General features: G+C 41.8%; 2 protein-coding genes across 6 annotated transcripts; one reads left to right on the top strand and one right to left on the bottom strand.

The window, feature by feature from the left end:
• The first annotated feature begins 52,762 nt into the window (after positions 1-52,762).
• Positions 52,763-127,867, top strand: LOC134634103 (cadherin-6-like). The gene is made up of 12 exons (XM_063483173.1): positions 52,763-53,051; positions 77,258-77,652; positions 90,537-90,831; positions 92,743-92,862; positions 99,420-99,587; positions 101,816-102,003; positions 110,358-110,611; positions 117,434-117,570; positions 118,167-118,288; positions 120,699-120,816; positions 120,923-121,174; positions 123,509-127,867. Exons 2-12 carry the CDS (start codon positions 77,419-77,421, stop codon positions 124,009-124,011), a joined length of 2,391 nt encoding a protein of 796 aa, XP_063339243.1. The 5' UTR covers positions 52,763-53,051; positions 77,258-77,418; the 3' UTR covers positions 124,012-127,867.
• A 551-nt stretch (positions 127,868-128,418) lies between these two features.
• Positions 128,419-271,660, bottom strand: drosha (drosha ribonuclease III). 5 transcript variants are annotated; one of them, XM_063483679.1, is made up of 33 exons: positions 271,622-271,653; positions 271,481-271,520; positions 268,352-269,180; positions 268,208-268,276; positions 266,403-266,709; positions 262,752-262,893; positions 259,874-260,034; positions 256,214-256,294; positions 254,307-254,393; positions 254,072-254,158; positions 251,470-251,541; positions 251,045-251,126; positions 248,505-248,579; positions 247,215-247,384; positions 243,906-244,030; positions 239,375-239,474; positions 234,676-234,783; positions 221,461-221,568; positions 204,862-205,000; positions 204,699-204,759; positions 204,357-204,416; positions 198,806-198,905; positions 195,386-195,488; positions 185,196-185,266; positions 172,285-172,329; positions 166,206-166,363; positions 157,142-157,247; positions 155,847-155,988; positions 150,863-150,945; positions 149,213-149,316; positions 145,553-145,645; positions 144,518-144,564; positions 128,419-130,301 (listed from the first exon to the last, which is right to left on the bottom strand). In XM_063483679.1, exons 3-33 carry the CDS (start codon positions 269,176-269,178, stop codon positions 130,171-130,173), a joined length of 4,044 nt encoding a protein of 1,347 aa, XP_063339749.1. In that variant the 5' UTR covers positions 269,179-269,180; positions 271,481-271,520; positions 271,622-271,653; the 3' UTR covers positions 128,419-130,170. The 5 variants fall into 5 exon arrangements, with proteins under 5 accessions (XP_063339749.1, XP_063339750.1, XP_063339751.1 ...); XM_063483680.1 differs by lacking the exon at positions 271,481-271,520 and having other exon boundaries at positions 271,622-271,660; XM_063483681.1 differs by lacking the exons at positions 221,461-221,568; positions 271,622-271,653 and having other exon boundaries at positions 271,481-271,613.
• Between the last annotated feature and the right edge of the window lie 16,698 nt (positions 271,661-288,358).

The raw sequence follows: 288,358 nt of genomic DNA, 5'->3' as shown, positions 1-288,358 counted from the left end.
GTGCTGAAGTAAAAACACAGTGTTTGCGCAATCATACGGGGTGTACTTTTCAGATGGTTAATCGGGTAATATTGCAACAACTTGGGAAGTGGCAAAGAACACGAGGCTTTATGAAAAAAAAAATGTGTGCTGCACTACACTTGGCTCTGTTTCTGATGAAACTGTCTATCTTTGTTGTGCTATGCCATGTGTTCAGCATCCCACTCTGTTCTGCACACACGGCCTACAGCAAATTTGTGTTTACGGGTGTTTGTGGGGTGGTTGATACAGCCAAAAAACTGAGCGAGAGAGAGGCACACATTAAAGATGGAGAAAAAGACAGAGCAAGATAGAAAGAGGGACAAAGAGAGACAGAGGAGGGCAGTTACCTCAGATGCAGTTTGCCCACATCTCATTAGTGCCTGCTTTCAGCCCAGCTGATGTTCACCACCTACTGAATTATACATCCACCACTAATTTGGGAAGGATTTAATATTGTATCTGCTTTATCTCTATCAAAAAAACTGCAGGCATTTCATAATTTATTTGTTAGAGCCCTCTAGTTATACCTTCTAAGCTTTAGAGACAGGGGAAAGAATCTCATATTAGCCTAATTTTGAGTGTTATGACCCACATGTATTTTCATGTATCTTGAGTAGCTTATCAAAATCATGCTTTAAAAAATAAAAATAAAAACAGATTTGGACTTTTAGAAGGAATAAAATCTAAAAAACAGAAACTAAAAGAAGTTATAATAAAACAACATAGCAGCTCCATCTTCATTACCAATAGTCTGATATTACATTAGACTGCTGTGAGGTAACTGTGGCTCTATGCTGTGTAAACTGGGCGCCCTCGCTAGTACAAGACATGTCTGATGCTTGTGTGCAGTCCATCCCCAATAAGTCATGAATATTTAATACGGTAAATGATCTTTCACCTCCAATTTCATGTATACAGTATGAAATATTACATGGTTGTATGTTTAGTTAGGTTAACAGAGCTTACACACCACACAGAGGCCACATGGGCTGATTATGTTACAGTGATAAAAATAATTCTGGCCATCCATCACGGGGTTCGAGGAAAAGTCTGTCACTCCGAGGCTGCAGGGGTGGATTTTATCTTTGCCGGTGAATTGCAGTAAACCAATCATCCCAATGATGTATTCAAACTCCAATGAGTCTACTTTCAAATTACAGGAAGGAGCTCAGAAAGCACCTCGTCCTTAGATTAAGATATGGAGACCAAATCTGTTCCAGTTAAACACCTGCTTTTGCTTGTTACCAGGAAATGTATATAAAATTATATTAGTGTTATTCAGCCTCCAGGTTTCTTTCAATAATTAATCTTACAAACAACAAGCAACGGAAATTAATTATCTTTTGTTCATGCTGCAGTTCTTTCTTTTTTATTTAATTATTATTTCTGGTAATGCCCCATTATTCCACCATTGTTTTGTTTATACTGAGAAGGTGATGCTCCAGTCAATTTCTTTTCCAATTTCTCTTTTAATTTTCAGGGATCTGAATTGAAATATAAAAAAGCATCTCTCTCTAACTGTTCCCTCAATATCCGTTTGACTTGAAAAAAAAATTTTTAAACTATCATACTAATTTATTTTATGGCTGATGGCACTATTTTCTGCCCTCGAGTAAAAGGGAAAAAAAACAGAAAAACACCAAAGTGAATCAAATGTACTTTCTCGTAAAAGGATCTATTGTGGTTGCAATTATTTCATCTCATATTCTGTATATACAGTATTGTTACAGTGATAGGAGCTCATACTGGATGCTCTCTGGCTCTCTTCCTCAGCATGTCTTCCTCCCCTCACCCCAGTCGGTGTCACCCATCCCTGAGCCCGGTTCTGACGGAGCTTTCTTCCTGTTAAAAGGGAGTTTTTCCTCCCCACTGTTTCCAAAACGCTAGCTCAGAGGGGGTCCTATAAATTGTTGAGAGTTTTCCTCTTTTTTGCATCATTGCAGGGTCTTTACCTTATAATATAAAGCACCTTGAGCCAACTGTTGTTGTGATTTGGCGCTACATAAATAAAATGGAATTGAACATTAAACACAGCGCCAGTGTCAAATAATAAGGTCAGTGTATTTTCAAGTGATCCTGACGAACCAAAAGTTTAAGTTTAAGACCTAAGCACTCAGTTTCTGACCTTTTTTTTTAACATCTTGCATCTTTATGAGCAGATATGACTTCAAGCTGAAGCCCACTTGAGCTCTGCAGCAACACAATGATCCAAAACACACAAGAAAGACCACCTTTGACTGGGTTAACAGAAACAAAATGAAGACTTTGGAGTGGCCTAGGCAAAGTCCTGATCTCAATCCCATTGAGATGCTGTGTCATAACCTTAAAAAAGGAGGTTCATGCTTGAAAACGCTCTCATGTGGCTTACATCAGTTACAACAATTCTGCAAAGATGAGTGGGCCAAAATTCCTCCAGGGTGCTGTAAAAGATTAGCCAGTTATTGCAAACACTTGAATGCAGTTGTGGGTGGCACAACCAGTTATTAGGTTTAGGGGGCAATCAATTTTTCACACAGGGCATGTATGTTTGGATTTTTTCACCTTATTAATAAAAATCTTCATTTAGAAACTGCATTTTGTGTTTGCTTTCAATTTGTTTCATGATCTGAAACATTTAAGTGTGACAAACATACAGAGAAAGAAAGAAAGGAAATCAGGAAGGGGGCAAACACAGTTTCACACCACTATATATAATACATATAATATATACATTTTTATGTAAATAAAAAAATATTAAAAAATAAATGCACACAAAAGGAACTAACTACCTGCAGGTATACAAATAGAACATAATTGGAAATTAAGAAATATGTAAGATTATCTAAGCCTAAGCAACTGTCTTTAGTGATACTTTATAGCACATTTTAAATACAAAGTGAACTCTTCAGCCTCTAAATGTACATTTTTACCCTTTAAAATCAGGAAATGGTGATTATTTTTATACATGAACAAAGAAAAATACATATTCAAGAAAACACACAAAAAAAATTTAATTGTGTTCTAAAACATGGGTCAATAGAAAAAGCCATGATGATATAGGTTTATTTTAAACTGTGAAGCATGCAAAGTTCCTCCAGTAGAGTCTAAGAAAAAATAGCATTTTACAGCATAATTGGCTCACTGTAAGAATTGACTTGTTGAATGGAGCTATATAAAAAACCTGCCTTGCCTTTCATTGTCTTGCCTACATTATGAGTACCTATAAGTGCTAACACTCCACAATTTGAAGTCATCCCTGAAGAAAAATCATGGCATTGCCAATTCTATTCAATAGATAATTGAGTCTAGAGATTCAAGGCAGCATTTCAATCTCCGTACTTCTGATAGAATATTATACTGATGTGTCCTTGTTTTAGTACAATTGCTGGTGAAACCTCTTATCTCTCCTCAAACTTGTCATTGAAGAACAGAGGACAAATGAGTCTCAAGATTGCATCAGTACAGACAAATAATGTCGAATTGCAAAGTTTTCCAGGAATACTGCAAAAACAATGTCTTCAACAAAACAATCCCACAAAAAACCCTCACAAATTCTTGTGAGATTACTGATTCTGGTGCTAAACACACACACAAGGAAATGACACTGTAGGAATCAGCAGAGTTAATCTCAGGCAGAGTCACCTGGGGAATAACGGTCCCTCAGCTCATCAGAGTCCAAAGCAAAGTTGAGGAAGACACCTCTAGCAAACACCACCACAACACATCCAATATCCCTGACATCCTTAGCTGTCTGCCCATGTGTCCTCTGCCAGAGGAGGAAAACTGGGAGATTAGATCATATTAGATAACGGGTCAGATGACCCGCTAGGTGGGATTTGGTGGCGTGTTTTGAACCTTTTCCATCATGGCCAGCGATTCTTTCGAAAGGCTAAAACTGACACGGAGGCATAGCTTATCAAAGCTGCTTCCTAGACTAGATAGATCAAAAAATTCATGGACACACACACAAAAACCAACAAAAAAATCCTCTTTGCTGACAATAGATTCCCAGGATGCACTGCTGGTTAATTATCATTCCTTTATAACTTTCAAAAACAGCTGAGCCCCCCATTTGAAAGTCCATAGACAATATTCTCGATGACTATACGCAGAGCCAAAATAACATGCCGTAAAGCAAGCCAGCAGCAGCCCCACCAGACCTACCGCTATTTTAAAAACAAATGTGACTGTTTAAATAGGTCCTTTTGATGAACTTCTCGGATTTGTTTTTTGAAAACAAAAGGGGATAATTACATAAACATCATCGAACTACCCGCAGCATGTAATTAACAGCATCTTAGGTTCTGTGGACAGATAAGAAGGAGCAGGCATAGAGTTTTGTGTGCGTATGTGTGGGAGGTGTTTAGTTTCAGATAACTGCATGGTACTATTTGGTACACAGCGGCACCAGTGGTTCAGCAAGCATGTCTCAGGAATATGCCGAAAACCTCCACATAACGACAGACCTGTTAGTCTTTGGTATTCCGATAAACTGATCAGCTCCCTCCCACCTCCGCACGGCTGCCTTCTTCTGCAACCCCTCTTCAGAAATAATAAAGGAGCGAGCTGTGTTTGTGAATTCCTACCGTGGAGAGATTCAAGGAGGAGCACTGAATTATGGGCACGCCGGTGCAGAATGAAAGAAATATTTCTAAAATTTCCTGCAGAGCAGCTGAGCTCTCTGCGCCCAGTGAACAGAATTTGATTTATCTTTAATTTCACTATTTTTCTTTTTCTTGCACCTGACTCCTGGACAATGACAAGGGCCTTGTGTCGTCTGCTGCAGCTGCAGGACAAGAACTGCGTCTATATTGGCTAATAAGAATCACTCGTCTGGCATTCATTTGCAAGGCATTCTCTGGATTGGCAACAAATTTTTGCATACTGAAAATCCATCTTCTGCATATTTAGGTTCATTGTATTCATGCAAAACAATGTGTGTGGAGAAAAATATCAAGCTGATGCTTTTTAATAGAATTGTTTGCTGTGATTTAGACTCTATAACCCACATGCACATGGCCTCCATATGGAGAAGTTTCCACCAACGCCTCTCTGTGGTCCACCACTCTGTTCTGCGGATTGCAGAAAGACTTTCATCATCCAAGCTATAATTGACAAGCTTGTTTTAACTGCGTCTGCACGCAGCCACGGGAATGCTATTTGACATCTGTTGCGGAAGCTGCTGGTGTTCCATTACATTTGATGGTGATAATACTTTTTTTAAGCAGTACAGTAATTCAGCTACACCCTTTTTCTTCATGTTTTATTTCAACTCAGTTTTTCTCCTCTCTCCCTCCTTCTCCTATCTCTCTCTCTCTTTCTCCCTTCCTCTCCCCGCCTACAGTATATTCTGGTACTTTGATAAAACAGTGAAATTAGAGGTCATTTTGGTGAGCTCCAAAAATAGAAGGCAATCCGAGTTTTCCAGCCACCAGGTCTCTGTGGAGTCTGGTAAAATCAGAATTGTTAGAATGTAATACTAAAACAATGTTAAGAGGGGGCCCATGGCTCCCTGCCAGTAACACACAAAGAGTGCACCTCAGAGAGGCGCATCCCTTTGGAAAACATTGCTTCATTAGATTCGCATGGCTGCACAAACATTAAGTGTTTTGTTCAGAAATCTCCAGTTTAAATGTGCTCTGTGCAACTTTTTCATGTGTTAGACATTTTTTTCCAGTGTGGGAAAGGATTTAATATAAGTGAAAATATGACAGGAGAGACTTTTATGTTACTGTGGGCTAATTTTCCGTGAAAATCCAAAGGATGTGGTTCTGATGTTCACTCCCAAATGGCTTTCTTCAACTCCCAGTGTCAACAGTGATGAATAGTAGCTATGAAGAATGGAAACGGAGACCACTCATAGACACTATAAAGGATGGACATAACTTCTGGGTCTGATAGGTCAAGCCAACACTAAAACCAACAAGTGACTTAAACCTGTACTCTATTATCAGAGGTCGCCAGGGGGCAATTTGCCAAGACATCTGTAAACACTTTCCTCATATGATCTCAGTTGGCTGTTTTGCATCACAATGAACAAAATATCAAGTCAATTTTGTAAATTTTGGTTATGCTACGTTCAGGGGGTTTATCCAGGTTCCGCCATCACGCACCACATCAGGTTTCTAAACACTATGTCCATTTTTTTATGCTGCCTATGATACCACTAATCTATAAGATCAACAAACAAACAACTCCCAGCATAACAATATTGCCACATAAACAAGCAAAAACAAATTTTTTTCATTAGTGTTTTAATAGCAACAAGAAGAAGCAAACCTATTGTGAGAGTTGTGCTGCATAGCCATGTTACTGCTAGCTTGGTAACCATATGCTAATGTTTGTTTTATTCTGTTGCTCCTGTGACAGGCTTTAAAACAAAAAGTGGTATATAATTGTAATTTATAAGAGTTAGTTATTATTTGTATTTACTATCTGGCTTGCTTAAATTATCACAAGAAATATCATATCTGAGTGGAAATGCCTGACGGCTACCTTGCCTGATAACTTCACTAGCTAAACATCTAACTTACTAACACATAGTGTAGCTGTGTTAGTATCTTGCAGTGGCATGCAGTGACTAATGGAAATGTAAGCAGAGACAATGTTTCTAGTTTGGTAGCTCAGAATAACAAACCTATACTTTCTTTTATAATGATATTAAGAAGAAGAAGAAGAAGAAGTAGTATTTTTTAGAACTCTGAATTTTAAATGTTTGAGCACTCTGTGACATGATCATCCGTCATTATCTACAGGGGTATTAAAAATACCAGGTGTTGGTAAAGACAGCCAATTAAAACACAATGAATGTTTGTTACACTAGACATGGTGGGAGTTAACATCCTTTCTTCATCAAAACAACTCTCTTAGTAACCGACTGTAAGTTGGTTACTAAGAGAAAACTTAACTCAAGATGATTCATCAGAGCAGGCTAATTTACTTGCTAATGTTAGCTCTGTTTCAACACAACACACAGATGGTAACTGATCTCAGAGCAGTGAAAGCAGAGCCAGTAACAGCTTTCCTAGGATGCCAGTTTCCGGGCAGTTTTAAACACAATGTGCAGGCAACCAGGAAAAGCTGCTGGTCTCACAACTTGACAAGCTCAGGAAATTGGTAATGTGACGCTACAGAGTCCAATCAAGACGAGTCAATGATCCTCTAAGAGACAATAATGTAATGGCACAAATAATTTACATTTTATTTCAGCCACAGAAGTGGCTAACAAAGGCATTGTTAGTCAGCTAGCTACAACTCACTATACAGCCTGCATCCATTATTGCTTACATTCAAATCAATTTTGACATCATACTGACACTCAGGTATGATAAGATACAGGATAAAGCTGAGTGCAACAAGCTGCTGACTACAGCTTACATAAAAAAATCATTATTAACAATGTTTATCTGAAAGTTAACTACTGAAGTGACCTCAGATGTAAAATGTAGCTGTATGACTGATAAAAATATGGTCTTTTCTTCCTGTTTAATTCAAATCTATCCACAACTATCTATGTGGTGTCTGACAGACAAAGCTAGCAAATGGTAGAGGACAAAGGGTGAAGGGGTCAGCAGTAATTTCCTCCTCTTCAGTGACCCAGTAAGCAGAGACTCCGATGGCGGTGTAATAGAAGTTGACTGTCACAACAATATTGAGGAGACATGAACGCACAGAAATGGGAGCGAAGCATGAGAAAGGCTGTGACCCGATGACTTTGTGAGTTGTTTGGGATACAAGAGGGCAGAATTTGGTGTCTCTCCACTAAGCTTGTGTGTGCGAGAGCCCATACCACAACTGACCAAAGTTAACAGGAAGCCAGAGTTTAGTCCTCATGTTACAGTCAGTTGGAAAACTTGTATTAGCAAGTGAAAGCAAAAAGCCAGCAACGTGACAATTTAGACTCTCATTTATTTACCGTTGCTGCTGGGTAATTTTCTCTTATTATTTTTGGACTACGGTACGTGAGAAGGAAGAGTGGTAGTCTGCACGCTTCTGTTATTTTTATCTTAGGTGCAGAGCACGTTATACTCAATGCTGTGATGTTTCTGCACTGAACTTTGCACAGATCACCTGTCAATCTCACAATGCTACCATACTGTGGTGCTTTTACTTCAGGTTGTTTTTAAGAGTTAAATTTGGATTTGTGTAAGCAGCAATCTCTGTTATCCGCCCAGTTCTGGTCATTTATTTAAAATAACTTCTCATCCTGCTTACAAAATTTAAATGAAACAACACAGCCAAGTTGTGTGCACTAGAGGTTCTCTTACTGTACTAACTAAAACTATGTGGAAGCACAAACTTGTGTGTTTAAATTCAACCCACTCAATAAACAGGTCATCATGAATAAAAGATGGTTTTGCAAAATCCCAGATTACATCCACTCCAATAGTTATTTACTGTAATTATCCGTGAATAAAGTATACAATATACAGCTACAGTGAAACTACATGGTCACAGTCAGGCCCCAAACAACAATATGTGCCTGTTGTCCAACTTTTAAATCTCTGTCCGCACAAAAGTTTGAACATTTCTTCTCCTTGTGTGAATTTAGACGTGTAAATGAAAGTTATGCAAACAGCACTGATTAATGGACCATTGTGGCTGGAAAAATGCTTAACTGCAAATGAGACACAAGTGTCATGGTCCGTGAGTGTCTTTGGTTTGATTTATTTTTCCACCATGACTCCTGTGTCTTGTTCCCACCTTTCATGTGACAATGTGTAGTTGACGTGGGTTACATAGGATTTCTGAGGCCTCAAAACATCTCATCATGCTGGAACTCACAGGCCTCCTTGACCTGGGAAGAGCAGGTCAAGGAGGCCAACAAGTGGAAACAAGTACCAGGAAGTAGTGCAGGGGAAGGGGCTGGAAGACTTTCTATAAGCCCATAGGAGTGGGTTGTAGGGGCTTTGCAGGACGATCACTCTGCAAAGTCCTGGGTTGGCTGGGTGTGGCTGGGGCAGCCAAGAAGAGGGCCATCCAGCGAAGCGGCAGAGAAAGCCACAGGGTGGCTGTGGATTAAGAGGGCTGATCCGTAGGTAGCTACTGGTACGCAAGTCGGGGCCTGATCACCCCCGGCTGGGTCGCCTGGGCGAGGGTGTATGATGTTGCGAGACCCAAAACACCTGATGACTCCAGAATACATCCCTGAAGAAGTTTCTTGCATAGGTAAAGAAAATTGTTACTTATGTTAATTACTTTAAGGGAAATAATTTCACAAGGTTTGAAATGTTTTGCTCTATTTTATACTTGAGACATTTTCTGTTGATCCAAGCCCAGTTTCATGAAAATGTTGCCATCTGAAAAATGGCATTTGGCATTTGAGTAATATTTGTCAAAATTCAGGGGTCAAAAATGATTTTAGTCATTTCTGAATTTGATTTAGAACATTTGGTCTTAGAACTATCCTGGTAGCATATGAATAAAATTAGAGCCAACCGAGATTTTTTAGCACTGTCATCCCCAGTTATTAAATTTTGACTTTTACATTTTTTAAAACATTTTTTGGCTTCATAAAACTGTACACCAGCTTTACAAAGTTAAATGCAGTTAGGTGTGACCAAATCATGTCTAGATTTGAAAGCCTCTTCCAGAGATTTTAACAATTCTTTTAAAAAGCAAAGGCTTTACTGGTAAACCATGTTTATTAAATATATGGATGTTTAAATAACCATAATGAAGACAAAGCTGCAATGAGTTAACACACTGAATATTCTGTAGGGGATTTGGCAGCCATAATTTTGGAAACAACATTTCCCGTCACCTCTAGAAGTTACAAAAAAAGCTTGTTGGTGTCCAAATGTAATAAAAGTAGTGTATCTTAGCAATGTTATCATGCTTCAAAAATAATAAAAAGTAAAACGCAATTACTGTTCCTGAATGTTTCTTACCATTTTTGGCTTAGAACCCCTGGAAACCAAAGGTCACTAGGGGAAAATGCTCATTCCTTAAGCTATTGGCACATAGTTGCTGCCAGTCATTAGGTGAAACTTGTTGCAAAGAGGTACACAGTGACACACTGAAAAAATCATTGGTATTGCTATTGCTTTGGTTGCAAGGAGTCAGCTGTGATCGCCCTTTGGTTGCATGGTAAACAGTTGTCTGCAAATAGTCTGCAACTGGTTAGAAAGCAGTAGTGAAAATGTAAAAATGTGAGGCCTTTTTCTAGCGTTGTCTAGACAGTCCTCTGAACTATATACAGAAATCTTCCACACATCTCTTTTTACATTAGACCAAGGAAGTCATTTCCCTGTATCACTCCAAAGTAAAATTGCAGAACGTGGTGAGAGCGATGGAGCTGTGTAGCTGCTTTAAAAAAACAACAACTAAGAAGCAAATATTTTTTCACCCCATTGAGCATGTGGACATTTCAGTCACTTCTGAGTGCTTTGGATGTGATGGCACCATGTGAAGTTAGCAACTACAAAAATGTTTAAATTCTAAAAAATCTGCAATATTTTTATATTTTAGAGCCAACGTGGCATGTTCCAGTGCCTAAGAAGGCAGTCTTACCCTGCCGTTTTGGCATGCTGTCTAAAGGTCACTATTGCACTGGCACTTTATGTTGACATTATACTGCATGCCCCCCACATAATCACCCACTGTGATCTCATATTTCTTGGAGGACTATGGTTGTTTGTGTCAGAAAGCAGCAGTAAGGAGAAAATTGCTGCAGATATTATAGAAGAAAACTTTCAAGTGCTATTTGATTAAACGATACTTTACTGTAGTAAAAGACAGGAAGACAAAAGAGGAGGGATGGTTTGACTGTACTGTTCAAGCATGTGCAATTAGACTGAAGATGATGCCTTTTTCCACCCGTATCCTAATGACAGACTGTGGAAAACATAGAATAACTGCAAAGGACCCAGGAAATGGCAGAGGAGAGAAAAAGACAGCACTGGAGAAAATCTGAGAGGCTTGTTGAGAAAAGAGGCTTGAAGACAACATTTTGAGGCACTGACATTGGCACTCTAAAGCAGAGGAGAAAAGGAGTGATATAAACTCGATGTACTGTGGCAGAGAAGATCGAAAATATCACGGCAAAGAAATCGAAGGGAGAAATTAGAATAGGTTATTGTGAGATTATGTGTAATCAAGTTAACATTTGGTCTCAATGAAAACAAATAGATAATTGGTGTAGAAATGTTTTCAGCAATATACCCCTGCTTTCAGTGTAGCCTTTATAATGCTGCAAGGACAGGCCAGGCCAGTCAGTTCCAGTGGCATTCATGCAAATGAAAACTGCTGCAGCTTATTAAATTTCAAGGCCTTGTTTTGCCCTACATTCTCAAATGTCGCAGTCAATCTGAAGCCTGAGAGAAATTTTAAACTTGTATCAGAAAACTCTTGGGTAGTCTGTGGTGAAATATATTTCTATATGTAGCAGGAGACTCTCTGGTAAACAGTGTGGGTTTATGCGGGCAGCGCTCTGGGTTTATCATGATCTATTAATCAATATTCTGTGCCGCCATGAACAAAAAACGTCAGATTTTCATTGTACAGAGATGACACACTCAATAGGAATGGTGCTTTATAAATGTAAAGTGGAATATATCTATTTCAGTGCTGTGTTTTAGGCAGGATAATGAATCAAGTGACATAGCATCTCTTACCCGCCACCTGTCAGCGATTTATTGCCAAACCAAACCAATGGTTTCTGTCATCTCTTTTATTATCTTGTCTGCCAGCGAAGTCGCTGCATTGTTAAAATATATTCTAATCTTTGTGCAATGTGGCTTATTGTTGAAGTAAAGGTTCCCCAGCGAGGATGACAGCGACGGCATCAACGCTGAGCGCTGACCCTGCTCCAATTTCCTCTTCATCTAATTTCTACATGGCTGCACTCAACCACAGAAAGGAGGAGGAGGAGGAGAAGAAGAAGAGGGGAGTCATCCTCAGAATGGAAATAGCCACTTTGAAAGAGGCCCTAGAAAATGGGCCGCCCCCCAGTGCAGTTTCACTGGAGACAGGGGCATCAAAAGTGCTACAGCAATGGATGCTAATGATCCCATGACACTTGGAAAGGGGGTGCCAGAGCGTTAACCTCGCTCTAGACGACCCATCCTATGTAGGTCAAAATGAATAGGTTCTGCATCAACACCCTGCTACCTGAAAATGACAGATTCTGTCCTCCTTTTTTTTCCCTCTGCTTTACCTCAAAATGACAAAGAAGGGCCTTTTGTGACACATCTCTGCTGCAGCTGATGCCACATTGCAAAAGCCTTTCCATCTGAAAGCATTATATTTTTTGCTTTGATTTAATACAGACATCTTCAAATTAGCTAAAGCAATTTGACTTGCTTCAAGATAATTTGGCAATTTTCACTTGCAATTTCAAATCCAAAAACAAAATGAAAATTTGATTTGTTGGCATAACCTGCTGCTGAAGAATTATGTTCATATACAAGTAATGTTGTCCTGATGGAAGTGAAACACTACTATGGTTAACAGAATTCAAAGGTGGAAAGATAGCAGCAATTCTTCATGCTCATCAACTTGGGAAGGGTTATAAGGCCATTACTCTACAGTGATAAAGATTGTGGGAAACATTCAAGACAGTTGCCAAGCATCCTAAGAGTTGATGTCCCAGCAAAGTCATCCCAAGGTCAGAGAAACTTCAAAAAACCCAGATCTACATCTCAGACTCTACAGGCCTTAATCAGCATGTTAAAAGACTATTTTGGTATTGATATTTGGGCATAATACACAGCGTCACATTTAATGAAAACCACAGCATATCAGAACAAAGACCTGATGACAGCTGAGATAGGCTCCAGTCCCCCCGCCCACCCCTCAAGCACGGTGGAAGAGGTGTGATGATTTGGGCTTGTTTTACAGCCCTAGAACGTGGGCACCTTGTAGTCACTGAGATGACTCTTCTGTATATCAAACAATTCTTGAGTCAAATGTGAGGTCATCTGTCCAACAGCTAAAGCTTGGCCTAACTTGGGTCATGCAACAGGATAATGATGTTGGAACCTTATAAGAGCTATGTCTAAATTAATGTTCGCAAACCTCAATTAACTGAAGCAACGTTGTTAAGAAGAATGGTTCTAACCTCTTATATCTGCATTTTCACTCTGGACCACAGTCGTGGAAATGTCAGCCTCTATGTCAAACTGACCTAACCTCGTGTCAAGAATTATCACTGGTGATGACAGCTGGGTCTCACAACCCCCGGAAACCAAACAGTAGTCCTCAGTGGTAGAACCCACAGTGCCCAAGCATGAGAGCAGCACACATGAGGTCATCAGCGCAACCTTGAACATGCTTTTTCAGTCACAGGGTTTTGCACACTAAATTCATCCCCCAGGATTCAACTTTTAATGAGGAGTTTGACTGTAGCGTTTTAAGGCACAAAAGACCTCAGCTGTGATGCCAGGCAGCATGCTAATATGCTCAAACTCACTGCTGAAAAGCTTTTTGGCCACCAACACAATCTTTGCTTAATACCTGCAGTGCTCGCATTTTATTTAGCTGCAACTTCCTTAAATGAAATTCAAGTTGAAGGATGGAAGAGACAACGCACACGCATGCACTAGAAGTCAAAGTAGGGCGTTGGAAATTGGACCTTGGACCTTGAAGGAAAAACTTTATTAGGCATATCTGTTGATGGGAAGGCTTGGATCATCTAACTGCACTCAAATAGTCTCCATAGTTGCCAGATCTCAATCCAAAAGAGCACCTTGAAATGTGGTAGAACCGGAGATTCGTATCATGATGTGCAGATTCTGCAGCAACTTGTGATGTTAAAATGGAGCAAAATGTCTGAGGAATGTTTTCAGCACCTTGTTGAATCTATACCACAAAAAATTAAGGTAGTGAAAATGGGTACTCAAACCAAGGTGTACCTAATAAAGTTGGCAGTGAGCATAAATTTGTTAGGTTTTTTTAGGAGATGTGTTAGTAGTAATTAGCAGTACAAAAAAGCCTGTATTTAATGGTCATCAGTTAAAAAACTCAAATGAGGAGTGCAACTGATGACTGAACCAAAAAACAAATCATAAGAAATAATTAAACCTTTAACGCAAGGCAAAATGACTCATTAACATTTCTTGTTAGTGGATCATGTTTTATTCATTTGACATACATTTTAAGGCCTTGTGTGCCACGATGATTTCGTGTGAATAGCAACACATAATGCAAGCATGGATGTGCTATTGATTCAGTCACACATGTTCCCTTGCAACAGCAGAATAAAAGACATTTGTGAGAATTAATGAGCTGATTGGATTATGATGCAGTGTAAATTCCCTCATTCAGTTCCCTTATGAGGTAATAATGACAGAATTTATTCATACAGACATGTTGCCAGATTAATTTTCCACCAATTTTGAACAATTATGATTATTGGGGTGGTGGTGGAGAGGGGTGGGGGCGAGGGTATTCAGGATAAATGAGGTGAAGAAAAGTTTTGTTGGCCTCGGTCCTGGTGAATACACAGAAAGAGCTTCCATATTAAGCACCACTTCTAATTCAAAAAGCTCTCTCATTCATCATTCATAAACATTTGTTTTGTGGTGCTATTCTATTTGAGGTTTTTGTTGTTTTGTTTTGTTTCAGCTTTGCTTTCTCGAGCCCATGGCTTCTTTTCACGCAGCAAGACTGGAGAGCTGCGTCTCTCCCTTTAGACTCTTTAAGGGTGTTTAAAATGCATTTGAAACGTACGTGAACGTACGTACTCGTGCTAATGCCCCTGGATGTACTCACTCAGAAGGAATCAGACTCCTCATCTTTCTTTATGCTGTATACACATTTACATAATGCACACATGACCACACGTTCAGCCCTATGCGACAAGAACACAATTTAATTTGTCAAAGAAGCATCCCGTCCATGCTGATATTCCCCATTAAGCATGGCTTCTGCTGCTTTATTGGTTGCCATGCTAACTCTCGTGTTAACTAGGAAGCTAATTAGCAGTGTGTCTTGTTTCCTACTAGCTGTTATTCTCGTGAGTTTCACATAAATTGGTACACTGCCTGTCAAAGGTTCTTAGTTTTGCCTTGTTTTTTCTTTTTTGCATTCTTATGCGAATGCTCTGTGTTGTTGCTAATTTTGAACATGAGTATGAATAAGGAGTAATTTGATTATTTTAGCAAACGGGGTAAACATAAGAAGAAATTGTACATTGGATTCAAAATGATAAATCAGTCCACAATAACTTTCTCCGCCCTTCAGCAGTCCACTGTTTATATATCTTAGCCCAACCGAGGCTCTTAACCCTATTTTGATGGCTTAATAAAGGTTTCTGAGCTGTGACATGACCCAGCAGCCCTGCTTCTTAAGTCTTCGCAGCCCCGTTGATTTTCTCGCGCTGACTCTCATTGAGCTGTGCCTTGATGTCGGCTGCAGCCGGCTTTGTGTTACGCCAGCTAGAGCAACTTATGAACTTGTTTGATTTTGTTGTCGATCTAGGTCTTCCAGCCCTTTTCATTTATTTATTTATTTATTTTTTATCACAGTCCTTCATTTCTTGATGCTTTTGAAATCAAAGAAAGACACATCGCTCAGAGATACTTTAAGATTTTTGTGGGGCTATGTCTCTTCAAGACAGTCTTTCATTCCTCAGAGTAATAACAGCTTGCCTTTCCTGCCGTGAGCTGTCATTTTGCTCCCATGATGACTGCTGAGTGCCTCAGAGTGTTCTACCAGAGACGTCAATCGTTGTATTTAAGAACCTACTAATTGGCAACCTCTCAGATCCTAATGGATCTCTGAAAGTCATATTTTTCTATTCACGTTTACTTATTTCGCTTTTGTATTTTATAATTTTAGAGTGTTTACTACACTTCTTGAAATTTAACTAAGAGAGTAAAATATGGGGCTTTTAAAATTAGATGCGCAAACTACAATGTGCCGATCTCTGTGCACAGGAAAAAGATATAAAATTAGATATAGTGTCCAAGTATCTTGTGTACCCAAAGATTTTTCTGCACAGAACTGTTGTGTATCTTGTGCATCTTGTTCTCTGTTGTGTACAGCCCAATAGCTGTGTCTGTGATTGTATCTCTGTGCTGTATGCAGGAATTCCTATACACTGCGCATTGGCTCCAGAAGCAATTCTGTGATGCACCAGGCTATAGAGTGAAGAGATGTCTGCACTCCAACTCCTTTTCTACTGCACTACAAGACGTTTCCTATCAGTGCAGATAATTCCCAGCCAGGCCTATAGCTTTCATGTAAATGTCAGTGGCAAAGGCGTGTCAGAGAGATAAAAACTGAGATAGTAGACCCTCGTCAAGACACATTCAACAATGCAGGGGTAGAGGATTGTATACGTGTCAGTGGAAGGTATTGACGGATGCTGTGTAATGAGTGCTCCAGCCTCTCTTTGTGCGATTGCTATGCCTTTTTCACCCCAATCTGAAGTTTATCTGATTTCAGTGGTCTTCAGATTTAAAAGTACGGGGAAGTTTTGTTGACTTCCTCATCATCAATGAATGAAAACCTGCTATCATGATGCACCTTAGTCTCATCCCCGTGAGTATTAAAGTATGGCTAATGAAGAAGGAATCTTGGTAACTAGGTAACTGTCCTACAGAGTCCAAACAAATACAGATTAAACAAGCTCGCTTTGGGAAGTGAAAAACTCTTATTTGTGTTTTCCTCTGCGGCACGCACCTCCCACTTGATCAAATTAAAGCCACGTGCTGCCTCAGTGCCACGGGCGCCTGAGAGCTCCCCCAAGTATTCCAGTTTCGTTTGACCCAGACAATCCTTTTACCAGTGATGCACATGATGCGGTCCTCAGTGGGGGCGCCACACTGGCAAGATTCCCTTTCACTCTGAACTCGGGGATGGGGTCGTAACCTCACTCTCCAAGGGGGTCAGGACCACAGATGGGGCCTGGCGTCCACTGCTGTGTTTGATTTCAGCGCTGCAGTCCCAGGGAGGGAGGCGTGCGGCTGAATCGGAATCTTTAAAAAACGGGTCTGTGTTTACGTTAACTCACAATGATTGGTTTCACTGAGTGCCAAGGATAATTACCAAGGGTTTTCCTTTATTGAATGGTAATTACAAAAGACAAATAGACTTCAAGCAACTGACTTCCTGAGTAAAACAGCTCTCTCCCAGTGCAGCTGTGGGTGGTGATGCCGCCAAGAGTCAGCGTGTTTGTTGGTGTTGCTAACCACTCAGAACAGTGAAATAAATAGACAAAAGGTGGCTGATTAAAAAATGAATGTATGAGTGAATAATTATACACTTTGCGGTGTTATTTGACTAGCTTTCTTTATTTTTACAGATTGCTCTCAGCTTAAGTGAGGGTAATAAATCAAAAACCTTTAGCACTGAGTGTTCTTGCCTTTTGCTGTACTCTACAGTCTCATAATGTGACCAGAGAATCCACTCTTGCACACTTGATTTCAAACTTTTTCTTCCGCCTGACCTTCATATTATTATTATAATGACCTTTGACAATCTGCCATTTCAAAACTCAGCCCATTCAAAAGGTATACAGCCAGATATGGAGATAGCACATCATCACTGTAATTGACTTCTGTCCAGGTCTTGACTGAAGGTCACGCAGGCAGCCAGACAGATGAGTAATTAAAATCTCTTCTGCTCTTTAAGACACTCATTGAAGTCCACCCTTCATTTGGAACATCATTAGTCATGCTACAACTGACTCAAGCTTTATATCATGGAACTTCTTGGCACGCATTTGCATTCGCACACAATGTATAATCATTAGGAATATCCCAAGTAATTGAAGGTGGCACTTGGGAAATGGTTACCTGACACTGACAAGTGGAGGATGGAGGGTGCTGTCAAGGAGGTGCCAGACTTGTTACCTTTTTTGGTTCATCAGTCAGAATCTGTCAAAGTGTGATGAACTGGAGGTTAAACTGTTCCTTTCAACTTGGACTGGACTCTTGTTTCTTTGCTCCGAAAAAGGATTCGAATAAACTCATAGCACAAAATGTAAATATCGACTCATCCTCAGTTAAACAGAATGGGGCTGTGCAAACTCAGCTCAGCGTGCTTGCTGTAGGTAAGCCCACAGTTAATAAAGTTAGTTTAATGCTTTGATTGGTTTGAAAAAAAGAAAAGTTTCTGTCTGCCGTTTCTACACGATAAGAGGACAAATATCTCCAGTCCTCCGTTGGAATATAAGCCATGGAAAAGTCAACAGTTTAACAACTGGAAGAGCTCAGATCTGAGCTCTAATAATAATCAGAGTTTACAAAGGATCATCACAAACTGCTAAACGAGTACACGAGAAGAGATATAAATTAGTTGATGTCTATTTATCCCTAAATATGCCCAGGCGCCTTTAGCATTTCAGTATTCTCAACAGATGAGTTATAGGGGTGCCCAATATGTAATTTTTTTATACATATTTTACCTGACAGTGTCCACTTTTAGAAAGATTTTATACATGCTTTCTCAGTAAATATGTATCAAGTAGAAAGCAGATGTCTAACTGGATTTAATATACCATCCATCCATCCATCCTTTGCCACTTATTCAGGTCCGGATCATGGGGGAAGCAGCACTCTCAGAGGAGATGCCCGGACCGTCCTTTACCTAAACACCTTCTCTGGCTCTTTCAAGAGCACACTCAGGGGTTCTCAATCCAGCTGTGAGATGCGATGTCTCCAGTGTGTCCTGGGTCTGCCCTGGGGCCTCTTTTCAGTTGGACATGCACAAAATACCTCACCTAGAGGCACTTAAGAAGCATCCTGGTCAGATGCCTGAATCATCTTAACTGGCTCTTTTCAGTGTAGAGGAGTAGCAACTTAACTCTTAGTCCACCTCCTTAGCTTATCTCTAAGGAAGAGCCTAAACACCTTTAGGAGGAAATTCATTCCACTGTTTGTATTCGTGATCTTTTTTTTCGGTCACTAACTAGAGCTCATAACCATAGGTGAGGGTAGGGATGTAGACCGAAAAGGAAACTGACACCTTCACCTTTACACTTTTCTCTATTTTCACCACAGCAAATAGGTGCAGCATTCATATCCCTGCTACTCCCCACCAGTCCATCTGTCTTTCTCCCACTCTGCTCTCCCCAAAAATTGAGATGGTAAAATTCCTCCAGTTGGGGCAGTAACTCATTCCCAACTTGAAGTGGAAAAGGGTGGATTGTGCCTTAGAACCCTTTTCCAGCAAACATGGCTTCCAACTAATTCTCATTCCAGTTGATTCACACTTGGCTGCAAACCACCCTGCGAGGTAGAGGTTACCATCTGATGAAGCCAAAAGAACCACACAATCCAAATAAGCAGAGAGATGATCCTGTGGCACCAAAGTGGAAATCCCCACCACCACTTGGCTACTTAGAAATTTTATGCATAAAAGCTGTGAACAGAATCGGTGACAAAGGGAAGGCCTGGTGGAGTCCAGTGTCCACTGGCAACAGGTCTGACCCACTAATAACTTACTTGCAATGATCATATAAAAATACTGATTCAATATAGGGATTCCAACAGCATCAAAACTGCAGTGGATATATTTAGATTCCTCACTGTTTTGGGGAGCCCTGAAAAACTTCAGGCCCAGTGGAGCACACTGGCCTGTCTTGACTGTCTTCTGTTTGTCGCTGTTTGTTTTGCCTCGATGAAAGGCCTCAAGGACAGCCTAGCTGTTAGTGTAGAAGCTTGCTGTGTTCTCTTATCCCCACGAGGGTATAGGAAACCACTCTAAGGAAGAATATACTTCAAAACACATCTGCTCATTTCTCTTTTCCTTAATATCAAGTATTTCCCAGGCGGCAACCTCTGGGGCTAACGCAGAAGTGGCAAAAAATTGCAGTTCCTCAAGTGGTCACTTGAGGCTAGTTCCAAAACCAAGTCAGTCCCCACAGACTCCCATAATAAAATACACAACTTTACAGCATTATCATGCATGATATGAAAAATGTTTGATCATGTTTTTGTATGTTTTGGGTGATTTTATTTTATATATTTTATTTCATTATGTTGATGCTTAAAGTTGTAGCTGGAAGCTCTCTGCTGGACATCGCGCTGTTACCTTGAGTCACTGACCCAGACCCCATATCTATATTTGTGGTGCTTTGCTTTTTTGAGCTTTTTTAATTTAATTATGTAACATATAACATGGCTACTCTAAGGTACAGACCATCACAAAATGTACCAAAGAGTTGCTGTGTGAAGTTCTAGTATTTGATTAGTCTGTTACTGAGCAGTAATTAAAAGTTGTGTGTGGTTGTGCGTGGCTTCCATACAGCTTATGAATGCAGCTTGCTAGCATTACGTTGACAGCTGATGCTCTAACCTCCAATCGAGATATGCTTACTCCTGGTTCCAAAACTAGGAGCCAAAACACTTACATTGAGGGTTTTAATGCAGACTTCAGTACACAGTGAGTGGTTTATATATGGTTATGATATTTGCATAATATATTTTATACTATTTATCTATATACTTTATATTTTTATGTCTCCTGAAACATTGCTGCTGCATGAAGCTAAACCTGATCTCATCATAAATTCTATAATAAAAACAGTAAAGGTAAATCCATTATCACTCAGCTAATTCTGGGAATAATTCAGTTATTTAAGGTTCAGATTAAGGTACAGATTATTCTCCTTTCTTTAAGCAAACTGTTCCACAGTCCAGGAGCTTTTGTTGTGACTAATTGTTAGGCCTTTCTATTATCTTGTTCAAGCCCCGTATGTGAATGTGCAAGCATTTGTAAACAGAAACTGTATGCAGACAGTTGTACACAAATGTGGGCTGAAATAACCCTGAACGTCTACCAACAGAAACACACATGGACACACACGCACGCACACACGGTGATGAACATTCACACAACCAGCTGCTGTGTCCCTGTGATCTCGTTTCCAGTGTTAGCTGTCGACGCGGTTCTGCAACAGCAAAGCCAAGATAAACTTCTACCTTTATTGTACTTGGCAAATAAAGTGATTGTGGTTCTGATTTTGAAACAACACACCCATAACTGGGAAAGAGACAACAAAACACAGCCTCCCATACATGCAATCACAGAGACAGCTTTGGTCTAGTCGGCCGTGGTGAGTGATGGGAGAATGGACACATCACAGCAGCCTGCGGTGCTGATGGAGCCTGGCCCATCCGTGGCCTTGCCAATCTGTCATCCACTGTGTGTCCTGCAGGGCACAGACACATGCGCACACACATAGGCGCACATGTCCACACTCAGCCTGCTAGGCAAGGCAACCCATGAATCAGTCATCTCTTGCTCTTCCACGACCGCCACTCACCACCATTCGTTGCCTGACTGACAAAAGCAGCAGGCTGGCGTGCCACAGCTCGGCTCCCCCCTCCTCTCCAGAGGAACCTGTTTCAAAAAGCCACTCTTTGGTTCCTGTGTGACCTACAGGTGCGTTTCAGGTTTCAGGTCTGCTGGCAGAGTCACCGCCAGGTCTCACTAGTTGCAGGAGGACTTTTTTAGGTGCATTCTCACTCAGTTTACTTGAGCAGGTGTGCACAAGGTTATTTAAACCTGGGTGGCATGAAATAACTGCCCTGGCAAATGCAGGTTGCAGTCTCCTTTTAAAGGAACAGTGGCAGGGCTTTTTGGGAGAAAAATGATATCCAGGCAGCAAAACAACCTCAAACACGAGACTGTCACTAAAAAGAGGTAGATATTTGCATCTGTTGGAAAGCTAAGGGTGAAATTCACATTCAGCTCCTTCTTTATGTGACGTTAGCCGGTATTAACACCCAAACAGGCAACACGCTAAGCAACACGTTCGGTAAAGAATTTAATAATGATCAGCGACAGGGGTTCTGCGTGGAGTCAAATCAGAGTTATTTGCCCGACCACCCACCTCTACCCCCCGCTGCACCCACCAAATCTCAAACCTGGCAGAATGACAGGTTACCAAAACTTTGTCCAATTAACCAGCCACATGTGAGTCCATGTGACTTTTGTTTACAAGCCCTGGTTGGCTTATAATTGGGCTTTGCCGACTTAAATGAGCCAAATGCAAAAATGCACCACGGTAAACTACTGCTGCGGTTGACAGAGAAGGAAAACAAACTGCCGCGCACCGTTGCTTAAAATACTGATGGAGCATTCTATTAAATACTGCACGGAAAATCGGCAGCCATTTGTGAAACTTTGATCAACAATGCAATATGAAGAAACAGGAAGGAAGGGGGTGTGATTCAGAAGGGACTGATTACAAACATAGTATTTTATCCAAAAGTTTCCAAATTGACCGTGATGACTGAGCGAATGTTTGTGCAGAGGCGGTAGCAGTAAATTTAACCATCCTCCTGCCTCTTTTTAAACCTGAAATGACGCCAGTTGCTGTGGTGTAACAGTTGCTACTCACTCTGTATTATGTTGTCTGACAGACTTGTTTTGCCAGCAAATCAGAACCAGAGGTAAGCAGCATCCAAACCCCATCCGATGAATAAAACATTTCCAAAAGACAATCAAACTCGCTTTGACATATACAGTCAAATCACACGGCTGGCTCTCTGATGGCTGTCGGCTAGAAATCGCCGGCCCTGTCTTTGTTGAGAGTGTCAGGGGGGAAGTGAGGGAGAAGGAGGGAGAGAAGCTCCAAGTCCATTATCTGTTCTCTCTCACTTAAACAACGTGGCTTCCCCTCGTTCTCCCCACCATCACCTATGGACTTTCTCCCATGGTTCAGCAGCAGGGAAGTCTGATAATTGGTTAGACTGCTGCACAGTCAGAGAAACACTGTTCTTTTTTAGCTCATTAGAGACACCCATACAGCTGCATTGAAATTTCAATAAGCTGTTTGATTCAAGCCGCTTTGACATTTGCAGCAGATCTTATTGACTGAATACATTCTATTTTACACTCAGGGACATGGCAGTATTTATATTTGATTTGCATGGCTCCTGTGACAATGAGCAAATACACACACGCACACCTGAAAGCAAAGATCAAGCATGTCGAGAATTTTTAGTTGATATAAATCCACGCGCCTGCATGAAAGACATTCCGATAATGTCTGATCTGAACGTTATATATTTTTAATGTTTTCTTTCTTTATTTTCTTTATTTGGAGACTTTGATTGTGTTAACCGTATTGGACTGAGTACTTTTATCAACCTACGCCTTGTTTTTGCCAGCCAGTCTTGATCGAAACTGCTGTTAATAGGTCCGTAAGGCATTATATCCTCCATACTTTCTTTGCACTTTAACAGTTGTTTCTTGCTACAGAAAGTCACAGTGCTTTTCACACAGAGCCTGACAATGCGGCAGCTAAATGTTATGTTTGTTTAAAGGCTGATGAGATTTGCATCCTACTGTTTTAATGAAAGCGGAGCTCCATTATCTTCGCAGGATTATCGCGGCAGAAGAGTGTAGCAAAAATGAAGGCAGTGACAAAATACAAGCTTGATTGTCCAACAGGAAGGTGGAGGAAGTGTTAGTATCTTTTATGTGAAGCAAATAAAATCAATGTTTAATGAGAGTGTTTCAAATGATGATGTGAAAACAACACAAGAGGTGTAGCTGGTGGAGATAAATTCGCAGAAAACTTACACTTCAATCTGCAGCTTAACTCAGCTTTACAGGGCTGTATAATTAATTCCAAACCTCTCTTTTATTTTTTATTGTTGTTATCTGTGAAGGGAAATTCCAGCAGTATATTGGTACCATTTTAATTATAGATTGTTCTCATTGATTCCTGAACAGTTTTCTGTGTAGAGGGGAAAAAGTAAGCCTTCCTTGGCTCATCATTTTCCTTCTTGGTGCAACAAGTGTGAAACGGTTTTGCAGGCCGGGAGATGATGAGCTACCTGTAGCAACACTATGTCTGTCATCTAAAATAGATGGAAGTTAAACAATGTGAGCACGGTGTTCATTTTCATTTAGGTTGTTTTAGTCAAATCAAAACTCGACTCACCCTTACTCCAGTGTAGCACTATTGTTGTTAGGACGTTGAATATTTACTGTATTTTCTGCACTATAAGGCACACTTAAAATCCTTTAATTTTCACAAAAATCGACAGTGTGCCTTATGTATGAATTCTGCTCGTGCTTACTGACCTCGAACCGATTTTATGTGGTACACGGTGCGCAAAAATCTGTCAAAAAATGTTATAGTATGACTTTAAGCCACATCGCTTGATGGATTGTCGGCGATTTACACCTACTGTAGTCAGTAGCCTCGCGGAACAATCTGGGTCCAAAACTCAGTCCGCTTCAGGTCCCAAAGTCAAACACTGCGGCATCACTGACAGTTAAAAAACGTCTAAATTCTTTCATCTTTAATAGAATGATCAGCGTTGCTGCTTTACCAGGTGTAACAATTATGTTTAACATCCAGGCATCCATGAAAACAGAATTTATTAAATTTAACGGAGTCAGAATTTAGCAGGAAGTTAGCTCGCTAGTTTCCACCTAAACAAGATATAGCATGTTCTGACTGAGAGACTTCTGAAAAATTTAAAACGTACAGCTCTGCTATCACTTCCAACATAAATGAAGACAGAAAACTAAACAGCAGTGACGTTTGTAGGGTTACTGAAGTTCAGCTAGCTGGTATATAATGATGTCCTATGTGATCGCTAGCAACACAGATATGTTAGTATAACATAAACATAGAGAAGCTGAAGGATGGACGCTAACTTTTTTCCACTCGATAAAAGTTAGCATGAGGGTTTCTGATGGTTATGGACAAATGCAATCGCATGGCAGGATGCTGTAAACGGACCAAACTTCAGTCAGGAGAACAACTGAGATAATCCATCCACAATATGAGGTTAGTCATTAATATACTGCAACAATGGAATAGAGCAGCTGCGAGAGAATTCAACATTAATGAGTCAATGATACGGAAGTGGAGGAAGCAAGAAGAATGAGAAGAGTAAAGTTTGACTTATCTGACTGTTTTGTTTCGCTTAATGTGCCTTATAATCCGCTGCGCCTTATGGTCCGAAAAATACGGTACCTTCTGTAGTGAATGTGCTGCAGCTGCACCTGTGCACAGAGTGTCAAGTCCATGGCATTCGTGTTCAGCATATTGCTGTTTTCTCCACCTTTATTTGAAATTGTGTTCTTGCAGTCATTACAACAGCCAATGCCGTCATCTTTCTTTGAGCCTTACTGCACCATGACTCCTTGTTGTTGTAAGTTTCCATCAGCGTAGAGGCACGAGTTTGACATCAGACTCCAGACCAAATTTTTTTTTTGCTTATGCAGCCCACAATTCGTCTGTTTTGGATTCCCCTCGTTGCTCTTTAAGTATTGTTTTTAGTCCCCCTCCCCCCAAAAAAGATAAGAAATTTAAAAACCTCCTGTAAAGAGCAGGCAACAAACAAGCTGGTGAACACAGTGGAGCAGTTAGCCACTGAAGAGCTAAACATTTCCTCCAGTAGCTGGTAAGAGACCAAAACATCTTAAAGAGAAGGGAATATTGGTCTTTCATTGCCAGGTTGCCAGAAGCACAGCTCCCAATGAATAATAATGTTGCTCTGCAGCTACTGGATGTGCACTAAATGAGCAATCTGCTAAGAAGTTAGCCATATTGACTTTTAAGGCAAAGATATGTCAGTGCTGTGCTCACCATTTTACAGCTCCCCTCAAAAGGCAAAAAATAATCTTATTAGTTAAATGCATTAAATCATTAATCTCTAAACTTTAAACTTGTTCTTGCTTTGCAGAAAGTGACTGATAATATCCAATCAATGCCAGGATATTCTTTAAAGTAACAAATAGAGATTGCACCCATTACTATACAGGATCTTTCCTGTTAAATAGGATAAAAATCTTTTTTTAAACTCATCCCTACTGCAAAGCTCGTTCATGTGAAATGAACAAGCTACATGTTCCTATGTGTTAATCAGTCATATGGGACAGTCTTCAACAGTTGTGCTGCATGTGCTATGAATGTTTCTACATGTGATGTCTTCCTGTTTTGCATTGAATTCTCATAGATAGACAGATAGATGTGAAATGGCTCCAATAAACTGCAAGGTGCATTTCCCATAATGAATTCACATACATACTTTTTCAGTCTTATTTCTCTGGAGCTGTAATTTGTGCAAAGGTACATTGGATATAATTAGGAAAGAAGTTGTTACCTCCATCCAAGCAGCACCTGTCCATTTTACACCGAGGACCTGATTCAGCAGCACTTCCCTTCTGTTTTTTCACTAGATCTGCATTATGTTTAGATGCTTCCCGCTGACTAAAGGTACTGTTTTAGTAGGTGTATATGTACCTTGTGAAAATTGACCTCAAGGGGAAATGGAATATATATATATATATATATATATATACACACATATATATATATATATATAGTTATTTATTTATTTATTTATAAGTGCCAACTGATAGTGGTAAAGAAAAATTATCCCACTTGTTCTGTATCTACATCGTATCATACACAGCTTCTCATTATGATCCAAGCTAATAGACAGATTTTGCTTCTGTGTGCCGGTGATTATATGGGCAAAATGAGCCCCCAGCATGCCCCTGTTTTTGTCCTGCCATTTGCAAAGCCTTGTGGGATATGACTAATGGAGTGTTGTGCTTAAAGGATTGTGGTGTCTGGTGCGAGTGTTCCCTGGGTCGTGGTGAAGTTAATTACCTGGGATTGAACAGTTACTTTGTCCCTCTCGGGGGAGGCAGTCAGCAGGCAGGAGAGGAAAGCGATGCGTCTTGAACTGGCTGCATATCCAGGTCACTGAGGGAAAAAAACAACACCTTTTTTAATATTTTTCCTCCCCTACTTTAACCCTCCTGTGTGTCTCTGTGATCTCAGCGTATGACTCAGGAGCCAGACTCATTCCATCAGAGCCAAAGGACACCAATATCACCCCATGTGGAGATATTGGGAAAGTAATGGCTATTCTTTTCCTCCTCTGTTTACCATGTACAGGAGAGAAAAATAATATGGCAAAGCTATATACCCAAAAATACTTTAGAAAGACAATTTACCACATTCTTCACTATGTGCTGCTTTCAAAAGTCCATTCACAGTGTCCTTATAAAAAAGTTATTAATAACTTTTAGATTTTATTGTACACATTGAGCATATAATAATAAGAGATGTGTCCTTTGTTTCTATTGAATCAGTGAACTGTGTACAAAAAAGTAGTCCTCAATGATCTCCAGCCCACTCATGTCTGCGGCATTAGTTAGTACTGATTTTTTTAAAGCCACTGGTGAGGCTAGTTCATACACAAAGTGTCCTTTGGCATGTGTGCTAGGATGCCCTGGATTATGGCATTCGTAGGAGTGATTGGTCGCTGATTGTCAGTTAGCAGGGTGTGTTTTATTCCAAACGATTAACCTTCAAGTAGTTTGCATTACCTTAAAATTATCAATTGTACAATCGAACGTTAACCAACAAGTGGACAGTAAAGTGAAAAAGTAAAATCCAAGGGAAGGAGGTAAGTGCAAAATATGAAAAGGGTCTTAAGGTTGTTTACCTTGGAAAGTGCACTACCGCGACCCAACCAACCCTGAGGATTTTGGTCACAGCTAAATTGGCCAGTGAGAGGTAACAGACCTAGCACCTTTAGGCTGTGTAGCCTAAAGCTAGGCACCACCAAACAATGTTTAGCAAGCAGGAGACAGAAACGTCATTAACCCTATTGCTATGCTAATGTTAGCTAGCTAGATTACAGCAGAAGATATTTTCCAGACATTTCAGGTAAAAGTACATATTAGATACATACATTATGGCATTATTCCGTGCTTTTACTTGTTAAACTGGCCTCTTCAGTGTAGAAGAATTACACGTAAAAGAATTTAGCACTAAATATGAGATGCGGATATTATAAGTGCTCACAAACTGTCATAGTTAGCAACAAAGTTGTGGCGAGCGTAAAACCCAACTGTGGAAAAAACAGAGTGTAGAAAGACTGTAAAAATACTATACAAGTACCCACTCTAAAAAATGTACTACTTGAAAATGAAGAAAGTATTGTATTTTGACAATTAAGGTAACCTAGCTACATGAGTTTCTTGCAAAAACTGGTTAGAGTATCTTTTAATACTCCCAACTGACTTTGTAATGATTAGAATATCAAATGATGGATGCCAACCTACAATCAGCACCTTCACCACATGAATAAAACAACAGCATTGTTCTTGAGTTACACCTATAACAAACATAACCCATTTAGGACACCCTGTTTTCTTTTCCAAACTAGTCTCACAGTATCATAGAAGACACAACCAAAACTTTACTGAGTTAAAACAACCTATGTTCACATATGTGAACAAGAGCATAGAAAAAATTGCTACATTTTCTGCAGCAGAACTCATCACCCTGGGAACTCAGGTAATGGAGGAAAAGCTTGCTGATTTACCTGATGCCAGCACATAATTTAAAGACGTTATATAGTGTTGCAAAAACAGTCTGCTTATTTCTGTCCACACTTAAGTAACACCTCTGAAAGGTACCGCACACTACAGTAGTCTAAGGCTAATTAGTCCACATGCGATTTAACAGGCATACCGACAATTATCTTACCTTCAGTTATATCTATGTGTTTGTCCATCCTTTGCTTGTGAAGATTACCACTTTGACTTGGGGTATCAAAACTGGAAGCCACGCATTCTCATTCCAACCCATCAGTATCTAGTGGCATGACTTAGCCGAGACAGCTGGAAATGATGCAACAGATGACCAGCAGTGTCTTGATTGTGCTTCATAGCACTTTACTGGAGCTGCCTATTTTCCCACCATCATTCCTCAATTTGTGTAGTCCACTAGAGTCAAGGTTTTGCATGCACAGAAAAACAAACCCAAGCTCACTAAATGTTTTAGACCCATCAGCTAACCTCCACCTGGTCAAAACAACCTATTACAGCTATTGTCGGGGATGTGGCCACTGCTGCATGCATAAAGCTACAAGAAGCTACAAGTTAAAGCAGGGAAGCAGGTGCGGACCAAAGAAAAGAAACTAGTCTGGAGGGTAGAAGAGGTACTACAACATGTATATATATTACAGTTCTTTAAATGTAGGCTTGTTTACAACCTGTTTCACAATGTTGCAATTTCTTTGTTAAGCACAGTGCTTGCATAAAGATAAGAATAATAGAGATGATGGTCAAAATTCAAGTTGCCAAAACTTAGAATTGCATTGTAATTTCTGTGAACACCTGAGAGGATTTTAACGTGACTGCAGAAAAAAAGAACTTATTAAATTTTCCTTTGGAGTCACCTGGATAAAGCATTAAATGACTTCTGTGCTGCCTCGGATAGCAAAGTAGCATCAGAAAGGTTGAAAAACATCAAAAAAGGAGCCCCTCAGCCTTCCTTCCAAAAATTGCCAGGTCTTCAACACACAACCTTTCCATTACAAGCCCTGAAAAACAACCCGCACATCCAGTACGCTGCAAAAATATAAAAGCCAGTCTGAAAAAATATTTTAAAAATAGTTGAATGCAGAGGGTGAAGAAATAAAAAATAAAATTAAAAAAAGATGAAGAAATCCCTATGAGCGTTGGAGCGTTTATCAGGGGATATATATCCCTGACTAGTTGGCAAGTGTGCAATGAAGCCTGCCACAGTGTCACGCCGCACTGTGGCTTTTAATAGGAACACGGCTTAAGAGGCCCTTACATCTTTCGTTTCACTTGAAGTTGTCACTCAGTAATCCCTCGGTAAAGTGTAATGCCGCTGGATTAGCGCCGCAACCCCAGATTTCCAAATTATCATCTGAAAAAACCCACTGAATGATGTTGCTAATAGGAACCAAATTATGCAAAAGAAGAAGAAGGCCATTTTTTCGTCTCTCTCTCTCTACCCTCTTTCAATTTGTCACGTCATTTTTTTTCTCTCCTTCGCTCCGTAACTTTTATAACAGGCAGATTAGCATGCCGCTGTGCTCATGTCCACTAGCTACTTGGAACGCGGGGAAGAAAAAAAAATGTCCAGATGAATATACAGCATCACAGGAGGATTTATTAATAGGGGGCAGTCTAAGTCCATGTGTAGTTGAGCTCAGGACTAATCCTTTCCCCCAACTGAATGAGACTGTACAAATTCCCCATGATGGCCCACGTCAACAGCTGCTGGAGTGGGTGGGGAGAATGAGAAGTGAAAGGAAAAGGAAAGGAAAGCATCCAAGGCCTCCTCCCACTGTCCACACTCCCTGGAGTCATCTTAACCAAAGCCGAAACCCAAGCTGGCCATGTTTGTTGTGATCACTAAGCCCGGAGACTTCCACTTTCAGGATAAGGATGATTTTGACCAGCCCTTCTCCAAACCCACACACCAAGGCTGACTTAGATTCTTTTTTTGGCAAACTCTCACTGTCTGCCTTTTCTTTCCTCTGCCTCTCGTTCACTCTTACAGCACTTTCATGTTCCGTTTCTCTCTAAGTTAAAACACTGGGAAGACTTCCTCCCAGAGTGCATTTCAGTGCACTTCAACCATGCTAAATCACACGCACTCGGGGATCATGTGCTGTTTTTGCTCAGACTTTGTAAATTCCGTATCAAACTGCTGCAGAGTCACAGTGTTGTGACTACACCGTGACTGTCGCCGCTCACCCCGCCCACTGAGATATCAATGCTGATAGAAAAAGGAGACGGAGAGAGCAGACATGTTTTCGCCGTTCCACTTCTTTCTTCAGACACAGCCAGGGGACTTGGGAGGAGGGATGATGGTAGCTTCAACCTGCCCTCACAGCACAATTGGGCTGCCTGCCATGAGCCCCATGATTTATGATGCCGTCAAAATGTACACAGTTTTTTCTGTTGCTTCACCAAGGGTCACCGTGTTGTCTTAGATGCCTCTATCTCCCGGTGTGCTGCTATGCTCTCACTTCCAAAAAAGAACAACTAATCTCCAGCAGTCAGTGTCCATTTATCTGCTGTCTCTGAATATAATGTTAAAATGCTAATGCTGCATTTTAATATTCTTTTTCATTCCCCGATGCTGTGATAGAATTTATTCTCTGCCATTGTTGCAGTAAAGGAGGTGTATCTTCAACGCTATATGCCTACATAGTCTTCAGATGTTAGCACCAATTACCGGGGAAACCTGCAGAGCTGCATATATACATAGTAGAGACTATTAAGCTTTGAATATCACCTTAAATTGTGAACTGCAAAATTTATGCCTCTACATATGCATGAAGCTATGCTACTCTGTAGAGAGGAGAGGAGAAAGGACTTCCACACACCTTGCAAAATTCCGGGAGCAGCCGAATTATCATCATTTGAGGGGAAACTTGTTCCTGCCAATTCTGAAAGAATGATTGTGACACAACAAATGCTGATCCATAACTCCAACCCCCTCTGGAGTCATAGCACCACAAGTTCATCTGCAGCAGCGCTCCAACAGGAAGCAGGATTTCTCCCCGTCAAAGGACATGGCTCAGCTTGGCTGATTAGCTACGCTCGCTGAGCGTGCCCGAACGGCAAGGCCCGCCGTCAAAGTGGTGGAAAGGATTCAGTTTCAGGAGGGGAGGGGTGGGGTAAGGGGTGTGCGGGGCGGTGGGCTGGGGGTGGAGGGGTTGCCGATGCAAAAATGCAAAAGCTGAGGTTGCATGCTAATAAACAAGAGCGCCACAGTGTCATGCAAATGTGAACTCCCCTTGGCAATTTCACTGCATGTTTGATACAGTCCTTGTGTGCCACTTTCCCTCACTATTGTTAAGGTGGCCTGAAGTACGGTTTCAAATTCTGCTTTTTAGTTTCCGCGGAGCATGAGGTCCTCAAATCCAGGTCCAAATGCCATTCAAAATCCTTTTCAAATGCTTCACTGTGATTTATTTAACGGCATAACTGAATTGCCTCAAAGTGCCAGCCCCCTTTAAGACTGGCACTCCTGGTGTGCTTTAGTTGCAGAGAGACTGTGAAAACTTCTGAGAAGCAGAGTCAAGCATTTTTGATGCTTTTATATTTGCTTTTCAGTAAACACAACAATTGGGACCAGATGATTTGCCTCAGTGAATGACTCATCTCACAAGAAAAGTCACATCTTTGCAATACGTCTTTGTTAGAATATAAATATATGGCAGTAAAGAGTTCATGATCTGGGATAAATTAGTATTTTGGCCCTCTGAGCTGCAGAGAAGCCTTTAAAATATTCCTATTGACTAATCTGCTGATCAGCATTAGGTGTGGCTGCTATTCTGTCAGCAAAGAATTATGTTGATTATTGCACAATGTCAGAAAATCTTCACCGAGGTGGAGGGGGTAGTTGCAGAAACAGTTATTGCTCTGCTTTCCTCTGCATAACACCAATCTCTACTCAGTGGAGAGCAATCAGAATATTTTGGTGTGGGAATTGAAAAGAGATGGCTAAAGACAGATCATAATCCCCCGCTTTGCGAGTTTTTCTCTTAGGGAAAAATTGCAACACTAATAATTTCCTGCCAAAGCTGAAAAGGGTATTTTGGAAACTGGAAAAGGTCATCTCATTATTGGGAATTACCAGAGGAAGCTATGTCGTCATGTTCAGTATGTACACATAGAGGCCAAACACCAGAGCAAAGACCTTATCAGTTTCCCAAATTAGTAATATGTGCAAAGAGGAAACAGCACTAAGTCTGTCTCTGTGTTAGCATTCAGGTTCACACTTTAATTGGCTTCAGTGAATGCTTAGGTGCCCATGCCAGTGTCCTATTAAAACATGTTAACCACTTTATATATGGAGGCACTGTACCATACTATAAGTTAAATGAAACACTAACAACTCCTTGGTCATTAGAAAAAGTGGATAATTTGGAAGTTGCTAAACAAAATACCATAATTTAAACTTTGCCTCAGCACTGCTCATCTGTTTGATTTTAACATGATGTTACACACAACCAGAAACTATGCGCAATGTAAACAATATGAAAGGCGGAGGGGGAGAAATATGTTGTGTTGAAAATATTTTTAATTCTTGTTTATATATTGTAAACAGCAAAGCTTACGTTGTCCTTTCATGGTTACTTCTTTGGCTTTGTTGAACAACTGAAGGTAATGTAGCATGTTGAATGGGAGGAAGATAGAAGCTGTTGGCCATATTGGGACAAAAATACAGTCAACAGTTTCATAACTTTACAATATTTTCCCAATATCTTTGGGCTGCTATTCAAATGTATTTTGACTAAAACAGCAGTTCCTCTTGTAGCCACTTCTTGTAGCTACCACATTTTCTGCACTATAAGGCGCACCTAAAATCCTTTAATTTTCTCAAAAATCGACAGTGCACCTTATAATCTGGTGCATCTTATGTATGAATTCTGGTTGTGCTTACTGACCTCAAATGGATTTTATGTGGTACACGGTGTTCAAAAATTTGTCAAAAAATGTTTTAGTACGACTTAAGCTACGAAGGCGCACCGCTTGATGGATTGTCGGAGCATTACGGCTACCGTAGTCAGGAGCCTCGCAGAGTAATCTGGGTCCAAAACTCTGTCCATTTCAGGTCCCAAAGTCAAACACTGCGGCATCAGTTACTTCCGGCGCCCCCCGTGTGCGGCAGCCTGTTACAGCAGCTCTGCTCATTCCGAGTTTCTTTCTTTCTTATCTTTTCTTCTCGTAATTTTTCTATAACTAACGTATTAGTAATTAGACTCTGCAACCATGTTCTACCGTTTTGTGCTAGTTCTGGTCGTTTTTCTTAGTTTTTTTCTACTTTTTTGACCCGTGTGTGGGGACCCAGAGCAGGGATCCTTTGTTTACAGTAAGGATCAGCTGTTAGCGCTGCGTCCCACAGCAGTACTGCCGGCGGACAGACCCGACATTCCCTGCGAGCTGAGGAGGAAAAGACGGGGGTGTCGTGCTGGGAAGGAGCGCCGTCGCCCGAGAAGGAGACGTTATCGACCATCTCTTCCTTCTGTAATTATTGGAAATGTACGGTCTTTGCACAATAAATTGGATGAGCTCACGTCGCTAACCTGGTCACAGAGGGAGTACCGGCAATGTAGCATCATGATGCCCTACGGAGTCGTGGCTAACACCGCTAACTCCGGACACGAGTGTGACACTACCGGGATTCCAGCTGCTTCGAGCGGACAGGACAAGAGACAGCGGTAAGAGGAAAGGAGGGGGACTGGCAGTGTTTGTGAATGACAGATGGTGTAACCCTGGGCACATCACTGTAAAAGAACAACTCTGCAGCAGAGACATTGAGCTGTTAGCCGTTAGCATGCGTCCGTACTACCTGCCCCGGGAATTCTCGCATGTTATCGCGATAACAGCGTATGTCCCCCCCTCGGCCAACACGGATGCAGCCTGTGACACTCTCCACTCAGTGGTCAGCAGACTGCAAACACAATCTCCGAGAGCCCTCCTCATAATATCAGGGGACTTTAATCATGCCTCACTGGACTCCACACTGCCCACCTTCACCCAGTATGTGACCTGCCCAACCAGAGACAATAAAACACTGGACTTACTGTATGCCAATGCTGAAGAGGCATACAGTTCATCACCTCTCCCTCCCCTGGGCAGATCTGATCACAACCTGGTGCACCTTGTCCCTGTGTATGAGCCCTTAGTGCGCAGGGAGCCACCAGCCACCCGCACAGTACAGAGATGGTCGGAGGAGAGCGAGGAGGCTCTTAAGGATTGTTTTGAGTCGACTGTGTGGGAGGTGATCTGTGACGACCACGGAGAGGACATCGACAGCCTTACTACATGCATTACGGACTATATTAATTTCTGTGTGGATAACACCTAGGGCTGCCACGATTAGTCGACTAGTCACGATTACGTCGACTATCAAAATAATCGTTTGTGGCAGCCCTAATAACACCGTACCTACCAGGACTGTACGGTGTTTCTCCAACAACAAACCTTGGATTACCCCGGAAATTAAAGCTGTCCTCAAGCAGAAGAGGAGGGCCTTCAAATCCAAAGACAAAGAGGAGTTGAAAAGGGTGCAGAGAGAGTTGAGGGGACTGATAAGGAATGGGAAGGATAGCTACAGGCAGAAGATGGAGAACCAGCTTCAGCAAAATAACGTTGGTGAAGTCTGGAGAGGCCTCAGAACCATCTCGGGCCACAAACATCAGAACTCTCTGCCTGGGAGGGATGTGAGGTGGGCAAATGAACTGAATCATTTCTTCAACAGATTTGATTCAGCCATGAGGCAGTCTCCAACATCGGCTGCAGACTCAACCACCCCCACTGCTGCTGTTCCACCTCTGACACCTCAGACACTTCACACCTCCTCTATTCACCCTGCTCACTCCTCCCCACCCCCAACAACAGCATCCAATACACAATCAACACAAGGCTCCAGCCTGTCTCTCTCAACCACCCAGGTTAGGAGGGAACTGAGGAGGATTAATGGCAAGAAGGCAGCGGGTCCAGATGGCATCAGCTCGAGGGTCGTCAGGTCCTGCGCGGACCAACTGTGTGGTGTGATGGAGCACCTCTTAAACCTGAGCCTGAGGCTGGGAAGAGTCCCACAGCTCTGGAAAACCTCCTGTGTTGTACCAGTGCCAAAGACTTCACGCCCCAAGGACCTCAACAGCTACAGGCCGGTGGCTCTGACATCCCACCTGATGAAGACCCTGGAGCGGCTGGTCCTGGCTCAGCTTCGGCGCCTTGTGAGCTCATCAATGGACCCACTTCAGTTTGCCTACCAGCCTGGCATTGGAGCGGATGATGCCGTCATTCACCTCCTACATCGCTCCCTCGCTCACCTGGAGACCACTGGAAGCACTGTGAGAATCATGTTCTTTGATTTCTCCAGTGCCTTCAACACTATTCTTCCCTCGGTTCTGAAGGACAAGCTGGAGAACTCAGGAGTGGACCATCACCTCACTACCTGGATTTTGGACTACCTCACCGACCGACCACAGTATGTGAGGACTCAGGGCTGTGTGTCGGACAGGGTCGTCTGCAGTACGGGGGCCCCACAGGGAACGGTTCTGGCTCCGTTCCTCTTCACCATCTACACTGCAGACTTCTCCCACAACTCCACCCAGTGCTTCCTGCAGAAGTTCTCTGATGACTCTGCTATAGTCGGCCTCATCACTGATGGGGACGACAAGGAGTACAGAGGACTGACTCAGGACTTTGTGGACTGGTGCCAGCTGAACTACCTCCAGATCAATGCCAGTAAAACCAAGGAGCTGGTGGTAGACTTCCGCAGGCACAAACATCCTCCACTGCAACCACTGAACATCCAAGGTATGGACATTGAGACTGTGGACAGCTACAGGTACCTTGGTGTTCATCTGAACAACAAACTGGACTGGACTCATAACTCAGACGCCCTCTACAGGAAAGGGCAGAGCAGGCTGTCCCTGCTGCGGAGACTCAGGTCGTTTGGAGTGGAGGGCCCACTCCTGAAGACCTTCTATGACTCTGTGGTGGCCTCAGCCATCTTTTATGGTGTGGTCTGCTGGGGCGGCAGCATCTCTTCTGGGGACAGGAAGAGACTGAACAGGCTGATCCGAAGGGCCAGCTCTGTTCTAGGATGCCCTCTGGACCCAGTGGAGGTTGTGAGTGACAGGAGAATGGTGGCTAAGCTGTCATCCCTGCTGGACAACATCTCCCACCCCATGCATGAGACTGTGACAGCACTGAGCAGCTCCTTCAGTGGGAGACTGCAGCACCCACGGTGTGGGACGGAGAGATTTCGCAGGTCTTTCGTCCCCACTGCTGTCAGACTCCACAACAAAGACTTTAACTGATCATACACACACATCCACAAATGTGCAATAACACAAATGTGCAATAATCTTTCTGGCACCGTTGTATTTTTCACTCTGTTGTATATAGCATTTGTATTCTATTTTTATCCTATTGTATATTTTATTCTATTTTATTCTACTGTATATAGTATTCTATTTTTATTCTATTCTGTACAGTTGTGTACTGTATTTATTCTTATTTTATTTTATTCTAAGTGTCCTTCATAACTTTTGCACTGTCCACTTCCTGCTGTGACAAAACAAATTTCCCACGTGTGGGACTAATAAAGGTTATCTTATCTTATCTTATCACTGAGAGTAAAAAACCATCTAAATTTCTTTCATCTTTAATAAAATTACCAGTGTTGCTGCTTTACCAGGTGTAACAATTATGTTTAACATCCAGGCATCCATGAAAACAGAATTTATTAAATTTAACAGAGAAGTTAGCAGGAAGTTAGCTCGCTAGTTCGCATCTAAACATGATATAGCATGTTCTGACTGAGAGATTTCTGAAAATTTAAAACGTACAGCTCTGCTATCACTTCCAACATAAATGAAGACAGAAAACTAAACAGCAGTGACATTTGTAGGGTTACTGAAGTTGGGCTAGGTGGTATATAATGATGTGCTATGTGATCGCTAGCGGCACAGCTATGTTAGCATAACACAAACACAGTGAAGCTGGAAGATGAACGCTAACTTTTTTCCACTCGATAAAAGTTAACGTGAGGGTTCCCGATGGTTATGGACAAATGCAATCGCATGGCAGGATGCTGTAAATGGACCAAACTTCAGTCAGGAGAACAACTGAGATAATCCATCCACAATACGAGGTTAGTCATTAATATACTGCAACAACATGGCAATAGAGCAGCTGTGAGAGAATTCAACATTAATGAGTCAATGGTACGGAAGTGGAGGAAGCAAGAAGAATGAGAAGAGTAAAATTTGACTTGTTTTACTGTTTTGTTTCGCTGGTGCGCCTTATGGTCCGAAAAATACGGTACTTCCAAAACTTAGTACCCACAGACTTCCATGTTAAGAGCTGAATTAAATCTGTTCGCAGTCAGGTACTATTCATCTTTATGGCTAATTTCCCCTTTTAATAGCAACTGTATAGGGGTATTCTATTCATATGTGTATGATTATATCCATATTACTGTAGGATCCTTACCTTGAGGCAACTGTTGTTACAAATAAAATTGAATTGAACTGAACATAAAGTTGATATTAAGGCTTAAAATTGACATTGTTGGTGCCAATTTTTTCAGATTCGAACAAAAACGACACAACAACATCAACACATCAGGCGATGATGAGCTGGTCTTGATGTTTCTAAACCAGAAAAGGAAAAAACTGAAATTCTGGGTCCATCGCAACCATTTTCATACATATTTCAGGACGTCCGTGGGACAGTTTGAGCTCTAATTGGCAGAGTTGGTGCCACATCTGTGGAGGAAGAGAAATCATTTTTAGAGAACTGATTTACTTGGAGCAGTGTCTAACTGTGTGTCTGAGGTAAAATAGTATTATTTTATGAAAAAATTATTGCATGTGTAGAAGCCTTTAGGCAATGCAGGTATTGGCCACTTTATCCGATGGCTGTAGCTTATTGCTCATATTCAACAAGGTGCTGAAAATTTTCCTCAGACACCTTGGTCCATATTGATAAAATCACACAGTTACTGCAGATTTGTCAGCTGTACATTCATGATATGAATCGCCTGTTCCACTGCATACCAAAGGGTGCACTATTGGATCGCAATCTGGCGATATTTCAGTAGTGTGAACTCATCCTCATGTTCAAAAACAGTTTGACATGATCTGAGCTTTGTGACATGTCACATTATTCTCCTGGAATCAGCTGTCAGATGATGTTACACTGTGGTCCCAAAGACATGGACATAGTCAGCAGTAACACTCGGGTACTTTGTGGCATTTAAAAGAGCTTTGTTGGTATTAAAAGGTTCAAATTGTAGACATAGACCCATAATTTCTTATAATACTGACCATCCAAATGCTGCAACAGAATTCGAGACTCATTAGACCTGGCAACATCTTTCCAAACTTCTCTTGTCCAGTTATGGTCAACCAGTGCAAACTGTAGCCTGTGGCCTCAGTATGGAGTGGCATCCAGTGTGGTCTAATGCCGCTGAAGCTCATGTGTTTTCAGAAATACTCTTCTGCATATCCTGATTGCAACGAATGGTTGCTTGACTGAATGTTCCCCTCCAAGGAAGCTGGCCATTCTCCTCTGACCTGTGACTTCAACAAGACGTTGTCTCCCAAGAATTCACTGGATATTTTGTCTTTTTCTGACCATTCTTTGTAAACCCTGGAGATGTTTGTGCGGGGAAATCCCAGTAGATTAGGAGATTCTGAAATACTCAGACCAACACCAACAAACAAGTCACATTAACCGGCACTTAAATCACCTTTCTCCACCATTCTGATGCTCCAGTTTGGTCATCTTGACTGTATCTGAACATATCTATGTGATTGGCTGATTCTAACTAGTTAACTAGTCTATAATTTTGACTAACTAGTCTACTAAGATCACCGCTTCTGTCGCCCATAATAGCATTCCCTCTTCATAACTCTGCATTTAACAGGTGTGCACTGGATTGCTCGTGAAATAATTTTTTTTATATGTGAAAGAGTTCTCCTTTCAGAAGTTACACAGTTTTGCTTTGAGCAATATTCAGGGAGTCAAAAGCTTTTAAAAACATCTCTTTATCATTTGGATGTTTTGCTGACCACAGTTTATCTCTGGAAGTTTTTGAAACCTTTAACACTGACTATTTCCCTGCAACCAAATGTTATCAGCAGAGTGTCATTATTGCTATAGTACACTCTGTCCTCTCCCAGATCAGCTCTATTGCAGAATTCGAAATGAAGGGATACACACTATGTATGAGCTCTTAATTGCACTCTATGGAGAGTTATGCACAGCTCCTCACAGCAGTTCTCCTTATCCTGTCGCATGTACTAAAGATAATGCCCCGTGTTCCACAGTCATTAGAGGAGCAGAGAGACATTCTGAGTGTGAACAGCCCTCTGACATTTAGCTCAGGCCTAATTTTCAGCTCTGCATTGGCTAGAAAAGGTGGGCTGAATGTTTGAAAAAATTCTTTCGGTGGTTTTTGAGAGAGAAAAGAATACTTTGTGACTTCATTTTGAGCCGCTTTGGTTTATCCCGCCTTAATCGACCATTTAGTGCAGCGTTCGCCTTCTCGGTGCTTGCAAAATTAAAGCATTTCCACCTTGCCTGTCCGATTAGCCTACCTCACATTTTTTTCATACTCAGGAGCACTTCCACAGAAAGGCAGCTTGGTCAGCAGTCAAAGTAAATGTGCATCATGAAGGCGTGTCAAACTGATATTAAGGTCAAACCCCTAAGCACTACAGAAAACAATCTGCCATGCAGTGGAAAACTTGTGACCATCAGCTGTTTTAAGTGTGATTCACTCGAAACAATGCACCGATTCAAGAAATGCCCCTAAAGATAATTTTTGCAACGTACTGTATATGTGCTGTAAACAAGCCTGGACCCGAGTTGCTTCCTTGTGTTAAGTGTCTCTTTATCTCAGCTGAAAATGACAGAAGAAATACGGTCGACTTCAGGCCGAGTTCCAGTTTTTTGCAGGAGACACAGCATTATTTGCGACATAGTGAATATTTATACCACGGAGTCCTTCAAGTTGGAAGATCCAAACATTATGCTGTTTTTTTATTTCTCTCTGGAGTTGGGAAACTGTGTTGATAAAAACTTATCTTAGCCCCACAGAACAACATGGTATCTGATATTCTTTAAAGAAGACTATGATATCTGTGATACGAGGTGCTTGGGCGCCTGACTCCTCTGTGCTCCCTTGTTCACTTTCCTGTAGCGTATCGATCTTTTTCTGGGATTGTTTATAGGACTCTGTGTGTCTAAAAGGAGACCTATTGATTTCCTTTTCTAGGGTTCTGCCACAGCAGAGCTCAAAGTCTCACCCTTAAAATAAAAATTAAAAAAGCATAATAAAATTAGTCAGCTTAATCATACATAATGAGCCCCCAAAGTGAATAAAACACATTTATGATAGCAATCTCTAACATGTGTAAAACTCTTCTTTGTTTTCTTATGAAAGTCATTTGTGGACTGAACTTTTTTCCGCTCTGATAGCCATCACTGTTCATGCTAACTAACTAGGTCCCAGGTCTTCTTTTCTTCTTTTAGTTCAGAGAAACTTTCATTGCTGCTCTGCTAATGTAGATTTCATCACTTAAACACACAAACACGAGGTAACAAACTCAGTGGGAGGGAAGTGAGAAGCTGAGCCTGTGCTGTAATGTTGGAAATTGTTAATTACGAGCCTATTTTAGCCTCTAAACTACACATCTCTTTAAAAGAGATTACACCAGGATTTGGTAGAATCACATCATATTTTCTAGTTTACTTAACTTACATAAGGTTTGCATCTTTAGTTAAACCTAAAATGTCTTATTCTTGTTTTCACACTGCTTATATTTTTTGAGTTCAAATGAGGAGTTCAAATTTACCTCTACCAAGGATATCATGTTTTTGGCATCATTTGCATGTATGTCTTTATCCCTCAGCCATAAAGGGCTGATTGGCTTATTGTCGTCATCCTGCCTGGCAGGCGGACTCAGCTCAACAACAAAGCAGCGTAAGCGTTTCAAATGGGTATCAAAGGTGTATCTCCTAAATATTTCAGACATGTCTGAATCACAGTAACCTCAACCTCAAGGTCAAGGTCAGAGGTCAAGTTTTCTGAAAGTCTTGTGAATGCAATAACTCAAGAAAGAAGTCACCTAGGATTTTGAAATTGATACCATAGGTGCATCTACTAAAAAGCTTAGTTTGAATCTCATTTACCTTGACCTCAAGGTCAGAGGTCAATTTTTCTGAAAAGCTTGTGAATGCGATAACTTGAGAACAAGGCGAAATAGGATTTTGAAATTGATACTGTAGGTGTATACTAGGGGGCTGAGGGGTACCACTGCCCGCACCAGTATCTTCTATCTGTAACATGATAGAAAAATACATTTTGAATTCATTCTGATTAAAACTTGGGATGTACAGGGTGGGCCATTTATATGGATACATTGTAATAAAATGGGAATGGTTGGTGATATTAAAGTCCTGTTTGTGGCACATTAGTATATGTGAGGGGGCAAACTCCTCAAGATGGGTGGTGACCATGGTGGCCATTTAGAAGTCGGCCATCTTGGATACAACTTTTGTTTTTTCAATAGGAAGAGGGACATGTGACACATCAAACTTATTGGTAATGTCACAAGAAAAACAATGGTGTGCTTGGTTTCAACGTAACTTTATTCTTTCATGAGTTATTTACAAGTTTCTGACCACTTATAAAATGTGTTCAATGTGTTGGATTGTCAATGCAACCCTCTTCTCCCACTCTTCACACACTGATAGCAACACTGCAGGAGAAATGCCAGCACAGGCATCCAGTATCCGTAGTTTCAGGTGCTGCACATCTCGTATCTTCACACCATAGACAATTGCCTTCAGATGACCCCAAAGATAAAAGTCTAAGGGGGTCAGATCGGGAGACCTTGGGGGCCATTCAACTGGCCCACGACAACCAATCCACTCTCCAGGAAACTGTTCATCTAGGAATGCTCGGACCTGGCACCCATAATGTGGTGGTGCACCATCTTGCTGGAAAAACTCAGGGAACGTGCCAGCCTCAGTGCATAAAGAGGGAAACACATCATCATGTAGCAATTTCAAATATCCAGTGGCCTTGAGGTTTCCATTGATGAAGAATGGACCCACTATCGTTGTACCCCATATACCACACCAAACCATCACTTTTGTTGTTCCAACAGTCTTGGAGGGATCCATCCAATGTGGGTTAGTGTCAGACCAATAGCGGTGGTTTTGTTTGTTAACTTCACCATTCACATAAAAGTTTGCCTCATCACTGAACAAAATCTTCTGCGTGAACTGAGGGTTCCAATTTTTGTTTTGCCCATTCTGCAAATTCTGTGCGCCGATCTGGGTCATCCTCGTTGAGATGCTGCAGTAGCTGGAGTTTGTAAGGGTGCCATTTGTGAGTAGCTAATATCCGCCGAAGGGATGTTCGACTAATGCCACTCTCCAGTGACATGCGGCGAGTGCTACGCTGTGGGCTCTTGCTGAATGAAGCTAGGACAGCCACTGACGTTTCTTCATTAGTGACAGTTTTCTTGCGTCCACATTTTGGCAAATCCAACACTGAACCAGTTTCACGAAACTTAGCAAGCAGTTTGCTAACTGTAGCATGGGAGATGGGTGGTCTCGCAGGGTGTCTTGCATTGAAATCTGCTGCAATGACCCGGTTACTGCATTCACCAGATATCAACACAATTTCGATCCGCTCCTCACGTGTTAACCTCTTCGACATGTCAATGGCTGTGAACAAAGAGAAACTTGTAAATAACTCATGAAAGAATAAAGTTACGTTGAAACCAAGCACACCATTGTTTTTCTTGTGACATTACCAATAAGTTTGATGTGTCACATGGCCCTCTTCCTATTGAAAAAACAAAAGTTGTATCCAAGAGGGCCGACTTCTAAATGGCCGCCATGGTCACCACCCATCTTGAGGAGTTTGCCCCCTCACATATACTAATGTGCCACAAACAGGACTTTAATATCACCAACCATTCCCATTTTATTACGGTGTATCCATATAAATGGCCCACCCTGTATACCAGTTTTTAAATTGTGTTGATAGGCCACGTAAAACCAGAGTCACGATAAACAATATGTACACGTGTTTTTTCCTCAATAGTTTCGTCACGTTTACTGTCTAAGGACAGCGTTAGCAAGCACTCTCTGCTTATGACCAAAAAATTAAAAAAAAAAAACAAAACAAAAAAACAGCCCGTTCATGTTGGTAGAAAAATGCACCATGTCGACCAATCAAAAAATGATATGGCAACATGACATTTGGTTGTTTAGGAAGAGGGGGAAGTTTTACGAGTGACAGCGAGAGGGAGAGAGAGAGAGAGAAAGAAAGACAGCAGAAAGAGAGAGAGAGAGCGAGTTTTGAGATGTGAGAGATTTGTGACGTTTAGCGTGTTTGTATTGTGTAGTTCATGTGTTGTCTTGTGTAGTTAGTGTGTAGTGTTGTGGATAGTTTTGTGTTGTGTGTCAGAACAATGAGGCGACTGCTGTCTCCAGGTAGAAACAGGAGTGATACACCTGCTGCTGTCAGACCTGCAGGTATCAGGCTGTGATATTCTCCTTTATAGTGGACAGAAATTATTTTTTTGGAGTGGCACAAATAATTTGTGTGGCATCTTATTGAATGCAGAACAGCTGATTGTTCTGTAAATAGTTTGAAATGGTTATTTTTTTAAAAAAGGGTAAAAGGTAAATGGCTGAAAATAACTTTGTTGTTTGCAAAACTTGTGCATATGATTTTAAAATTGACAATTTATATTTGCATTTAAAGTTATGAAATATGATTCATTAAACATGTTTGTGGTTGTTACAGTAAAAAATATAACTTTTTCTACTTGGATTTTATGTTTTTTGTCAGATTTTAGATCAATTGTGTTAATACAGTATGTCAAAATGAAAACATAACTGTAAATTCAGACACGTGAGGTTGTGCTGAAAAGGATGATACCAAACAAGGCAAAATAAATAGTTTTTAAAGGTGAAATGTGGAGGGAAAATCAAAAGTAGTCAAAAACGGCCAATTATAACCTGGACCCCAGAGGGTTAAACATTTTTTTTAAAGTAACACAATAGTTACTTTTCAAGTAATTAATTACTTTTAGAATCTTGTAACTCAATTACTAACTCAGTTACTTTTTTTGAAGAAGTAACTAGTAACTATAATTAATTACTTTTTCAAAGTAACTTGCCCAACACTGGGTTTGAGTGCCTTAGTGCATAAGAATAAATGAGAAATGGGTTTTGTTTTTACACACTTATAATAAAGGTAAAAAAATAAAAAAAAAACCACTCTTCAAAGAAGTTATATGCATATTTTATTTTCTCCTTTCTAAAATAACTGACTCTGCTCATCTTAAACTGTAATTAAAGCTGGTGAAGCCAGAAGGAAGAAGGATAGCAAGTGGGACATCTTTGGCAACATGATTTTTTAGAAGAGACCAACATGGCAGAGAGTAGGCCTGCACACGTTGGCACTATCTCCATGTCAAAAGTCACAAAGCATAAATAATGTTCATTTGTAATAGTTTAAAACCACATGTGCAGATATTTATTTAGTTACATTCAAACTCTAAAAGCTTGCAGATTTGGTGGAACTCCCTTGTTTTCTGTCTCAAGCCAAGCATCCATCTTTGATTTGAAGTGTAAAGCATTAACAGTCCAAACAGGAGGCAAAGTACTTGAGGTAACCTCTTGAGACAATCCACGAAAACCTCCCTCAGAAATGACGTCAGTAGACGCTGGATCAAGGTGGAGAGGATGTGGAACGTTAAACGTTAGTGTCAAAAGCCTTTTTAAAAGCAAACAAAACATTATAGGAGATGATCAGTTATTAAACAGCGTCCACAGTAACCATGTTTATACTTAAAAAAAAAAAACCCAGCTTGAAACAAACTACAAGGAAGATTTAAAAAAAAAATGAAAGAGTGATTTAATACTGTTTTTCCTGTTTAGCTGTTATCCATCCACTTGAGTCCAGTAACTGAGGGAGGCTAAATCATTTATTGCTGGAGATGAACAAAGTCAACTGTGATTTGGAGCATTCCCACATCCTCTTCGCGTTGGTAATTGGACAAATCCTCCCTGGTGGCTGCCTCCCGCTCCTCCTGGTGGAAACCCTGAAGTGCTTTACAAAAAATAAAAGATATAAAAGAGGAGTAATTACTATACAGTCGCTGTCTACTTTTGTGTTGAACTCGTGTTTATATTAATCTCTTTGTCTAACTCTTCATAACACACCTGCAAATACAAAGTAAACTTGTATATAACTGAGGCCTTGTAGTACAAGGGTACACATTCCTGTCGCATCTGGTTTGTAGAACTGAACAATGAACAAGCAGAGCACAAGTTTATGACACACTCAAAAGCTACGGCAAAAAAAGGCTTGCAAAGACAATAAAAAACACCACAGTGTGACAGTGAAGCTAACAGTTAGTAACTGGAAAATCCCCAGGTTTAATGCTATAAACAGCAATTAACCACAACTCCTCAGACAAAAAGAACAAGAAAAAGGAAATACTTTATTTACCCCATATTTGGAAAATTCAACTGTTGAGATGATAATATAAATATCCTAAAGAGTTACTGCATATAATAGGAAAGATTTCCTGTATCTGCCCTTGTTCAGTGCTCTGCTGCGTGTTTAGGCAGTATTAAAGAAGAGAGTCAGGACTGGCCACAGGTTGAGGATAACGTCTCCTCTACCACAGCTTCAAAGATGTCCATTTTGCAACCAATCACAGAGCCAGCCTTCCTAATCAGTGCATTCAGTCTGTCTGTGTCACCGGCTCTGATGTCACTCCCTCAGCAGACCATAGCAAAGTACACTATGTTTGCCACAAGTGAGCAATGGAAAATCTCCATTTTGCTGCAGAATAGGTGAACAGAACTGGAGACAGCACAGTCCCCTGTGAAAGCCCATCACCAAATCAGAAAAGCACTGAATTTTTTAGATTTTAATCTGCTAAGATGCTTAAATTACCCCCACTCTCTCCACTCCCTCCTCCCCAACCAGTCGACTAACTGGATACAATATTGAAGCCATATTGATCCAATGACTGATCCCAGGTTTGATCTTCAGTCCTCAGTCATGCCTACACGAGTGTAATGAAGCAATAGCAAAGTCACAGATATCACAGATAAAATGTAATTTGATTATTATAATTATTCAAAATTACAAACTAAATTACTTAAGATATAGATTAAAAATACATTAGAGTTATACCTTTTTATTATAGTCTGAAATCCCTTTATTCAGATTTATATTTCTGTTTTTTTATTAACCAATAGCTAGCTAGATGTGCAATAGCATGTGTAAGGTTTGTTCCAAAAGCCCAGAGGGACTGTTAAACCAAAGCAAGAACAGACGTGGCTATTGGAGACCGCATGGAGAGCTCCAATCTGCCGGCGCAGCTTTGGGCCTCGGTGCCTCAGCTGTCCGAGCTGGACCTGCAGTGGGACTACACTGGCATGCAGTGGTCCAACATGCAGCTGCACTCCACTCAACTGGAACTCCTGGACAGCCAGCAGACTGCAGCAGGGCCTGTTCAGTTCACTACTATTAATACAGTATAATGTGGCAAATGATTTGTACTCATAACAATCCAAATGATATATTTTAAGACAGTTCCACATACTGTTTGTCCTCCTTTGGCAATAAATGTCCACCTAATATTTCTGATCTGTCCATAACGAATACATTTCTCCTACTGTTTTTATAAAAACTACAACTACACTTCTTTACTACAATTCCCAGTTGTTTACTTTTTTCAAAATCAAACTACAGACTTCTACTTGCGACTCCTTTAATGATTTCTGTCTTTGTTAGGGGCCACTGGACACACTGTTGATTTCATTCTTTTAATTATCTGGGTTGCCTCTTTATTTTTACAGATCTGAATCCATTGCTAACCCTTCAAGAGCTCAGATGTGCAAATGAATACACAGAAGGCTTAAATTTAACCAACAACCAAACAACCACAGCCAGCCAAATCGCCAACTGTAATGAGTTTACAAAAACAAGATAAGAACTCATGCTGAAAGGAGGAGGGGGAGCTTGTGCTGGCGTGACGGCCTGGAGGACTGAGGATGGATTGGTTCACTGCTTGTAGATTGGCGGTATAACCATAGCTCACTGTGTCCTCGTTTTTTTTCTGTCATTTTCAGACAGACCCTGGCAAAGCCAGACACAGATTAATGAAGTATGGGTGTCTATAAACACAGAAGCAAAGAGTCCTGGCAATTCTTTTTTTTTCTTCTTTTCCTGACCAATCCTAAAGTATCTCTGCTGTCAGGTATAATAGGAGCACAAATTTCTACCGAGGCTGTCCTCCACATGCCTTGTCTAACTCCATGCCCTATAAATGTCATTTTCCTGTAAAATAACACACAAGGATGAATATCTAGGCTTCCTATTCTAATCTATTCTGTCCTTTACAAGGCAGCTGTTGCACACATTTTCACAGCAGTATGTTTCTTATTTGCTCATTTATAATAAGATACAAGGAGCACTAACACAAAGCAAATAAGCGCATTTCCACATATTAATATAACAAGTAAAGATTTGTCAGAATTGGTGTTTGCAGACAGCTTCTTACTGTTGTGATATGTTTATGGAGGCCGGCTGTTAAATAATCTGCACAAAATACAGAGGCAATGGTGCAGTCAAGGGCAGCGGTTATTCATCTCAGGCTGATCTCCTGATAGAACATGATGCCAAATGCAGACATCCCTTTGGCTCACTGCATTTTGCGCTATAGGCAAGAGTTTGATGTTTGGTTGAGAGGACAGGACAGCAGCAAAGTGGATGCTTGGAGCACTTCCAGGGATTAAACTCATGAATCTAGCAGCAGCCAGTGGTCATCGTGACACAAACACTGCATGGGTGGTAACGTGTGCACAGCGTGGGGTCCTTGGCTTGGAAAATAAAAAAGAGAGAGAGAGAGGGAGAAATTTGAAACCATAAAACCATAAACGCCTGCAGACTTTTCTCCCATCTCCCACATTTTTATTATAAATGACATATGCTTTGTGGCGCTTGTCTTGCTAAAGCTTCATTAAGTGTTGTGAAAATTATGAGACACAAATGATAAATAAAAGAACAGGCTGTGCATCTCTGGGCTCTCTTCTTGATGTATTTTCACCCCTTGAAGCCTCGTTTGTGAAGTCTTATAAACGTCTTGAATATATCTACTAATTTTTTCCTTTACTCCTGTTACCTCATAACTTAATTATCCTGTTATGTCAAAAAAATCATACTTTGTTTACTTGTAACTCTGATTTCATTATCTCATCATCACAGCACTGCTTTCATGACTTCGCCGCTTAATTATGGGACTGATTATAGTTGGAGTGTCTGCCTTTGTTGCACCTTTATGACAATGAAATCTTCCACAAATATTCAAATTCATCACTTTATTTCACTGGAAAGTCTACACTTTAACTAAACTGCATTTATGTTGAAGGTAAATAGCAGCTGAAGGGTTGCACATAGTTACAGCATAATTAGATTATATATTTTGAGTTTGAATTGTTTTTTTATTGCATTCAGTGCACATACCAGCATTTACATGTACCTCAAAGCTTTTGGAATATAATAACATATTCTTTACAACACCAGCCTTTGCATTACCATTTGGTTTGTTCCTATTGAGGTATTGCAGACATGTGACCACTAACCACGTGACTTCACCATTTTTAAAGGCGTGACAGTCATGCTGTTAATGTTGGATTGAATGAACAAGGTCAGACAGGCCTAGAGAGTTGAAGCATGTATTTCCCAATCAACTAATATTATATAAACCTTCTCGTGATTGCTTTCGATGCTAGCAGAATGCTGCAGTTTTAGTTTGAATAGAAGTGATAGACGGACTTGTGTACAAACACTGTCCAGCTACTCTTCAGGTGTAGCAGTTTTACTTCCGGTGGGTAAGTAGTTAGCAAATGTTTTGCAGAGAAACATGAAAAACTGCAGCCAACTTTGACAAGTCCACTTGACAGTCCACACAACCAAAGCAATCAGCAGCAGCAGCTTCTTTGCAACTGATTCCATCCAGTGAGACCCAGAAACCTCCTGGAACCACTGCCAGCCAGCCAGGGAATACAGTTTTTTTCATAGCCACCAGTGATTGTAACATGTCCAATATGGTACTGAACTCTCGAGCAGTGTGTCCATGGCATGACATGAGAAACCGCAGTAGACAGTAAAACAGATGAATGCTTCTGAGTTTGAAAATTTGAGCCTGCAGGGGGCGATATCTGTGGTTGCAATAAGGCTTCCAGTCCCATTGAAGTCTATGGGAAAACAGCTCTTTGCTTTTAACTCTGTAAACACCTTCCTGGTGGGTTTTTGGGTTTCATACTGTACAAGACAATTATTTTGTTATTTTAGTGACTCTAAGGGTCAGACAAAATGACCGTGTGGGGTTTTTTTTTAGTCAGATTTGGCCCTTGCTCATCACATCCAGTTTCAAAACACTAAGATGGTGAGAATACTACATAGCGGCTTCATAATGGGACTTCCTGTGGGTGACATCATGGTAGCTACATTCATCTTTTACACACTCTATATTAAAACTAAATCAGTGAGCACCTCAGAATCAGCTGATTTAAAATTCTAAATTTAACATTTGGAGAGAGTTAAAAAATTATTGTCTAGAAGTGTTTTTACAAAGAAGAAATTACAGCTAGAAGATGAATCGGGTATTACACAAGGAAATCATTCACTGGCTAGAACAAGGACCTACCTTACACCCATAAAACTTCACTGAATTTTTCTGCATTTTTTGAAGTTTTCTCCAATGAAATACTAGAAGCTCATTTCTGCTACTTTATGTCCTAGACACTAAACTTGTGCAGTCTTTCCACTGAAGCTTTGATATAGTCCATGACTGTGACTCTTGGGGTGGTTATAAAAAGGATTTGGTTGCATTTTGTAAGAGATCGCTTGTGTTTTTCAACCCTGAAAAATTTGCATGCTTGTCTCCTGTATTTAAGAAGTTATGAGAGCTCAAAAACAGTGGATAAATAAAAGCACCCAATTCTTTGATTCACTTTGAGGGTCTGTAACTTGGAAATTTTAAAAGCGTGAAAGTCAAATTTTGCATGGATTCTTCAAGTAGGCTAAAGTTATTGTACAAAATAAGCAATAGATTCTGATGGGGTTTGATTTGACTGACTTTATATGCCACATATGTTATAACAAGTGTCATTATGTACTATATGTAGTCACAATAGGACAAATAAGTGTACTATAGTCACCAAAAAACAAGGGTCAGTTCATCTGGCTTGTAGTTCGGGTTACCCATTTAGATTTTTCATATGTGATTCCCAGATTTGTTGAGAAATCTCCCTTCTCTTAAATACAATGGGACTAAATGGCAATTGGCTTGTGGTGTTCACATGTGTCAAAACATACAACTGAAAAACTCATTACAGATTTATTTTAAAAAGAAATCACTGATAAATGTTTTTTGTAGGAACCATTTCTCCACTCACTGGATAGGTACTACAGACAGAACATTTTCTCCTACCTTATAGGAGTTTGTGTTTTTCCTTACTGAGCTGCTTATTGTGTTATATTCAGCTCTACACGTTCTAATATTTTATTCAGATTTGTATTTATCGAGCTCATTTTAAGCATATTAAATTGTGCCCCTTCTTTGTGTGTCTTTTTAAACCTGTTGAGCCTATTGTGCTTTTTTATGGCTCTTCTTTTTTGCTATTTTGTTATAGGCCGTGCTTAATATTTTGGCTGCTGTCATACAGGATACCCACCAAAACCATCGCCACCATTACAGCCACTTTTTTTTTGTTTTAGGTATAAAAATATTTCATTTATCTCTGTCTTACGCTAGACAACCAAAATAAGTGAAGCTAGCCAATGTTTCAGCTTAGCCAAGCGGGGCGCCATTAATATTTACATCCTGTCACGCTCTCCTGAGCACGAGCCACTCATCACGAGCAGAGGTATGTTCCCTGCTGCGGAGTGATAAGATTGAAGGGTGTTGGTAGAAAGAAAATAGTTCCTAAATGAAACCGCTTACTGCAAGGTTTGTGGATATTTTGGAGTAACAGGGTCATGATTTTTTTAAATGTATTTTTGTGAAGATTTGAGCGCCACAAGGTGAGTGCCATTTACTTCCATTATATTCAAGAGAAGGCCGACATCCCTAGCAGCGGAAATCTTCAAAATTGGGCAACTCACGCCAAAACAGTCTAAATCAATAAATAGCACCGCAGACCAGGGGAAAATATACATGTGTGATTTGATAAATGCATTTATTTATTTCTGTAATTTATTTTTTGTAGTGAAGTGGCCTTACAAAAAACGCCTTAATGGAAAACTGTACATCCTGCAAAGTTGTTTTGTCAAGCGAAATTTATTTTTTAAAGCATCTATTGAGCTGCAAAAGCTCAGTTTAGCCCAATTTTCTATTTGCAATAGTGCTCTTATGATTGAGCACTTCCCACTTGATTTTGCTCTTAATTGAGATATATTTAGAAATGCTAAAATCGTGTCTTGGCCGGTGAACACATAAACCTCCCCAAATATAAGTCTGACATGATTAGCAGCAGATCAGCGAACCACACAGATCAAGTTTTCTTTTCAAGGTAGGCGAGATCTCTCACAATGTTTGTGCCCACCAGCAAAACAGTTACTCTAAGAAAGTTTAGTTACAGGCTGATATATTTTTCCCCTCCCAAATATCGCTATAGCTGACATTTTGGGGAGGTCATAGTGTTTTAAACTGGATTACAGACTCTGAAATGACCACTGAGTTGAAGTGTCAAAAAATGAAAATAATAACCTTTATAAAGGTAGGGTTCATAGCAGGGATGCTGTATTAGATTGGGGTTTTAATATTAGAAGCCTCGACTAATAATAATAATAATAAGGATAGTCCTGCGGTAGCATTTAATCGTGAAGTATTAGTGGTAGAAACAGCAGGATGTAATAGAAGCAGTAAAGCCAGGCTGCTTTTACAGAAGTGCCTTAATAGTAAGTGTATGGTGATTGTTGCAGCAGCATTATTCAGTTCATAGAGTTGATTCATAGCCATACTTTAAGTACATTTACATTTGCAGCTCTGTTGGACGCACAAAAGAAAATACATGCATATTATTGAATTTATCATAAGCATAGTAGCTGTAGGCTTAATAGGGACATATTAAGACACATGCTAATTTGCCCTGGCATGACACTTGAGTTCACACAGTTACTCACATTTAATTAGCTATTGTAATAAGCCGTGATCTGTGGTTTACACGGTTTTAAAGGAAGCAGCCAGCCTAACTGGATGCTTTCGCAAATATAAAGATTTATTGATTGACTCCCAACCCGCAGTCAACCTATGACTTTGCAGCTGTTAATCACGGGGATTATGCAGATGCACAAATAAAACATCAAGCTTATTAATAAACTTGAACGCGCTCGCCCCACCGGAGCTCCTAATCTCCCCCCTTTCTGCCATCTTCCTTTTGTTTAGTTTTTTTTTTTGTCGGAGTGTGGCACTGTTTTTTTCTTTCTTTCTTTCTTTCGTTCTTTCTTTCTTTCCTCCCCTTCTCCCTTTCTGCTGGGGACTTGTGAATGGCAGCCAATGGGAGGGTTGAGTCCCCTCAGCCTCTCAGCCTCCCTGACATCCACAGCGAGAAGTGATGCAGCGCGACTGAGACGCGCAGTTGAGGTGGAACAACGGGCAACAAAAAAGCTGCAGCGAACGGATACACACTTGGCTCCGACGTGCGCCTTCAACACCCCGGGAACATTTCCTCCCTAGAATAAACTTCATTATCAGGTGAGCTTTGCTTGCAACTTCTCTCCGCCGGTGGGAAATTGTCTCATTTGTGCCCGATTCGCCGCTCGAACAGTTACTTCTTGTCTTTGCGGCGCGCTGTATTGTCCGAGTCGGGGTTAATTTTTTATTCTCGGTTGCCCACCTATTGGAAAATGACCAAAGCGAATTAGTCGTGTCGCCTTTATAAGACGGTTTCCTCTTGTATGGATTGTAATGAAATCGCAAGTGGGGCAAAAAAAAAAAAAGAAAGAGAGAAAGAAAGAAAATCCATATTTGGAGGGGACTAATTAGTGGGGTAACTTCGGGCTTTGAATTGGAAATGAGTTTGAATCGAAGTTATTTGTATGCATATCCAGAGCCTGCTCATTCAACTTATATCGGGGGTCAATCGGTGGCCAGTGGGTTCTTTAACTTTTCTGTTTCGTGAAAGGGCTCTGTGCGCAATTCTCATTCATTTCTGTGGATGTAGAAAGGAAGCGTGCTCCTCCCGGTACAGAGGTCCTCTGCGACGCATTTTCCCTTCTTTTTTGCCCTGTGATGCGATCATGCAGGCCTGGGCTCTCAACGCACCTTTGCCTTTTATTCTGTCGCGTATGAAACTTCACCCCAACCCAACCCCCCCCCGTCGCTCGCGTGAATCTATCTGTGAAGATTCCCTTTTTTTCCGCCCCTCTCCACCGATGATCGCGCTGAAGCCAGTGGCAAATCCACGGGATGCGAATCGATGCAGGTGGGACAGCATGCTCTGATAAAGGCGGATGACTGTCTATCTGTGGCCGCCTGCAGTCGCACTGTGATGCTCTGCTGCCTTTTCTTTTTTTTTGCTCTGCTGTTAGAGATCAGCTCAAAGGCCTTGCTTTCTTTTCCTCTTTCTGGGGGAGGGCACTCCTGGAGTTGACTCAAGTTTTCTAAAAACAACATGTCCTCCAGCGTTATTGACAACAAGATGATATCAGTGATGTGGCTGTGAATATTTAATGGATTCGCTGAATAATGCAGGCAGGCTATAAAGGGATTAACTTGGCTGTTTTACTCCAAACTTGCAGGTATCGACAGGGTGATGGGGTAGAGGTGTGGTGAATCCAGCAGCCCCTGCACAATCCTGAAAATTGAATTCTGTGCTTGGAAAAGTTTCGCCGTCCTTTCCTGTTTGCCTGCAGATTGCTCCATGTTAGTTATTGCTCTGGCTTAAAGTAAGCCTGAGGTAATATGCCTGAAGGCAGCCAAGAAGTTGTTTGGGGGAGTTGTCAAACTACCCGGGGAATATTCTGCAATAAGCACGCCTCTTCACACATGCTTTTAAAATTACAAACAAGAGCTCCTCTTATCCGAAGATAAGGGAGAAAAAGAAAGAAAAAAGCTTTACATCTGAAAATAGTGGGTTAACTTCGCTGCTTGCCTTTTTACAGGAACAACTTCCCACCTGTTTCTATATGGCACAAAGCAGCGTGGTGAAAGGAGATTGTCTTAACCAGAATAGCTTTTGTGGTCCAGGTTTTTCATTCGCTGGTTTGAAGTTTTGAGATGAAAGGGACAGAGTCGAATCTGTGGCTGATCAAAGTCAAACAGAAAACATGGCAGGTACTGAATATTTAAAGGCTCTGCAAACAGAGTCTGTATGTGTGCATGTGTGTGGGGATCATACAGTACATCATGTATGTGTTTATCGCGCCGGCTGCGCTGGAGCTTCGCATGAAGACATTTTTAAGCGATATTGCTGAACTGGTTTGACAGGCGGAGGGGGGATAGACATATTCCAGCCATCAGCGTTTTCTAAAGCAGAGCTCAGATTACAATAGACAGCCCCTCACATTTCATCTCCCTCTTCTCCCAAATATCTCTCCTCTGTGGGGCATGTGCAGCAGCTCAGGGGCTATTCCAAAAAGCTCCAGTCTCACTCTGCCGGCCGGCTCCTGTCTGTCCCTGTGAGCCCTGACGTCACCGGATGGTGGGTTTACCCGATGGCCAGACGACGATGACCGGTGACCCGAGCTGATTACATTATTTGTGCTCCAGATGGGCAGCATCATTTTGATGTGTCCTGCTCGTAATATTGAACGGTTCTAGCCCTCTCTGCAGTGGCATCTGGAGCTAATAAAATCACATCCCAGCGGTCTGTGCTGAAGCACCCTCCGATCCCCTATGGTGATCTCTGCGGCCCTCTTTTCCTCTCCTGTGAGCGTGTTTGGATACTTGTGGGCATTTGTTGAGCTTGCGCGCACGGCGAGTGGCTCTAATGTGTGTGTGTGTGTCCGTCTGTGTGTGTGTGTGCCTCGCTTACGAATGTTTGAAGTCAGAGGCAGAGAGCACCCCTGGGCATTGTAGTTCAGTAGATGCACCTTGATTGTTTGAGTGCATTAGTCACGGTCTGTATGATGTGATAATAAATCATGACGTTGTTTGTTCTGCGAGTGCTCCGGGATTCCTCCTAAGATTTTCTTGTGCCAAATATTTATCTGGAGTTGCTTCTTTCAGTGCCAGCCAACTAGGTCTCTCTGTTTTTCTTTTCTTTTTCTCTTCCTTTCAAATCTGAAGTTTCCCCCCCTTCCACTAAATACGTGACGCTGTCTTTTATTTCTCCAGGCTTCTTGTGACCATTAGAGCAAATTTTCTGCTGCCACAATGGTGACTTCTTAACTTGCTCCTTTACTAATGAGACAGATTCCCTTCAGAGACGCCTATTTATGGAGCCGTCAGATCCGTAATTGCATGGAAACCAAAATAAGGCGAGACGCGTGTTTCTCACCCACAGACTCACAGAGAAGGCAGGAATTTGTGACGTCTACTTCTGGTTATTAGATTCGTATTGTCAGGGTCCACCCTCACCTTGCCTCTGAAGGTCAACCTGAGTCTCAGAGTGAATTTGCTATGACTAAAAAAGACACAAGAATTAGATGGGATACAGTTAAGCCACGCGAAGGCTGCTTCTCGACAGGTTTCAGCTGAAGGGATTTGCGAGCTGGACGATGGCCAGGAGGGTTGAACATCTCTATAGAGTCTGTATAAATCCCTCCGAAAAAGGCCTATTCTCCACTCTGTGTGCTGAGAAGATAAATCCACACAGATCTGACAATTTATACCTCACTTAACAATGACTAATTATCACTTCCTGCTTCGTGTAGGAGAACACCAATTACACAGAAATATACTCATAAATCTGTTTTCAAAGTGGTTGGACAGAGATGTGGTGTGTGTGTGTGTGTGTGTGTGTGTGTGTGTGTGTGTGTGTGTGTGTGTGTGTGTGTGTGTGTGTGTGTGTGTGTGATGTAATGCACATTGCTGGATGAAGCTGATAGTAAAGAGCGCATGAACTGGTGATAAAAGACGAGTGCAGCTTTTTACAGTATGGCACAGTAGGACGGATGTGACTATGAAATCACTTAGATTCGTGTCTTTGGGGTGGGAGACGGAGTAAATCGCTGCCAATGTTGAATAACGCAGTCTGCCAACAGTTTTTTCTTCTTCTTTTTTTTTCTTTTTTTTTGGTCCCTCTTCCCCCTCAAACTGTGGCTTGGCTCCACAGCTTTTCTAATTATGAAGTGGCTGAGAGATAGCTTCACAGCTCCGACACTATGTGGTGGTTGAGCTAACCGAATGGCAATCTAACTGAATTACCAACAAAGCCTGACAGACTTGTGGAGTTTAGCGAACGTATTTGCAAAAGTAACATCCTCACCTTCCTGTTCAGCCACGAAATGTAGACACAGATGCACAGGCGCAGGCTCACACACATATGGAAAGAGGCGCGCGCACACACACACACAAGCACAAATGCAAGCAAACAAACACAGTACAAAGAGCGAAGGTGTACAGTTCTCCGCACGCTTCTCAGCACAATTTAACAAGATATATTAGTCACCCAGGAGGCAGCAGAAAGCCCGGCATCCACAGTGTGCAGCAGACTGCAGTCTGACAGTGGGAGATAGTGATTTACAACAAAGCCCCGTAGACCATGGCACAATTTCAGAGTTGCGGAAATGACACTGGTAAAGCAGGGGCATGAAAGTCTATCCACCAGCCACGTCTCATTTCTTACACCATTTGCCCTGGGATGGGGAGGGTGGAGAACGACGGGGCAGATGACAAATCCACTATTGTAGGTACCACACAATGAGTCGAGCCCAGGAGTTGAATTCTTTCCTGGATGTCATCGAAAATATGAGCGGAAACTGGATGGAGCCCACCTTCAAGGACACTGAACATTCCTTGGTTCTTAAATTCGAGGTGAAATCGATTTTTTGACCCAGCGAGCATACCGTTAGACTGCGGATTGGATTTGGAATTAAATCTCTATATCCAGTATGTGGGTGGGTGGGGGGTGGAAAACAATAATCATCTAATAGTGGAAATCACAGATCCAGATCACTATCAAAATCTAATCAACCCTTCTCAGGCTTGAGGCTGATCTCTCTGGCAAATTTCATGGAAATTTGTTCGTGGGGGTTTCAGACACCACGCTGACATACAGATTAAGTGACAGAGGTGAAACTGTAGCTTCCTAGAGAGGTGAAAATTCGCCCACACATTTAAACCCCAAAATGAGTGCTATTTTGTCAAAACTATATCTTGAGAGGATTGTGCTATCTGCAATTAGTAAAAACTATGTCATTTAAGAAAACTCGGTTAAATCACAAGTTCCATCCCTGGATGAATTCTTAGATTCTCTAATCTAGCTCCTTTGCTGGTATTTAATTTAAGAAAAGCCATCGTGTAGGTAACGTCTTGTATGATGTGTGTGTTTCAGCGCTGCCTTTGAGGTACCTGGCTCAGGAGCGAGAGTGCGAGTGAGTGCAGTAGACAGATCGTGTCCGCAGGTCCTGCCTTTCCCTTCTAGTTGGATTCCTGTCTGTGCAAAGCCCAGAGGCTTAACTCTGACTGCAGTAAGAGGACTGAGGAACGCTAAACACTGTCTGGGGGAAGGCTGCTGAACATGACAGCCAGTTAATAAGTGTATGGAAGACGAGCTTGGAGGGGTGGAAGGGGTGGGTGGAGAGGGGCAAAATTGTCTGTCTGACTTTTGAGACTTTTGTGAAAGCAAAGGGATGAAGAGGGGAGGATTGGTCAGGAGGTGGGTGAGTTTGGGGGGTGGGAGTTGGTAATATTGACTGTTGGATGACGAGAGGGTAATAGGAGATCAGAGAGTCCAGCCACAGGACAAGGAGCATTAGCGCCTGACTGGAGTACAATGAAGACAGAGAAGGCAGTGAAGGGAAAGGGTCGAGTGGTGGATGAAATAAGAGAGACTTGTAAAAGAGGGAAGTAGAGAGAGGTATGGCGAGAGAAGGCAATAATGATGCTTACTTTACCCCTGCAAGGCAGCAGCAGCGAGAGCTGTCAGCTTCAGGCAACGCTGGCTGGTGGGACGCTGTTGGGATGCCTTGGTATGTTAACCCCCCAGACACCACTGACAGTACGTGATAGATCGCGGCTGCGTAATTACGCGTATGTGTCTGTTTGCGAGAGAGGGCGATGCTGAGGTTGTTTGTGGGCCTTCGTGCGTGCGTGTGCATATTGAGGTGTGTCTTTGTATGACTTTTAGCGTGTCAATTTTTCTTGGCAGCGGCGAAAGCAGAATGATGTGATTTTCCCCTCTAACAGCCTCCAGGAGTAATGATCCAGGTTATTGCAGATGACGTGTAACACCTCAACCCAGCGGGCATTGGCGCAGTAAAACCTGTCCTTATAGGTTAGGCTTCAGGGAGGCTGTTGTCTTGGTGGCAGCACTGAGCGCACAATTCCTCTGTCTCCCAAACCTGTCACCTTCACATGGGCCCCTCCTTCTGTGGATAATGGTCTCCTGTCTATGTTGTGAATGATATCTGGACTCCATTGTGCGCCTGTTTCCTTCGCTGTGCTATTGTCCTGTAGAATGCCTTTGTGAGGTTTGTTTTTTTTCCTCTTCTTTTTCTTCCCGGAGAGGTACAATGTGCAGGCTGTATTCTGAGGTGCTGTAAATGAACAGGCAAACACATCAGCAAAGGTCCTATTTACTTTCAGTCTCAGGAGTGAAAAAGAGAGGTTTCTGCCATTGTTCTCCTACCTCTCAAAACATTAGGATGGTTCATTGTGAGCGAGAGAAATAGAAAGACCTCCGCACAAGCTACCTGTCGAATCAAAGTGTGTGCGCCGCCGTGGGACTGTATATTCCTCGGGGAAGGACACAATAGGAGCTTTCTGCTGCAACATGGGACACACCAATAACAGAACACTGCTGTTTCAAGCTAAATAATACCCTGGGCGTCCCTCAGACATAAGGGGGAAACCTGTCCCCTTTGAGAAAAGGTCATTGTTTAAGACCCCCAGCAGCTGAACACTGTGCTCTGACATGAATAACTGACAAACAGATGTGTCACAGGCGCCCAATTACTGTTTGACGCCGCTGTCCGTCAAAGACAAATGGGCCAGGACCTGCCGGAGGACTTTCACGTTGCTGGAGCAGGCAGCCTTAGAGTCCAGCCTTGTGCTGGAAGAGCTTTAAGCGCTCTGCAATAATTGAGTTTGATCTAATGGAGGCAATGCCAAACGTGGGTTATTGTTTGCCCGAGGACAATGCAACAGAGTTGAATTCATTGTTGGGAAAGATGCCGGGGGAATTTCTTTGAAATGGAAAAATTGCATTAAACATTCCATTTGTATTAATTATATTGTGCCTCTCATTAACATTGGCGCTGTTAGGAGCAGGAGCAGCAGAACCGCCGGTGGTATTGGGCTTAAAGCGGCACTCCGAGCAATAATATTAGAGGCAACCATCCATGCCTCAGGCACGCTGAAGCTGGCTGTGATGTCACTGACTGAATGAATATAGCTTTACTCTGAAGCATTGTGTCTGGACCTTTGGTCCTACGAGACATCAGTCATTCAAGTTACTCACCACTAGATTCAATTAATCATAGCCTTAATTCAATCCGATGGTCAGGCCTCCCAGCTGTAAGCCTTTAAGTGGGTTTTAAGAGAGCCGGAGCCTGCTGGTGTACGGTCCTCCGTGCTTGAGTTGATGGGCTGCCTGCCTACCAGGGATATAGTGACACTCCAGAGGTCAAGGGTTAGACTCACAAAGGCAGGTGGAGTGGTTACTTAGGTCTGGCGTTCACTAGAGTGAATGTGCAAACAAGAGTACCTAAGCACACATTGGTGTGCTTGAGCTAATGTGCAAAAAAGTGGATATGATACCTTGAGCTACCGGTTCATCAGCCTTTGCACACAAACATGAGGCAGCAGGTGCGCACGCACACACACATACACACACACACACACACACAGAGTACAATGTCAGAACTCGACCTACAGTAGCAGAAGCAGACACTTGTGAAATGCAGTGTGGATCTCCTCAGTCTCATAAATAATGGACGTCGGTGAAGCATCTGTCAACTTTTCTGTCAACTCTGTTCCAGATGGGAGTCAGACAGGCCAGGCCGGAGCAGCGTGTTACATACACAGAACAAACCTCCATCCAGGGTGCCTCCTGCACAGGCGCCCTGTTTACATCAGCACACTGACACCCGCGCTCACCTACATGCCTCAGCCTATCTGCTGATTATTTAGGTCCTGCACCCGGCTTCCTTCGCCGTCTCTTTCTAGACACACACACACTCACAAATTCAATCACAGCAAGAAAAAGAGCAAGTGTGCTCTGAAGACCTCCCCTTGGTTCAATAAATAAAAGTTTTTTTAAAAAAAGCCATACTGCTCTCTATCTAAATACACACATATCCCCCAAAGGCTCTTCGAGTAAACGCATCAGTAGCACCTCCTCACTTGGTGGCAGGGAAGCAGTAAACACACGCCTCCAATGGCCTACATGTTTGTTGACTTAAATATGGCAGCGCTCACGTAACATTAAACACTCGCTGTGAGTTCCTTCCAGACGTAGCCACAGAGCTTTGCGCCCGCTAAGTCACACTTCCTTGGCATCTGGCTCGGAGATATCGGGGTGTGTTGTCCACGGGCAAGCGGCCAGGAAGGGGACAAGCGAGCAAGCTCGGGATTTCCGCGCTGGAACAAGTTTCGGCAGCGACTTGGGCTCTGCCTCGCTTCCCTTCCCCCTGGCAGCTGGGGCGGGAGGATGAGTGGGTCGGGTGCTGCCGGGTGGCGGTTACTGTACGGTTGCTTTATGGACTAAAGCACTGTCTTCCCGGCCTTGTCGTAATAGAGGACTCAGCTCATAAAGCAGCATCATGATTTGCAATAAGCAGAGTTAGGGGAGAGTAATGAAGGTGTAAATCAACTGAGCCGTGGTTTTTCCTTCTTCTTCTTCTTCTTCTTTTAATCTGACGTTGGCAGTCTCTCTCTCCCTCTCGCTTCATTCCATGCTGCCCGCTCCCTCCTCTGCTTCTTCCTCCTTTTCTCTCTCTCCCTTCGCAGTAATGGAAAGCCTGGCACTCTGTAATAAAGCAGAGTGAGCAGCAGTATTAGTAAACAGTCGCCGCACTCATTCAGCCAAGTCCAACTCCTTTATTTTGTGTGTGCGAAGTATTTCATAGCCCCGTATGGTGTTAAGGTTGTGGGCGTGGGGGCTTAATGAATGAGGATGGAATGAAGAGTATTTAATTCCAGTCTGGGAGAGGGAGGGACTATTAAGGCTTCCTCATAAGAAAGCCTTTGTTTTCATTTTTTCACAGAAGTTCTGGACCAAAAAAAGAAAAGAAAAGCCTTCTTTTTTTCAGTTGCACTGGGAATGTAGATGCAAATGTGCTGCACAGAAGCTTTGCAAAGAGGAAGAGGACCACACAGCCATCAGCGAGGCACCAGGGCTCGCCTCGCTCGCTGCCCTTTCCCCAAATAAAGACGTCGTCAGAATTTTGAAATGGAAGTCGGATTGGAAGCAATCATCAAAAGAGAGGGTCCAGTACTCCCCAAGTTAAAATGCCTGGCTGGGAATCATGTTAAAATTTCCATTCCTCGCTCCAAATCGATCGTATGGGTCCCTGCTCTCCAATATCCATGGTCACCTTTGCTATAAAGTAGGGTATTACTTCTTTAATGCAGTGGAGTTTTATTCTGTGACCAGTGAGGAGAGGAAGGAAAAGAAATGTATCCACTGACCTCAAACACAAAGAAATGATGGCTGGGGATAATGAAAGAAAGTAGCTTGAGTTTTATATACACCGTACGTGTATATATGTGAGCAATGCTTGAAGTCCACGAGACATTGGCTTGAGTTATTTTCCTCGTCTGCCTGTTTAACGCCAGCTAGCCTCCGCGGACACGTTAATGCAGTATTGATTGTTTATCTGTAATAACACCATGCTGTTGCTGCTTGGGTGACAACAGACGAGGGAAGGGAGGAGGTGCTGCGGGTGGTAAGGTGGTGATAGATAACGCACTATACCCTCTTTTGACTGGTGGCTGGTGATTGTGAATCTGGGGTAAAACGAGGTGCCTGAACATATCCTATCTGGCAATAGTCCAGGTGTGAAATGGGAAATAGAAACTGGGGTGAAAACGTCAGTGCAATGTGGCCGCTGCTCGATAAGGCTGTCTCCTGTCTCTGAATAATTCAATCTCCTGCTCCGACCATTCTGGTAACTTCCCGGTGCCAATGCCGGCCGTCCACCCACTCTCTGCCCCTAGGCCCCGGAGCCCATATGGCCAGCTACAGTGTCTCTCAGTGACCTATGGCCGGGCCTGTTGTTGAGCCAACCCCCCCCCCCCCCCCCCGAGGAGCTTGGTAATTACAAATAAGCTGGAAGTCACACCAGCCACGGAAAAGGTGAGTGTGATTAAAGATGTGTGTACAGCAAAGTTCAAGGGGTGCTCTGCTGGCAGGCCAGCATATTGAAGCGTGGGCCTCGGCGGTGCCGGGGAATCAAACGCTAACTCGGATCAATCGGGCTTCTTTGTTCATTAGAGTCATCCATTCCCGGGAGTGGAATTGAAAAGAAAAAACAAAAAAAGCAAGCCATCTCAGCGCTCATTTTAGTGATGAGGCCGCTGTCCCTCAGGGGTAACGAGCAGAGGTAAATAAACATGAGTAACAGTTAAGGTCAGAGGAGATCATGGCCGTCTGTTCTGCATCTGAGACGATGCCTGAATCTTTTTTGATGTGGTCGGATTGAAAGACCCTTATTTACCAGCCGGATCTGTTCAAAAAGGAGAAGGAGCAAATACCCTCCTTTCATTTCTTAAGGAGCATTGCTACCAAAATATGTATTTATATGCGCCATTTAAATTCAGAAGCCTTCACAAAGTCTGCGGCTTATTCTTGAGTGGTATTCATACAATTTATACTGTTTTCATTTGTGGTGCGTTTTTCTATCCCAAGGCTAGGCTGATATCCTTGCAGGAGTCTTGCCCGTGACAAATGGCTTTCTTGACACTCGGCTGCCTCGCTGGTTTTAGTCGGGTGCGGTTTGAGAGGAATTTTGTCCAATTTACGAAGAGTCAAAAGCCATGCATGTCTCTAGCTTGTGAACATGTGTAAAGCCTCAACTGTTAATAATATAAAAACAGGTGCTCCTAACTGTCTCTGTGTGATTTTTATGGTGGGCTTCTGTGGGAAGGTCATTACTCTTAGTCAAAGGGGGGAACACATTTTCTCTGTGCAGCCTTTTATTGGGGTCATATTTTAAGTTGTTGATGTCTTTGTTTTAGCTCCATGTATTATTTAGGGTTTTGTGACAATTGTGTTTGTAGCTGCCTTGCTGCTGACCTGCTGTTACAGTCAATATACGCCTGAATGGAAATGTGCTTCCACATCGCTCCCTTTCGTGTAATTGTCACAACAGGGAGGCTGAGACAAACGTGGGAACACAACTCCTCCACTGATTTTCAATTCACTGCACCGAGTTTGACCTTTGTGTAGCCCAATCAATGCATCTGCTTCATGAGACGTACCATCATTTAAAAGCAATGGCTCCGTCTTAATCTAATATCCTGGAAGGGTAGTATTATAACGGAGGAAAAACAGTGTCATTGATACAGAAATAACAGCCTTTTAATTGCCTGGTTCACTGTGAATATTATCCCTACACCTATGCATGCTCTCTGGCCTTTTGGCCTCCAGACTGTGCAAGGCTAAATGTACAGAAAAGCCAGACTCTTGCGCTTGACTTCACATGAGCCATGCAAACACTTGGGAAGCAAACACTGATTTGCATAGAGACGGAGGCTCCCATAACCACCAGTGTATTACCACAAAGGCCACAGTGGGAAATGCAGGAAGCCGGCAGACCCTCCATTGAGCCTCTTCCCTCCTCCCGTCCCTAACCCCCCTCTGCCATTGTCAGTCCTTCAGAAGAGGGCTGTGCTAGACCACACGGCTGCTGGTGACAAAACATGTGCTCCGGTGAACACATAGGAAAGCAAACAACTCAGGCTGTCTCATCTGCTAACGTGTCACAGGATGAATGCCATTAAGCTATTATTTCTTTGCTCTTTATGCACGAGGACATCTCGTGCCCATTTGTTCTGCCATCGAGCAGAGGACGACCACATCTGTTTGCCACCAGGGTACTAGACATTATTAATCTTTTCACGAGGACATTTAGCAAAATCAGGCCTCCATTTATTAGCCCCTAGCACAGAACTGAAGAACTGGCGAGGGGAGATAATGATTTTAAGCTCCCATTTAGTCAATTAATTCTCGGATGTGGAATCAGAAGCTGCTTGCTCAAATGCGAGAGTCTCTGTTGTTTATGATGTCATAGTCTGAAATCGCATTTTTTCAGGGCTTAAAGTAATTATTTGGACCTAGATCTGTCACGCACTCATGCCACCTTAATACAGTAATGCTTAACTAGAGTAGTTGTTGGGTCTAAGCAGTAGAGACAAACAAAATAGTCAGGTGTATAGGTAGGTAACAGCCAATAAGTGAAGCTCACTAAAAGTATAGATAACATCTGAACAGCCAGTAGTATGGAAGCGCTTTGAACTATTTATAAAAAGGTTATTTATAAAACTATTTCAGAGGTATGCTTATAATAATAATAATAATAATAATAATAATAATAATAATAATAATAATAATAATGATGATGATAATAAAAAATATTACAAAGAAGAGGAAGCTTTATGACCTTGTTAAAAAAAAGCGCTATATAAATAAAGTGCTTCTCAGAGAGAAACTGCAGAATTATAGAATATAAAAAAATCCAAGAACAGTAATTACTATTAAAATAGCAAATAAATAAATAAATAAGCCAAAATGTCATTGTCACCCATTCAACTTTCATGAAAATGTTTCTAAAGTTTTCTACAAGTATTAATACACATTGTTTGTATATTAGCTAAGAATCAATGCAAATATTTTAAAAGTTTGTTAAAAATATGATCAAAATGTTAAATGATCTAACTAAAAATGATCAAACTAAAAATGTGGATACAAATTAAAACTTTGTAACTGTTAAAAAAATATAAGTAAAGCTGTAAATAAAAAGTTTGAAATTAGTAACTAGAGATATGGCTTGCAGTCAAAAATGTTCATAAACAGCATCGACAGTAAAAAAAAAAGATTTGCCTTAAACATACATTATTTCTAATGGCCACCAGGGGGCGATAACGGCTGTTATCTTCTATAGAACTATATGGATTGTTTACCAAACGTCTACATGGCTTTCCAATCATATATAAGTGTTTGGTAAACAAAGTGTTTCTTGGTGAGTTTACGAGTTTCAACGACATCAAAGTAGCTACTTTTAGTCTGTCTATCATAAAGAGTTGAAACAAGTACTTAACAGTTGAAATTTCCTGAAAAAAATAATTCTTCTTCAAATCGTTAGCAATAAAAGAATAATAAATGAATAAAATTGTTTGGTAAAACACACGTAATGGGTAAGTGGTTGAAGCTGTTGGCTAACATGTTGGCTAAATGTAAGTAAGCAGTGGACAAATGGCTGAGGTAGTCAGGCAGTATTTATGAGTAAATGTTATGACAGTTTGCTAAGTATAACTGATTAAAGGATAAGCTGAATTTAATCACTAAGCGTAAATACTTAGCTTAGAGTAATCCAGTAAAATGGACTCAAATTAGCTGATTTGAACCTGAGGGGAGTATGAAAAGGTTCATCTGACAGGACTCAGTGGGATAAACGAAAGTTTGGGAATCACTTCATCTCACACTAGGGGAAGTAACTGAGAGGATACTCTTCTGCTGCTCTGTCACTTGCCATAAACACTGTTGTAAGTTCAAAGGTGCCCATCTCTGTTTTTGTGACGACAGGAAGAAGGAATAGGGAGTGAGCTGAAAGACCAAGCAGTGTGTGGAGAGCTGGCAACCCACAATTTAGTCCAGACTGAAGAGACATATAAAATCAAGTGTGCTGGAGGAATGGTTACTTCAGGAGCCCTCTGTGGGTTTTAAACTGGGCCACTCCAGCTTTGGTTGTGAGAGCCTCGGTCTGAGTGATGCGGGCTCTGCTGAATGATGGCACAGTGGAAATAACTAGAAAAACAGGCAAAATAGCTCTCATTGACTTGGCCCAGATTGTATGATTTATATGGGTTATTTGGTATGCATTTGGGCAGCGAGGCAAGGTAATGTGTTTGCAGTGAGCTCTGGAGCGGTGCACTGGGATGAATGTTGTGGTCTCCCCCTATCTGTGTGTGCATGTGTGTGTGTGTGTGACAGGGATAGTATGAGCTAATTTGTTTCGATTACTGTCGTCCATTCAAAGGCACAGCCTCACATCCCGACACGTATGATCCGGAAATTGGTTAATCACATAGTCTACAATTTGTTGAATTCACACGCAGCACATCCCGTTTCCTTCTAAATATTTCCTCAGATATGTTATTAGTCTGTGGATAAACATCTAATAACATCCTTTCCCTGAGAATATATCGGTAGGGGTAATTGTTGGTAACACATCTTTGCTGAAAACTTAATGTGCTATTTAGCAGCAGATAGGGGACTTAGAGCAACTTTAACTAAATCTTGGTGCTATTCCAGTGTTGCAGGTTGAATCCTAATTTCGACTAGAGGACTCTGGTGTTTTGCAGGCGTTCAGCGAGGAATTTCAGTTCAGCTTTGCATTCCAATTTGACTGGGGATTTTCAGCTGTTTATTCTGCAGCGTTTTATGATGATGATTTTGGCCTCCTCAATCTGTGGAGATTTTTTTTAATATATATTTTCTTTTGTGGTAATATCCCCCATCTGTCTGAAATCTCCTTTTAGTGATCAATTTCCTTGCCTTAATCTGTGAGGCAGTGGGCACGTCTGTACATCAGATTGGAGTGGGGTGAAGTTATTTTCAAGACAATGTGACAGTGTGTCTAGACAGAGTTTCTCAGCTAAACAAAAGATCAATATATATTGACAGGGTTGTGAAGACATTGCTTTTTTTTCCTCTCTTGGTTTCCATTTTGCTGCAAAAACGGGAAAAGGGAGCAAAAGTTCACCCAGATGCTCAGTTTTTTTTTTTTCATAATTGGCTTCGGGGAAGTCGGTTGTGAACCACTAACCCACATGGGCAATAAGACAAATGGAGACTCCCACATTTGGGTCGAGTGTTTCCCTATTCACGCTTGGAATTTAGGCTGTAGATTTCTCCAGCGAGCGGCATAACATGGATTGTGACATCCACTCTGAGTTGGACTTAACAAACCGAGTCTGAGATGAAGCAAGGACGAGGAAACGGGGAGGCCAAAGAGAACAACCTGCTGCTGACACCTCCTCACATTAGCAGCCTTATAAGGGCCTCCTCTGTGGATTGTAACATGACCAGGTTACCTGTGGCACCAGTTCCCAACCCTCCTCCTCCTCCTTGCCGTCTCCCTTGCTCAGCCACTCGGCTGACATTCTCCTCTCTCACTTTTAATTGCACCCCCGGGGTTTTTTCTGGGTTGCTGTGCAAGTCTTCGGCTCAACGGGCGCGATAGGGTGCTTTGCCGTGTCGCTCATATCCCTCGTTAGGGAAAAATAAAAAAACAAGAAGAGAAGAGAAGGTGGGAGAAGTAGAGGAGGAGTAATCTACTCTAGATTAGGCTAAAATGCCACCCAGGCCCACTGTTTGTAACAGCCCATGTTCACAGAAAAGGCCATTAGCTGGCCAGATCCAATATGTATTGATGAATGCATTTGTGCAGCTCACGTTGTCCCTGTCTCTATCCTCACGGTCCTGTGTTCGATAAACCCGATAGATGCATTTAATAACTAATTGCTCTGATTCAAAATGTTATCCCAGGCAATTCTTTGAGCGTAGAATCATGGGGCATTCTAAAATTGGCAGCAGACACATTAATCTTGCTTACCCAGCACCCACCACAAAGCACAAGTCTTATTGCTCTATGGTGACTCCACACAATCTGTGACAGGCAATTTAAAGCAATTTACTTTTTTCATTTTTTCATCAAGCATTTTTTTTAATGCAATTAAATGGCACATGATATGAAGTGAAGACGGGGCAGGCGAGGCAGCCAGTGTGTGTGTGTGTGTCTGTGTGCAAGGAGGGAGAAAATAAAGGCAGCCTTGTGCTTGTTGTAAACACTGCCTCTTAACTGGGAGAATATAATTATGGTGTCATGTTCTATTACACACCTTCATTATGACGATGGTGCTCCCTGAGAAAGCAAACAGGGAAAGACGAGACCTGTGGCTCTGTTTCAAAATTCACCTACAGCAATGGGCGTTCGAGGAAGATGGCTCGAACAAGAGCAGACTCATTTTTATTCTTCGGTTACACGTTTTTGCTCCGGTTCCTCTTTCTTTAACAGAAAATTAGGGTTAATTATGGCTTGTGTTTAGCCTGTAGTCCCCCACCATAATTTCTCCGTTTTCTCAGTTTTAATTACATTGTACTCACCGTAAGTGTGATCCAGAAACACAGAGGAAGTAGCAGAACCTTTAGATGAACTTTATTTGGAGTTAAAATCCTAAACTGCATAATAATGGTGCAGCATCGCTAATTGGTTTTGTTTGTTTTGTTTATGGCGTTCTGGCCACTGCCATGTTGTTTTTCTGCACACAGAAGTGACCACAGTCTATGCATATTGTCTATGTATGCCTTTTATCTGGATGAATGCATTGACCACATGAGTGCATGGCACAAACATAAATACCTGCTATTTAGTCCTAAGTAAAACACAAATAGGATACTTCAATGTGGATTTCTTGAATGTATAATTATTACTGGTAGAGAAAGTTGTATTATTTATCTAATAATTGCATCAAGTATGCTTAATGGAATAGCAGACAGCTAGCTGATACAGGAGCCTGTCCATCAAAGTGGCCACACCACAATAATCCATGATTTGGTCTCAGTGCGATTAAAATAGGCAGATTAATCAAAAACTATTGTTGTTACAAATTGGGAACTTAGCTATAGATACCAAAATCATTTTTGTACCAGAGTTTCAAAGTTTTTCTCTGAGTCAGTGGGGAATGACCCACTTTTGGAGACAGCCTCAAGTGGATATTAGAGGAACTGCAGTTTGTAACGCTTCATTTGAAAGATCAGCTTTTTAAAATCTGTAAGGGATGACATGACTATTTATGGGACACAACTTAATTAGAGACTGATTTAATCACAACACTCCAGATGTTCAGAGGAGGGATGCAACAAAATTATTATAGCATCAGACTATATTAGCTTGAGAAAGACAAAGAGCTAACCATGCTTGTCGCTTTTATATTTAGCTCTTTGATATTTATACAACAGTTTGGCAGTTTTTCGGTTAAGCTTAATGTACTTTGTTCAGTTTTGGCACCAGTGACCTCAATTTTCAGCATCAGAGGCTGCTGCTTAAGTCACAAAGGCCTGCGCCCTTGGCAACCACCGGCCGAGAGTGACCTAGCTGGTTGGCAAGCCATCGCCGACAGCTGCTGGGTGAAATTGGTTGCAAAGAGGTATGCAGCACTGCACCAAAACCCTCTTTGCAATTGCTTTGATCACCAGCAGATTCCCACTGGTGCCTATAGTTTGCACAGACTATGCTGTTACGTCTCCAAACACTCACCATCTACTCATGCAGTAATAAAAGTGTGAAAAGTGAGTAAAAGTTGCACTTTTTGAAACATGTTGGTTGCAGCGGTGAGGCACAAATTTTACTTTGCAGATGAACGTTCTTCATTTTACGTTTGGATCATCCTTTTTTATGTTTCGCTACCACTTGACGAGTAGTTGGCGAGCGGTTGCACGCAAGACACCAACTTGTCTGCAAACTGTCTGTAACCATAGCAATCATAAGGCGGTTTTTGATGCAGCACCCAGCAGCGCCCAGGAATCACTTTCCAGCCAGTCATGGAATGCACATTTTTCCGTAGTCCTGTGGTTCCCATGGGGTCTCCGACTGCTCTCTTGGCCTGTTTGAGAGGCGTTAGGTAAACACACAAAATGTGCACACCCAAATTTTGTTATTCATTGTATAATACAGTCTGCATACTGTGATGGATGCAGTAGACACTTGGAGTGATATCTTTTTCTCTTCTTCTTTGTTTTTTCTGCCAACTAATTTGACCTCAGTTGGGTTTGGTGTATCTAGTTTAAGTTTTGCGTTCTCTTGATCTCTCAGACTTCTTTAAGGAAGGCAAATACAAATGATGTATTTTAATACTGAAAATAAGATCCAAGTTGAAAGAAACCAGAAATTCCCTTAAATCTCCATCCTTTCTTTCTTTCACCGTCAGCCTCATAGAGTATAAATGTAAAGAGGCAAGCATTTTTGTCGTAGCCACTGGGCTCCACGTGGCACCGCAGCATTCTTAACCAGCCATGACATTTTTTGACGTAGCAAAAATCAAGCTTTAGCTGACTTACTCCTGGTCGTGGTCCCTTGTCAAGAGAATTATCAGGGCAGGGACTGTACAATATGGCTTCTAGGGTATGACAAATGTGGTCATGGGGCGAGCGCTCCTTAGGGACAGTGGAGCCCTCTATGTAGTGAAAGCATTAGCTTTCCACAGTGACATTATGAAGAAATCCATTGAAAAGGCCGGCTTCCCAGTGCTGAGGGACTGGAGGTAGAAAGCTTCATGAGTCCACCCCAGAGACTGGCTGGTATTTCCAACCACGCTGAAGCCTACAGCAAATCAATAGCACAAAGTCCCACATGCTCCTCTCCAGCGTCAATTAAGTAAATTCATAAAGTCGAGAGAGCAGGGAGTTGGGGGAGGGAAATGAAAAAGGGAAAAAACTAGAGAGAGAGCAGGGGAAAAATCATCCAGTCATCTTACAAATTTGGATAGGAAACAGAGCGTCTGGCCTGTGAGTTGCAGTTTATAGAAAGCGGAGGGTGGTGGTCTGAGAGACTATTTCTCTACGGGCATTATTAAGAAGCCTGACAGTCCATCTCACTTTCACCTGCCTCCATCAGCGCACGCCTGTTGACCTGGAAGTCTCCCCCACCCCACCCTCCCCACCCCGTGCTGAGCCAGGCAGAGGACACATGCAAAGTGACTGGCTTTCAGCGAAAAGCCCAGCGATAATGCATATCAGCTTAGGCCTATGCAAGCAAAGCAGGCATACGCCGGGGGATGGGGATGGAGATGTGAGAGGGGGGAGGAGGGGGGACTGCTATAAACTGCAACGCATGAGGGAAAAGAGAAAGAGGGGACCTAACCCCCAGTTTCAATTTGCCTCATAAGGGGAAAACAGGGCATGCCTTGGCTGCCTCTAGAAGACAGGTAGCGTAATGGATGGGCCAGTCTCCTAGCCTGACTGCTGACGCTGCTCTGACAGGACGTTTCTACCTCTCCTTCACTCCCCACCCCCACCCCCACCCCTTTTGCCCCTTAGTGTTGTCACAGTAAGTACCTGATATCTAACTTTAGGCATGTGTGTCCTGTATGCAGAAGTTCAGCGTCTCATCTAGGCGACATAAACAAACATTCGGTTTGACATTTGTTTAACAGATCACAGAATCTGGTTTTCTCTGAAGTCGTGCCACAATGCAGTCCACAAGACACGCCATCATTCACTCTTATGAATACAAAGAAAAAATAAACAGCAGCAGCTCTACTGATATTTTTCTTTTGTCATAAACAACTTAACACTTGTGAAACTGAAGAGATGGTTAGTTTTTAAGACCAGTCTGATCAGTCCTCTTTTGAAATGTGTACAAAAGGTAACTTATTCCTTAAAAGGACAATGGAAACTCATCAGCATGTCTTTTTAATAGTTATTTATCTGCTTAAGGTTCTAGTATATATCAAGTTAAATATGGGTACTGTTTCTCACATATGGATTCTCATATTCACGAAACTTGGATACAAGTCTAAACTAAATAGCTCTACGTTTTGGCCTTTAAATTAAATACAATACTGTGCAAAAGTCTTGAGTCACCCAAATGTCTTTGCAATTTGCCTCGTTTTTTAAAGTTGTGTTGACCAGCAGTTCTCTAGGCTTTCTGAAGACATTCACCTCTTCCTTGCAAATCACCATTTACAGTGTTTTTTGTGTTTGTTAAGCGACTGTTGTGTCGACACATAACAGGCAACTTACCAAAGAACCAATTTGAAATTGTATTTTTGTTATTAGCAGCCTGTGGCGAGAACACATAATTTGTTCCCTTTTCTTTTGTTCAATCTGTGAAAAATGCCAAAGAAAATACAGTTTGACTTGCATAAAATAGTATTTTTATACCAGCAAGGTGATTTGCAGAAGACCAATTAGCTAAAAACTTGGTATATCTCAGCATGGTGTGCAGTGTGTCCTTAAAAACTCAGAGGAAACTAAACAAGTGGCGAACAAAAGAAGAAGCGGCATAAAAAAGAAACTTGAACAATATGAGGAATGCCAAATTACACCAGAGCTAGACTTAAAATTAGTAGCAATAGAACAGTAAGAGTCTGCAGTAAAACACGTTGGAGGCTTTGTTATGGTTTGGGCTTCATTTTGTAAAACTGATGGAACGATGAAGACAAAAAAAGTACCAACAGATGTTGATCCACCATGTAATACCATCTGGAAAGCATCTGATTGGCAACAGCGTTATTTTTTAGCATGGCAGAAATACCAAACAGACCAATCAGTCATGGATTGGCCTCCTCAGAGCCCAGACTTCAACCTTATTGACGCAGTGTGGCATCATCTTGACAGAGAATGGAACAAAAACCAGGCAAGATTCAAAGAAGACCCCTGAAGAAGCCTGGGGAACTATTGTATTATTGTGTATATACCAAATATTCAAGAATTGTACAAATTCTTTTTGCCTTATATGTTTCAATAAATTACTATTAATACATCTATTTCCCATTTCCTAGCAAGATATAATAATGAGGGGTGATTCAAGCCTTTTGCACAATATTGTACTTGTGTAAAAATATTGCACACCTACACGTGTTTGAAAATCCTTACCATATGGTCCTCTGGTTTTAGAACTGCTACATGTAATATAAAGGTTTGGGCATAAAAACGTTTTAAAGCATTTAAACTATGTATTTCATTAAAAACAATGTAAAGACAACATTTAACTAATTACCAACAACAGTAAAATTATTGGTGTGAAATAATAAAATCACATCTATTTCAGAAGTAAACGGGCTCACCACTGTGTAAGACTTATTAGCATTAATCTGGGGAAATTATCAGCCATGCCGCATAACATTAGTAAGAGATTCAGAGAATTTCAAAAATCTCTTTGTGTCAATATGAATTGCTTTGAGTTTTGGATGCTGAGGCATTAACCCATCGCTGACAACAGCAGTCCTAACCCTAGCCTTAACTCTAACCTGTGGTAATCAGAAAACATGTTTTTTGTTTTCATTAAAGTCTTCTTCCAAGACACACATCAAAAAAGTCATATGTTTTTTTTTAGAAAATAATCTGTTTTGCTTTTCTGTAAAACATTGGGTTTGGGTAGCACTAGGGTCTTAAACCTCTGAAGCTCGAAATGCTGTTGCCCAAAGTAAAAAGAAAAAGATGTATACACACATTTCTATCTGTGATGTACAATGAAGTGTATGGTTTAAATCACTTCCCAGTCAGTATCCTGGTTTACATTTTGCACGGCATCTCAACTTTTGTCAAAACAAGGTTGCAGATAAACTTTGTGATGATCTCCAGCTCACCAGGAGACGCTTTTCTTTTCATTGGGTATGTAAGGAAGGCAAACAAAAGCATGCTGCAGCATTGTTAATAAAAACAGTTCAGTCGACAAGCATCTTGACGTTGGAGTCTGTGCCCTGGCTGATCTCTGGGATCGGCTTGTAGGAGTGAAAGTAAATAAGACATTCAAACTGTCTTCGTGAACCTCTGCCAATGCAGCAGACATTGCCAAATAAGCTGAAAACACACAATTGCATCAAACTCTCCATTATGTTTTGAAGCGAATCTTTTTCACCACAAACAGCTTGACAGACTGGCACAGTGGAGAAATATGCAGCCGCTACAAAGACACCCAACCAACATCAAAATCCCTGTACAAAAGTTGCTGCAAAGCTGTCCCAGTCGATGTAGTGCGGCATCTGTTTTGTATGAATCTCAGCGGTTGTTTGATGTGTGGGGTTTTTTTCTTCTTTATTTCTGCAGCATCAGATTTTAAACTAAACTTAAGGTGTTGTATCTACAGCAAAAACTCTGGTATTGTAACAGCATAACACTACCGGCTCTGCTCCCATCAGCCGACACCTTTCCTCTCCCTGCTCTTCTCTCGCTCCATTTCTCTCACTCCCTTCAGTCTGTCTGGCTGCACTTCTGCATGCAGGTCAGGGTACTTAATTCATGTCCGGAGACATCGTTTCCTCATTCTCTGATATAGTCTGCACAGGGAAGCTGACCAAACCTGCCTTACACTGGGGCTACACTGCCCCTCTCCCCAGGCCCCTCATCCCTCTGCTCCCACCTTCTGAGAGCACGCGATATGGAGGAACGTTGCAGACGCTCCCCAGCGGACCCTCTGATAACCCTCCTACCAAACCTCAGCTGAGGAACATTGGCGGCCTGGATATCGCCCAGCCGCTGAGGAATAATGAGAACAAAAGCATAATACATGGCCTTCTTTCTCTTTTTACCTTCTGCTCCTCCTCCACCTCCGTCCTGTTGCTGTTCTTCTTGTTCCGTTTCCCTCTTACATTTGCCAGTGTTCACTGGCCTTTGGAGGACAGCGGACAGAAAAAGAGAATGGGTGGGAGAAATGACTGAGCGCAGATATTCTGCCGCCCACGTAAGGACCATTCTGTATGGTTTGCAAACAGTCATTTTGTTCAGTATCTTTACCCTGATCTTAAGGTAATAAACGGGCCTCGACATTGCCCAGGGTCTCCATTGGCATTCTGCTGGGTCAGATAAAGTGTGCAGAAGCAGATTGCTTAAAAAGATAGAACGGGCCGCTCCACATACAGCCGTGTACTCTATTAGATGTTGATTCAGAGGCTTAATTCAGATAAAGCTCTACAAATGCTGTACAAGATGTAAGCCTATACGTTGATGTGCAAACATACTAATCTTAAATTTATCATGTTAGGCAGCACTCAGCCTGCCCATCAATCAGATGACTGACATTCAGCATACAGTACGCGTGTCCACATGAATGTACATCAAAGCTCGTGCAGAGGAAATGTGAGCGTGTCTGCCCTTCGCATTCCTGTTATCATTTTGGTCTTGTGCCCAGCTTTTCCTGTATTTGATTTTCACGAAATCTTTTGACTTGAGCATTTTGATTTCAACGTGTAAGGTTTGATATGGGAATAAAAAATAAGGGTGATGCAGCTTTTTCTGGGTCACACGGTTGGTTTTTAAATAATGCCAAGGTGATGTATTTAAATTGTTTCACTTCTATTATTCACAGAATGTAAAAAATGTTGAAATTATAATGATATACAACGTTTCCTAAACAATGCCCGGGGCATTTATTTATCTAAGCTGCACAGGCCAGCGTTGCTATATTTGCAGCAGCCTTGTATTGGAGGCCAAATATTATTTGCAAGGCCCTCTGTTTGATTAGAATAAGTGATCATGTTAACTCAACAAAGCCTTGCCCTGATATGTTTATATTTGCTCTTAATGGTTCACTGCCTTTAGCAAGCAATGACAAATGGATGATGATTTTCATTATTATTATTATTATTATTACATTTTTTATGTAAATTCTTTTCTGCTAAAATGGAGATGCAAACCAGTTACCCACTGCACTCATGTTGTCACAGCTTCACTAATGCAACATGAAAATCAAGCACTGCATGACCAAATTAACTGTGAATATAATGCTGCAGTCACACTAGGGAAAACACTAGTTGGAGACTGCAGCACAACCCAAATTACTGCAGCTCTGTGCAATGAACTTGAAATATCTTTCCTTTGAAATAGTTGTTTAGTAGGTTTGCAGCTGCACACGGTCAGTTGCCACCTCAAAGCATCAAGACAGAAAGAAAATGGCAGTACAATGGAATCAGTCTGTGACGAGAAAGGGGTGAAGTTGGTAATTACATACAAAGTGTCATAATACAGCAATTAATTGTTCAGAAAAATGCAAACCCGTTGCTGTTTATGCTTGAAGTTATTTATTGTCATGGGTTTGAGCTCTTGATAGCAGTTCTCTTGGAGCTCTGGAGATGCACCTGACTTGGAAAACTTTGTGCAGCCGTTTTAATGATCAAACAGTCCAAGCATTGGACTGCCTCCAAAACAAAAAGTAATCTTCATCTTTTGGGTTTTTTTTATAGGTTTGTCTCTGTGAAACCTTTTCAGCCATTTATTTATTTTTGTCTTTTATTTGGAGTACAGCGTGTTTGTTCATATCAACCACACCCATGGCTATTAACTGTCGAGACTACCAATTTTTATTTTAGGAAATGTGGTAAAGCACAGAGAAACTGCCAATCTTCACATTTGAGAAGCTGAACCTTGCTGAAGGTTTGGCTCATTACAAAATCTACAACTAATTAATTTCAGTTCACCTGCGAAAGCAAACGAAAGCTTCCAGCAGCAGTAACCCACCTGTAGCACGCAGGTTTTTTCCTGCTGATCAGTTCCATCTGGAGGGAAAGTGAAAGATCACTGAAGCGATTCAGCGGTGAGAAGTGAAGGGAAATGTAAAGGCGAGGATTTGGATGGAAATGTCTTTGTGAAATGATTTTTTTTTTGCATTTATAATATAAATTCCTTCTTTTCCTTATGTTTAAGATTGAGGTCTTGTGGCTATAAAATGACTTCATAGATTTTCATATCAGTAGATTCTTAAGAAGTGTTTAAAGATATATGTTTGTTATTGTGCACTGAAGACTAAGCTGGTGTTAACGACAGGTTATGAAACAAAACGAGAGCTTGTGCAATAACAAATTACTTCCTCTCCTCCCAATATTGACACTCTGCTTTGTCTTTGTAAATGTTCTAGATGCTGGTTGCCACCCAATGTGAGTCTGAGGGGCCTTTCCTGCTTCAGTAGATTACAGCATGAGAACTGATCCGATACTCTGACCGAAAAAACCCAAAAAAAACCCTGGACACAGACCACTGAGGAGTGGACAGAAAACAGAAGGCTGTGGTGGCGTGGCCATGGATAGAAGGAAAGTTTGCATATTTATGGTGCTGTGGGCCATGGTCCACCTCAGCTCTCCAGGTCAAGGGCTCAGGGCCTTGAGAAGGACTACAGGGGGGCGGAGGGGGTCAGGACTGACAGGACAGGATGCCAACGGAGTGCCACTGAGACGCTCTAAGCGAGGTTGGATGTGGAACCAGTTCTTTTTGTTGGAGGAGTACACCGGGACCGATCTTCAGTACGTCGGAAAGGTAGTACAAGGCTCAACTTTCTTTCCTTTTTCTTTGTCAGATGCAGCAGAGCATCTGCACTACAGGCAGATGCAAACTACAGCTGCTCTGTTATACCGAAACCTGCTGCTGATGAAACACAGCAGCTTCATGTCATGACTAAAGATGAGCCCACATCCGACCATCCACTCACGCACGAGCATTACACACAGGCTAAACAAAACAACATGTGATAAAAAAAACAAAACAGTGATTAGGTTTTTGTTCTGCTTTGTCTAGGCACCAGTTTTAAGTGCATGCACAGACACCTCAATAAGCTCCGCAGATGAGTTTTCAGAGCTTTTTCAGTGAGTGCACATAAATCAGACACATCAATAGAAATAAAACAAAATGGCCATAATATAGTATGCTAATTAAGGCAGGAAATTGAACCTTAAAACTCTTTTGTGGACACTAAAGCGTATCCATTGCATACAGAAAGCATGTCAGGCATAAAAAAGCACTAAGTGACAAAAGTAGGTACTGAATGCCTCCTCAGATTTACTATCTCGACTTATAGATAGTTGCTAATTCAAATTCAGATAGTGCTGGTGTTCATCTATTAAAGTAAATCCCCGTAGAAGTGCCATCGGTACTTAATATTTATGAAGCTAGGATGCTTTAAGTAAAAATCTGAAGGAAAGATTTACAAGAAAAATACCAGAGTGCACTACTCTCGGGGTGCTTTTACTTGGATAAAATAAATGGCAGAGGTCAGGCTGATTTTCTCACATTTGAAAGATTTAACATGGAAAAAGTCTATTGATGCAAAATATAGTATGTTTATAGTGAAACCTGTATAAAAACGGTCAGAATTTTAATTTTATGTAGTATAATTATTTTTATTACTAACAACGAGCAAGTCGTGTTTTCCTAGTTTTATACACATGCACATATAGCTCTCAATTTGGGCCCAAGTGTCATTTGGTGTGGCTTAAACTGCACCCATGTCCTCAAAAATACTTTTTTTTTTTCAATTTCCATCTTCAATTTGTTCTCGGGGAATGAAAGGAAGTAGTTGGTGAGAGCAGCCATAACAGCATTATAGTTTGGAAAAGAAAATAGCAGCACATACAGAATCTCCAACGTCATTACGAAAACTGTCTGGACTGTAAAATTGATAAGTGATCACCAGAAAGTGCCAACAGCAATGACTGCTGTAGTAATGAAGATGTTTGCAGCAAAGTAGATTCTGGAGATTGGTTCTCAAAGGCGTCTTTGAGAATTCAGATTTGTAAACAGGGTGTCTGCAGGTAAACGAGTTACATTTAAGACCTTTCAGGACCTTTTGCATACTACTTTAAGTCAAATTTAAGATCAAACTTTCACAGCAGAAGTTAAAGTTTGCTCTTTTCAGTTGGCGTCAGTTTAAAATGAACTGTAAAGTTAAATAGAAAGTATTGATGGATGTTCTCCAATTCTTGAACTGAAACCATGGGCTTGTGTGTGATCTGCATGTGTAAAGCAGTGAAATTGTCACAGTGACTGGTCTTGAACTTGTGGCTCCAGACCAACATTTGGCTCTTTTTTACTCGTCTCCAGTGGTTAAGTGTGACTTTGACAAACAACTAGATGAATAAAATGATTTAAATGAATAATGCCAAGGCTGTCAGTCTCCTGCAGCTGGATTTTGTCAAAATTAAACTGAAACTTTTTCTTTTGTTTTGTGTTTTTAAAGTAGGCTATTTTTAATTTGATTCAGTTGCACAAACACAGGTACTGTAGGACTGCTGTTTTATGTAGGCCTACATATGGTAGTGGATACTTTTGGACTGGTTTTACTTTGGTTCAGGTCTGTACTTACTTTTGCAAATTTTGTGGCAATTTTTGTTCAAAATTTTTTTTTCCAAGAAACACTCCAACACTGTTGTCCACAATTTGCAAAACTCGTTATTCCGCAATTTGATCCAAATTGCACAGAATAACTGGATTGGATCTTTACCCATATTATGCAAGGTCACACTTGCACCAAGGTCAAGGGCACACTTGTCATTTTACATGCAATAACCTGAGACTTATGATGACTCACTCTAAATGACGCACATGAAAAATATTTTATAGTTTTTTTTGGAAAAAGTTCTTTTGCCTTTTTCCAAAATATAGAAAATATACTAATCCTCTGAAATCGTTATTGGGAACGACCCTAACCCCAATCCTATGTTTTTTAAGAAAAGCTTAAAAGACTTGAAAAACATAATCCCTAAAAGGTTATTTTATATTCATTTTTTATACATTGTTTCAACAAGCCCTTCCATAATGGTGTTTGCTGTAAGTAAAATAATGGGACTGCGGCTTTCCCCACGTCGTCAATCATCGTTCCTTCAACGGAAACTGGCCAGATGGGAAAATCAAACGTATCACCCACCAGTGCAAAAAAGGAGAAAGTAATGAACTGCTTCTTGCAAATTAGAACTTGCAGTCCCTAGATTCTTTCCCATGTTTAGTTTCTTTTTTCTTAATGCTTATTAGTTGTTTACCTTTTTTTTCTGTTTGCATGAAGACGCCATCTACGCAACACAACATGAACTTTCAGTACTGAGGCAGTGCTATTTTTGTTCATCAAAAAAAAAGCCTCATTATGTGCTGTCTTGTCAATACATATTTATGAAGATAGCGATCTGTTATTTATCAGTCCAAATTAATGCACATTTCACCAAATATTGCTTCATTTACATGCTACAGTCACACACATAGAAAATTTTGAATTTGTGATACAGCAATTTTGATATTCATTTCCTATAATAGCACTGATAGGCAGAACCTAACTACCTGAGGTGCCTAGTCTCGGTAACATAATACATTTCTATATAATTGTCCTCTGCAAACTACACTCAGTGGCAACGATCGCCGCTTAATGACATCCTTCACAACAAATAAAGTACTGTATACGAATGTATCATTCTGTCCCCGCGAATACGAGAATCAACCCGTCATCTATTAGTCGACGTGACGTGATACTCCGATCGGGTAATGCTCACATATCGGACTTCCATCCATCCATCCCCGGGCTTTGCTTGCTGTCGGCTGTCCAATATATTTTGTGCTTACTGTCAGCTCTGTGGCTGCTTGCACAATGTCCATTCCACTCTCATCAAACCATCCTAAAGCGGCTGTCTTGCCCTACAGTGAAATATGACTTCCTCCGAAGGTATTATTTGTTCAACAAAATGAAAACACAGTGTCGACCCAGATAACATTGGGAGGGGGTGTACAAGAAGATGGGCCAAATAATGCTTGCTTTACATGCAGCGAAGCGGAAGTCAAGATATCAGTCTCCTCTTCCAACCTACTGTAATTGAGGAGATTGTGAAGCGTTGTGGCAAGGTCAGGATGTCTGAGTCGGAAGAAAGGCTGTTTTGTGCGAGGGGCTGAATGAGGCTAGTGCTTTGCATTCCTATCGTGCGTCCACGGAGGATGGAGTCATCCAACCAAATGAGATTCTGCAACATACGTCCTCCCCGAGTGAGGGTTGACTTTCAGTTCTGGCCTAAAAGGATTACAACATTTGCGGGCGAGCAAATACAAGAAAGAACAAAAAAAAAAGTTGAAAAGAAAACCCCAGAATGAATGAAGATCAAAAGTAAATACAGAGCTTGATCAAACCACTTTGTCTTTGGAGAGTGGTGATTGATGTCCCACTTGTCCTTTTAGCTTGTAAAGGGACTAATAGCATAAGAAGAATGGATTATCTGAGTGAGGTATACACTTAGAGAGTAGGAGGCCGCGACCTAAGAGCCCATATCCCGAAGACACCATTAAAGCATCAACCTTCGAGCAGCTCACTTAATCATGACTGTGAGCACTTGTTGTTTCCCCTCCTAAGTACGTGCAGCTGGGTGCTTTTCCTCATTGTCAGCTCACTAGCCAGTTGTCACATAGGATTGCAGTATGTAGATCTTATCTGATTGCAATTACTGTTTGGTAATTGCCAGATAAAGTACAAGTGATGAATGAAGCCCTAAAGGGAATGAATAGCTTTTGAGTTGAACACATGGCTCAACATAGAGCACAAGCATCTGCATCTGTATCCTCAGGTGGAGGCCGTATTTTTTGCCATGTAGAGGCTCCGAATGGGTGAAAAACTACAAGAAACACAAAAGAGAAGGCTTTTGTCACTGCGAATGACATCGTGGCAGCCGGCGAACACAGCGTGGAACAAAACCGCTTTTGTTTGTGATGGAAAAAAAACAACTGGAAATAACACAATGACAGGTTATTATAAACAAGGGAGCAGTGCTTGACACACAGTAAAAGATAGAATGATGAAACTGCACTTGAATTACAACATCCCGTCTGCAGTTATTTGGTAAACTCAATCTCCCTCGGCTTAGTTTTTTTAATTTATTTATTTTTGCTCTTTACAACAGCTTTATCGAGCTGTGAAGTACTAACAAATGAAATTGCAATTTTTCCAGAGCAAGCGTAACAAAAGCAGCTGGAACAGGAAGAAATTAAGAGAAGCGATCGAGATGTGATGGAAAAGACTCTGGCAGTGGCTTGTTGGGGAGCTGGTTGGCTGCTAAGCTCGCTGTATTGGCCAATGATTTTCTTTTTCCTGCAGAAAGGGAAGCCTTGCACTGCCTCTCATTAGCAGGCGAGCTGCATACAGGCCTCAGAGGGCCTGGGCTGTCACTGGGGGAAGAGAATGTTTGTTTATTTCATTATTTCTTACTTTACCAAAGGGCACATATCCACTGAAAATGGTTAATGGCCTGTGGTTGAGGAGTGTTTGTGCTGCACTATCATATCTCATAAAGTATTTACAGCCCCTGATATGCCCCAGTGGTTCTGGGCCTGGTGGGTAGAGTCTTCAGCGTAGTGAACAAACACCCCAGCGTACATGCAAACACACACACACGCACGCACCTGCAAATACTAGCCTCCAGTAATAGGCTAGAACTCACAGAAAAGACAAAAAAGGCTGATGAATACAGACATAATACGCTCCACAGCCCTGTATGACTCAGCGGTTGAGGCATCCTGGGGAAAGGACTCGCGAGTCTTATGGCAGTGGAAAGGTGCTGGGATTTGTGTGTTTTGTTTTTGTGTGTGGGGGGGCTGGGGGTGGTGGTGGTGGTTTTTGGTCTCTGTTCATACTCCCCCCCATTACCAGCTGCTCACCTTGGCACAGAGGCAAGGAGTTTGCAATATGGCGCAGGCCTGGCTGTACTCTAGACATGGCAGCCTCTGCAGGTCTCCAGTGGCGACCTGGAGCATGCATTGGCAGTGTTTATTGATTGGGCGATAAGTTCCCTGTTGTGTTCTGGGAAGTGTGGGCACGAGGGGGGGGGCGACTTTTGTGCGTGAGCTTCGGAGGAAACGGGCGCGATGAGGTCTTGCGGTGATGACACCCGGTAAACATCTGTCTGACAACGTTGCAGGGGCGAAGTGATGTCTGAGAGAGATACGCCAACATGTCTAGGGCACCTGCAATTATCTCCATGCTATCACCTGCCTACCAGTGTTTAAAACACCCACTGGTTTTGTCAGATTAATTAATCTTCTCTCATCAACATCACAAGTATTTTGTTGGCCCGGCATTATTCAGCTGAGTGAAAGCAGCCCCACCTGCTCAAGAAAGTTCGACACAAAGGAAACAAAAATGTCAACTTATTCAAAAATTTAACTGAGCCAAGTGATGGTCTCAATGAGGAATCAAAGCCTCATTTTAATATCATTTAATTTTTTATACTGTAAAAAAGAAATTCAACGTTGCCAAGTACGTTGATGCCAAAACGGATCCCCTTATTCCTCAAGATAAACCAAAAATCTTACAGTTTAGAAATATAAAATATGGAATATTGCATCAATTTATTCTTGATTCAGTACAAACAACAATGTTGTTTACTGAAGTAGAGCAAAGAATAGTTAGACTTTAACAGTAGAGCCGCCAACATATTAAAACCTTTGACACATCTGCAGTTAAAAAAGATATAATTTCTTGAAGCAGTTAAAATGTAAATGTTCATCTATTCAAGTCAACAGACTTGACAAAATGACCATTTAACATTTATTATATTACACTTCTTAATTATACAGTTGCTTCAGGCTTTTTCCTTACAGATTAAAAAGGTAAAGTATGTTTTGGATTCCATTTACTGAGAACGCCACAAACAACGGATTAAAGGGCATTTAAATATTTTTTGTAGAAGTATTGCGTTGTTTTTGCATGGCTGTAACAACTGCAACAAGAGTTTATTAATTTTACAGTTCCAGATAGAATAGGTCAAGTAGTGTATCTTTTTAGAATTCAACACTTGACTATAACAACCCTCTTAATTATTGTAGAGGAACAACAGTAAAAACATTTTGACCGCTTTTGAACCAGCTGGAGCTGCTACCATTGCTAATCCCAACCTGAGGTTTCCAGTTTAGTTCAGTTTTACTTGTTTGGCAACAATCACAACAGTTGTATCAAGGTAACCTTAAAGCATTAAAGAGAAAAACCCCATTAATCAGATGAGCCTCTGTAGGCAGGAACTTGGTGAGAGTGGGGAGGAAGAACTCCCTTTTAATAGGAAGTGACCCACAGAGGAATCGGACTCAGGGACAAACAGAAGAAAACAAACTAGAGGTGATAAAAGGTAAACAAAGGAATGAGAGTGCATCACAGGAAGTCCCCCAGCAGCCTGGTCCTATGACTAAAGTTTGGTTCATGGTCACCTGATCCAGCCCTGACTGTGAGCTTTATGAAAAAGGAATGTTTGAAGAATTATCTTTAATAGCCTGCAGTCTAAGAGCAAAGTGCTGCACTTTGTAAGGATTTAAATTCTGAGTATAGCTGAGAACCAATGAATAGAAGCTAATATAGGAGCAATGCAGTCTCTCTTTTCAGTCTCTTTCTTTGCTTTCTTTGCCTCGCCTGACAGCAGAACTCTTTCCTTAGCTGGTTAGGGTTTCCTACTTAAATTTTTCTACCATTCCACCCACCTGAGGAAAGTTACCAATACCTACTGCTTTGTTTTGGTTGCACTGTAGATTTTGTACCTGGAGGCAGAGAGAACTGGATGGTGAAAGCAGGGTTTATAGGCAGCCAATCCAAATGTAGATGGTATCAATATTCATTCATTTAATTTCTTTGCTAATTTTTTTTCCTATTTAAATATAACTTAAATTATTTTTATTTTCTTGCAGAGAGGTTGCATTATTCTTTCTGCTCAAGCAACACTTAATTAAAGACAAAAGCAACACTTCTTAGTAATAGTGCAAACGTATCTAAATTTGAACCTACTGTGATACCAAGAGCAAAAATGATCATTTAAAAAAAGCACTAAATGTGTATTTATGACTGTTTAGTAGCTGAAGTGATACAAAAAAGTTAAACTGTTGACAACTGCCTGTAATTAGAATACAACATGCTGGAAATTATGCACAAAACAAGAGATGTCAGATGTCCACAAGTGAGGATTGTAAGTTAAGTGACATTTCACCTTCATGTCTCAGCTGCTCTCACTGCATATCTCAAGTTTACACATCAACAGACATTTGATAGGCTATTTTTGTACACAGTCTGAGGCTACCATCTGGCTACATAGAAGGCAGCCAGTTCTCGACAGGCCAGGACACAAGGCCTTAAAGGCTAACTGGCTAATTGCCCTAAGCAGCCTGTTTCCAGTGCCATCTTTCTGGCCTAACTCAAGTGAAGCACAAATGGCGACCAGATCGAGTCAGCGCTAACATTTGCTGCTCTTGAAGCTGATTAATTTCACAAACAAAGACAGCTCGCTTATAAGTTATCACGCACAGATGTCTGATGAGTGCCACTTCACCTCTCGGCCCACTTCAAACTGCAAGATGAAGCATGTAGGAGCAGAAATATGTTTGTTTTTCACTGTTGGGGGAAAATTACAAGCTTTTAGAAATATTATCGTGTCACTTAACAAAGTGGGATAATTGAATGAAGGGTTTTTGATACATATAGGCCATTACTGATGATATAAGGCTTGAAGTGAAGGCTTTATAGTTTGTTTCACAGACAATTCACAAGGAATTCTTCCTCACGAGTCATTTTTCTCTGTGATTGAGTCCTTGAACTCCAATTTTGTTGAAAAGTGAGAACATTTCAGCCTGTTTCCCATGCAAATCGACTCATTTCAAGTATTCTCTGAAATCAAGTTTCATTTTTTTCTTGATGAGAGTGTGACTACTCTCCACATTCTTTCCATATTCTTTTATCCCTCCAGACACAGACACTAATTTTAGAAACATTATTACAAACTGTTTTGACACAGTTAAATGTGTTAAAGGAGGATTTTGACCAAATCCTAGCCAGTTAATGAGATTTTAATCTCGTTTGCAAAGTTCTGTAACTGCATAATGTTTAACGTTTAAGTAAATGTATAATCCTGTTAAATAACTGAGAGTACAAAAATGACCAAAAGAATCATAACTGTTAGTTTTACATTTCTGATCATTTACTTACTTTCAATTCAAATCTGTATGATGAATAACATGCTTAATTAGCTGGTTAGTGCAACAGGTAATATTTCTAAAGGTTGCAAAATCTACACCTCAGTAACTTGACCAAGGGTCTCAAACTTGCGGCCCGGGGATCACTTGTGGCCAACGTCACCCTTATTTGCGGCCCATATATTGACGTGAAGACATATAAAGCAGTTTGGCCATTGAAGTTACTTTTCTTGTTAGGCAGGATTCGTTTGTTGTTGAGTGCAATGTTAAAATAAGTTCTTTAAAAAGCAAAAAATGATTTAATATGAAGGCAGTATGAGCAGAGAGTACAAACATGCTGTTAGTTCAGTGAGAGACGCAAAAACTAATGTGTACACTTTTTATTTGTTAAATATGAATAAAGTTATAGCAGAAGTGCTGCCACAATCTGTTTATTTGGTAGTTCAGTGAAAGGCTTCAGTTTGTTAAGAGTGAGAAAAAAATGTTGGTTCACATTTGCAGTTTTGTCTTGTTATACAATATTTGAAATTTTTAAAAAACAAACAAAACACTGTATTTTCAGAAATATTTGTGTGTCATTTATTCGAATGAATACCAACTTCATGCTATGCTAAGCTAACCAAGTACACTACCCTGATAGTGTACTCATAATAGTTAAAAGTTTAAATTTGGAAATTTAAAGTCCTCCTGGCATCTGTGTGTTTAGTGACAGTGTGATGTGTACTTGATACTGCGTCAGATAATTTTATAGTTGTACATTTTAATTAAGCTAATAAAACCTACAATCAAATCAGTTTTATTTATAAATTCAACACAATTTAAATATTCAAAGGGCTTCACAGGCATGCAAGCATTTAAATCAAACTAAAGCAAAACTGAAGCTAAATTGAAACCCAGGCAAATGCTCCATAAACCAAAAATATAAAGCTATAGTAACTCTAGTAGGATGAGGACAATGTCACACAAGGCAGTGCTAGCTACCTAGCTAAAAGTGGTAGATTGTACCAGGCACATAGACAGTGTAAAAGATGGACTTAATGGAGAAAAGCTTCAGTTTCAGAATAAAAGTATTATACTGCTGCAACCAACATGTTTGAAAAGGCATAACCTTTAGTTTAAGGGCAAACATTTAAACACAGTTCAGTCAGCATCTTCCATACAAACTGCAGGTAACCATATCAACCTGCTAGGGACCAAATCAATGGCAAAGAGATTTTCAGCGCAAGTCTGTACTGCTTTGCGCTGAAATTGGTTAATTTCACTTGATATCTGGCAGCCACTCGTCAACTGGCCATGGACTATAAGTTGTTCCCTACCAACTGCTAGTTGCCAAGAAGTTCTGCCGGAGGTTTCTTTCTGTTAAAAGGGAGTTTTTCCTTCCCACTGTCGCCAAAGTGCTTGCTCATAGGGGGGTCAAGTGATTGTTGGGTTTTTCTCTGTATGTATTATTGTAGGGTCTACCTTACAATATAAAGCACCTTGAAGCGACTGTTGTCGTGATTCAATTTTATAAATAAAATAATTGAATTGAACTGAAGTCTTTGACCAGTACTAGAACTGTGTAACTGAGGTCTAACTTTACTTACTAGAGAGCGGCTGTCCTGTTTAGCTCTGATGTGTGTTTTTTACAGTTTGTAAAAGAAAAAAATGTGTTTGTTTTTTTTCTTCAGTTCTTCCGTTTAATTTAAAAGTCAGTATTTGCGGTAGTACTTCACTCAAACCATCCAACCCTGCCACACAGTTTAAATGGTGTACACAGCGGGGTCGTACGCTAACAGAAATGAGACAGTGTGATGTGACTGTAGCATTAGTCTTCTAACCATTCCCCAAATTTTGAACTCTGCCGTTAGGAAAGCAATGGCTCTGTTGAAGCTTTTTTTTGCAGAGCTTTTTTTCTGTTTTTTAAAAGACCAGAAGTCCAAGTGTTAATGGATATAGCGTCATGCTCCCTGCCTTTTTTTTTTACAATTTGTTGCCATAGGAGGGCAGAGGAGAAAAGGCAAGCTATTGATGTGCCAGGGCTTCTTGGTGACCAAACTGAATGCACATGTGGCTTTCTTTTCTCCCCCTGTGACAGTTTAATTGTATTTTCGATATAAATTGATCAAAGGGCTATTGTGAATGCACGTCGGGCTGCCACATTGATTTCCGAGAGAGTCTTTTTTTTTTCTTACCACCCCCCTCCTTAATTTGAGTAGAAGGGCAGCAGTAAATTTTCCTCACCGGCAAGGTGGGCAACTGGGAGGGACGGGGTCGCTGCAGCAAGTGCTGGAGTTCGATACTCCGAGCTTCCTTGTAATATCCTTCAGTGTAGCAAGGAGGAACTCTTCAAAACCACGAGAGCTCTCTGTTTCCATAGAAATGACAGTCGACACAGCATATGTCACACTGTCTATCTCACATCTCAGCCGAAAGAGAGGACTCAACAGTTATTAACTGAATTGTCGTGCCGGCAGAGATAGGCAGCTTGATAGACAATCATAGAGAAGGACATTGCAGCTATAACAGCGGGGGAAAGATAATAATGTTGAAGTGGATTGTTTTCAGCCAACTGAGTCTCTGTTTGGGAGCACATACTGTAAAGCAGAACAGAAAACAAATACAATTCTGCAGAATATTCTCCTGGCTTGGTTAGGCAGAGCGAAAAAAAACCCCCAAAACAAAACAGGAAAGTTGTTTTGACCAGAATTCAAAGTGGGTGAATGAAACAGTGCTCCACTCGAGATCCTAATCCGAGGATAGTCAAAATTTTGCAACACACTTGACTGGCTTGGTTAGACAGACAGAGAAAGGGATGAAAACAGTCATTTTTTTACCAGCATTCAAGCAGTCGAACAAAACAGTGTTAAAGATGCTAATCCACAAAGCTGTTCATCTCACATGTGCCAGCTTTGCCCTGATAAAACAGCATGAATTAGTAAAGCTTCCGAGCACCTGCGATGAAAAGCTTTTTAATATATGATGAGAAGGGAGACTTTGCAATGTGGTCCCACGTGACCCAGCTGCGACGCACAATATCCCCCCCTCAGTCTGTCCACCGGCTGAGCCAAGAACCTTTATAGACACAACAGAAACTACCGGTGCAAAAGGGGAAAAAAAAATAAGCATTCGAGCCGGCAAAATCAAACGTGCCGGCTCACTTGAGTTAATGAGGTGTCAATAACGGACCTCGGAATTACATCCCAGCATCCACTTAGGCGGGTAAATATTCGGATAGCGTTTGCCTCGGTTTATGCTTGACATGTTTGCCCGTGTCTGCAAACATGTGCCCTCCTTTTTTGCCCTCTACCTCCCCCGCCACCCCACCCTGCAATTATTACTGTGTCCTTGGTTATTAAAAAAGGGGAAAGGGAAGTAGGAAGGGAAGTAGTGGGAGGGGAGAAAAGACTGGACAAGCTTTTGATGAGTTCTCGGAGATAAATATGTTGTGTGTGTGTGTGTGTGTGTGTGTGTGTGTGTGTGTGTGTGTGTGTGTGTGTGGTTGGGGTGGGGGAGATTTGGCTGTGGAATTAAAATGTCAGAGCATGCTAAGCTGCTGTTCATGCAGAAAAAAATTAAACAGGAGATAGGGAGGAACAGAGCAAATAATAATAACGAGGAGCTCCACACACAAGTGGGCTCTCGTGGTCTTCTGGCATGTTGGTCCTGCTGCTGATCCATCAGGGACTGGCAGGCTGCGGGGCGTGTGCTCACTCATGCTGGTAACCCCACATACGTGTGTGTGTGTGTGTGTGTGTGTGTGTGTGTGTGTGTCCCCTCCCTCACCCACCCCTTCAGTGAAAAGTAAAAAAGTAACAGTAGCAGTGAATGCGACATTTTACACGCTCCGGCTGCTGGCTTTCTTCTTGGCAGGACGCGAGCTTCACAGAGGCGAGGTGAATGTGTATCGTCACAAGACGATGACAGTTTACCAGAGATGATATGAATCTGTTAAATAACACCAAACACACTTATCAAAAGCTGTCAGCGTTTATTTGCCAGGGCCCAGATTGGTCAGATCACCGATGTGCGCGCAGTCGATCAGAAATGCCATGATTCGGCTTTGAAATGTGATTTTTGCTGACATCTTTGCTGCAAAGCGCTCATCGCCGGGATGTGTTTTTGCAGCCGTCAATCAAGTGGTGCAGCTTGGACTGCAGCAGATGAAGATTTTTGTTCACTGTCACCATTTCTGCTCAGGCTAACAAGGAGATCTTTTTTTCTTTCTTTTTTTAAATGTGGAAAAGGGTAGCTGACACTCGCTGTTCATAAGAGGAAATTAAGCAAATGTGAAAGCTTTCATAAAGCCGAGTTTGAATCTCTGTTGTGCTATAACAATTAGCAGTAGAAAGCAGCAAAATGGAAATTCATTAAAGTGAAAATGCCACAAACTGTTGCCTGAAATGGGTGTTTTGTGGTGTAGCAGGGGATCCAAATCATATTTTCTCCTTTTTTCCCCCCTCTTTCTTTCCACACAGCTTCACTCGGATTCTGACAGAGGAGATGGCAGCGTGAAGTATGTCCTGACAGGGGAAGGAGCCGGGACCCTCTTCAAGATAGATGAAAAGTCAGGGGACATCCATGCCACCAAGAGGCTGGACAGGGAGGAGAAGGGCTTCTACATCCTCCACGCCAAAGCTGTCAACCGCTTCACCAACGAAGCGCTCGAGGGCGAGTCCGAGTTCATCATCAAGATCCACGACATCAATGACAACGAGCCGCGCTTCACCAAGGACCCGTACATGGCCAGAGTCCCTGAAATGTCTGACATTGGTACGTTCCAGCCATAAATATTAGACTCTTAAAAACAGCTATTTATCAGACAACTCAGACAATTAAATGTTTACACAAATGAAGGTTTGCGCCTGTGCGCGCAAGAGGAGCCGAATTAAAAGGATTATGATTCAAACAGGATAGAGATGTTATAAAATGCCAGCCTTACTGGATCAATGGGACTTTATCAATCATAATAATGATGCCGACGCAACAAAGAAGGCCCAACTAATTAAACGAGAAAGACTAGGAGCTGTTTTATGACCGGAGAATAAACAAGGTAAAAGCGTCTCGACAGCGCCGGTGCAGATAATCTTTTAAATACAGTATTGTATCTTGTTAAAATGACATTTAATTTAATTACCGACATTGTCAGCTGTGTCATCACAGTGAATAATTGTGGATTCTGCACTGCCACTTCCTTAGACGGCGCACGACACCATTCGCTGCTTTTGCGGCGTCCTTTCTGCTTGTTATTCAAACAGCAAATGAAATAATTCACGGTGCACTTTGGCTCCAGCCTAAAAGCACACAGCAGCCTCATGAATATAGATAAACAATAGGAAAAAAAAGTCATCAATACTTGCACGCAAACACGGGGCGAACTATATGTTGTGCTGCTGCTGCTGCCGTGCTTCTGGGACTGAGGGACGTTGGTCTTGCAGCTCAGACATGTGACAGAGTTGTCACTTGGTTCAGCAACCCCAAGAGAGAGGCCGGCACTTATCTAAGGGCAGCACGGGTGCCCATGGCAACAACCGAGGTGTGATGTCACCGCTTGGCAGAGCATGTGTTCACGAGTGACTGCCTTGAGACACTGCCCCTTTAAATGTGACACTTTGAGTTTTATTATAGTCTCACGGCTCTGACATCCTTCGCTCGGACTCTCAAGATTTTGACGCGCTCCTCCCTTTGACAAGTGAATGATTGCAGTTGGGGGTAATTTACTCCCCCTGCACAAAGAACCGTGATTATTCCTGACTTGTTTGTCAGAAAATTCTTGTCTCGAAAGCTTAAAGTTGCCGATGAGATGGCTGATGTGGATCAGTGATATTTTCTAAAAGCCGCCATGTCAGAAAAGCCTCTTTGAGTCTAATTCCCTAGTTAAAGGTATTAGCGATCAAGGTTCGGTGAACTTGCTCAAGAATCCTCCCGAACTGTCACTTACAGCAAATCAGACAGCCGTGGTCTTTCTCTGTCTGCCTTTTTTTTTTTATTTCTACAACATCCTTCATCCATACAAATCACATGGGTTTTAAAGGAGGGAAACTCTGGTCTCACCCCACACTGATCTCTGCTGACATCAAATTACAGAAGTTTCATGAGGTCGTTATCCCATTGTATTGCACAATTCTATATTTATACCACTTCGCCATTAAATATTTCTACTCAATTAATTTTCTTCTGCATTTAATGAGGCAACACTTGGCCCCGCAAGGCGCCATTTGGGAGGTAGCACTTGGCTAACCGTTTCCCTTTGTTCTACTGAAATAGGGCCTCAGCCTTTCTGGAAGAGAAAATGGATCACAGTCGTTCGCCTGCTATCAGATATTTGGCTTCTCAGACACTCCAGATCTGTGGATACGCTAATAGGCTTCTCGGGGCTTGCAGAGAGCCAGTATAGGTGCTGCTGGCATGCTTAGAGAGATATACTTAGAAAAATACATTAGGAGTTATTGATTACCTGCAAAAATCAATCATGTATAAGGGTATAAGTGGCCGAGGAATAAAGATTGGTTTGGGTAACGCAAAGGGACAGAAATGATCCGTCACATTCTGCATGGGCGTGATTAGAAGAGGATCCGACACCTCATCAGAAGGTGCATCAGCTTAACCAATTATCCAGCAGGCAATTTTCAGCAGTATTGAGGAGTTGATCTAAATCATTGTCATGAATCTTCCTACCCGCAGGCACCTCGGTAATTCAGGTGACAGCCACAGACGCCGATGACGCCACGTACGGGAACAGCGCCAAAGTGGTCTACAGCATCCTGGAGGGCCAGCCGTACTTCTCCGTGGATCCAGAAACAGGTCAGTGTTCAGTAAAATGCAACAAAAAAAAAAAAAGAAACCTCACCTGAAAATAATCCCAATGCCTCCAGTAGATAGATAAAGACGTCTTTGTATCTCTATCTCTTTTAGACAAAGACATTATTACACCCGGTTCACAGCACACAACTCAGGTCATTTCAAGCAATCAGTCTAAATATTTTCATAAAAGAGAAACATTCTGATATTTTTATCCATTTTTTTCCACCTACTTATTTTGTTATATTCAGTGACCAGTAGGGGGCGACTCTTAAGGATTCAGAGCATCATTATAGTACAGACGCCTGGACACAAATGTTTGATGGATCTTAGTTGACATGTCATCGGAGAGCCCCGTAAATTCACCATCACAGAACTTTGCTAAAAGCCTTTTATTTTATTTTTTTTAAAGTAGGCAGAGCTTTTCCTTATTATGTCCTTCATAAACTTAAATATGTAAAATGTTAGGGGGGGAAAAGTGTTGTGATACCCACTGCTGCCTCTCTTTGTGACAAGTTATGCCCACAAATCAAGCACCGCCATGCACATATGTTCTCAAACAGCTAACATTTCAATGGCGAAAATGCTCAGCATAAGGTTTAAGGGGCTAAAACTAACTAAAAGTTTACTATATCTGTTTTATATAGAGCTTTTGGACAGAATGAGTCTTTCCTGTGCATTCAAACTGGGTTTTTTCTCTTTTTTTAGATTTATTTTAGACCTCTTTTTAGCCTTTATTTTTCACAGGGCTGTAGAGTAGACAGGAAAGCAGGATGTGGTCCAGGTCAGACTCTAACCCAGGCCCCCCCTGCACTAGCCTTTCGGCATGTGGGTCACCTGCTCAATCTAGTAAGCTCTACTGGTGCCACAGCCAGTTATTTTTATCCCAGCTGATGTCAGATAGTTGGTAAATCGACTAGCAACACCACTGTGCTTGTTCATTGCATACTGGATCTTATTTAAACACACTCCTCTAACCACGTCATGGAATCAAAAAGTGGCCAAATTGTAGCAATCTCCTTCTTCCCGTGACTCTGGTTCTTGGTGCTGAGTTCTTTTAAATAACTTTGGAAATAAGTTTTTAATTAGGTTTATGTCATATAACCTTTTCAAAATGTTACTGCCTTGTCATAGCTGACCCAGAAAGCTGACCACGGTGACCCTGAAACTATAGACTGATGGATCAAAGTTAGGTAGCTACCAAAAATTAGCTAATTAACTCTCACCTTTGCTTTGACAGGAAAGAATTTCTTGTCCTTCATCTCTGAAAATCTAGCCTTTTTATACTTTTACCTGAAATATAAGATTCAACACTGACACTTTCTCACACACAGCAGGGACTGAATTCAAGGATTTTTAACAAATGTGTGGAGTGTTGAGATTCGGGATGTTGCATTATCCTGCAGCAGCTGCAACGGCAGGGGTGTAATATTGATTTTAATGCTTGTTGTTATACCAGCCAATTTAATTCAGTTAAATTCAGTTCAGGTTTATTTATATTCACAACAACAGTAATTTGAAGACGTTTTATACTGTAAGGGAGAGACCTTCCATTATCATCATATATTATGATATCCACTGCCACGGTGTCGTCATTCATTTATTTGATTGTGATCACTGACAGCCATGTGTTGATGGGAGTCTGGTTTAGCTTTGGTTTGGCGCTAAAAAAACAAAAAGCAAACAATTAAACAGATTTGTGGCTGTGAAAATGGTCCCACTGAGGGTTTCGTGTTCTGACCCTGCAGACTGTCTGTGAAAGACAGACATGTAACCAGACTGATGTCACTTTTTGTATTGACAAGATCTTGGGATGCCATGTTGTTTTTTTGTAATCAAAGGGTTTTTTTCTAACCTTGTGCAAAAAGGACTTCTTCCTGTTCATTCCTTTCACAATAGAAGTCTTTGACATATATAAAAATTATATTCATTGCATAAAGTAATTATTTAAAAATCATAATAATTCTTTTCTTTTTTTCTAACAAGTTTCATAAACATATAGATTTTTTTCAGTGTGTATGTACACTTTGCTAGTTCCAAGTTCTACTCCAAATCTTTGTGGCACAGACTCAACAAGTTGCTGGAAACATTCCTCAGAGATTTTGAGCCATATTGTCGCGATAGCATCACACAGTTGCTGCAGATTTGTTGAAGCTCCCATTGTATTGAGAGCCGGTTACTGTGGAGGTTATTTGAGTACAGGGAACTCATTGTCATGTTCAAGAAACCAGTTTGAGATGAGCTTTGTGACATGGCGTGCACCACAAATCAAGACTCATCTGACCAGGCAGCATTTTTCTGATCTCCTATTGTCCAGCTTTGGTGAACCCGTGGGAACTGTAGCCTCAATTTCCTGTTTGTAACTGAAGGGAGTGGCACACCGGTGTGGTCTTCTGCTGCTGTAGCCCATCTGCTTCACGGTTCAGTGCGCTATGGATTCTGGTTATTTGAGCTGTCAGCCCAAAAGCAGTCTGGTCCCTCTCCTTTGACCTCCAGCAAATCTTCGGGATGGTTGTGTGGGAAAATACCAGTAGATCTTAAATTAAAGTTTGACTTTAATTCAAGCTTTCCTTTATAAATTTAAGCGTTGATAAAAAAAAAATACACACAAAGAGAGAAGAGAGTGTAACTTTAATAAAAGAAATCAACTTTAAAAGTTAGGTGAAAGAAAACCTTTTCATAGAAATAAGCAAAAAGTATAGTGTAGTCTTTTTTTTGTTTTAAACAAAAATTTTATAGAGTTTGAAGGAGAAATCCATCACACAAAAAGCAAATTTCTCCTCAGTGAGAGCAGCTTTAGTAGAGCGGCATGCACAGCAGCCCCGAAGGACGCTGCTTTTTGACTGATGTGCACAGCTCCTCGCTCTTTCTTGAACAGAAAGCCTCTCATCCTGCTGCTCTAACAATGCTGCAGCCACTGCACTCTCCACCTACGTGTGTAACCCACAGCTCAGTGCAACAAGTTCACACCTTTCTTTCTGGGGGTGGCCATTGTGGGAAAGATAACGAATGGCTAACGAAACAGAAACGGCGCAGGCATGCTGAGGGAACGCTGCTTCAGCGGGAAGGTGAATTAAAAACAATTTATCAGAGGATAAATCCTGAAATAAATGCAGTGAATTTCCCTTTAACCAGCAGCCTTCTCCTCGCAGGCTGACGTGTGGCAAGGGATTTGTAGACAGAGAGAATGGCAAATAACCAACCCCTAAAATGTAACCGCTTGCTACTTTTAATCATTAATGTGCGCTTTGGAACTCATCCCGCTCGTGTCCTTTTTTTCCCCGCTTAAACAAAAGGAGAATGACAAAAAAAGCCATTTGCAGATTAGCAGAGGGATTAACAGTAATATGGTTTATCCCACATGTGGTATGTAAGCTGACATCCCCTCTTACACAAAGACATGCCTGGACATCACATTATAAGCAGGATTTGTTTCTCCTCTCCTCCTCTTCTGTGTGCATTGTAGTCATTAAACAATAACAAAGGTAGACAGAGGTGCAGAGCGAGCGAGATGCTGCTTTTCTAAAGATGCTATACCTTTGCTTCCTTCCCCGCAACACCGTCTAAACGATCGCTGTTTCCTTGCCTCTGAGATAAATTGTACATTGTTAGAAGTTGGGGAGGGGGGGAGTTATTGTATGGGAGGAACAAAAGGAGCAAGTTGGAGGGCCTTCTGAACAGCGTAGGCCACTCTGATCTGAGCGTGAGCGATGCGCCACATCAGCTGCTCCTTCTTCCTTATTGTTTGATATGCAGTGAATCATCAGTTCTGCCAAAAAGTGCTGAAGTTTGTCAGAACAGTTTATTTAGGGCGAAATTTATTTTTTCATCTACATTCTCCCGTTCCGCTATGTCTGTCTGCGTCTCCCCTCGCCGCCTCCCCCCTCCACCTGCTCCTCTTTTATGATGCTTCAAATTCAAACGTGTAATAGCAGACAGGATTTAAGACCGACTCTGATGGGAGATGGAGCACACCTTTTGAATATGCTGCCAATTACCGCTTCACTCGCTTTCTGTCCTGACTCCAAACTAGAGATCTGAGGTGTCAGAGCCGAGAAGTAAGCAACTGCACGGCACTTGAAAGGCTGAACATTAACAGAGTGTTAATTCAGAAAAAAAGAGCAGATAAATGGTGCCGAATGCATTTGGAGGCAAATGCTACACTTAGGAAATTAAAGGAATACGCCGTGGTTTTGGTATGTTGGCTCTTTGGTCCACTTACCAGTTAAATCATGAGAACACAGACACTAAAATGTGCTCCTGGGTGGCCGCTGAGCTCCATGCTGCTGAGCAAGAGCACTGACCTTTGAGTAATAAAATGTTCTTAGTGGTTTAATTATCTGGCCTGTAGATGCATGAATCTAAGAGATGAAATATCATTAATTCAATACAGCTGATTCAGGCTGTTATTTTTAGATATGTTTCAGGTGAGAACTGTACTTTTTTAAAAGATATATATTTATAGATATACCCAATTCACCCATGGAAGCATTATTTTCTGCCATGTGACAGCAAATGTACTCCTTAGAAAGTATTTATTGCTCATGTTCATACTGTATCTATTACTGATGTTGTACATTTACCACATTTAAATCACACTGAGTTATTTGAAAGGCCAAAGGCAGTCAGAAAAAATTAGTTTTTAAGTCTGTTCATCCGGCTTTTTGGCAGGATGTGTCTCAAGTGGCCACTTGAGACTGTCTGCAAAAGTGAGCCATTCTCCATGGACTTTCATGTTAAAATTCCCAACTCTGTTAAAAGCATCTTCGTAGAAGCCTGATTTTGGCTTCTGTAGGAAATGTGCACCTTCATAACAGCTGTGCAGGGGGGATTTCCTTTATAAGTCACTGGCTGGAACTTTATTGAAGCATAATGTTTGCATATTTCGAGTTGTGGGTGCTTTGACTGCAGTTAGATCTGTAGCTGCTAGCTGTAAGCTAGCATCCACGATTTCAAGTCATAGAACAAGATCTGTAGATGGTTTTATGCTTTTTGGTGCATTTTTAACGCAACTGTCTTCACTTCTTGTTCTTTTCTTCTTTTGGCTGCTAATTATCATTCACAGTTGATTCCAAAAAAAACAACGTCATAGCTGCTAAAATGCTAACACTGAGGCATTGAGACATTGCCATGTGTTCATTAGTTTGTAAATGCTCAGTTTAGCCACTTTTATGTTGTTTTTCAGCCAGAAGTGACCACATCTGGATGAAATGATGGAGTTCCAAGTTATCAGCCCACAGTGGCAAGCTTGATTAACAAGGTTAATCAAGACTTTATAGGTTCATTGCACAGGCAGAGATATCTTGTAATTAGTGATAGTAGCATACAGCTAAAATACTACAGTTTTACTCATTTACAGACTTCTTGCCATGTGATTTGGCAGATAATTACTCCAATAGGCACCTACACCCCAATTAAAATGAAGACGTCCAGTTCTGAGACTTGACGGAAAGCTCAAAGCTACGTGAAACATTCCTAACTTAAAGCATTAATTAAATGTAAATGGGAGAAATATTAAAGAAACTCTAAAAGTGCGCCTGTCACAAAGGGAGGTATTATCTATTGGGATATAAAAAGGATTTTGTAGCAGGGTATAGACATGATCATTTCTGCTGTAAAGTTGGGCATTTTAACATGGGAGTCTATGGTGATTGACTCACTTTAGAAAGCAGCCTCAAGTGGCCACTAGAGGAACTGCAGTTTCGGGCAATTCAGCATTCTTTAATGATATTTTGTTTAGAGTAGGAAAACTAAAATTTGCAATCACAACTAAGTAGCTGCAGCTGGTGGTTTGGGGCTATTTAAACTTTTACCAAATGTAGCTATTGATCAGTTTGGTGACTGATTAATCAATTTACTAACTGCTTATTATTTTGCTTCAGTGTTCATATTCTACACTTTACAGTCCAGGCATGCTTTTATCTTTTCATACTTGTTTTCTTTTCTCTCTGTGCCAGCGTGTACAATTACCTGGAATACTGCATGAATAGAGCATGTCAATTTATGTATTTTTGCAGATTTTCGCACACAAAAAAACCCTGTCATTAAAAAGAAGCAGGTTTAAATTGCTTTTCGCTCTGATTTTATGTTCCCACTCTGTCAAAAGTTTGCTGTAAAAGCTGTAAAAGTGAGTAGTGACCGGAGTTGAAGGGTGAACGAGGTCACCGGGTCCTCTTGTACCGAGCGCACCTCAGAAAATGCTTTCAGTTATAGACGGTGAAGAGGAAAATGGGCAAACGAGCTGCTGATTATGCAGCAGCGAGTCGTTTCTCTCTAAGCAAATAAACATAAGTGGGTAAACTTTTCAGAGTTTGGAGCATTTTTAAAACTCTGATTTTCATCCAGATTTTTGCGTTGTTATTGTCTTCCTGATTCCCCCTAGTTTTTTAAAATCAAAGCTGGACTGATTTTAATGTCATAAAATAACAGATAATCAGAGGAAAACAGAAAATAATGAGTTGGATGAAGCTACAGATTGCCTGCTCTGATCAAATGCACGCTATTCTCTTTGCAAATCTACATTTTTCTTTTTTTGGTTGTTTTTTTTTTGCTCTCCTCAGGCCTGATCAAGACAGCCCTGCCTGGCATGGACAGGGAAGTCAAAGAAAACTACCAGGTTGTGATCCAGGCTAAAGACATGGCCGGACAGATGGGCGGGCTCTCAGGAACCACAACAGTCAGCATCACCCTCTCAGACGTGAACGACAACCCACCACGCTTCACCAAGAGTGAGTACAGCCCTTCTGGTGGACTTGTGCATGCACACACACACACACACACACACACACACACACACACAGTGACCAATCCTCAGCTCACGAGAACCACTTGTCAGTGTGAGCTGATGCCAGGCAGGCAGCCCCCATCTGGTGTCAGTTTCAAAATGAATTTGGATTATTGCAGGGAGCTCTGGGTTTTGTGCGACTAAGGCGGGCCTCTTAAAGGCAGCGAATAATTAAATATAGAGCCATATGACAGAGCGAAGGGTCCTGCAAAGTGCATCAGATCAGCCCTGTAATCCCTATTAAATGAAGAGAGTACATTCACTGGGTTTTATCTCCCCTGCTCTTCCTCTCGCTTTGTCTATCTCTTGCTATTAAGTCTTTCTTCTGCTGCCTTTTTACTCCATAAAACCACTGTTCTTAATTTAGTGCTCAAACTGTCCTTGGTGCATTTTTCTCCTCTTTTTTGTTACACTCGCGCTCATCAATCACTCACTCCTTTTTACTCCTTACCTACTCGCTTTTCACATACTCTCTCCCATTCTTCCTCTCCCTCCCCCACTTCCTTCTTTGCTCTCGTTGCATCTGGCAAATAAATGGCGAAGGGAGCCAGATCAGATTGACAGATTACCGATGTTGTCATGTCCCTCGCTCCCCCCACCCCCCACGCGTTTCACTGTACGGTGGGTGACGCGTGCGCACAGGGGCGAAACGCAAGGCAAACACGCGCCTGCGGAACTCCCACCAGCTCCGGGGGTGGTGGCAGTGGTGGTGGGGTGGCAGATGCTGTCATTTCAAACCCCTCCACCAATGAATGAAGAGCGAGAGGACGGAGGGAGGGAGACGGATACGACGGGGATGGCGAAGGTGACAGGAGGGGGAAGAAAGGGGAAGAAAGAGGAAGAGTGAAGCGGACGGCAGAAAGACAGCCTGTGATAGAGGCGAGGGGGGTGGGGGGTGGAGGGGTGGGGGTCGCGGGTAGATTGAAAGAGGAAGAAAGAGGAAGAGATATTGTAATGGGACACCCAGAGGAGGTAGAGTGTCAGGAAGCGATATCATTGTTGTCTGCCGGAGTGATGCCTCTTCTTTTCCACCCAATGCTAAATACCTGTTAGCCCAGGGAAACCTTCTAGTGTTGCAGTGTGTGTGTGTGTGTGAGCGTGCGCGCGTGTGTGTGTGTTTGGAGGCAAGTGTCAGCGTCACAGAGACCTGCCGACTCAGGCGTTGCCAAAACACTGTCAGCATGTTTTATTAGTGTGTCACTGCTGTTTGTCTCCGCAGGCTGTGTGTATATCACCCTCGCTCCCCTCCCGCAGTCCAGCTATTTATTTAAGCATACGAGATGCAACCGAGGCTGCCGCGGCCGACAGGCAGCCATCAATTTATCCCCCCTCAAACCCAGAAATCATCTCGGAAAATAAGTGTGGGTGGGGGGAGGGAGAGGAAGAAGAAGAAGCAATTAATTTATGTTGAGCAAATTGGCCCAGAATTTATGTTACATCCTAAACTTGAAGTGGTGAGTCAATACGGCTTGTAGCAACCTACGTGAAAGGCCAAACGTCTGTTTTGGAGCTGAAATATGTTTCGGCGCATATGAGATGTCTTTCTGCAGCTAATCTACAAATGTAGCAGCACTAAATCCAACACTCCTTCTGACACGCTCTCCCTCTTCGGCTGGCTCTTACACTGCCGCTCTCTGATTGGCTCTGACTCACTTTCTCCCTGACCTGCTCTCTTGTATTCCTGCTCTCTGACTCACCCACTTACACTCTTTCTTTTTTCACTAACAAGGCCGTAAAAAATACTCACGTTATGACGCTCGTCGGGCTGTCAGGGGTGGCGCTTGCTTCTTTTGTGTCCGGCGCGTCGTGTGTGACTGTGTGTGTGTGTGTGTGTGTGTGTGTGTGTGTGTGTGTGTGTGTGTGTGTGTGTGTGTGTGTGTGAGGTTTGTTTTAAATCGATCCCGGGGTGCGTTTTAGGGGTGTTGTAATTGCTTTTCGATTAGACTTGAGGAGATCTTAAAAAAGAGGCGCTAATTCACCACTTATATGAATTGCATCTTTGTGTAGGAAAAAAATTGAAATCTGGCATGAAAAGAAAAACCAAGGGCATGGCCTTGGTTTTTGCGGTCCTACTGCCACACACACACACACTTTCAAGCTTTCTTTTTTTTCTGAACAGCTTCAGTGTTGCCCCGATTAACCAAATCTTCTCGTCTCATAAACTCTTTGCAGCCCTCTATGAGTTCAGGGTACCCGAGTCCATCGAGGTTGGGTCTGCCGTGGGAGTGATCCGAGCCATGGACGCGGATATCGGCCAGAATGCGGAGATGGACTACCGGATTATTGGGAGCGATGGGCCTGGGATGTTTGAGATCACCACCAATAGGAGCACACAGGAGGGTGTCATTTTGCTGAGGAAGGTCAGGCACTCTCTAAGGGGAGGTTTTATGGGATCACATGAGCAGTTTTAACACTTTCAATTTGATTTATTTGCCAAAAAAATCCAAATTGTGTCTTCAAAATTATGAAAGCAGCTTGATAGAAATACTGACATGGTTATTATGTTGCAGCTTTTACAGCATCAAGAATCATAAGCAACAGGTGGTGCTATGTTATCTTTTTGCCCTGGGTTTCGCCTGTCAGGCTGCAATAACTCTGTGATTGGTGGAGAACTATATGAGCCTCAGGCTTCCTCACAGGCAGCCCCGCAGACACAAACCAGGAAAAAAATCCGGGAAACATTTCTGTCTTCTGCATATTTTCCACTAGAGAAATGCTTTAAAATACATGTTTATTTACAGTAAAATCTTGTTGACACGAGAGACGTGCATGCACAGGCTGCACAACGACTTCACTCATGCTATATGCATTACTTCATGTGTGCACAAGACTAGCGGTATCTCTGCCAACGTGCAGCTGTGACTGCGCTGTGCAAACATTGTGTAAATGTTCTCCTAAAAGTGCCCTAAAACTAATAAAAGATGAGATATTAATACAGTTAAACTTATAACCTTTACTTTTTTATCTTTTGCAATACATTACACAAGCACAACAGGCAAATAAAACATAATATAACAAATAAAACACATTCATAAAATTCAGCTTACATACTCAACAGCATTATGATTTCTTATGATTGCCAGCTTTCACTGTTATTGGCACCACATTAAAAGCCTTAAGGTGCATGTTGTGGTGAAGCGGTGCTATAGAAATAAACTGAAGTAAAACTGAATCATAATGAATAGAATTGTCAGCTTAAAATCATAAATTACATTTTTTTACACAATTTATAACCTTGACATCTCTAATATAATTTGTTGTTGTTGGAGACTTTTTAAGGAATTTTTTGTGTGAGTAGTCAAACAAACTTAGGGTTAATCTCAGGGTATTTTATTCACTTGTTTAGCAGGAACTTTTTCAAAAAATTTTTGGTTGAAAACTTTTAAAGAATCGGCTAAAAACTTTTCAAAGTTAGAAGTGTTTTGTACTTTTTCTTTAACCTCCTAGGACCTGGCATCCACAAATGTGGACATCACATTTTGGGTTGTCTAGACCAAAATACTACATTTTGCTCTACAAGGACCTGATATCCACTTAAGCTGGGCATATACTGTGTGATTTTTTCAGTCACGTTATTCAGCTCCTGCTCAAACTGCACGATTGACTCGCAGGGGTTAGAAGTTCGCAGGTCACGATGCAGGGTCTCACACTATGCGGCCCGATGGTCTGATGCGACCTGAGTGCTCACACTGTGCGTCCATAACATGAAGGTTATAACGGAAAATCTGTCGCTCGCTCTCCCTCTCTGTCTTTCACTCACACAGACACGCACACCACCACTATCAACTTTGCTAAATTGCTAATGAAAAACATTGATCAGGCAGCTGTGATTGAGCAGCAATGTCCATCCAATTATTTTCACGGTTGTTGTGGTCGTGATAATTTTGTGAGGCCACATCGAAAAGGCTCAGATGAGCTTGCTAAAGTTCTACAAGTTGTGCCTCCATCGCTTGTGTGCAGATCACACGCTGCACAGCCGCGCTGCTCCGTCTTTTCACTTTCATTTCTGTGTTTGCGCGTGCGCAGTGTGAGAGGCCGCGGTGACACCCTCACGATGGCCGACAGGATTTCAAACAGGTTTGATTTTCTTACGACCAAGGGACTGATGATCGGGAGCTGGTCGTGAGGTGTTAATCGCATCACGTATACTACATGATGCACGACACACGATGAAGGCGAAACTTGGGCCGATCCCCAAAACGGTCGCACGACTGAAAAATACTGCCACTGTTCTATTGAAATTTTAAACAAATATGCTCATATGTGGATCTCATTTTTCTCAGAAACAAAAATTAGCAAAAAAAAAAAAAAAAAATCTGGTAATTCTTTGTTTTTACATTCATCAGGTGCCAATCAGCCCAAATATCAAAGAGAAATTAAAAATGCATGCCATGGAAGAGTTTGGGTCTTAGGAGGTTAAAGAACATGCGCGGTGAATTTATCGCGCAACGTATCTAATATTCTGTTCATGCTTTTTTGAGTATTTTTTTTGATAGTTTTCTGAGTGTGGCTAACATTAGAGCCCAACATCAGACTCGTGACCCCTCTATGTCTTGCCTTATGACAACTGGCATAGGCTCTAGCTCTGAATTGGATAAAGGTTAAGAATAAGGATCAACTAATGTTAGCAGTGCTTGCACCAGTAACTTTCTTTCTTTCAAAGCTAGCATTCTTGCACCTGTACAGAAGGTGATTAGATCTCACTGTCCTCTAACACAGCAAACACGTCACGTTTCACCTTGTTTGTTTATAACTTCCCGTCACAGACGGAGGGATGCTGCTGACTGGTGACGGGTCGCTACGTAGAACCAGCTGAATAATTAATGTTTTTGACTGGACTCGACTTGACTAGCGAGGACGGCAACATCTGGTTGACTAATCGGACACAGGTTCACAATAAAAGCCAATTAAATGCTTTTACTGTGAAACAGGGAAGAGTTAGGCTGATTGCCATTGAAGCTGGGTTGATGTCTTGTGTGGAATTGCAGGACTCTGCTGAAAAATGCAATATACTGAATGCAACTAAAGTTGACCTATTGTTTTCATGGATGTATAAGATATATATAAGACATTAGTTTCAAGTAAGGAGGTCAGTGAATGGCAAGTAACCCCTGTGAAGCTGATCTAAACACTCAGTTTCATAGTTTTTAATCTTAGCCATTAAAAGCTGATGGGGTATTGTCATGAGTCCATCGGGTCTGCGTGCAGGAGGTGGACAGCATGAACATCCAACTTTGTGAAAACGATAACTCGAAAAATTATGTGAAGATTGACACCATCGCTGAGTTTGAATCTTGGTGACGTTGACCTCCTTCCTGTGAGTACAGGGTACAGAAGATTAAACTGTCTGGCAGCCAATCAGAAGAAAGTCCACCTACTGTAACAAGAGAAGGAGTTAAAACAGCTTGTTGTAGACTGAGAATGAATTTAGAGTCTTGTGTGTAAGATACTGTTTTGAACTGTGAATGCAAAACTCCTCTAGTAGTGACCAAGGACAAACTGACGGAGCTAGAAATGAGCGAAACACAGACTTTCAGTTCTTTCACCACATGCAGGACTCACTCCCTCAGTGTAACCGAAAGGATAGACAACACAATAAGCAGCGCTCGATAAAGGAAAAAAACAACTTTATTTCCATACGCAGCTAGGAGACGGACAGCAGAGTTATTAGATATCCACTTCCACTACATATGTTTTCAGTGAGATTCATTCTTCCCCTCAGCTGAGACCAAAGCAGAAATATTGATGCTGAGTATGGATTGCAGCATTCAGCTTGTGGTGTGTTTGATGTATTCAACAGTATCTGGCAGTTGCCTTATCAAGCACCCTCTCTGCAGCCTTCGATCGATCGCTTCCATCATGCCATCATTAAGTGCTGGATGACATAATTGCCCTTTGTAGTGGATGTGGTGTGCAGGCACACTGTGTGTGGGGACTAAGCATGCCCTAATTTTGAACATACTAATTAAATGGGCTTGTCATCCCATCTCTGATTGTACCGGCCCTTCAAAGGAACATATTCCTCCAGTGGACATGCGGTCCCCCTCCCCGGCTTGGCACCAAACAGTGAAAATCAATGACTCATAATATGTTACTATTCACAGTTTCAGAAAACAGCTCGTTCCATCTGGATTCTTTTTTCCAAGCTTTCACTGGCTGTTCCCAACAATCGCGGACCCGGCGTCCTTTTATATGTACAGTAGGCAGCCGGCGAGGGAGCTCACTCTGATCCAGCTGCTCCAGCTCAGCACTGGGCGCACACTCATTAAAATGCACCGCTCCCCAATTATTTCCATCAATGAGGGGATACCTTTGCTGGCTACAACTTCAAAAATAAAAAGTTCAGACAGGGAACCTAAAAGAGAAAAGCTAACAGCGGAAAAAAAAAACATTAGAACCGCAAAGGAATCAGGCTCCTAATCATCATGCACAGTCCATAAATTATAGGCTGCAACAGCAGTGTACAGTAGATGCAAGAAGATCAGGGTTCGTGCGTAAAAGCAACTAAGTTGTGTTCTTTTATGTGTACAAATAGATAGAAATGAAAGTATGGCAACAGGAAAAAAAGATGTAGTGTGAGTATAGTATAGGGAAAAAGTGCAACGACAAACTGAAGCTCATCATCTGTGTTCTTCAATAGAATGGCTATCATGAAAGGACTTTATGCCACTGTTTTAGTTGATTTTAATCTTTTTATAATCATCCCTATTAACCTTTTAACCTTAACACTCCCTCATAAAGTCTGGGATTAAAGCTGGGAGGAGGGGCGTGCTTGAAATTGGAGATGAAGCGGAATAACTTTGACAAACGAGTGATTTTTTGCATCAGTATCTGCCTTTTTTCCCCCTTCATTCTTTATTTCATTCTTTATTCATTCTTTATACATATTCCAGCAGTGATTATTTCCCATTTTGAGATTATTTGCAGTAATCATGCCTTCCGCTGTGTCCCAGAAGCTTTTTTACCTTAACGTACCTTATTACCTTAACATCGCAGAGTGGCTGACAGCTTTCTTGTTGAGACTTTCCAGTAAAAGTCCTCCTCCTCATCGTCCTTTGTTTCTCTTCTGTTATCAACCTGCCTGCTTGCTCAAGGCTCCAGATAAGAGTAGGAGATGCTACTGCACTAACATTAAGTGAATGGATTGCTTCCGATCCATATTCACATATAGGAGTTGATTAAAAAAAAGACCAGAGGCATTGTCATATTTTTAAAAGGTTATAGCGGGTTTTCAAAATGCATTTTACCTGGGGGAGAAATGCTTGTGTTGTAACTACTGAGACAGGTGCACTTTGCAGGTATACAAGGCTGAAAACATCAAAACTTTTAAAGTTTGATCCAAATACATTGAATCTGTCTTCCAAGTGACTCTGTTGGCATCAGGATGGTGATAAAATGGCAATAAGACAATCAGTCTGCGATTGAATGGGGTCAGGTTGCCAATTATATGCCTACATCTTTTTCTGATAACACAGCAATTAACTGATAAATTGCAAATCTGTTGTTGTCTACACACAAAAAATGTACATTAGAAACATTAACTACTTACTGTTCGAGCCACAGATTTGAAACAGAAATTCCTCCACAAAGAACAATGTAGTTTCTGCAGGATGGTAATTTATCTGCAAAATAACATTGTATTACAACCAGAATATTACCAATTCAGTATGACTCTACTACGAGTTGCACTCATCAGTGTAGACTGACTTACTATAGATGGATCGCCAGGTGTTGTCAATCTGTCTGCATTTATAAAGTAGACAGCAACCATTTGCAAAGCTTCACCAATTAACAAGACAGACCACAGTTGTTTGGAGACAGGTCTCAAAATCAAAAGTGGTTGCACAGAAGTTAAGCATGCAACACCCTCAACTAGTCGCAATAAGTACTCCAACAGCAAAAAAAGTTCAGTGTAATAACAGCCATTGATTTTTCTCCTACTTGTAAGGAGGTTGCTGTCTGATTTTTACTCTAGTGTGACTGAGCCGTTATATAGACAGCTAAGTCATTGATAACCAGCTCACCCTGGTTTCACATTGCGTGAAGGCTCGGCTGAGCTCAGCTGGCAGGAGCCAGTTTCTCCAGGAAGTCTCTTTGCTTGTGGTAGATCAAACTCCATCCCTGCTGTCTGGGACTTAAGATTGTGACATTAGTTCTTACTGTGCACTGGAGATCAACTCTAAGTTGGAAGACCACATAAATCAGAACCTGCATCAGGTGGAAAACTGGTTCATGTGTCACAACAGGATAAAGGATAAAAGTTGCCCGCTGCTTTCGGACTCTACGTTTTGAATCTTTAACATTGGTCTTTTGGCTGGTATGACTTTTGGTTTTTGGAGTTGGAAGTTACCTTATATGGATGATAAATAGAATGCTACATTACAGGCAGTGTTGGGAAGGTTACTTTTAAAATGTATTCCATTACAGAATACCGAATACATGCCCCAAAATGTATTCTGTAACGTATTCCGTTACGTTACTCAATGAGGGTAACGTATTCTGAATACTTTGGATTACTTAATATATTATCATGCTTTTTACAACTACGTGAATGTACTATTGCTGTGATTTATTACTGTTACTAAAGGTCCGCGGCTCCGAACCGTAGTAAAGGGACCTCTGGCTAATACGTCGGGTTCCGTGTCGGGCTCGTAGCCGAAAAATAGCTTTACTTTGTTGTCTGGGTCAACTTTGCTTGCGAGAGACAAAGAGAGGCGTTGAAAGGCTGCTGCAACGGAACTTATTGTTTCGGAGGAAAACACGAACACAGCGTACAGTCGAGTCTTAATAGCTTACTTACAACTGGGCTCGTCAGGCACTCTTCTTGGCTGCAGTGGTTATTATTATATTTACATGCTTCCAGCTCCCGTTTTTGCTCCATGACAACTTGTACTTTTCCACTCGCCTTTTTCTCCCTCCTCGCGCTCACAGACACATAACGAGTATGGCAGTCCATTCTCCCTGCAGCACGGACTACACTGCCCATGATGCTACATTCTTTAGAGCTATACCTGTAGCATTCTGCCTTTTAGCTTAGCACAACAACAACAACAACAACAAAAAGGCGCGCTCTCACCCAGGAAACACGCAGAGAGAGAGCGTCACCCTGTAACCATGGCAACCGTAACGCTGCCGCCTGGAACAACAGAACGTAGCTGTCAAACAAACCCAAACAATCCTGACCCGCGACAATATGAAACAGGAAAGTACCGCCGTGTAATCCATTTATTTCACCAAAGTAACTGTATTCTAAATACCACCTTTTTAAACGGTAACTGTAACGGAATACAGTTACTCATATTTTGTATTTTAAATACGTAACGGCGGTACATGTATTCCGTTACTCCCCAACACTGATTACAGGCTAACGCTGGGCTAGCTTGGTTACCAAACAGCATTCACTTTCATAAACTGTACAGGTGCAGTGCCCGGGCACATATATTAGTAGATATTGCCATGTAAATAAAATACGATTTCACTCGGCAAACTTGAAGCACAGATTCCTGGGATGCTCTGAACCATAGGACAACAGTCTGTGTAGCCATGCTATAGCCATGGATGAGTTAAAGAAAAAATCAACCCACTTAGGCTTGTTATGAAGGAGCAAATCTTTCGTAACAGGGAATGAACGTCCTTTTAAGATGGTTGTGACTGAGCTAACCAACAAGGACAAGGATGTGCATTCAGGAAGGTGGAATTGAACCATCTGTCCTCCCACTGGAGACCGAGTCGTTTATTCGTCTGTTATTTATAGTATGTCGTATTTAATTTAAGAATGTAGGGGTGAAGTACGACCACTACGACCATAAATAAAATCAAATTCTTTGGGAAACTTTGGTTGTCAAGTCTAAGCACAACTTCCAAGTCTCTCAAGAATATCCAGCATCCCTGTCTTTGAAACTTGTAAAACAGCTTTTAAAGAGTTTACACAGCATAATAATATTAACAGTGCCACATTAGTCTAGAAGATCGTACTATATGATACTATATTAAAACTAACCCTAACCCTAATCTTAAACCTATACATTAGAAACGTAGATGTTTCTCTGCATTTTAATTCTTTTTCACCGAATTCCTACCATTCAATATCACTGTGATAATCTGGTATGTTGATCTGAGAAACAGCATCAAAATGAACAGATGTCACCCAGCAAAGATCTGTGCACAGCTGTGATTGATTGTTTCATAGAGCCGCGCTGTGCCGAGCATCAGGAAATCAAACTGAAAAGCAAAGCGCAAACATGTAAGAAGTTGATAATAAAAAAAACTCCAAAAAACTTTGTTCTTGTTTGTGTTATAAGGCAGACTGTAATCAGATTTCCAGTCTTAAAACATGAATCCTGTCATTAGCCAGACCGTGTTGTTGTCATGTTTGTTTTCCACCGAAATGCCACATCAGTCATATTATTCAGCAGCGCTTAGGCAGACGTCCACGAGAGCACGGTTGTGATGTGTGCAGTAGCCCGTGTTTGTCTATCAACAATCTTGTTAGTGTCCTTGAATGTGACACTAAGACCCTTTACATGCCCTTATTAGATACTCTGGAAAAGCTGTTTTTTATTCATTAAGCTGGTAGTCTCACCTAAAATAAAATGTGACAAATTACAGAACCTGTTCATGCACACAAATGTAAAGTAAATATTAGCACTTTAAGCTGTAATTAGTGGAATTGGTGCTTCTTCTTCTTCATGCCTCTTCTGTCTCTGTTTTGCAGCCTTTGGACTATGAAAGGAAGCGGCAGTACAGTCTGCGTGTCCAGGTGGAAAACGTCCACATCAACCCCCGCTTCTACTCGAAGGGCCCCTTCAGGGACGAGGCCACCATCAAGATCATCGTTGAGGACGTGGATGAGCCGCCCGTGTTTGAGCGCGCCAGCTACGTAATGGAGGTGAAAGAAGACGCGCCCAAGAACACCGCCATCGGCTCCGTCAGCGCGTCTGATCCGGATGACAAAAACAGCCTCGTCAGGTAAATGAACCAAGCTGCATCTCCAGTTTTTTTTTCTTATTTCACAGCTTAGCTCTTTTTCAAAATTTGCTGCTGTTTGATCTTTCCGAACGCACTTCAAGGCAGCTATTGATTTCTATTCAAAAGCCAATAAAAAGGCTGAGCATGATAGCTCATTCAAGCACCACTTAATTGCTTTTGCTGGAGGTTTCAGTAACATCTGAGCAAGTTGAGGACCACTCATCAGTCTTAGTTAACAGTACAACTACTGGGAGTTGTAGAACTGACAAAATTAGCTTTTAAGATTCGGTTTTGGGGATTGTATTGGCTTTACAAGTAATTTAGATGATTTAATTACAGATTGTAAAGGCAAAACATATTTTAAAATATACAACTAAACAAAAAGGGTACAATAACTAACCCATCTAAATAATTTAATTAATAAACAAGAAGAACATTAGGGAAAAGTTAAAAACAATTTTTGGATAACCAGCAAGCCACCCAGCTCTCCCTAGCTCTCGATAGAGCAGATGTCATATCGAAATGTGCTAATATTTTATATGGATTTGTATGTCATTTTAGGAGATGTGATCAAAGTCTTTTATTTTAACAACGCTAAATGATTGAAAATGTGTCAAAAAGCCTTCCCTGAGCCAAGTTTCTTCCTGTTACAAGGGAGTTTTTCCTCCCCACTTTAACTGATTCTTGGGGTTTTCACCAGAATACTGTAGAGTCTTTACCTTACAGTGTAAAGCACCTTGAGGAGAACTATTGTGATTTGGTGTTATATAAATAAACCTGAAGTGAAATGAATAAGTTAATAAATGAAGTGCATAAAATTTAATTTCTGTTTGTGCAAACATGAATCAAAGTTAATGCATCCAGAAAACTGAAACTACAGCATGCGTGGGCTCTAAATGAGCATAATTGCTGCTGAAAGAAGTAAAAATTTGAAGGGTCATTGAAGTTATTACCTGCTTATCCAGTCTACTGTGCAAAGGATTCTGTTTTATCTCATATACAATGACTAAATGTTAGCAAAACAAGAAAAAAGAAGTCTTTTGCCCTTAGATTGGATTTTCAGGTCCCAATTATCTTTAAGACTGTTTGAAAAATCAATAAACACAACTCATTTAACAAAGTTGTATACCCCAGTGGTTAGATCACAGCTTCAATTTGTGGTTTGAATAAACATACATTTACTGTGATATTGACCTGTTCTCGCCCACTTACATTATAAACCATCAGTCACTGTCAACATGCAGTGTAAAATCCACTATAAAAATCTGACTACAGAGGCTCACATGCTGTGATAACATAGTCTAAACTCAAGGCTGAGCTTTTCGCTCTTTAAGCAGCTTCACACAATAAGAAAACAAGACAAAACTCAAGTAAAAACCACCATGTGAACCTTGAGTTAAGCATATAATATCTCACTAACCGATTTCTATACCGAGTCAATATTTGGAGCTCCCATTAAGTGAATTATTCATCTTTAATGTGAGATGTTGTTTAATGTTCTGAAGGTTGTAAATGGATCTTTGTGCTCTTGTTTTCTTCACCATTAACATAAACAGCGTTAAAATAATGAGGCCTGCGCAGGGAGACACTTTGTTCTGCTACACATACAAAATGCAGCGAAATAATGAAAAGTGCCAAAAGTTCGCTTACACAACTTAGCTCATGGAGATACAAAATTATGCGAGCGTTGTATTAAATGGGAATAATGGCAGTGGGGTGTGAGGCTGCGCCTCGACTCCGCTTCAGACTTTTTCATTTTTATGATGCACTAAGGGAGTTGGCTCTCAAGGTTGAAGTTCCACCACTTTATTGCAGGTGTCAAATATGATATCATTCTCTTTTATCGCCCATCATCAAGGAGGTAGCTACCCTGTGGCATTTAAAGCCGTACAGAGGAGGAGGAGGAGGAGGGAGGAGGGTTGGGAAGCCCGGGGGCTGCCTGGCATGAGGAAGTCACTGAGACGGTTATCTTTATTAGCTCGCTGCGACTTGCGGACACGTGCACGTGTGTGGCAGGGATGCATACGCAAATCCTTAAGTAATCCATAAGTGCAGTATGTAGTATGCAAACACACGGCATGTTTCATCCTACATTTTTCCTTCTGATTGGAGATTTCAGGTCAGCTCTTTACATGAGATTTGATTTACTGCAGTCTGCAGCTTACATGCTTTTAAGCAGAACACTTTGGCCTGAACAAATACGAATAAGATGTGATGAACATGTCATGCATTTCCCTCACTGAATGCCTCCTTGGCAAGCGTGTCACTGGCTCTGTGAATGTGGAGAGCTATCGTGTTTTCAGTGCTGTACTGTCCGTGTTAAGAGCTTTTATTAAAAACCAGATTCTCTACAGAAGGAGAGTTCTGCTTGGACACTGACATTTCTGGAGCAGTGTACTTACATATACACTCATCAGCCATTTTTGGGGGGGTATACTTGACTACTCATCTGGCAGAAACTCATTTAGGCATATAGACATGGTCAAGATGACCTGCTGAAGTTAAAGCTGAGCACCAGAATGGAGAAGAAAGGTGACTTAAGTGACTTTGAATGTGGCATGGTTGTTGGTGCCAGACAGGCTGGTCTGAATGTGTCAGAGAATGCTGATCTACTGAGATTTTCCTACTCGAGCATCTCTAGGGTTTACAGAGAATGGTCCAAAAAAGGGAACATATCCAGTGAGCAGCAGTCCACTGGGAGAAAATGCATTGTTGATACCAGAAGTCAGAGGATCAGGTCAAACTGCTTCAAGTTTATAGAAAAGTAAAAATAATCACCATTATAACCAAAGATAGCAGAGCATTTCTGAATGCAAAACACATTGAACCTGGTAGCAGGTGTGCTGCAGCAGCAGAAGACAACACTGGGTGCCACGACTGTCAGCTAAGAACAGGAAACTGAGGCTACAGTTTGCAGGGGCTCACTAAAATTGGGCCATAGGAAATTTTAATATTGATTTCTTGATTCTTGACATTTCTATAGGGTCAGAATTTAGCGTAAACAACATGATTGTGTGGATCCATGCTTGCGGGAGATATTTTCTTGCACACTTTGGACCTCTTAGAACCAGCTGAGCATTGTTTAAACAGTGCAGCCTACCTGAGTATTGTTGAGTTCACTGTACTCAATGGGCTCAACAGTCACCAAAGCTCACCAAGCCAGTCCAATACAGCATCTTTGGGATCTAATGGAATGGATGGAAAACATGGATGAAATCTGCAGCATGATATGAGGCTGTCATGTCAATATGACCAAAATTCCTAAGGAATATTTTCAGAATTAAGGCAGCTCTGAAGGCAAAAGGCGATCCAACTTAGTACTAACAAGGTGTATAATAGTAAAATGGCCAGTGAGTGTATGTTAAGATAGAGGACGTGCAATAAACATAATAGAGATGGGCTCATGAAAATGTTTATTTCACTCCTCTGAAGCCAGTGTGTTTAATCTGATGTGGGTGTTTATATGGAGCATTTCTATTCTGCTTTATTATTGAAGAACTGCTATAGAGCCAGTATGTATGTAGCTGGTGGCTGTCCATCCCACTGTGATGGGATCTCTTTAGTGATGTTCAGACCTTTAAAGCATGAACAATATTCAAGGTTATTAGAGAACATTTCATTTAACCGGGGTTCAGATTTGCCATTGTGGAGCTTTCGAACACTTTTTTATTAGCCGTCTATATTGGCCAGCTTGGATGAGAAGCCCTCAAAGACCATCGAGTGCTGTGAAAAGTGGCTATTTGAACATCTAAATGTGAATGTGAACCCTGATGTTCATCTGGGCTAAATATGGTTAAAGAGTGAGTCATTTTTTTTTAGTCTTTTAGGTGCCATATAACAGCATTTCAGTTACTATTTTTCATAGTGTCGTTAGCACTGCTTTGCATGGACATGTAGCCGAGCTGGTGCTTGACACTAAGGATAGCTAACCTCTCCAAAATATAACAATTGAAATGATTTTGAAACAAAGATCATTTTGATACAGATTTTTAACCGAACAAGCCCTCGTGTTGAGGAAACATTCTCAAAACACTGTGTCAAGTCGGTTGGTCACTTCAGAAGGGAGGAAAGAAGCAATAATGTACGTCCCAACCCCCTGATCACTAACATTTCTGTAACCCTCCTCGTCCTTCTGCCTGGCCTTCCAACCAGCCAGCTGTGTGCCTGCTGAGAGCAGCACTTTGGTTGTCCGGTCAGGACGAGGAGCGCCGTTATCTCTGCACCATTAATCAAGGGAAGGGTTAGACCCAGGCAGCTGAATTATTGGGAATATTAGAAAAGCAATTAGTAAAGCCCACGGCTGACGCACATCTAAGAAGGTTAGAGTTACTGTCGCGCCTGCGAGGTGGTAGAAAAATAGGTGGGAGTGTTTAGATAAAGACACCAAAATGTTTGTGCGGGGGAAGCAGGAGCAGCAGCAGCAGCAGCAGGGAGGGGCCGAGGAGGTAGGGGTGACACCCGTGGGGAGGGGGAAGATCGGTGGAGGGAGGAGAGGGATGCGGCGATGCATTGAGAGCCGTGGTTCATAGTCTCCCCTCGGGGGTCTCCTTCCTCTTACGCTGGCCCTCCTGATGCCTGCTACTCCATTAATCACACTGATGCATCACAGAGTAGTCTGGGAGGCAGAGAAAAACAACACAACTGGATAACCTGTTGGCTCTAATGTGTGTATCAACACAGGGCAGACTATTCAAGACTGCTAGTGCCAGACAAGACAGTTTATTATTATATGTCACAGGTTCAGTTCCCCCCAAATAACCAAAAATAGATCATTTTATTAAACTCCTGCTGGATGTATCTGGTCCAGCACATGGGTTTACTTTTACAGTATGTGCTCAGGTTTTTCTCAGGCTCCACGTCTCCCACTGATTTCTCTGTGAATACAGCTCAATTACACCCGCTGCTTGCTCCTCTGTGGTGTTTTAGTTGCAGCAGATGTGTCAAGGTGTAGTCAGACAGCTCTAGGCCTAATAACAATAAAAACATACCCGATGTAAACGTGGGCCACCTTCCCTTCAAGTTTCCTTTTTGTGCACGTCTGGCCTGCTTCTAGTGTGACTACTATTTGTAGGTCACTCCCTTTGTGACTTCTTGCACGTGCATATTTGTGATACCAGAGACAGCATGTGTGCCAAACTGATCCAACAAAGATGGTTCATCTCATCACGAGATGACCGGCAGCTTTTTGTTGTCTCTGACATTTACAGGATTGTAATAGTGATTAACATTTTGTGCAGAAATACTATTGGATACTCACTGAGAACTAGATTCATTCATTGTCTGAAGATCACCTGCCAGTGCAAAACGCTTGTTGTAGTTTATTTTTCAAAGAGTTTTCAGAAAGAGTCTTTTTGGATGGCTGCTTGCTACTCTTTTACTTTACTGGCCCCATTACCTGATAGTTGCCCACTACCATTTTTTGCTGGAAGTAGCTCATTTTATATTGGTGCTGTCAGCATTAATTTTGTTAAAATGACGTTAACGCCATAACCGCATTAACGCGGCAAATCTCTGTTAGCAACTTAGCGTGGATCACCTCGTGCGTGGGGCTGCATGGCGTCCACGCGTTAGCTAGTTAACTCGTTAGCGCCGTGCAGCCCCACACACGGGGCGATCCACGCTAACTCGCTAACGGAGATTTGCCGTCTACACAGCATCACCCCCTCCCCTTAAAAAAGTAAAAAAAAAAAAAATACACTTTAATATTTTCATGGACCGCCTTTAGCTTTGATGATGGCACCGTTCACCATGGCATTGTTTCAATAAGCTTACGCAATGTCACAACATTTATTTCCAGTCAGATTTCTAATAATTTTTGGCCCTGATCTGCCTGCGTACTGTGGCACATTCCAAAGATTGTGCTGGAAATGACTGCGCTGCTCTTTCACAGTTTGAACCCAGTGATTCCTGGTATTGTCATCTCGGAATGTCCTGGTGCCATCGGGAAAGAAAAAAACATCTATTGATAGCAAAACATGGTCATTCAGTATATTCAGCTGACCTCAATGGAAAGCTATTACTTACACCGTCACCAACTGGTGAATCTTTTTTAGCCGGGCGGTGTATATTTTATGGCAAAAAAAGACATGCTGTATTTTTTTCTTTTTAATGACTTAAGTGCTATTAAAATATTCAACAGTCATGACCGTCCCTCGTTTTTATACCACGGATTTGTTCTCCAGGGTCAGACTAACTAAGCTACTCTGGCCCCGGTGTGTCTGTAGAAGAAGAATCTAAATGTAGCTTATGCTGTGCTACTGTGTGTGCCCATTTTCTTTGGCCTCACCAACACAGTCTTCACTCGGCATTTCCCAGATTTGGATCACTACAACTTTAATTTTCTTTTTGTGGAAGAGGATAAAGTAAAAGACTCACTGTCCTGATACAGTGGAGGACATTTAGCCTAATTTGCAGATGGTCAAGACTTTCAGGAAGTGATTTTAAAGGTAGATGCAGTCCTGGAAGTGATCCAGAGAGCAGCCAAAATTAAATCAGTATGAGTCTTGCTTTTTGATGCTTTTTTTCAGATACCATACAAATGAATAGAGAAAATCTTGGTAAATTCAAATTAACTCATATTTTTTCTTATTTGTGCATATAAATATATATATATATAAAGATAATTTTGTTCCTTTCAGCAAAGTTGGCCTTTTCTTCTTCACTGTCTCCACCACACAGAATGTCAATTCGACCAAGACACACCTGAGACGCTCTGTGAATGTGACTGTACCCTGTGTCTGTCGCCCTGGGAAAACAACACATTTCCACTCAGCATGAGTGCACAAGTTTACACGCCAATCGTTGTCTGTGTTTTTTGTGCAGGTACACTATTGATCGGCGCACAGACATGGACAGAGTGTTCAACATCCATGCAGGCAACGGGTCAGTGTTCATCCTCAGGGAGCTGGACAGAGAGGAAAACGCTTGGCACAACATCACCGTCATCGCCACCGAGTTCAGTAAGTGCAGCAGCCGGAGCAGAAAGAGACATTTCGGTTCACGTACTTACTCCAATTCTGTCAGCCAAATTGGATTTTTGGGACCCAAGTATTGGCTGGTAGCTGCTGTTTGTTTCCCCAGCCCATAGTTTACATTCTCTAAAAATAGCATGGGTGCCCATTTATCGGTTTTCCCACTAATTTTAAATATAAAAATCAGCAAGCGTCTTTGTTTTCTAATCTGCTGCTGTTAGTTCAATGCTGCCACAAACTGCAATTTCCCTTCATCTTTGCCAGTTGTCTTAAAAAAAAAGATCCTAATAATTTCCACATCCAAAGACCTTATTTTACCTTATTATTACTTTCATTTATTTTGTCAGTGAAAACTAGAACTTTGTGCAGAGTCTGCGCATAAATATAACTGTGGAAACAAAGAAATCAGCAAAACTCGGAGCATCTGATTTGTTGTTTTTCAGATAAGTGTTTTTAACCAGCTTTTATTTATTTATATGCACAATACTGTAATCAGTTTGCTTGGAAACTAAAGCAGAGCTGCTGTTAATGAAATTTAATAATTACTCATGTAAATTCACTGTGTCTACCTTTGTGTTTCCCAGCCAACCCGCGACAGATCAGCCGGGTGCCTGTATACGTCAGAGTCCTGGACGTCAACGACAACGCTCCAACGTTCGCCACCAATTATGAGACGTTTGTGTGTGAGAACGCTAAGGCTAATCAGGTTGGTTATTACCCAACACAAAGCCGTAGTCATGGTTTCATCTCGACTTCCCCGTTTAGGATTATGCACCCGCTCCCAGCCCAGCATGTAATTAGTGGGCCTCAGAGAGAATTTATAAATCTGTCACGTGTGTTTTAAGCTACTAGATAGTGGGACCGCTTCTGGGGACATCACATCTCAGGTTGATAAAGAGCAGTTTTCTTCCTCAAAACAGATTAAAGAAGTCGAGAACAGATCCACAGTGAAAAGAGATGTCTAGAGGTTCTGAAAAGACAGAGCTGCATTGTAGACCTTTTAATGTAAGACTCCCACAGCTGGGATCGGATTTGCAGCTCTTCTAGGGTTGAAAATCCCAAGTCTGTGATACCTCAGAGATAAATGTGGACAGTGAGTCTTCAGTTTTAGGATTGCTAGTAAAGTCCGAATAATGCTGTTTTACTAACAAAATGTTGTCCAAGCTGCTGTTTGCAAGACTTCTTTGTAGCTTCACAGATAAAAAGTCTATTCACAGCGTTAGCCTGTGATAATGTAGATGTTTTTCCTCTGGCCCTGTAGTATTGTGCGATTTGTCCTTCTTCATCAGGGCTCCTCAATGTTTTTTAGACCGACTGTCAAATTAGAGCCAGCATATGAAAAAACAACTGATTTTGTAACGTGCCTAATCAGAGGATGTCAGTGTTTGGGGTTTTTTGTGTGCCTTATAGTTTCTTTTAAGCATGAGTGATGTGGCTGTTACATTTCTTGTCACAGCACGTCTCCTAGTGCCAGTCCTAAACCCAGATAAACGGGGAGGGTAGCATCAGGAGGGGAATCTGGTGTAAAATCTTTGCCAAATCAAATGTGGATCATCAATAAGATTTCCACATGATTGGCCGACACCTGGCTTAACGACGACTGCCACCGGTGCTGTTCACCAGCAGGGTGCCTGGGGAAACTGTGCTGCTGTGTATGCTAAGGACAGGGTGAGATGGAGGTAGATGAGTCGCCTTGACAACCCCTAAAGGGAGCAGCCGAAAGAATATGAAGAAGCCTAGGAGCTTCTGCTGGGCTACAGCTGACTGTGTTGAGACACCTGCCAATCAAAGGAGCCGTCACCCCCCCATACAGTTGTTATGAGGTTTGCAGGCGTTCATTTATGCACAACTCTCCACAGCATTGCAATCAGGGTTTTGGGTCATTGCAGCAACTTGATTCTTGTTTTTACTTTGCTTCGTTTTTTTCCATCCGTTCTGTTGTGGATTTCCTGTGATCACGGTCCTGTTACATGAGCCAGTTTCATATCTGACTCTAGAATACTTTGGTATACAGAGAAATCCACGGTCGACTCAATGATTGTAAGGTGCCCAGCTGCAAACCAAGCCCAAATCTTCACCCCTCAATAACTCTGAACATCTCTTTTTTCCCCACTTTGGTCTCACCTCTCCAAAGAAGATTGTCCCAGTCATCGCACACCTGAATGCTCCAGACCAGCAAGACCAGTCAGAGCTTAATCAGCACTGCTGCTTGCCCCCTTAATTCTCTGTACTTAGCTTAGCTTTTAAAAAAATATATCTTCATGAGTGTAGAGCCACTCTTTCTTGTGCATAGTAATTATATTTTCAGGTGTCGTTCACTAGAAAGAACACAGTTATTACTTAGGATAGGACAAGGCAGGCAAGGCGGAGATCCTCACAATTCATCTCTCCAAAACTGAGCAATTTACAGCAAAATGATCTACTTGAATACAAACCACTCTAAGCCAGAGGATAAACACCTATTTTTGAATTTGAGGTGAACTGTCCCATTAAGTAAATACAGCATCACTATATTAAACTCATACTGTGTTTCAAGGGGAACAAAATGATCATTTATGCAGAATCAGCCTGGTGCCTTCATGTTGCATCAGATACAGATGAGGCCGCTTTAAACTACTTTGTATCCTGCTAGGTAGCTTAATTCAATGTGACACTTTGCTGATGATATCCTTGCACACGTTTACCATCAGAAAACCTCTGGAGGTTTATTCCTTGTTTGCGCGCCCTTAACTATTTGTCTTTACGAATTCCCCAAAGAACAAACCATCCCTTTAATCTTAATAAACAGCTCGGTTATTCATCACAGCAGCTGATGTTAACATGCAACTACCAGATGCTAACGAGCATGCAGTGGAGTTATCTTTAATTAGACGCATTACAGCTAGAGAGACAGCATCACAAAAACATGTATGAATTAGATTTGTTGGTTGTTTTATTCTTTGTTTGAAATTTAACAGCTGTGTTCTTGCTCAGCTTCCACTTCCTCTTTATAGCTCTGCCAACCCATTAGCTAGCTCAAACACTAGCACCCGCACAAACAGCAGTTTACGTGTGGTTAAATGCTCACGGCTGGAGTTGGGCTGCCATGTCACTCACCTGTGTGCTTCTCACTTCAGGTGATACGAACCGTGAGCGCCACAGATCCCGATGCCCCGCTCGGAGGACACCGGTTCTTCTTCAATCTTGCTCAGGAAGCTGCTGGAAAGGCAAACTTCTCTGTCCGCGACAACAAAGGTAAGACACTCTGTGTGCTCTAAATTCATCACCTGTTGTTAATGTGCTGTATTTGTGATTGATTGGTTGGCGTTTTACAGTAAATAACCAGATTTTCCCTCATCAGACAACACAGCGTCAATCCTCACAAGGAGAAACAGCTACAGCACCCTGCAAAAGAGCGTCCACCATGTGCCGGTGGTCATTTCTGACGGGGAGTTCCCAATGCAAAGCAGCACCAACACACTGACCATCAGAGTCTGCACCTGCGACCGCGAAGGCAACATGAAGGCGTGCAACGCAGAGGCGCTCACAGCGAGGGCGGGGCTCAGCACCGGCGCCCTGGTGGCCATTTTGCTTTGTGTCATCATCCTGCTCAGTGAGTAGAGCCTTAGGTTCTTTCTTGCATAAATCTTTTTGTGGCTTTTCACTACAGAGCTTCTCCAGCAAAGCAATCCATAGGAGGTGTTAAACAGTCGGTTTCGTATTTCACTGCTTAATTTGATTCATCACTTCCTGTGGGCGGATAATTCTGCCAGTGACCGCAGCTGTCACCTTAATTTGATTTTAACCGCGAAGCAGCAAAGATCTACAGCATCTCGACTGACTTGAACAGGATGCTTTTCTTCATTGCATTAGGATGGTGGGATAGGAGCATTTTTATTTAAAACTACAGCCTGGTGAAGGTTTCAAAAGCCAAGTAATTATTGCTGCCATACCTTGAAGCACCTTTACTTCTCAGTCTTAACTCAGTCTTAACTCAGTAAGTATAAAAACTTCAGCTATAGTATTAATGCCTCTCATACAATATTGCGGGTTTACTGGAAATTCATTTTTTACTGGGCATTAATATTGAGTTTCATAAAATAACATGACTTAAAGTAAAAAAGGAGAAAAAAAAAGAAAAACTAGAATCCTTTCTTAGGGGTTTCGGCGTGCTTTGAAAATCTTAAGAAAACATACATTTAAGAAAAAATACATTTCAGTTTTCACACTGAACAGAGTTAGTATTAACATCTGAGTCAGGAGACATCAGCATAAAAAGTGCGTGGATGCTGTCATTAGATTTGTACGAATAATACAGTGTAGCTGTTCGTGTACAACTACCAAACTGTCCACCGTCATGGGCCTGTGAGAAAGAGCTGATGATGTAGCAGCAGCGGACCTTGGGTGCATAGTGTTTCAGACAAAAGGACACTTGTACTGTCTGTGGGCCTTTTTCTTTATTGTCTCTTTCCCCATAGCCCAAACAGGTATTTGGTACAATAGATGGCTATGCCCTCTGTGAGCTTGGTTCTGCAACCTGGTCACTTCCTGTTAAAGGGAGTTTATCCTCCCCACCATTGCCAAAATCTGTTCATTGTCTGACTCTTGGGGTTTTCTTTCTAATATTGTAATGTTTACCATGAGGCTATTTTTGTGAATTGGAACCTGGAGTATCTTTCATCTTGCAACATCTAGCAGATTGCCTCTATGTCTTTATTTGCAAAGGCAAAGAATTCCTGTTAATTTTAATCCAAAGAACTGAAGTTCCAACACATAAAGGACAGTTTTATTACTTGACCAACATGTTTCGACCTGTTTTTAACTTTCTGGATGACCCGGATGAAAGCCTGCAGATAGTGAAATCAAGATGAAAAAGATAGGCAATATTGAAGGTCTGGCTGTTCTTGGCTGCATTGCTTTGCTGTTTTTGTGCACAGCTAGAACTTTATTGTAGTCTGATATAGCCATAGACAGTATAAAAAATGGATGTAGTTTCCAGGTCCAAAAAGTGAAGCCATCATGCTTTAAATATGCATTCTTTTTAAATGGCCACCAACGAGTGATACCTGTGGTTGCAAAAAAACCCCTTTCCAGTCCTAGAGAAGTCTATGAAAAATGTTCCACTGCTTCAAAGCTAGCTAGTCACTCATTTCAGGTTGCACGGAATATAACATTGACTACATTTTTTTAAACTTTGGTCATTCCATGTTTCAAAAAGGAGGATTTTACAGGGTATGGAGTTGTCTATAACAAGTTGTTAGCCAATAAGGGTGCAGCTTCACAGTCTGATCCTTGCTCATGATATCCAATTTTAAAACAACAAGAAGGCAATAGTGAAAACACTCATTTGCAGTTTCAAAAGAAGATCGTCACAAAAATATAGGGGTTGTCACAGTAGCTGTCTTTTATAAGACCTTATGGTTAGAGCGTATGTCACCAGGAACGTAAAACAAATCCAAGGAAAACATAATAAGAATATCATAAATAATGATAACAAATATAGTTTTAGACTGTCTCAACTTGCTGAAATTTGAACTTCTTTCAAAAATAACACTTAAACAACCCTGAGTTGTTTAACACCAATTGAATACTTAAGGATTAAGCGTAACCCTCACACCATCCCTTGAATGTCATAATGCTTCTTAATGGTACAGAGGTTGCATTTTTAGCACGTAATGTATTCTGCTATGTTCTTAAAGGGGGTTCCTTTATGTTCTTAAGCAGCAGCGGCCCTGAGGAGCGAGAGATGCATAATGCATCCTTGTGGTAGCAGTGCCTGCTCTACAAAGTCAGACAAAGTCCCTGAACATCAGTGCACACTCACGCAACATCAACAATCCCCCCTGGACAGTCACTGGCCTTCAGAACAAGGAGAGAGAGCACAGAAACAACAGCGAAAGTCACCAAACTCTCATATTTGTTCTCTTTGTTTTTGTTCTCCCCACAGTGATCGTGGTACTGTTTGCTGCCCTGAGGAGGCAGAGGAAGAAGGAGCCTCTGATCATCTCCAAAGAGGATGTCAGGGACAACGTCGTCAGCTACAATGACGAAGGGGGCGGAGAGGAGGACACCCAGGCCTTTGATATCGGCACACTGCGCAACCCGGAGGCCATCGAGGAGAGCAAACAGAGGAGAGACATCGTCCCCGAGGCCTTCTACCCTCCGATCCGACGGCCTGTGCTGCCCCCAACTCGGGACAATAACGGGGACGTGAGAGACTTCATCAACCAGAGGCTCCAGGACAACGACAGCGACCCGACGGCGCCGCCTTATGATTCCCTGGCCACCTACGCCTACGAGGGGAACGGCTCTGTAGCGGAGTCCCTCAGCTCGCTTGAGTCAGTGACCACTGAGAGTGACCAGGACTACAACTACCTGAGCGAGTGGGGACCCCGGTTTAAGAAACTAGCGGACCTGTATGGGGGCGACGACAGCGACAGGGATTCCTAACGAGAAGCTAGCACACAGACAAGGAGAAAAAACAAAAATCCCAAACACATGTTGAAAACATCCGGAGGGTTCTGGTGCACGTGTGGCGAGTGAAATGTCGAAAGGACGGAGAAACGAGCGCCGTCTGTCCGAGTGCTCTTTCACCGCCTTCGATCACCGTTCAGTTGTCCCCTCCGGTGACCAGACGTAGGCTTTGTGTGTCCAGTCAGTGTTAGTTGCGTTTTTGCGAGGGCACAGTTAAAACAGACTTTGTGTCAAGACTTTTTGGTTTTTTTGTGTGTATATGGGGTGTACATGAGGCCCAAATATATCTATACCGATATTTTTTGTTTCTTTGTTTCTTTTTTCTCCAAAGCTGCCTGTGACGGACACTTCAACAAGCAGTTTTGTAAACCAACAGATATGCCTATGTATTTTTCAGTGTTTCTGGGACAAAAACATGCTGCATATTGTGAGTTCTATCTTAGCTTGTGTATGTACGGTAATATGATACAATACGCTGTACAGTTGTTTTGTTTTTCTAGGGATTTCTATCTTCCAAACAATCCCCTCTTTCAGCAATGGCTGCCTCACTTTAAACACTTAGCCACAGTTTGAGTTTGAGCCACAAGAAAATGAAAAATACGGTTCCACACAAGGTGGGGGAGATATACAACATCAAATTTTGAGTTAGTTGTGGCAGGTGTTGAAAAGTGGTGGTTGTTCTTTAATGCTTATATAAAGCAGTGGTAAAGGACTGCTACTACAAACACCTGCAAACACACTGGTTTATCATTTTTACAGTATTTGATTTTCATCACCACACGGCTCAAAGCGTTTGCTGTGAGGTGGGCTGAAATACCAAATATTTCCTTATTGAGCTGAATGTTGTCAGCAGTCTTTTCTTCTCTGTGCAGGGTGAAATATGAAGTGCACAGAATAGTGTTATTTTCTATGCTGCAATGAAAATCCACAAGTCTAACATGTGTGGGGCTCAGTTAAGGGGAAAATACTGGTCTTGTTGGACCTTTTTGCTCACTTCACTTCAGAAACATAGAGTTGGAAGATGCTGAGAGAATGCCACTGAGCCTGAAATTACAGCATTAAATTAGATTAGGTTAAACATGTTGTGGACAGTTACCATTAAAATTCATTATGCAATTTTATTTTCTTCCCTTAAATGGCTCGTTTTATCTGTTCAAGAGATAGAGTGAAAGGAAAGGTAGCACTTGAATCAATGCAAGCAGCAAAAACAATAGGGACATACTGACTGGAACCTAAAGAAATAAGTCTGCATTAATGTGAAGCTTTACATCTTCATGCAAAGCGTCATAGCTCATGAAATGAATTAAGAAAGTTGCCTTAAATTTAAAAAAAAAAGAGCAAAAAAACCCCCACAAAATAAACACAGACACACAAAAAAACAGCAAAATACTTCCACAGACTTCATTCTCTTCTCACTATGGAAAAATAAAAGGCTAAATCAGTGGTTTCCATCCTTTTTCATTTGACATATCCCCAGTCTTCTGTCTTTTAGCTAACTGTTGGTAGCTAATAATTTAACTGCTAACTGTACTTAAGCGAAAAATGCATTATATTAATACCTAATTTCAGCCAACTATCCTTTAAGCTAACAACTTTCTTTGTACTGTTAGCTAACACTTGATGGTTTTCCAGTCTTTCACCTTGCAATTATGTTAATTCATAGTGCTAGCTGACAACATAACTACTAACTACACTTCAACCAAAAAAAGCTCACTGTGCGTTGTTCATAGTTTCAACTAGCTACTGTTTTCTGTTTTCTATTATGTTGTGCTATCAGTTGTTTTGTACTGTTAACAGACAATACAAAAAAAATCAGCACTGCTGTATTCATAATTTTAGCTAGCTGTTCATCCATTCTGTTTAGCTAATAGCATTTTTTGCTCTATTAACAAACAGTTGCTAGCTCTACTCTTTACTGAGACTTTTAGTAACTATTTAAATGTCACTTTTGATTTTAGCCAGACAATTAATAACTTTTTTCCCGTTAAGTGTTGCTAACAATTGTAAAGAGGTGATGGCAGTCAGGATGAAACACTTTATCGATAACTAGGCTATACTTTACTACACGCACAAAACACAAGCAACAAATATATTCAAAAATGTTATTATACAACACTGTATTAACAAAAACGATTAAATTTGATAATTTTTGTAGTGATCTTTCCCCCCATTTTTATTTATTATAATTCTTTTTTTCTCCAAATGTTTTTATGTTCATGGTACACCTTACTGGCTGATTGGCTAGGTTCAAGGCTTAAAACTTTCTTTGTGTATTAATTTTTCCGAACGATCATTGAAGAAGATGAATGGGAAATATACAAATCCAAAGCCCTTAAAAAAATGGGGCGGTCACTCTTTTGCAAAAGAGTGATAAATGTGTCACACTACCTACCTTAAACACTATTTAGCTAAGACTTTGTGTCCTGAGAAGGGCTCTGTCCTGCACTGTAGAATGTATAATAATGTAACATAGCAGTACAGTAATAGAAATGTGCCAAAAAGCAAAGAACACCAGTATTTTCCTTTAAAAAAACCCTTCCATTATTTTAGTCTCTTCCTTTGCCCTTCATTACGTGTACTGTATGTAGTGTTGAACATGAAGCTGGTTCAAATGTTCAGGCTTTACCCAACTGATTTCCTGTGGGACTAACAGCCCTTTCCATAAACATGCTTATCAAGGGGCACCTGACCTTTGAGTGGTGTGGAATTAGGTTCTTAAGCCCAGAGGTGTGTCCTCGGCTCAGAGAGAAGGTCAAAACATTATCCTGCAGCAAGATCGCAAAGGTTTAATTTTTCAAAAGTAGGCGGAAACTTGTGAAAATGATCTCTACCACAGCAAAATTGGGAAATTACTTTAAGAGCTGCCTAACTACAAACACACAGCTGTGAAACAGAGAAAAATGTCTAAACCAGGAGGGCACAATGATATCAACAGGAAAAAAAAAAGCGGGCCAGCTAAAACAAGCTCTGCCCTCACTTTAGCAAAAGGCCAACCAGTGAAGAGGCTGACATTTATCAGACATTTGAAACAGTAATAACAAAACACAATGGCATAATTGCCATAGTGCTACTTTTTTCCCCTCCATCACGAGCCAGCTGATTGCACAGTGGTTGGAAAATTCTTTATATCATATACACGAGTTCTCTTTCTATTTCTTGGCCCCCTTGTTTTGTTTATTAGCTTGTTGCTGGAGCTCCTGTTGTGTAAGTGGCCATTTCAGACTGTGGTAATGTTGCTATGATAAGCATTTAATGGGTTTAAAGACCCTTCACTATAAGAAAACTGCTTTTCCGCCTCAAGGTGCAATGCGAGGTCTCAAATGAAAGTCAACATGACAGCAGTACTCACCAAAACCATTTTTTCCCCTTCAGTCGTCACAGTTTTCTGTCTTCATACAGGATGTCAGCATATCGCCATCACGAAGCCGTGCTTGTGTTTTCCTACGGCGAGTATAATTGCCTACAAGCGTTGGGGCCGGGCTCAGTTAAAGTCGTCGAAAACGTTACACGTCCAAACAAACCATGCTGCCACATCATTTTTTTCCTTAAAGCTGAGGCAACTAGATGGTGACACTGATGTCCTCTTTCTCCAGATAAAATAGATCCGTGGTTGTTGATGTGTAGACATGGTCGCTCTCGGGGCTCAACTCTACTACGCTATATTATGTTGGTGACAATGTGATTGAGCAGTTCTGTCAATGTAGAAACAATTTGAGAGGTCGTGGTACTTGTAAGGGGCCCTGCATCACTGGCCATTCATCAATCTGCTTTGTAAACCGTGATATTTTGTACTGAATATTTATATGACACAATTAAATATCTTTAAAATCAACCACTCGTTTCTCTTTGTGTGCCTCAAGGTGCAACGTGAGGCATTTCTTTAACCCGAGACATCTACTGTAGATGGTGACGCTGATGTCCTCTTTCTCCCGATAGCGAAGGCAGGAACAACTGTAATACACAAGTAAGAAAAAAGCTAGAGCGATTACACTAATGCTACAGATACACTGGAGAAAACAGTGGTTGGGGACTGTGGCACAACCAAAGTGTGCAATTAATGCGATCTTGTTGCCTTTAACAAGGTCACTTCAAAGACGGGGGCGAGGTCTGCGACCACTTGTCAGTAAGCTGTTCTCCTCAAAGCAACTTTGGTGTATGGAGAAATCGATAAAACACCAATGAGACAAAGTCAATCTGCTATCAGTTTGCGATTAAATGGGTTCAAGTCGTTAATTACATGCAGTCTGCTTGTGATAATACAGAGATTAACTCAGACAAATCAGTGAAAATCACAAATCTTTTCCTATTTGTTGCAAATCTGTTGTTGTCTACATACAAACTGACATTAATTGCATTCAGAGTCTAACCAGACGACTCATAAACAACCTTTATTTGTCACATACACAATTATACAGAGTACAACATGTAGTGAAATTCTTGTGTCTGAGCTGCGGACAGGCTGCAGACATAGCCGCGCCATTCCAGGGCTTGGTTTTAGCATGGGGGGGGTCTAACCAGGACCCTTACTGGATACCAGGAATCGAACTTGTGACTCCCGCTCTGAAGGTGTGTAGTCTTACCACTACACTATCCAGCTGCTGAGTCTGAACAAGAAACTCCTCCACAAATAGTGCTGAAGTTACTACAGGATGGTGATTTAACTGCAAAATGAGAGACTTGGGAAACTTCTGAAAACTTACCCTCTTGTGAGATTTGAAGATTCACCTATGGTATCAATTTTAAATCACGCAACATCTCGTCTTCACAACGTTGGGTGTCATAGCTGACTGCCCGGCGGGGTGACTACAATGTCCCATCAGCCTAGACTCCCGGTCTAACTTAAAATAGATTTGTAGTTGTTGGTCGTTAACGTGTAGCCATGACAACCGGTCTCATTCACAAATTGTGCATATGAACAAATTTAGAACAGCCTTAACCTTTAAGAATAAGAAAAGGATTAATTTTTAGTTATTATGTTTTCCATGAGCCAAAAATGCTCAGTAAGATCATAAATTATTGGCAGAAGTTCTTACTGACTATTTACATAAAACATTCAAATCTCTCTAAAAATCAGCTGCTGTGAGGTTTTCTCTTTCAGAGTAACATTGTTTGACAGACAGCTGTGTGGCAGCTCTAGTGGACCACTTTCACTTTTTTCCCTTTAGTTATGAAGAAAAATGTAACTTTTATCTGAAATGTGACAGCAGCCACAGGCTAGTAAGCTAGACAGCTACCATCCTCACAGGTATGTATTTATTATCTACAATAAATCTCAGTATAAAAGACCCGATTCTAGACGTCAGATAGTTATTAATATGACGGCTTTTGCTAAATAGCTGGATCCAGAGGCTACTGAGCTGAGGAAATTGTTAATTAGACAATCTATAATTAAGATCTGTTAGACAGCCAATCGGATTTAGAGAGAGGTTAAAAAGAGAGTAGAGGAGGGGGGGGAAAAAAAATCACATTTTGATTATTAGAGGATGAGTGGCAGATGTGAGACAGATGGTGACACTGTAGTGAGGGAGTATAACGGACTCATCCTGTTTTAGAGGTTTAGGCCTCCGAGCAGAGATCAGAGTGGGAGGGGATTACAATTAATACAAAAAATAAATAAGAAAATCTCACTTTTTGGACCAGAATCAGAAACTTTATTTACAATAGATGCTCTGATGGTTTATTTAACAGTTCTTACTCCATTTAAAAAATGGGTTTTTTTGCCATGTGCCAGTAACACGGTGAGGTCCTGCTGTGGCTTTGTTTTTAAAAAGGTTCCACTCTATACTTAACATACACATAAGACAACATAAAGCCAACTTTGACAGAGCCGGAGTGATAAACAGCATAAAACATGAACGCATGAGGCTTCATTTCTAATTCCCTTTTCCCTTTGTCCTACTTTTACTTTGAAAATCCTGGCCACAAAGCTAGTTTCACTCCAAATATTTGTGCTAACGGTCACTTCAACCCAGTTGATCCCTACCCTAAAACCCATCTATCTTCCTTACTACATCTTCACGATCAACTAGTGGCACCTCCGTTTTGCTAACTCTTGCCTGAACAGCTGCAACATCTGCAGAGAAGACTCCCTAATGTGGACCCGGGTCCTGATTGGCTGTCCCAAAGAAGGTGCTGTCACTTCCTGTATTCTTCCGAGTCTTCGGTTTCCTTCTCCTGCCGCTCCCGCTCTCGTCTCATCTCCTTCAGCTCCTGCCTGTATTTCCGCTCGATGAAGCGCTTCTGATGAGCCATCTGTGGGAAGTTATCTGGTACAGGGAGAGGCAGAGCGGGAAACACAGGAGTCGACCAAGGAGAACAGATAAAGAGAGAAAGAGAGAGAAACACAGAAGCAGAGGTGTGAGGAGACAAGGTCAGTTTCCAACTGGGCGAGGACAGCAATTTAGTTCCCAAATTGCACTGACTATGGTTTTCATAGCATGTGTCATGCTGTCACTTAGGTCAAATGAGCGAAAATGTTGCAGGCAGTATTGAAATTAAATTGCCCTCATGTTGTTATTTCATTAATAATGATGAAGTAACAAGGAATTAGACAGGCCTTGTTTGGTTTCAGCACAATGACTGTGAGATCTGATAACATAATTACAAGCGAACATTTCGAAAATGAGATCTGTAATAAGATGGCGTAGTGTGACAGCAGGAAGAAAAATATCAAACAAAAACAGATACAAGCTTAAAGGTATGTAAGCAGCAGACAAAAGAAACTGTTAAAGTTTTGAAATTGTGTCTATTTGAAAACTTTCATATTAAACTGCTCGTTTAGAAACCTCTTTTAAAGCTGCTACTACTTGGCGTTCAACCAGCAAACTGCAGCTTTGGCTACATCAGCCATTAGTTTCTAAAGAGAAGTTCTGAGGCCTCGATTTGAGTTTTCTGCTCGCTGCCAACTTGGCTCGAGTCGTCTCCAAATGTGGTGAAACACACAGGGAGCCCAGGCTCAGGAAGTGGGAACCACAACAACTGAAGTGCTCAGGACTCGTGTCAATCAGAGAGACACACTCTGAACCGCTTTCTGTGAAAGTCTCCACCAAGACGCAAATTGGTTTCTGTTTCAAGATTTCCACATTTCTGTGTCACATATTTTCATTAAGAGCTGTGAAATGTGGGGGCGGCGTACTCAAGAGAATGTGCTTAAAAGGCTAACGGCAGCAAATACGGGAGCACGGATATATCTGGCCCGAGTGACGGATACACAAAGGAATATTTTATTAAGTATTCTGCTGCATCAATTTTGCAATGACTAAGTGTTTACACCTTTTTTTAATTTAAACTTTTTAACCTTTAAGGGAAAGAAACACCTTTGAGATTAAAAATATCATTTGCAAGAGGTTCCACTTAGATTCAGGTTCGGAAGTTTTTAGACAAAGACACCTTGTTTTTGCAATTTTGCCTTTATGCACCACCACAGTGGATTATAAAGGAAACAATTGAACTGTCATTCAAGCGCAGACTCTTAGCTTTAACTCAAGGGCTTTAACAAAAACACAGCTTTAACTGTTTAGGAATTACAGCCGTTGTACATAGTCCTTTGTTTTCAAAGGCTCTAAAGTAACTGAGAAGTACTTTTGTGGCCAGGTGAGGCCTGTTCCCTTGTTATTTCATGACAAACAAAGTAGATTAGAGATCTGGAGTTAATTCTAAGTGATGAACTCTCAATATGAGGTCCAAAGAGCTGCCAGTGCAACTCAATGAAGCAACTCAAGGTGGTTGCAGTAAAGGCCTCATAGAGCAGCGGTCCGCAACCCCCAGGCCACGAACTGGAGTCGTGGGCTGCGAGAGTTGAGCCTCGGGTGTGAAATTCATGGTTTTCAGGGTTTTTATCAGTTTTTATTGTTATTTTTTTTATTGTTTTTATCATTAACTCTGTTTCCCTGGGTCTTTTCCCATGTGTTATGAATAAATCATCTTTTTTTGGTACCGGTACTGGTTTTATTTTGTTGTATTTATCCGCGACACCTTAAAGGCCGGGCCGTGAAAATATTGTCGGACACAACCAGTCCGTGGCGCATAAAAGGTTGGGGACCGCTGTCATAGAGCATTTCAAGGAATGGACCTTCTGTCTAAAGAGAACATGGCAGCATGACTTAGTTTTGCAAACTTGCAACTGAACAAACCACAAGACTTCTGCAACAATCTTCTTTAGACAGATGAGGCCAAAGTTGAGGTATTTGGCTGTACTTTGGAGAAACCCATACACAACATGTCAGCACAAACACGTAATACCAACTGTTAAGCACGGTGGTGGAGGGGTGAAGATTTGGGCTTGTTATGCAGATCACACAACCCAAGAATACAGCAGGCAATGGTGGATAGAAACTTTGTAGCAAAGGTTGTGTAAGTATTACGAAGATAACTGTATAAATAATGTTACAGAAATCACACAGGTAGAAGCAACTAGTTTTGCTTGCCTCAGATACCCAGTTCATTTTTTTTTTCCACCCAGTGCTGAAAATGACACGAAAGACAGTCAAAATTGATTAAAATTCCTGCGTATTTGCAATCTTGGAGGTTTGGATGGTTGTGAAAGATGTTGTGGGATAAACAACTGAAACATCAGTTACTTTAAAAAACAATCAAAAAACATTTCTTTGTGTTGGTTGGAATTTCACAAGAGCTGGACCTATAGCAGTAGTAACAATTCAAAATAAGAATCAAAGAATCAAGATGAGAATGAAGTAATTTAAAAGAAGAGAGGCCAATGTCAAGCTAGTGATGACAATGTTGTGTGAGAGTCTAGCATCAAAATGTCAACTTCTAATGAACAAAAGTGATGCATTCCTGTTTTTAAGCTACTTACGTGAGCTTTTTCTCTTCATGTTTCAGATATTTGAGTAGATTTTTCAAAGGTGACAGAAAAAATGCCTGTTAAAATTTCAGAAAGTGGCAGCTGACAGTTTATTTTGTCTGCTCAAGAAAGGTAATTAACTTCTTCTCAGAGTACTAACAAAAACTCACATTGGACAAACTGGAATGAGATCATATTGGCATACTTGGAGATTATTTTACTTATTGTTAATACATTTTCTCTTCAGTTACAATGATTCAAGCACATAACAGAGCGACTCATTTAAAAATTTTGAAAACACCTTATTTGGTGCACCGGTGTCGTCTTAAAAGAAGCAACTTCCCTCAGTTTTCATGCCAAGCAGCTCCGTTTGTAATTTTAATATTCACTGCTCAGGTAATTTTCCATTAAGTGTTTACATTACTGTGCCTGCCCACTGCAAACTTCAATTTAAAACAGCATGCATGACAGCTGCCCGGTGGTTTGTGTCTACTCGCTGAGACACACATTTGACTGTGCAGTTTTTCCAGTCACTGATCATGACCATGCAAACTCAGGCAAATTAGGCTTCCAATACCTTTTCCCTCAAACGTTTTAAAGATAGCCTGTGAGGGAAAACAGAGGAGCCACAATGGTCTGTGCTTATAGGACATTAAAATAAGGTCCTCTGTGTGTTTTGTACAATTCTGCGAACTTTGCAAGTATCAGGTTATCATTTTTCAGAAATTTGGATTCATACAAATGGATGACAAACTGCAGAGAGTTATTTTCCTTTAATGTGGCACTGATTTTCCAAATCTTGAAGCTAGGCTAGGTTTGGGCTTGTCACCAATCACAGCTTAGCACCATCCCTCCAACCTCCTAATGTGGAATTTGCAGGTCTTGGAAATGGAGCCATTACCACTTGACGCCAGAGGACACCTTGTGCTTCTAGGAAGACTAGAATCTGTCATAACTAGGTATATTATGCCTCTGGATGAAAAGAAACAACAGTCCAAACTCATCCATACGTGTTAAACTGGACAGAATGGATGTGTGACTTATGAAGGTCACAGCATTTGATTTAGATCACTTTCACAATCCTCAAACCATTCAGTGAACCTTTATTCCCAACCACCAGTCTCTAGGAATGAAGCCAACATGAAGTAACAAAAATTGGAAAGCACTCAGACTGGCTACAAAACCAAGTTAGTCTAACAGGGAGAATAAATGAACATAACTACCAGTAACCAGTAACCTCAGGCTCTGCATTTTTAAGCTTTAATTAAGGGTTTTGGCAGCTAAAACCATTTTACTGGCTCCAAACCCCCCCAAAAATATGTTGGCCAGAAGCGAGAACTTACCTGTAATGAATGAACAAGCTAGCTCCAAAACCCCAAAACAACATGCTGTTTCAGAATGCAGAGTCTATAAGCAGTGGGCGATATTATGGAAGCTGTGTCCAACTTTTATTTATTTTTTTCTGCCTGTACCTCATGAATAAAAGGCATCCCATCCCAGGATATGCGTGCTTTGTCATCTGGAGAGCACTCAGGATAACTTAGTATTGAGCTGTATTGATCTTGTCTCTAAAGGGGACAAGTGGACCCAAACCACGACCTTCCCCTCAATGTAAGAGTCAAGGGTTATGGTTTTTCCTTTCATGTAAGGCCATGCTTTCTTTTTCCATTTTTCAATCTACAAGTGAAAGACTTTCTACATTTCAAGGCCCAGGTGTATAAAGTTTTAATAACCTCTTTTTTGCTAGTGTGTTGAGTTTAATCATACCTGGTCTACCAGGTCATCTAGGCCAGATTATGCCAACTGTTAGGACAAGCATTGCGCCAAGTAAAATAACATCTGAACAAACAAAACAGAAAGAGGTCACGGGTTCATTTTAAGGCCAAACTGAATTGCCTGCTTAATAACTAACGCCCTCTCCAATGTAAAACCTGAATTGTTGATAGAAGTATTAGATTACTAATGCAATGAGGAGACGAAGAGTTTGAAGAAAAAGGGAAGCAAAAACCCATTAATTTAATGCAAACACTTTCATTTTCACTTTCCATTTCCAGAGACCACATTGCACAACAGCATTTCTAAATGCTTTCTATAGTCTTTTCAGAAATCGTGAATAAGACTTGGTATTTACGCTGAGACACATTTAAGTCATGATAAACTTGAGCTGAAGGTTAAAGTAGATACAGTAAAAGGTTTAGATTATTCTTTTATTCATCAGCCATTTGTACATCTGCATGTTGGAAATAAGAGTAAATATAGAAACACTTTTAGCTATAAATACGACACTGGAAAGAACTGCAGATAACAAAACACTTAAATAGAGGATACAAGCAGCTATCTGGTGAAAATCTACTGTAGTTCTTAAGGTCTTTCTTGATGTCTGACTGGTGTTATGGCGCATCAGAACAAATGTGAAGTGAAGTTTCATCTCATGGGTTTCTGGACCATTTTGAAATCCGCTATTATTAGCTCCTAACAGCCAATGGAAGAATTACTTCCTTCCAAAGTACGATCAATACTTGGAATCGGTTCACAGGAGGATATTTCCAGAACTTCTAAGGAAATCCTACAGTTTCCCTTACTTTTCTTCAAGTCCTCTATTTTGTTTTTCTCAAAGTTGAATATACACCTTCAGCTTCCTTTAAAGGGCGACAATAAGCTTGCTGATAGTGGGTGGTCTCAGTAAAATCCACAATCTACAGGAGAATCTCATCTGATATGCTATCACAACACTAAAGGTGAAATATATTGAACTTGCACAGATGCATATTCGGCTCCTTTTGCTCCAAGTCGATTTGTGCCTTTGAATAGAAAACTCTACTCTGCTGCAGGTCTAAAAACACCATTAACAAAATGACAGCTTTTCAAATTCTCACTGCTGGGTCTTCAAAAAACAAGAACTTCATATAAAATAATATTCTCCTAGCCTGTTTGCCCAAGATGGACACAAGAATCATCAACATCAAGCTACTATTCAGCCCTTTTACATGGTTCCTACTGCTTAAGATACGACAGAAGACCTTTTAAAATTATGATAGTATGAAATCTCAAGACCAGCTTTAGAATAACAAACATGGAAGCAGAAACACATCAATTTCTTGATGGTTTATTTGATAGTTTGATAGGTCTTCATCGCCTTGTGTCAGGCTCTTGTTGAACATTAAAACAACACGTCCCAAATGGTACAAGCTTGCTGATAAGGTTTACTTTGCTAGAACTGCATGCAAACAAAATACCTTGTACATTTTAATAGGTATTGGTTTCTGCCAGTGATGCAAAATCTGGATTTAATAGCTAATTTTCATTGAATTTGCATGCTTGCTAGCAGAGACTGCATTTGCTCTGAAGGTCCCAACCACAAAACAAAATGAGTGTTTTGGTTCTGCTGTTAGGATTTGCGTAATAAAGATGGAAGAGGTATTCATTGATTTATTTTAAAAGCAGAGGTTATAATTAGTTTTGACTTATTATGGCTCATGCTTTTTTGACTTAAGCAATTCAGCAATGTAATATCTTTGAAGGCTTTCTAAGCATCTGTAGGATTCTTGTTTTACCTCAGACCATGTTATTTAAAAATCCAGTGTGCTTCAGTACAGAGGCAAACAACAGAAAATACGGCAGTGTCTTAAATACTTAGGAGCTGTATCATGAGTAGATAATGTACATTATCCCCAATAAATGTGAAAATTTAATTATTTCTATTGTCCAGACAGTGAACTCACAGCTGATAACATGGCGCCTCAGGGTTTTAGACAACTACTCGACTATCTGGTGTGGATTTGTGTTTTCTGCAAAAAGCTGCTGTCCTACTGCTGCAGACCCATGACCACGGCTGCAAAGATAAACCACAGGAGCACAAGTGAAAATGTTTCTCACATGTTGCAGGGACACATTAACCATCTGTGTTGCGTTTAACCTCCACTTTGGCGCTGATAATCAGTCATTCGAAAACCATGAAAGGGTTTCACGTTAAAGAATGTCCCCTCTAACGTTGAAAAAAGAGTTGTTGTGAATTCAGATGTTTTGAAAGGATTTCCAGTCTCCTACATGCGAGGCTTAGGATGCCTTTCAATTTAATTTAAATTCTTTGGAGAGTTGTTTAGGCATATGAAATATTTTAAAGATGTCACCTTGAGCTCTCTAGAGAGCTGTGAGGTAGTTTTCTTTTTTCCTGTCAGTTTATGGAATAAAGCATAATTGGCCTTAGCCAGGGCTTCAGAACAGCAAATTCTACAACTGATTGCCAGGAGGAATTAGCCATGAGCGAGTAAAGGCCATGTAGTGCTTTGGTTGTCCTCAACCAGTTCTTATAATCAAAATTCAAGAACCTACTATTCAAATGAACCACTGCCAACCCCCCCCCCCCCCCCCCACCCTGCAATTTCCATATAATATGTGTCCGGCTTGTGAATGGAAAAGGATAATGTATTCTTCCCCTTGCAACACTATAATTTGTCATTATGGCAACAGAGAGGAAAAGCGTGTGATAACAGCAATATCCTATTAAAAAAAGAGAAGGATCAAATGAAAAAAAAAATCCTGAAGAAAGAACACTGAGCCAAAAAAAAAAAAAGCATGCTGAAAGAAACACACATGCATGAACACACAGAAACACAGTCTATTTCAATATGCTTTCGGTGAGTAAGCAACACTTGGTGAGCCTCGGAGAGAAAACTACATATTGCAGTTAAAATATGGAAATCAGCAGCATTTTTCCCTAGGAGATGACTTGAGAATAACCCACTCGAGAGGAAAAAAATAAATAAAAATTTGGCCATTTACATTGTTTAACATGCAGCACAAGAGCAATCGTCAAAGAATATGGTTGCTAAGGATACACAAGCCTTTTCATTTCGGCCTGTGTTGGGCATCACAAAAGCATATTGTGAATTCTCAGCCGTCCGGCGTTCTGCAGAAAAGCACCTTTGAGAAACGGTGCACTTTGCATGCTGATTAGCTTTGGTTAAAGTGTTATTACACTTCACTCCGCACAGGTTTTTTTGTTAATTGACAACATAGTAATTTCTCTCAAGGATGGAGGTTTGCAGTCTTGAGATTCAGGTGCAGAACTGGCAGTCGGGGGGCCTGCGCAACAACGCGCTCTGTTGTGCCCACCAGCAGCAGTGCCGAGACGAGCAGCTGGATGTGGAATCTGTGATGAGAGATCAGCTCCCTCTTTTGTCCTTTCACTTCAGCATTCACTATTCAGCCAAAGTTTAAGGCTGTGACACGACTTCACAATTGACAGAGCCGACTGAGCCCATCACCTGTACCATTATCCTTGGCTTTAACTTTTACAGTTGAACACCATAAGACACCCAATATACTTACACAAAAATCATGATTCCATTCATGTTCATTGCATTGAGGGTGATTTTCAGCCAACTCACAGCAGGTACTTTGGTAACCTCCGACAACACGTTCTCACTCCCAAAGCGTAATATTTTATACAAGGTGACATATCGTCAATATGTTACACTTCTGGGCACCCAACACATCCCTAGATACGAGATCAGAAAAATGAGGAAACATGAGAACCGTTTGGAATGAATCTACACATGTACGTTCGTTTTACTTAAATCGCGTTGGGAAACACTATCTAACGTCATTAAAATGCTGGTTAAGGTTAGCGATAAGGTTAGGGTTAGGGCTGGAATACATGGCTGGAACGTGTATTACAGCGGGACTGTCATTCTACTGGATTTCATCCATAACCCGGCGCATAGTTATAAGAACCCGGCGTTCCTCAGGAATGCTGCGGGACTTGACAAATCGTCATTATATTACGCCTCGGGAGTGAGAACAGGCTGCCTCAGAAAGCATCTGATGTGGTTCTGTTGGATTCATCGACCTTCAGCCTGCACAGGTTTGCAGCAGAGTGCAAACCTGTCAAGATAACAGTCAGCACCTGCGACTCTCGGTGCCTCCTCTGGACTGGTGGAGATAGGATTCCCCATGCGACAGAGTTTAAGGATCTTGGGATCTTTTAATGAGTGATGGGAAGGTAAAACAGTGAACTGCTCATGGTAAAAAGAGTTGGCCAAAAGGTGGAGCTTTCATATTAGCCATCTATCTATATTCTTCACCCAGATCTCATGACCATAGGAGAATGACTGCAAGAGAAAGGTCATGAATATAAGCTGGCAAATGAGTTTGCTCTCAAGAAGCTGGGCTCATCCTTAGAGAACAGGAGAGGATGTTGGAGTAGAGCTGCTGCTCAAGGTGGCATCTGATTAGAAAGCCAACTGGGCGCCTCCTTTCGGAGGATCCCTGGTGTACAAGGACACCCTCGGGGTAGCCCCAGAACCTGATTGGGAGATAATATATCTTGTCTACCCCCGGAACATCTTGGAATCCCTCAGGAGGAAATGGAGTGTGTTGCTGGGTAGAAGGATGTCTGGAGGACCCTGTCATGGACTGATGGACAGATGCATGTTTGCAACAGCACTTACCTACCTAGGATTTCTAAGGGAAATGTTGCAGAAAGAAGTCAACTGAGCTTCCTTTTGGGAAATTAACCCAGACAGTGTTCCTTCCTTTCTAGTAAAATGCGATTTCACTGGCCGAATATCAAAGTTGAGAAAATTAAAACTCAAATGCGCTGACGCCCTATGATTCAATAAGACAGCAAACTACTGACTGAGACCATGTTTACTGACATCACAGACTAAGGGTGCCGAGGCAGTTTCTCCATAGATTTCCACAGAGCTGGACTTAACTAGAGGAGTCACCCTCTGCTGGTCATTAGAGAAAAATGCAGCTTTAAAGCACATCTGCACTGGCTTCCTTTTTTAAATATAAAGTTTGCTCATTTCAGCACTGCTGGTGAAATGAGCAGCTGGAGGTAGAATCTGTGATGAGAGATCAGCTCCCCGTTTAAGAGCTCAAGAACATACGCTGGTCTTTCACCATTCAGCCAAAGCTCAGGCACAATAGACCGAGTCCATCACCTACAGCTCACACGCACAACATCAGTCAACAAGCCAATAGTGTGCCTGTATAGCAGTGCTGATGAAGGGATTTTCCTACCGTGCCAAAGGCCAAACAAAAGATTCAAGCCAGTGAATGGAGATCCTGCATACTGTACTTTACTTTGCCTCTTTCCATCCAGTGCTTTTATCAAGAGATTAAGGGTTTTAGAGAGAGCTAAAGAAAGAATGCAGCTCCCCTTCCAGCTACTAGGCAGATTGAGGCTCCTACTCTTATTTAACAGATACCGTATTGTTTGAGAAACAAGCAGCTGTGAGGAAGCTGGGAAAAAAAGCAGCAAGGGGAGGGGGCTGAGTCATAGAGAGATGGGAGACTTTAAACAGGCACTGTACTATCTGTAAGGATGAATGATAAATGCTTAAGCCGTTTCCATGTATATTTGATGTCGCCTTAGACCTAACGGTGCATGGTGCATGGAGCCCCAGGGCCTCAGAAACACTGCACCACCGACTCCTTCTTTCTCTCCTTCCTCACGTCGATTTCGTTCGCCTACCTGGCTGCTCTCAGCTCGATTTGTTTGCACTCATGTTTCTCCCAGTCTGGGCCTTGGTTAACATTTAATTCTACCTTGACAGACACAGGCAGGAGACTGTCAAAACGCGGGCCATCAAATAATGAAATGTGAATCAGCTGAGCCACCAGCGGATCAGCTACAGACAGCACACACACCAAATATTGGGGCCCGGCCTCTTTAATGAGCTCTGAGCTGTCTGACTGAACACAGCCATGTCTCTCACCTCTCTGACACCGCTGGAGCCGCAGATTCTGTCAGGCAGGAAAAGCTCTGCAGCAGAAACAAAAAGTTCAATCCTGCTCAAAGTGCTGCTGATACTCGAGGAGGCTTTAAATAAAACATGGAAATGAATCCTGACACGTGGCGTCGAGTTGTTTTCGATCCGAGAGTAACACAAGGTAGGGCTGTTGTACACGAGGAGTAATGGTGTAAGCCAGTACTGCACTGAGGGCCAATAAGACAATCAATGACGAATTACATGACACCGGGGCTAATGTCCTTGATTAGTCTTGCTATGCGAACAAATGAAGCGAGGCTCTTGACAATCACATGAGAGACAATGCGGCTCCAATAGGAGTTGATGTGTCAGGCGGTTCTGCAGCAGATGAGCTCCAGTCTCATTATACAAGCTCATGGTCAGGAGACACACAAATCCTTCAAAGTGTGTTTGAACCCTGCTGACTGACCTTGCATACTTAGCTTAACAAAAAGATGTTCAACAATGGAATTAATGAATTTTCACTATGATTTCCAATACCAAAGTGATTCATTTAAGCCTGAACACTAAGTTGTGAATAATAAGGAATGATCAGTAGACTATATTTCATTTAAAATAAATATGACCTTTAATAATTAGGCTTATATGTGAAAGATGGAAGCGATTGGACTAAAAACAAGCAACAGTTCACTGGAGTTTTTACAGGCAGGTTCAACTGCAAGGATTTTCATTATTCAGTCTTTTAAAACCATTTCATCGGCATTAGTTCTCACAGCTCGTGTCTTAAACCACTACAATTAATTAGGAATACCTGCCAGTAACGCAGCTATTACCTACAGTGCTGTGCAAAAGTCTCGAGCCAGAGCTTCTTTTGCTTTGAGCAACACTTCTTCAGGGTTTCTTTAGACATTGGCAGCTTTTTCACTTATTTGCAGTCCAGGCCTTGTACCTGACCACTTTCACAGGAATGTTTTTTGTGTACACATAACAGCGAACTTAGCAAAGAACCCATTTTAAATTGTACCTTTAGGTACTTTGTTACTACCAGCCTGTCACAAAAACACACAATTTGTTCCCATTTCTTTAGCTGAATCTCTGAAAAATACCAAAGATAACACAGTTTGACAGGCATAAAATAGTATTTTTGTACCAACAAGGTGATTCCTGAAGAGCTATTAGCCAAAACCTGGCATATCTCAGCATCGTGTGCAGCGCGTCCCCCAAAAAATTTGTAGAAACTTGACAAGTGGAGGACAAAAGAAGAAGCGGCAGGCATAAAAAACCCATCTACGGCAGATGAGTAGTAGCTGAAAGTCATGTCCTTAAGAAATGAGAAAAGATTCAGAATGGCTGTCACAAAGTCATTCTTAAGGAAAGGAAGCAGAGAGAAAAGACTGAGGTATGCCAAATTACACAAGAACTGGACTGAAAATCAGTGGAAACAGGTCTGATGGAGTGATGAGTCGAAATTAGAAATTGTTGGTTCAAATCATCATCAACATGCACGGATGAGCTCAGGAGACAGGACAACAATGTTTACAGCAGTGGTCCCCAACCTTTTTTGCGCCATGGAGCGGTTTAATGTCAGACAATACTTTCACAAACCGGCCTTTAAGGTGTCGCGGATAAATACAACAAAATAAAATGATACGACCAAGACAAAAACTGTGGTATTTTGTAAATATATTAATAAACGCAAATTCACTGTGTAATTGTGTAACTTTATTAGCAGTGTCCTCCTGAAATGCGCCAAAAAGAATTGAGAGTAACATCCTCCTCTCCGCCCCTTAATGCGCTCTGGTCGCTATGGTAACATGTAAATATTTCTTTCAAAATAAGACACACAACTACAACTCGGGAAAAGACCCAGGGAAACCGAGTTAACGATAAAAACCCTGAAAACCATAAATTTCGCACCCAAGCCTCAACTCTCGCGGCCCGGTACCAAACGACTCACGGACCGCTACCAGTCTGTGGCCCCGGGGTTGGGGACCGCTGGTTTACAGTAATGTGTAAAACACAGTTGAGGATCTGTCATGGTTTGGGTCTGCGTTTCAGCCAGTGGCGTTGGGGGTTTTGTCAAAACTAATGAAATTATGAACACGACAAAGAGCCATCAGATTTTGGTCCACTGTTCAATAGCATATGGAAAGCATCTGATTGGCAACAGCTTTGTGTTTAGGCAAAATAAAGATCCCAAACAGACTGATGAAGCTGGAAAATCAAAATACACAATGGAGCATTATCTGTTGGCCACCCCAGAGCCCAGACCTCAACATTACTGAAGCAGTGTGGGGTCATCTCGACAGAGAACAGAACAGGGCAGCCATCATCCAAAGAAGAGCTTTGAATGTCCTTCAACAATCCCACAGAACTATTCCTGAAGACTACTTGAAGAACTCTAAGAGAATTTGGGCTATGCTGAAAAATAAGGGTAGTGATACCTTGACTTATAGAAATTCAGTTTTTTTCCCCATGCCATTTTGCAAACAAAATATAAAATGAGAGGTAGCTCAGGATCTCTGCAGAGTTCTGTAAATGTTCTTAAAAACTGCTCAGAGTAACACCACAGACAGGTCAGGTGTGAGCAGAGAGAACATCAAGCTGACGGGCTGACTTGTAAATTAGTGGGTTTAAATGAAGTGACGGTGCAAAGTCAAACAAAGCTCTCAAACTGGAAGCTTTTTTTTTGCGCCAAAGGAAGGAAGACTTGAAGAGATGATTTTAAATTACCTGACCTTTTAAAAGGCATTGCTAATCTAGTCACATGAAACAGCAATTTATGAGGGGGGAAATGTTCATTTACTAGGAATGAGCATCTATCAATCATGGTGACAGAGGTGTACACTGGGGAGAGGAAACGGGTGGAATTAAGGGAGGGAGGATGACACAGGAGAGAGACTGTGTGCTCTGAACTACGCCCCCTGATAAGGAGGGAGGGAGGCGAGGGAAAAGGGGAGCCAAAAACAGAGGGAGAGAGGGAGGCTGAGAGAGCGGATTTAAATAATAACACACTAATGCTAATGTTTCATAAAAAGCTAAAGCCTGGGTGCACAAACAGTATCAATCACAAGTGGCTGGAGGCCTCATTTAGAAGCCAAATGAAATCAAAGTTTGACCTTTCTGCCCTCTGCAAGTTCCACAGGCCTGTTCCAACAAAGCCATTTGTGTTCACCTCCAGCTAATTAGTTGAGTAAAGAACAAATTGTACATTTGATTAATGTGGTCACACAGATAGCAAGTGAACCTGGTCCAAACATTACAACCAAACTCTTTCCACTCTCAGTTTAATGGAGGTTATTATGCCCACGTACGTATGCAGAGTATAGGAAGCAAATTGGAGGTGCTGGAAGAGGCTCGTGGATGTGTTTCTGAGAGCTGTGTAATTGTATTTTTTACTTAGCAGCGAATGAGACGTTACCTATTTTCCTTAAGTGGCGTTTGATGAAAAGACAATGACAAGATGGAAAACAGCCAAGGAGTGAAGCAGCACGTAGGGGGACGCGTCAGCTGCACTCCTTCAAATCTGAAGAGGAGCGCTGAGCATAAGAGAGCGGAGCAGAGTGTGCAGCCTCACTCTCGTGGTCTCTAAAAAGCGCTTGAAAACAACATTTTTAAAAAATACAAACTTTGCGTGGCTCTCGAAACAAACTTGCCGCCGTCCCCCGGGGATGATCGACGTGGTCGAGGATGCTTAGCTTCCCCCGTCCTTGTTTTATTGCTTCTCCATCTCTGGCTAGGCCCCATGCCTGTGCTCTGGGCTAGCACTTCAAACAACCTAATGTCCTATATGTTGCAGCCAACCGGCTGGTCAGGCCACAGCTCTCTGCCAGCCATCTTGCATACTGTACAGCCAAAGCTAATATTCAACACTGAGGCAAAGCATGTGAAGGGCTTAAAGTGTGAAAACGTGTATGTGTGTGTGGCGAGGAGAGGTCTTTGTTGCCGAACAACTCACATTTTTCGAGCGCATCCATCGCAGCTCCCATTTCTGCCTGTTGGATGCTAGATTAGAAAATTTTTTTTAAAGAAAAGGAGACAGAGAAAGAGAGAGAAAAAGGTCTTTAGCATATTTAAAATGTCCTTTTTTTGAATTCCTGTCAAAAAAGAAGAAGAAGAGAAAAATACCCCACAACCAATATTGAGAGGATTATCAAAAGTGCATTATATTTGTTTTCCAAAGAGCCCTTCTTCGCTAACAATCTCAGGTAACACGGTGCACACATTTCCAAAAGGTAAGCCTATCGGCGGCTCTACGCTGGGCACTGTTTACTCCTGCAATTCACCGTCCTCTCCGTATATATTATGTGGTGTGTGATCATAGCCCAGCAGTGGAGGTGGCTGGGAGCTTAAGTCATGTAAATACAAAAACAGTAAGCTGCCAAAGATTCTGTGGAAGGGACAAACTTATCGCCAGCTTAGTGCAAGAGAGAGCGGTTTCAAGTAGGGGGTCGTGGAGGGGATTTTCACATGTGTGTGTGTAGGGGGGGGGGAAAGATGTTTGATGGATTTAGGTTTCATTTCTCGCAGGCTCAGCTGCAGCTTTATCGTCAACCCCTCCAACCCTGAAAAGGCCTCGGCGCAGAGATTCACTTTCTTTACTTTACAAAAGCATGAATATGCGAACACACACAAAAGGTGTGCAATTCAACACTAAAGGGGGGGTTATAATAAAAAATAAATAGATACATTGTGTGAACACAATAGCTCAGGTAGACCTAAACACAGCCCCAGCAGCAGCGCCGCCTCGTCAAACTCTCCTCGGCACAAAGTGATATTTCCATAACAGAATTTACGTCGGATCGATAACGGATCGATTCATTTTCATGATGCATAATGTCTCTCGCAATAAAATAGGCCAGCCAGAGCTTAATTGCTATAATAAACACCATCAATAAAGTGCAGCCATTATTCTGGAGCCCATTAGCGGTGCATTGAGAAGGAGAACGCCTTGTCTTGTTTGTGTCTTATTATATTGTACCATCTTACTCACCTTGGGCCTTTGCCACAGCCGATTCGCTCTCCTTTGAAATACACGGCGACGGTGTAAATGCGCGCGTGCGACGGCCCCACCGTCTGCAAGGTCCTGCAAAATTCAACAGAGGAAGGAGGGCAGAGTTTAGGAATAATAAGAAAAAGAGAAACACAAGGACACTCAGGGACACCGTCCTTCAGAGAAATACAAAAAAATAAAAAAAGTTTTGAATTGGAACAAATGTAATTCGACTAAAGAGTGCTCTTTGAGAAGACGCACAATCCATCTGAGGGACACATAAACAATTTTTAAAGCCTCCCAAAGTCCCCGCACTCATCTTCTGACACCTAGATCTGAAGATGAGTGTGGGGAAATAAATAAATAAATAAATAAGTGACACGTTGAGAGAGGAACTGAAATAAAAGAGTGACAACAGTCTTTGAGAGACCTGCGAGTCTTTGGTGCGCTAGAAGGGTAAACAATGAAAACGCTAAAGAGGGAGCGATGACAAGAGACTATCACTGAAGTAATTTACAGATGTACCTCATTTAAAAAAGAAGAAGAAGAAGAAGCCAGATGTTGACTTTGTTTTATTTCTGCAGGGACATGTGTACAAGACAGTTGTTTGAAATGTTAACATTAGCATAAACATCTCAGACCCAAGCTGTGAGTCACCTAAATTATTCACAGACAATTTACTTATTTCAGGAGAGCAAATCCATTTTTAATGCAATGTGGTCACTTATGACACTTTATCAATAATTCAGCCCCCTTTCTCGCTTACAAATGAAGAAGCACATCGCATGTGCCGAGCAAATAAGACTCCTGCGTGCGCTGTTTTAGCCAAATCTCGATGGGGAGAGCGTGTCACTTGGAATTATCGCGGCGCTAAAATAACACAAAAGGAGACGGAATAAAAGGGAAATCCACGGGGCCGTCGGGAAGTCGTCGGCGCTGCGTTCATGCTAAAAGCTACTTCCAGACTGGGGCCACTTTCTGTACAGTGCGAGGTGGGTGTATATGTGCGCTCCCTGGTGTGTCGAGATGTACAGGAAAGTGATAGAGCGCGGGGTTGAGGTGTCGATCTGTCATCAGCCAGGCACATTCACCAGGGAACCTTTAGCAGGGGGCTCGGTACATTAACTCCTTTCCTTCTCCTTTTTTTCCCTGTCCTTTCCTGCCCCTTTTGGTAATTTAGTCTCTTTCTTTCCAACTCACACCCTAGTCTCACTCTGTGTTTCTCTACCCTTGACGCTTGTAAACAAATCCCACAGACTTCGAAGACAGACAACAAGACAGATTCAACTGCTCCATGAAATGCTATGAAAGTTGTATGAGTGTGGCTTATCGACCAACAGGGGTCAGGTCATCTCACGAGGTGGTCAAAGGAGTGCTCAATATTACCGGCTGCTACTGTGTATACATCAAACAAGGGGAAAGAAAGAAGTAATTACGCTCAAGGATGGGGGGGAGAGCCTTCCATTCATCAGAGGCTGGGTTTTATGTAAGCTTGTGCCTCCTGTACATGTGGGGCTATGTGAATTGTTGAAATTCAGGTCACCCAGGAGCTCTATTTGTTTCTCCTTCACGTTCTTGTGGGCAGTGGACTTGGGGAGGGAAGTGTTGATTGCGGTGTCAGAGCTGTGCTGTGTCAAAAAAAAAATCGCCATCCGCTGGGCAGATAGACGGAATAATAAACACGGGGGACTGAAAAGACGATCAAATAAATACAAGGGAAGAGAGAAGGGAGGAAAAGGGGACAGATTAGATGCTGAATTGTGGAGTTCATTGTATGTCGAATCGCTCCGTCTCCAACCACCCGTGAGCCTCGAGACGACCCCCCCCCCTCTTTTTTTTTTGTTCTGAGAAAACTGTATTTGCCAGCTTCTAGTGGTGACACAAACACTGCATCATGGCAGCTCTCAAAAGCTTTCTGTCAAATGACACTTGCTCCTTGGCTTTTTTGTCATATAAGAGATCGTTTTAGTTATGTTTTCTTTTCTTTTTTCATCACAACAACAAAGACCTTTACACAGTTGCTCAAAATGTTCAGAGTCTGATGACGAGTAGTCTTGTAAATTATGTTTGTGCCAGTTCATTTCCCTGAATTTGTACTGCAGCCCACGTGATGCCTGACCCTTCTGGACTGCAGAGTTGGGCTCACACTAAAGAGACTGATCAAGTGTACGGTGCATCCATGTGTATACACACTTAGATTAGATCTTCAATCTCAAAAATTGAATTTCTTACCATTGCTAATAAGATTGTCATGTTCAAATTCAAACATTTTAAGCATAAAATACATATTAAGAAAGTGGCAGCACTTGAATGTATCTAAAGACCGCTTAAAGAAACTTGCAAAAATATAAATGGCTACTACATTAATTGAAATATGCAGCTATAAAAAAAAAGTTAAAGGATTCATCACTGTATATAAGCCAAAACAGATCTGAAACTGCTCTGAAAAATGAATGGCAAAATAGCTTAAATAGCGTGAAGTAGTGTTTAATCAGTTAGAGCGGAGTTAAAGATGAAGATAAAAATCCTTGACCATGTGTGCCTACAATCCTAAAGATAAAGAAGCAATAACCAAAACAGTATTTACCAAAAAAAAAAAAAAAAGCACAAAAAAGGGAGAAAGTGTACCCTTGCTGCACTGCTTTCTGCTAGTTCTGCAGAAAGCTATGTTTAGACATAAATGTTAATTCGGCAAGCTAGCCACCCAATCTGCTCAGTATTCTGCAAGCAATTACATTAGTTAGCAGGCAAGCTACGGTTAGCAAGCTGTGTGACTCTGTTGTGTTTTATAACATTTGCTGATAAAGACATTTTACAATGAATGGCTATTTAATGAGCACTTTGGTTGAATTAGCAGATATTATGTACTTTGCTAAGTTAGGTAAGCTGCCTTTTTTCAGTATCCTGGTAGGGTAATGTTAGCTTGCCTGGGAACCAGGCTGGATGCTAACAACCTAGCTTAACCAAATGTTATGTTGAATGAATTCAAAGCTATTTTCAGCTGCTCCCTTATTCACAAGGAGTCTTTCACAGCAGGTAGCTCGGCACTGTTTGATTTGTGTTTCCCGGAATCACACTGAGGGACTTTCACTTGTTAGACAAATGTGCAAACCATGTTGAGTAGCTAGTTGAGCTAACTCCCGGGGGTTGGTTAGGTAGTAAATCACTATTGGTTAATTACTTCATTAGCTAAAGTTACAAAATAGCCAATATGAAATTCAAAACCATGTTTTAGGTATTTTAATTAGCTTTAGCTTGTTTTCTCATTATAGTTTTTGCAATCAAAATACTATCTAAGTCATGAGAGTTTTTTGTTTGTTTTTGTGCCCATGTGAAGTTTTTGATAAAGTTTTTGAAGTTCTAAGAGCCGTTTGATTCTTGACATTAGTAGAATTCTTAACTTTATTGATTTCATACTGAATTGCCACTATGATGAAGCCTCGAGTTGAGCAGTTCCACTGTCTCTGTTGTAAGGTTTATGTCAATGGAGTGTGTGGCTTTCAGGTAAGAAACTTGCCTGATGGGGCCAAGAAATTATAACTGTTTAGTCTGTATTTTAATATAAACTAAGCACAAAAGACTGACCTGTAATCACACACTGGCACTTCTAGATAATGCTGAAAGAAATTTATGCAAGCCTCGGTAATATGGTGGCCTTACTTGTAGAGTGGGATATCAGGCTCCTTGCCCTCCGTTCTCAGGGTCAAACAACACTGCTGCAGCTGAGACTTGGGGTCGTTCCAGTCCTGGTTCAGAATGAACTCCTGCAACACACAAACCACACACACTTGTGACCAAACTATCTCTCTTCACCCACTCATTTCAAAGAATCAGAAACACAAGAAAGAAAAAAAAAAATCAACTGCAGTTACAACCGTTCTCCTTCACTCCTTCATGCTTTTATTTCATTCCTGCCATCTTCCAAGCTTTTACCCCCTTTTGGACTTATTTGCGCTCTCTCTGACTGGCTCTCCATCTATGTCTTGGCGGTGAGCACAAATCACAGGCTACTTAAGACAAAAGCCAATCCCCGGCCAGAAATAAAGAGCGTCTGGGAGTCTCCCAGGTGTGCAGCTCTGATACATTTCTCTTATCCAAAGGGGACTTCTAAAAGCCCTTCCATTAACAGGGAAGCAGCCTTGTCATAAAAAGGCAGACTTTGAATCCAGAACTGTCTGCTCCTATTAATTTTCTACAAAGAGTGCTTCTGCTACTCTCTCGCTTTGCAGCTCCCTCGCAGCCCCTCCATCTCTACTGTTCTTGCTTCCGTGCTTTGCTTCCCCTTCTTCCTCCTTCCCGGTTTTCCTCTCTCCGGGGGGCGTCCACACTCCTTTCGCTGAAGGCTGAGAAATTTGGCTGTAGCTTATAGCCTACCTCTTGTACATTTCGAGTGCGGTGATGCATTCACTCTCATGCAAACACCTGAACATGTATAATGGAGGGAGGGAAAAAAAAAAAACTGCGAACATAAGGAAAGGAGCATTTATGTTCCCGGTTTTGCTTCTCTATTTCCATCTAAATTGGATGAAGCAGCACAGTTTGCAACACTGTGGTTTCCAGAGGGCTATGTAAGGAGACGTGCTGGCTGTTTCACAACTTTTCTCTTGGAAGTGGAAATGAGGTGCTCTCTTGCAGCGACCATGACGCAAAGCTCAGCTCCTCTAGAGCTGGGGATTCTCCCTGGAGAGGCACACCAAGACAGCAATTAGCATGGCATATCAGACCGCTGCAGCAGCTTCACACGGAGAGGTCCGCGCTGTGTGGGAAACTCGTACACGAGCACGCGTGTGTGTACGGACGCCCGGTTTCAGTTTGTGTCTTTTCACTGCAGCAGCGGTAATAAAGGGAAAAACGGGGCTCTTCTATCTAAACTTAGACTTGAGCACTTAAGGATATAATGCCCGTCCTTCCTAACGCGCATCTTGCCATTGAAGTTTTGACTGAAGCCTACTTATTCAGCTCTCGCAACACTCCAGAAGTGGATACCGTCAGCAACTTCAAGCACTTCTCGGATCAATAGAAAAACACAGACGACTAACATTAACAAGCCAATGCATGCATCCCAACGCCGTTGAGATTCCCATTAAAGATGACTAAAATAGCCACCCAAGCCGCCATTGTGAGAGGCATTCAAAAGCCAAGCACCACTTCAGGCCTCACGTCGATGCTAGTGCCATTAGGGCCCTGCCATTAGCTCCCCTCCTCCTCATCTCCCCCCGGTTCACTCGTTCTCCGTCTCTCTCTTAGGTGCTTGGCTCAGCAGCTCATTGATCAGGTGCGAGCGGTGAACGGCTATCAATAGGGACTCACCTTCAGTCGAGGGAAAAAGCAGACGTTCATGAATGTGTGCACGTACTCCAGGTCTTTATCAATGTAGAGAGCTGCGATGAAAGCTGCGAAAACAAAAAAGAAAGAACGCCTTTTTAAACCAGAAAAAAAGGAGGCGGATGCTTTGCTTTGTTTAACAATCAGCTCCATTTCTGCTTCTGTAGTAAATAAAACATTAACAAAGACCAGAAGAGAGACCTGAGCAGCGGCCTCCCTCGGCGAGGGACGTGATGTTAATGTTAACAATTGGAAAAGATGGCTCTGTAGCCGCCTGTCCTTTTCTATCACACAGGAAATTGGAACTACAAGGGCCACACAGAGTTCAGAGAAACATGTCATATATAAGATAAAATTGTATGTCAAGCTGAATAAATAACTGGCGGCCTAACTGCTCTGAGAACAAAAAAAAGATACGAAATGTAAGCAGAAGGTGCTGGGTGTCATCTTCATCTCATGGCTGTCCCTTTGTTTTCCCCTTCCATTAGATGCCACTGCATTCACTCATCCCTGTGACTAAGACAGTGGGACATGAGAGAGAAATAATAGGTAATATATTTCAGGAGGCCAGTGAGGGCCCGCTGTAGCTGCAGGGCACAACTGTTCATATACAGAAGAGCTGCACTCATCTCCAGCGCTGCCCCTCGTCCTCTTCCCGTGTCATCAACTCTGCTCCGCTGCAAACTTTTGAGGGATGATTTGAAAGGCAAATGATATGAAGCCCTGTGTTGTTTTGTGATTCGTGCATTATGGTCTGTCTATTGAATGCTGGCCTGAAAAACATTAGTGCTTTTTAGTCTTTTTTTCCTCATTTAATCTACCAAACTGGAATGGTTCATTTTCTATTCCCTTTGTATCACAGTTCCTGTCCCTGCCTGCTCCCCCTGTTGGCCTAATGTGGACCGCAAAAGGTCTGCTCCAATTCACATGAGCTGTGTTTCCGTTCTCCCTCTGCATGCAAATCCCTGCGCTCATGTTATCTCTAGCTTAATTTATCTGATTTGATGTACACCTAGGTGCTTGAGGGTTGAGGGACATTTATATGTGATAGGTAGGCGATGAAAAAAAACTTGAGATCTGTCAGAAGAATCTGTTACAGCCCAATCAATACTGGAATTTATTAAGGGCCAAACCCTCGCAGATAAGCTGATCTGAACACCAGCTCACGTCAGCTTGTAAAGTGTTTTATTTAAGCTCCTCAGGCCTGTCTGTGCAAGCCGCTCAGCAACCCCCCTTGAGTAGGGCTGTATCGGATATCAACCATAATCAAAGTTATCGATCAATTTAATTAAAAATACAGTGAATCTGCCTCACTGTCGTTTCATTTGGCATCTTCATTTATAACTTGTAAGACAGACATGTATATTTCTGACTACTGGCTTGATTTTTAAACGAGAGCTTAATGTTAGTGCACTTGCAGAGGCCTTTGTTTATTTCATCTTCTTAACTCCCCCCCCACAGGGCGCTATTGTGGGTGGAAAATTCTGCTGTGTGTGCGGAGATCATGACGCAAAGCGGAGAAGACAGGAATGAACTATTTTAAACACAGAAAACAGACTGGATGAGTTAGGAGAACTATAGGTCTAAAGTAAAGAAGTAAAGTGCCGTGCAGATGTTATGACTTCATACTGTTTTATCTGTTTGGGCTGACATCCGTCCACTTATGTTAATTAATTACAATAAAGCCAAATCATTTATCGTAGAGTATGTCAACATGTAAGTGTCTCTTCATGTTGGAAGTGAGAAATAAACTCTTTTCCCTGCGTGCTGTGGAGTTTTTCTGTGTTTGGGTCACACACTGTACACTACGGAGGGTGGATAATGGGTACACGTTAACCTCCTCTGCCTCCCACACAGGTGGTGCTATCGGTCATCAGCGATCGTCCAGAGGGACAATAGGTTGATCGAACTGTGGAGCACAATGCCCAACCCACCCTCCACCCCAGGTTCTCTATTTAAAGAACCACATCTACTGTCATTAATGCTCTGCTCCTGTTTTACATGGATGTCTGTGGAGGTCCGGTCCCCCAAAACAGCGCCGCACCACCAAATTGAAGTTGCTGCAGGTAGAATAACAATCCTCTTACTGTTTAATGATATGCACTTATGCTACTATATTATACGGGTTTAGTATGTTTATGTAGAAAATTACATTTTACATGTGAAAAAATAAATCTGTCAGTGTAATGCAGCGGACGAAAATATCGAGCACCACAGAGAGACAGCTTCTTAATGGCCTCCAGCATATATTTCCCATACAGTAATGGCATGTTTCCAATAAGTTACTATGGGCTGATTTATTTGCCTAGTTGCTTGTTGGCTGTTTCCTGGTTGTGATGGAGAGCGGCCTAGAAAAGGGCCATGGATTTCTAATTCGCTTGTCAGAAAAGAGTCTCAAAAGCACCGGTGACACGGGCTGATCCCTGACAGGCTTCCCACCCACAAACTCTACCTGATGAGTTTGACAGAACAACAGAAGTGCCACACTGATGGACTGAACTCTCCTCACTGTGGCAGCACCCCTGTTTACACCTTAAATAGCAGGTAAAATTAACATAGGTCCTTATCACCAGAGCCACAGTAACAAGACTAAATTGCACAAATATGACCAAAATCATGAAAAACAGGTGGTCCAACACTAATTATATTGTACTCATACTTATTATAATTTATACATACTAAAATAGATTTGAATGACAGTGGCAGGTGCTGCCTACTCACTGCCAGCGCCCTGGGGCACATTATTTTTCACTTCTTTGTTATTTCTATTTTTCTGTTTAGCTAATCATTAAAAACAAACTCACTCTCTGTGTAAACAGCAGAGAGACAAAAGCACAAACCCACCACTTTTGAAGCACATATATTGGCTGTATTTTCAGCGCTTTAATCTTTAGTCGTGAGACACACTGTCATGTGTGATGTCAGTATCCCATTCTGGTCATTTCCACACAGAATCCAGTTTCAAATCGTGGGGATTAACTGCCCACTGCCACTGATAATAACCAGAAATACCAAAATGTCTATTAAAGCAGGAGCAGAAAAATCCAACTAGACAATTCACTGATTGTTTTATGCTTAGCTGTGGCCCCATAAACATTGCAGAGAACACAAAAATAGCTGCCATGGTAAGAAAACTATTATCTATAATACTGCAAGTAATATGGCTTGTTATGGATATGTATGAATGAAGTCGTGAGCCATATCTAAGAGACAGAAAGCCATCTCTCTAACAGACTGAAGAACACAGTGATATTACAAACTCCATGTCTGGAAAAGGCTTTATATTGTTGGTGCTATTTAAGCTGCTTTGCATCCCACCTATACCCCAGCAGCAGGCCAAGTGGGGTAATCCAGACATTCAGCGACAGTTTCCAGACTTTCCCAAGCCAGATGAAATATATAATATTTCCAGTGGGTTTGGGTCCATCCAGAAATCCTCCAAAGCAGCAGTCCCCAACCTTTTTTGTGCCACGGACCAGTTTATGTCTGACAATATTTTCACAGACCAGACTTTAAGGTGTCGCGGATAAATACAACAAAATAAAACCGGTACCCCCAAAAAAGAAGAAAGATTTATTCCTAACACACGGGAAAAGACCCAGGCAAACCGAGTTAACGATAAAAACAATAAAAAATAATAATGATAAAAACCCTGAAAACCATAAATTTCACACCCGAGCCTCAACTCTCATGGCCCAGAACCGGTCCATGGCCCAGAACCGGTCCATGGCCCGGGGGTTTGGGACTGCTGCTCTGAAGGGAAGTGCACAGGAGGCATCCTAAGCAGAAGCTTGAGTCGCCTCAACTGACTCTTTTCAACAGAAAAGAGAAGTGCGTCTACTGTGACCTGCTATGGCAGTGGTGTCCAATCCCAGGCCTCGAGGGCTGGTGTCCCACAGGCTTTAGATGTGTCCTTGATCCAACACAGCTGATTTAAATGGCTAAATTACCTCCTCAACATGTCTTGAAGTTCTCCAGAGTCCTGGTAATGAACTAATCATTTGATTCAGGTGTGTAGACCCAGGGTGAGATCTAAAACCTGCAGGGCACCGGCCCTCGAGGCCTGGAGTTGGCCAAGCCTGTCCAATGGGATATTTAAGCCTATTCCACTGTTTTTCAGCAGAGAGTCATGCCCTCAGATTTGCAGGTATACTGACTCTCATCCTGGCTGCAAAAGATTCCAGTGCATTTAAAGGTTGAAGGCCAAGCTCTGATGAAGATAATGGGAAAAAAACCCAAAAAAAAACAAACAAAAAAAAACAAAACAGGAACGCTTTTTTTTTTTTAGGTTCTCGAGATAGAAACCCTCCTACCCAGGGCTGATCCTGTCCATGAATATCACAAACAGGATAGGAAATAAGGGGGAGTCCTAGAGGAACCTGACACTCACTGAAAATTTGCTTGACTTTATGCCAGAAAGGGCTCTAACTTCGGGTTATACAAGGACCTGATGGGGTATAAAAACTTAATCCCAGAGGACACCACACAGGTGTCCCTGGGGAGTGTGGTCATAAGCCTCGTCATGTAGACCTGGTGGTCAAACTCCCATGACCCATCCAGACTGCAGTTCTGATGAATCCAGCGATATTGCATAAATGTATTATACTGAAGTCACATACTGGTAAAAAAAAAAAGTCTTATTAAGCTGGCAGAACCACAAGCCAATTAATAGCTCATTAATTATGAGAAAATCTAGCAGCTGTAGCAGGAAGATTAAGAAAGCCCAAAACAAAAACTACAGCGGCACACAGGGAGCATTTTCCAGCCTCTTAAGCAGAGAAGTGACTTTGTTTGACATCCACCACAGAGGGAACAAAGAAATCAATAATGTTACACCATGCTGCCATCTTAAACTGCACATTCTGGAGAGACATACAAGAAAAGGAGTCGGGGTCTATAAAAGTCTATAAAGATGGTCTTTCTAGTCATTTTAGATTTGCAGAGATGAATCAAAGAGCTGAGAACCTACACTCCAACAAGTCGGCCAGAGTCTTGGTCCGCAGCGCGACTGGACGTTTGGTTTTGTCGTTGGTGATGGCGAACTCCTGCATTCCCAGCTCCTCGGCCACTTTGGCCTGCGTGCGGTTGTTTACCAGGGAGCTACGGAGGAGCTGCGGGCGAACAAACAGAGGATCGCATTTTAAAGTCCGCCTGTCGGAACACTGGAAACACCAGAGAAAGATCCACACTGCAGAAGTACACAGAAACATCAAAATGGAAGGGAAACATGAAATAATTCATCAAAGACAGACATGGTTACGCTGAATAAATGTTTCAGGGTGATTGCACGTTAGTCTGTTAAATATTGCATTGTGACTTGGAGCTGAGCGCCTTTACAACATGTTAGATTGGTTGAAGTACATTTAAGTCCCTAAAAGGAAAAACAAAAACACTTTAAATATAGCTACAAGATGTAGAAAAGAGCAAATGGAATGCAATATGACTGAATGTGTCTTGCTGTGATATGCCCTCCTTAACAGTACACACGCAATCACAATTGGAGCCACAGAAACACGCACTAGTTGAATGGGCACTTTTTCTTCCTCCCAATTTGAAATCCATTTCAGATGTACCCCATCTTGACTCTTGGGCATTGCTGGAGCTTTCAGTCTCTAAACCAAAGCTCACTGGATGCTTTTACAAAAATTACGTCATGAAATATCCATAAAAAATAAAATAAAAAAATAACTGCAGAGGTTCTTATTCAGTTTTTAGACCAGCTCAATCCTTACAGCCTCCAGCAGTGGGGTCCTCTGAAGAGAAGTGCTGATGCTCGACTAAAAAGACGGCGCCGCAATGCTGTTTGACGCCGTCGGAAAATGGACTTGCGTGTTCAAAGTGTGATCATTTGCTTTGTACCTGTGGTACAAGCCGTGCAGGTTCGCGCACACGCGACTTTATTTTTCAGACACTTGACAGCTTCTGCAAAAATGTGCCAACAAAGATGTGTTGCTGAAAACCACTGAACAGTTCCGTCTCATGACAATACCCATCACGAGGAGTACAGTAAACATACAGGCACAGCATGAGGGGGGTGAGTGGAAGAGAGCTGTGGAAGCAAAAAGGCAAAAAAAAGAGAGGAAGATCACAGATTTATGAGAAAGGAAGAAGGTGGGGAAAGAAATCTCACCCCTCAAATGATGTAAAAGGCAGGAGACGGTGGAATAAAGACCAAACACGGGTGTAAAAGAGAAAGATGTGAGAGGTACATGGCTGCAGGTGGAAAACAGCCTTAGGGGAGTGTTTTAAGTGATTTGATCTTACTGTTAAATGTCCTTCATGGTGGTCAGGAAAGTGGATGAAGAGATATTCTGTGGCTACCAGCTGCATGATGGAGTCTCCCAGGAACTCCATCCTCTGGTTGTGGCCCCTGGATAAGAAAAATAAAGGAACAGCGAGTGGGGTAAACAGAGGCGAGACATGGAGAGAAAACACAAGGTTACCGAAGGATAATGTGGGAAATGAAACGATATGTGGGATGGGAGGAGGGTTAAAAAAAAGGGGGAACAGGGAGCGTTTCACATGAGGTCATTCATGTACACATCAATGGGGCATGAAAGGCATCGCGCTCTCTCGACAAATCTACCGAGCTTTTAGTCTTTTAACAGAAACGGCAAAGTCGGCTGATGTACATTTCATGGGTGGCCTCTGGGAACAGCTGCACTGACAGGGTGTGTGACAAGTCGGAAGCAGCCTGAAGTAGCAGGCCCTTATGAAGAAATCCTTCAGCTTTGATTGCAATTCAAATTTAAAGGTAAGAAGAAAAAAAAAGAAAGAAAAGAAAAAATTCTGGTGCACCTGCAGGAGAGCCTGTCAAAATCCTAAGCCTACAAAGGCAGCAACTGTGCGCACAGCTTTAGAGAACATCTTTTAACCCTCCAACAATTCCTAGAAAAAGCTCATGGCAGCACTGTGATACTGTACATCAGCTTCCTGCCTTTCTCCACTACCAGTGAAAGGCAGGGAGGATACTGTAACTCCCCGCACAGTGTTAGACAGGGCAGGACGAGAGGGGTGTGAGGGGGGGGGTACGCAACTGCTGTTGCTGCTGTAATGGTCATTAATTAAACAGAATTATAGATTAGCATTGCAGATGTGGGCTGGTGCCATGCCAGGCAGGCAGGAAGCGTAGGGTAGGGTGGGCGTGAGCGAGCGCCATGCAAGCAGAGAGGTATATTCAGCAGCAGAGCGCATATCCATCTATAGCTAAGAGCTCCATGCAGGAGGGGAAGTCTGAAGATGAGAGAGGAAGATACAGAGGGAGAAGATGAGGAGGTGGTTGACATCAAAGAGAGAAAAAGGCCAAAGTTTATTGTCCAATTTTTAGCGCTTCTGCCTTTTATGAGCCGCCGCCAAAGAGATCTGAGGTTAAAACAGAGCGAAACTGCAGTTAAAGCATATTAAGCAGAAATGTGTCCGTCTAGATTTTTGATTAAAGTCTTCATTTGTTTTTTCTTTGTTCTTTTGACCAATTGTTTATCTCGGGGCGGCTGTGGTTCAGCAGGCAGAGCTGGCTGCCTGCCAATCGGAAGGTCGGTGGCTCAATCCTCGGCTCCTCCAGAACATATATCAAAGTGTTCCTGGGCAAGATACCGAGTCTGTGTGTCTTTGTGTGTGCGCAAGATAGTTAGAAAGCACTCAAAGGCATGGAATAAAGTGCTGCACGAACGTGTGTGAATGGATGAAATCGGCTTTGAGTGCTCAGGTAGAGTAAAAGTGCACTATATAAGTACCGGCCCATTTACCATTTACAATGAAAAATATACACTAGAACTGTTGAACTGGACCGACAGTTCTAAAACTCAATGCATCACCATGTAAAAGAGAGAAAAGCAGCAAGTTTTCCCGATTGAAAGAGTTAATTTAGAAAAGTATTATCAAGTGTCATCCTTTTAAAAAAACGATCGTACAGTGGTGAAGTTTTTGCTAAGCCTTTACACCTGTGTAGTTGGCTTTGGGGTATAATTATAAAGTTATGTCCACAAAATAAGTGACGACCACACGTGATTTCAATTTCTCCCCTTCAAGCTAGCCTTCCAGCGTGGCTGTTAATTTCCAATCACACCCTGGAAGTCGTTTTGTCACCACATGCGCTTGTGACTCAATGTGTCTGGGACCTTATCCAGTGTGCCCAAACAATTTTAATTTCACTTTGTGGATGTAAAAAAAACATACAAAAACCACTTTCAGTGCACTTGGTGCCAACAGTTCAGGTGGTTTGTGGTTTTCAGGATGTTAAAGTAGAATTTTGGAATGATTTGGTCACGACTTCGCGGTGCACAACCCCGTGAATGTCAAACAAAATGGTGAGCATGCTCTTGGTTGCACTCCAGACTTAATGCATTTCCTTTGAGCTTGAACACTGAAGGCTGCTGTTTGGTTATTGAGTTGTAGCCAGAAACCCAGATCCCAGCATCGCTGATGATCCTTGACATGAAAGTTTGGTCAGTTTAACAGAAAAGGCTCTCGGAGGCCTGTGGTGAAATTCAAGTAGTAAACAAACTACTTTCAGGAAGAGAGTTAATATTAGCAGCCATGCTGGAAGCACTCTACGGGTACACAAGGAGAGAAACTCATCCAAACTTAAATCTGATATCATTTCTGATTTTTCTAGAACAGCAGATCTTTTAACTCCATATTTTGCCTCCGCGCCACTGAGGTCATCCACCCAAGTGGGTCTCTCCTAATGGCCTACCTAAAAATGAAAGGTGACCGGGCCCGGACCCGCCTCGTAGAAACCCGTTTTTTAATCAGTTCTAAACACTGCTTTTGTGTCCACTGTGAAAGTTTTGTTGCTGCTGTTTTGTTTTAGCTGTTATGTGTATTGATATTTATTTTATTATTTGACTTGATGATGGTAGAAGCATAAGAAGTGGGAGTGCTAACTACAAACTACAACACCAGCATAATGTTGCCGTCTTCAGGTTTAATCGATTTTCCTCGTAACTCTTTATTTTAATTTTACTTGTCACTCAAACTCCTCTTAAATATGTAAATGTTTAATACGAGAAAGAAGAAACTGATTTTAATTGTTGCGCACTCAAAGATCACAGAACAGTTGATACACCAAGAACTTTTTTATATCACTGTGTATTCGAGGCCCAGCTTCATTAGGAGTGAAGGGACACTGCCTAATGCAGACTCCACATTAAAAATAATCACAGAGCTTCTTAATGAAAAGGCTCTGCTGCAGCTCATGAGAGCGTGGAGAACTGAGGTGGGAAAAGCAGGGGGATAAGGGGAGGGGAACAAAGACCAGAGATCAGTCAGTTTTCATCCTGCACCTCAGCACTGTCCATGTGCACACGTGTGGTAAAAGGCTCAAAATCTATCACGTATACCGTTTGAGAGCTGAGTAAAACCGGGGATGCCAGAAAGAATGTGGTGGATAGGAGACGATTGAAAAGGTGTAGTGTGAGCTAATTTCACATCCAATAGGAGGCAGAGCGGGAAGGCAAAGAGGGGAGTGACAGTGAGAGATGAAACGGAAAAAAGGCAAGAGATGGGGGGGAAAAAGAAGAGATAGAGTAGGTCAAAGAGGAATGCGTCGCCGTGTGAAGCGGCACAAAGAGCCATCCCTTATTCACTTCAACAGCAGAGGCACAATGCTCCAGTAAGGTGGGGGAAATTGAAGTAAAGTGTGGAGCCGAGGTCTTTATCCGCCTTTGACTTTGATCTAAAACACCTTTAACAGGCCCTCTGAAGAGGCGGCGACAGGCTGCCCGCTCCAAAAAGGGGCAAGCGCACCATTTTTAAAGCCCATTTTTAAAGCCCATTTTTCTCTTTTTAGGGAAATAATGTTCTTGTTTCATATGTGCATGCTTGTGTAAGCTTCAGATGTGTAATCGCCAACTACTTCTGACAAAGTTTTGCTTTAGTTGGGGGAAACTGGAGCGGTCACTTTGGACTCCGAACATAAGGAAACTGAGTGATTTTAGGCAACCGGGAAAAAAGGGGGGAAACCATTTGCACCACATGAAAAGAGCAGTTTTAATTTAAAATGACTCTCTGACAGAAAGAAATCTCAGGGTCTCTTCTAGCAAAGCTGCACTGAACAGAAAATGAAGCTGGAATTAGATTTATATAAAAGCTTAATTTACAAACTATTTAATAAACTATGTAATGAAACAGGCTGAAAGCTGTGTAGTTTGCATCATTTGAGCTCATCTTATTCAATCTCAGCGTCAGGAAATTCTTTATAGGAGATCATGCAAGTGGAATTCTATTTGCTTAAAGAGTGGTCACTGCTCAATGTTATTTTCTAATTTCTATTTTCAAACTAAAGTAAACTGCAAATTCCTATTACCCGTTGGCTTACATCCATCACATACATACACAGTGAATGCTTACATTAGCCCAACACTTCTCAAAGCATCTAAAGCTGAGAGGTTTTGTAAAAACCACATCAACATACACTTAGGTCCATAGTTTTTGGGTAAAGGCACAATTTTGGTCATGTTGCCTCGGTGCACACCACCATTTTAACCCAGGCAATCAAGATGTGATTGAAGTGCCGCTTTAATGCAAGGAGCTTAAGGAAAGTATTGCAGAAATTACAGCCAATTTTAGACACACTCCCCATTTTCTTAAGACTGAAAAGCAACTGGATACTTCGACTGACGACCACTTTTATGGTCATGCAAGGGCTGTTCAACTTTTTCCATTAAAAATCAACCAGATTAAAGATTTGCACAGTTGATTTGGTAGTTTTTAACTGGAAATCTAAAATATGTCTAAAGAGGCGAGGCCTTAATTAGACTGAAAAAACAAAATAAACTTATGAGAGAGGCGGCAAAAACAACAGGAGCGGTTAAATCAGCAATCTGATGAAGGATTGAAGAGAATGAAGGTACTGGCCGGCTCAGCAACATCAGTGCCTTTGACTAAAACCGACACTGGTCGAAGATAAAAGTAGAAATATTTAAGTATGAGTGACATAAGGACTTATTTCAGTTAATTCAATCATTTTTTTAAATGCCAAAGAGCTCATAGCATTGTTTTGGGAGGGGAAAACCCCTCATAGACTTGTTGTTAGCCACTGGATAAGGCAAGTGATGTCAAACGTTACGCTGCAAACCTTAACACAAGTCCTGAAAGAATATTTGACAAAGTTCGGAGAACCTTTTAGAGCTCTGTAGTCCTTTTGTGTAACTGACTCATGGATAACACTCAGTGTTTGGTTGGTTATTCTGAGAGTTTCTTCTCCGTTTTCTTTTTCTTTTTTTTCTGGTTTACTGTTGATATTAATGCTTTTAAGATAATAACAAAGCTTTTGTTGAACAAGGTGTTCTGGATTCAGACTGCTCTAAACAGTCAGCTTTGTTTACTCCTGGGTCCGTACGTCATCGATGAGATCCCTGAAATGGTCATCTCTGGTGCACAGCTCCGGCTGTGAGCACAGCAACCTGAATCTTTTGTTTATGAAGGGCAGCCAATCAGAACTAAGCTAGTCTAATGGGAGGGCAGACAGGAGCTGCACCAGCTTGCTTCAGAGAGTTTATTATAGATTATTTTTAATAAAATATTGTAAATTGCATTTGTGAATCATGCAAAGCTGTCCAAGTCCAACAATAAAACTGTGAAACTGGAAATCAGCATAAGAGGCCTCCTTTATTAGATAATCTGCAGTGATTAGAGGTCCGAGAATAAAGCGGCAAAGAAGCTTCTCTGTACTTTATACATTACTCTGCTTTTCAGAGCAGCCTGAATCACAAATATTTCATTCACTAATTTCCTTTAACTTTCAATTTTAACCTAAAACTACCGTATAAAATATAAATGCACATATAAATGTTTCAAATGCCTTCCTTTCAAAGCTGTACAGTGAAATGTGCTCTCATTGAACAAACACTGAACATGAAGAAAAAGCCGGACCCCGTTTCATCCTTTTTCCCTAACAGTGAGATACTTGCAACACACCCAGCTCTTCCGCTGTGAGAGGAGACAGGAAGCTCATCGCCTGGGGGCCGCAGCTCTCCATTACTGCTGTCTGATGCTAGCCTCCGGTCTCCGCCGCATCAAGACACCATCAGCTCCCACCCCTGCATCTTGCACTGTCTTCTCCTTCTAGGTCAGTTTCTCCTGGGTCACTCCCGTCTCTTCATCTTCGGCCTACCTTTTCGCGTGACCCTCCTTTCCATTTTCTGACCTTATTCTTGTCTCTATCACGACAGCCTGACCCACTTTGGTATAACCTTTGGTCCTTATGGGCAGCCATTGCTCAGTTCCAGCTTTCAAGTCAGTCGGCTCTATTTAGGTCAACATGCCTTTGGCTACTAATGAGCTACTGAACATAAATTACCCTGAAAATATATTAATTTGTTCGTTTTTGCTCCAGGAAAAGCAACAATACAATTCAGAAAAATAAAGAATACATTAGTTTAAATTGCCAGATCTGCATTTTTTATTTATTTATTTGTTTTTAAACGTGATGTCACCATATTGGAAAATATAATCGGGATCAACCTTGAGTTGGAAAGTCCTTAAAGTGAAGCGTAGTAGGAGACAAACCTCAGGACCTCTAATCAACTTTAGTGACCCTGGCTGGAGAGATATTTGACATTTAAGTGATGGATTAGAACATGCACAGCAGTGTGTGTGTGTGCGTGGATGTAATACACACATGCACACTCACACACGCACACAGAGCAATGTCCTAGTCCAAATCTAAGCAAGCAATTACAGAGTGCAGCCTGCCAATAAGATATCAGAGGTGTGCTGCCAAGGCTAATTTGCTTTAGCTGTCAAACTCACTATTGCGTTGTTTGGTGGAGCTCAGAAGTGAGTTAAGCTTCAGTTGCAAATAACCCTCTCATAGTCTGACTCAGAAACACCTCAAATTGGAGTGAACGGTCTCATTAGCGGAAACATTTTGCTATGAAAATTGCAATCTTTTCAGCCTTTCATGTGACGAGCAAACGAGCGGTGGGTACACCGCAGCTACACAATAACGACGTGTTTGTTTCGGGCAGACCCGGCCTCTCTCTTCCCGATCAATTTTTAAGTCGTCCTTGTAGAAGTTTGTAACTTTACTGACTATTGAACAAATGTCAAAACAGAGGCGGAAAAAAAATATTCCAGTGTTCCAATGTCAGTGATAAATCACAGCAGCACTGCAGTGAAACACTGTAATTAATAGAAAAAGGGGGAAAAAAAGCAAACATACACCTTAGAATTACTGTCTATGTTTTATTGTATGTAGTTTAATGCTCATGTTTAGCTCTATATGTTGTGTTTGAACCCTGCAACATTCATAGAGTTAAATAATCTTAACCATTTAAGCCATTTTAACCTTTTTTTTTTTAAATGCAACTTTCTTCTGATTGGCTGCCACTAAGCTTGAACAGCAGGTGGGTGGGACTGTTGTGTTTAAAGTCAAGTATGTGTGCCTGAAACATGGAGCACGAGCAAATAGTTCAAAAATGACACCCTATCTCCTTTTCTCAATTTCTCTCGTATCTCAAAGGAAACTGTCACGAGGCTACGGAAAGGTAGGAAGGAGAATTTTTGAGAACTCAGGAAAAGAGAAACTCGGTTATCAGAGAATCCAACTGTTCTCACATTAATCCCCTTACCTGTGTGTCCAGCACACAGCCTACAAAGTAATGTGTTCTTATTCTTTCTAGCTCGAGAGATGATCCAATGTAACTCCTTTCCTTTAAGATTCCCATGACCAAAGTCAAATTCCCTCCATCCATAACTTATCCAGGAGAATTCACCCAGCTTTTACGACTGCCACGCAGACACTTCCGGATCACTTCACCCAGTTAGGAACCTTCCAAAGCGAAATTGACTATTAGACTGCAAAGCCAATTCAGAAGTGTGCCTTAAGCCTGCGTTCTCTGAACCTGATCTCCACCTGCAGCAGATTCTGTTAACTAGTCCACAGTGGAGAGCAGAGCAGGAGGAGGACAACTGACGCCAGCTGCAGTGCTGGAGCTGAAGTGCATCCAACCATGGGACGAGATCCTCTCTAAGGAAGCAGCTGAATGATCTAGAAGACTGCAACAGTAACAACCTGGCAAAAGACCCAGGCGACGGGGCACTGGTTCTCAAACTGTGGGGCGGCGCAGCCACTCTCAAAAAATCATAATCATGATTATTTTGGTTAAATGTCCCTTTATACAACTTTTTTTTTCCAACAGAATACTTCAATTAAAAAAAATCTAATTAAATGAAATAAAAAAGGTAGAGGTGGTGGAGTGTAGAAAGTTAGGGTTTAATCAGGGAGTGTGTTTGACTATAAAGCCTCATATAAAGTCTCATAAAAGCAACCTCAAGTCCCAACCGGCCTGCCTCCATCACGAGATGTCGGTCTAATGCAAATAGGCGGCCTCAGTTTAAGCGACATAAAGCCCAGGCTGAGAGCCCACTGTCACGTGTTACTGAAAGCCTGAGAGACACAAACAGCTTCGGTCAGTTTTTTCAATGTTTTCACAGAATCAGGAAATCCAGAGTCTGAGGAAAAACGCATCGCTGTACAGGAAACCCAAGGAAAACAACAACTTTTTCCAGATTATTTTGTTTCATTTATACTGGAAGTGAAAATAAAATTAGAATCTATTTGCCCAGCTGGAGAAGGAGCAAAGGACAAGGTGTCCCTTAGTTTCTCAGATTCAGCCTCAATTTTGTTTCGGTTTCAAAAACCTGAAATGGTTGAGTAAACAAATTACCTTCTGAAAAAGGGTCTTTTGTGTAACAGTGTTATACATATATAAATATATATGACAAAGTAAATAAGGACAAGCAAAAAGTTTTAAATGAGAATCCAGGAGTTCACAGGGTGGACAGTGAAATAAGACATGAATCAAACCTCCTTTTTCCCATGTGACAGCAGGGTTATGGCCTCACAGGTACCACAGACTACAAACACGAGGACCTCACAGTCCCCTGGGCCTCACTCTTGGCTGTGAAACCCTCGGATTAGGCTTTGTGCCAACAAACAAACAAAAAAAAAAAAGCCATCTTTCACTAAGGTACTTTGAACATGACATTCAAGACATCATTTGGTACAGAAGCAGCTTTAGTGACGGCAAGAACATGTATAAGCTGCAGGGGGTAAACATAATGATGATGTGGGAGGAGGCGGCTGCCGCATTCACAACAGATACAACAATTTAAAATGCTCAACATATAAAACTCCCAGCATTTCAGATTATATTATACATTATAATGCATCATGCCTCATCACCTCTGAAGGGAGCGGCAGATCAAAGTCTGGCTATTTCTGCAACATCCCTGCAAATTGCATCTGGCCTGCTAGCGCCACACTTTGCATTTTAATTGGCCGTAACTCTATTATCCACAAACAAACAGCGAAGGTACTTACAGGGTGAGGTGGTTAAAGCCCACGGTCCTTAAGGTGAAGGCTCTGGCCAGCAGGCGCACATGTGTGAACAAAACTCCGATAGACTCCTCGAATTGGGTCAGTTTTTGGAGGACCGGCGACGTCTCAATCAGCTGCCTGTCTGTCTGCGGCTCCTGTACCTGGAAAAGGACAAAGATGGCAACAAAGGAGGTTTGCTGACGAGATATGGGGCCCTGAAAGAGCTCTGGTCATTATAGATATAACGAAAACAGACAGAATGCCAGCACTCGCTGATATCTGTTGTTCCTGTTTAAGATGATGGCTGTGGCAACAATAAACAAGACGTCTATTTATCAGTGAGTTCCAGCACTTGGTCTGTTTTGACCCTTCCAAGGCTACGTACGTATGCCGGATCACTGTTCAATATTTGTACCCGAACACACTCCTACTCATCTTTTATAGATTTGAGACTAGCCAGAGTCAACATTTAGCGAGTAGCAATTTTTCAGTGTTTACTTTTTGGCAAGTCCTTAGACCAGGTAAAGAGAGAGCTTAGTGCTAGAGCGAACAGTGATTATGCTAAATTACAGACTGCTTCCAGTGTGCTAACAGTTTGGGAAAGACCCTCCTTTGCTTCTACATAATAACATATCCTCAAACACAAAACCACAGTCCGTGTGTTTTTGTTGTTTTTCTTTCAGTGTTTTGTTTGAAGAGGAAGAACCTGAATCCCCTGCACACACCCCTGACCTAAACTCTGTAAGTGCTGCACCTCACTGTTGCTCTAGCAGATGGATGCATTGCATTAATTTTCTATTATACCTTTTTTCCTGGACTACTAGCAACTACTATAGTAGCTTAGCATGATTCACGGTTTAAAATAAGCCTAATTTATTATAAACCAGACCCTTAAGATCTGATTTAACCTTCTGATCTTCATCCCATTAAAAATATAAGGTTTGAACACGTGGGCACAGCTTTGAGCCAGAGATGCCCAAATTCTCTCACGCTGACATCACACAGAGTTAGGGTGACTGTGTTTGATATGAACATCCACCACTGTAACAGGATATACACTCAGCAGCCAACCAGGTTCAACTCCTGTCTTCTAACGCTGCAAACGTGGTCTGATATGATTATCGTCGTCGAGAGGGTAGGGTTAGGGTTTTGCCCACAGTGCACCCATCTTCTGAAAGTTGCTTCCAGCAGGATAAGATCACGAAGCTGAAATCATCTCAAACTGGTTTCTTGAACACAACGATGTATTTAAATGCCCTCCACAGTCACCGGATCTTAATCCAGGAGTGCACCACCTTTGTGATGTGGTGGAACAGGAGTATGACATCATGGATGGAAATGATTCTAGCCCCCGGTTAAATCTATTATCAGGCAAAAAACCCGACATTAGGAAGGTGTCCCTAACAAAGTGGCCATTGAGTGTATTTGACAGAAAATACAAGCAGTGTAGCTCTATTGGCAGGTTTGTTTTCAACTTGTTTTTAAGTATTGTATAAATAATGTTAAGTATTTTCAGTGTTATTGAATTTCTTGAGTAATATATATTAAATTTTTTACATTGTTTTGTTGTACTTTATTTATATTTTTGCTTATTTCTATCCAGCACTTTCTTACCTTTTGAGTTACTTATGTATTATATTTATCTTTTTTTTACAAGGTATTTTATTACCATTGTTGACCTGTTTTATTTTTTGATACTTCATTTACTCCATTTAAATCAATATTTTGACGCACTGCATTCATTTTATTGAGCTGCTCTTTATTTAACTCACTTCATTATGGGTTATTTTTAACATTTTGGCTAATGTACTGTAGGAATTTCCCAACTTCTGGGCATAAATACATAAAGAAATAAATATGAAATTTTCTGAATAAAATTTGATACGTAGCTATGAATAATGTGCTCGCGTTTGATGCGCCTAATTGCTTTCGCTGTTAAATCTACTCTTTTGCCCTTGCATATACGTTTTGTAATTAATTTTAAAAATGTGCTCTTTGCTTTGGGATATCTCACAGCCCTGAATATGTATCTAGTAACAGCCAGCAAGACCACTTCAAGGATGCTTGAATAACACACCAAAGAGAAACTTGCTCAATGAAGTCGTTCTGCATAAGAGTGTCAGATAAATTCAGTAAATGAGATGAACCTCTGCAGTATGTGCTGCTTTAGGGCCTGTTTAGAGTGTGTGTTTTTCCTCCGCCTCAAAACAAACTCAGATGATCTGGAGCAGATGGAATCTCTTAGTCATTACGTTTTAAGTCAAACAGCTCCCTTTCCCCACCACTCTCTGTAAATCTGATGATTCCCACAGTCAATTAATATCTCTGGTGACTCAGTGGTACTGTAAATGCGCTGGCTTGTTATATGAGCATACTTGTGACTGTGATGAGACTTGAAAAAGCAGGTTTTAGTTGTGTAAATCACTATGGATTATGCTTTTAACATTAGCTCCAGGGCTTGGTGAGTTCAGAGGTAGATGGGTCCAGCAAATACACGCGGCTCTCTTTAGCTACAGTATTTCCTCTTGTCTGTGCTCATTACAAAGAACATATGAAGAAAGAAGAAGAAATGATATGCAAAGAAAATGTGTGCATGCATGTTTGTTAAATCAACAGATATCCTTATGGGTGCATTAATTAGGCTGCTAGAATCAACTAATTGGTCTCTGCGTGGTGCAACTGTTAGCTTGACCAATACATCTTTTCCACAGAAAACAGAAACATTGAGACGTGGACATTCAAAGGGAACGCATGCACATTCAATTGACCTTGTTAGTTTGCTCTATTTTACACTACGAAGTACCCTGAAAATAAGAATAAAGAATACACGCAAGGCTCTCGGAGGCAAGATAGCCACTTTCTTTATTTTCCAGCACTTTCTTTTGTCTGCGTTTTCGTGATGGAATGACAAGTAAACAGCGCTCTCAAAGTCTCCCATGTCGAGCCGCTGCGCAGAGCAGAGATGTATTTTTAAACTCAGTATTTTAATTGGAGTGCTGCCGGTAATGTCATGGTTCCATCTTCCAGTGTGTCCTAAGAAACATTTCACTCCTGCCTTTTTTGCTCCTTCTGTTAATTAACGAAAGGCGTGTAAATGTCATGCATCGCAACTAACGACATCTGACGAGTTCAGCACTCATCGGCGCAAGCTTATCCTTCAGGGGAAATGGCCAGCAGCAAGGCTTCAAACGAAGTGAAGAGGAGAGAGAAAAAAAAGAAGAATCAACAGCAGTTTTGAAAAAAGATGGGGGAAAAAAAACATGTTTGAAATGGCTTCAAAGCATCACTTTCAGCTCAGTCCAGACAGAAAGCAGAATCAGAGCCCAGGTCTTCTGAGGCCAAAAAAATAAAGAATAAAATAAAATAAAAAATCCAGACTCTCATGTATCTCCTCAATAAACTAAAGGAGAAATTTGGCAATCCAAACTCAGTGTAAATGATGTTCTGGTAAATTATTCTGGAGAGCTGGGGGTGATGATGTGCTGGTGTGAATCAAGGAAAAGGGAAGGAGCGGAGAGTGATCCGCAGCATTCTGTAGGGTGAGGCTGCTGCAGGGTAGTGTATGCGTCTATGACAAAGATCTGTGTACGCACAATTACACACACCACCTCCAGCTGCCATCACCGTCGCCTCAAACCTCATTAAGGTAGCTTCTCTCATCTCTGCCCTGTCATCCCCCTCTTGGTCGGGGGGGAGGCTGGCACACCTTGTTACCTTTCAACAGCAGATTTAGGCAATAGAGCCTCATTTAGAAACAGAGAGCACGAACATGTCTGTGTAGGTAGTCAGTCACTCAGGTCATGACGGTCGTGTGCTTCGGTCAAAGGCGACAGGACTTCTTTTAGGTTCTTGAAGAGATTTTAACTTTCATCAGTGCTGATGAGAAGGTAATTTAACCCCTAGTGGGGCTGTCACCTCAGAGGTGGTACCAACACGCCTGGACTGGCCTATGACACCAAAATAGATTTAAATCTCAAGGGACGTCCTGGTTAAATAAAGGTTTAATTAAAATAACATTTTAAAAGACCAAAAAATATATATAAAAAAAAATCTAGAAATGTCATTAAACTCGCATTTTTTTAGTACTTCCTTCTTTTTCTCAAAGCCTGCTTTCAAATATTCGTCTTCTGCTAGGCTCAAAATTTGCTTATTTTCTCCTCTTCTTTTTTAACTGGAGTCATAGTCCATGTCTCAGGGTAAACAACATTCATCACCTCCATTATCTCAGCTCAAGCATTTATTTATTTAAATCAATGTTTTTCCAAAAGAAAATGCTTTAGAAAGGCCAGGATGATGGCTCAGTGGTTAGCAAGGAAGCCTCACAGCAGGAGCGTCCTGCATTACATTTTTGGTTAGAGCTTTTCTGCGTGGAGTTTGCATGTTCTCCAGAAAGGTTAATGCTACCTGTATCAGCACAGGTCACTCTTGCAAAGATGCGCCTTTTCTTCGTCTTCTGATTCTGACACTTCTTTTCCAGCTTCTTCTGATGGAAATTCTCCTACATTCTTGCTTTAAGAGTGCATACTTCTCTCTTAGAACATCACTTGTTTCTCCATGATTCACTTCAAGGCTACAGACCAATCGGCAACCTCCAGGCAACCTCAAATCACTAGGGAACAATGAGTATTTCCCAACATGTTGGCTGGAGGTTCCTGGCCATGTCCAGGTCAGATTGCTGTGGTCACCTGTTGTTTGTATTGAACTGCGTAACTGAAGCTTGAGCTTTACAGTTACTGCCAGCAAACTGCAACAACCGCTCGTCAACATTTGTCCCTGGGGACCACTCGTTGATGGGGTTGCCAGCACGTCTCTCGGCATGGGCGATTGTAGCTTTAAATGCTCGCGGTGATATAAATTTTTCCTCAGGGTGAGAACTTTCTGCACATATTTGAGAATGAGGCCTAATGTTCCAAGTCCAAGATTATATACTTAAATACATAAACAATTAAAGGGTAAATACAGCTTAGATCACATCACGGTTCAGGGTGCTTTCAAGCTACCGAGAGGCTGACACAATTTAGTCAGGTCTTATCCCACTGGCAGAGGACCACCCAGAGGAAACCTCTGCAATGCACAGTGTGTGGTAATGAGGCTGTATGACTACTCATGCACACTTTGGAGGAACCAACCGAACCACAGAGCCATAGCAGGACTGACCCAAGAGCTCCACCCTGCCCACAGTAACTGCTGCCACCGCCTGTGCAGCTCACCAGGAAAACAGGCTGCTGGGTACACAGTGGGTTTAGTCTGAGCACTGAACAAGCTCAACAAAAAACATCCAGGCTCTCTGTGGATCTTGGGGATAACAAATACAGGGTTGAGGAGGCTAAGATATAAAAAAAACCCAAACATATGTTGTAGGTAAACAAAAAAGCACAATGTTATTTTTTGGGGGGGCAAAAGCAGGATGTGTAAAAATGTACATACGCAGCGAGATGAAGAGAATAAAGCGCTTAAAGACGACTCGGCATACACACAAAGAAACACTTTCTCCTCGCAAACACATCAGAGAGAAGGATGCCTGACGGTCCCTGGAGGCCCCATGTGATTCGGGACTGTAATCCTGTTATGGCATCTTTGATCTCTTCTTCCAAATCCTAATTTCAAACAAACACTGTTGACATGTTCAATGTTTCTGGGCAGATCATGCAAAGCAAAGAGCAGCAGAACGGAGAGAGACTGAAGAGACGGATGATGGAGAAAGGATGCGGAGGGGGGAAACGGGGGGATGATGTGGCAAAGAGAAAAGGCAAGAGAGACTGAGTAAGTGAAAAAGCGGATTAGGGTCTCGACCAAAATGGAGAGCATCGAGACAAGGGAACAGAACAATAGAAACTAGTGGAAGGCTACTGGGAGCCTTGTGACAGCCATAAAGAGCTCAGTCAGCCTCAGGCAAAATACCTAACAGCTTGCCCACCTCTGTTACCGACACACACGAGAAGAAGAAGAAAAATAACACGCACATTTAGATGGGAAAACTTCAAAGATTCGCGAAGGCTTTTGTGTCTTGGGGGTGAGGTGAGTTTTAATGAGAGGTACCCAGACAAAATAAACATCAATAATAAAACATATCTCTCCTAACCTGCAGGGGGTGTGGTGGGTAGTTGAGCCAGACCTCCCGCAGATCCTGTGAAGACAGAAACAGAGAAGGGAACAGAGATGAAGAGTCAGAGGGAAGAAATTAGTGCATTTCCCCTTGGCATGAGGGTCATCCTGTTAATGAATATAATTCATTAACACTACAAATAAACACAGCGAATCATTAAAAGTAGCAAAAGAACCCAAAACGAATATTCAAAAACAGCGCATTCTTTATAGATAAAGGGTTATTTCGGCTTCAGATTTGTAATGTTCAAAACCAACCAAAGCTTCCCGGCACAAAATACTACCTCTCACACTGCTTTCCTTCACTGTGAATAGGAACCCAACCTTCAAACGAGTTTTCTGCAACTACTTCTTTTGTTGAATTTTACCTTGCATTTTCTGTGATGTAGCACTTGAACTTGAATATTTTCAAGCCCATGTGCGCACGTGTATGTGTGGACTTTGTTTGCTAAGAGAAACAGAGTGTTGTAAACCACCTGATTTGGACAGATGCACAGGAAATGAGTCAGAGAGTGAGTTGTCTATAAAAGCCACTTGCTTTCCAAAGCAGTGAGTGTGCCTAACGAGGAAGAGACTCCCTCTGAAACGTGACGCTGACAAATCAGTTCATATGTAGGAATTATTAGCGCTATTAGCATTATTAAGAGTAACCTCCAATGAAGTCAACGCAAAGTGGCAAAAACAGACAGTCACTCTAGTGGCCACTAGAGGCTCTCTCCAAATGTGTGTCAACATACACACACATATTAAAAACCACGTTTACAACCTGGTACAAAATACAGTTTAAAGGTTCAATAATCCACCTTGTAAGAGCTCTGGGGATAATTATTTTTATTACTCATTTTTAGTCATTAAACTGGAGTGCTTCACTGTGTGTGTTTTGTGTGTGCGTGCTGTTGGAGCCTTTTGGAGTGTTTTAATGGACTACGTGAGTAATATTATCGCCTTCTATCTGGTGCAGATCAACCTAGAAGTTCTTGCTTCAGTTTTGGTGAAATTCTAGAGCTTTATTAGCGTTCTCCTTCAGCGGTCCCCAACCTTTTTTGCGCCACGGACCGGTTTAACGTCAGACAATATTTTCACGGACCGGCCTTTAATGTGTCGCGGATAAATACAGCAAAACAAAATGATACGACCAAGACAAAAACTGTGGTATTTGGTAAATGTAGTAATAAATGCGAATTCACTGTGTAATTCTGTAACTTTATTAGCAGCGTCCTCCTGAAATGTGCCAAAAAGAATTGAGAGTAACATCCTCCTCTCTGCCCCTTAATCCTCTCTGGTCGCTATAGTAACACGTAAATATTTCTTTCAAAATAAGACACGCAACTACAACACGGGAAAAGACCCAGGCAAACCGAGTTAACGATAAAAACCCTGAAAACCATAAATTTCACACCCGAGCCTCAACTCTCGCGGCCCGGTACCAAATGACTCACGGTACCGATCCGTGGCCCGGGGGTTGGGGACCACTGTTCTACTTAATTAGTAATTAGTCTATGTGTGTGACTGTGTGATCCACCCTTGTACTTTATGAAAGTCAGCTAATGTCAACTGATAAATTAGCAGTTTAGTCTTTCATCCACATAAAGTAACATCTGACTCTAAAACAATTAAAAATCAGCAAATGCTAACACTGAAGCTTCAAAATGTGGAGTCCAAAACCAATGGGTGTTGTCACCGAGGCTAATGGCACTAAAAAGATATTTATATGCGTTACTGGAACATAATTATTGATGCGTCATTGTCACTGATTATTAATTATGTATGTCACTTTAATGATGCAACAGGAGACAAGTTTAATTACCTAAACACTGCTGGGTAGTTTTATCTCCAATAACACAGCATAGCAGACTATAAGAGTTTAATTTTAAACTTAACTGTAGAATAATATGAAAGTAAAGCTTAAAAATAATGCATCGAGCAGCTTATGTCTCAACTTGTGCATATTTTGAGTTGACAAGATAATGTGTACAAAGGAAATGACAGGTCCTGTGAAAATGTACCATGTGACCTTCTCTTTTAGCCTTGACAGCTCACTCCACTGATATCCAAAGATTGTGTTGTAGTTTGTCAATATTAAGATTAAATGTAACGCTCGACGATGATGCGCTGATAAGGCGGTGACTCTAGTTGCGCTCTATGTAGAAAACTCCATGTCCAAGTGCTTTCAGGTGCCATCAGTGAGCAATGGTGAAAGAAAATAGATAATTTACAGACCCAGAAGTCTGCATATCGACCTTACACAGTCAAGTAAGGTGGTGCTTGTAAAAGGGTGGGTTGTGATGTGGATTTGAGCCGAAGGTGAGAGGTGTTTGCGGGTGGAGTATTGGTGGGATTTAGCTTTTAGAGGAGCGTTTCCTCTGGAGACGCATACTAGCAGCGCATGGACTTTTGCCCACCCTGCCTGTGGAGAGAAATATGTGCAAGATCAACATGTTTCCTCAACCCTACTCTGAGGTAACCACACAAGATCGAATAGTAGAGAGACCAAGGCTGAAATATACACAGCACAAAGAGAGAGAGAGAGAGAATAAGTCGTGGCTCTCAAGTTGTTGCCAAGGACAACGCCAGCCGGAGGCAGTTTTAGGCCTAGAGTCTAATGTTGGGTGAGTCATAGCGGTGATAGAGATGTGGAGAGGGCCTCTAAAGTACAGTATCACTCAGGTGTTTAAAAGGTTCAAGGAGATAAACCTTTAAAATGCGGTGCTAGCCCACGGGGGATGGGGGGTGGGGTTGTGTGTGGTCAGCAGCATCGAATGGGCGCCTCATCTTCTCAACGCACCCAGCTGGCAACCCATCGCCTTGAGCAGCCGATGAAAAATTCATGAAAAGTGGTCAATACGTTTGAGTAAATGCTTCCTTTTGGTTGCTTGTCCTTTTTTTCTTAGCCTGCGAGCTGGGTGGAGGAGCACTAAGTACACAGCGCCTATCAAGTCGACACCGAGCTTGCTTCCGAATGCACGTGTCGTCGGTTGTTAAAAGAGCGTGGATAGCGCCGGCTAATGGATTGATTGCTTTCACACTTCTTTTGCAGATGCACAATTTGCTTTAAAACACATAAAAGTGATTCGCCTAGGCCGACGCATGTAAAGCGGCATAGGGGAAATGAGAATGAAAAGGACAAGAAGGGAGAACATGACACTTGAAATAAATAAATAAATACATCAAAACAAAGGGAGAAGTGAAGTACACGAGTCGGTTCGGCTTGAGATCGAGGCTTATGATTAAAATCCATCCACAAGGCGCTCGCGATCCGCCCACATGCTGTATATAGACCCGAACAGCTAATGTTTCAATTACAGCCATTCCAAAGACAAGTCAGACAATGATTAAGCCAGCATCGAGTGGGGATTTAAGAATAACAACAGCATTTTTTCCCCCCCTACACACAAACACTCTCTCTCCCAGTGTAAGGAAGGTATAATTACTAGGGGCACAAATCATCATGTACAGCAGCTGAATCACAACCATTTGGAGGATATAACTGCTGCTACAAACAGGAGGGGGAAAACACATGCAAACATGTTTATTCGAATGTCACTGACCTACCTATAATGACATTTGAAAATAGATGCAAAATAAAGGGCAATTTGGAAAAAATGATCTCTCTGATCTTCCTTTTGTTGGACTCAGCTTTAACCCAGTTATCCCGAACCATGGTAACCCACCTCTGCATCACCACCTGGATTCAACTAAGCAAACAGGCAAGATCCATCATACGGTGATGATGTTTTAGCTAGTAGCAGGTTATTTATCACAAGAGGTCTCCCAGCGGGAGGCAACTTGTCTCCAAAGAATCGTGGTCTGACTCTGATGGCAATTGCATTCTGGTTATAATCTCTTATAAAAGCAAGTCATTTTGTCATTTTGATTTAAAAATTGTGAAATTTTTGCATTTCTGGTCAGACTTTGAATGTAAGTACTTACATTTCTCTTTGATGTGAATTTCTGTATATGTAGACAGCAACAGACAGCAAACAGACAATATATCACTAACCAGCTTGACCCCAAAATCAATTTGAAGGGAGCAACTGATTAGCAGTTGCAAACCCGGTCCCTGCCTTAGAAGCAACGATTTCCTGGGCTATGAAACCGCAACTTCATTACACACAGTTGAAGTAATTTTGGCTGTGCCACGGTCTCTAAACACTATTTTCCCCAATGTGACTGTAGCATAACTGATAAATGGTATGCCGAATGTAATTGCTATAGAGTAAACGGCAAGCTGAGAGTAGTTCAGATCCTGTCTAAAATGAGTTCAACTGAACGCCATGAGTGGCGGTCTGATGAAGCAGCTTTTGAAACCATCTCTCAGGGCTTTGGGGGTATGTCAAATGAAATTGGGAACCAATGCTTTAACCCACAGGGGAGTCGAGGCACAACCTCATTCTTGCACATACTCCGGCCTCACAAGCCAACCGTGAAGACTCAGCGTCACATCCCCCTTTACCCACACACACTCAAGCCCACACAACCCCTGGGATTGTTGGCTGTCCATGATTGGGACATAATGGTGCTCTTCTCTGACAAGGTCCAGTGCTCGCTGACAAATTGGTCTCTAGCTACAGGCTGCCAATCAATCCATCAAAAGTAGTAGTGCAGCAGAGAGATCAATAAGAGATAGCGCCGCTGATCAATACTGATATAAAAGCAGCCCAAAGTCCAGAACAAAGGCTTCTGTCAGTGAGTGGTCAAGGTGATCTTCTAAATATGTGAAAACTAACGTCGATTCTTTTGGTGAAGCGTACCGCACAATTTATATTTGAGGTTAAGAGCACACCTTTTACAGTTCCTCTGAGTGTAGGCAGAACAGTGTATATGAATAGAAAATGGCCTGTGAATGAGCGAATGCATTCATTCTCCAGGCTATTAGCAAAGCAAGGACACAGTGGAGAGAGCATACACATTCTCATTCAAACACTGACAATATTATGCTTAACTGGACAAACGGTTCAAATTGCACAACGAATGGAGAGGGACACTAGGGTGTCAAACAGGTAAAGAGTGCCAGAGTGAAAAGATAAATGAACCGCACGCTTGAGGTTCACATAACCTTTGTGTTTCTTCTTTTACAAAGAAACAAACAACAAAATAGCTTGAATTTAAATTATAGGTACAAAGGAACTGTTGCTGTAAGACACTGAGGTGGCCTTAACATGGAGGGAGTTGGTCACCTGTATGATCATATAAACCCAGCACACTCTACTGGTACACAAAGAGATCCAAAAACACCCACAGAAAAAAAAACCCATCAGAATGAGTCACATTTAAAAATCCACTAATAAACCTGATTTACTTTTTGCAAAAACATTCATTTTGGAATACATGCCAACAAAGCGGGGGAAAGGCTTGAAAAACTCAAACTGTTTTCCATCACCGCTTGAGTGTGTTGAAGTCGAGCTGCCCTAAAACCCTTTTTGGCACTGCACCCAGAAATGAGTAAAGTAAGAAGACTGTGGCAATGCCATGTCACCACAAGTTATTAATCTCTGCGCCACAGCGGCTGTCTTTGTTGTCACAGCAACCTTTTCTCAAATTTGGCTTTTGAGTGTGTGGTGGCTTCTGTGGTGGTGTTACTAAAAACCCAACAGATTAGCTGATGGGCCACTCGTGAGATAATTTTGGTGATTTTTGTTCCTTAAAAACGGTTTGTTGAAGCAGCTAGTTAAATATCTAAATAAAAGTTTGACATTTTCACATTGGCTAACAGATCAACTTAAATTATAGGCAAACAAAATTGTCTGCCAACACTAATGCACAGATAAAACAGCAAAAATGAACAATAAAAGAAAGAAGTTTTAGGTTTATGATGGCAACTTGTAGAAAATGGCAAATACACTCTCTGGCCATTTCATTAGTTAGTACCAGGCTGGACCTCTTTTGCATTCAGAACTTTCCTAGTTAATGATGGCACAGATTCAGCAAGGTCCTAGAAACATTCCTCAGAGATTTAGCTCCATTAGCATGACAGCATCAAAAAATGTATCGGCTGTAAATCCATAATCCCGTTCCATTTGAGTAACTTATTGTTCAAGAAACCAGCTTGGAATGATCGGAGCTTTGTGACGTGGTGAGTCACAGAAGATGGGTACACTCGGGTTATAAAGGGATGGTTATACTCAGCAGCAATACCAAGGAAGGCTGTGGTTGTTTAAATTACATCAGATGGTACTAAGGCAGCGGTCCCCAACCCCCGGGCCACGGACTGGTACCGGTCCGTGAGTCGTTTGGTACCGGGCCACGAGACTCGATGATTGGGTGTGAAATTTATGGTTTTCAGGGTTTTTATCGTTAACTCTGTTTCCCTGGGTCTTTTCCCGTGTGTTATGAATAAATCTTCTTTTTTTTGGTAACGGTACTGGTTTTATTTTGTTGTATTTATCCGCAACACCTTAAAGGCCGGTCCGTGGAAATGTTGTCAGACATAAACCGGTCTGTGGCACAAAAAAGGTTGTGGACCGCTGTACTAAGGGATCTAAGGTGTGCCAAGACAATAAATACCATACCATTCCACCTCCACCAACAGCCTGAACCAAAGCAGGATGGATCCATGCTCTCATGTTATTTATACCAAATTCCCACCTCACCAGCTGAATATTGCAGCAGAATTCAAGACTCATCAGACCGGGCAAGTTTTCCCAATCTTCAGTTGCTCTGATTAAGGTGACCCAGTGTGAACTGTGGCCTTAGTTTCCTGCTCTTAGCTGACAGGTGTGGCCCTCTACTGCTGTGGCTCATCTGCTCAAGGTTTGACGTGTTCAAAGATACTCTTCTGCATTACTTGGATGCAACCAGTGGTCACTGGAGTCACTAACACCTTTCCATCAGGTTGATACAGTTTGCTAATCAAGACTGATGACTGATGTTCTGAATGTAATTGCTAAACACTAAATGCAGTAATCCAGATCCAGTCTAAAAGGAGTTTAAATGAACACTTTGAACGTGGCTGTTGGTAGTGATGATCGGGATTCTGAGCCCATCTCAAAGGTTTAGGGATAATGTCAGAATAGGCAACATTTTGGGGAAAAAAAACAGTAATAAACCTGATTCTGTGTTATTTTTCCTCTATTGATATCAAAGTGTGAGAAAGAGTTGAAAAATTCAAATGGTTTTCATTCTCTGCCTGAGCGTGTTGAAATCAAGCTGCTCTAAAACCCTTTTTGGCACTGCACCCAGAAATGAGAAAAGAAAGGTGGTGGCAAAGCCATATCACCAAAAGTTATTATCTCTGCGCCACAGTGGCTGTCTTTGTTGTCACAGCAACCTTTTCTTAAATTTGGCCTTTGAGTGTATGTGTGCATGCTTGTGTGGTGGTGTTAATAAAATCCAACAGATTAGCCGATGGGCAACTAGTGAGATCATTATGGTGATTGCTCCTCAAAAGAGGTACTTCCCTCAGGACAGCAGAGTGGCATCAACATCTTTTCCCAGCAATATTGCACTGCTGTTGAGTCCAGGTTGGGAGCAATCGAGCAGCTCCCCCTGAAGAAGATGCTTCCTGCCTCTCTGCTGATGCTTTAATAACCTCCACAGTAATGTCATTAGCAAATTAGCATCTATTGTTTCCTCCGGGCTTCTGTGTGCAATGAAGCTAGATTCCATCCTCGGCAAGAGCCCCGTTGTTTGGGAACCAGAGCCAGCAAAGGTGACGTGTTGAGAGAAAAACAAGGAGACGGAAATAACTGTTGCGCTCCAGCCATGAATGCCATACCAATTAGGGAATAACAGAGAGGGGGAAAAAAAAACTGAGGATACTGTTTGTCTGACTAGGTCTTGAGGTGGAAATTACATGCATGCTTTGTTTTAGGTAGTCGGCTCTGAATTTTACCTCCGGAGTTGTGGAGCTTTTGTTTTGACTTGTCATAAGAGCGCGGGGAAACATCTGTGGGGGTAATGACATCCTGGGGTGTGAGTGGGGGGAAAGAATGGAAAGGAAAGAGAGAAAATAAGAGGGAGCGAAAGAGAGTCACCAGGCAGCACCCTTTTGTTACACAAGGAGTGCATGTGACTGATCACCCATGTGTGAATGGAATACAACACCAGCAAAAAGGGTGTGATAGAAAAAAATGTAGAGTCCTTCCGTTTTGCACTGCATCCCTTAGTTTAGTAATATAATGTGTGAAGACCCATTTTGACGTGTTAAGCTAGAAATACAGAAGGATTCGAGTGGTTCTGCAGACTCTCCTGCCTGTCCATCTCGCCGGTCTGCCCCTCCAATTCCCCGCCCGCATACCCATCATACCACCCGGCTGGTGTTTGGCTTTCTGGTCTGTGTCCATCTGTCTCCTCTCGGCTTTGTATAACAGAGCTGCCATCAGGAGGATTCATTCAGCAGGGGGTGGGGATGGGAGTGGGGGTTGTCAAGCCATACTATTTCAATCCTCAGTCTGCATGTCTGAAAACTTTCAAACTAAAGTTGAACTTCATTCAACTTTTACTGGGAATTTTAGTTGCGTGCAACCTAATCAATATGTTTATGTTGTTGTTGTTCATGGATACGAATTGTTAGGCTTTTTTTGCGCCATAAACTTTTAAGTATAGTATTTCCACAGGAAGTATATTTTGTGCCTGCACCATGTATTTTGTCCAGATAAAGAGAGAACATGTCACCATAGAAACCAAGAAAACAGAGCATTAAAGGAAGTGGTGGCAACGGTTGTATTTTAACCCAAAAGCATGTAGTTTTTATTTTTTTCTCTAACCGTGAGTTGGCAGATTAGAGGTTGTAGCCATTTCAACTGGCATGACAGAAAAATGGGTTTCATCTTACTGTAGAGATGAACTTATTGATCGTATTTAATTGCATATACATTACTAGCTACAATATCATGTAAAGCATTTCACAAACCATGATCACATCCAACACTAAACCCCATGGGGAATATGTTTATCAACAGACGCCTGGTACTTTTACCTGCCAGTATAGCACAAATTGTAGGGTTGTCTTCCACTTGATGAGTCTGTATGTGTGTACTCTACTCTATCTTCTATTGGCAAGAAGTTATATTTCTAAAGCTAATTTTTGCTCTTTCAAACACCAGAATTATACTCACTTGTTGACCTACATGTGGATAGCTGCAGACACTGGTCGATACAAGTAGTCCTTCAGATTTTACATTTTTCAAATGTGGTTGAAGGATATATAAATAGCTAGTCCATTGCAATAAAATGTCTTGCAGATGAGTCTGAAGCAGCTGTATGAAGTTGGCAGGAAGATGCCCATTTACATGTATCTAAGCAGGGTTTCCCAGATCTCCTGGTGGATACTGACGTGGTACCAGGCCAGATTAGATATATCGCTAGCCTATGTGTACCCTACAGTCTGACCATCTCAGCTGGTTACATTCACTGTGAAGGAGCACCAACCTTACTCCAGATGTCTAGACTCCTGGCCCCATCGCTGTGACTCAGCTCAGCCACCAGACAAAAGTGTATCTGCAACTTACTCTTTCAATCACTGGCCACAGCTCGTGTCCTGAGGTGAGGACTGGAACACACAGTTGGTAAATCAAAAGTTTAGACTCTTCACACAATGGTCTGGTACAACACCCCCATTACTGATGCACCAAAGATCCTGAAATACTGGAACACCTTCACTTAGGGTAATAACCTCTCCCTAATCCATAGAAAACAAGCAACATTTTTTTCTGGCAGGAAAGCACGTTTTGACCTGAAGGTGGTGGATTCCGACTCTGATAACAACATTTAGGAGAGCCTTGCATGCTCAAGATACTCAGAATGAGAGAGTTTAGTGGTCTCAGTGCAATGACATAAGAATTCAACTTGGTAACTACTTTTTAGAAGTTGTAAAGTTCACTTGCTTTCTTCCTTGTACTGACTGTGTACAGCTCTCCAGATAGTAATGGAGCTTATTATGATGTATGACCAGCGGAAAGACCTGACAATATAAAGCTGTTCAGTGCTCTACAGGCACCAACGTGGAAGAGTCGATTCCTCTGTCTGAGAAATTTCAGAACCAACAAACTATCCACAGAGCCCATGCTAGGAAAGCTAGCTGCATGTTGGTAGTTCTTCTGTTCTGTTCTACTGACATTACCATATACCACTCATTACTGCTTGAGAACCCATTTGTTCATTTAGAGGCTCCTTCATCTTAATGCTTCATTTATGTCTCTAAGCTTGCTTATTATCCAGTCTAAAGCAAAATAATCCAAGCTTGCTGATCTTGTCAACAACCATACTAAAACCCAGTCACAAAACTTCACAGATGTGTAGTAATGATCAAAAAGAAAGATGAGTATAAAGATGCACATGGTCCAAGCAGCTGGTAAGACCACACGGAAAGATAATGTGTAATTTACATTGTACCAGATCATCATTTAAGGGTCATAGTGTTTATATGTTTAGTTTAGCTTGTCTACTGTGCAGCGATGTCCATATGTCATTAAATGTTCATCTTTAAAGTTTATCTGAAAATGACAGATTTTTTTATTCCCACTGAACTTTCAAGGTTTTGCACACAGCGTAGGAAAATCATTTTTGTGCATTTTAGACTAGAAGAAAGTGACTTATAACTTTATTAATCTTATACTGACCACGTTAACTCCCTTTTTGCTCAGCTCCAGGAGAATCAAACGTCTGAAGGGAAACTTTTAAAAAGAACAAAGAATATAGATCACACATCCCAATTTGGCCACCCTTATAGCCTCCTGTTAGAGTTTAGAATGGATTTTAAGATCTTGCTCATTAGTGAAGTGTTGAATGGTTTAGCTTCTGTGTAGTCCTTTCAGCCTCTCTGAGCTTGAATGTCCTTATTCCTCCATTAATCTTAGATCCTCTGATACAGTTCTTTGTAGTTCTTATCTTTATTAGCAAGATCAAATAGAGAATATAGATAGAGCACAATTTAAGCTATAACTATTCTGCACCTCACGTTATAATCACTGTCCACTTTGTTTGCCTTTGTTGCATAAATAGAAGGATGATCACACTGATAATTCTTTCACAAGCACAGTCAATTTTCCTCTCCCTGTGTGATACAACAAATACCAAACATAGTGCCCCATGGCCATCACTATATATGGACCAGCAGTTTTTCTCTGTAGCCTAATTAATACATCTGCATTTGGCCTCAGTCAGAAAACCTTGTGTGATTGCTTGGGTCGCTAGCAGATTGTCCTACTTACTTGTAGTTGGCATGGGCGAAACCAAATTGTTTGCAACCCTACGTCAATTACTGCCAAGAAGCAATGAAACTTGAAAAAGCACAATGCAAACCAGAAATGGACGATGCTCACCTTCAAAATAAAAGTAGCTACGTAACATCACAACTACCATCTTTCAGAACATGCAACTTTTCCTTTGAAGGACGACAGTCTCAGTTTCACGTTTGTGCTGCACTTTACACTATCACTCGGCAAGCAGTTGGCAAGTTTTTGCCAACGTTTCCATCTTCCATGCAAACTACATGTGACGGCAGCAACGTGTTGGGGCCAAGGTATTCACAGGAGGTTTTCAGTAAAGTTTATATTTCTTTATTGACTGATTAGAAACTTCCAACATTTGCCATCTGGCTGGGGATTACACATTTTTCCTAATCGACAGATGGTTGCCAGGGGGTTGCTGTCTGGTCTCTAGGCCTATGCGATTGGGGCTTTTGTACACATGTCTGTGTTTTTAAATCAGCCTTTATATCTAATGTACCCTATCCTCAGTCTGTTCCAACAAACATTCGACTGCTATTCATAAAAAGGATGTAAGAATACTTGCATTATAGTGGTTTTTTTATCCACATCCACAGACTCAAAAATATGTTTTTAAAGGGGAATGTCTTGTTCTAACAAATAAAAACCTCTGCATGAAGACAGATGAAAAGCTTGATAACTCCTGTTGATTTTCATGGCCGCAGGATGACAGCAAAACAGAACCAAGGACATATTCAGCTTTGCAGGCAGACACAAATACTCAATAGGCAGCCTTACAGTGGAAGAAACTCACTGTAAAATTCGGCCAACTGAAGGGGGGAAGAAAAAAGAATCAAGGCCAGCTGTTCAATCAATTAAAGCGAAAAAAAAACTTAGTAAAAAGGTAGAGTTTGGCACAGAACACTGAATAATTGATCTCGAACCCTTAAGACAATTATGATATGTATTCACTTGATCATCATCTTCTCTGGTAACTTTTGTGGTGTGAGGTTTTAAAAGATTCAGCCCTGAAGTCTCTGATCTGGTTTCTCAAAGACTACAGGACTTGTTTGATAGAGTTCTTTGTGTCATACAGTGTGTGGGAGTCACCGACTGATTCTCAGCAAACAACCTCAATAGCCAATTAGAAGCAAGCCTGCTGCTACTTACTAGACTAGCTGCAAGTTATTTGATTGATTCAGAACATTTCTAGCCAAGATAAATGCAAAATACTGATTCATTCATTAATTATGCATGCCTGCTGATCTCATCCACACACACACACTTACAAACAATAGCAGGTGTCCTGCTCAGGAGTGGAGATCTGCAATATTCAACATCCTCAAGTTAATTTTTCAAACTACATGAGCTGTTTTTCCTGCTATGGATTAATCCACATCTCAGTTTTTCTCAGTTATATTGTTTCATCTTTGTGCATATCAGCGTACACACAAAAAGCAGCTAGTCAAAAGTACAGCAGGATAAAGCAAGATTTTGTGAGATCTCAGGTTCTGGTGCTGGCAAGGCCTCAATAATATGCAATGTGTGGTATGTTGCCAAAACATGCTGTGTGTGGGTTTGAGAGAATAAAAGAGACGTCTTACACAGATCGAAATAAGAAAATCTCGTCTGCCGCTCAGCTCTGTGACTCAAAGAGAGATGCGCATACCCTTGCAAATACGCTTCCTGTGCAGAAAACCACAGTGTGGCAAAGGGCAGACACCAAATCAGAGTCAGTTACCTCAGAGTTGAAAAGCAGTCTCCCAAAGAGCTGCCGGGCCTCTTCCAAGCCTCCTTCCAAATACACGGCCCCTGAAATGAAAAACAGGAAATAAGAAACTTACTTTATTTAGAGGTGTGTGCAAACAATGTAGCTGTGCTGCAAATTGTGAATCTTACTTTGTACAACATGTGAAATGTTAAGGCAACTGCCCAACACAGATTTAACATTAGTGTGAAAAAGCATGTCCTTCCACCAGTGCAGTGTAAAAAACTTCTACCAAATCTGAGGCAATATCAGAGTTCTTTGCTAATGGAAAACTTAAAATTAATTGAACTCAGCAATGAGTTATAATTGCTTTATTAAAAGTAGAAGTGCATTTTTATTGCTTTTTGATGGTGAAATGACCTCAGGGTTCCAGTGCACATCCACCTCCCCCTTGTCAGAGAGCAGGATGAGGAGGACGAGGAGGAGGGAGGCAGAGGTTGCATCACCACTCCGAGATGTAACCAGCTAAGGTCAAAGAAACCTTGAATTTCTGTCATGCCTTGCCTGTCTCACATGCTTAGGCATGAACACGGACAGCATTTATAAAATGGTCTTAGCCAAGGTGACTAATTTGTTTGTGGATCCGAGATGAGAATTTTTTGCTTTTGTGAAACAGGACATGACAAGCAAGAAATCTACCAAACTGTCAAACACGTGGATACGGCTTACACTAAACCCTGATCAACTGCCTATTTAACTCTACATTTGATCATAACTGACCAAATGAATATCGTACTGTATCAAATAAGACTTCCAACTAGTTATTGAAAACATGAACCGAGAGACTGGTCAGTGACACCCTGACAACTATGGTAAATGGACTGGTTCTTATATAGCGCTTTTCTACTCTTCTTAGCACTCAAAGCGCTTTACACAACTTGTGCATTCACCCATTCACATCCATTCGCACAAGCACATTTTCTAAGTGCTTTCTAACTACATTCACATTCACACACACATTCATACTCCGATGGATACATAGGAGAGCCATTTGGGGTTAGTATCTTGCCCAAGGATATTTGGCATGCAGACTACGAATCGAACCACCAACCTTCCGATCAGTAAATGACCTGCTCTACCGCCTGAGCTACAGCCACCCCCAACTACTGGTGGGTAGGGAAAATGTACGTTCCCCAACTGGTTGGCGGGTGATTGCTGGAAGTTCGTAGGTAAAACTGGTTTTAAAGAGATATATGGTCTCGCACCAGAAACCTCCAGATTTCAACTGGTGCAGTTGCTTGCAGTTTCCATGGAAGACGCTGATTTGTCTCCAAGCTGGAGTGAAAATGAAAAATGTGGCACAAACCAGAAACAGAGATTGTCCACCTTCAAAAGAAAACATACCTTTTGAAACATGCTGGTTGCACCAGTAAGGGACCACCTTTATTCTGAAAGTGAATTGTCACTATTGCAAGATTGTATTGCACTACCTTTCAGCGACCAGTTGGAAAGGTGCAAACTTTGCAAACTACAGGCGACTATTTTAGCAACAGCCAGCAACCTCTGCAACCACCCACCAACCAATTAGAGGATGCACATTTTTCCCCAACAACTGGTGATTGTCAGGCAGTTACTGAGTCCACTTTTTCCCATGAACTTGCAGCAACCAGAGGTCTCACCCCCTGCTGGCCATTGTGAAGAATGCAGCTTTAAAAGAGACCGGTCACCCCAAAATAAAATGAACATTTTTTCCTTCTGGTCTGTGTTTAGATTGTTTCGTGAGTTGCCACTTTTTAGACATTCGGGCTTTCAAATGATTTACCTTCTCTTCAATATAGTGGAGCAGCATAGCACTTGTCTTTTGTTATTCGAAGAGCTTTGAAAAACCTAGCAAGAATGTCTCATTTCAGAAATAATGACTTCGTCAACACTCACAAACCTTGTTTGAGCAATTTCAAGTAATCACAGTGCAAAAAGTAAGCATCGGTTTGTGACTGAAGGCCCACAGTTGTGACACAAGAGAAAAATTAATGATCCAAATTAATGGCTAAAAGCTTACACTAGTTGGCAGCTGTCATCTACTAATAGTAATGTTGGCAGATTGATCCCCAACAAAGTGTCCTTGGGCAAGACAATGAATCCCGAATTCCTTTCCATCCGTTCATACATCATCCATCCATCATTCACGTAGAAATGCAGAAGTGCTTTGAGTGCTCAGTAAGAGCAGAAAAGTGTTGTATAAAAATATCAGTCTATTTGCCTCTTACTTCAGTAAACTTCAGAAAGTAACATAAAATTGCTCAATGAAGTTTTTGTGTGTTTTTTTCTTTTCTCAGAATGACTGAGTCATTATTCCTGAAAGGAGACATTCCTGCTGAGTTTTTCAAATGCATTTTTGGTCTTTTAAGCACCCCAAGGTGGGTGCCATTTAGTTCCATTATATGTAATATAAGGCAGACAGACGATATCTTCAAAACTGGGCAACTCACACCAAAACAATCCTGATGAATAAACAGCACTACATGCCACAAGAGAAATATGTTCATTTGACTTTGGAGTGAGCACTCTTTTTAAAGCAGTGCTGTGTACTTCTTGGGCTGTGAATAGACCCGACAAACACATACAGACATATGTACTTCATCTTCGAACCCCCCCACGGACAACGTGGACAAAAGTATAATATCTTTTTTGTCACTCGCCTACAATCTTGGACATGAGTGTTGGTGCAGATGTCCGCTGAATCAAACCTGAATTGCGAGGGGGGGGATAAAAAAATAATAAAATTCTGCACAACATGTGCATACGCCAACACACAAAAGGAACAGGACAAAGGAAGAAATTTGGTTGAAGATTGGTCCCAAAATGAGGAGATCTGCTACCACAGCAAGCAAAGAACAAGACAAGTATTCCAAATTTCTCCCTCTATGGGAATGATACGCCGCTTCTTCGGCTCATTCTGCTGCAGCAGTCAGCTTCTTTTCACAAGTCAACTCCCCTTTGTTGTTTTGCTCCTCTACTGTTTCTACTAAAATCAGTGGAACTATCATGGTGCCTTTAAGCTGCATACAACTTCAAACCATCACACTTAGGGTGGCTCATTCAATTTAGAAAGCAATAACCACCTGGCAAATTGGGTATACAATCGTGCAGCGGTTTTTATTATGTGCATAAATGAGCCAGTGGAAATGGGGCGCGGTGCGGTCGCAAGACTAAATGCGCAAACTGCTTTCATGGACGACATCAAAAACATATGAGGGATTCATCATCTGGGGAGGGGAAACTGCTTTCAGATGGCTAACAGGCCATTTACACACATACACACACAAACAGTGAAGATGCTGCCTACATAACCAAACCATAAAGAAATACAAACAAACCACCTAGCACACAAACAATCACAAATGCACTCCCACTCTATGTGCTTTTCATGCCCTTTACTTCTAAACAGAATGGGAAATTACTACCAGCCATTGCCCAAATGTTCGTAAAATTTGATTAAGCCTGCCAACTTTGTCTCACCCAGCAGCCACTTTGGCAAGTAAAACACTCAATCATTTAGACACTCTTTACTAATACAAAAATCTAGTTGAGTGCTAAACTAATGAAAGGAGCTTGTGAATTCTGGAAGACAGCAGCCACAGTGGCTATTAGACAAAAAGTCGTTTCTCGCCATGCTTTGGACCATCCTAGATGTGAAACAGAATATGCCTATAAATCAGTATCTGTAAATCTATAGCCTGTTTAAAGTCAGCACAGCAAGACATTAAAGCCCTTGCAGATGTGTATCACTGGGAAAGCCCTCTGTAATCTTGGCACGACGAAGGCGAGCGTCTCACTGAGGCCGACCGCGACAGGCTCTAGAGACAGGAGTGGTTCGCCTACAGGATGTTTTCCACTAAGCAGCAGCGCTGAGATTTGTGGTTTTACCATAATGCGGACCTCAGTTCTAGATGCTGCTACAAAGCAGATGTTACCTCTGGAGACCAGCTGTGAGAGTGCAAGAACTCCCTCTCAAGTCCAACTTCTCAATGTCTTTCAACTACCACTCATAACGCATTCATGTGTGCGAGCACTGAGGCTACGGGGAGAGTGGGTGTGGCCGGGAGGCAGCTTTCTTCATGTTCTGATGACACTGCAGATTTGGAAAGTTCCCCAAATGGAGGCTTTAAAGTTGTTGAAATTCAAAGTTTTTTGCTTCTTATTAGATTTTCAAAACTTTTTCCAAGTGGAAGGAGAATGTAGGGGTAAGCGGTTAGAAACCAGGAGAGCCTCAAGGGATTTAAAAAGGTATTAAAAATCTCAAAGCAACACCTTTGGTGTCAATCAAAGGGCCCAGTGGATGAAGAAACCAAGATATGCAGTTAAGTCTAGCGAGAACACACTTGACAAGGAGGCTGTCCGTGCAAAAAGTGTGCCCCAAAGCAATCCAATCAAACGCGCAACTTTCCGCAATCATTAAACGGAGATATGTGCTTCTCAGGCCACCCCATCAGCTTGCAAACTTGCAGCTGACGCCCTGAATACACACGGCCCACAAAAACACCCGAACAGCTCGACTGGCAATTAAATGCTAGCATCTCTCCACAGCTCATCTTGCAGTAACATCATGCCCTGGCCAAATCACTCTGCAGTCTCCGGGCTCCAGTACATTCAACACTCAGTTGTCAATTCTGCCTGGGAATGCACGAGGTCTACAACTATAAAACATCTCACAATAGCACCGAAAATCACAGCGAGCATGCCCAAAGGACATTATGATTCACTTAATTTCACAATAATAATAACAGAGACTCAAGACCGAAGTTCAGCAGCATTTTACATGAATCTGAATAGAATATGAAAGTGTTATTTTCTTCCAAATCCCTTGTTAAATGTATCGAGTTTAAGCCTTCAATTTCAGATAACCAACCTGAGAAATGACTCACTATTTAAGACCTCAAAGTTCAGTTCACTAAAACTGCTTTTTCCCTAAGCTGGATCACCTATTTGCTATGTTGACAAATGACTACATAACTTATTTATTGCTCTTTATAGCCTTTGTCTTGATTTGTTAGCCTGTTTTAATTAATGTTGGCAGTGCCCAAACATGAACCAGACCCAAAAATGGAACTCGCTGTATTGCATTTTATGATGCAATCTGCACAACACTACCCACAGAAGTTAAAAAAATAAATAAATATATAAATAAATTGAAATATTCTGAACAAAAAAAATCTGAACATACTGAAATATTATTTTTATAGTAAAATTTCTGAATGTATATTTTAAGAAATGTGCTTTCAAAATAAAAGTGAACAAAAGATGTAATAAAAGTTGAATAATATATAAAAAAGAAAAATACATTCAAATCTATTCTTCTTCTATGAGACTCCAACCACAAGCTCAACCAGGAGAAGAAGGCATTTACAAGCCAGCCAACATGCATTATCTCTCCAGCATGTCCTGGATATGCCCCAGAGTGTTTTCCTGGTTGAACATGCCTGAAACACCTCACCTTCGAGGAGTCCAGGAAGCATCCAAGTCATGCGCCATCTAAACTCACTCTTTTCCAGAGGAGTGGCATCTCTACTCGGAGGCCCTCACGAATGACCAACCTCTTTATCCTATCTGAGGAAAAGCTACAGACACCTTTGGGAGGAAGCTCATTTCCGCTGCTTGAATCTGTGATCTCATTCTTTCAGTTACTAGCCACAGCTTATGGCCATAGGTGAGGCTAGGAAAGTAGATCGACCAGTAAATCAACAGTTTCACCTTCACGCTCAGCTCCCTTTTTAACACTACAGACCGCTACGGCGTCTGCAGCACCAATCCCCCTGGCATTCTCCAACTCCACTCTTTCCCCACTCATGAACCTTGATACGGGATACTTGAACTCCTCCACTTGGACCAGTAACTCCTCCCCAGCCCAGAGAAGGCAATCAAATCTTTTCTGGGTGAGAACCATGACCTCACCCAGTGTGAATTCTCATCCCAGTAGCTTTGCACTCAGCTGTAAATTGCCTCAGTGCGAGCTGGAGGTCGCCTCTCAATGCAGCAATAACAATAACGACTACATCATCAGTGAAAAGCACAGGCATGATCCCAAGACCACCAAACAGGAAACCTTTCACCCCTTGGCTCTGCCAAGAAATACTGTCCATAAAAGTCAAGTCAAGTCAAAGTCTCCTGTAACCTCAGTTGGCCAAAGTCCTGTATAGGATATACAAAATATAAACTAAGTGTTGTCACTAAATCAATATTAAATATACACTAAAAACTGCCAAATAAACAAAGTAAATAAAAACAGAATTGGTGGCAAAGGCCAAAATCCTATTTCCATCAGGAACAAGCCCCCATAGCACTGAGAGACTACTAAAGACTGAAAGGCCAAACTCCTACGCACCCCAAAGTATATCTGCGAGAATAAAAAACACTCCAGTCTTCAACAACCAGGATGAAGACGACTGAGCCTCCTGAATTTGAGGCATTCCCCTCACCGGCATCCTGGCATAGAGTATAATCCCTCTGAAATTGAAGCACACCTTCCAGTCTTGCGTCTGAAAATGGGGGGATCAACACCCATTTTGCCAGTCCAGAGGCACCATCCCCAACCTCCATGCAGAGGAATGCCAAACAGGACGGTCCCACGACATGCAGGGCCACGATGAACTTAGGCCAAGTCTGCTGGAGGTTCACTAAGGGGGGTTTTATAACTATCTTTGTCCTGATACCTGATGTACCGACTATGATACTTTAAATTAAAAAAGATCATATTTTATAATCATTGTCTTTCTTTTTTTATTAAAAAGGACCAAAAATGTTTTTTTTTTCTTGCCCTTTACTTCATGTACCAAGTTTTAATCCAGTGCTGTGCAGAGGATATCAGTCATGGCCAGAGAAGGCCAGCGTCTAATGAATCTCCACATTGTCACAAGTCTAATTCAGACAGCCGTGCTGACTGTACAGCGTTATGTTTAGGAATGGAATTCCAATGTCTGTGGGCTTTCAGTGACCAATAAAAACCCAGAGTCAGGGGCATATGAAACACCAGCGGCTGACAGACACATTAATAACCTAGAATGAATTATTCAAAAACGCTCAGGCTCTAATCCATCAAATAATATATTAAGCTCCCTCTCAGCTCAATGGGGGATGAAGCAGCAGACGGACAGGGAAAGCAACACATTAAAGGCAAAAAAATAAACAAAAGCAAAACATAAAAATAGAATTTTTCAGCGCGGCGGTGACAAAAGCAGTCGAAGTGCATTATAACATCAGTTTCAAAAATGAGGCTCGGAGCGAGGGGTGAGATGGAGAGACAAAAGAGGGCGCACATGAAACCAACTCCACCGCTGCTACCATCGCGGCAATTAACAAAAGGAGCAGTTCTCACTCAATGAATACACCGGGCGCATTGTGTATGAATCTGATATTCAGCAAGTGAGAGATAATCCTTTCTCTGCGTTCTTTTAATAGGAAGAGCTTAGAGAGGGGGCCTCACAAAGGTTCACCATCTGTATCCCCCATGGCTGCTGGCAGCGTATAATCCACAGATCAACTGTACAAGGAAATTAGGGCCATAAAACAGAGTGGGGCCTCTTTTCTTCTTCTCGCAATTCTTTTCAAACAGTTTGGTAGGAAGGAAGCGGCGAGGCTTATCAGCGAAGAGGACCTGAGAGGGAAACGGGAGGGCAACAGGCGTGCAGAGCTTCTATGAATAAGCAGTGGGAGAAAGTGGTTTCTAAAGACGAAGAGGTAAAGTGGGCAAGAGCAAAAGTACTGAAGGAGAGGGTGAGAGCGAGCGATTGGGGGTGGTGGTGGGGGGGACGTTGTACAGAATGGGAGGTGCGCAGGCCAAAAGAGCCCAAATGAGAATGGCCCACTCCGGCAGAAGTTAATGACGGGGGATCAGAAAAGCAAGATTTCCATTCAACACTTTGAATTATTCAGGGTTGCAGGGCACCTATTTGCATTGCAGATGCCTTTGCTTTCCATTCCTCCACTGCTCTCCCTCCATTCGTCCTCTCTCCAGCTCTCTCCCTTCCCTTTCTCTCTCTGTCTCGAGCAAGAGAATGGCCCTGCCTCAGGGTTAGGAGATAGACACATTCTCAGCTCCGCGGAGAGAAAGCTTTGCCCATGCAAAGCAGGAGATTATCTGCCATTTCCAACACAGCCCAGGTTCAATGGTCACTGTGGCAGAGAAACAAATAAAACAAAGGTCAGAAAACATGCATAGTAAGCCGTTAAAGCTATCTGCCAGGGCCCTGGAAATATTATGAGCATGTCATATTCCATCAGAGCTTTCAAAAGGAGCGTGCGTGGAAAGAGGCCCATTTGAATTCGACGCATGAGCGCGCCGAAGGGGAAAGAAAAAAATGTTAAAAAGAGGGAGGGAAAAAAGAAAAATCAAAAAAAAATTATGGCAACTTCAGACATCAAGGCAGCGACACATCTGCAAGTGCACGTCTGTTGATGTGGCGCCTGCTGCTTTTGCGAAAGTGGTGGTTTGACGTCTCTGTCAGAGGGAGCGGCGTGCGCAAGGATGAAATGACAGTGCTCGCGTGCCCCTCGTACCATCCTACGGCACGTGCGAGCGAACCGAGTTTGTCTTGTAAGGAGAAAGAAGTGCTCTGTTCAGTGAGGGAGAGGGGGAGAGAGAGTGCTGTGGGGCTGCAGGGTGAGGATGGAAGAGGAGGAGGAAGAGGAGGAGAGGGGGAGATGACAGAGTGACAGCATGACTCATCATCTTCGTGGCACATCTTTCACCTAATAACACCCAAACTCTAGATCACAGAGGGGGGGGCAGAGAAAGATGGAGAAACGCAAAAGGATATAAAGACTAAGTCAGAGACGGGGGAGGGTGGAGACAGATCGACGGCTCGACAACAAGGTCTTAAAGGAGCGTTTGAGTTAAAAAAAAACAAAACCTGAAATGAAGATGACAAAAGCCTCGGTGAAAGAAGAGGAGCAACATCAGACGGCATTCTCGATGCAAGCGACTTTGAAAGGCTCGTTTTTGTGGGGTTTTTTGCGTACGTCTGCATGTTGCGCCCCTCAGCGAGTGTGTCTGCGGTGAGCGGGAAGACGAGAGAGGGGTGGGCGATATTTTTGAGTTAGCAACCCAAAAACCCATCACCACAGGGTGCTCTCTGACAGCAAGTTTTCTCACCGGTTCCTTTATAGCACGAACCCTGTTTATTCATCACTTTTCTAAAGATGAAACTGGAGGACAGAAGGCGGGGGGAGAGGCTGAGAGAGAAGAGAGGCATCCACTGTCGCGGCCCTGCTGCCTTGCTCGGATGTGCGCGGCGATGAGGCGGCGACAGCCACGGGACAGAATAGATTATGACTTTGTCTCTGCCGATAATGAAGCCGTTACAAGCACGGGGCTGCGGGGCCAGCGAAGAGGCCGCGGCGCTAGTCAGCACTTTCCCCACGCCGCTCTCCTGTTTTCCGTGAGAGGGAGGGAGGGAGGCGAAGAAGATCTCTTTAAAGTCACCCACTTTCTGTATCTATCATCAGGGGAGCGCAGAGATGGCTGAACTGGTTCAATCAAGATGGTGATAAGATGGGGAAAGCTGCCGACTCTGCAGCTCTCCAGGAGTGAGGCTTAGCTTAGCGCTGCCCATGGGGTAGGATGAAGAGAGAGAGAGGGAGATGGGTCCCCACCAAGAGATATTTTATTATATGTGTGTGGTTTCCAGCACAGGGTCCTAATCACTGCACAAACCCTATAACAGGAGCAGCTGGAGAGACGAATAGCGAGCTTGTGTATGTGTTTGGTGCGGGCGAAGGAGAGCCGCTCTCTGGGGATAGCATGTCCAGCCAGAGGTCAAACCGCATCTCCAGAGATCAATAAAAGCTGCGTAATGTTTCCAGAGCCTAATGGGAGATCCACTGCAGCTATTTATACCGTTTAACACGCACAAAAAACAAAAAAGGAAATACATTATTATGAAAAGGTTCAGTTTCATTCAAAGCATTTGAATTAAACACATTTATGCATTAAAGCGTTTTCAGTATGCGCTGATGCAAAGTCCACTAAAACTCGACTATTAAATCCCCCTACTAATGCGTGTGTTGTGTTTACACAAGCGGAGAGAAAGTATTTGTTTTCAGTATATGGAAATCTACCCTTTTAGGAATAGATTTACATATTTAGTTGACTCGAAATGCATTCCTCTGTTTTGTTCTCCTGCCCGACCATCATCCCTGCTTCTCTCTTGATCTCAGGGGAATCTCACCCATCAGAGCCTCAAAGCAGTTGGCCATGGCGTGCCGCAAGTCCGACTCCCGGCACAGATCCGGTCCGTGAGCGTAGAGCATGAAGCGATCCAGCTCCAGTTTCTGCAAATGAACAAATGCATTCACGTTAGCTCGCTGTCAACAGCACCTCACTAATAACCACATAAAAAATGATGACCTGTTTCGTTTCTTTGTTTCTTTTTTTTGTATTCCGCACTTTCACAGGCTTTTATGTAAGAGTCCAAAAACTCATGGGAAATGAAAAAGATTGCATGCCCTTGCTGGAAAAGGTTCTACTTCATGGCACTGACAGATGTGCTCATGTGCTGTCCAGCTGTGGCATGAAGCACTAAGCCGGCACAGGAGGAGAATGTTCACACGTGTGCATACAGGCAGACGCACGCTCACACGAACGCTAGATAATCCCAAGATAAAACGTGAAATCGCACTGTGGTGACCTTCATTCACTCTGAAAAGTAGTTCTTTTACTAGGCGCTACTTTCTTTACAAAAGCATACATCAGTACAGCAAAATTGTACCACAGAGAAATGGCCTTTGAGCAGCAGCTTCCATTCATATAAAGAATTGATGCTCAGAATCATCGTACTGACTTTAAACATGTCACTGGGATTTATAAAACTCTCCCTGGAACATATGTCCATGTCCTAATTTTTAATAGGATATTAGTGCATGCAAGGTAAATACAGTCAAGTCACCAATGAGGAAACGCCAAAAGCTGCAGTTTCTCCAACGGCCTTTGGAGGCTCCAAAAGTGAGCTGAAGTTGTGCTTTTTACCCCAATAAGCAACAAGAAAACAGCAACAAGTAGTTTCATGTAACAAGTTTGAGGTCAGATTTCTTAGTTATGAGACCACACTTGTATGCACTTATAAGAGCAGTTAAAAAATAAATAAATAAAAGATAACAGAACATAAATTAAATAGTTGCTCAACTGGCTCCTGATCCATCCAGTTTACAGGTCACTGTAGTGCCTGAATTATGCTTCAGTGGGACATCGATGTTGTACGGTGTAACCAAACACTCCTTTAAAACCCTACGGTGTAACCTGACGTGCACCTGCCGAGAAATATAAATACACGTTGAGTTAATGTACCCCGCAAGAATTTGAATGGCGTGGAAGGGTGAGGGGTAATGTTAAGAGGCGTTTCTGAGTCAGGACGTAGATTCCCTGCAGAAGTCTAAATAAGCTCAATGTATGAAGTGCAAAAACAAAGTGATATGTTTTCTGGTCTCTGGTTGGCTGTACTGCTTAAACTAATGAAAATGTACTAGCACGTACCAAGTCTGCTGGACGGTTACAGTGTGAATGGAGTTTTTACTACCAAACTTCAGCTATCACAGTAGCGTTTCCTGGGAGTCATGGATGGACAGACTGAGGCCTCACATTGGCATAAGTGGTTCTTTGGCTTAATCATCTTAGATCATCAAGATCATCTTAAAGCTACACTTATCAAAAGACATGAGCATGGCTACACTCAAGCCAATGTGGAACTGTCAAAAACCTTACTTTGGAGCCACTTGCGGCTCCACAAACTCCACAGACCCCCAACATGTTCAAGATATGAGCTTCTCAAGCCAATTAATATCCAGTTTTTACCCACAATAACCAAGAAGTATCAGTAAAGTCAAGTTTTTTAGTGTTGTATAATTAACAAATAATCAAAACAATTTAAAAATGTATATTTTCATCAAATGTGGAAGTGCAAAACAATACAGTTCCTCTAATGTCCTCTTGAGGCTTCAAAAGCGATCAGTCCCCATAGACACCATGTTAAAAGGTCTAACTTTATAGCATTACAAAGCATTACAACTCATCCATTTGGATGAGCTATAAAAGTTTAAAATTACAGCGGCGGTCACTTTCCTTGGCATGCAGATGCTACCACAGGTAAGGCTTAACCTTAGTTAATTTAAGTCACTGGTCTGAGCCACTGGATCACTGTTTGGTGTTAATGGCCTTTAAAGCGGTTATCAAACAGAGAGCGATGGTTGAAGTGCTGTTAATTATCTTCCAGGAATTCTGTGCTCCAATTTTAGTTGGCGATTTATCGCTTTTTCACCTGGTACTAATTAGCAGATATCTCCGTGTATGTGACAAACCCGGGACAGTCTGTTTGCAGCTTGATAACCAAGTTTGCTAGCATTTACCTGATAATATCCGCACTCTGTTGTGTTTTCTTAAATGTTCACATCTGTTTTCTTTTGGTTGGTAGTAAAAAATATGCTAAAAGCAAAAACTCAGAACTTCACTAACGGGTGACTGCATGCAGTAATTTCTAACTAAATGCAGTTACTGTTAAAATCGCAGTTAAGGGTTTGGTTGATTAAAGCGATCCATGCTTACATCACTGATGCAGGCCCGTAAAGTTGTAAAACTTCAAATGTGTACTAATAAACATCAAACAGAGTTTCCGGTCTAACAACAAAGCACATCGCAGATAATAATCTGCATAGGTTGCAATTCAGTGCTGTGATGTGTGAGACTGTGGGTCAGGCAAACTTTCTGCAAACTATTTCTATGAACCAAGTCGAAAGTAGCCCAACTTGACTCTTCTGGCAGCGCACTACAGACAACAAAAAACAGTCAGGGTGCTATTTAATTACGGCTGATAACTGTTGGTGGTATCCCACCCCCGGTGATTGCACACACAAATTAAATCACAATTCATAAATACTCCAACTCAGAGGGAACCCGTTCTGACTTTTAAGCCTTCCAAGTGAAGTGGCGGATTGTGCGTTGCTCGCTCAAGATATTTTTTGAAAGATAATTGCGAGTGTTCTTGAGCAGACGGCTTTGGAGGAGCCTGGTAAACAACTTGGCAACGTTGAACACTGTATCACACTCACTTTACCGCGAGCGGCAAATTGAAACAAGCCAAACTGCTACACAGCACTAATGCAGATTCGGGCGGCTGCATCTTTGTATTCAGCAGGGAGCAACATGAAAGATTGAAGTTTTTAATTGCTTTCTCCACATCACGGGACGATTATTGTTGTGTTCTTTACAAACGTGCCAGTGAGTACAGCTTGGCTCTACGACGCTGCCAGCAAGAGAGAGAAGGAGGGAAGCAAGGGGGCCTAGCGATAACAGGAACTGGAGAGTGTTTCAGGAAGACCTCCAGGGGCCCATAGGGACCCCAGCCGCACTCGTCTAGTCCTCCAAAACAACAACCTTTTAACTCCAATTACAAACCTGAGGGGGCAAAAACGGGGTAGTAATGGCACCAAGACAAAATTACTCTTTTCCCCAGTGCCTGCTTAGAAAGGAGCAAAGTCATAACAGCAAGACAGAAAACAATAAGACTGTCTCCAACATGTTCTCCTGCCAGATCTGACACCTTACACCACTTTGACCTGCAGAGGAAGGTAATGAGTTGGAGGAGGTGGGGGAGGTTTACCTTGGCTAGCATGGCCAAATGCTGGTTCTGTACGATGGCCGTTCTGTAGGTGGCCAGGCCACCCTCCTCTAAACTGGGAAAAAGGTAGTACAGGTGAACACTGTGGAGAGAGAAATCAAACACAAAACAGTTCAAGTTAGCCTTTTTATGATATTTCAAATCAGAATTATTCATCCGCACATGTTAAAGGATAGAAAAATATGACCAGTATAATCGAATAAAAGTTATTGCTCAGCCCAACAGACACGAGAATCTGCGATGAAGAAAAATAAGCCAATAACTGTCCAAAATAAGGATGACAAACATACAATCTACATGCCAAAAGCAGCCCACCAAAGATGGCTTTGCAAATGTGAAAACTGGGCATCGTTTTGGACTCTAGCTTGAGTTGCGAGTTGCTAAAAATACCAGAAAACCGCGTTAACGTGGTGTCTTTTAAGGATTCACTGTTACATGGGCCAAATACCGGTGTTCGCTGGCTCTATTATTCAGTCCAGTCTCATAGCAAAATGTGAAATAGTCACAAAAGAGCAATCTATTTTTTTCCCCACTGACACCAATTGCCAATTTTTTCTGTGTGAGCGAAAGCACAAGTTTGTAATATTTGTGATATGCTTAGGTAGGAATTATTTTTTATTTCTTTTATTTATAACGATAAAGAAAAGAAAAAGCTTTAAAAGACATGGCAAGACTAAACTGTGATCTTTTCCCGGACCTAACTCAGAGGTTTCTAACGCCTCAACCTCACCAAGTCATTGTTAATGCCCGAGCTCAACCGAGCGCCATATGTTGAATGAATATTTAAAAATGATACAAATGATGTGTGAAAATCTGCGTATGACTCAAACTGGTGTGAGCAGTGAAATGACTCCACCATCAACTCCTCCTATCTCAAAGTGGAAAATTTTCATTTCATGAACATGGACGAGAATCGGTACATATAAGGGTGGACACAGAAATAACTGCCTGTTGGCAAATGACATGACATTTACAGCTTGTAGTGGCTAGTGTTTGTTAGTTATCTCATTAGGTCTACATTAGAAAGAAGGTTTGGTGAGGAAAAGTGGAATAAACGATGACATAATGACAAAATACAACAACCTATATTTTCAACTGGCCAAACTGGTATAGTCTGGTATGTCTAATTCCCTTTAAATGTCATGTTTTTGGATTTTCTTCCTTTTCTTTCTTGCCGATTCTTTTCTGAGCCAAACGTCTGAATCATCACCAGTTTTGCATATTTGTTACTGACAAAGAAATATGCATGGCTTGACACACCACCCCAAAGTGAAGTGGTTAAGTGAAGGAGCTGTGCCAACACATTTCTTTGACTGATGACAGCAGGCTGACTGAATTGCCTTTTTTTCCCCCCATAAAATATCTCAGGAAGTTCATCCATTATTTTGTAAATGAAGGGTTTGATAAATGTGACATTTTCGGGATGTACTTATACTTTTTCAGACTAAAGTAGTAGATTTTTTTTAGCTTGTTATATAGGACTTGAGATCAAATTGGGCTGTTCTTGGCCCATGAACTAAAGAGAGTCTGACAGCCCTGGTCTGTCCAAAAAGTTTAATGCCATTTCATGCTGCCTCATCCTGCATTTTCAAAACTCTTCAAGACCACCTAATTAATTTTCCCGAGATATCCAGCCTTTCCAGGTCTGCGCTGGAACCCAGAAAATGGCGGCGGACGCTTGAGTGGTTCCACAGCTGGGTTCCGCGCTAGCAGGTTCCATTTTCATTACGGTCCGGCGTCTCCCTAACTGTGGCGTGTCATTTGATTTCATTTGAATTAAAACAGGCAATTTAATTCAGTCATTTCTAATCAATGCAAAGAGAGGAAAGCAGGTGGCGTTCTGTTTTTCCAAATTCACGAGAGGTCCATTTGTCAGGGTATTGTGATCTTAGTGTGGAAACAAAACACTTGGAATTAATAAAACCCACTTAGTGTAATGGAAAATAATGAGACCAGAGACTCTTGGTTTGCTAGCCAAAGTGTCAGTCACACAAACCGACTGAGTGGACTCCACAGCAATTTTCAGGTAGGAAAACACACTGTATTTATATCTCTGCTTATTAATAGCCTCCACCAACTGTGGCACTTTCCAGACACCAACTGTGAAGCTCATCTGCAGTCTGTTCCTCGTGTGCTTTTCTTTACGTGTTCTGCTGTACTTTCTGGGCCAAAAATAAAGAAACCAAATCAATGCGTCCACCCGTGCCTCGGTTTTTCTTAACACAACTCCAAACATGACTTTCCAAACATTTATCTTTAATAATTTTTTATAATTTAAACACCTGGACTTAAAAAAAGTCCTTCTGATGAAATATTTACTTACAAATATTGCACGTGGCCTTATTTTCTTTACATCATCTGCTGACCCTTGTAAAAAAATAATCTCGCTGCTCCCCTCTACTCAACACTAACTCCCACCCAGCGTTTGGAGCTATTCAAATGTGCAAAATATTCTGTTGGCTGGACAGCAGAGACGCAGATAGCCTCCAAGGGCAGTGCATGCTGGAGGTGCACGAGGCAGTTGGCCGGATCTGCTGTACCCATTTAACTGGACAAGAGGCTGATAAATAATTCAGAGGGCCAGAGCGTAGGCCAAGCATGTCTCGTCAGACGCTAACAATCAAAGAAGGAAGGCAGAAGAAGAGGAGGGGGGTGAGAAGGAGAGAAAGTGGCAAAACATGCCCGGAGATACCAAGAGAAACAGAGGCTAACCACCTTCTTTGTAACACAGTTCCTGGTGCATAAGGAGCTGAAGCGGTATCCTTTGTAACCCAGTGTCAGCTCCTATTAAGGTTTAATCCTGTTCCTGGATGTTATGGAAGTGTTAGCATTGAGGCTTACAAATGAAATTCTGGTAGGAGAAGTTATGCTGGTGGGCAAATGGAAATCTGATAAAAATCTATTCTCCCTTTTCTATGTGCATGTATGCGTGTGAAGGGTACACCTCGCGGAAAGAGAAAAGCCCTTTTCTTATATGTTACCGCATTTATGCTGGGAGACGGGGAGGAGGATGTGGTGGAACAGTGGGAAAGTACAGTTAGTAGCACAGGTATCCGGACTTCACTGTGATGGATTTTAAGTCAAATGATCGAAATGTGATTGAAGTGAAGACTTTCGGCCTGTCATTCAAGGGTTTTTACAAAAGTACCTCATTAACTGTTTATTAATTACCGTATTTTCTGCACTATAAGGCGCACTTAAAATCCTTCAATTTTCTCAAAAATCGACAGTGCGCCTTATAATCCGGTGCGCATTATGCATATGAATTCTGGTTGTGCTTACTGACCTCGAACCAATTTCACGACACTCAAAAATCTGTCAAAAATGTTTTAGTACGACTTTGGTAAGCTACGAAGCCGCACCGCTTGATGGATTGTCGGAGCATTAGGGCTGCCATAGTCAGGAGCCTCACCGAGTAATCAGGGTCCCAAATTCCGTCCTCTTCATGTCCCAAAGTCAAACGAACACTGCGGCATCACTGAGAGTTAAAAACTGTTTAAATTCTTTCATCCTTAATAAAATGATCAGCGTTGCTCCTTTACCAGGAGTAAAAATTATGTTTAACATCCAGGCATCCTTTAAAACAGAATTTATTAAACTTAACAGAGTTAGAAGTTAGCAGGAAGTTAGCTCGCTAGTTTCGCTAGTTACCTAAACATGATATAGCATGTTCTGACTGAGAGATTTCTGAAAAAAATAAAACGTACAGCTCTGCTATCACTTCCAACTTAAATGAAGACAAAAAACTAAATAGCAGTGACTTTTGTAGGGTTACTGAAGTTGGACTACGTGATTACCCGTGATGTGCTACGTGATCGCTAGTGACACAGCTTTGTTAGCATAACATAAACAGTGAAGCTGGAGGATGAAGGCTAACTTTTTTCCACTCGATAAAAGTTAACGTGAGGGTTCCCGATGGTTATGGACAAATGCAATCGCATGGCAGGATGCTGTAAACGGACCAAACTTCAGTCAGGAGAACAACTGAGATAATCCATCCACAATACGAGGTTAGTCATTAATATACTGCAACAACATGGCAATATAGCAGCTGCCAGAGAATTCAACATTAATGAATCAATGGTACGGAAGTGGAGGAAGCAAGAAGAATGAGAAGAGTAAAGTTTGACTTATCTGACTGTTTTGTTTCGTTTAATGCGCCTTATAATCCGCTGCGCCTTATGGTCCGAAAAATACGCTATAGCCTTTTTTTATACATAGTTCCCAATTTTCAGAGATTCAATAGTAATTAGGCAAGTTGACATAATTTATACTATCATTAATATAAGGATAAGTACACTCTGGGTCATCATTTATCCCACTAGCACTAGTTCCACTCGCACCCCTCGCACCACATGCCCATGCCATAAAACTGTGATAGGCCTTCAAATCATCCTCCTCACTCCGGTACAAGTTAATTACAAGTCTCCTCTGTCCAAACAGCTTTTTTCAGAACAGTTTCTTGAGTGCAGCCAGTGGTTCATGCCATGCTGTAAACCCTTTGTATCTCTATGCATGGAGGCATCTCTTGATTGTAGACCTTGACACGAATACGCCTGCCTCCTTGAGAATTTTCTCAAAGCTGTGTTTCATTCCACATTTCAGACCTCATTGTTGATTTGGTCGCTCCTCAAGTTTTTATTACCTCTCCGACAGCCCGCCCACCCACCATAATGATGTCCTCCCTCCCTCGCTCTGACGTCCGTTTGGACCACACCTGGAATTGACACCAGAACTTTTGTCTGTTTAATCTGTCATGAAATAACAAAGGAATGTTTTTCAATTATGTCCAATAACTTCTGAGCCTCTGAAAGCAGAGAACTATGTATAAAAATGGGTGTACTTCCTAAACTGTTAATGAACCCCTTGAATCAAAGTTTAAAGTCTGCACTTCAATCACATCTTGATTGTTTGATTTCAAACACTGCGGCGGTGTGGAGAGGCAAATTGCCAAAACACACACAAAAAAAGTGCCAGTGTCCAAAAGCTATAGCTACTGATAATCTCTGCACTTTTCTCACATGTTTCCTCTCAGAGGAGGAGGAAGTGGTAGAACAGTGAGGAGGTAGGTGGGCTAAGTAATGTATGAGATTAGTAGTAGCTATATATATAATGAGCAGTGTGTGCTTTGCTTAGGTAAGTGCCGGACAGCAGCGCCCGCACTCACCTGGCAGTCAATAACACAGTCAGCATTCCAGACAGCAATTCCAGACAGCTAATTGCAAGTTGTCATGGAGAATTTCAGCCTGTTAAAATAGGTTGAGGGCGGCGTGAGAGGTAAAGAGGAGGAGGAGGTGGTGGGAGGGGTGGGGTTTACATCCCAGTTCCAATTACCAGTAAATCACTGTCTTGAATGAGTTGAAAGTATGGAGAAGAGCGTGGCTGTGACAGACGAGGATAGATGTAGACAACGAGAAAGAGGGAGAAATGGAGTGAGAAGGTGAGAAAGGAAAAAAGAGACAAAGGCCGATAGTGTTCTCGTCGGCTTCAATTAGCGCAGGTGTCTATCAGAGGCTCGCGAGCGCTTTCTCACCTGGTGAGGAACTCGACAACAGCATCACCGAGGAACTCCAGTCTCTCGTTGTGATTGATCCTAGAGATGGGGAGGAGACGAAAGGAAAGGCAGAGATGTTAGGACATTAGAAGAGGTAGCAAGAGAGATGGGCTTCTCACACATGCACGCACACTCTCTCACACACACACACACACACACACACACACACACCTGCTCACCTGCTAAATCCCTTGCTTTCACAGTTAAAGTTAATTTTCTTGTCAGCAGGCCTGCCGGGTATATTAATCACAAGAATCGTCCCTTTGATTGCTCCTGTGGTCAGTGATAGCATGAACAGATATGTGCCCGCAGGCAGCCTACCTGGAAGGGGAGGGGTCATCCTGTCCCAGACGAGACATGATGTTAATCAATGTGTTGATTCCTGGGGAAAATATTTTTAAAAATCCCCGGGATGGTAGGGTTAGAGTTGCCTGATAAAAACAACTGGTCATTTTTACAGTAGGAAAACATTTGAGATAAAGACCTTTTTTCCTCATGTACATGTGGTGGACCTTCCTGTCGCCATATTTGGGCTGGCGGATGCCGCAGTTGGACAGCGAGTTGCGGGCGTGGTCGGGATTCATGCCAAAGTTGAGGTGATGGCTGGGGTGAGTTAAGGCCAGCTGAAAGAGAGCAAACGTTCGTTGATTAACAAACGGGGATATTTTGAACATTTTTTATACCACAGGAAGTTGCTGTCACACTTTGAAAATCTGACTGGGATGTTATCTGAAATCCTTCTACGTAGTTTGTGTCAGGAGGTCCTCCATTTTGGATAAAAAAATACCTGTAGTGCGCCTCAATTTGGACAATTATGCATATCATTAGATCCTTGTGCAGTTCTGCAGAGTTCCAGGGTGTTTATTATTTGTCCTGTTTCCCACCCTCTCCAACTGGTCCCAATACATGAATGCCCCTTCCTAAGAAACGTCTGCCAGAGGTTTCTTTCTGTAAAAGGGGAGTTTTTCCTTCCCACTAATGCCAAGTGCTTATTTGGCGGCATGGTGTCATGTGATTGTCTGTTGAATTGAACTGATTTGAAAAAGTTCTCCATGTTTCGCAAACATTTTGAGCTTGCAGCATGATGATACCTATTTCAATGGTCTCATAGGGTGATGATCATTATTTAATACAAAATACAAGTGTTGAGCAGTCTCTCCATTTCAGAACTAAAATTGCAACTAGTGAAGTCGAGAAACGTGCAGTTTTCCACACTCTGCATTTTGACTGTCACAAGTAATCCATGCAGTACTCGTAGAGCACTTCATGAAGTTGTACCCGACCGCGTGAATGCTCTTAGAAGCATGTTACAGTTTGGCATCTGTGAGTGTGCTTGGGTGCAAGTGACATGAATTTCGTCACCAGACAACGATCGCAAGGCTCTGAGCGGGCATCGACAAGCCTGCTGGTTTTTAATGATTGCACAGATTTATCTGCAGAGGTGCCAGCCTACAACGCAGGACCTACGCAGGCACCTTTTAGTCTGACTTATCAAAGACTTTAACAAAGAGTAACGTGACTGACTACTCATCCGTGGTGTCTCCAGCTGTCTGTGTCCACAACTTGAATATAATAGCCGCTTTACAATTCCCTCGTCTCTGAGTCTGCTAGGGTCCAAGTGACATAAATTTCATCATCAGACAGCAAGCGTGAGGCTCTGCCGTTTTTTTGTGACTGGCAGACTCGTCCACAGAGACTTTACATTACAATACACCAACTACGCTGCGCCCATCAGGCAGACTTCAAAGGAGAATAACAGGAATGACTGCTGACCTGGGGTCTACAGCTGTCTGTGTTAAAATAGCAAGTCTAAGTACGGTAGTAGCAATTTGAAACATATTTGTTTGATGTAAGCAGTGGTTTTGACTGTATAGAGCAGACAGACAGAACATGTGATGTCCATTCACTGGCTGTGATATATCACCAGACTGTTACCTAAGCAATCCTCACATGCACGCTATCAGGCATCACAGACTTTGCACGAGGGAGCTGCTCGTTAAAGGCCATTTAATGTCTGATCTTTTGAGTCCTGTGTGGTCTAGAACAGTTTAGGCTGCAGTGCATGCGTAAAAACAGCTTTCTTTGCAACCAGGAAGGTCACCTATATATATGAGATGGAGTCTGCATTCCTGCCGACTAAGGTAGTAATTTCTGAAAGGCCAAACGCTACAGTGGAAAGCGTTGAAGCACTGACCCATGCTGGCTGTTTAAACACAAGCCCTTGTGTGGCTACAACTTATATGCAGTAATCATTCAAGTACATATAGTTTCAATCAATCAAATAATAGAGAACGAGGTGTTGTTTGTTTTTTCCTGCTTAAAATATTACCCGGCCAGCAGACACCAGCAGGCCGTAAAAACACATCAAGGCCAAAATCAAGATCAAACTTCCAAATAAACAGATCTAACTAGGAAGACCGTGCTCAATACGCAATCGCATGGAAAAACAGTTTAAATGAGGGAGCCACACTCCATGAAGAGGATCTCAGACAAGCTGCCAGAGGCAAGCACCAGCAAAGAAAGGAGAGAGTCCCCTATTCGAGCACCTCGCATCAATGCCCACACTGCGAGAACGTTAACGGTTCCAGAATTGGCCTCTTCAGCCAATTAAAGACCTAAAATAAGGACTACCCAAGAGGCGCACCATACTTGAGTTGTGAGTGTGCACCGATTACAGTATTCATCTGCATCCAGTGGCAAACATCCACTTATTGCTAATAGCATCAATGAAGTTAGAGGGATTTGGATTTTAATTAAATATTTTGACAGATAGCTTATCAACTCTTGGTAAAAAAAAAAAGAAGATAAGGACTGAAAGAATTAAGGCAATATACTCTAAAAGACTCAAACACCGCAACGCAAAAAAACTCCATAGTTGGACCATTGCTTTTATTCAGTATTGTGATTATAATGGTTGATGCAACAGGTCAGAGCCATTCACTTAATCCTCATCCTCCCCTTCAGGCTATTATCCTGTCCTTTAACAAAATGGAGGAAACCATGAGCTCCAAACAACTCCATCTGAAAGCGTCTTTGATTCAGTGTCCCAGATGGCAAAATGGTGAATAAAGCTAAGGCCATTTGCCAAATACAGCAAATGGATCACAGTAACATTACCAAGACAACAAGTGTGAGGTCACCTTTTGGCTCGTCACCAAAGTGAGACAGAGAAAAACAGCAATTCTGCAAAGTAGTTTTGGATCAGAATACTTGGGCGGCTTTCAAATGAATCTGAGCAAATTGCACGTTTCTTCTCATTTCATTCCAACTTGATTATTTAAGAAAGTTAAAATCTATTTAAAAAAACAAAGCAAAACACACACAAACGGTACATCAAATGTTTTTCATGACTCTTTTTCACAGCGCCAAACATTAAAATAAAAGCCACTAATTTTCCAAGGAGTTTAATTTACCTAACTTTTACAAAATATTCCAGTTGTAGTCAAATGCAGGACAACGCCAATGAGGCTTTAAGTTCCTGGTATATGCATTGCTCGAGTGTTTGGGCTGCTTAGGTCATGAGACTTTTTTTCAGCGATGCTACTTGCATTGTTAATACATTTGTTCCTATTTTGCATTAGTGACTATATATGTTGACATCTGAGCTGCCACTTGGGAGCAGAATAAAGGAATACGGGAAAAACAATTGGCAACCTCCAGGTCAGTGTAGAACCGCCAAAAGCTGCAGTTCCTCTAGTGGCCTCTTGAGGTTGGTTCCAAAAGTCAGTCAATCCCAAAAGACTCCCAAGTTAAAAAGTCCAACTTTACAGGATCTCTATTAATCATATCGTCTGGCATAACAGCTGTATGGTTTATGACAGGGGTCGGCAACCCTGGGCACGCATGCCACAGCGAAGGGTTAACTGATGGCACGACACACAGTGAATTAATCTGAGAAGGTGCATTAAAAAAAAAAATAAATGGCCGGGCCAGAGGTGCACATTGCAAATTAGCTCACATAGACACATTATTTGTGCCACTTCTTAATGACGGTATCTTAGCTAACAACCCAAACTACCAGATTCAACTTGTAATTGGCTAAAAATAACTTAGCCTACCCTACCGGTGAGAGGGATGTTGCTAAAATTTCCACAATCAAATGCTTCAGGAGCTGTTCACTCAGCGCAGCATCAGCACCACTGAAATAAACGGATACATCCGTAGACTTGAGACAGAACTCACAATGCGTTTTCTGGACTTTCAGGTTTATGGACCAATGTTTTCTTTTCTGATCAAACCAGAAAGCTTTAATGAGCAGCTGGGTTTGTCTCGCATTAACTGGCTGGACACAGAGGACATCGAAATGCAGCTGATTGAACTGAAAAGCTCGACTCTGTGGGGGTCAAAGTTTGCAGAACTACGAACGCAGCTGGAATCCACAGCTGTGCGTGTTCATGAAGCTTGCATTTTCACCTGCTGGACATCACTACCTGACAAGTTTAACTGTCTTCAGAACATTGCAGAACATCCCACGGAGCACTGTTCAAGCGATCATTCAGAAATGGAAGGAGTATGGCACAACTGTAAACCTACCAAGACAAGGCCATCCACCTAAACTCACAGGCCGAACAAGGAGAGCGCTGATCAGAAATGCAGCCAAGAGGCCCATGGTGACTCTGGACGAGCTGCAGAGATCTACAGCTCAGGTGGGGGAATCTGTCCATAGGACAACTATTAGTGGTGCACTGCACAAAGTTGGCCTTTATTGGAAGAGCGCCAAGAAGAAAGCCATTGTTAACAGAAAACCATAAGAGGTCCCGTTTGCAGTTTGCCACAAGCCATGTGGGAGACACAGCAAACATGTGGAAGAAGGTGCTCTGGTCAGATGAGACCAAAATGGAACTTTTTGGCCAAAATGCAAAACGCTAAGTGTGGCAGAAAACTAACACTGCACATCACTCTGAACACACCATCCCCACTGTCAAATATGGTGGTGGCAGCATCATGCTCTGGGGGTGCTTCTCTTCAGCAGGGACAGGGAAGCTGGTCAGAGTTGATGGGAAGATGGATGGAGCCAAATACAGGGCAATCTTGGAAGAAAACCTCTTGGAGTCTGCAAAAGACTTGAGACTGGGGCGGAGGTTCACCTTCCAGCAGGACGACGACCCTAAACATAAAGCCAGGGCAACAATGGAATGGTTTAAAACAAAACATATCCATGTGTTAGAATGGCCCAGTCAAAGCCCAGATCTAAATCCAATCGAGAATCTGTGGCAAGATCTGAAAACTGCTGTTCACAAACGCTGTCCATCTAATCTGACTGAGCTGGAGCTGTTTTGCAAAGAAGAATGGGCAAGGATTTCAGTCTGTAGATGTGCAAAGCTGGTAGAGACATACCCTAAAAGACTGGCAGCTGTAATTGCAGCAAAAGGTGGTTCTACAAAGTATTGACTCAGGAGGCTGAATAATTACGCACACCCCACTTTTCAGTTATTTATTTGTAAAAAATGTTTGGAATCATGTATGATTTTCATTCCACTTCTCACGTGTACACCACTTTGTATTGGTCTTTCACGTGGAATTCCAATCAAATTGATTCATGTTTGTGGCTGTAATGTGACAAAATGTGGAAAAGTTCAAGGGGGCCGAATACTTTTGCAAGCCACTGTAATTCTATAAAGTTGTTCTATATAGTGTGTAACTGTTCATATAGAGCGTTATTAAATTTATTGCTAATGCAATCATATGGCACATTGACTTCTGAGGAAATTTTAGATGGCACTCATCATCAGAAAGGTTGCCTACCCCTGGTTTATGAAGTAGGTGAGAAGTCTTGAACAAAGCTTAAAGAAGTCAGTCAGTTTCACAAACTTCACAAATGGGTCAAGTTTTTTTTTTTTTTTTTTTTTTTAAACTCATCCATTTGGATTTTAGGAGGACTTAAAGGTTAGGGAAATGGCCAATTTGACTCCCAGATGGACTGACCTTGGCAGATGCAGCCAGCAACTGTCTGCTAGGCCTCAACTCAGTCATCTCAAGTTAATGAACTATACCATTTGTATGCAAGTTTGGAGCATTATATTTGAGCTGGTAAATAATGTGGCTTGCGTTGTGGAACAGCCCATGTAAGAGGTTCTCCAAAGTTGTCAAATTTCTACTGTTAAGACCTCAATTTTTTTTATATACACTCTGCCTGCTCAGGAGAAAGAAAGAAGTAGTAGTATTCAAGAGCTACAATGTACAAACACTAACAAAAGCTGCCATTCGTAAGTGCTTCTTGTGTCCTTCTTTGCTTTTTACTGTCTTATGTGTCTTTTCCACTTTGTTTGTAACCACAGATTTAAAAAGACAGACATCAAAGTCATAGATGAGATCAACTGCCATTCCTGTTTTAGGCTTCTACTAAAGTAGAATGATGTTTCCAGTTCACTGGAAATATGGATAAAATCCTACTGTATCCTAAAGGGCTCCCATTTATCTAGAAGACAATGAATCAAGTTAGTTCTAAATAAAATAAATAAATAATTGTTGTTTCCACAAAAAAAAAAAAAAAAAATTCAATTTCATTTATATACAACATGAAATGAACAATTTCAATAAAGCTACTTTTGGTTTCTTCCTTATTCACAAGGTGCCGCCACAGCTCCACATGCTTGATTTGGCAGATTTTTTATGACAGCTAAAATCCAGGGGAATTTGTATTCCCCAGAAAAGAAGCAGCTGGTTTTGGCCATCTATCACCTCTACTGGATGGCTCCAAATGCATGAAATCCAAACGGTGCACACCATAAAGTGGCCCGGGGTGCTGTGAAAACTATTGTACTGCAATCAAGAGTTCTCAAAATAATAAAACATTGAACTGTATCTTTTTTCTGGACCATTTCTGTTAAAAAACATAATGAAAATTGAGGAAGATGGTTCAACATTTCTGGGCTAGAGCTCCACAGGACTCCATTTATTCTAGACTCTCTCTTTAGTATTTATAAATTCTTTGCAGACAACAACGCAATACCACAAATACGCTTTTACAAAGGGCAAGTGCAGTGCACAGTGAGCAACAAAAGCCAAACTGACAGCATTTAGACATCAACAACATGACCAAAACCTCCCGAGGCCTGGTGTAAAATCTCCACAGAGTCTGATTTCCATTTACCATCCTGGACTTAGACTGACTAATTGACTAATTACCAACTGTAACACCAGAAAAGCAGCCTAATAATGCTGGATGAAGGAAAAAGAGGGGAGGTAGCTCTACTTAGGTGAGCTGCTAAGAGAGAAAAAGGATTCCTCTTCTTTCTCACAGAGAAAGTTGTTTGCATGAAAATTAATGACTAAAACTTTCAAACCTGTAAAGAGAGCCAAAAGTGGGAATTTAAAGTAAAGCAACCCTGAAGGAAACGCATTAGTCGACATTCAGCTTTGTTTGAAAAAAGGACAAAAACCGCTGTGCCTAGAAAGACTGCCGCAGCTGAACATCTCAAACTCGCTGAGGGAAGAAAAAGGAAAAAGATAGGGCTCAGTAGGATATGTCAAGCCTTTATCAATCTTACATTAGGAGAATGTTAATCTCAGCCCAGAAAAAAAAAAGAAGAGAGAGAAAAAATAAAAAGACTCCAACTACTCTTTCCCCTGGGCTTGCTTTTCAAAATGCTTGTCTCCTTTCAGCCAACTTCAAATCAATTTCAAGCTCCAATGAGATATATATGTAAAACGTTAACAGAGAGGTTTCAATATTTATAGTTGCTCAAGAGGCCTTCAGCTTTGTAGCCCTGAACACAGAAACGACAAATTCAACAGCATCTGTTATTTTTTTCTTCTCTGGTTAAGAGTAACAGCATTTTGAGGGAGGTGGGTAAAAAAAAAAAAAAAAAAGTCAGTTATTTGACATGACACAAACAGAAATCAAGCAATTCTCAGCACCGCGTTGACACTTTGATAAAAAAAAAATAAAAATATAAGTAAAAACAACCCACCACGTCTACATCCAATCTCACCTCCCCCATTGTGTGATGTCAAACACAAGTCAATGACTGCCTACTACACAGCCTGAACTACGGTGCTGGGCCCTCTAAAGAAAAAAAGTATGAAACAAAATACACGAGTAACTCTGTAAACACTGCAGATCCCTCACTGCTAAGAACAACAACCAACAGCAGTGACTCTGTGGACAGGATTGACGTCTGCAACTGTTCCTGTCAAGATAATGACTGCGTTAAGTATTGGAGTGATTCGGATTTAGCGATCGTTGCCTCGGCTGCTGCTCGACCGCCTTTGGCTAAACGGAAATAAACATCATCGCTCAGCTGAGAGCCGAGGACCTGACTGGAAAGGGTGCTGCTCGTGCACCCGCGTGCAGGGAAAACCGATGGGCCGATCTGCCTGCTTGGCAAACACAATGATGTAATTACTCTGTACAGCTTTATTTAAAATAGTGCATGGCTAAAAATCAGGCTTCAAAGGTTAAAGAAAAAACAGGGGTTGAGGATATAAAACAGAGAGTTACCATTACGTTGATGGATCTTCACGACACAAGTCAAAGCCTGAGCAAAGAGATTCTGTCCATCAGAAATACTTAATACATAATCCAGTTTGTGGCGTTTTAAAGATTTGACAGCCATAACGAGGCAACAGCTTTGGTTGTATGCTTTGGATATTTGTGAAGAACAAAAGAAGAGAATACTGGAGGTCTGTTCTGAATGATGGCCGTTTAGCCACATGATGACAGCTTGGATTTCAGTTCTTTGAGAATATAACTGCTCTCGTTATCATGTCCTTCACATAATGAAACACTTAGTGAATCGCCTTTCATTCATTTCTTATGGAAATATTGGTGAGAAAAGGTTAACTCTTGTGTGGAAATAATCTTTTAGGAGGCACAGATGAATATTATAAAATAGGCACATTTGTTGTGGAAATATCAACAAGCGAGAGGAACACACGTTTCATAGTTTTCCCTCCTCCTACACACAATCACATCAAACCATTCTCCATCCAGTGTTTCCCATCAGCGGCTGCTGAATGCTTCATGGAAAAGGTGTGCCTTCACTAACACTTAAAAACAGTCACACTTGATCCATGTCTGAGATCGCCCGGAAGGTTATTTCAGAGTTATGGTGCAATGGCGGCAAAAAGGAAAGCCGTCCCTTTTTGTAAAAGCTTCGGTTGTGGTGGGAGAGAAAGAGACGCAGACCTTAAGGATCATGAAGGAGAATATGGATGCAGCATATCTATCACTTATGCAGGAGCAAAGCCACTTGAGGCCTTAAACAAAAACAGTGTCACCGTATACTGGGTTCTGTGATGCCCAGGAATTACATTGGAGTCATGTGATTTTTGTCCCACTCAACAATGTGACTGAAGCATTCTGGGCTCGTTGTAAATTAGACTTGACTAACTGCACTGCATCACAGTAGTAATACAGTCTTTTACCAACATGCCATGAGGGTTTAATCTATAAAGATTTTGTCTCTGAACAAGTTCGCACACTAAGTAGAAGCTCATTAATTTCTAAAAAAGTAGGATCAGGCTTGAACAAACAGAGTTATGTTTGATTCGTTATTTTTGCAAGGGATTACAAAGACAGACGCATGTTGAAACAGCTTAGGTTTTATTGATTTCTTTGATTTGGAAGCTCCCACAGACCCCGTGGCTCTTAGAGGACTTAGCCTTCAATTGGTGTTGTATTTAAATCTGTTTGTTAAGTAACTAATAAGTTTGATTCAATTAATTCCAATCTGGTTGTTGGTGTTACCCCCGTTTTCATCCTGCTGAGTGAGAACTCCAACGCTGGCATCTTCCTCGCCTCCATACAGCTGGCCAATCACAGAATGGAGTGGGAGTGAATATCGGATGGATTGTTAGAAAGGTACAGAAATGGTTCGATACAACCCTTCTCCAATTTAACCCCCGGCATGTGTGGGAGGAGGAGGTTTCCAGAGCGAGCCTTCCAACAAGCAGTTCTGATGAACCACAGCGGGGCACACCACATGGAGACTGCAAGAACTGTAAGAGATCCACTTGGGCTCCTTGTATTTTCTCAGACAACTTTATGAGAGGAGAGTGGACAATATTAGGCAAGTTTAAGAGTTAACAGTTCTTTCAGTCTCTTCACTAATACATAATGCAAACTATATCCATTGCAAACCACCTTTGCACTGCAAGCGGTGCTCTCCATCACAGCGAATCGAAGAATGTAAACATCAGGCAGGCGCAGTAGTCTTCAAGATGAATCATTCGTACAATATATCTGTCTCGTGTTGTGGTAGTTGTATCAATCAGTCAAATCAGACAAACTAGAAATATAAAACTATAGCTTTAGGTACTGGTTCAGATTAAGCGGCTGAAAAATGAAGCCAACTGGCTATAGTTTTTCGCTCAAAGTGAGTCAATCGCAATCGACTCACGGTGTCCCAACGTACCCAGCTTCATAGCAGAAATAAACACGTTTACAGCCAGTTTTTTTTTTTTTTAAACCCAGAACAAAACAAAACAGATATTTTCCTACACAACAAGTCTGAGTGGGATGTATTTTAAATAACCCATTGACCTAGATAACTGAGTTAAGGGCGTGGTCACATTGACTGACAGGTGTCTTGACAAATGGAGCTGAAAGCTATCTCTTAGGCCTCGTCCACTACTCTGAGTAATTAAACTGGACCTCTTCCATGTGTGGGTGATTTTGATCCATTTCCAAGCATTTTTAAAGTTATTTGACTAATTTTATGGTTTGCTATTTGACACAAAGCATTTGAGTAGTGTGTGCTTTGGTTCTGGTGAGTGAAAATTTAGTATTTTACTAGCCTGTTGGTTAAATATACCTACATACATACCTACCTACCTACATACATACATATATATGGATTGTCTGAGTAAAAATTTAGTTTGCCAAACTTTGGTATAGTCTGTCTAAAACGTTTCTTTAAATTAATTCTTTAAAACAAAATAAAAATAAAATAACAAATCCATTTTTGGGGTTAAGGTTTCTGAAAAACCTAAAAATGTTTATGCAGTCTTGAGATTCTTTTTCGGGCATTTCAACCATGAGAAACCCACAATCATGTGACCTGAATAGCTCTCACAGCGATGGGTTGGGGCAATATCTTACAGAGGTTTCACATTTTGGGTCCAGGTATGTTAACGACCCATTCCTTTATTTCACACCTTGGCTTTTGACTGTGATGACTCACGTGATTAATTGTGGGTCAACGACAGTCAGGATTACCTTCAAATGGGCCAGCCCCCAGTAGAGATTAAATAACCGTACCTTTTCACCAATTTGAAATGAAGACGTCTTGGATGAGAGGTGAAACATCTTTACAACCTGATAGAAGTCCAGCTGCTTTTTTTTTTAAGCACTCAAGACTACAATGTCTTGGATGACTGAAAACCTAAGCGTGTGTGAAATTCTAGTATGTATTTTATAACTTTGATTGCACCGAGCTAACCAAATCTGCTAGCTAGTTAGCTGAAAACGTAAGCACTCGGGACTTTCTAAAATGATAACACATTGGGCTCCTCAAAAAAATAAATAAATAACTTGGTCGCAGCAAAAATGCTAAATTTTCACCTTCACAACAGTACTTCACAAACAAATAGGTGATCTCAAGCTGACTACACCTATTCTCAAGCCTTAGCCAATAACAGCAATCAACCCTTTTAATTCCAATATTAAAAAAACATCTGGTTCCAAACACCCAACATATATTGGATTGTCAATATATGTTAGCTACTGTTAACAGTTAGTTCCATATTGTAGTTCATGTGTACCGCAACCACAAAAGTCCTGACAATAAATAAATACTGTATCATTCTAATATCCAGCATACAGTACATAGCACTAGCAATATTTTATTTTATAAAATGAAAAACTCAGGTATTCAACCTGAAACAAAAGAAAACATTCAAAGCATGTGAAACGGTATTCCCCAAGTGAATCAAATGGACACCTCAATCACATGGATGGAAATGTGTCGCCATGAATAACAAAACAAATAAAATACCCCAGTACACAGAGTCACAGTCGTATTCACAGGGGCACACAAACAAAAGCATGCAATATCAGAGCCAGGGCTGTGGACTTGTACAGTTAAATTATTGAGATGCTCTGTGATGCCTCTCATTCTGTCAGCATGGGTCAAAAGCGAGGAACGAGGATGAAGCAACAGGGGGGTGGGTGGGATTATGAGGGTCTGTTGGATGTGGGGATGCGGGAGCATGTGGCGACCATGAACACATGTCTCTCCAACCCTGCCCCGCCCCTCCTAAGTTTTAAATGTTAAATGTTTAACGGGGAGGCTCTCAGAAGAGGAGCTTCAAAGGGCCCAGGCTCCACTGCAGTCGGGCGGGGGGAAGTGCAGAGTGCAGAGGCTCCCGCTCTCAGGCTGGGTTTTTGTCAGTTGCCTCATGCCGGGATCACATTGCCTTTCTCTACTGCATAAGCAGGTATGTTGCTGCACAGAGAATCAAAAGATGTTTCATGGCTTCGCCGACTGAGTTTACTATGGTGAATGTACATCAGCAACACTTATTCTCCTTACAATTTGGATTTACAGATAAGCGTTCATTAAACATTATAGAGAATGAGCTGAAAACAAGCATCGATTGCACCCAGCTCTTCTCAGATGATAAGCCGCTTTCATCTCTTATGAAAAAAGGGAAATAAATTCTCATTCCTTTAACAGGAGTACAGCTCATTACTCTACATAGATAGAACAAGAAAAGCCATTCACAAATACATATTCAACTGCTCCAAACCCAGACAGACCACTGAAGTCTGGCTCCTCATTGGAGAAATACTCACTATAGCCTTCAGCATGATTCCATTTGTGTGCGTGTGAAACATGAGGATTTAAAAACTGTAGGCAAGTATATATGATGACCTGTGAGTCAGTCTAGTCTATATTTAAAGATCCTGAAAAAGCATTTTCATGAAGCACTTCTGTTTTTGTTTGGGATTTGAAGTGTGAAATTTAATTAATATTTATAGTATTATTTCAGGGTTTTCTTCCCATGCTGGTGCTGTGCATAGAAATGAGCCTAATAAAGTGTGTTAAGTTGGTATAATTCTACATGTCAGGCTGACTCAAGGACTTAAAGAGTGAAAAAAATATGTAAAATTAATGAGATGAAATGCAGATAAAACAAAAATAACTAAATTAATAATAATAATAATCACTGTCAGCCCAAAAACTAGGAAGTGGCGACACATTTGTTGATCCATATGCAGTGCAACCACGTCATGCGCACACTTTTCTTGGTGCGAAAAGAACACAAACTCGCCAGTTTGAGATTATTTTTGTTTTATGCCACAAACCAAGCTGATAGACCCAAATGAAGCAGTCAGGTGAAGGACACCTTGCACCTCCACATGAACAAACAGGTGAGGATGAACAGATGCTTTTAAATTATCACCTCCAATGTGTGGTAGCGTCAGTTCACGGTAGAACCGCTGAGGGGGTCATTTTGATCCCTTGGCTTTTTTAAAAATCATGTAACCACATCATCTCATATTTCACAACTTTTCCTAAAGTAAGTGGTTTAATTTACGTTTTTAGAAAAATAATATGTGATGTGGGGAATAAAAAAATAAAGAATTCATGACTACTTATACCTAGAAGCACTGAGGATGTCATCTTGACGCCACAGAAAATGATGTAAAACAACAGATGTGGTATTGCCTAGCAACACAAATTTTAATATGACGCCTGCTGTAATGTGAGACACAGCTAGAGAGCTGTGATTGATAAATAAATACATAGGGCACTGTAGTTAAGTAAAAGATGAATAATAACTGCAGGGCTGATGGGATGTTGGCCTGGGTCAGAGACGGGCAAAATTGTGGCATACCGGGCGGGTTGCTGGCTGTCAGAGCAGTGGGGGAACCGTAGCTGAACTGAACAGAGTGCTTAGAGTGTGGAGAACCAATCTGAGCAAATATAGGGTGAAATCCTGAGCAAATCAGCCAAATCTGATGGTTATAGGGCCTCAGGAGGAGAGCTGAGGGGCTAAAGTGCAGGCAGATTAGGATGGTCTGATAAACTTTAACATTAATAAATCTATCAAAATGTGTTTCTTATTCTGTTTTAGTTGTTTGTTTCCAGGCAACGCGTTTTTTCAGTATCTTTTTTAGGGCATCTAACTACGGAGCCCCGCAAGGGACATTGGAGAGATCTCGCAAAATAGGCCTCATCCTTCGCAGGTCGCATTTGAAGGCCCAGTCGGTGTATCCTTCGTGGCTATCCCAGAATTCATAGCGCGGCCCAGCCAATTATACTTTCCAACAATGGCAGCAGCTACTTCGTTTTAATATTATTCTTTCTGCATCACAAAATAAACTTCTAACATATTTTCAGGCGTGAATGTAGCTGTGTAAAGTTCAAATATCTGCTCAGTTTATCAAGACATCACATATTTGCAAAAGTGCTCCGACGTTTTCGGAGACGTCTGTTACCCACCAGCTCGAAGCTGACCGGGAGGTCGAGGCCCACTAGAACCGCACTCCCGGCACATCGTGCCTCGACCTCCCGGTCAGCTTCGAGCTGGCGGCCTCCGAAGGATGCGGCCTATTTTGCGAGATCTCGCAAAGGTTCATCTTCATTTTTTTCCTCCAATGTCCCTTGTGGGGCTCCGTATCTAACACCACTTCATCCAACATTCAGTTTTACATTTTCTTCATAATTCTTCTACAATAAATAAATCGTTTAGATGTATAAGCTGCTGTTTTTTTGTTCGTTTATTAGTGAATGCTACTATATATTTTAAGATCTGTAATAGAATCATCTAAATCACTTGTAAAAGTACTTATTTTGTAAAATATTTCACATATATTTATAAATGAACAACTCAGCTTCTGTAAGAAATTACTTGTTTGTCATTGCTCTTGTTGTAATGCAGGGTCAAAACAAGCAACAAGCAAAGCTGGTGCTTTGGCATGCATTACGCAAGACTGACCAAACAATCCACAACATTTTGTTAGTCGTACTGAGGAGAAGCTCTGGCAGTCTGTGTGTACACCCTCCACTGCAGCTGAATCACAGACAGTGTTAAAGATGGATGGACTGTGGCTTCTGGGTCTGAAAAGTGAAGCCAATGCAGAAGAAACGCCTTAAACCTGCTTCTTTTTTTTTCATGGCCACCAAGGGATGAAAATTTTTCAGGTTGTATAGAAGTTTATGAGAAAACAGCACTCGGCTCCTTTGCTCTGTGACCTCAGTAAAAACTTAGCTGATGGTTTTTTTGATCGCAGTGACTAGTCTCAGGTTATATTGATGATAATATTTAAACAACTGTGTAAATTATGGTCATTATTATAGTCATAATGGAGGATTATCCAGGGTATGCTGACTGAGCGCAGTTTCATAGCCAGATCTACTCTTTTGCTCATCACATGGTTTAAAAAAAAACAAAAAAAACAAGACGTCAAGTGCAAAAACTGCTCAACTCAAGGCTTCATATGCACACAGTGCCCCGGCTGTGTCCATCTGTTATACCGTCTATGAGCTTAACATGTGCAAGGTAATCATTTAATGAGATATTGTCAAATTAGTTAAACCTAATGTCAAGTAAAAAGCTGTCCCTTGAAAAAAAACAAAAAAAACAACTTGCAGTGGATTTGACCAGTTCGCTTCCTTGTGTGTCAGTGTTTGTCCCATTCTCCTTGAAACAAACAATACGGTAGCCACTGTGCCAAAACTTCTATACCTATGCGTTCGACACAACTAAAGATAAATTATATTCAAAGCACACAAACCTTCTATCAAAGTACAATTCATTTGTAATGCAATCAAAGGGTGGGAGCTGATTCTGCTCATGTTAAATGAGCGGACTGTCACAGGAAAACATTTATCTCATTAAATGTGATCATCCCATCCGAGTGGAGGCAAATGAGAAGTGACGGCGGATCTGAAACCCGCTCTGACTCAGAGCGGGGCTGTTTGAGCAGGCACCGCTGCACTCCTGCAACCGTTCTGTCTGAATCTATCTGGGCGCAGAGTGTGTGTGAGTGCTGTGGGACATTAGGCGCTGCTGTGTGTGTGTGTGCTGTAGATGAGGAAAGTGTTGTAAGCCCAGCAATGATGGCTCCCTACTTGGGTCATTTCAGTTCCAGTAGTGGTGAACTGCTGACAGCCCTGGCTTTGTCCACACACAGATACACAGCAATGCCACGGTATTACCACCTCAATGGCAAGAATTGCAATGCAGGCAGGCAACAGGCGCTGCAGAAGCCTGTAGTGTGCGCTGCCTGTGAGCTGTTATGTATAAATGATTGTTTTTCTTTCTATCTGTGCGTCTTCTACGGGAGATGAAGGAGTTGAAGGAGAAAGGGGGAGGGACAGATCAATTAACATCTCCCCTGAGAGACTAACCATTGAAGCTCAAATGGACATCTTCACGATGAAAGAGGCCGCAGCTTGTCAGCTACCGGCTGGCCTCGCGAGCCAGTGTTTCCTTTTTAGCGCTCGTAATGACAGGTCGTCATTATGCAAACGACAAAAAGGCCAATCATTGATCGATATGTGCAAAAACCACACACAAATGCTCTCAGACCACTGAGCAGTCTGGCACACAGACACACTGAGCCCTGAGCGAATCTTAATGCATCCTTCCCCTTTTTAACTATGTATAGGCTACAACACATTGATTTCTAATGTATCAGGTTATGACAGCTCTTCAATATTGCTGGAGGCAGCCGTGGAGCTCACTCTGAGAGCACACAGCTTGAGGCTGTGGACCTGACAGGGGAGAGCTGGCATTACGGAGGAGGCTGTCGTTGTCCTGACTACTGTCACTGCAACTCACAGCAGACCTGGGCTGCTCACTGCAGAGATATGACTCAGGCCAGTGTGTGTGTTACCTTAGCTGACTCCTGAGCCCCTGTTTCCACCTGAACTATCCCTGCAGAGGTGGATTGGGCACAGTAATGAGGGGAAACGCTGCCTCCCTGGATCTCTGTGCATAACAAGCTCCTGCACAGAATGTTTACTTTTTTATCGGCCTATCTAACCTGTAGACTGTGCACCGCCTGAAAGCACTGCACGGATTCGCCTAATGTTATCTATCTTGTTAGTTATCATCTATGCCAGCCTTTAAGTAAGCTTGGGACAGGCCTTCACAGTCACATCAAACCGTCGTGACAGATTCTTACCTGAAGGAGGCAGCGCTCCTTGAAGACATAGGCGATGAGCTTATCCAGATGCATGAGACACTGGTGGTAGCGGATATGATGGGTGAGAACGGGGAGCATCATGGCGTGCTGTGGAGGACAGAGAGAATTGACAAGCAGGGTAAGAAAGGAAGACAGGAGGGGAAGAAAAAAATAGAAAATCTCAAGTAACAGGAAGAGGCAGAGAACAAGGATCATGGCGTATATGAAAGAAGAGTGAAGGGAGCGTGTTTTGAGAGCAAGTGTGATGAAGAGATTGGGAGAAAGAATGGGAGAGGGTTGATGGAGGGAACGGGGAGGGAGAAATCAATCAGCCAGTCATTATTTATTAAGTGGTGCTCTGCAACAGAGAGATGAAATAATCAAAAACCCAATTGCTGCAGAGTGAGAGGGAATGACAGAGATGGGGAAATTCACATTTGGACAGGACAGTCAAAATCGAAGCCCATTCTGACATGTTGACACACTTACATTGGAACAAACACTGACAGCCCCCGCTGACCCTCACATATGAAAAGAAAAAAGTTTGAGTGCAACAAAGTAAAAGAAAAGTCAAGGGCAGGGCGGGGTTGGAGGATGAGCTGCGAGTGAGGGGAATGTGACAAGAAAAGTGGGAGTTAAAGCGAAACAGTCGGTGGTCGGATACTGAGCTCGGCAGTCTGCAGAGCCAATCTGCGGAATCATTAGCCGAGGCTTATCAAGTCTTCCCCTCGGAGCGACTGAGAAACTGTAACAAAGGCTGGTGTACACACATTAACCCCGTGCCACCACATGAGAGAGGAAGGAGCCGTGCATGTTTTAATTAGTGCTACTGGGGAGGGTGAGCCCGAGGCCCGGCGGCTACAAGCGGTGCTGCCACGTAGCCCTGGGGCCATCACAGGGGCCGTGGTGACACAGTCCCCGGGCCTTGTTAAGCAGCCAATTAAACAAAGCCGGGGCCCAGTCATGTCTGCTGCTCCTGACCTGTTCTTACGACTGCCTGAGTGACTGAGTATGTCTCTGTGTTCACAAAGGCAGGGTGGGGGCTTGTTAGAGAGTTGATACGCCACTAATTAAAAGGTGAGAAATTCCTAATTTACTGTCACGGGTGACGTTTGGGTATTTTGGACACCTTTCAACCAGGCCAGCAGCCTGAATTCACTTTTTCTTTGATTTAAGTATTACAAGCACGACTCCACACCAAGGCTTTACTCTGGGAAGCCAGTCAGGTTTATTAACTGCCACCCAAGCATATTTGGCACCTCATTTTAGCGATAAAAAAAAATTATATAATTATGCGTTGGAGAGATTTATACCACCCATTATCGATTTACTAAAGGATAACTCCATGCTAGACATGCTCTTTTCCAGCTTGTGTTTCTACTTTAGCATCTTGGACTACAGCTCTCGCTTTGGTGATCTGCTGTTTGCGCAATCCAACCAGAACCTACAGCGGGTGGAGAACTGCAGATCTGAAGGACTACCATCAGAAGCTACAGTGCAAGACGGCAGAGCTGGAGCTGGTTGGGTGGAGACTAACCCAGCTTTCACTGTGCACGAGCCTAGGTAGACCCTGGAAGAGTCGCCATCACGGGATTAACACAGAGATAGAGTCAACAACCCTATCACGCATCTCTTTGGACTGTGTGAGGAAGCCAGAGCACCCACTCAAGGGCTAAATTCAAACCCAGTACATTTGGGCTTTTCTCTGATGGATGCATCACGAACAATTTGCGTTTCACTGTCTTGCCCAAGGATGCTTCAACATGTGGTCTGGAGGAGGTGAGTAACCAACCAGCCTTCTGATTAGCAGATGACCCCCCTCTACCTCCTGAACCACAGCCGGTACAGATACTTAATTAATCATTAAATAACTATTTTGTTAAATTAACAGCAACTTGGCCAGTGAGCCAGAAAGCAGAGAAAATACATTGAGAATCATCAACTGATCTGAACAGCGTGTCTTGGCATGTACAGGGAGAACACTGCAGCCGGCATTTGAACCAGGACTGCTGTGAGGCGACAGCGCTAACCGCTGTCTAACCACCTATGCTTCCTGTTTCTTTTCGTTGATAGGCTCATTTATTTTGATGCACATTGAGCCATGTGTGATGTGAGTGTAAGGCCTCTGGTTTACAGCGCTTCCACAGATTTTATTAGGCTGTATATATTGTGCAACGTAAACTACTGCAGAAATTCACCTTTGCAGGCGAGCTTTATTACCTACCCCTAACACAGCTGATACAGCTGTATTTCTCCATGCTTGGCCTTAGTTATATAATTTATAAGTAGGTGGATTAATATATGTATACTAAGTAATTGCTGCAGAAAACAAAGACCCGCCCACACTTATTTTCTCCACTGTAGAAAAAGAAAAACAGACTTCCCTTTGAAATGTTTTTGAAAGTCTGACGGCCTGAACATAAATGTGATCAGGGAGCCAAAAAGAACAGAAAACAAGAGAGAGAGAGAGAGAAAAAAGGCAGTGAATAAAAAAAATATGAACATAAAATAAAATTGTGATGAATAAATAAGTCCCATCTCTGCCCCCAATGTGCAGCCCGGTCCTTGACAGAGCCTTTCAAGTGAAACAACCTTGGTGTTGCCGAACGATGTTTGTAACAAGGGGGTTGATTTTGCTCTGGAAAAAAAAAACGAAGTCTGCTTTTAAAATCAAGAAACTATGGGTCAGTTTTGCAGCTATCTATTGTCTGTGTCACATGTTGTGTAGACTGTACCGCTGCAGTTCGGACTGAAATTATTCATGAAGCAATTAGTCGTAGCGGTACAGCTTGAAGCAAATATAATTGGACAGCAATTATGGATCGGATTCTTCTTTGCTAGACCTTGCTGTAAGAGAGGTCTGGCTTGCACGGCTAGAACATTCTGTCATTCCTCTCCAAATGTGAGCAGCAGCATCAGCTGTAGGATACCTTCACTGCACTACATTGATAGTGGGTGTGCCGAGAGAATAATACGTGCTACGCTGATGCCAATTATCTTTTCAGTAAGAAGTTGAAGACAAAAAAGATCCTAGAATAGACGATAAATAAAAAATGTACTCAAACAGACTTAGCTATATCATTACACTGACTATCAATGTAGTGCATGAGCACACGAAGCGCTCTGTTTCAGTGGGCACAGCGCGCTGCTTACACATTCAGGGTTATGGTTCAAGTCTCATTAGTCCTGCCCGTTCGAAATCGTGTGCACACATCGAAGTGCAAGTTGAACATGCTGCTCCACTTCCTAGAAAATGAGCTACCGTTAAGATAAAAATAAGAATCCATCCTAAATATATTTTTTTGCTGCTAAAAGTGCATGAAATGCTGAGTGGCAGTCAAGTGGCATATAAATAAGCTGTCCAGTCGGAGTCGTTACTTAATGAAAGGTATGGCTACCGCTGCGGCTCCGTGGGAGTACGCTTTGCCTACACAGATTTTGACACTTGAATGGAGAAGTGACGCAATGTGTGGAAAGAAGAGAAGCCGAGCGTCGGGCTGTGGCTGTGCAGTGGACGTGTCCGTCTGAGTGGAGCCACTGCAATATGTGCATGTGTCCAACTTCTAGCAACTATGTTTGCTTTTCGGTTTTAAATACAAATTCAGTTTTATTTATGTACAGCCAATTCACAACAGCAGCTGCTTTAAGTGGCTTCATGTTGCAGGGTAAATAACAAGCACTTGACGACAGTGAGAAGGAAGAACTCCCTTTTAACAGGAAGAGACCTCGTGTTTAACTAAACTCAGGGAGGGGCAGCCACCTGCCACAAGCATACAAAGCGAGCATTTCACTTTGTACCCTGAAACTATTGTACTTACATTGTTAACAGATATAACTAAGACAAGATTTAGACAAACGTTAGCTAAACTGTAGCTAAACTCAGAAGGTGGCACTAAAAAAAAACATCTAATTACAGAGGAAAACAGTCCATAGATACGAAAACAATGCAAAGTAGATTCCCACTTTAAAATACTCCACCTTTACAGCAGGCACAAAACAAGTGCCTGCTACAAAAAAAATGATTTGGGTCCACTCTAACCTGTACCATTTAGCGTCACAGATCTATTTGCCATTTCTGATCATGTTAATCCAATTATTTGACAGATCGTATGACTTAGTGTGTGGTTAGTTGTACTAAGAAACCATCCAAGAAGGATGCACACCAGCTTTGATGGATAAAGGTTAAGTATTTCCTTTGTGGTAAGCGACTCATGTTGTAACTGACGTCAGACGCCGGAGATTTTGGCGGAAAATTAAAGCGAATGGTAGTTTAGATTTGAATAAATTCCTTTAAGCTTCAGTATAACCAAATACACTTATCAATTGTCTTATAACTAACAACATTTGTCTAAATCATCTCCAACACCCTGGAGAACAACGGGGAGAGTTTAGAGGCTCTCCAAGATTACATTGATCAGTACTTCCAGGATCTTGTGATGAAGAAGGCTCAGAGTGCAGCTTCCCCGGCCAAACCTGACACGCCGTCGTCGAAAAGACTTCGCCCGGCAGATTCCCCCGGCACAACATCGCCAGCCGGCAAAGATATTGTCGACATACTGGAGTCAATCGACCAACGACTGTCCAGTTTCGATGCAAGGCTGTCCTTGGTGGAGATTCTTCACCGGGAATTTAAATCCTTGCGAGAGTCCCTGGAGTTCAGCCAGCAGCAGGTGGAAACGCTCGCTGCTGAAAATGCCACGCTAAGGGAGTCGGTGAAATGTCTCACAGACAATGTTACTCAGCTAAATAGAGAAAATAAAAAAATAAAAGAAACAGTTATAGATCTACAAGCCCGTAGCATGCGTGATAATCTGGTATTTTCTGGTATTCCAGAAGCCGCTGGAGAGGACGCGGAGACCACGGTAAAAAGCTTCATCAAAACCCACCTGAAGCTGCCGGAGGACACGGTGAAGAACATCGTCTTCGATAGGGTGCATCGCCTCGGCCCCATTCGGGCTGCGGCTGGGAGACCACGTCCTATCGTGGCCAAATTCGGCCACTACAAACAAAAGGAACAGGTGAAAAGCCGCGGCAGGGAATTAAAAGGAACGGACTTCAGCGTGAACGACCAGTTCCCCAAAGAGATCCTGGAACGACGCAGGGTCCTCTTCCCAATCCGACGCAGCTTTATCCAGAAGGGCTCCCGCGCTGTCATCGCTGTGGACCGGCTGTACGTGGACGGACAGCTCCACCGCGACCCCGACATCACTCCGTGGCTGTATTAACTTCACACCAGATAAGAATCCGCTACACCCTTTCCCCACCCACTCACACTAACTTGCATTAACATCTGTTTAACTTACTAGTATCAAATCACATCTTAGGTGTGATTTCATAGCAGAATTAACACCGTCACTCTCCGTCAATGGTTTGATCGGAATGTTTCCGGATTTTTTTTTTCTCGTTTTTTGTTCTCTTTTTTCCCCCTCTTGTTTTTATGCTGCTCACCCTTGTTCTTGGTTTCTTTCTTTCTTTTTTCTTTCTTTCACTGCTTCGATCACCTGCTTCCACACTCATACACAAACAACATCCTTTATTTGGACACATACGCACAGCACGATCACGCACAGCCATGCGCTCAACGGCAGCACATTTACATCAGACAGCGCACACAGTCGTATAGGATACACACACTTAAACCAAGCGTACTCATATTAGTAAATATGCACACACATAGTCAGACTCAGGGAGCATCTCACCACACATTTTTTCTCTCTCCCCCTCTTTTTATTTACGAACAAGTGATGTATTCTCTCCACCTGTCTAAGCGACACACACAGCGCACACCCCTAGTTATACACAGACATCTATGGGTGCACTAAGATTCGTTACATGGAATGTAAATGGAGCTGGCTCCAGAGAAAAGAGGTTAAAAATATTTAACCAACTCAAAAAACTACAGGCAGATGTTGTCCTTTTACAAGAGACCCACAGACCTCTTAGAGGTTCGAATGAACTTAAAACACCTGAGTTTCCTAATGTGTTCTCAGCTTGTTATAATTCTAGACAAAGGGGAGTAGCAATTTTAATCCATAAAAAAATTAATTTCACAGTACTCGATACAGTTATAGATCCAGAGGGCAGATTCTTAATCATTAAACTATCTATACTTGATATAAAGCTATGTATTGTAAGTGTATATGGTCCAAATGTTGATGATCCCTCATTCTTTCACGGTTTTTTCAGTGCACTCTCTGAACACTTAGATGGCACACTTGTTCTTGGAGGCGACCTCAACCTTGGACTAAATGAAGAAATGGATAGGCTCAATACAGCAGGAACTCAGCGTAATTGGCAGTCCATAAATATAATCAAACAGTATATGAGCGACTTTGGTCTTTGCGATGCATGGCGCTCCCTCCACCCCACCAGTAAGGAATATACTTTTTTCTCACATGTCCATCACTCCTACTCTCGTCTGGATTATTTTTTGGTCAGCAGCTCACTGCTGAGGGACATTTCAGACACTGAGATTCACCCTATAGCTGTCAGCGATCATGCTCCTGTATCTTTAACACTAATGCACAAGAATAATACTACGCCTAGTAAAAACTGGAGATTTAATACATCACTGCTTAAAGATGAAGACTTTATTAAATATTTTAAAAAAGAGTGGACTTCATATTTAGACTTTAATGACACTCCCGGAACATCAGCTTCTGTTCTATGGGAAGCAGGGAAAGCTGTGATGAGAGGTAAAATAATTTCTTTCTCATCACATAAAAAGAAAAAAGAAAACAAAAATATCCAGGAATTAGAAAAAACCATCAAATCACTAGAAGAAGCCTATGCGTCCGACCAAGATCAGGAAACATTGAACAAAATACGCAAAACAAAACTAGAATTAAATGAGATAATTGAAAAAAAAACAAAATTCTTAGTACAAAGACTACGCTTACAAAATTATGAACATGGTAATAAATCCGGTCAATTTCTAGCAAACCAGCTAAAAATAAATAAAGAAAAAACAACTCTATGTGCTGTTCAAGACTCATCTGGGAATACAGTATATGACCCGAAACAAATAAACAACATCTTCAGGGATTTCTATAAAACGTTGTATTCACCACAAATAAACCCATCTAAAAAGGAAATTGATCAGTTTTTAGACAACATAACTCTCCCAAAATTATTAGACTCTCAAGCAATGGCATTGGATTCGCCACTGACACCAGGTGAACTCCAGGAAGCCCTGATAAGTATGCCCAATAATAAGGCTCCAGGTCCAGACGGCTTTCCTGCAGAATTCTACAAAGAATTCTGGACGATTTTAGCCCCAATTTTTTACAGAACGCTGTTGGAAATCAAAGAAAATGGCAGACTCCCATCAAATATGAATTCTGCAAACATTAATCTCCTGCTAAAACCAGGCAAAGACCCTGTATATCCCTCAAGCTATCGTCCAATATCCCTTATAAATGTAGACCTTAAAATAATCTGCAAAGCTCTCTCGAAGAGACTAGAGAAAATAACCCCCCTCTTAATTCATCCTGACCAAACTGGTTTCATAAAAGGTAGGCACTCATCAACAAATACACGTAGATTACTTAATTTGATAGACTACTCATACAGTAAAAACCTTGAAACTACAATATTTTCTTTAGATGCAGAAAAAGCGTTTGACAGAGTTAACTGGAAATTTCTATTTGCAACTTTACACAAATTTGGTTTTGGATCTTCTTTCATCAGCTGGTTAAAAATATTATATAATTCCCCAACAGCTTGTGTCAGAACAAATGACCAGACATCCTCCAGCTTCTGTCTCCTGAGGGGCACCAGGCAGGGATGCCCACTCTCCCCTTCACTGTTTGCAATTTTTATTGAACCACTAGCAGCAGCAATTAGACAGAATTCAGTAATTAAGGGCATAAAATGCAAGAACGTGGAACATAAAATCAGCCTTTATGCGGATGATGTGCTACTCTTTCTCCAAAATTCACAAACCAATATCTCTGGGGTGATTGAATTGATAAACTCTTTTGCAAGAATATCAGATTACTCAATTAACTGGTCAAAATCTACAGTCCTTCCGATTAATTGCTCCTTCCATAATTCCTCTTCTACTCCACTGCAATCGGGAAATATAAAATATTTAGGTATTAATGTTTCTCCCAAGCTTGTAGATCTAACTAAATTAAACTATATCCCACTTTTAAAGAAAGTAGAAGGCGATCTGGCTAGGTGGAAATGTCTACCCATATCACTCATGGGAAGGGTTGCCGCTATAAAAATGATGGTCTTACCAAAAATAAATTATTTATTTTCAATGATCCCAACTAAACCGCCACAAGATTGGTTCAGATCTCTAGATTCATATATGTCCAAATTCCTTTGGAAAAATAAGCCCCCACGTATAAGCTTAAAAACACTACAAAAGACCAAGGATAAAGGAGGATTAGAACTACCTAACTTTCAGCACTACTTCTTAGCCAACAGGCTCCAATTTATCTCAGGATGGCTAAAACATACCCTCTTAGATGAACCTTGGCTAGATGTAGAACAAGCACTTTGCAATAATCTAGAGATTTCAGATCTACCATTTATCAGCTCAAACATTCAACGACATGAATGCTTCAAAAGCGTCAACATTAGCTCCTCTCTGACAGCATGGTGGGAGTTTCTGAAGTTGACAGAGTCTTCATTAATCCCATGCAAACGTACACCTATCTGGAACAACCCTGACATATTACAAAACAATAATATGATAAACTTTTCAGATTGGAGTGGTAAAGGAATCAAATATTTAGAACATATACTAGAAGGAACAGAATTTATTTCATTTGACAGACTAGTTACACAATATGGGATCAACATGAAAAGATTTTTAGAATATCAACAAATTAAATCCATAGTAAAAAAGAAATTTAAACCGGGTCAAGTTGAACTACAAACACCACCAAGTGTGGTTCAATTTCTTACTCTTAAAACCCCCAAATTACTATCCAAAATATACAGAATGCTTTCTAAAATAGATGAATCAATATCACTTCCTATTGCAAAATGGGAAGCGGATTTATCAGTTAACTTAGACCAAAACTTCTGGTCTCAGATTTGCTTAAAAACCTTTCATCTAATTAGAAATCCCAGTCTTCAATTAATTCAATACAAAATACTACATAGAGTGCACTATACAGGTCATCGGATGTTCAAGATGGGCTTTACGTCTACCAACAACTGCTCACACTGCCAAACCAATTCACCGGACAATTATATCCACGCTCTTTGGTTCTGTCCACCAGTTCAGAAGTTTTGGCGTGAGATATGTGAAGACTTATCGAAGTGTCTGAAATGTAACATTCCAACTTCTCCTTTAGTGTGTTTGTTGGGCAGCTTAGATAATGTCACTTCAGAAAAGAATATAGCCCATATGGTTTTCACTGCCCTATGCATAGCCAAGAAAACAGTCCTCATGAACTGGAAAAATAAAAATAATCTTAATTCTAACCAGTATAGAAATTATCTATTAGATTACATTAGTCTTGATACAGCCTCTGCCACCACATCAGATCAATTGCTCTGGGCTCCTTTGATCAGCTCCATTACCTAGTGGGGGTGGGGGGTCATAGTTTGGTCCCGCCTTCACTGTTGTGATTGGTGTGGGGGTAGGGACAGGCTTAGGGCGTCGGGGGGTTCCCCAGGAGCATCTTCCTTGGGGGGCTCAACCCGGGGTAGCGGTCATGGCCAATTAGGGGCTCTGTTGGCTCTTAGGTGACGGTTTCCTCGTGGCTGCGTGCAGCGGGGCTAGGGGAGGGTCTGTGCTGACGGACGTGGGTTACTGACCTGGTAGCCTGGCTGCCCCTGGGTGGGTCCGGGACGGGCGTGAGGTTCTGGGGGCGCTCCGTCTCTGGGCTGGGGCCCTGGCCGGGCCTCGGGGGCTCGGGTCCTGGTTGGTGTGTTGCTGGGGTTGTGGGCGGGTGGGTATATGGGGGCCCAGTCCTGGCGCAGGGCGCCGCCAGTGCATCGAGCCACCTGGGGGACTCTTCAACTGGTGGGGGAGGTTGTCACATCTTGCAGGAGCTTTCCTCTCCTCAGGAATTCTCTCTGCAGGAGGGGGAGATATAGGAGAGGTGGAGGAAGATCTCAGCCTGGGCGTCTATTGTCTTGTGTAGTCTGGAAGATGAGTGGATGATGGGGTGGGTGCAGTTTTCTCTGTAGTGGGGTCGGGTGGGCTGTCCCGGGCTCTGTGGGGCCGGGCGGTGCTGCTGCACTGGGCCCTGGTCCGGATGGGCCTGGGCCCCCTTTCCCTGGCGGGTTGCAGAGCATGGGGGTGCCTACTGGGGTCAGCGGGGGAGCTGGCCCCAGGGAGGGGTCACTTGCCCCTTCCTTTCTTCCCTCCCCATCTCCAGCTGCTTCCCTCTTCCCGCTCCACCACAATCACCCACACATGCAGGGCCTTGGGGTAGGGGTGTGTCACCAGGGTGCAGAGGAGGCACCCCCCCCCCCCTCTGTCCCCTTCTGGCTGCCTCTGCCTCAATTTTATCTCACAACTTAGACATTCACATTACTCACACTCTCATAACACATACATATAGGATCTTGGGGGTGGGCTCACAACACGGACTCCAAATTACCATCAGGGTGTACACCTCACCCCTGGCGTCGTTGCCCACCTCTCAATTTTAAATACACGTAGACATTGAGGGCTATCAGGAGGGGCTATGCGCTTACCTGCTGCTCTCTGGCAGGTAGCTCCATGCCCTCCTGGGTTTTAATTGCACCTTAGAACACATATACATCAACACTACATATGAGCGGGTAGAGGGAGGTTTGGAGTCTTCTCACACCCCCGGTCTCTGCGGCCTGCTGGAGCGGGGGGGCTAGGAGGAGGAGTTGGCCGTCCGACTGGGGTCTGGTGTGTGGGGCCTCCCTGCTGCTGCGGAGTCGGGGCAGTCTGCTTCTCCCCACTGCAGGGAAAAGGGTAACACCACGTGGGTCTGGGTGCAGTTTCCCCCTCCAGGGGCAAGGGTACCTAGACCCGGTTCTTAGAGTACGCTTGGGGAGTGTGATTGTGTGTACAGCGTCTCTTTATGTCTGTCTCCACGTTGGTTGAGTGTGGAGTAATTGCCTATGAGAGCATGAGGGTGGGAATGGATGTTTGTATTTGAGTGTGCCTGTATGTCTGTGTCTATATGTCAGGTTGGGTATCAGACGCCACCTCTCTGGGGACATCTCAGGCCCTCCAAGGTTTGGAGGCCTATCTCCCCCCACCACTTCCCCTGCCGGTGGCAGACGCCCTCAGACATCGATGCGTTGGTGGTTCTTTGTGTCCGGGGGTGGGCGTCCGGGTACACACCGGCTCACTCCTTGGTGGCTGCTTATCCGGGCCTGGAACCTGGGGCTCGCTCGGGCCACTTCGGGGGTGGGGTGCCCTCGGCCTCTCGGCCTGGGGCTCGGTCACTCAGGCACAGCTGGCTGCTGGCGGAGCTCACGGGCACGTCACTGCAACCCCCCCTGGCTTCTGCTCCGCGGCTGCTGAGTGATCCCTCATCTGGGACTCTCCTCAGCTCTTTCTGGGACAGTGGCGCGGCTGCCCCTCTGTTGGTCTTCCTTGGTCTCTTGTGTTCTGGGGGCCTCTGGATGTCTGGAGTCTTGATCTCCTCCATACCTGCTTCATGCCCTGGAGGATGGGACTGTGGCCCCCCACACCCTCTAGCAGATCATTACATTAAGGAACCTTTTAAATACAAGCGCGCTCATGCTCACAGGTGTACACACAGGTGATCACACACACAAACTACACCCTTTTTGGCTCCTACCTCAAAGCACACTGTGCGCTGTCGATCTTACGTGCTGCACAATAATGTTTAATATTAAGTATGTAGTGTTATATTCCCATATATCATTGTGATGTTGTTTATTCTATTACTCTCGTTTTCTTCTGCTTGTTTTCTTTTTTCTTTCTCAACAGGTGATCCAGGTGATCGATATATGTATTTTTTGTCTGCTTATTTTGTGGGTTTTTGTTTTTTGCCCTTTATCCCCGTCCCTCTTCTCCGCTGTTTTTTTTTTTTTGTTTTGTTTTGTTTTTTCCCCCCTCTTTCTTTCTCCCTTTTCTTTTCCCCTGTCCCGTATCTAGCAAGTAAAAAAAATAAAATAAAATAAAATAAACAATAAAAGGTAAATCAAATGGACCATTACGGCAAGGCTGGGATGGTCCATTTGGTAAAGTAAATCCGTTGGGCATCTTTCTTCGCCTTTAGACAATAATTCTGATGGCAAAAGAACCAAACGGGACAGGTTTAAAAAAAAAAAAAAAAAAAAAAAAAAAAAAAAAAAAAAAAAAAAAAAAAAAAAAGTATTTCCTTTGCATACTAACTGGAGCTAGTGCCAGTAGCTGTATCCGTACAGTCTGTGAATGCACCTTGCTAACTGATAACTTTGCAGTTCTCCTTCTCTTCTAGGTCTAAGTACGGTCATTAATAGGTTTTTGCCTATAAACCCGTTCTCCCTGCAATTAAAGCTGTCTATAGTACCTTCAAAACTACAAGAGTAAGGTTCAATAAAGCATTATTGTCTATTTAGTTTGACAATAATGGGTAGGATTTAGCTGCCTTGCATTTCCGTGTCAGTCAGCAACACGTGTTATAAGTAGCTGTGGTTTGATTCCTGGTTCCACCAGTCTGCAGATCCTTGGGCAACAAACCGAATCTCAAATGGACCCTGATGCATCCATCAGTGTGTGAGTGTGCATTTATATTTGATAGGTACAAAGTGTTTAAAGGCACAGAATAAAGCACTGTATGGGTGATTGTGGCTTCCAGTAAAAGGGATTTCATTGCTTGAGAAAAGCGCTATATAAATATCAGTCCACTTACAAAGTTGATTCTTTCATTCTTGAACGAAAATGCTCCACACTCTGTGCTTTCAGCTTCCTGAATGTGAGGATTTTCTGCTTTTTGAATTTAAGGAAAATGTTTTTTTTTCTCTTTACTATAGAATTTTTAAAAAATAAATAGTCTGTAATTGAAATAATCTTTATTTAGTATTCTATTATGTCTTGTTAAAAAATATATATATAAGAGTTTGTTTTAAAAGATTGTTTATACTTGTTTCTCTCCCTGGAGTGCATTAAAGGATGTTTTGAATCTCTTTACTTTTAAAAGCACCAGGGCGTTATGCTTCATTGTTATGTAACTATGAAACAATGTGTACATTCATGTGTTTGATCCATGGAATCGGTGCTGTATGTGCATGCATACAGTTGAGTGGCGTTACCTGACAGACGTCGGAGCGGATGCCAGTCTTCCAGAAGCCCTGACTGCTGAGCTCCACTGTCACCTCTCGGCGCATCGTGTTCTTCTGACGGATCTTCTGAAGAGCTTCCTGCCAAACAACCAGCCAGTCAATTATTGATCCACTGGAGCACAGCCTACGGGGACAGCTCCCATCCTCAAAACCTCACCCCACCCTCGCTCCCTCCTTTCTTTGACTCTTGCTTTTCCAACAGATAGGCTAGCACATGCAATAATCTGAAACCTCCATGGCAGGATACACATATAGTATAGCAGCAGACAGCAGCAAGAGGAGAAGTGACAGCTTTGCTGGTTCTAGCTAATTGAGGCGCTGCCATAGGTCAGCATGGCTGTGGGGAGTGGTGGTTGTGGTGCTCCTGGGTGTAAGAAAGCTGATGATGAGGCTTCAGTCGCTGCAACCAAGAGCTGAGGCACCTGCCTGCCCATTAGGCCCACCACACCAGAGCCTAGAGGTACCTCCATCAGCAACACCAGGAATCATTACAGACACACAAACAGACAAACACGTCAGCCCTACAGCAGATTCAGCAGAGGAAAAGGCGAGTTTGAGTCTGAGATAAGAGGGTCCTACAAATAACAACCAAGATGGAAGATGTATTGACAGACAGCACCTCCTAAATGTGCGTGCGCATGCATGTGTTTCATTCAGCGGAGACGCTATCGACTCTGTCTGAGTTAGCCGTGATCTGCCTAAAATGGAACGCCAGGAATTTTCGACTCGCAGAGGAAATAAGAACAACAAAGGCATGAATAAATAATGCCATCCTACTTTGAACTGTGCATCAAAGTGAACACCGTCGCCCACGCACACGCGTGCATGTGCAACCACACACACAAACACACACACTTTCCATGGACAGCCAACCACTGTATATGGAAAGCAGTAATCACAGAGAAGTGCGAATGATATGTAAATACTTCATTTTTGCAGGGCTCTACCAGGTCAGGGAATGAACGAGAAGCACAAAAAGTAAATAATTAACCAGTGTGGGAAGGAGATGAGACGTAACTTTCTGCTGGTCAAAGAGACGAGTCATGGCACATTTGACTTTTATCATCATACTCTTCTGCTGTGAAGAGTGTTTGTGTTTTTGGAGCAGGCTGAGGTCAAACACCAAAGACACTGTCTGAAATTCAATGACTGTGGAAGGCAAGTGCACATCCGTGGCATGTGTGCACCATTTACTTCAGCTTTTGCTGGTTCATTTAGGGCCCTGTAGCTTATTCCTACCATATTGTTTCCAGTACAAAGCAGGAAGATTAAAGCTTTTGCAATTTTAGGTCATCCAGCATATGATTTGCTAGAGCTGATGCCCTAATTTCCATAAGATGTGCAGGAAATGCTGATATGAATACCAGTGATTCTTTATTAAACTTTGCTGTGCTACCTTCTTCAGCCAAAGTCCAGACCACTACAGTAATTACCCCACGTTTATGGTCTTGTTGTGTTCCACATGTGGGCATGTGGAGCAAGAAGCCAGATGAGGGGGGAAAGAAGGAAGACTGCCCAATACAGAACAGAGCACAACAGATACTATTGAGTCAAAAATAACATGACTAGCAGTAGCAAAGGTTAAGGGTGGGTTGCAAGCTGGCTTGCAGAGACATCATAATGCCACGGCAATGAGATCAGCTGATGTGCCACCATCACAGGCTGAATTTTGCAGTCTAACCTAATGTTACGTTCGATGATTGGTGCCTGTTCTTCTGGGTAAAATCTCTGTTTCTACAGAGGTTCAATGTACTTAACCCATAATCCAAATAATCCAAACAAGATATAATCTAAAGGGTGATTTACTGTCTGAAACTGTGTGTTTAGAGCAGTCTGATGCTTGAGCTTTTGGCTCACAGGGATTACTTTGACATGCACTGACCTCTTTATTTGAAACCTTAGTCATGTTTAATTTTAGCATCCACCAACGTAGCAATATATATATATATATATATATATATATATATATATATATATATATATATATATATATATATATATATATATATATATATATATATATATATGACAGAAAATAAGGCAAAAACATAGCAGGTCCATTTTAAAGAACCAAAACAATAAAGTAAAGAGAGCCGCAGTCTGAAAACTGGGTAGAGAGATCCTTAACAGCACATCCCTGTCGATGCTGAAACGTACTGAGGAAAGAGAGCGTTAAGTTCTTGTGTGGCCGAGCTGAAGCTCAGACTCGAAACCAACAGAAAAATCTGTGGAGTGAGTTTAAGATAGCTTTGCGAAGATGCTGCAAAAGAAGAATCGGAGCAAATCCCCAAATCCACATACGCCGAGCTGATAGAGAAGACTCGAAGCTGAATCCACTGTCAAAGCACTGACTCGGGGCTGAATACTTATTCAAATTAGAGATATGAGATAATAAAGTAGCACAGTTCTGTATTTCATTTTCTTTCATTTCTAATACAGAGACAAATAACATCTTACAACACACTTCACCTATTCGCTCTGTGTTGGGAACAATTTTAACCAAAAACTTTATTTATATTGCAAACAATCACTGCAAAAAAATATGACAGCGTTGTTGTGTGAATGGTTTTGAGGACCAGTCAGTGGTTTGGCTAAGGGGATGCCACAAAGTCCATCTGGGCAACACAGTCAGCCTGCATGTCTGTCAATGCCAAATCATCTCCACACACACACACACACACACACACACACACACACACACACACACACACACACACACACACACCCCTCTCTGTGCTCTCAGCATGAGATGCAGAGGGGGCGCAGAGGCGTGAGCCTGGGTGTGAAGGCCAGTTTTTGCCACACCTCTGCTCTCCCCGGAGCTCTGCGGACTTCAGAGGGAGTGCGGAAGTATCAAAGGGCCGGTCTGAGGCGCACAACACTGCTGCGAACACCTCTGACAGGGTGCTTCTTAAAATGCCTATCAGATGAGCAGACATTTAGTCTGTCAGTGAAAGACCATTTACAGAGGAAGCTTCAGTGTTCCCTCGGGCATTAAGTAAATAGCGGTGCCACACTGCCACTGCAGTGAGGAGACACTGACATGGCTAATGCTGCTGGAGGAGCATGATGGATCCAGTGTTTGGGTTCACTAATTGCTCCAGTGCAGGTTGACAGTGGGATTGTCAGGGCCTGTTAGCCGGGGAGCTTTGCCGAGCTACCTGGGAAACGAGCTAATTGAGCTCCGAGTTCTCGCTCATTATTGGTCCAGAGTGTATCAAACAGTCCAAGGAGGAGGCTGGATCTGCAGCACACTCAAAGAATTAGAGAGAGGAGAAGCTGTGTCTGCTGTAGAGAAGTTGCGGGAAGGATGCAGTGCGGCAAGGTGCTTGTTCTCGGCTTGCTCAGGCCACACACACACACACACACACACACACACACACACACACACACACACACACACACACACACACACACACACACACACACACACACACACACACACACACACACACACACACACACACACACACACACCCCGTGAATCCCCGTAGCTACACGGTTATTACTTCACTAAACCTGAACCTTTTCCACTCCTGCTCCCAGGTGGAGGTTTGACCTTCACAGTCAACTCGAGAGCGCAGTTACAGGCGTTTTATTTTGAGCAGTAAAAATCAACTAAATTATGCATTCGAGGGTGGCGTCGCATTTTTCACATCTGTCATAAAACAATATTCAGGTGCACCGATAATACCTCGACTCGTGAGACTCAGACTGCAGAAAAGTTGAATTTTAGCCCAGAACACAGGAAGTGCATTAGGATGGGACGCTTTAATGGTCTGTATGCACAGAAGGCATGCTAGAGCCCAGGTGATCTGGTCACCTGACTGAATTAAATAAAACAAATGTGAGTCGTCAAAATAAAGAGAAAGGAGTTAAAACAGATAAAGTGGAAGAAAAGGTGCAAAGAGTGAGAAAAGTAGTAATACGCCAAAAATCTTTTGTTTTAATGTCGCTCCGTTCTTCAGTGCACCATCGTTCAACAGTGCAAAACTTTAGCAACATAACAGAAAAATATCAGAAACTGTGAGTAAAAAAAAAAAAAAAAGGTTGATATTGACCGAAATAATAGTTTAACAATAAAAAATGACTAAATATCCTTGCATAGGCTGGACAAATGGACTGTTTAATCAGCAGTAAAGTTACGCTTTAAGTAAAACCAACCACTTTAAGTCTGATATTCACACACAAAAAAATAACATAATTTGAAAAACTCCAGGTATTAATGTGTAGAAAATTACCTCTGCTGCGAAAAAGCATTAAATGCAACAAAGTGTGGCTACGTTTTCTTAACAACAACAAAAAAAACTAACAAAAAGAATCAAATATTGCTGCCTTTGTAAGTTTTGAACATCTCACTTTTGTTGAGTGAAATAGCGTCTTTGTAACTGCAATAACGCCGAGTACTGGCGGGGAGTTTCCGATAAGCAGCTTTTGAATCAGTGCGCACAGCAGGAATAATAGCAATGGTAATAGTTTTGTTTTTGTAATTAATATCTGCGAATCTCTTACTTCTGCAGAGAGAGTAAGAGCTCCAGTGTTGCAGCAGCACCTTTCATATCTCCAGGACATGCGCTTCCCTGAAAGCGCGTTCTACTGATAAATTATGAGTGTGAGAAAGGAAACAAAGAAATACATATCAAAGGCGGTTTTGTTTTCTTTCACCCACCTCTCTCTGTGTCATCTTCTGCTTGTCGATCTGCCTGACCTTGGGGCTGTTGGCCAGCAGGTGGCGTAGTTTCACGTAGCTCTTCCACAGCTTCTGATACCTGCGGACGGTAAATAAGGAGGTGACATGCTGACAAGTCCTCCCTCTCTCTTTCTCTCTCTGTTTCCATCCTTTGCAACAACACATCAATATTTCATTTGCAGCTTGCCTGATATTAAACATAATTTAACAGCAGCCTGCAGCCACTGTTGCATCAGCTGCTTGTGTGTGAGGGGCAGTGGACACAGAAGAGTCAGTGTTTCAGATGTGCACTGTTTGAGCTGTGGGCAGAAGTTCTCACACACACACACACACACACACACACACACACACACAATTTTCAGTTCACGTCGTAAAAAAGAACGAAAAAAAAGGGAACAGACGTGACACTGACTCGAGTTATCTCGCAACCTCATTCTCATTTTCTATAAAACTCTATTGTCTTTGCTCTCATTTGCATCTGAAAAGAGGCACGGAGTTATCGGCAAGGTGACATGTAGCCATGATACTAACCACCTCCCCCCTCTCTCTCTCTCGCTCTCTTTTCAATCAGACCTCCTGATTGATGCACCAAGGGCCGAGTGTGACCGTTCTGCTCCCATTCAGGAGACTTTCTCCTCATTTACCCAGAGTTATTCAATTATGATTGGTGGGATGGAGGGGCTTGGGGGACAGGATGGCGCGCTGACAGGGAGAGTGGCATAAAATGACAGAAGGAGTGAGGGAGAGAGAGGAGGAAGGAAGTAAGGGTGGAGGATGAGGAGGGAGATGGTGGTGATGGGGTGGGGGGTATACTGTGGAACAGAAGAATTATAGAGCTTTAATAGCGGGGACTTCATTAGAGACTGAGACGAGGGAATGAGACGGCTTTACCGCCCCGATTATCAGCTCACCAGCACCTCCGCACAGAAGCGGCCCCGCTCGGACGAGAGACGGAGAGGAAGAAAGGGAGAGCGAGACGGAGAGAGAGAGAGTCTATCCAGCCTGGGAGGCCCCCTCGTCCCCAATCCGCTCCAATGACCTTTCCACAGATCTGCTGTGTGCTCTCAGGGTAGCGCTGCCGCGGCTCTCGCCATTCCCTGCACATGCTTTCATTAGCATATGCTGCCTCTTTCTTTCTCTTCAACCGCCCCCTCCCCTTCCTCCCCCATCTCCAGCCCTTTTCAAATGTAGACCACTGCTGGCTTCATCTATCTGTTACAGTAATGGCGCTTTGGCATTCAGACACAGCTTTCTGGCTTCAAAATTCCACAGTGGAATTTTAAGAACAGTGTGGAAAAATCTGGGAAGCGCGGTGCAAAAGGTGTTCCAAAGCAGCAGTGAAAAGTGACTTTTACGTTTACATTGCTCTTTCATATACCCACTACAATGATGAAATACAATACTTGTAATATTGGCCTAATACCACTGTCTCTTTATCTGGGTGCTGCATGGTGGAGCAGCTGTCCACACCCCTTTTACCAAGGCTCAGAGTGGGGCGACTGTCTCTTCTGGATTGTAAAAACGCTCCAGAGCGCTTTAAGGTGCAGATAAGACACAACGATAGGGACGCATTGATCAGATATTAGTCCGATCCTCACTCAATAAACCATCAACACAAACTGATCCATTTAACCGTGTTTGCCTCTCTGCTTGCAGGACTGCAGCAGCTAGTAGGAGCACTATCGTAGGAGGAAGTTAGCAGGAAAGCAGCAGCGATTTGGAGGGATTTTACACCTGATGCACCAACAGATTTTATTTAGACGTTTTGGGTTTTTTTTCTTAACTGTTTTCAAGAAGTTTGACATGATTGAAAGGCTGAGATGAGACAAAGCATTATTCAGTCAGAAAGACTTTGAATAGGGTAGAAGCTAGAGGGACACTGGGCTAGGGGTGCACAGATGATTGTAAACAGTTTTTAAGTTTATTATTTTACTTCACATGCTGACGTTCGTGTGTGTGTGTGGTGATGGAGAAAAAGGAGAAACTAGCATGACTACAGCTTACAGCTGGATGCAGTAGCTTTATGATTCTCTTCTCTCTTCTCTCGATCTTGTCAAACACGCTGGTCTGCAGGTTTTCATATATGTTATTTGTTTGGTCATAATTTCTTATATTTTGGGAGTTCCACATCAGGTTACGGTTAGGTTAGAGTCAAGAACAGTTTCCGATTACGTTGTAACGTAGATTTCCCGCTGAAGTATAATTCAGCCATTAGTAACTTTTCCTTCTTTAGCCAAAGAACCTGCTATAAGTGACTATGTGCTAAACCAAAATGATCTAAATTCATAGAAAAATTAACAAAACTATTTACAGAAACATGAAAACAATTTAAAAAATAATTATTTTAGCCTGGTTTTCACATGCTGCATCACATTTCAACTTTTTCTGTTGTTTTAAACCAATTGTCTTTTCATGCTGTTCTGCCCGCACTTAACTCAGTCCGATATTTTTCCCTCCATGCACCAATAAGTCTACAAACTAACCCTGTCGCTGAAGAGCTTCTTTGAAAAGAGAGAAAGAGCCAAAGATGAGACACCACAAGAGTGTCAGAGTGCCAACAAAAAGAAAGCTGCATTTAAAAGAAAAGATCAAGAATCTTACTGAAATCAATGGTTCATCGCAACAGGTGATTCAAATGCTCCACTCTGTAAAATAAGTGGTGACCAGCTAGCTAATGAAGCCATGGAACAAGCTCAAGGCTCTCAATGCATGAAGCTGCTCTATGGTTAAATAAAAAAAATAAAAGTAGACGATTTTAATCCATTAAACATTATAAATATAAAAACTTTTGATGGGGGAAAATGTAAGTTTTATATATTTGTGTTTAAAAAAAGTCATTTAATGTAAAGAAAGTATATACATTTCTTTACGTTTCCCTTGCTTTAGACTTTACATTGCACTCTTTGCCTTTTCAGACCAAAGACTTGACTCTGAGTCATTTGAGAAAAATGAGAAGCCTTCAGCATTACAGGACCTGACAGCATCAAATCAACTTCATTTTGCTTTCCTCATCAAACACTGTGCACCGTTTTATTTCCATTCTCCTTAAACGTTTGGAAAACCCATTTAAAAATAAAGACAGCCGCTTTTGCGTTCTGTGTAATATAACTGCAGTGAGCTGCGCAGGCACGGATAAGAAAAATGATGCATGGAAACACTGTGTCAGTAGACTGTCACTGTCAGTGTCAGGAGAAAATGGCCCAATCACGGCTCGGTATGCAAATTATGCGCTCGGCTTCAGGCTCATGAGTGACAAGAGACTCTGCCACTCTGAAGCCATACATCAGCGAGGCATGAACGTGACGGCGTTCGGTTCAAATTCGAGCCACGCTGGCGGCGTTGTAGTTATTCAGCGAGACCGACATGAAAACCCGACAGCACGTTTGAGGGCTTTTCTGAAAGAGGGGTTTCGCCTCCTCTGCATATTTTTTTACCCCTTCTCCCCCTGTGTGTGTAGCTCCTGCTTTTCTATACATCTCCTGACCTCTGTCACGCCATCACTCCTGCCTCATTGGTCGAGCTGGGGGAAGCTCGAGTGGCAGCCCCCGAGCGCACGTGTCCAGCGGTCGGCGCGGAGGGAAGACGACAACACAGCATCTTCAGTCTCCCGAGTTAATATATGCTGCTGCTGTGTCCAAGACTCCCTCTCTGTGGCATTGCTGCAGCCGCAATCAACACCGACTCCTGCCCTCGCTACACGCATCATTAGCAGTTGTAGGAAATCCTTTCCGCTGGTCTCTTACTACTCGTTTCTGCATCGGCTAATGATGTCCCAATCCATCCATAAATTTGTCGTTGTCTGCCGCTTTGAGAAGTTTGACATGGCAGCAGGGTGCACGGGGATGAAAGTGCTCAGTGGACAGACTGCTAAAACGTGGCAGCAGGGGAGAGGGGACATTAGTCAGAGGGAAGAAGCAAACTAGTTCTGCCTAAATGGATTCCCTAATGATCATCCTCTTGTTTGCATCTTCATCACCACCATTTTCCTCCCGCACCTCCCCCTGACTGTTACGCTTTAAACCAGACATTTGAGTTAAAAAAGAAAGCCACAGGTTTAAATTTAGCATCAGAGTGCAGGAGTTGTGTGCCGACTTTTGATTAGCGATGTTGTCGCATCTCTTTGAACACCTCAGAGACTGCCGCTCACATGATCTAATACACTGCTTTTGTTAATTATGCAGCGGCACAGTACAGTATTCCCTACTGCAAGCCCTCCGGTGCGTGTATGTTGCATTACTATTCACGAGACATAAACCGCGCCAGCTCCCGCCGCGGAGGCACCCAGTGGAAACCTGGGACCCGTGACGACGCATGTAAAAATGTCACACCGCTCGTTTTCTCTTCCTCTTCCTCCCCTTCAGCTAGCGCCCCTCCTTTTCGCTCTCGTCTTTCCTTGACGTGCAACGCCGCCGGTTCTTCTCTCGGCACCGAACGAACGAGGAGCGGTGGGAACGAGGGGGCCGGTGAGCAGCGGGGGAAGATATTTATCTGTGCACGTCGGCGGCCTTACTGGGGGTCTCCAGCGTAGCTTAGCTGCGCGGGCCGTATCCCAAAATGAACGATGATGGGGAAAGTGATGACGTCTGGGTTGAACTGCTCCCTGTCCAGTTGGTCGATGCGCACCGAGCTCGGTTTCTGCAGGGGGGGAGAAAAACAAAGAAGTCAGCACAGCGAGGAGAAACATATTTACATAGCTACCGGGCAACCATCAATCAGTCACCTGCTGCCAGCATGTGAAATAAAAAATAATCCACCCAACAAGGGTCATCTGTCACAGGAGCATAATGAGATGAGGCCCAGATTGTGCTCGTAGCGTGAGCGCAACAATGATAAAGCGATGCCGGGGATGGCGAGCTAACTTCTGACGCTCTTATCGGGGAGGAGATTGACAGGCAACATGTCCTCGGCCGACTCCCAAATCACAGTTAGCCTGTCAAGCGTGGGGTGGGATCAGAGGAAGGGGCCGCGGCATAAGGCGCGCTGATCTGCATGGCAGATGGCTGGAGGCCTGCGCTCACCTTGACATTAGCCGCGTCCGCCCGTCGCCGCCTGCATGCAAACTTTGATTAGAGAGCGAGAGGTCGGCAGGCAACTTTGATTGTGCCGTTAAAGCGACATAATCAGGTTTGATTGGCGTCGTGATTGCCCTGTTTACAATCCCGACAAATACACTGTAAATGCTAATTCACAGATCTTAGGCCATTTAGTGTCCTCAGCTCCTCCACCTATGCTTTAATGCACCGTAACAGATTGAAAGGTGATGGCGTCAGGGGAGCCTCGCGTGATTGGCATCGGATGCTTTCACTCGGAGCAGTATGTGACCTTGGTGTAACGCAGCAAGTGAGGGCTTTTCACAGAGCGAGAGTACGTACGGGCCGACCTACACCACTTAGCCCTGCAAGGACATTTTTATTGATTACGGAGCGCTGTATGGTTTACACTTAAATACCTGCAAGAAAACACTTGTGTTTGCTATCAATTATGTGACTGACGGAAATGAGAATGCCGCTGGATTGGTTTAATTAATCTATTGATAAAAATGCCTGGTTGCAGTGTATTTTTCCAACTTAATTGCAATGTTAGCTGCAGTTTAAACTGTGTGTATAATGAGCCACTTTATTGCCATCTGCTATTTGCTGTGCTTGTTCTCTACTACATTTAGTAAACTTTCCCACTTCTACGTTTTTTTATAATTGATTGAGCCATTTTGTTCTATTTAAGCATTTTTAAGCTGCTTTTATTTCATTGAACACTTTTCTTTTATCATACTCCATTTTACTGCGCTGTTACTTTATTTTGGATTTAACAGAAACTTCCCACCTCAGATTTATCTGAAAGAAGTCCAGGGGAAAGATACACTTCCTTAAAGTAATTATGCATGACGACTTAAGCTAGATCGTTCCGGTTTTTCAGGATAAATATCTGATTATATGGCTCTGTGGATATGGTCTTACAGCTCATTGGCTGCTACACTCATATAAGAGTATTTCAAAAATTCATACTGGGGAAAACAAGAGAGAAATATCACAAATGTTGCTCTTTCTAAAAAAGTTCACGTGGAGCTGGCACACGGTGTCATTCCTGGGGAATATCACAGTGAAGTTTCTTTTTTCCTCCCATATTATACACTTAATATCTGCAAAATCATTCAGCAGATTTGGACTGCTTTAAAAGAAAAAAAATATTACGTCCCTGTTTATGAGAAGCTGTAAATCAAATATCAGTCCCCTGCCTGCAAAAATGTGGTTTCTGCAGGCCTTTAAATTTGCTGTCAGAGATCAAATTTAAAGCATCCATCATTCTCTGTTAAGCTGACACTGCTGAGAGTCCGTATTCATAGAGCCACAGTACCAGGTATTTACCCTAAAACATTCGAATGACCGAGTGCAAGTAGTTTTCGAGATAATGAAATTTAAAATGGCTCCTAAAAAGATGCGACCGCCATGCCTTGAAAAGCATTTTGGAGAAAACTAATAACAGCAGGAGCCTGAAATTGTGCGTAACAGAATTTTTTAAAAGACAAATCTGAGATGGGCAGGTGGGAGGCATTTCATAAACCGACATAATGTGTGTTTTGACTGCTGTTACAAAACATCTGGGATAATAAGGCCTTCAGTTTTTCTTTCCTCCCTCTCCTTGCTACAGAGCGGCGGGCCTAAATTGACCCTTGCCAGGCCTCACAGTGGGAGATTCAAAAGAAATAAATCCAGAAGCAACAGCCTGAAGAAAGTGCAAGTTTAAAAAACAAAGGGCATTATGAGTTCATATGTTTTGCCTGCTCAGCTGATCGGCTACACATGTTAACTAAACCAGAGTGCCAAGTTATTCATGGCTGCATCTCAACAAGGTTAAACTTGATTCGATGTACCGCTGCTGGTAGAGCCTTCGTTATTTTATCTTTAACCTGGAAGTGGGAAATAAACACCCTGAGGTGAGTTCACGCCCGTCACCCACCGAGCACGTGCACAGCTGCTAGAGCTACACTGATTGAACTCGCATTCCCGACCAGTCGCAGCCGCCGGGCATGACAACTTTCCTGTTGGAAACTCTGCCCTGGACTCGGGGAACTTGTGATTGGCATGTTTAAAATATTAATTTTCTGGCATGTTTTACAGACAACACACAGGAATGGCAGTGATTTAATCAAAGCTTAAGGCGCTGGGCTTAGAGCTGTAAATATTTTAAAACCACGCTTGGTCAGAGAGAATGAAATGGCCGTAAACAGCCATCCAAACAATAACCAATATTGGAAAAAGCTTCCTGGGAGTGTCGTGATCCATTGCTTTGACCCTTGCCTCTGATAACTGTGTTTTCTTCAAAGAGGGTAAAGCTCCAGACACGACCTCTTTAATACACTTTGTTTGACTGGCGGTCTAATCTTTTAAGTTGAGCGCAGCAATGGAAGACCATTATACACCCACTGTATGGAAAGCCTGACAGCAACAATTCAGTTCTGCCAGGAACAGCAGTTGACTCAATAACTCACCCACACCAAAGGTTACACAATCACATTCACTGCTCATATGCAACATCCTTGCTAGCAAGGACATCTTCACCTTTACCCAGACACAATTTCTGTATCTCCTTCATAATGTGGGCCACACGAGAAGGTTAACCAACTTTGACTGCGACATAAAAACCTTCCTGCCGTAATAGTGCCGATGACAACAAACGCCCTGGGCATAAAAGGTGAGGCTGCTCGTGTCACAGGCTAACAGGAGCAGCCTCATTCCTGCAGTGTCTGAGGGGACGCGCAAACGTCCTTGAAACGTCAGACAAAGCCACCTCGGTGTCGTAACAAAGAAGCCGAGGGCCTCACCATGCCCGGGTTGGTGACGATCATGCCCTTGCACTCCTCGGCGTACTTCTGCCACGCCAGCTCCTCCCACTGCAGCATATCTGCAATCTCCTCCTCGGGGACCAGGGGCTTGCTGCTGCGTAGTAGGTAGAGCAGCACCTGATGCATTGACAGCACCTCCTTCCCGCCATCTGAGACATTTCATAAACATAAAGAAGAAATAAATTAATAAAGCCACGTATGCATAGAAGCTGAAGACAGAGTTCAACAGATATTTATAGTTAATGGGAAAAAAAGAAAAATGTAAAAGCCTCACTGCAGTTATAGGAGGTTAACTGTTTCTCCGAGCATCCATGTGTTGTTGTATATAAATCAAGAATGCTGTTGGAGAATATTCTTTGTTTTATACAGGCATCTAACCCGCCTCACCTCTGCCAACTCTCAGTTTCTCTGCCAATATTCAGCGAAAATATACAGTGAAAATGTCCCTGTGCATTACAATGGCACTGTTCAGGAAGTGCACAGGTGAGCTGATGCAAGGTCGGACGGCGCGTGATACGTGAAGGCACATAATGACACGCTTATAATAACAGTCCGCCCTGAATTACAAGATCAGAAATAAGCTGAGAGGCACCGCACACACACATATGCATGTGCAGAGAAATACAGCTGAACACAAGCGTGCAATCAAGCAGGTCAAACAGAGGCAGTTTAATAGACACTCATGCAAAATTGATTGACCTCCATTTCAGATGGACACAAACCAAAAAAAAATCCACTGTCCTCTCAGTCCGGGATGCATTAGGACTAATGCACACCCCGCGACTCTAACTTCCAAACACACCGTCATCGTGCTCTCACTGTAACTCCCCTGTTTGCTCTCTGCCTCTTTCCCCTTTACAGATCACATCAGAAACACTGGATTGGGTCTTCTGGCGCTTTTGTAAAAGAGACAGATAAGTGTTTGTAGCCGACTAAATTGGGAGAGCTGGGAGAGAAATTGTTTTTTGATGGAGAAAAGTAGGTGGGCACGGCTGTCATGACAAACGCCGTGGTAATATCATAGTGCACCAGCACCATCATGTGTATCAAAGATGAATACCAGGCAGACACACAGAGGCTCAGGCACTAACTCCATCTGCCATTTTACCAAGAGCGAACCACAGCTATCACCATGAGTGTAAAAGCTTCGAGTGGATATTGCTGGAGGCAAGCTTTTTTTGGTTTTAGGCAACGTGAGACAGCTTAAGAATTACAGACCACCAGAGGGAGACAAATGGCAAAAAAAGAAGGTTCTGTGACGAGTCCTACCGGGCAGAAATCTGACAAAACGTGGCATGAAATGGAAACGTGGGCATCCAGAGACCTCACCATCAGACTCCGGATCTGGAAAAAAGACATTTATTAATGACACAGTCTTACGTGCTTTTCACTCATTATTAAGAGTCTAACTTTATGAAATTGAAATGAAGACCCCAATTATTTAAAATAAGAGTTATTAATAAGAATTCAAGCTTTTCCTTCATATCATGGATGTGACTCTAAATGTGAAATACTATGTTTAATATTTAAAATGTTCTCTGTATGTGTAATGACCGCAAAGGTTAAACTCATATAGGATTAGGTGTTGGTCGCCAATGCTCTCTGCCCCCATCTTATCTCCTCATTATCACTCTGACAGGTATAATATAAATGCATGATCTGTGCACATTGTTATCAAAAATGCAGCACTGTTGTAATAATGGGGAAAATTACATTGTTTTAAACACATTTCAACACAGTTCTCAACAGATTTTAACCAAGGAGAAAAGAAAGCATAACTTTATTACTAAGCAACAAAAAATCCATTATTTAGTTTTATGAGCCTTGTTATCCAACTATATATGCATCCGAGAAAACATTACAGCAAGTAAGTTTATAACAGAATGCAGTTCCTCAAATGGCCACTGGGGGCTGACACTAAAAGTGAGTCCCGTGCTAAAATATATTTCACAGTATAAACTTTTTTTTTTTTTTTTTTTTTTTTTTTAAACTTACCTGTCAAAAATAATTACTTTTAAAAATTAAAATGAGAAATTTGGCCATAGTGATTGACAGGTGTCTCAGCAACGTTATAATAGTGGATTAAAGCTAACCTTAAAACTAGACGAGTCATCGTAAAACTTTGTAGTTTACTGAAAAATAGTCTAACAAATGAGTTTGTATGTACAAAACTAACTAAAATCACATTAAAAAGACAGTTGATCTTTAGTTTTAGGCAGTTTTGACAAATATCATAATCTGCCTGATGAGGCTTTGGTGCATCCATCCTGAAGAATTTTAGTATATATATACACATATATATCTATATCACTGTCGCCTCATCTGTAACAAGAAAAAACGTAATTAGAAAAACTGGAGTTCCAAAAATCGACCTCTTGCCGATGGTGTCTGTTCCCCTTTGGATCATTTTTAACGCAACTACCGACCAAATGATGGGGCTTGAAGCACTCATCAGTGAAAGGTGTGCTCTACTTTGGGTGAGTGAAACACTGAGAGGCAGTCTGTTGCAGCAGCTCATGATGTTGTTTTAATTGACTTCAACATAAGGTTGATTTTCCTTGCTCACTGTGTTTTAGGCAAGATCGAAACAGCCACCTTTTGTCTTGCAGTGAAGTTTTAAAAGCCTACCAGTGTTTTAAAATTGGATTACACTCTTGGGAATAGCGAATCTCTATCAGCTGATCGCACTGACAGGTCTACCACCAGGAGCGAGGCTTGTAATCCCAGAGAAGCTATGAAGGAAATGACCGTCTTTCACGGCTGTTCCACGGAGGTATCGGGACAATAATACGGAACGAGCTCGTTGGGCTGATTAAGTGTAGGCGTGTAGATCAAACACTCACACTTCCTGCGACCACATTGTACCTGGCTTCACACGTAACGTTATTCTGAGCAGTAAGAAGAAACACGGGCGGACGGCAGTGGTTGTGGTTTAAACGTCGATGTAATCGCAGACATGTTGCTGTGAAGAAATGCTTCTGCGGACTAACTATCGAACTGCTAGCAGTTGGAATGCATCCATTATAGTGGCTGAGGGAATTGCTCTGTTTCAATCCAGTTTACATCAACACAGTTTGGAATTCTCCATCAGTGGATGCAAGCCTCACCCGAATGGTAATAGATCCTTACCAGCCTCTGCACCACTTACTGGAGATGCTCAACATTTTCTATTACATTTATTGCGTGCAAGCATTGTGGTATCTATAACAGACACCACAATACTTCTATTAATTTTAAATTTAAGCTCATACTAGATCTGATTTATCGAGCTCTTCGCTTTCTTGTATTTTCTATTTAGCTGAACAAGTTCTTTAGTGTACGATTTCAACTTTTCAGAGCTGTTTTGTTCAGTGAGTCAGAATTTATTTTATTGAGCCAAGCTGGCTGCTTTAACAAAGTGCATTCCCACCACTCTTAATGCAGGTTTGTGTGTGTGAGTTTGTGTGAATGCAGTTTGCTAACAAACCTTGCAAACATTAGCACACTCTCATCTAAATATGGTCACTTGTGTTTCGAAGAAAAAAAAAACAAAACACCAAAAACAAGACAAATTGAGGCTTTAGAAAAAACAAAACTATTATACACAAAAACTATTTCCATAAAAATAAAGGATGGCATTCAATAAGATGCCCATTTTGGTATTTCTGTAGCGTCCAAGCTGCAATTTGAGATAATTTCCTCTCATTTTGTGACCCATGCGTAAGAGATTCTGGTAGAACACGCTGCAATTTACAAGCGACAATCACCGATAAAGCTGGGAGTTTCTGTGATCTGTGTGTAATTGCGAGCCCTCGCTTTGGGAATCGTACCTGTCAGGTTCCAGTCATAAAGCTCAAGAATATCCCGGAACAAGTAGGAGGCAAACAGCTCCAGGCCTCGGACGCAGTAGTTCTGTACACGAGAGACAGCAGAGGTTTGTTATCAGCGCCACGTGAATATACAGTAGCAGCATGCAGCCACAAAGACTACCCCATAATGTAGATATGATTGATAACTAAATCCAGTTCTGAGACTTTATCACATAAGCCACCTTATTGATACAATCACCCTCAGCGGGTCAAAAGGAAGCTCTTTTTCCTCTTCTAAAAGGATTAGCACCTTCACTCATCCGAGCACTGAGGTGCGAGAGTTACACGCAGCTCAGCGGCGCTCAGTCTCAGCCGTTTGAGATAAAAACAAAAGGGGTGAGAAAGGGGAGAAAAAGAGCTGGCAGATAAAGTGGGGTTTTACTGACCTCCGGTGCCATCTCCTCTATGAAGTGAATGGTGTAATCTATGTTGAAGCGGATCACACGGCACAATGGAATCTGTGATGATGAAAGGAGCAGAGGACGAGAAGAAGAAAGGACAGACCGACTCATTACCATGGCGTTAGGCAGAGGTCACAGCTTTGCAAGGAAACTCATTAAAACCTTGTTTTTGGGGTGTTTTTTTGTCTTCAGTGGAGCTAGCTTACATCTGTTGGAATATTTGGAAACCACATGGAAAAAAAGCAACTCAAACACACATGTACAAGTGCTCTCCCCCTACTCACTCACACAGACGTGAGCACCTGACTCTTGAAAATTAACTAACTGAAATCATGCTAAATAGATAAGCCTGCTCTTCTGTGTTTAATCTCCCTAGTTACACGGTCTTTGTTGTTAGAGCGCAGGGGTCCATTTTAAGAGATTAACCTGGGAGCTACTTTCATTCTTGCCCATCCCAGCAGCCAACTAGCAGGGGGCTAATATCACCAGACTCTGTGGTTCCTAATCCCCGCACTGCCATGAAGAGTTTACCCCAGCTTTTAACAAGGGCCGCGTAAATTATCCAGTTCAAATCGTGCCTAATCCTCGGGGTTCTTTTCAAGCTAGAAGGGATATTGACCGAGTGCTCTAGTATTCAAACGTGCAGGAAAAACACACACATACGTCGAGAGGGGAGGGAAATATTCCAGAAACGGCGTTTGGTGATCCCCTCGGTTGATTTCTCTCTCCTTTAAAACTTCCACTTTGGGGACGGGGAGGAAGAGAGCCTCCTTTCAAATCACAGCCACTCTAGTGTTTGACAGTCACTGATGGGCCTTCAAAAGTGAGCAAGAGGACTCTGTGACAAGGTCAGCCCTGGGAGAGAGGAGCACTTTGTCCACGCGACAAAGAAGTCGACCCGAAGCCAAGAGTCGATTTGAAGTTATTTCTGACAAGAGTGGAGCTAAAAGGAGGAGGGATGGTCCACTTAAATGCTGAAAATACGAAAAAATGATGTGTTGCCTCAACAGATACGTAGAAGGTTGAAAGTGTCCCATCACAGCCAATCTAGATCTGACTGAGCTGCACAACTGATCGTGGGCCTGGGCTATTTAAACCGCAGGCTTTCGAGCAGGCAAGCTCACACATAAGAGGGAAAAGGGAATAAGAAAACTAAGAAAAATGTATTAAGGATATTCTATGATATAATAAAATATTGCTGTGCTATTGCAAACTTCTGCAGCTCCACCCATATAAATCAAAACTAATGCCTGATTTTAATTTGGCTGATGTCCCCTTGAACAAAGTCTCCTTGTGTGGCGCTGACATGCTTCCAGGGTTTTCTGCTATTTTTAGATCGCTTTCTGGAAGCTCCATTGTGACTGCTTGCACAATGATGCGCGCTGGATCTCTTCAAATGTATTAAAGCAGTGACCTTTCAACTGCTTTAATACATCATTTCATTTTGTAAAAGAAGGCAAAACCCTGCATGCAGCCACATCAGGTGTGCAAGGTGGGGAAATGAGGGAAGATTGAGATGGTGTGGGGAAAAAAACGTTGTATTTTCATGTACCATTACACGATGGCACAAACTCAGGTGCTATTTTTCCCCAAATCCTCAGATGCCTCAAGTTGGAGTTGGTATTGAAAGTCTGACCCTAGGGGACCATGACTTGGATGCTCTTGGACAAACTCCTTACCAGATCTACTGCCTTCAGGTGTGGAAATGTGGAAATCTGCGGTTTTTTTTAAGGAAGAACAATTTATCCAGTTTTTCTCTTGTGGAATTGTACATGCGAGGAGTCATACTGCAACCTCACAAAGTGATCTTAAAGTAAAAGCAGCAATAGAAGTGGTCCAGAGATGCGCACGGAGATGATGTAAAAAGGAATAATCAATTACATTTAAATCCCTTATGTGTTTTTGTTTTCTAACTGCATGGACTTCAGTGACTGGACTTTATATACAGAGATTACACATGTGGTTCCTTTTCCTCTTGTTGTTTTCGACCTCGTGTAGCTGCAAGGTAACTGATGTGCAAGATTTATGTATATGTGAATACCTCTTGCAACCCTAAGGTTAATGAGCAGGATCCTAGTAATGAGTTTCCAAAAAAGCCCTAAAATATCACCAATAAAAGAAACAATCCACAAAAAACACTTTAGCATTTAGGTTTGTGTATCCTGTTTCTACCAGACAACCTTTTGGCCTTTAAGTCATTAGTGAAGCTGCACATAGTACTTTCTATGAATAACACACTATATCAAGCATTTGTGCAGAAAAAGACTCCCCCGAGGTGAAATGTCAATGAAGAAGTCGTAACCAACCCAGTACACTTACACTTCACCTTTGCGAGGCTTAACATGACACTTACAAACAAAATAGAGTAAACTCAGTGTGACACTCGCCTCCGAAAAGCTCAACGCAAAAGGAACTGCCGACTCCGAACAAGTAAATAAATAAAAATAGAAACTATAAAACACAACAGCATAACTGAGAAAAATGACTTTACACTGACACCCACTGTTACTGTCAAAAACCTGAGAGTGCTGTGGTGGAAAATTCATGGCTTACCGCCCGAGCTGCTAACAATTCAAAGCAGGCTTACGTTAGTGAGAGGAGTGTGGGAGAAGAGAGAGAAGCCTTCAAACAGGTACTCGTGGTCATCGTACTCAATCACTGTCGGCCTGTCGGTCTGGAACAGAAAAGAACAAAAACAGTCACACAAGCACGCAAACACAGCGCTGTAGTTTAGGTAGAGTGCTGTGAATATAAACAAACGGGCTACTATCAGAACAATGTGTTAGCATGTATTCAACCTAGTTGTTTATTTTAAGTTATACCAGGAAGTTGGTGGGAGGTGACACAGTGATCCTGTAGTGGAACAGTTTGCCAGCGTTGTTGTTCATTGGACGGCACCGTTTCACAGGCTGGAAAAGATTTAAAAAAGTCAATATTTGACACCGAGGTGTTCCTCTGTGCTTGACATTTATGAGCGAATTTAAGTAAATGTAAGAGGTACAAATCATGAATGAACTGAAACTCCCTTTTTTCCTTTATAGACCCATAGGACAGCAACTTTAACGATGATGCGAACATCAAAGTGTCAAAAATTGCAGTTCCTCAAATGGCCACTTGAGGCTGGCTAACAATAATAATAATAATAATAATAATAATTCTTTACGCAGCGGTTCCCAACCCCTGGGCCACGGACCGGTACCGGTCTGTGAGTTATTTGGTACCGGGCCGCGAGAGTTGAGGCTCGGGTGTGAAATTCATGGTTTTCAGGGTTTTTATCGTTAACTCTGTTTCCCTGGGTCTTCTCCCGTGTTATAGTTGTGTGTTTTATTTTGAAAGAAATATTTACACGTTACCATAGCGACCAGTGAGCATTAAGGGGCAGAGAGGAGGATGTTACTCTCACTGTTGTTGGCGCATTTCAGGAGAACGCTGCTAATAAAGTTACACAATTACACAGTGAATTTGCGTTTATTATTATATTTACAAAATACCAAAGTTTTTGTCTTGGTCGCATCATTTTACTTTGTTGTATTTACACCTTAAAGGCCGGACCATGAAAATATTGTCTGACAAACCGGTCCATGGCGCAAAAAAGTTTGGGGACCGCTGCTTTAATGAATACAAAACTGAGCAAGACAGCGATTAGCCACAGTGGCTAATTCCATCTTTTCTTTTCAGTCTACTTTTAAAGTATTTTAATTCCAATCTGTCATTCACCTTCTTGGTCCTTTATAATCAAGCCAAAAAACATTCAATTTATACCGATTTGGAGCGAAAAAGGCATCAAAATGTTCTAATTATGAAGGTTAAACTACAACATATTTTCCAGTTTTCTTGAGAAATTACTTAAGCATATACAGTGGATTTTTCTGCTAATGGACTCTTTATAGGATTTCACTCATTAGTTGGTCGCAGACGCAGAGGCATCTTGTTAAGTGCAGAAGTAAGTGAAGAGCAAAGCATGTTTGCAGAGGTTATTATGAAGACAAACTGCTGGTATGAGTGATGAGTAAAAGCTTAATTGGCATCCTATAATGAGCATAATTATAAAGTCAATACACATTAGAAACTTATTAAAACAAATAATTGACTAACAACTTCCAGGTCAACAAAGAGCAACAAGAAATTAACGCACTAATTAACTCGAGACAGATTTTTAAGACAGAAAATATTACTAAAAAAATCAATCAAACATACATCCCCAAACAAGTGAGTATGGAGCAGACATTTACCCACCTTTGTCTGGAGAATGATGCACATTTACCACTATTTAACGTACCTATCACTGGTTAATAGAGTCATTAAGGATTCATTAAACAATCCCAGAGTTTGATCATTTCCTACTGGGCATAAAGGAAAAAGAAACAACTGAACGACTGAGCTTTTTGTAGATAAAATGCATTTTACTTGTTAGATGAGCATGCGGCTGGTGGGAGTTATAGTTCCAAAACACAGCAAAGTAAGAAAGTGAGTCATAAAAGAAAATATATCTCCGTGTGTGGAAAAATACCCGATGAATCACTCGGACGCAACTCCCCAGTCAAATTTCCTGAAATGTAATATCTTTTTGTTCTTTAAGATGCTTCTGTCTCACTTATCGTGCCTTTAACACAATAGAAGATGGCTTCTGTATAGAAAATGCATTTAGCCTGACTAAAATAATGCCCTTGCCCCCGCGTGGCACAACTTCAAGGTTATGAAAGGGTGATTTATTCATGGCGTGTCATACCTCTTCCCCCGGGTAGATGCTGTGGCGGATCCCTGTACGTCTGGCCTTGGCACTGCACTTACACAAGGGACCATCATTCATCTGGACAGAAAGAAAATACGTAAATCAGACAGAACTGCTTCACTTGCCATGTATAACACAGGGGCTGCTCAACATTTTACATCTCTAAACTGCAGACTCCTGACCTTTATTTCTTTGCTGCAGTTTGAAGTTTTGACTTTTTAAACTTCACTTTGTGACATTGTCTCCGCAATACATATCCTCACAATAAAACTGCTGGCCTATAACTTTATTACAGACTGTCTTTCCATCAAGTGGAAATGACATTTATTCAAAGCAGAAAGAGGAAGAGTGCAACTGACATCGAGACGAGACAACAATACCCAGAATACCTAAAATGTGAAAGACTGCTGTCCTGTCACCGCAACCAAAAAGCCAATAAAGACCCAAACCAGGAAACCTGTGAGCCAACCACGTTCCATTGACACGAGGGTCACGGCAGTTTCAAGTGGTTGGTGGCAGACTTATTCACACATCAGTAATTCCCATTGCAGTAAAGATGTAGCTAGTTGTATTCAAAACATGAATTAGCGTGGCATTGTTCAGTGCTCTGGTGCCTGGATTGAGCCACTAATGAAGGAGTAGGATTGTGTTACTTTTTCTGTGGATACTAGAAGTCCAACCTGCAGGTGGAAAAGCAGATTGTTAGATTTGGCTGGTGAGTCTATATATGTGTTTTTTTATGTCCCACTGAAATAAAAGTTATGGCTCTTTTCCCATTTATGTAGACAGCAGCTTCAAAATAAATGCCCAGAGGCTCTGCTGGCTGCTGAGTTTGAAGACTTCTTTATAGAAGGACTTTGGTTATATGTGCTGTTAGTGGTTTCAGATATTTACAAGAAAGACTTTAGAAGCCAACAGGGAAGAAACGGAGTCCTTACTGTATCAAAATAAAAGCTACACTAGATATTTATGGCCACAACAATCAACTCTTACATTCTGCTTTTTTCAAATGTTTTTTGCAGTCTTATCGAGTTGAAGTCTGTTGTGGAGTTAAGTAATGTGCAGATTATCCTCAGTTCCAACAGCATAGCTGGTACGGTTTCTTTCTTCTTTATTGGATTATCTAAAGTCAATATTTATTTTACTGATGTGCATCTAACACAGATGAATACTGGACAAAGGTGCAATGATCATATGGATGCCCTACAGCCTTTTTGACAAGCTTTCTTCTACTCTTTCTTCTTCTACTCTTTAATTACAGAGCCATACTGTTGTAATACACGCGGCAGAAATAAGTCAGGCTTTACTGGACAGCAGTTTATCTACTGTCTTAAAACTAGTATATACTCTCACAGGTAACTTTATATGGTATATAAAGTTACCTGTGAGAAAGTTAGAAGCAGTAGAGCACAACTGTTCTACTGCTTGTTATGCAAACACCTAATGAGCCAGTGAGATGGCAGCAACTCAGTGCACTTAGGCATTGAGACATGGTCAAGATCCTCCGGTGAAGTTCAAACCAGCCACCAGAATGAAGAAGAAAAGGCAGGCTGGTCCAAGTATTTCAGAAACTGCTGATCTACTGGGACTTACCTACACGACCACCTACAGTGTTTACAGAGAATGGTCTCAACAGACAAACTATCCACTGAGCAGCAGCTCAATGAGTTGATAAGAGTACATCAGTAACTTAAATAGCGCCTTCTTTTAACCAACGTTTTCAGAAGAGCACATGTCGAACCTTGAAGCAGATGGGCTACAGCAGCAGAAGCCCACACCAGGTGCCCCGCTCCTGTCAGCTAAGAACAGGAAACTAAGGCTACAATTCATACAGACTCATCAAAGTTACAGATGACTGTAAAAACGCTTTCTATCCCGATGAATCTCGATTTCTGCTGCAACATTTGAACGGTTCTAACTAGAATGAAACAGGAAAGCATGGATCCATCCTCCCTTGTTTCAGTTCAGGGTGGTGGTGGTGGTGGTGTACTAGTGTGTGGGATATTTTCTTGGTATACTCTGGGCCCCTTAGTGACATTGTTAATGAGCATCGTTTAAACACAACAGAGTATCATTACTGACCACGTCCATCCCATGATGACCACAGTGTACCCACCTTCTTATGGCTGCTTTCAGCAACATAATGTGTCATGTCACAAAGCTGAGATCCTCTCAAACTGGTTTCATGAAAACCAGTCTACTCAAATGCCCTCCACAGTCACCAGATCTCCATCTAATAGAGTTGTGGTGGAATGGGTGTTTCACATCACGCATGTGCCACCAAAAACTCTGCAGCAACTGTGTGATGCCATCATGTAAATATAGATCAAAATCTCTGAGGAATGTTTTGAGCACCTTGTTGAATTTCTGCCAAATTTAAAGAGTTCTAAAAGCAAAACGGGTCCAGCCTGTGTGGAACTGTGAGTGCATGTGTCAGGAAAATGGGTTCTTGGAGACACCTAGTGTTACGGCACCATAAAAACAGCTCTAAGTAGTTTGGCAGGTGTTTAACATGCTTCGATGTCTGTGCACGGATTATGACAACTGGTCGAAACACACATAAAAGTGTGTAACTGAGATCAATGAAGGCCAAGATCAAAACCAGGTGGAGTCTGACCTCTGAGTATTGTGATGATGGCTCATGGATTAGATATTCAATCTTTTTATATATATAAATATCAGTTAAATGGAGGAAAAACACCAATAATAACTTAGTAATTCACACATTTAGTAACTAAAATATGGAAGTGTGATGTTAAAACTAAAGTACTGTTATTTCCTAAAAAATATAATATATTATTTATGTTGTCTGATGAATTTATCTGTTACTTTTTGTCCTGCAAGGACACTTATTAAAGGTCAAGTGAGACATACATAAACGTGTGTAGACTCAGTTAAATCTGACAGATTAAAAAAACTAATTATTGAGATTGCAAAGTCATATTTTGCTGATGCAAAATTCTGCCTGAGGTTTTAATTCAGGATTACTTGAGTGCTTTTCTTATAATGCCTCTGGCCTAATGCAAAGTGAGGTCTCTGCAGTTTTCCTGCTTTTATTCACAATGCAGGGCCAGTATCAAGTCATTTTCACATTGCACAGCAGGAGCCAGCACATTAGATTACATCTAAGTGCTGGAAATACTCTGTTTGGTTTTGGAGAGGGTGCTTCCTGGGTAGAGAGTACAGGAGGGCAGGAGAGTTAACATCATCAGTTATCACATAGGCACAAATCACAAGGACTCTGATCTAGAGAGCTGGCAGGTTAAGGACCATTTAATGTCTGTTCTGGCTGCAGGGGACATCTGCATTCTCACTTGTTTCTCTGCGGGATGATGTCTTTGAAAGTTCAGGGCTGTAGTGCACGTGTAAAAAAAATGCTATTTGATTGATTTACTTTAACTTTTAAAATCATTGTTTCAAAAATGAATGTAAAGTCAGCTGTTGTCGAGAGACCAAATGTTTTGGTTAAAGGTTTCAGCCTGCCTGTGCAGCTGCCTTATCGTTCTCACGTCGACAGCATGTCTTCCAGTATTTCAGGAATGCTTTCAGATTGAGATATTCCGTATGATTTAATACTTTGTCGGACATGAATTCAAGAGGTATACACAGAAGATAGAACAATCTATCCTCGGCATCCTTTTGTTAAGACACACTAACCTCCCCGGGGTCATTGTACCAGAGCTCCTCGTGCAGCCGGTCGGGGTGAGCTTTCTTCCTTTTGATCTCAGCGATGACATCAAAAACCTCTGAGTCAGAGCTGCTGGAGCAGGTGCTTCCTTCGCCTTCTGACTCACAGTCTGAGTCGCTGCTGCTGTCATCTGAAACCACAGTGCAAGAAGGTCTTTAATCATGCGAATGCTACGCGGCTAACGATTAAAACTAATTCGGCGAGCTGGAGCTGGTCGAGTGGTTAAGCTCCTCTGCTCGGCTGTGCCCTCGCAAAGTATTACACTCACAAGGCAGAGTCAAAGTAAAGTAATCTGTCAAAATGCTTTAAAACTGCGCGCTCGGGCTCTGCCAACTCTTGAAGAGGAATACTCACCCTGGCTGTGTAGATGACACAGCAAACCTTAAGATCTGTTACCTAATTTGCACTTGCTTAATCTTTCTTTATGCAAACAAATATAGTTTAGCATGACTAACAGCTAACTGTGGTGGTTTCGTTGTCTAAACACTGTTGTTCATAACAATTTCCAATTTTCATGCCAGTTGCAGACTTTAATGCATCCGTGAGATTAAAAGCGGGGTGCAGTTGCCAAAGTTGACATCTGGCACTCGTGTTTTCTCTCCTCCTCTCTCACTTGTCATTCTCCCTCACCGAAAACAAACCTCAAACCAAAATGAGGATTATAATTACCATTCTGCTGAATGGTTTGTGGCCCTTAGCTAAGCAGAGTCTTTAATTCTTATCAGCACTTTAACTCGAGTGTTTGATTGTGAAGTCGGCGCCCAGAGCAGCATATTTAGCAAATTGGATCTCCCTGAGTGAGATTTATATTATTGTGGTGGTGAAATAGACAATCGGGCTGACAGCCCTGCAGATAAAATCAGAAACACAACTTAATCTCTGCCTCGCCCCAATGCACTGCTGAGAAGATAGCAAGCTTTTTTTTCCCCATATCAATAAAAAAGGTTGTCAACAGATGTTTTAGCTGATGGCTTTTATTTGGAAACACAAGTATGTGCAGGCCAAGGTTTTATTTAAAGACGATCATACATACATACAGTCACAAGAGCAGATATTAAACATGGGGAGTAGTGCTGGGCGATATGGAAAAAATATTTATCATGATATGAATTATTTTATATCATGATAACAATATATATCACGATATACGACCTGACCTGTGGTCATCTAGAAAGTACACAGTCTGTAGACAGCGAGTGTCGAGGGTGCAGTCTTTGTTTTGAGTTACCGTAAAGTATGTCGCGAATCCGGGTGCACGTACAGCAGCACCAGCTCGCAAACCACGAGACGGAGTTTCTTTGCGAAAAATATCATTTTTTTAATATTTTTTTTTTCTTACATAAAGTTAAGAGCATGTATAGTGAGAAGACAACACTAATATATTTGCCACAGGCTATTTAACCCTTTAAGACCTACCATAGAACCAAGTCCGCCAGAGCTTATCTTTATGTTTTTACATGCTGTAGTGCCACTTGTGGGAGTATTTCAAGTTTCCATATATCAATACAACCGTTATAGCCCAAATTTTAATAATATGTATGCATTAAGTCCATAGTAACTACATAAATTGCAAAAACTTGTAGTGCAATAAACTACAAAAAAATTGAAAATCGTTTTTGTTTTGTTTTTTACATATATTTCTAGTTAAAAAAAATTTAAGAGGTGTATCCCTCAAAACTGTAAATACAAAAGTTTCCAACCACGAGAAATTTATTTTGAGTGTCTTCATAGTTTTATTTTTGAGATACACTAATTTTTATATACTACAGGAAAAATGAAAATAAATATTATAATGCATCAAAATAAACTATTTCCAACAGTGTAATTTGAGTTCTAAGCATCCCAGAAACGATACAGAAAAGCATAAAGTCAAACATGTCTTTTAAAAACACCAACATAGGCTTATAAGGCCCTTTCGCGAAAATGACGTCACTTCCGGTTTCGGGCAGGTAATGGCGGACATGCGATAGTTCGCGCTGAAGTATATGCCAACGTAGGAAGTCTTATGAACGTCGGCAAAGCGTGTTTCTGGAATATTATCTTTTTGTTGCTGCAAGTGCTTCTTATGCAATTTTTGCAAAGTTATATGTGGAAGGAAACCGTGACCTTGGACAAGCTAATGGCATAAGATGTAAGTACAACTCCTCCGGTTTCACATGCAAAAAAAAAAAATACTGCACTACCTTACGTGGTTCCAGTTCTACAGGGATTTAAAAATAGTTAGGTAAAACGGAGTGTGCCTGCTCCGACCGGTTGTAAAGGGTTAATGATATATTTTATGTAATAATTTATAAAATTTGGGTTAGTACGATATAAACGATAGAAGACAAATGGCACGATAGACACTTTTCTATCGTCCACACGATATATATCGTCATATCGCCCAGCACTAATCGGGAGTTATAAATGATGAGGTCAGTGTATGTAAAATGCTCTGTCTTAGATGGCTCTAAACACTCGATTTCAGCAAGTTTTTTATACTCTTGACCGTATATGATGTCACTCAGGTAGAAAATCCCTTATATGGCCATCTCAGGTAAATAAGCCCCGCCTACTTGCTGTTCAAATCTTCCTCTCACAAAGGGCAGCCAATCAGAAGAAAGCAAGTTTAAAGGATGATTCAAAGAAAAGATCTAAAATGGCTTGTTTCAGTCTCAGAGGGTGCTCCAAGGCCCCTTAGCATAAGTCAAAGATGGATTATTTTGAACTGTGAATCAGGCAAAGCTACACTAATAGTGTCCAAGAATAAAAATGTGGAGCTTGAAATTAGCATAATAGGTCTCCTTTACAGAATTAAGCTTAAAGACTGTGAGGTTAAAGCTAAAATATAAAAATAGCACAACTAACCTGGGTCCTCGTCCAGTTTGGTCTTGGGCGGCTCCCATTTGGGTCGAGCAGCCTTGGCTCGCTCCTGTCTGTTTCCCAGCTCTTCCTCAAAGCGCTCATACAGATCACGCAGTTTACTCGTTCCCACCACTGTAGAGTCTCCCTGAAATACAGCAGTTCAAATGCAACAAGCCAAGTTTGTTCAACTGCTGAAAGTTAAATGGAAAAGTTGTAGACTGAGAAAGGATTCCAGGATCTTTTAGTCAAACTAACATTTTAATATTTAATGGATATTTCAGTCAGAGCCACTTTAGTCAAAAGAAGATTATAATTTCCTCCTGTACTCATTGATTATTATTATTTATAGGGCAGTATGCCTCATGTAGCTCCCACTCCTAAGTGAAGCCTAAGATAATGCATCTCTAATTAACCCTCAAGCAACCTAATCTAAAAGAACTGAGGTTGAGGGGGTAGTCATACAAGTATTCCTGTATATTTTATACTGATACACTGACTGTGTTTGTACTGTAAACTATTTATACAGCGCTAAATCACAACATCAGTCGCCTCGAGTCGCTTTATATTGTAAGGTAGGTCCTACAATAATACATACAGAGAAAAACCCATCATATCAACCCATCAACTTATACCAATGGGTCAGTTCATATGAAATGCTGTCTGGTGGCCTCTGGATCATTTGCCCTGTTTTGTAGATGATGTGGTTCTATTGGCATCATTGTGAGTGGACCTCCACTTCATACTGTAACAGATTGTAGCCAAGTGTGGAGCAGACGGGATGAGAATTAGGACCTCCAAGTCTGAGATCATGGTTCTCAACTGGAAAAGTGTGGAGCTGCTGCCCCAAGTTGAGGTATTGGTTTGTTGTATTGAAAAGAGAGCAGGCCATGAAAGCTATTGGTTAAAATTCTACATTTTACTCTCACCTATAGCCAAGAGCTTTAGATAGAGACCAAAAGAATGAGATTATGGGAATAAGCAGTGGACACAAGCTTCCTCCATATGTCTGCTCCTGCCATAGAGACAGGCTGAAGGGCTTGAAGTAGAACTGCTAGTGCTCCACATTGAAAGGAGCCAGTTTGGCCATTTGATGTAAACGCCCACTGAGGACCTCCCAGTGTAGGTGTTTTGGGGCAGACCCAGGACACGCTGGAGAATCACATCTCTATGCTGGCTTAAAAATATTGGCCTCAATATTGCCCAGAAAAGATGGAGGAGGTGGCTGGGAAGATGAAGGCCTGGGCATCTTATTCAGACTCCTGCCCCCACAACCCAAACCCTCAGAAACAGCAGAAAATGGATGGATGTGCAGATGGATGTATGGATGTAAAGTTGTAGGAGAACATGACAACTGATGGAAGGAAACCTTTTTATTATTAAAAATATAATAAAATCACGTAGAAATATCAGACTATTCTGTCAGTTGAATTTTAGACTGTGCACTCTATACAAGACGTGCTGACAGGATGCACCAGCTGATGAAGGTTGGCATTGAGATGAGATGAGCTGATCTGGTGGGATTGTAGCTGAGCTTGATTTTGTGGACTGCCAGAACTAAAACTATGTTTACTTTTGTGTGTGTGTTTTTTATGCTTTCACTGGAGACGGTTCTGAGCAAAGAAGAAATGAGGACTGAGCCAGAGGGGATGACATGCAACAAAGAACCCCAGCTGGACTCTAATCAGGAGGATTCTGGGATTACACGGTCAGTCTCAAACCCACAGGCCTCCAGGATGCACACTGACTTTTTAAAACTTAAGCACAACTATATTTGAGTTTCTTTAATATACTCACACTAACAGTCTATTGATCAAGACAAAATGTGATGTTAGGTGGTATAACAATGTCACAAACAAAACTGCAAAACCTACTTATGCCTTTAAAAGAGAAAATGATCTGCTTTCCAATAGAAATGTATCTTAAATTATTACAAAGCTTGGACCACTGTGAAGTGTAATCAAAGTGTAAGTGCAGTTCTACACACATCTGGCACAGCTACATCCTCTCTGTCATAACAGAGACACAGGAGAGCTAAATCTGTTTGTGAAGGATGCTTACGAGTAAAGTTGGGTTCCCGCTTGACATTTAACATCACTTCAGTTTTCCTTTAAGGACAGGTCAAGTGTCTGCCAGAATGTGTAATATGTGGGGAGAGAAAGGAGCTGAGGACACCGAGCATTTGAGACTACGGATAAAGGTCAGCGAGGAGAGAGGAGAAAAAGTAGGTGTCAGTATCCACAAGATCCAAAGACTTCAGAAAAGCATTTGAGAAGGATTTGCTAAAAGAAGAAAAAGTGGGAATAAGATGTTATTTGAGTGTCGGCTTAACTGACTGACTGAAAAATATACTGCTACAAAGCCATCAATCCAAAAAGTATCACAAGTAAATATACGAAGTAAAAATACATAAAGATCTATGGTACTTTATTTACTCACAACACATGTAAGTGCATAAATACAGATATGCACGCTTCTTTTAGGTGTTCATAAATGTTCTGCTATGTTGGGTCTTCAAGAGGATATGGACTGTATCGATATATGCAGGGGTGCACATAAGTGGTCCGCAGGTGAGCATTCGCTGTCAAAATAAAAGACGCGCACCAGATAAGAAGTTGCAACGCGCGTTTGCGTACATATGAAAGGCACCGTTTTTGTCCGCTAGAGTGGGATTTTCACGGCATATTCTGCACCACATCTCTGTGAGTTCATCATTTGTTTGACTCAGCCTTAGCCTGAAAAAGCTACAGAAGTCCACTCTCCTGTGGTCCACCACAAGCTTTGAATACAGGCTTGTTGTCCATGGAATGTAACGTCTCTGATCGGGAATGAGCCTGAGGTAGTGCGTGAGGTTTAGAGATACCGGCTAGATATAGTCTGACTCACTTCAATGGACAGCTTGAGCTATGGAACAGGTCCTCTGGAAAGGGGCTGCACTCTGTTCCAGTCTGTAGTTGCCCTCAGTGAGAAACAGTGAGTTTACCCTCGTGTATGCTGTGAACAAACGTCCAGGGAAGCCGGCCTTCTTAAAGACACTGGGGTGGGGTGCTGGAAAGTGCTGCAACTGGGGACTACCTTTTTCTACTGGGAACAGTGTGAACCAGAGGGGAGTGACTGGGAGGAACGGCTTGCTCGGTCTGAACATGAGGAGGTGGCCAGTGGGGAGAAGGGCTGAGCTTATCTGCTTAGACTACTTAGACCCTGTGGTCCAACCAACAGAAAATAGACAGATGGATGGTGTGGCAATGATGACAGAATAAAATGGGTATTTAATAGTTTTGGTGTTGATAAGCTTATTGAACTGGTTTCTAAAGCTTAGAAAGGACAGTAGGTCAAATTATTTCTTAAGTATTTATAATTTATGGTACTCCTTTTGCTCCGGTTTCTTGTTATTAGTGTGTTGCAAGCCTACTTGGGGTGGGCACATCTTTCAAAAGCTATTCTTTAACACCACTGCAAACAAAATTAGTGTAATGGCAGAAAGAAGAATTGCAAAGTTTCCTTTTAAGAACGTATTATAACCACTGAACTACTGTCCCCTTGTTCAGGCAAGAAAGACAAATATATTGTTAGAGTTACGGACACTTTGTAAAAGAGTTACAAATCAGGAATTTAGCAAATGTTAGCTTTATGAAAAAAGAAAGATGTCAACAGTACCACTTGGTCCATGGGGTCATTGGAATAGTAGCTCTCGGCGTGGGTGCACCGAATCCAGGCGGGTTTCAGCAGGTCTTCCTCTTCTTTCTCGTCATCACCCTTCTCCTTCACTTTTTCTCGCTCCCTGTCCCGTTCCCTCTCTCTCTCCCTCTCCCGCTCTCGGTCTCTGTCGCTGAAGGCTTCATCAGAGTCTCTGCTCCTTATGGTGGAGAAGCTGCGCTCTCTGCTCAGCCCCGAGGAGCTCTCTGACCTCCTGTCCCTCTCCTCCTCCCAGCGACCACGTTTCCTGTCTCTGCTCGTTGACCGGCTACATATGAAAAAGAAAAGTCAACATGAGACATGAGGATAAATCTGAGTTGAGGTCTCATGTTTACACTTGCTCATTATATCAAAGAATATATATGAATACTAAAATACTAGAAAACGGCAAGAAATTAATAAGTTAAAGTGTTTATATGATACTACTTTTCTTTGCTTGAAAAATGACCTCTGTCTAAATAGAGCCACTGCTCAAGAAACCACAGCTTTTTCTGCCACAGAGGTTTTTGACATGATTCATTACCAGTATGGTGCCTTCAGGTTTTGATCTTGGATATCATTACTTTGATTTAAAGTGAATATCCATGAATCTTCACTGAGGTCTGTCTCTTTTCCTCCTGCTTGACAGCTCCATCGTCAACATCCTTTGTCCAGTATATCTACTTTCCCTCCTCTGCACAAGTCCAAACCCTGTGAGCCTCCAAACCGCTCAACCCGAGCGGTCCCTCTGATACACTCATTTCTAATCCTGTCTATTCTGGTCACTCCCAATGAAAATCTGAGCATCTTCAGCTCTGCTCTCTGTCTTTTTGTCATCTTGTAAAACTCCCCTTTACTTTTGCTGCCATCCTTCTGTTGCAAATCACCTCTATCCACTCAGCCCTTCCTTCACCTCTCTTGTGCACAGTCTCTTGCTTTGAAAGCTAGACCTTAGGTATTTAAACTCTTTTTAAATAGTTTAAATAAAAACTCTTTATTTCTAGCTTAGTCACTGCTGCACCTGCCTCTCCCCAGAAAACAACCCCCCAAAAAGCAAACTCTTGTTCTAAAGATTTCAGAATCCGAGTACTTTATTAATCCCTGAGGAAATCATGTATTTCATACAAGGATGTGCACTTCGAACTTCTCAGTTGGGCACAATCCAGCTCTAACTACTGTGGAAAGAGAACTTAGGAGGCTACAGTGCAAAACTGAACAATGCCAGTAGACCAAAGTCTCTTGTCTGATAAACAGGAGGCTCAGAAATCCTCAACTTACTGCTCCATGAAATGAAATCCACCATAACTAAGATGTGCCGATTATAAAGAGAGTAGTCAACGTATTTGCATGACAACTACTTTCTTTTGGTAATTTTCCAAATTGTCCCAATTACCATTTAGAGACTATAATGGAGCCACAAAGGTTGATGCTTGAGACAATCGACTAAACTACAGCTTGGTTTAACTTCACTGCCCTGGTTGCAGAGTAGGAGCAAAAGAAGTCAAAACAGGAAGTAAAGCAATGGCAGAGATTTTTTTCCTATGATTCAGGGGGAAAAAAAGTATAATTTCTTCAGGGTGTTCTCTCTATATAATCTGAAAACATCTTCTGTACTGATGTGTGAAATGGTGGTTAAAAAACAACTATGAACGCCAAATGTGCTTTTCTTTCAAAACCAAGGATTTTTCTTTGTGACCTTAAACTTTGTCTATTACAGATTTAAAAGGTTTATCGATGAGTACCAATTTACAACAGCTGCAGTAAGCCAAACAAAGCAACACGTGTACCTTCGAGGCCTCTTTCTGTGCCTGTCGGGTGACTGGGATCTCCGACTGTCTCTGTGCCGATACCGCTCTCTGTGAACAGACAGAGTAGTTAAAAGGAAATCATTTCACTGATTGATTTCATTTGGCAGAGCGTCGTCTGTGTACCTGCTGCGATCCCTGCTCCTGTGTCTGGGGGGAGTCCGGCCTCTGTCGTATTCAGACCTATACCGCCCACCCTCTTGCCTGCTGCGCCTGTCTGGACTTCTCCCGCGGTCCTTCCTCTCTCCAGGAAATTCCATTTTATGCCTGTCGCTGTGGCCTCCATAGCCAAAGCACTTCTGCCTGTGATCATCGTGCCGATACCCTCTTTCTGGGGACCTCCTGCTGTCCATGGGCTTCTCGTACTTATACTGCCCCCCGTGCCTGATGCTGTGGTCTGCTTGAAACTGGGTGTTGCTTTGGGTGTAGCTGGAGCTGAAGGTAGGAGGAGGGAATGGAGGGTGAGGAGGATGGGGGTAGTTCATGGAGTACGGAGCGTGATAGTTCATTGATTGAGAGGCCATGGGGGGAGGCATTGGGGGGTGTGGTAGCGGCGGTGGGGGCACAGGAGGCATCATGTAAGGGTGGTAGGCATTTTGAGCAGACACCTGCGCCCTTGGAGCGGGACCACCTGCCGAGCCGGGTAAGGGAGGAGGTGGAAAGTTAGGTGGCGGTTCAGGGAAGCCTTGTCGGGTGGGGGGCTTCGAGAAAGGTGGGCGCACTGGGCACTGGTTAAGAGAATTGGAAGTTTGGGATTGAACTGGTGGTGGATACTGCATGAAGTCAGGGTGTGGAGGCATGTAGGGGGCAGTCTGCGAATCATAACGGTAGGAAGAAACTGGAGGCTGGGGAGGGGGCGGCCTTATGTTGGTGGGTCTGTAGTTCTGGTTGGTACCATGCTGGCCAGGAGGCACTCCTCCCCGGGGACCCCCACGATCCTGATGGAAAGACATGGCTGTGGAGAAAAGAAGACAATCAGGTCAACACAACTGACATCCACATGCGAATGAGACACATCTGAAAATCAATCGACTGACATGAAAACTTTAGTTTCCACTCATGGGTTTAAGCCTCTAAAGCCTAACCTGTCGCTGGTGTCAGAGAGGTGGTTTCAAACATGTGTAACTCCTGAACTATTTGCTCAATTGAAATAATTCCAGTGGTTCCTGAAAGCAGCAACTCTGCACTTTTATTAGTAGTAGTATCGTTATCCCTGCCTGGGATTAGTGTAATGACCCCTAAGATCACTGAAAAAGCACAGAGTTGATGCTTTCAGGAACCATTGGACTTTTTCAAATTTTTTGACAGTATTCAAAAAAACATTTGTTCCGCCCAAAATAAACATCAGACCAGAAAATCAGACTTTTATTGGCCACTAGTATTGGCTCACAAAGAGCAGTGATGGCCAGAAGTTTTGGCACAACATTTGTGTTGCATACATTTTACAAGTCAGCTTTTTATTTTGATTATTTAGATTTTTTTTTAGATCTCTTTGATAAAGTGAAAAACAGTCATTAGTATTGTCATTAATTTTAAATACTTTGATTGGCAAATAAATCAGATTTGTTTAAAGAACAGGACTAGCCCCAGATTCTCGATCAGATTACAGTATGGAGAGTTTCATGGTCATGGACCCAAAATGGTAAATTCATGATCTCCAAGCCCTCATCAATTTAGCCTAGTGACATGGAGCAGCATCGAGTACACAAATGATCACCAAACTGCTTCTGGATCAATGGAAGAAGATGTTTTTTTAAAGACATTTTTAGTCAGTCTTTACTCACCATGGGCAGAAAAGCAGAAGCCCAAAAAACCTTTCAAGTTCAAGCACTGATAAGGCAGGAAATGCCATCAATCAGGATTTGGCTCATAAGCCGATATCCAACACACACAGAGAAATCCAGAAGTTATGAAGAAGGTGGTTCAACAGTTCAAATTTTTTTTGCATCAATTTGATTTTGCTGCCAATAAAAGTCACTGAAAAATATGAAACGCTTGTTTTTGTTCTTTCCCAAATCACAGAAACATGCAAAAAAAGAATCTAAATAAAAACTGAAGTGACAAACACAAAAAACTGTGCACTGCCAAAATTTCTGTGCACGACTGTAATTTATTTACTGCATAAGCTGCTAATCTATAAGAACATCAACTTATAAGTAGAGTTATATTTTATATTATAAATCTATATTACAAAATCATTTGTGTCTAAAACTATAATTAATTTAGCGCAAGGCAGCTCTTCTTTAGACTTCCCTCTAAATGCTGCAGGTCTCTCTGCTAGAAAGTGCGAGGGTGGCTAATGTCAGGCTGCAGGACGTTAAAAATAAATTCTTTCCATTTAAAGTTCCCAAACAGCTCGATTGCTGTAATTATTTTATTAGTATTAATTATTATTATTATTAATGTGTTGCAGACTGTAAGAGCAAACTACTCATTGGGGAGGGTCTCTTTTGGCCAGTTTGCTTCACAGGAAAGATAATACTGGTAAAAACAAATAAGAAATTACCTCGCTATTTTTTCATGGTATCGTGATCCTCGTGTTACGTATTATTTCATTAATAAATATCGTTTCCGTTCATTAATATTCTTAGAAGTTTTTTTCCTGCTTATTGGAGAGAGTTAGGAAAGATTTCGAGTCCAGCCTAATGCTGCCTAGAAATAAGGACGGGATCCCAGTTTCTTTAATATTGTGATGATTCATTTAACACTAGTATTGGATCAGCAATCAGAAAAGCTTAGTAAAGGTTGGGTCGGTGCATCAAATACACTGTCACACAATGGTTTTTTAAAATAGCACTTTCTCTACAGGAACAATCTCGCTCAAGCTCTCTGGACGGACAAACGAGAGTCGTAGATTTGTGACTAGCACGTTTATTCCCCTAATGTGTTAATCGACGCAAATGCGTATATTGAAATCTAATATTTTTGTACATATACGGAACTCTGAGCCTGATATAATGATTTTGAAACTTAAAATAGCGTTAGCGTCTTATAAAAAGCCAAATAAAGGCTAAAAGATAGTAAAGGTTTTCACAGCTGCGCACCGTTAAACGAGCTGCTTGCAATTATGAACTCCACCTAACTAATACAAACATAAAACGCAGAAAACAACCAGCAGCAGCCGGCGTAACGTAAAGGTTGAAGGAGAAGCGAATACTCTAATTTAATAGCATTATTATCCTATCATAAGGTTGGATAGCCGGTAATGTTAGCAAATTAGCAGCAACAGCATCATGTCAGGATGTATGAAGTTACCTTCAAATCGAGGAGGGCTAACAATAAAAGTGTGTCATTCCTGTTGGTCAAAAAATCCAGAAATCCTAAATGTTGATACTATATTGTTATTATTATATTTTAAATATTTGTTATTGGAAGCTATGCAATACGGCTAGCTACCTGGTCACGCTTTCGAGGTGCCCGTGTTTCAGGTCGGGACGTTTAAGGAGACGGACACAGATGGACCAATCGCATTCATGGATTTGGGGTTGTCCAATAGAACGTTATAGTTTTGGTGGGTTCCTAACGACGTCGTGGTAGCACACAAATAAATTAATGAATAAATACGTTTTTCGCATTTTAGAACCATTTCGAGACTTAAACTTGGTCTGTCTGTGGCTTATAAAATTAACATTTATGCTTTCGACACAAAATGAGATTACTTTTAGGAAACGTGTGTGGTGTGTAATTTAAACCCTGAACTATGCTTGCTAGACCCAGTCTTGCCTTTAAATAGGCACAAAGTCTAGGCCATAATTTTTAGCTCATGGCCCACATACAGCTTACTAAATATATATACTATTTAAACGTTGATCATGAACAGAAAATACACCACATCACTAAGTACACATTGCTACTAACTAATGAGAACTGATTTAATTCTTCATGGCATTGATTCAACTAAGTTCTGAAAACATTTCTCAGAGATTTTGGTCCATAGCGTCACACAGTTGCTTCAGATTTACCAGCTACACATCCGTGATCTATTCACACCAAATCCCAAAAGTGCTCTATTGGATTGAGACCATTTGGGTACAGTGAACTCATTGTCCTTGTTCAAGAAACCAGTTTGATATTATTTGAGTTTTGTAGTAGCCATCACAAAATGGCTACACTGCAGTCATACAGGGATGGACATGGTCAGCATCATTACTCATACAATGCTCAGCTAAGGGGTTTACAGTGTGCCAAGATATTATCCCCATACACTATTAGAATACCAGCAGTTGCATGAACTGTTGATACAAGGCAGGAATGATCAGTGTTTTTATGATGTTTATGTCAAAGTCAGATCTGAATCACAAGACAACATTTTTTTGTTTCCAATCTCCTGCTGTTCAGTTTTGGTAAGCCTGATGTTCACCCTTTTTTAAATCAAGTCCAAAGTCAACTTGTCTACTAGAGGATTTAAGAGCACTTCCCATTGCTGCCAGGCTTCATGGAGATTTTGTTTTTCCAGCAGGACTTAGCACCCTCCCACTGACCCAAACCTACTGCCAAATATTTTGCTGCTCATGGTTTTACTGTGCTTTACTGGCCAGCCAACTCTCCCGACCTGATCCCCACAGATAATATGAGAGGCATAGTCAAGACGAAGATGAGAAACATCATAGAGATGAGCCTGTAGCCTCAACAGCTACAGGCCGGTGGCTCTGACATCCCACCTGATGAAGACCCTGGAGCGGCTGGTCCTGGCTTAGCTTCGGCGCCTTGTGAGCTCATCACTGGACCCACTTCAGTTTGCCTACCAGCCTGGCATTGGAGCGGATGATGCCGTCATTCATCTCCTACATCGCTCCCTCGCTCACCTGGAGACCGCTGGGAGCACTGTGAGAATCATGTTCTTTGATTTCTCCAGTGCCTTCAACACTATTCTTCCCTCGGTTCTGAAGGACAAGCTGGAGAACTCTGGAGTGGACCATCACCTCACTACCTGGATTTTGGACTACCTCACCGACCGACCGACCACAGTATGTGAGGACTCAGGGCTGTGTGTCGGACAGGGTCGTCTGCAGTACGGGGGCCCCACAGGGAACGGTTCTGGCTCTGTTCCTCTTCACCATCTACACTGCAGACTTCTCCCACAACTCCACCCAGTGCTTCCTGCAGAAGTTCTCTGATGACTCTGCTATAGTCGGCCTCATCACTGATGGGGACGACAAGGAGTACAGAGGACTGACTCAGGACTTTGTGGACTGGTGCCAGCTGAACTACCTCCAGATCAATGCCAGTAAAACCAAGGAGCTGGTGGTAGACTTCCGCAGGCACAAACATCCTCCACTGCAACCACTGAACATCCAAGGTATGGACATTGAGACTGTGGACAGCTACAGGTACCTTGGTGTTCATCTGAACAACAAACTGGACTGGACTCATAACTCAGACGCCCTCTACAGGAAAGGGCAGAGCAGGCTGTACCTGCTGCGGAGACTCAGGTCGTTTGGAGTGGAGGGCCCACTCCTGAAGACCTTCTATGACTCTGTGGTGGCCTCAGCCATCTTTTATGGTGTGGTCTGCTGGGGTGGCAGCATCTCTGCTGGGGACAGGAAGAGACTGAACAGGCTGATCCGAAGGGCCAGCTCTGTTCTAGGATGCCCTCTGGACCCAGTGGAGGTTGTGAGTGACAGGAGAATGGTGGCTAAGCTGTCATCCCTGCTGGACAACATCTCCCACCCCATGCATGAGACTGTGACAGCACTGAGCAGCTCCTTCAGTGGGAGACTGCGGCACCCACGGTGTGGGACGGAGAGATTTCGCAGGTCTTTCCTCCCCACTGCTGTCAGACTCCACAACAAAGACTTTAACTGATCATACACACACATCCACAAATGTGCAATAACACAAATGTGCAATAATCTTTCTGGCACCGTTGTATTTTTCACTCTGTTGTATATAGCATTTGTATTCTATTTTTATCCTATTGTATATTTTATTCTACTGTATATAGTATTCTATTTTTATTCTATTCTGTACAGTTGTGTACTGTATTTATTCTTATTTTATTTTATTCTAATTGTCCTTCATAACTTTTGCACTGTCCACTTCCTGCTGTGACAAAACAAATTTCCCACGTGTGGGACTAATAAAGGTCATCTTATCTTGTCATCTTATCTTATGTTGTGTATTCAGAGGTGCTCTTCTGCCTAGCTTCGTTGTAAGAAGTGGTTATTTGAGTTACTGTTGGCTTCCTATCATCTAGAAACTGGTCATAATGACATCTGGCATCAACAAGACATTTTCAATCAGAGAACACCCACTCACTGGACATTTTCTCTTTCTTGGACCATTTTCTTTCATGATCATTTGGGAAAATCAGCCGTTTCTGAAATACTCAGACCAGCCTGCCTGATTATTATAAAAGATTTGAATGTTTCCCAAGATAAGTCAAAAACTAAATTATAATATACTTTTGAAAGGTATCTTAATTTACACGTAATATTTAGTTGGGCATCTTGAGCTGATCAGCTGAAGCTCATGTTGCTTTGATAGGTGCCTTCAGCTCATCTCTATGATGTTTCTCATCTTCGTCTTGACTATGCCTCTCATATTATCTGTGGGGATCAGGTCGGGAGAGTTGGCTGGCCAGTAAAGCGCAGTAAAACCATGAGCAGCAAAATATTTGGCAGTAGGTTTGGGTCAGTGGGAGGGTGCTAAGTCCTGCTGGAAAAACAAAATCTCCATGAAGCCTGGCAGCAATGGGAAGTGCTCTTAAATCCTCTAGTAGACAAGTTGACTTTGGACTTGATTTAAAAAAGGGTGAACCAACTGCCACCAACACCAGCTGATAATGAGGATCCCCAGACCATCACCTTCAAACACCTTGGATCCATCCTTTCTCCAGAGTCATGGACCTTGATTTTCAGTCTTTAGAGATGCACTAGTGAATGTAAACAGGGTGTATTTTGTCATTTTTATGGGGGCTTTTACTTGTGAACATGATTACTGGTAAATACAGGCTGATGCTCTCTTTATAGATGTTTCTTTAATGTGCTCCATGTTTCATTGTGCTTCATCTTGTTTCTACTGTACATCAGGCAAGGATGTATGTGTCTTTGCTTTCTTTGGCTACTAAATGTGACCCTGATTCTAATCATGTTTACCACAGCTTCTTTTTTGTGAGATAAAGAAATCAGGGCCATCTTTACATTTATTCCCATGTACTTTTGCTTAAACCCCCCTAGAGGGCAGCAGAGGGTTTCTTCCCCCCCCCCTGAAATTTGATTGCAATAACTTTGGGAAACATTACCATGGAAACCTGTTTTCTTTCCAGAATGAATGACTGAGTCTGCAGTGTATCATCGTACATTTATTTCTTACGGTCAGTCTGTTCTTCTACACTTAAAGAACCTAAGGGACAATTTGGCCTCAGCCAGTTGAACTTCTCTTGTATCATTCTGAGAGAAGCCTCTTAAACTGGTGCTCTGTATTGATCTCTGTGTCTCTCTGGAGATGTTGGGCTGAATACAAGGGTCACAGCCCACTTGTTAACCTCCGTGCGCAATAACATTGCTGTGACCTCTGCTGTGATTTTATGGACAGCCTGTTGCTATGTGAATTAATGTGAAAGAACAAGGTTAAGGTGTACAAACCCACACAGATTGTTAAGAGGAAACACGCACATTCTGCTCTGACCACTAATCACCTAGCATGGGAGATCCAAAAAAACAACTCAAGAATGCTGGTTGGACAGACAGGTAAATATTTTCTTTACTTTTGGCTCACTCAAACTATGACATACCAGAGAAAATGTGAAAAACAATCCTCAAAACTTCCACAAGTCCACAGGGCAAAGCCAGGATTATTACTTTGTATTTTTAAAATGATTATAATATAACAGCACTGAATCACTCGTGGAAATAGTAGCATCTCAGTTTGCTGTCCATCATATTTAATCAGTTCAGCTTCAGCTCTGAGCCAGAGAGACCTCATCTCTCAAAATTCAGTGACGATGTCCACCTCGCCAGTGCTCTCGTGGCAAAAAGGGAGCAAATATCTGCAGCCAGGTTACTCAAATCTGCTGAAATCTGAAACTGAAACAAGTTTTAAAGATGTATTAAAAATTCCCCTCATTTTCGATTGCATGTTTGCACATGTGTGCACATGTTTTTAGGAATTTAGCAGTAGCTGCTACTACTATGCAAATACACTTGCAGATTGTCAGTGTCTAAACTAGTTCATGTTTGCACAGCACAAATACCTATAAAGTTACAGGAATACACAGTATAAAAGATGGACATAGCTGCTGCGATGTCACCTGATGGCTTCAGACAGTGCATTTCAAAATATTAGCATTTTTGCCAACATTTTTTTTCTAGACAGAACCTTATGAATGAAAGCTTCATTATTAAACTATTTGATGGTATAAATGAATAGGAGTGACAGATGGGTTTAAGGTGGAGGTGGGATTACATCAGGGAGCGACTCTGAGCCCCTTCTTGTTTGCAGTGATGATGGATAGGGTGACAGATGAGGTCAAGCAGGAGTCTCTGTGGAGTATGATGTTTCCAGACAACACTGTGATTTGTAGTAAGAGTAGGGAGCAGGTGGAAGAATGAAAGTCAGTAAGAGAGAATACATGGATGTGAATGAGAGGAAGACAGTAAAGAGGAGGAGGCAAGAGGTAGCGAAAGTGGAAGAGTTTTAATACCAGAGGTCAACCATTCAAATCAATGGACTGTGCAGAAGTAACATGAAGAAGAGAGTGCAGGGAGGGTGGAGACGAATGTCAGAAGTAGTTTTTCAACAGAAGTGAAAGGGATAAGAAATATTTGTCAGATGGTAGTGAGACCTGCTGTGATGGATGGTTTGGAGACAGTGGCAATGACAAAAAGACAGGAGGCTGAGCTGGAGATGCTAGTGCTAAGAAATGAACTAATAAAATAGAATTTCACTCACCAAAACTGAATCCTAGACTTGATTGTCTGACTGCGATTATCACAAAAAAAAATGACCCAAAAAGCTAAAAACAAAATCTAAGCTAAAAATCATCATAAATTCGTATTGTTGAGTGGATTGTCCTTCAAACGACCTCATGTAACCTCACCATACGTGGCAGAGATGAAAGAGACAGAGACATTAAAGGGAGAGGAGTACATTTTCACCAGCCTTCTTGGTTTTCCTCTGAGGTGTCTGATGGTCAGCAGAACTCCATTCAGATTCACTTCAGGCTGCCTCAGGCAGCATTAATATTCTCTGCCTTTCCCCAGCTTCACTCTCCTTTCTTTAAAATACAAAAGCGGATTTTCTCCATCTGCAGGAAGCTGCAACACAACCAACCTGTCTGACATGTTTTCATACATATTTTTCATTCATAAAATCACAGAAAAAGGGGATTTCGCATTTGCTGCTAGACTGTATGGATGCCTTCTCCTCAAGTAAACTTTGTTTTTAATAATTTACACAATTTTACTACACACATGCACACACACAGCCACATATATATTTCGAAATGCTGAAAACCTCTGTTTCATAAACCTAATACTCTTCACTGGCCTGCAGGGATCCAAAGTATCACATAAAATATGAGGAAAAGATCATGCTGCCATGGTTGTGGTTTTACCCCGAGTGGGACCACAATCCAAGCACCTCCAAGTCTGAGGCCAGCTGGAAAAGGCTGGCATTTAAGAACTTCAAGGTCTTGCGCACAAGTGTGGAAAGAGTGGAGCGAACAGAGCCTGAAAGCAAAGCTGTAGATTTACCGCTCCATCTACGTTCATACCTGTGGTTATGAGCTGTGGGTAGTGATGGAAATGAGCTTCATTCAAAAGGCAGCTGAACTCTCCCTTAGAGATTACGTGGAGAGCTCACACAATTGGGAGGGGCTCAGAGTACAGCCGCTGCTCATCCACATTGAAAGGAGCCAGTTGAGGTGGTTTGGGCAATTACTTTAAGCCTCCTGGGTTCCTCCTAACTGAGGTGTTGTGTGCATTTCTAAGTGGGAGGAGACCCAGACCCAGGAGATGGAGAATTACATTCCTTGGATGATTAGAGAAGAAGCTCTGGGCATCTATGCTTTGACTGCTGGTCCCACAAACCCTAAAGCCACAGGCACAGGTAATGGGTAATTTATCACATTATTTATGCTAACACAAGCTTTATTGTGCTTTAATAGAAGAGGGAGTTTGGACTGCACAAAATGTACCAATAGCATTCCCTACTTCTGTCAAGAGGAACAGGAAATGGGGAGAAACTGTGAATATAAATGGTTATTTTGACAAAAGCAACACTGCTACTAAAAATAAGACAGAGTGGATTACAGGCAGAAAGAACTAAAAGCTTAAATCCATGTTAACATATTTATTCACATGTATCATTAGCCAGAGGGCCTTGGATGTTTTGTGAGTAGCCTGGAACCTTAAAAGAAAAAAAGCCAGAATAAATGTGAATATGGAAGTTTTTCAAACAGAAAAGCAACAATGAATCTAGACAAGGCCGAGAAGTGCCACTCAGGGCCATCAATGATTTTTCTCAATTCCAGTATATATTTGATTAAGTGAAAAAAGCAGCACTGCCTGTTGTTGTCTGTCTCCAGAAGCACAGAAGTCAAAACTTTCCAATAGTTTTGTTGTTGTTGTGGCAGGGGGGATTAATGGAGCACTGTGCACCTGCAATACTGAATACAAAAGTCAGAACAGCTGTTAGTCGATGAACCTCTTGCTGCTGTGGACTTTGGAGACACTTTGCAGGTGCAAAGAAAGGAAAGAACAGTGTGTGGTTTAATTCACTGTCATCATTGAGCATATGTTTATGCATAGGCAAACATCTGAAGGTAAACAGTGTTAAGTGTCAGCATTTGCCCTTACTTAGCCTAATACTACGTTAATATTTTTGTCCATATTTCAGTAGTCTAAGTTAGAAATCAGACAGCTTGTGTGGTGGCTAGCAGTGCTTCCTAAAATAACAAATACAAGATTTATGATTGAAACAACACCAAAAGTGAGATGAAGTTTACTTGGCAGTTGCTGATTGATTCCTTTGATGAGTGGGACATGAGAGAGAGGAAGACAGAGCAGAGGAAATGAGCTCTTCAAAAGAGCTGCTGGAGAAGTGAAGAAGAAGACTGGACATCCTTTCAGCTTAAAAGGAGCTCTTATAACATAATAGAAGCAGAGACTTTGAGACTAGGGTTGGTATTTTTTTTAAATGAAAGAATGGGCAACATGCAATCAACATGCAGACTCTTATTTCTTCTAAGGGGCTCAACTCCTGCTGCAGAAGAAATTATGGCAGTCAAATTATAGCTCATTCGGTTTCTACTCACAGAAATGCTTCACACAGCAAAGAGACTTTCATATTAACTTGAACATGTAATTGTATTGTGCAATATTAAAAGAATAGGAAGGAGACCAAAAGCACCACCTGGGGAATTGCACGACAGAAAAGCAATGCTTAATTACTCTACAAATTGATAGTAAGGTGCACAGACTCATTACTGTTGAGCCAGAGAGGTGAAATTAAATTAACTCTACTTTTTCATTCACTTTTCATTTTCTAAAATTTGCTAAAAACAATCAAATGACAGGGCTGGAGCTGCTAAGGAGCACAAAAAAATCTTAGTGAATAGTCAAAAAAATCTCAATAGTTAAAATAAGAAGCCCAACAAAAGTATGAAACTTGGTGGAGAGCACTTATGAAGGGCCAAGAGTCTGGTCAGCAGCCCCCTGGCAACCTCCATGTATTTTTCTTGACCAATTGGCGAGTAGTTCCTGGTGCTTGCTGGCTGCAAAGAGAGCGATGTGGTCACTTGTAGTTTAGATGGAAGATACGACTTGTCTACAAGCACTCACTCACCTACTGCTTAGATTGGCTGAAACATAAAAAAGTGCAAAGCAACTCTGGATAACATCTTTCGCACAAACCACAAGAGATGATGGCAGGCTGCTAATGGCCAGTTGCAAGGATGTTTTTGTTGCAGTATCCTTGACCAATGTCACCTAGGAACAGTAAACAACCTTCTGCAACCAGTAGGGGAATATATATTTTTCCTCTTCTAACCGGTGCTTAACAGAGGTCATTGTCTAGTCGCTAGGCCTGTGTAAAGAGGGCTTTAGCAGCAGATTTCATAGCATCTGCTAGCAACCTCCAGCAGCCACTTGGAAATGGTTAAGGATTTTTTCCTAGCTACCAGTGGATACCGGTGGTCAGCAACCAGTCTCTACATCTTTGTGACTGGTGCCTTAGCTGAAGAGTGAGCTTCAGTGCAATCCTCCCTGCAGACAAAATGTTGTCTTCTGTGTTGCCTTCACCAGCTTGCATAATAGCTGTGCTAGATTTTCTGCATACATGAGTCTGCTAGGGTCCACTTGGATGCTAGTGAAGTAAATGTTATCATCACATGATAATGTGAGTATCTGTGTGGCTGTCTGTGGATAGGGACACACAACGTGTGTATGTGTGCCCTTTTGGTGGATTGCAAAGAAGTCTTAATAGAAATACCAGTTTTCCACATCTGCAGTGGAGTATGTTGGCTATGGAAAGCAGGATTCATGCACCCAATGTTTCCTCCTATACTTTCAGGCTATATCTTCTCGAAGAGGGGAAGAGCAAGACAAAAGGATCGACTCAAATAAAAAACCCCGTCTGACAGCGAATGTTTTGGGAGTGAAGTAGCAGAGTAATCCACAAACACCAGTGTCACTTGCATAGGCTAAGTTATAGATTCTGTGTGAATTTAATACAAATAAAAAGAGAACAATTACAGTTGTAATGGCATGGCTCTGTTTTGTTTGATTTCTAAAATAGCTAAAAAGGTTTGGCCTTTATGGTTCCTAAGATGAAAATTTATATCAGTCTGGAACATACCATCTGTGAAAATATATTTGACTTTAATCTTAAATGGCTCTTGAGAAGATTTGGCAGTGTTGGTGCAGTGTTATTGCTTTACAGCAAGAAGGTCCTGGGTCAAAATCTACTGGCTTGGGTCCTTCTGTGTGGGGTTTGGATTTTGCATGTACTCCAGGTTCCTCTCATAATGCGAACACTGTGGGTTAGGTTAATTGGCAATTCTAAATTGTCCGTGAGCGCAAGTGGTTGTCTGTCTCTCTGTGTTATCCCTGCAATAAACTGGCAACCTATTTCGGGTCTTCCCCTGCCTCTCTACCCATGATAGCTGGGATAGACTCGAGCCCACCTGTGACCCTGAATTTAATAAGCGGAAGAAAATGGATGGCTGGATCACTCCAGAGCAGGTCATGTGTATGGCATAGTGATCTAACCAGGTTAAGCCCCCCGACATTGAAAATCTGTCTTTTGGTGTGTGCTCCATATTAATAAAACGTATTTTTCGTAAGCCTTCTCAGCCAGTTTTGAATCCTGAATCTGGTTGTTTTTCTGTAGTGAAGCGTAACACCCACAAGATTGCACCGAATTAAAGTACCAAACAAAAGATGAATCAGTGCAATTAAGCAGAGACTGACAACCTTGGTTTGAAGTATTAAAACACCATCTCTGCAGAGCGAGATTGTGCTTTACCGCTTTCAAAAAAAGGGGGAAAAAGACTCATTTCAGCTGAAAAGGCCAAAGAGAAAATAATGTTGTTTGGGTGACACACTGGAGAGTAATGCATCTGTGGGAAGACTGAAGTATTGAAATAAACGCATCATCAGGAGGGTTTAATGGATAGGTTCAAATATTAAAAACTCACCTGATTAAAAGCTAGTTCATCTATGTCACCTGTAGGTTTTGAGTGTACTTAACTCCAAGAGGGTGGAAATACTGAACGTAGTATCTTTTATGTTAGTTATTCCATTTACAGCAGCTGCTGGAATCATCTCTCCTATTAAGAAGAGTGCTATATGAGTCAAAATGCTGTATGGGCTGAGCCACATGGTCTTTGTGGGTAAAAACTATATACATATTTTTTTTAAATCACCTTTCAATCTACAGTAATCGTGAAATGAACGCTCATTACAGATATTTCAGTCGTGCACATTTTAATATTGTATTGAGCGCGTTGATTCCAAAGCCTTTTGTTGTTTCAAGGTTCAAATATGAAAGAATGAAAGTCTGAAGAATTTTTATGAAGTGATTAGTCATCGGCTTTGACATGACTGCAATCACTGGAATGAGGATAGACAAGGCTGAGTCCTTGCTTCTTCACGATGAACACAAAGAGTAACTTCTCTAGTTTCTCTCTTATTTCTTATTACTCATGGCACAGATTGTGCAATGTGCTGGAAACACCATTGGTCTATATTGACATGATAACATCACACATTTGGTGCAAATTTGTTAGCTGCACATGATAGGTTATCCTGTTGGAAACAGCTGTCAGTAGATGGGTAGACTGTGGTTATAAGGGTGTGGTTAGCAAAAATATTGCTGTTTAAATGATGCTCAGTTGGTACTAAAGTGTGCAAGAAAATAACCCAATTAAACCATCACCACCAACCAATGATACCTGGGAGGATGGACAGATGCACTTCTGTTCCGACAATCTAAATGTTGCAGCAGAATCATCAGAGCTACGTTTTTCCAATCTTCTACTGTCTGATTTTGGAGAGCCTGAAACTATGAGTACAATTAATATTCCTGTTCTTTGCTGACAGGAGTGGCATTTGGGGAGATCTTCTGCTGCAATTCATCTGCTTCAAGGTTTGCATTGTGTATCCAGAAACGCTTTCCTGCATACCTTAGTTGTAGCAAGTGTTTATTTGAGTTACTGATGCCTTCCTGTCAGCTGTCTAACCATTCTCCTCTGACCTCAACAAGGCATTTTCATCCAGAGAATTTATTTCTAGTGCTGCCAATAGCCAGTCTAACTCAATGGCCATAAAATACATTATATATTTATATATATACTTTTTAAAATTATCCAGTTCAAAACTTCTATATGTACAAAAACCTTTACAGCTAAAAACGTAAGTTGGAGCAATGACACTGCAAGATTAAAAACATATTAGCAAAGCTAGAAGACACTAATGTATTAACTTATATAAAATAATGCAATCAGAGAGATACCTCCTGATGATATTCAGTATGGGTACTTGCCCTCTGGTTTCATAATTGTGGTGATTTGCAGCAGAACTCATGGCCAGATGTTATTATTTGAATTTTTATTGTAGCCAATAGATTATAGAACCAACCAGGCCTACAAGCAGAATGAGTCAGATTCTTCACTTACTTAACTCAACCTGAGAGAGAGGAGCTTGAGCTGTCTGTTTTGCTTTGTATTGCTTTGAAGGCTTCAGGGCAACAAATCAAAGTGTGCCTAAAAGAGGCTTGAGCAGTGTGCTGGAAAACAGTGAATTATCTGGGTGTAAAATGTAGACAAGTGGAAACTGAGCTTCTGACAATGACTGCTGCTCTGCCAAAGTGGCTGGTGGGGTAAATACCGACTGAGCAAAGCTAAGGATTTTTCAGCATCTGGGTCGTTGAGGATTTGGAACAAAATAAGGCAGACCTAATTTTCTGCTGATTGCACAGGGTATTGATTTGTTGTTCAAATAGCAAGACTCTTTATTTAATTCCACGTAGAGGAATTTCAGTACTGCTATTCAGTATGACATGGTAGTCTATGATATGATGTTGTGGAGAGGAAAATGTGGTGTAAACATGTATATATTTCAAGCTCAGGGGGAAGCTGTGGATCTAAACTGCTGCAGTCCTCATCTGTGCAAAAATGCATTTAAAACAGTACCCATCAGTGTTATCCATCTTACTTCAGCAGTAATTTTGCAGGACTGAAAAATAAGATCAGAAAACACCTGCAGTACCTGGAATGGCCACTTGAGGTTAAGTCCGAAAATGGATCAGCCCAAATTAAAGAGCTAAATTTTACAGCAGAAATAAACATATTTACCGCCTGCAATACAAGTTTTTGAACTCTGTAGCCAATTTTCTCCACATAACAACTCTAAGAAGGGTAAACTTTCAACTCACCAATTTACATTTTATTTTATTTACACTCGACTGTTAAGGGGAGCAGCATATAGCCATTTATAAGCTTGATTCAATTCTTTTAAAACCAAAGTATACCTCGTAATTGAATACATGAAAGTTTAAAAACGACCTTTAGCAGGAATAACTGTAACTAAGAGTAACTGTTTTCTGTATGACTTTATCAGTCTCACATTGTTGTGGAGAAAATTTGGCACAATTTTATTTACAGTGTCATTTCAGCTCATCGAGTTTTGTGGGCTTTCATCAAAACATAACTCTCTTAAAGTCTCACCACAGTATTTCAGTCAGGCTGAGGTCTGGACTTTTGACTGGATTCTTTTGTTTTTCAGAGATAAGATGTATAAAGCACTTAGAAAAGCACCCTGCGTCTGACAAGAGGCTCTAGGGATTTTTGCAGTTTCTCTGAGCACTGCACTGTCTGATTTTGATGTCAATTTGCTGGGATGTCCACTTCTGACATTGTGTTAACACATATCTGTATACTCCAGACCACCAACTGCCAAAACATCTGCATTTATAGAGGTACTCACACTGATGCTCAGGTAATCAAGTGCATTTAATTAGCAGCATCTTACCCAGTGAAAGCAGTAATGGTGTAGTTATTGTAGTTATCTTGGTCAAGTCACTGAGGCTACTAATGTCCAGCCTAATCACTATGGCACATCCCAACCCCAAATTCATCTTGAATCAAATCCCAAACCAAACCATTTACAAATTTAAAATTCAGGCATCATTCAGCAGTCCCATTATACTTTTTCTTCCTGTGCAAAAACACTTTTAAAGCAGTCAGAAGCATTACTCATCTCCACATGATTTTAGCTCAGCTGCAACTGAGGTGTCACTAAAATGCTTTGTTTTGTTTTTTTCTTTTTAGCATTTGAACACACAGTGGAACACAAAAAAGAAAGAAAAGAAAGAAAAAAGAAGAAGATTGCAGAAAAAACAGAAGAAAACATTCCTCTTGTACAAATATGGACCGCATACTGTGCACGAAGTCGTGTTCTGTTTCCCTTTATCAGGCTAGATTCAACAATGCGTTCCACTTGTAAAGTGCAAAATATAAAACTGGATTTACAATGCAATTTGTTTTCTGGAAAGACAATCTTTTAAATTCTTAACAGCCTACCACAGTCTTCTTTGAATATATGGTAAAAATAGTCCCCTGTTTTTGTTGCATCTTCAACAAACTACTTCAGATCTTGTTCAAAACAAGTTATATCCTCTAGTTATAAACAAGTCAAATAATATGATAAAAGTTTTTGTGCGTTATACTTATTTATTTATATTTATTTATCTATTTTTAAGATGAAAAAATTCATCTGTTAATTCATCTGATTTATCTTCAGATGAAATTAATAAAAAATAAATTAAATATTTCTTTGCATATATTTGTTTCCATTTTTGTCATATTTGCTACATCTTGGATTTTTTTTTTTTTATAATTTACTCCTTAAAATTTGCAGTTTATTTAGCTTTTTCCTCCCACAGTCCAAAGACATGCAGTTAGTGGGATCAGGTGATTTTAAACTGCTCATATGTGGGAATGGTTGTCGGTCTCGCTGTGCAAGCCCTGAAAGCGAAGCACCCCAATGAGGTGATATGGTACTATAAGGTCATTAAGATAAGATGGGGCCTGGTTATTCAAGACCTTGTATGTGAAGAGCAGGATTTTAAATTCAATTGTGGATTTAACAGGAAGCCAGTGAAGAAAAGCCAGTATAGCAGAAATTTGCTCGCTCTTTCTAGTTCTTGACAGAACTCTTCCTGCAGCATTTTGGATCAACTGATAGCTTAACTCTACTTAATTCTTTCTCAGGACTGCATAGAGTTGTGTAAAAATTTTGTTTTCCACAATAATGCTCAATTTACAGGCACTTATCCACATGCTGCTATAGCTTCATAACTGTAGTTATAATAAGAGCTTACAAAACTGACCTAGGGTTTTCTGGAGGAGCAAAGTCTCATTGAGTCTTCCACTAGTTCCTTTCCTTTGACTTTATGCAAATTAGTGCTGCTTGTTTATCTAAAGCATATCTTTATCTTAAATAATGGCTCTAATGTACTTCAAGCAAACGAGCTAGTGAAAAAGCAAAGAGCTGTAATGTGATGCCTGAGTCATTAAAATCTAGTCCACCAATTTAGTATGACACAGACTTTTTAAGTGTGGTAATTTCTATCACACTGCAGCTCTTTGCTTTTTAACTCTCTTTCAGATTTTAATGGATCCACAACATCTGAGTAAGAGGCTATAAAGTCTGAGCTAACGGCTCAGCTTACAAGTTATCTCTGGCCTGTTTACGATGTGAAACGGGGCACTGGGATCATTTTAAATGGCAATGAGGTACTAATTATAGACATGGGGATTAAATGAATAATTCACATTAGTATTCTTATTATTTACGGTTAAAACTAGGTAAATACTTATGTCCATAGGAGAATTCTAGCAAAAAGTAATTGATATTCTTTCTGGTGACAGTGTAGCTTATTATGTTCAAAGTCACTGGTCTGTAAAATACAAAGTGATTATCAGGCTATGACAAAAACCAACAAAAGTTCCTTCCTTGATGGAAAAAAAAAAAAACCTGATAATGCTGCTTTCTTCAGAAGCATGTTCCTCATTAGTTTGCATTTACCATCTCAGCCACTGTGGAGGACAGAGACTGCACATACATAGAAACAGATAATTATTAAAGGCAGCCTGCACAGAATGAAGCACATTTTTCATTTGGTAAAATATGATACATTTCATTGTAGTGCTGGGAAGAGGAAATAAATTTCATTGAAAAATAGGGATCGAGGAGTTTATTTTGATGTACTCAGCTTAAGTACTGAGGCGTAGGTTGTTGCTGTGATTATGTGTGATTAGAAGTATTCAGAAAAATTCAGCCAGAGTTAATGTATGAGTTTTTCCCCCTGTCCATTTTACTAGAAAAACAAAATATGCAGGATTCAATTATCTTATTGGGGTTACTGAGGCAGCAGCAGGTACAAAGGTACTGCAGGGGCAGCTGTGGTTTGTTACTGTCTCATCCAGTCCATAGGTCAAAGTATTATAGGCCAAGATACTGAACCCCTCCGATTTACCCTTTGTGTATCATTGGAGGTGTGATAGTGAACTCCCTGCTTTTACACAATGAAAAATATGTTTGAACCACCAGGGGAAGGAAGCTTGTACTGGAAAAGGTTTCGAATAAAAAAACAAAACAAACAAAAATAAAAACATCTGAAAACATATGGATGTTAAAAAAAAGAATGTTCAAAGGAAAAAATTTAAAAAGTTGCAGTCAAAATGAAGCAAAAATACCCAAAACAAAGAGATATGTTATTACCTTTAAAGAAATGAAGAAGTAACCATTTTTTGATCTGACTCCGCAAAGATTTTGATTGAGATCATGATTTGGGCTAAAATATGTTCTTTTAATTTTAAAAGACCCATATTTCTAAAGGAAACAGCAATCTCTATTGCTCTCAAATTTTGCCTCATATGGGACAATTTCACCTTCTAAAAGGCCAAAATGGATTAAATAATGCACAAATCATTCATAAGTAAGCAAATAAGCCAGCAGATTACCATCTACCTGCAACAACAACCGTTCCACCATTTTGGATATGTGACCATGTTGGATTAAGTGAATAATGCCCCAGTCACACAGGCCTGGAACCCAGTCAGCAACCACCAGTTATGAGGTGGAAAATAAATGATCTGATGAGTTGTGAGTGGAGCTGGAGCTGTGAAAAGTCCATGTCACACAGGCCAATAGACTGTCCAGTGACCCCTTGGTAACCACCCGTTGCCAGGGAAAAATGGACATTTCCCAAGTAGTTGCCAAAAACCTCATTGTGATTACTTTGTTCACTTGCATATTGGTTGTAGTTTGAATGGAATTGACGGAATTGCGTCTCCAAGCTGTAGTTTATTGGGAAAGCCTGATACAAACTGGAACAGTTGCACCTTTTCAAACATATTGGCAGTAGAGCTTTTACTTTGAAGGGGAACTTTGAATCACACTTTTTGAAGTTTTAATACCACTTGGCTAGCAGTTAGCAAGTATTTGCAGATAACTGTGAAAGAATAAAGCAATGTACTAGCAACAAACGCAAAGCAGCTTCTTTGCAACTGATTCCACCCGACAAACCTAAAGGATGGATACACATTTCTCTCTAGCAGCTTGTGGTTGAACCATGTCCAAAGAACTCATGGCAAACAATTCTGAGCATTGTGCTCATGATGACACA

The sequence above is a fragment of the Pelmatolapia mariae genome, linkage group LG9, assembly GCF_036321145.2.
Source record: "Pelmatolapia mariae isolate MD_Pm_ZW linkage group LG9, Pm_UMD_F_2, whole genome shotgun sequence".
Classification (NCBI taxonomy): Eukaryota; Metazoa; Chordata; class Actinopteri; order Cichliformes; family Cichlidae; genus Pelmatolapia; species Pelmatolapia mariae.
This window is presented reverse-complemented; position numbering and strand designations above follow the sequence as displayed.

Coding starts and splice junctions, on each gene's coding strand:
- drosha (XM_063483680.1), bottom strand. CDS start 269,178: ATGTCTTTCCATCAGGATCGTGGGGGTCCCCGGGGAGGAGTGCCTCCT. Junction 205,001..221,460: donor AGGAGCGCTGCCTCCTTCAG/GTAAGAATCTGT, acceptor GCTCTCTTTCAG/CTGGCCTTAACTCACCCCAG. Junction 166,364..172,284: donor ACCCACCACACCCCCTGCAG/GTTAGGAGAGAT, acceptor GTCCTTTTCCAG/GTACAGGAGCCGCAGACAGA.
- LOC134634103 (XM_063483173.1), top strand. CDS start 77,419: ATGGATAGAAGGAAAGTTTGCATATTTATGGTGCTGTGGGCCATGGTC. Junction 99,588..101,815: donor CCCACCACGCTTCACCAAGA/GTGAGTACAGCC, acceptor AACTCTTTGCAG/CCCTCTATGAGTTCAGGGTA. Junction 121,175..123,508: donor TTGTGTCATCATCCTGCTCA/GTGAGTAGAGCC, acceptor TTCTCCCCACAG/TGATCGTGGTACTGTTTGCT.